At 40.1% G+C, this 288,358-nt stretch overlaps 11 protein-coding genes and 3 long non-coding RNA genes across 34 annotated transcripts; 5 read left to right on the forward strand and 9 right to left on the reverse strand.

Moving 5' to 3' along the window:
• The first annotated feature begins 3,098 nt into the window (after positions 1 to 3,098).
• Positions 3,099 to 41,299, forward strand: sptan1 (spectrin alpha, non-erythrocytic 1). Of its 7 annotated transcripts, none has more exons than XM_003439458.5 (56): positions 3,099 to 3,253; positions 11,710 to 11,949; positions 12,045 to 12,170; positions 12,815 to 12,955; positions 16,101 to 16,381; positions 16,494 to 16,638; positions 16,738 to 16,892; positions 17,457 to 17,592; positions 17,743 to 17,844; positions 17,939 to 18,076; positions 18,160 to 18,270; positions 18,396 to 18,473; positions 18,568 to 18,723; positions 18,886 to 19,090; positions 20,420 to 20,601; positions 20,683 to 20,926; positions 21,090 to 21,212; positions 21,340 to 21,557; positions 21,893 to 21,985; positions 22,082 to 22,216; positions 22,421 to 22,569; positions 22,793 to 22,849; positions 24,325 to 24,523; positions 25,049 to 25,153; positions 25,247 to 25,279; positions 25,387 to 25,422; positions 25,930 to 25,977; positions 27,844 to 27,935; positions 28,077 to 28,221; positions 28,299 to 28,480; positions 28,590 to 28,689; positions 28,792 to 28,989; positions 29,067 to 29,213; positions 29,309 to 29,412; positions 30,358 to 30,520; positions 30,780 to 30,794; positions 31,622 to 31,753; positions 32,059 to 32,196; positions 32,282 to 32,386; positions 32,563 to 32,771; positions 32,856 to 32,976; positions 33,411 to 33,532; positions 33,618 to 33,750; positions 33,847 to 33,945; positions 34,051 to 34,210; positions 34,733 to 34,809; positions 35,016 to 35,225; positions 35,340 to 35,636; positions 35,994 to 36,106; positions 36,456 to 36,473; positions 37,790 to 37,844; positions 39,568 to 39,764; positions 39,879 to 39,932; positions 40,011 to 40,157; positions 40,660 to 40,807; positions 40,882 to 41,299. In XM_003439458.5, exons 2-56 carry the CDS (start codon positions 11,713 to 11,715, stop codon positions 41,005 to 41,007), a joined length of 7,440 nt encoding a protein of 2,479 aa, XP_003439506.1. In that variant the 5' UTR covers positions 3,099 to 3,253; positions 11,710 to 11,712; the 3' UTR covers positions 41,008 to 41,299. The 7 variants fall into 7 exon arrangements, with proteins under 7 accessions (XP_003439506.1, XP_025765018.1, XP_013120006.1 ...); XM_025909232.1 differs by lacking the exon at positions 3,099 to 3,253 and adding an exon at positions 6,406 to 6,571; XM_025909233.1 differs by lacking the exon at positions 36,456 to 36,473.
• On the reverse strand, positions 41,215 to 48,576 carry dync2i2 (dynein 2 intermediate chain 2). 2 transcript variants are annotated; one of them, XM_003439461.4, is made up of 10 exons: positions 48,421 to 48,576; positions 48,239 to 48,317; positions 46,866 to 47,126; positions 46,544 to 46,653; positions 46,241 to 46,398; positions 45,593 to 45,702; positions 45,192 to 45,359; positions 42,018 to 42,250; positions 41,757 to 41,914; positions 41,215 to 41,632 (listed from the first exon to the last, which is right to left on the reverse strand). In XM_003439461.4, the coding sequence occupies exons 2-10, from the start codon at positions 48,314 to 48,316 to the stop codon at positions 41,394 to 41,396; spliced, it is 1,515 nt and encodes a 504-aa protein (XP_003439509.1). In that variant the 5' UTR covers position 48,317; positions 48,421 to 48,576; the 3' UTR covers positions 41,215 to 41,393. The 2 variants fall into 2 exon arrangements, with proteins under 2 accessions (XP_003439509.1, XP_025765019.1); XM_025909234.1 differs by lacking the exon at positions 48,421 to 48,576 and having other exon boundaries at positions 46,866 to 47,158; positions 48,239 to 48,371.
• A 4,470-nt stretch (positions 48,577 to 53,046) lies between these two features.
• Positions 53,047 to 60,037, reverse strand: setb (SET nuclear proto-oncogene b). The gene is made up of 8 exons (XM_003439462.5): positions 59,794 to 60,037; positions 57,678 to 57,735; positions 57,442 to 57,584; positions 57,159 to 57,262; positions 56,969 to 57,082; positions 56,609 to 56,779; positions 55,591 to 55,725; positions 53,047 to 53,975 (listed from the first exon to the last, which is right to left on the reverse strand). The coding sequence occupies exons 1-8, from the start codon at positions 59,861 to 59,863 to the stop codon at positions 53,955 to 53,957; spliced, it is 816 nt and encodes a 271-aa protein (XP_003439510.1). The 5' UTR covers positions 59,864 to 60,037; the 3' UTR covers positions 53,047 to 53,954.
• Positions 59,028 to 59,787, reverse strand: LOC109202753 (uncharacterized). Its single transcript, XR_002062672.1, has 2 exons — positions 59,329 to 59,787; positions 59,028 to 59,230 (listed from the first exon to the last, which is right to left on the reverse strand). It is a non-coding gene; the product is annotated as an uncharacterized LOC109202753 (long non-coding RNA).
• Positions 60,038 to 63,129: 3,092 nt separating the features above from the next.
• Positions 63,130 to 98,654, forward strand: pkn3 (protein kinase N3). 2 transcript variants are annotated; one of them, XM_005449440.4, is made up of 22 exons: positions 63,130 to 63,408; positions 66,449 to 66,725; positions 67,994 to 68,163; positions 68,909 to 69,032; positions 69,842 to 69,993; positions 70,705 to 70,924; positions 71,110 to 71,268; positions 72,341 to 72,450; positions 77,424 to 77,567; positions 77,755 to 77,830; positions 79,901 to 80,051; positions 81,946 to 82,036; positions 82,273 to 82,340; positions 84,384 to 84,453; positions 84,782 to 84,873; positions 87,674 to 87,850; positions 87,933 to 87,995; positions 88,100 to 88,176; positions 88,430 to 88,572; positions 91,756 to 91,863; positions 92,079 to 92,159; positions 97,459 to 98,654. In XM_005449440.4, exons 1-22 carry the CDS (start codon positions 63,388 to 63,390, stop codon positions 97,657 to 97,659), a joined length of 2,775 nt encoding a protein of 924 aa, XP_005449497.1. In that variant the 5' UTR covers positions 63,130 to 63,387; the 3' UTR covers positions 97,660 to 98,654. The 2 variants fall into 2 exon arrangements, with proteins under 2 accessions (XP_005449497.1, XP_005449498.1); XM_005449441.4 differs by having other exon boundaries at positions 82,279 to 82,340.
• Positions 98,178 to 114,766, reverse strand: zdhhc12b (zDHHC palmitoyltransferase 12b). Of its 2 annotated transcripts, none has more exons than XM_005449443.4 (5): positions 114,230 to 114,766; positions 113,990 to 114,129; positions 109,093 to 109,185; positions 100,813 to 100,982; positions 98,178 to 100,729 (listed from the first exon to the last, which is right to left on the reverse strand). In XM_005449443.4, the coding sequence occupies exons 1-5, from the start codon at positions 114,324 to 114,326 to the stop codon at positions 100,414 to 100,416; spliced, it is 816 nt and encodes a 271-aa protein (XP_005449500.1). In that variant the 5' UTR covers positions 114,327 to 114,766; the 3' UTR covers positions 98,178 to 100,413. The 2 variants fall into 2 exon arrangements, with proteins under 2 accessions (XP_005449500.1, XP_003439658.1); XM_003439610.5 differs by having other exon boundaries at positions 100,813 to 100,979; positions 114,230 to 114,765.
• A 109-nt stretch (positions 114,767 to 114,875) lies between these two features.
• Positions 114,876 to 116,431, forward strand: LOC112847512 (uncharacterized). The gene is made up of 3 exons (XR_003221080.1): positions 114,876 to 115,112; positions 115,265 to 115,314; positions 116,240 to 116,431. It is a non-coding gene; the product is annotated as an uncharacterized LOC112847512 (long non-coding RNA).
• On the reverse strand, positions 115,549 to 121,694 carry uap1l1 (UDP-N-acetylglucosamine pyrophosphorylase 1 like 1). The gene is made up of 9 exons (XM_003439611.5): positions 121,141 to 121,694; positions 118,972 to 119,176; positions 118,230 to 118,405; positions 117,985 to 118,157; positions 117,455 to 117,648; positions 116,571 to 116,711; positions 116,269 to 116,451; positions 116,063 to 116,129; positions 115,549 to 115,910 (listed from the first exon to the last, which is right to left on the reverse strand). Exons 1-9 carry the CDS (start codon positions 121,418 to 121,420, stop codon positions 115,824 to 115,826), a joined length of 1,506 nt encoding a protein of 501 aa, XP_003439659.1. The 5' UTR covers positions 121,421 to 121,694; the 3' UTR covers positions 115,549 to 115,823.
• Positions 121,695 to 123,135: 1,441 nt separating this feature from the next.
• On the reverse strand, positions 123,136 to 149,573 carry slc25a25b (solute carrier family 25 member 25b). 5 transcript variants are annotated; one of them, XM_025909235.1, is made up of 13 exons: positions 148,740 to 149,573; positions 142,418 to 142,482; positions 139,087 to 139,372; positions 136,013 to 136,139; positions 135,276 to 135,363; positions 130,672 to 130,707; positions 130,224 to 130,335; positions 129,563 to 129,721; positions 129,329 to 129,481; positions 129,076 to 129,183; positions 128,218 to 128,385; positions 127,965 to 128,115; positions 123,136 to 127,404 (listed from the first exon to the last, which is right to left on the reverse strand). In XM_025909235.1, exons 1-13 carry the CDS (start codon positions 149,094 to 149,096, stop codon positions 127,220 to 127,222), a joined length of 1,995 nt encoding a protein of 664 aa, XP_025765020.1. In that variant the 5' UTR covers positions 149,097 to 149,573; the 3' UTR covers positions 123,136 to 127,219. The 5 variants fall into 5 exon arrangements, with proteins under 5 accessions (XP_025765020.1, XP_019216312.1, XP_025765021.1 ...); XM_019360767.2 differs by lacking the exon at positions 130,672 to 130,707 and having other exon boundaries at positions 148,740 to 149,572; XM_025909236.1 differs by lacking the exon at positions 139,087 to 139,372 and having other exon boundaries at positions 148,740 to 148,788.
• Positions 149,574 to 163,012: 13,439 nt separating this feature from the next.
• Positions 163,013 to 195,282, reverse strand: LOC100697396 (LIM/homeobox protein LMX-1.2). Of its 3 annotated transcripts, none has more exons than XM_025909237.1 (7): positions 194,784 to 195,277; positions 193,687 to 193,873; positions 180,266 to 180,498; positions 179,915 to 180,090; positions 178,889 to 178,966; positions 173,992 to 174,058; positions 163,013 to 164,787 (listed from the first exon to the last, which is right to left on the reverse strand). In XM_025909237.1, exons 1-7 carry the CDS (start codon positions 194,890 to 194,892, stop codon positions 164,564 to 164,566), a joined length of 1,074 nt encoding a protein of 357 aa, XP_025765022.1. In that variant the 5' UTR covers positions 194,893 to 195,277; the 3' UTR covers positions 163,013 to 164,563. The 3 variants fall into 3 exon arrangements, with proteins under 3 accessions (XP_025765022.1, XP_005449501.2, XP_025765023.1); XM_005449444.3 differs by having other exon boundaries at positions 194,775 to 195,276; XM_025909238.1 differs by lacking the exon at positions 163,013 to 164,787 and adding an exon at positions 169,228 to 169,728 and having other exon boundaries at positions 194,775 to 195,282.
• LOC112847513 (uncharacterized) lies at positions 164,794 to 166,298 on the forward strand. Its single transcript, XR_003221082.1, has 2 exons — positions 164,794 to 166,133; positions 166,216 to 166,298. It is a non-coding gene; the product is annotated as an uncharacterized LOC112847513 (long non-coding RNA).
• An 8,768-nt stretch (positions 195,283 to 204,050) lies between the features above and the next one.
• Positions 204,051 to 221,415, reverse strand: mvb12ba (multivesicular body subunit 12Ba). The gene is made up of 10 exons (XM_019360766.2): positions 221,140 to 221,415; positions 214,067 to 214,189; positions 211,647 to 211,754; positions 211,373 to 211,469; positions 211,089 to 211,218; positions 210,457 to 210,597; positions 208,679 to 208,773; positions 207,922 to 207,977; positions 205,656 to 205,715; positions 204,051 to 205,410 (listed from the first exon to the last, which is right to left on the reverse strand). Exons 2-10 carry the CDS (start codon positions 214,175 to 214,177, stop codon positions 205,324 to 205,326), a joined length of 885 nt encoding a protein of 294 aa, XP_019216311.1. The 5' UTR covers positions 214,178 to 214,189; positions 221,140 to 221,415; the 3' UTR covers positions 204,051 to 205,323.
• Positions 221,416 to 224,294: 2,879 nt separating this feature from the next.
• Positions 224,295 to 249,621, forward strand: mapkap1 (MAPK associated protein 1). The gene is made up of 12 exons (XM_003439463.4): positions 224,295 to 224,485; positions 226,311 to 226,789; positions 235,516 to 235,605; positions 240,169 to 240,317; positions 240,891 to 241,063; positions 241,177 to 241,353; positions 243,345 to 243,454; positions 244,649 to 244,756; positions 245,547 to 245,687; positions 246,373 to 246,510; positions 246,928 to 247,025; positions 248,825 to 249,621. Exons 2-12 carry the CDS (start codon positions 226,507 to 226,509, stop codon positions 248,945 to 248,947), a joined length of 1,590 nt encoding a protein of 529 aa, XP_003439511.1. The 5' UTR covers positions 224,295 to 224,485; positions 226,311 to 226,506; the 3' UTR covers positions 248,948 to 249,621.
• A 9,849-nt stretch (positions 249,622 to 259,470) lies between these two features.
• Positions 259,471 to 286,405, reverse strand: ajm1 (apical junction component 1 homolog). 6 transcript variants are annotated; one of them, XR_003221083.1, is made up of 4 exons: positions 286,149 to 286,405; positions 260,092 to 272,195; positions 259,816 to 260,015; positions 259,472 to 259,733 (listed from the first exon to the last, which is right to left on the reverse strand). XR_003221083.1 is itself a non-coding variant. In XM_005449445.4 (2 exons), exon 2 carries the CDS (start codon positions 272,139 to 272,141, stop codon positions 268,863 to 268,865), a length of 3,279 nt encoding a protein of 1,092 aa, XP_005449502.1. In that variant the 5' UTR covers positions 272,142 to 272,195; positions 286,149 to 286,405; the 3' UTR covers positions 259,471 to 268,862. The 6 variants fall into 6 exon arrangements, 1 of the variants encoding a protein (XP_005449502.1); XR_003221086.1 differs by having other exon boundaries at positions 259,638 to 259,733; positions 259,910 to 260,015; positions 260,110 to 272,195; XR_003221085.1 differs by having other exon boundaries at positions 259,638 to 259,733; positions 259,910 to 260,015.
• Positions 286,406 to 288,358: the final 1,953 nt, after the last annotated feature.

A 288,358-nucleotide genomic window follows, 5' to 3' on the forward strand; every position in this document is an offset into this window, starting at 1 on the left:
ACTTAAACTGTGAAAGTAATTTTTACTTAAAACAAAATATCAAATATTATAAGTTCATATCTTAAAAAATGACACTAACATACAATACTTCCTCTTGGAGTAAATGTAAAAAAAAAAAAAAAAAGTATGAAAAGCCTCAAACACAAGTACTGACTAAATATAATGTTTTACATTCTATTATTTGAGTAAGGCTGGGAAAAAGTACCGATATTACAAAATATGACACTTCCTGATGTTAGCTGAAAATGGGCGAATGCTGTTAGTGAGTGAAGGGCCGGTGTACAGCAGCCCTCTACTCATTGACCCAAAAGTAGGCCGGCCCACGGGCAAAATGCCCGGTATGCCAGATTACCATTCCAGCCCGGTTCTGTTCAGTCAAGTTAATTTAACTTCTGCCAATAAACTAAAGTGTTTCCTTTATTACACTCTGGGACGGCATCTTAATGTTAAATGTGTCCAGTTTACAGTTTCACAGCTCTGACGTCCACTCAGCGTTAAAATAATTAACTGTAATTAAAATGTTTATTTTAAGGCTTTGCGTGCCAAAATACAAGATTAACGTGTTTCCGAAACATTATAGTCTTGTCGAATTTCCACTTTTTGTCTTTGTAGATTTGTATCACCATTTTATCAGCTTGACTTGATAGCGTCTGTGACCGGAACAGGCTGCACTCACACGGATCATTACTCGCAGAGCAAGCCCGGTGTTCAACACCGGCGCAACGGAGATGCCCGATGATGCCCGTGTTACATTTGTGTCAAGCCAACTAACGAAAAGAAAGCTTGGCGAACTCTAAAAGATTTCCAGTCATGAGATCTGTTCGCCGGGGTTGCCCAATTTCACCCTTTTTATTTTTGATTGTGGCTGAACTACTTTCATTACACATTTTGAATAGCCCAGTTAAGGTTTATCTATTTTTGGTAAAGAAATCAGAGTGACTCAACTAGCAGATGACACCGTTTTATTCTTAAAAAACAAAGCTCAGATTGAAAATGCTATTCATTAATAAACGAATTCTCAATTGCCTCTGGATTAAAACTAAATAAATCTAAATGTGAAATTTTATGTTTGTACCAATCAAATGTCAAATCCTTATATGATATTCCTGTCAAAAACTGTGTTAGATACCTTGGTATTCATATCTGTAAGAATGACACAGAGCGTCAACAACTCAACTTCTCTCCCAGGATGGAAAAAACTGAAACCTTACTGAACTTATGGCTCCAAAGAGACCTATCAATTTTTGGTAGAATCCTTTTGACTAAAGCTGAAGGTGTTTCCATATTTGTGTATTCAGCCCTTTCCCTTAATGTGTATGATTCCATGTGTAAAAATGTTAATAACTTATTTGTTAACTTTGTATGGAAGAATAAGCACCATCATCTAAAAAAATCATTGCTTTGTGGACCTAAATATATAGGTGGTTTTGGCCTTCTGCACTTCATGGACCTGAACTATACATTTAAGGTGAAATGGCTAAAAGAATGCTTAAAATCTCCTGGATCATTATGGCATTTCATTCCACGTAACATTTTTAGAAATGCTGGAGGTTCCTATTGTCTTGTAATTACAGTATATCAAAGTTACCAGTTAAAATGTCTGCATTTTATCAACAGGCATTGTTGGCTTGGAAATTATGTTATTCACATAACTTTTCTCCACATAGATCCATTATCTGGAATAACGAATGTATTACTAAGAGGAACAAATCACTATATTTGCAGAATTGGATTGATAAAAATATAATCTATTTAAAAGACTTATTTGACTGTGAAGGCCAACTACTTAGTTACAATGACTTTATTACAGAAAAAACATTCCCTATCAAATTTAAAGATTTTAGCTCAGTAATAAAGTCCGTTCCCAGCGGACTGACTGAGTTGATGAAAAGCTACAAAAAACAGAACGCACCACATGCATCCGTTAACACTCTTTATATAAATGGTATTGATCTCTTAAGCAAGAAATGCACCAATAAACATATTAGAGAATGTTTGTATAATGCGAAGAAAATAACTCCAAGAGGGAAGTTTTTTTGGAATGCTATTTTTGAAAATATCAACTGGGATAAAGCGTGGCTTGCTCCTTTTAGATTTTGTATTACAAACAAAGTAAGAGAATTACATTTGAAAATATTACATAACATATATCCATCCAACACATACATTTCAAGATTCTGTGACACTGATAGAAAATGTACCTTTTGTAAAACTGAACTTGAAAGTGTTACTCATTTGTTTTATGGCTGTTCATATAGTGCTACATTTTGGAGAGAGCTTGAAAATTATATACTGTGCAAAACAACATACGAAATCAAAATTGAAGGGAAGAACATTATCACTCATTTTGAAACTAAAGAAAAAAAATGTGCCATTGTCAATGTGTCTGTGAAGGTTCTCAGTCATCCAGGTCATCGTAGTCTAAGGAGCTTGGAAAGAAAAGCATCTGGACTTTTTTGAGTTGCTTGAAGACGTTTCACCTCTCATCCAAGAAGCTTCTTCAGTCCCAGAGGGTCAAAGGTGGGACTCTCCACCATTGACCCTTAGAACTGAAGAAGCTTCTCGGATGAGAGGTGAAACGTCTTCAAGCAACTCAAAGAAGTCCAGACGCTTTTCTTTCCAAGCTCCTTAGACTGCCATTGTCAATCTTTATATCTTATTAGGGAAATTCCATATACATAAATGTAAATTTCAAAACTCAACCCCATCATTTAATTTGTTTTTAATTGAAATTGAATATTACTTAAACTCTCTTAAATTAACTTCCAATAAAAAAGGTTTATCATTGATTGAAATTCATTCAGAAATGTTTAACGAATGAGCTGTCACAGATACAACTTTCAAGTACAAAGTTGTTATGAAGTCTGTCACATCCCTCTTTTTTTTATCCTTTATTTATTTATCCTTCTTATTTCATTGTTCTGTATATTGTTACTCTTATTTGCCCTGTATGTCTATTGTACAAACTGAACTGGAATGACTGACTGTTCACTTTATAATTTCAAATAAAGTTAAAAAAAAAAAAAAAAGCTTGGCGAACTTGGATGAGACTGGACGCTGTTATCGGCAGAGCTTCGGCTTCTCCCGGCATGCCTCGGTTCTTTCAGCGCAGCTGCTGAAAAATGACGTCACACTTGGGTTAAAGAAAAAAAAAGGCCACCCCCATCTCCATCGACAGCGGCTGTACGTCCTTCGTCGTCGTTTCGCCTGGACAAGCACCAAGTTGTAAACACTTTTTGATAAACCCACTGAGGTAGGAAAGTGCTGTTATTTTGAATTGAGTATATTACAACAGATTCCATGCAGTATGTTTCAAAACTGGAAACGATTTGTTGAATTAATTTTATTGCTCTCCAAATACCGTGCATTCGATAACTGAATGGCTAAGGCTAACCAGCTGCAAGCATTTTCATTGTTCTATGTTTTCTAACCTAGTATGTAAAATCACTAAATGACGAGCGAAGAAGTAAACCAGTTTGGCTCTGAGGCGGTCTGGCTTGTTAGCATTAGCCGCCTACCTAATGACGTTAGCCTTCATTGATACCCGTAAATGTACGCTGCATTCAAACAAAATGATTGATTTAAACTTGGACAAGTCGATTAATTGATTGATGAGGGGTATCTATAATAAGTCTTATCTGTAAGTTGTAATGTCGTTGTTATAATGCCAGTCGTAGGCGATTTAATATGCTCTCAAGAGCGAGTATACACTCATGAGCTGCTAGCTGGCCCATTAGTCTTAACAGGTTTTTTTTCTCACTTGTCCAGTGAAATTAGTCTTCACTCACAGTTGGTACACTTAATGTTTTGAGAATTAATTAAGCATTGGTTTATAATATTTATGGATGCGGCTGCATTAGCTTGTCGGCCATGCTACAAGGGAGCCGCCCAGTTCAGATGAATACCTTTGAACATCGGGCCTTATCTGTCTCTCCTGCTTGTATCTCGGTGCGGACTGACTCACAGTTAATCATTTATATGCAATTTGGTGGAGACACAGCTAATCAAACAGGGTAGTGTTTAAGGAGTTTAGCAAGGATGTGAAAATGACGCTGTCATTTACATACATTTTGCGTTATAACCCTTTTAAGCGGTGAAAACCTGCCGTCCACACATCTGCTACAGAGTGTCCACTCATCAGTCTTTGGCAGGGTGGTGCTAAGTTCTTCACATACCAGCTGCCTCCACAGTGTGCACCCTACCATACATGAAGGCACAACAGGAATGAATCAACAGTGTAAAACAGACTTTCTATACTCCCAGTTGTGGCATTTCATAGTTAGTAGTATTGTTATTCACCAAGAGAGTCACAATTATAAAAGCAAGACCAAAATCATAATTCAAATACATTATCCATAATATCGTACCACAGTTACATCTTAAATAAAGTTTAGGTAATGATCGAACAGGATACACATCAGTGGACAATGGAGTTTTTTGTTCTTGATCCAGTCATTATCAAGTCACCAGTCACATGCTAAAAGAATGTTTTTCCTGCTCGTTCAGGTTATTTAGATAGGGGTGGGATATACGAGTTCAAATTCTGTTACAATACTGCGTGAAAATGTGCAAAAATCACATTTCTAATGATATCTATTAAAAAATACCCATTGGGGTTTTACTGGTGATTGAAGTAGCCGTTATTAGTGCACACAAAATGAAGGGCATTTTTTTATCCTTATGGAATTACTGTCGTTAATGACAGACTACCTGATGCAAAGTGTGAATTATTTGCTACAATGTGCCAGCAGTAGCAGTTTTTATAATGCAAATGACACAGAGTAGGTCAAACTCAAGAACAAAAGTAGCCTAGGTAGTATTTCCCCTGTAGCCTTTAAGTAAAATTAGTTTAATTGAGTCTAACAAAAAAAAAAAAAATGGACTCAACCTTTTAACTCCTCAGCAGCCTGCACATTATTGTCACATAATAAAACAGAAATTTAAAAATAAAATCTGCCCTGGATGTTGTATCTTGGGTGGAGCTTTTTAATCAACTGCTTAAGCAGCCCTGCTTTTTTACTGTGTCAACTCATCAGTAATTTCCATCCATCATTTGTTCTTCTTTTAATATGGAGTGCTGCTACTGAGCACTCCAGCAATGCCCAGTATACGATATAACCCTGTATTCAGTACCTCTAAAGAAAAACTGTTTGTGGATCTGTATATGTTCTAACTTTTGCCAGACCACTTTCACAACTTAAAATATCAGTGTTGCATATTCTGTAAGCCCATGTCATAGTCTGAGCCATTTAATAGTTACAGGAGGGACAGTGGAAGTCACTGGAGAGGCAGCTGACTATAGCTCCTTACACTTACTGTCAGAGTTTGTATAGTATAATCATTTATTTAAGAAAGCATAGCTGTGTCTGCTTCCATGTACAAACAAAACATATCATCTTATGTGAGACTAGTTAACATTAATTTGTTCTGATCTGTCTAACTAATATCAGACAGAAATTGCCATTGTTTGAGCTAAAGAAATAAAAAGCTTTAAAATATGAGCACAGATTGAGGCTGTCAAAGCCACCTGAAATATAGGGCAAGAGTGCTTAAAATTAAAGTTTTTGTTTGATTGTTTTTTGGATCAAGAAGTAAATTAGTGGGGATATCTTGAATTCAGAAGTGTGCAAAGAACTGTTTTACTGTCATCAGTATAAAAATTTCTATGAGGACAATGATTTGAAACAGTTACTTGGTGAAAAAGCTGGACTCAAGATACTAACATCGGCAACATCATTGCTGCACCAGATCCTGTGGTTCTGTGAATGGAAGACCGAGTATTTCTCACCAGCAAAAGCCAAGCAGCCTGCATTGCTCACAAATTGCTATTCTTCAGTAGAACTATACTGTGACTATGACCTAAATAGAAACTAGGCCCCCTGTTTCCAGGCCTGTCAGGTCTGCCTGCAGAGGCACCATAGCCAGTCTACTCATTTTCTTTCTGCTGCATGAACTTTCCGCTCATCCTAACACCCAGTTATTCGATCTCAAATGTATAGTGATGTGCTTTAAACATTATCTGATGAACTTCCTGAAAGCGCCCTCTTTTTGCCACTCCTCCCCTTTGATGGCTTTTTAATGACTGCTGGATCGATGGCATGTCCTGTAGCCACCCTATACAGATCTGCAACATGTCGACAATTGATAAACCCAAACTCAAGGTAATGGCTGTGCCTGTGTAAGCACTGTGTGGCTCTGTGTGTTGTTAGTGTGTTGCACTTTGTGTTTTGGTTTCTTTAGGAAAGAAGATTCGAGAAAAGCGTAGGGCAGCTGGGATGTTATTTTGCTGAGTAAAGGGATGGGAGGAGGTACAGAGCAGAGGGAGAGAGAGAGACGCATGGGCAGGGCTACATCTTGGCTTACTCTCTTGTACAGCATAGTCATTGCAGGTGCAATGCGTCTGTCTGTACTGTGGAATAGATGAGACAGTTCTTTTTTTTCGTCAGTATCAGACTTTTAAGGGGCACAGTAAAGTCTATAGATGCTGCTGCAGGCTACGACTTTGCCACAGATGTAGCCTCTGCTCTTTCAAGATACAAGAGAACCTGAGGAACCAGACTTGACATATCTGGTGTGTGTATTGCTTTGGTTTTGCAGTTTTCTGATCTGGTCTGGATTTCAACTGAGCCTGTTCTCATGGAGACACTATGGGATAATAGGTTTATCTTTATTGCATGTCTTGTGTTGCAGTGAAATTCTTTGCATGCACATGAAGTCTGATATTAACATTTAGAATTTTGTCTCTGTTAACCTAACGAATGCCCTTCAACGTCTGGCTGTTCAGTCTTTGAGAAAACTCTTAGATTTGTTGGCTTACTCCTCTCTTGTGCCTGTCAGATACCATCTTTTTTTTTCAGGGCTAATGCTTTGATTAGTGCTGGTTTGCACATTTGTTTTTACCTTCAGTTCTATTTAATGCATTATATAAAGTAAACCATATAATTTTGATGTCAGACATAGATTTAATATTTGCTAAAGGGGCTAATCCGTGGATAATGTCTTTTCCTGGAGTCTACTGAAGTAGCTACAAGAAATTTACAGTATTCAAAATAATATTGCTTCCCTTCAGTGTATCATAAAACAGCTTACCTCGTCTCCCATGAGGAGCCACACTATCTCTAAGATGACTATCTCCCAATTGGCTGTGCATCTCAAACAGAAAGTTGAATTATCATTTGAGTGTGTTACAGATAAACATATTAGATTTTCTCAGTTATGTCACAGAGATTGAAGAGTAGAGAAACAGTCTGAGCATAATGAGGTGAGGATTTTTACTTGTAAAGGCTTGGGTGTATATGATACGGACACTGACAAAACTGTGACACTGTGTATGACAGAAAATATTGAAAATCCAAATACTGTAACATTTGTTAGTGATTAAGAGAAGGCCACAAACGTGCTGGATTGCAGGATAACTCCCTTAATACCATCACCTTCACCCTCCACTATTCCTCAGTAGGGAAAAAGGCCTGCCTCAGCTCATGAGACATGACCCCTATTCAAAACACATGGTTCACCATAGTGATTGGGTGTTGCTGAGTGAATGACTTCATCCGCTGCTCTGTGGACGTCTCTGATATAAACCCGGTGTTTAGGAAAGCTCAGTGCAATCTTAATCTGAGTCATGTACTTGATAGAGTTGATCCTGTGTGGTTTGTCCTTGGCTTGATAGTCACCTCCTGTGACACTGTCTACTACTGCTACTGCAGAGAATCTAAGTTGGCACAGATGGAGATTGCTGCAACAGCTAAAAAAGATGTTTTTCAGAAAACTTTGAAAAAACCTCATTAAACACTTTGTTTAATGAGGTTTAATAGCTGTGTTTTTGTCAGCATAACCATGGCGTTACACAGTGCTGGGTTTTTATACAATTGCATGTTGTTTTTGAAATGTGACCATATTTTCATGTTTGCTGTTGGGGAATGCTAGCAGATTCTTCTTCAGTTAAGCTTAAATAGAAGCAAAAAAAAGTACGTGTTTATTGATTTGTGATTATGTTGCACTGCAGCAATCTCCAAGTTGTTTGGCGTGTTACACATGTTAGAGCTGTGTTTATGACACGGAATACCTTCTTATGTTTTTATATCTTAATGGTTTTACTTTAATGGCTTTGATTCTACAGAAAGGGAAGCATAGACAGTGTTAGAGACTATACAATAAAAAATTCATGCAGGTACTTACAAGCGCTTTTCTATCCTTACTGAGCACTCAAAGGGTGTTTTAGTCTACAAGCCACATTCATATGCAAAAATTGGTACAGCACTTAAATGCTTTTTACCTACACACGGCAGTGGATACAGTGGGTTCATGTTGGGGTTTAGCATCTCTCCCAGTGACACATTGACATGTGGTTTAGAGGTGCCAGGGATTGAACCACTCACCCTCTGATAAGTTGATGTCACAGCTTGCTTCCTGAGCTGCCTGATTATACTAGCTATTTCAGGGTCGATATCCATTGTCCTCCATCCACCCACACACTTTAGTGTTTCATCACCTGACAAAGCAAGTTTTCTCTCAACACGTAGAAGCAGCTGGAATCTAAAAATCTGTCAGTGAACCCAACATTACCGTTTTTAGAACGTTTTCAGACAAATGTATTCATAGTTGAGGCAACTGTTGTTGTAATTTGGCACTATATAAATAAAATTGAAATGAATAATCGCTAAATTGAGATAATTTGGGTGTTTCTGCGTTAAAGTGAAACCTTAAATGTATAAAGCCTAGGAGCCCTGCTTTAAAAAACTGACATAGATTTAACCTGTCTATGAAGCTGGATCTAAGAAATAAGTGCCTAAAGTTAGTTTTTAAAACATGTTTAGCACCATCTTGTGTCAGTACAGAACTTTACGTCACTGAGCTGGTTGGTTGGTTGGTTGGTTGGTTGGTTGGTTGGTTGGGGTCCCACTGGGTTTAAATCTGGGACTCTCGGCCATTTGACCTTAGAACTGAAGAAGCTTCTCGGATGAGAGGTGAAACGTCTTCAAGCAACTTAAAGAAGTCCAGACGCTTTTCTTTGCAAACTCCTTTGACTACGATGACCTGGATGACTGAGAACCTTCACAGACTCACTAGATATTGTTTTGGAACCAATAACTCAGGAGAAAAAAAGGGAGCATAAATGAGGAGAGTGTCTCTCCTCATTGTTGCACCCAGGGACGGTACAAAAGGGACCGTCCCTGTCCTTATTTTCCCAGAGTTATTGGTTCTGTTTTTAAAAATGTAACTTTACACACTTATTTCTTAAATCCAGCTTCACAGTGTTAAATCTATGTCAGTTGTTGAGAGCATGGCTCCATGGTGTAAATTAGCCTTTATACATGTAGTGTTTCATGTCCACTTTAAAGTAGATCATTGGACTTTGGAATGCTGCTGACTTGCACAGTATTATGCAACTGGTTGTTTAAAGTTTCCTCATTCCTGCCCAGTATAAAATTTTGAATGTGTCTTGAAGATAGGAGCAAGTGTCACGTGACTATAACCATCTGTGGGATATAGCTGGCATGCTAACACGGTTGTGGCCACCCCCCTCCCCTGACTGGCAGCAGTGAGGCTAAAAGAGAGAAAGCTGTTATCTAGTGATAGAGGAGGGGAGGGAGTGCTATCAGCAGATGCAGTCTTGTGTTTATGGCGTCACAGGCCTGTTATTGACCTGCTTTGACACTAATGTTCTTCACACTCACATGTTAAATTCCAGTCAGGCTTTTACTGAAACATCTAAGTATTTATACCCGGTATCTGACAGATTATAATGTATCCAGTCCCCTTAAGACTAGTCATCTTTATTATGAGGATATAATGGTTGTACAAATTTGCTGGGTCATTGCATTTATGAGGTCAGACCAGCAACATTTGCAGTATGAAAATAATGATTTAGGGATTAATTTCAGCTTTAAAGGAATTAGAACATAAAAAGAAGTGACATCTAAGATTTTATCAAGTTAAAGCAGTAGCAGTAGAGACTGTGCTTAGATTGTGAAGCACAGTGCTGTCTAAATATAGCGTATTTACCTTTTTTCAAGAAAGGAGTAAACAGTGTGCATTAGTTGAAGCTCACAAACCCAGAGAAGAATAAGACAAATGAGATGAATAGTTCCTTTTTCTGTTACTGTTACCTTTGTCAGTGACTTGAGAATGTCATGTTGGTTCTTAGGTGATGGAGACAGAGATTCGCAGTCATATAGCAGCCAGCATGACTGTGCAGAATGAGGCTGAATCCAGTTAAATCCTTGAAATGATTTAGGTCCTCTGATATGGGGTGAGTTAGGAGAGGGGGAGGGGTGCAAGCTGGAGATCACTTTGTGTCAGGCAGTGGGTTGATGGTCGTAATCGGCTTACAGTACACTGTTGGACTAGATTGTTGTGAGTTTTTGCATATGTGGAGCCCCTGGGATGCTTGCTTGTCTGGAGAAATACCGGTGTCTATGGGGACCAAACCATCTCCGGTTCTTGATAAAAAGTTGAATACAGCTGGACTGCTGACTTCACTAATGCCCCCACGTCATTCAGAGAGGGAATTAGTGGAATCCAGGAAATTGTCTCACATTTATCCATCGCTTTTTGTGTTGCTGTCTGCAGCATCAACAAAAACACAGCATGGACAGCCCCGCCCTCACCCTCTCTCAGTCTGGTCTCAGCTGTTGTGCTTGGAGGTTGATTCAAATGGATCAATACCTCCATCCCTGTTTCCATTTTGTTTCTTGTTAGAAACAAAAGAGGCTAAAAGCTCACGTTTCACTTTGATAAAACTACTAAAACTCACAATGGGGTGGCTGCGGTTCAGAAGGTAGAACAGGTTTGATACAAGATACTAACACCAAGTCTAATGCATCCATCCGAGCTTGAATGTGTGTGACTGTTAGTTAGAAAGCACTTGCATAGGAAAAGCATAGAAAAAAGTGCTTGTGTGAGTGGGTCTGAATGGCAGAATGAAGCAAGTTGATTAAAGCGCTTTGAGTGCTCACTTAGAGTATAGAAGAATCAAATAAGAACCAGTCCATTTATCATTTATACTTTTCAGTTTCTTGTGACTGCTTTGATTTAGAATTTATGAACAAGTTTCATCAGACATGTTGCTTAAAGCTAAGCTGCTGGAAATGATAGATTGATATCCTGTTTTGTCCTATTTAACGTTGCTACTTGGATGTTGGCCACAGTTCAAGGATACTTTAACCATGGGGCCCGGGGCACAGTGGGAATGAGCTGACTGCTGCGCTCTCTTTGTGTAGTGAAGCCTAGTTACTGTTCACATGCATGTGGAATTTCCGCCCCCACCCCCATTTGTCATTTTTAGTATTTCAGCTGCCGGCCCTTTGGTTGCTTAGCTAGAGACAGGATAGGAGTGGGAGGAGTGGGTGGGAGTTAAAGGATGCAGCCTTGCTCTTTATATCCATGTTTGAGTCCAAAGAAAAGCAGTAAAGTGGGATGTGAGAAAAATAACAATGTGTAACTGTAAACAGGAAAAAGCAAAGACTGGGGTCTTTAAAAAAAATATCTAACGCTACTGAGACACAGCGAGACAAGCTGAAGTTCATGTTTTCCATATGTGATTATGTGGATAGGATGTGTAGGCAACATATTTTATCATCCAAATAAATTTCCATTTTTAGATATGTTTCATTTGCTTTTCCACACACAGCTGATCTGTCTCTGGTGTTATTAAATGTGCATGCAAAAATAATCACACGTATGTCATTTATGGTGCTTTTCCAGAAAATGGACACCGCAGGAGTCAAAGTGCTGGAGACAGCTGAAGATATCCAGGAACGTCGGCAGCAGGTCCTGGACCGCTACCGGCGTTTCAAGGAGCTGTCGATAATGCGCCGGCAGAAGCTGGAGGACTCGTATCGCTTTCAGTTCTTCCGCCGTGATGCTGATGAATTGGAGAAGTGGATCCAGGAGAAGCTGCAGATTGCCTCTGATGAGAACTACAAGGACCCTTCCAACCTGCAGGTCTGTCAGCTATTTAATGTATATGTATTTAAGTCCTGTTAGACCATAAGAAGGCCACCTTCATATATGAAAACATATATGTTTTTCATACACAGGGCAAGCTGCAGAAACATCAAGCTTTTGAAGCTGAAGTTCAGGCCAACGCTGAAGCAATCATCAAACTGGACAAGACTGGAAATCTAATGATCACTGAGGGCCACTTTGCGTCTGACACTATTCGAGTAAGTAGCCAAAATGCACACTAATATGCAGTGTGTTGACATTTAGGTATGCCTGTGGTGGGCTTTGGGGTTATATGTATGTTCATGATGGATGTAGCCACTGTGACACCAAACATTGCTTTCCTGACTATTTATTAGTTGTTATTTTTTAGAAAGCTACATCCCTAAATATACAGGAGCAACATACAGAGACATATACCTGATAATTAGTGCAACGTAAAAGAAAAATAAAAAATGACAATTTCTCTCACATAAAATGTAGGTCTTCTTGATGACTATTAACCCTTCCATCCGATTCAGTCCTACACGCCTTACCGGACACAACAGAGGCCAATAGTTACAAGTGTCAGTATGGCCGAGTATATAAAAGTAGGTGCTGACCTATGGTGTGACTCTTGAGTGCTGTGAATTCTTAAAGATTCAGTCAGCTTTCCCCTATTTTTGACCGATTGGTTTTCAAAATGTACTTTTTATCGCATGCACTGTGTTTCATATGAATCGACTCTTCCACGATCTTCAATGGAAAAAGACTTCTCTTTCGTTTTCCAACATATTTTTTATATTTTAGATACAGGTTCAGGATCATTTTCTCATTTCTTGTCACTAACTTTATTAACTCTTCCCACCTTTGTCACTTGCACTAGACTCGTCTGGAGGAGCTCCATCACCTGTGGGACCTCCTGCTGGAGAAAACCAAGGAAAAGGGCATGCGTCTGTTGCAGGCCCAGAAACTGGTCCAGTATCTGCGTGAGTGTGAAGATGCCCTGGACTGGATCAGTGACAAGGTTAGATTCATTTTTTTGTGTTTGTTTTAAGCATAGAAAGACTTGAGCATGAGTATATGAACTTGATTTCTCAGAATGAGGATGAAGGCAGATGTAGTTACAAATACAGTTACCATAGTTCACCATTTCAGTTTAGCCGTTTTCATTGCAAGAAAATTGGACATGACCTGTAAAGGGGAGACGAAACAATACATGTATAAAGGCTGGATTTAAGGAACATGTGTTTGAAGTTTTTAGAACATGTTTAGTGCCGTCTTGTGCCAGTACAGAACATTGTTGGGTTGGTTGGTTGCGGCTAATAGACCTACATTAGTTTATGTTCGCTAATTAGTGACAGAACTGATAACTCAGTTGAAAACAAGGCTGCAAAAATCAATTTTATGTTAAGACATTTGATGTTACTCTGTTCTGTAACCCCTGTTCTCTGATGACATGAGTGAGGTGCCTCACTATGTGGAACGCTCTCTCAACATTGTCCTCAGAAGCCTCTCTATCATTACTCCAGCCAGCATTGGCTGATAATCATGATGCCCGCATCAGGGAGGAGCTACCCTCCTCCCTATAAAAGGGTGTGATGCAGCGTCACTCGTCATTCAAGATAAGCGCACCTCTTCCTCGCTTTGTGCAACGAGTGTGATCTGGTGAGACACCTCACTTATGTCATCAGAGGACAGTTGTTACAGAATAGATCAACCTCAAGTTCTCCTTCAAACCTTTAATTTGGTGTCTCACTATGGGGATATGCATAGTCCCGTATTGCCAGATAAGCTCATCTGAATGACTGAGTGCCATCTTAGAAGGTCTCATGTGGACCCACACTTAAGACAGTGTGGGCATGGGATGGTGCAGTGATATCCAACCTGTAGAACCTTGCAAAGATCAAAGGTGAAGCACAGCTTGCTGTTGGAAATCTTTTCTCTATAGAGACACCCCTAAAGATGACCCAAGAGGTTGCCATCTCTCTAGTAGAACGTACATGAAGCTTCCAAATGACTTTATCCCAGCACTAGTGTTAAATCCTACATAGGCACAAGAAGTTTAGACACTAGTTAGAGCTGTCGTGCCCCTTTCATAAAATAGCAGATTAGTGGTAATGGCTCACCGGGCTATCTGTAAAGCTCATTTGGCGGGCTGAAATGTCTGCCAGAGATACTTTAATTGTGGAAAAGGCCTTTCCTTTATCTAACAGCTCCTGGAGAAAAGAGGTGATTGCTGTTACAGAGCACTGAAAGGAGAGAGTGTGAGATTTTCCACACCACTCCTCAAATACCCTCTACTTATTCTCATACAGTGACATTGTGGAGGGGCCCTAGCACTATGAATAGTAACTATGACCCTCTAAGGTAGTCCTACCGTACTCAGATTAGCCCACAGGGCAAGGCAACCCGGGCAGGGTTGTACGATTTTCCCCCTGGCCTGGGAAACCAGGTCTGGTTGGAGGGGAAAGACCTTCCTGGCTGTGACAGCTGCCAGTGACACCCACTGAGTGAGAAATGTAGGATTTCTCCAGTAGCAGAGTGCTGCAGTGCAGTGTGCTGTCACTCTGATATGGTAGTAGGCGTGGCACTTTCGGCATAGTTTCAGTGATGCAACCCATCCCTGAAGTTCCCTCACATGCAGTCTGCCTAGTGGGATGACTGCCAGTGAAGATGCCATTAATTCCAGCATCTGCAGGCATAGCCTAAATAGGAGACATCTCCACACCATGAAAGAGATGGGCTGAGTTGGCTGCAGGACACTCTTTTTGTAGATTGTAGTGAAACCCAGAGCCATCAGGTGATCCACTGCCACCCTCGCATGCTTTCTTCCCATCATTTCTGACTCTGATAGCAGCAGCTAATTGTCTATGCATGTTGCTAGGTGCACTTCACAAATACCCGAGGGCTCAGTGAGACAAATGGCAGGACTAAGTACTCGTACATTCTGCCCTGAATCACCAATTGCAGGAATTTAATGTGAAGTGGGTAAATCGGGATGTGAAAATATGGGTCCTTCAGGTCTATTAATGTAAACTAGTCACCTGGGCGCACTACATGTAGAGCAGAATGGCATTTGTCAGCATCCTGAATTTGTAAGACCTGAAATGCTGATTCAGTACCCTTAAGTCCAGTATCAGGCGCAGTCCCCCTCCCTTCCTGGGAACAAGAAAATACTTTGAGTAAAATCAGCATTGGCTCTGCTCCCGAGGTATTTCTCATATTTATAGCAAGGTAGATATTTCTTCTTGCAGTATTCTGGCTGATTCATGATTTTGCATGAGAGGAAATAACTCTGTGAAATCTGTGAGGGTTGGTTGCAAATTGCAAGCGGTATCTTCGCTTGAATGCCCTCACAGCCCACTCTCCTCATCTCTCTATTCTTGCTGAAAGAAGGCCCAAAGCCAGGCAACCCACAGTGGAAATTGCTTTGGCTCCCTCTTGTGATGGAAGAAGGTTTTGCAACCAAATCCCAATTGCCCATGCGGGTGGTCTGAATTTGACCAGCATTTATGAGGTCGGTATTTGATTTGACCAGCATTCTCTGAGGAAATGCACCCCAATGGTGTTTGGGGGTGTGAGGGGATTATGCCATGGGCATGGGATTATTTTCCCAACTTACATTTGGGCTTCGCTTTTCCACACCTGTAATATGAAGTAATCCAGTCAGTGAGATGATGTAAGGAAAAAGAAAGATGTCCAAAAAGCGTGGACATACACTTGTATGTTAGGATTCCTGATTAGCCTTTGGTAAGAAAATTAGTTGTGTTTGTGGTGTACTAAACTGTTTGAGTGGGTTTAGGAAAGCTTGGAAAAGCATTTTAAAATTTTTAAAAATAGTGACGATCGCATCTTTTGGCCATAAGCTGTTTGTGCCACACGGTACATCGGGCCAGAGAGGACGAAAAGAAGCTCTGATTTGTCGATCTGGTCAGCCACCTGTCACCTGACTCAAACAGGCTATCCTTCAAACAGTCCTCATTTATACAGTGCTTTATAAACCTGAACATTACAGAGGTCGTGTCCACTTGAAGACTTGAGGCCTATATTTGTTGCAATTATTTTGAATTATAAATGAAAGCCAGACTCATTTTATCAGATTGTAAAGCACCAAGGCATACTTTCTCTCTTTTTTTTTTAACTTTCTCTTTCTTCACCTTTACCTAAAGGAGGCCATTGCCACATCAGAAGAGCTGGGCCAGGACCTGGAGCACGTGCAGCTCCTGCAGAAGAAGTTTGAGGAGTTCCAGACGGATCTGGCTGCCCATGAGGAACGTGTGAATGAGGTGAACCAGCTTGCAGCTAAGCTGATCCAGGAATCCCATCCAGAGGGAGAGCTCATTGTGCGCAAGCAGGACGAGGTCAACGCAGCCTGGCAGCGCCTGAAGGGCCTGGCCCAACAGAGGCAGGGCAAGCTGTTTGGAGCTGCTGAGGTGCAGCGTTTCAACAGGTAAGCAGCATCATAGCACATAACACATGAAAAACTCTTACACTGTGTGTATGTTCATTTGTTTGTTTGTCATGTTGCCGTTAGTAACAGACTGTGTGTTTGACTCCAATAGGGATGTGGATGAAACCATCAGCTGGATCAAGGAGAAGGAGCAGCTGATGGGGTCTGATGACTTTGGGCGTGACCTGGCCAGTGTTCAGGCTCTGCTGCGCAAACATGAGGGCCTGGAGAGAGACCTGGCAGCTTTGGAAGATAAGGTAGGGCATATGCCGCTCTCTGCTATGTTAGCAAATATACCAAACAGGAAGTTAAAAACTTGATATCCTGACTTGCTGTGTTCTCCTTCCTTAAATCAGGTCAAAACTTTGGGTGGTGACGCTGAGCACCTGCAGCAGACACATCCCCAGAACGCTTCGCAGATCCATTTGAAAAAGGACGAACTTATCACCAACTGGGAACAGATTCGCACTCTGTCTACTGAGCGCCGTGCCCGTCTGAACGACTCCTACCAGTAAAATACCAATAAATGCAGTAAAACAAGCAAATCATTCATCAACCTTTCACAGAAGCCAGGAGATAAAGTTATATGCAAAGACCATGTGTTGGAGTGTATTGCTCTGTTTTTAAACAACATGCTGATAGCTGTTCACAATGTATAATTACTTTACCTGACATGTTTTTAGAATTAACGCTGATAAACAACAACAACAAACTAATGTACCCAGGTCTATATATGGGATGTAATGATGATCACAGTGAAATACTACATAACAAAAAGTATAACTTATATCAGGGAATGAAAACACACATGCACATAAACCTTTCTAGGATTTATAGCTGATTTAGACTTCTGTGTGAATCTTTGTGGACTTGTGCGTGGGGTCTTATGTACAGAGTAATTGTGATAATTCAAACACGTGACACAGGCCATTTTCTGTTGCAAGCTAAATGACAATTGAAAATGATGTCACAAAATTGTCTGCAGTTCATATTTGCAAAGAGCTCAGGCCTGTTGAAGAGCCACTTGTCCAACCAAGTTTCCTCATTCTGTCTTTTTTTTGATGATTTGTCTTAGGCTGCAGCGTTTCACTGCTGACTTTAGGGATCTGACTAGCTGGGTAACTGAGATGAAGGCTCTGATCAATGCTGATGAACTGGCCAATGATGTGGCTGGAGCTGAGGCCCTGTTAGACCGCCATCAGGAGCACAAGGTAAAATCTTCTAAACTATAGAGACCTCGAACCTAAAGTGTCTTTGCACTTAGTGTAAAGGCTTAAGAAAGTGTCAAATCGCTTTGTCTCATAATTCACACCCTTTGTAAGTCAACCTGTTTGCATGTTTTTCTTATTTATTTTTTTTAGGGAGAGATTGACGCTCACGAGGACAGTTTTAGAACTACAGATGAAGCTGGCCAGGCCTTGCTCAGTGCAGGACACTATGCCTCTGACGAGGTGAAGGAAAAGGTAAGATTCTGACACCGTGTTTGTACAATTTTCTCCCCTCTTCATTTGTGTCATACTAGCATTTAAAATGCTCCTCTTGGTGTTTTTCGTGTAGCTTGGTGTCCTTGCTGCAGAAAAGGAGTCTCTGCTGGAGTTGTGGGAGGTTCGCAGGCAGCAGTATGAGCAGTGCATGGACCTGCAGCTCTTTTACAGGGATACTGAGCAAGTTGACAACTGGATGAGCAAGCAAGAGGTAAGTTACCACACCAGGAGAGCTTGGTGTTTATTAGCAAAAAGATGTGCTGTGGCAGTTTTTCATGTATTCTCCTTGCGTAGGCTTTCCTCCTGAATGAAGACCTTGGTGACTCCCTGGACAGTGTAGAGGCACTGCTTAAAAAACATGAAGATTTTGAGAAGTCGCTGAGTGCTCAAGAAGAGAAGATCACTGTAAGTTTATTAAATTTGCCCAGTTACATGATGATTATTGCATCTTCTATTCTTGAATTATTGCCACTATGTGAGAATTGTAAATTCAAATTAACCTTTATTCTGTTTATGCTGCACATCTCCAGGCTTTGGATGAATTTGCTACCAAACTGATTCAGAACAACCACTATGCCAAAGAGGATGTGGCTACACGCAGAGATGCTGTAAGCACTACTGTCTGCTTTCCACATCAGACATAAAATCAAATACAATAAGCTTTATTTGAAAATTTGTTTTCTCTCCTTGTTGCATTTATAGCTACTCAGCCGCCGCAATGCCCTGCATGACCGTGCTCAGTCTCGTCGTGCTGCCTTGGAGGACTCCTTCCACCTCCAGCAGTTCTTCAGGGACTCTGATGAGCTTAAGAGCTGGATCAATGAAAAGATGAAGACTGCTACTGATGAGGCTTACAAGGTAATTTGTGAAAGAAATTGATATTGTCTTCTCCCGAAATTTGTGTCTCCCTTTTTCTTTTTTTTTTTTTGATGTTCGTGTATGTTTGTGCATTGTGATGTTTTCTTTTGTGTCTGTTTTCTCCATCGTTGAAGTTCTGTGTCTCTGCTCTCCTGTCAACAGGACCCCTCCAACCTGCAGGGCAAGGTGCAGAAACACCAGGCCTTTGAAGCTGAGCTGTCTGCTAACCAGAGCCGAATCGATGCCTTGCAGAAGTCAGGCCAGGAGCTGCTGGATGGAAAGCATTATGCCTCAACTGAGGTTTCTGGTCACATGGAAGAAGTCAGCTCTCAGTGGAAAAAACTGCTGGAGGCTACTGAGCTCAAAGGTATAGTTGGGAGGAAAAGTGAACATAACATTTGAGCTGTGCACAGTGACAAAGTGCATGGAGAGTGGCAGGGCTTTTGTGTACATTTGTGCACACACACAAAAGAAAAAAACCAAACAGCTGGATACCCACTGATACTTAGATTGAAAATAGAGCACATGCAAATGGAGAGAATCAGTGAGAGGAGCTTAAACCCCCCCACAAAAATGGCTAAAATGAGTTAGCACGATACTTAGTATTGTAATTTACATCCACTCATCTTGGTATTTTTTTATTTGTATTTTTTAAATTGAATGATTATCTTTAATGACTTCAAAAACAAGAAAACAGAGCAAAAGTTAGAATTTTATTTATTTTTCTAAACCACACAGGGTCAAAAGTCATTCAGTTATTCTACCGTGGGAAAAGGACAACACAAAGAAATTACTGTTACATTTCTGCTCATGATGAGTGAATGTAAACATCTGACCACAACTTTAGCAGAGGAATGGCTTATTTGAAGAGTTTCAGTCAGGTTTCAGAGCTCATCACAGCACAGAAACAGCTTTAGTGAAGGTTACAAATGATCTTAATCTTAATTTTAATAATATTTTATTACAGTGTTTAGGGCATGCTGTAGGTATTACAAGTGTTGCGCTGCAGTGTTTTGAATCATATCTATCTAATAGACTCAGATTTATTCATGTAAGTGGAGAGTCCTCTTCGCACACTAACACTCATTATGGAGTTCACAGGGTTCTGTGCTAGGACCAATTCTATTTACATTATACATGCTTCCCTTAGGTATTATCATCAGAAGACATAGCATACAACTGTATCTATCCATTACACCAAATATACACCAATTAGTTAAAGTGCAGGACTGTTTTAAAGACCAGGTTATTGTACTTGGCCCTGAAAATCTTAGAAATATGGTATCTAACCAGATGGCATTATCTTTGCCTCCAGTAACACGGTGAGGAATCTTGGAGTCATTTTTGCGAATATTAAACAAATATGGGGGACTACTTTCTTCTGTTTGAGCAATATCTCTAAAATGAGAAACATTCTGTATCTGAACTAGTTCATTGGTTCTAGTTTTTCCTTCCCATTGTCGCCAAAGTGCTTCCTCAAAGGGGGTCATATAATTGTTAGGGTTTTTTATTTTCTTTGTAGTCTTTATCTTACAGTACAGCACCTTGAGTGATTTAGCACTGTATAAATAAAAATGAATTGAACTGAATAGCTGGGCCATTAATGTACTTGGAAAGCCCATGAAAGAAGAGTCTGTCCCTGATGATTCAGAGCAACAGTCAGAGCTTTTTTTTTTCTTTTTTTTTTTCTTTAAAGGCATCAAGCTGCGTGAAGCCAACCAGCAGCAGCAGTTCAACAGAAATGTAGAGGACATAGAGCTGTGGCTGTATGAAGTGGAGGGTCACCTGGCTTCAGATGATTATGGAAAAGACCTGACAAGTGTTCAGAACCTACAAAAGAAACATGCACTGCTGGAGGCTGATGTGGCAGCTCACCAGGTAACCAGCACTCAACCCAAATTATGGAGCTGCCAGACACTGCATTGGTGAATGCGACACTAATGTAAATGTCCCCATCAGGATCGGATTGATGGCATAACAATCCAGGCCCGCCAGTTCCAGGAGGCTGGCCACTTTGATGCTGACAACATCCGCAAGAAGCAAGAGGCCTTGGTGGTTCGGTATGAAGCTCTGCGTGAACCCATGGCTGCACGCAAGCAGAAGCTGTCAGACTCTCTAAGGCTGCAGCAACTGTTCAGAGATATTGAAGATGAGGAGACCTGGATCCGTGAGAAAGAGCCCATCGCTGCCTCTACTAACAGAGGTAAAATCAGACTAAATGTCTATGCAGCTCTGAGAAATTAAAGTTTGTGATTAGAGGTATATAATTGATGAAAGTGATCATTTCAGGAATAAAGTTTAAACTGGAGCCTCATATTTCAGATCACTGGAGCTCCATAAAATGTTTCTGATGTTTTTTTCCTCAGGCAAAGACCTGATTGGTGTCCAGAACTTGCTGAAGAAGCACCAGGCTCTGCAGGCTGAAATCACAGGTCACGAGCCTCGCATTAAGGCTGTCACCCAGAAGGGAGAAGCTATGGTGGAGGAAGGTATTGATTTAAATCCTAAGATTCCTCTGTTATCTTCAGTGAGATGATGGTGATGTTTATATGCAAGTAAAATATCACTGCAACAGTGAAAAAAACACGGCTGAGGTTTTATGGGTGTGGTGTCCAGGTCACTTTGCTGGTGAGGATGTGAAGGCTAAGCTGGCTGAGCTGCATGGGCGTTGGGACACTCTGAAGGCCAAGGCCTCCCAGAGGAGACAGGACCTTGAGGACTCTCTGCAGGCCCAGCAATACTTTGCTGATGCTAACGAGGCCGAGTCTTGGATGAGGGAGAAGGAACCCATTGTTGGGAGCACAGACTACGGCAAAGACGAGGACTCAGCTGAGGTACAGATTTTACTACAGAAGAATATACAGTGGTGTGAATTTTTTTTTTTTTTTCTAATATTTAAATATGTTCTGAAACATTTAAGTGTGGCAAACATACAAAGAAATAGGAAATCAGGAAGAGAGCAAACACTTTTCACACCACTGTAACTGTCACTACCAATGAATTATTGTTGTGCTGTTAAAGTTTAAAATCTTATGATGTAGTTTTTTTTTTTTGTTTGTTTGTTTTTTGTTTTGTTTTTGGCTCTATTAAAAGTTAAAGCGGGCTTAAAGCTTCCAGTTAGTTCCCTTTGTGAGAAATGTAGTTGTGCTGAGTTGTTTCTTCTCCACAGGCTCTGCTAAAGAAGCACGAAGCCCTGATGTCTGACCTGAGCGCTTACGGCAGCAGTATCCAGGCCCTGAAGGAGCAGGCCCAGTCCTGCAGGGTAACTTTAAAAAGTCCCTGAATTGTGATCTGTTCTGAAGCATCAGTGTCTATTCGCAGAACACAAATCGGTAACAAGTTTCTTTTAACTAAACAGCAACAAGTTGCCCCAACCGATGATGAGACCGGGAAGGAGCTGGTCCTGGCACTGTATGACTATCAGGAGAAGAGCCCACGTGAAGTTACCATGAAGAAAGGAGACATTCTCACTCTCCTCAACAGCACTAACAAGGTACGGCACTGTGAAGTAGTCAAGCATCAGTAAATATCATAATTTAGTATCTTGGTCAAGGATATTGCAGATCTGGCATGCAGATTGCAGCAGCCAGGGATCAAACTACCAACCTTCCTATTAGTAAATGACCAGCTCTACTGCCTGACTCTCATCCACCCCGCCACATCACATACTAATGACTTCATCTCCCCCCTGCTGCAGGACTGGTGGAAAGTGGAGGTGAATGATCGCCAGGGCTTCGTTCCTGCTGCTTATGTGAAGAAGCTCGACCCCACCCAATCCTCTTCCAGGGAGAACCTGCTGGATGAACATGGCAGCATTGCACTCCGCCAGGACCAGATTGAAAATCAGTAAGAAACCCACAGCCTGAACTCTTCTGTTTCAGAATCAGGTCCACTAGTCCACTTTAACCTGTCTGCTCTGCACTTTAGTCTTTCTTTACTTCCATCCAGTTGTTTAACACTAATTACCTTGCTCCTGGCCCCTTGCCCTCTTTCCTCTGCTGTCCTATCTCTGTATTTAACTACTTAATCTTGTCTTGCTGTGCTTTCGCCTTGCCTTGCCGCTGTGCAGGCTTGTCACCAAGGAGGCCTGCAGCGTGTCTGTGCGCATGAAGCAGGTGGAAGAGCTGTGAGTAGGAACCAGTGCCCCTCTGCGTGTACTTGTGGTCGTGATACCTATAATAGAAATCATCCATTCCCCCACCCCAAATACCATGTTGTGTGACACTGTGTGTATTTCACCCCTGGCCTCTATTCAGTCCAGGATAGAAGCAGCTTCTGATGCACATCTGTTACATCCTTCTTATCCCAGGTTACCCTATAGGGATGTCAGTTTATGTTCTGCCCTACACACACTGAGATTTGATTGGTTCTTAGGTGTCTCAGTGAATCAGTGAAACATTAGAAAATTATTTGAAATTTGTGCGACATATAAATTAACATAAACAAACTGGCTTGTCGATGTGTCCGGGTTTAGTTTGGAACAACGTTACTACAGCTCTAACCCCAGAGGCTGGCACCTAGGTTTTACAAAAGCGGATGAAAAGTTATTAAAAGCAGCATACAGTATTTATTTATCATCACTTTTATTTTACTGCAACATCCCAGAGCCTTATTTAAAATCTAACAAAGCAAACATGACTTCAAATTCAACAATAAAATGTGCTCACATTTACATTTAGATTGGTAGAAAATAAATAAGTAAAGAAGGATAAATGATAAAAAGAAATACAAATTAAATCTGACTGTGACCAATTAGGCTTTTTTCCTGACATTACAAATTTCCAATGTCATGCTTGCTAATTTTCAGATTAACATTCCCTGCTAAGCTAACACATCTCATCTTACTGCCTCTCACCCCATGGTAGCTGGGAGAGGTTCCAGCCCCCCACCCCCACCTCGAGGGTAGAAGCAGAAGAGGCTGGATAAAGACTTCTGAGCATTTTTGCCTGTTTCTGTAGAACTGACCAGAGCTTAGTGGTCTTTCTTACTATCATATTTCACAAAATCCAACACTACTGCGTTCCACTCACTAGAGATCTCTGTCTGTATATCTGGGGAAAAAATTCTGGTGTTTTATCTCGAGTATTAAATTAGTGGATTATGCTGTTGGAGACCAAGAGATTATAATTACATGTCTTTTTATCAAGATTTTTGAGATGCTTTGGTCCTTAAACACTCCCCATCATCAGGATGATGCCTGCCCCCAGGTACTAGTTTTATTAGATTATTCAGTGCATCTATAAAATGTCATGGAGACCACAGACCAATATGTGTGGATGTTTCCTGACACAAGAGTAAAATGTTGTGGAGAAGGGCACCCCTTCATTACTACACTACTCATCAATTATGATAATAAATTTCTGTCAGCCATACCATTCAGGGCTTCCTTCTCATGCCCCATGTGTACAGATTCCAAACACACAAAGCATGTCAGTGTCCACCCACTTGTTTTATTTTATTTCACTTTTTAAAGTGTAGTTTTGTTTTTGTTTTTTTATTTATTTATTTGGTTTTTCTAGAGCTTCGGCTTACGTTTTCTTTCTTAAATGGCTTACATAAACTTTCTTTAATACATTTTCTTTCTTTCTTCTTTTTTCCAAGATATGGTACTCTGTTAGAGTTGGGGGAGAAGCGCAAGGACATGCTTGAGAAAAGCTGCAAGAAGTTTATGTTATTCCGTGAGGCCAACGAGCTCCAGCAGTGGATTCATGAGAAGGAGAGCACCCTCACTAATGAGGAGATGGGCTCTGATCTGGAGCAGGTTGAGGTTCTACAGAAGAAGTTTGATGACTTCCAGAAGGTAATATCTGTTGTTTTTTGTTTTGTTTTTTAAGCTTGACCCTTTTCCCAAAAATTCTACATGACTGTTGACTTAAAGTTATCTGAATTACTTGTATATGGTCTTTACTTGTATGTGAATTGTAAACACAACAATTCACTGACCGTATAACAACTAAATTTGGACCGTGCAGCAGGACAGTGATCCAGAGCACAGAAGCAAATCTACAAAAAAACAAAGAAAAAAAGCATAAAGGTGTTGCGAGGCCCACTTAAAATTCAGAGCTCAACCAACTGAAATGCTGTGATTGGATGTTCAGAGAGTTGTGCAGAAGCAAATTCCCGCAAACTGAAGCAATACTGTAAAGAAAAGAGGGCGAAAATTCCTCCACAACAGTGTAAGAAACACACAAATAATTAAAAGTTGTGTAACAAGGCCTTGAATTGTCATCAGAGAACTGCAGCAGTCCTATGAAAACCTTCTTTTTCATGTATGTGTTTGAACTTGAACAGAAAGTGTATGGCACTGTTCTTTCTCTCTTTCCAGGACCTCAAGGCCAATGAGTCTCGTCTGAGGGATATCAACAAAGTGGCTTCAGAGCTGGAGTCTGAAGGCCTTATGGCTGAGGAGGCCCCCATGGTTCAGGCTCAGGTAGGTGCTACCTCTCTGGATCATATGTTATGTCACATATATGAGCCATAATTAGCTGTCCTTAAAAAATCTTTTTTTTCTCCTCATCTCCAGCAACAAGAGCTGCTTGGTGCTGCTCCTGGCAAGGTTGATGTAGTTTCTGTTAATTATATTTGCATCCACTATAATAATTAAGACATGTTTTTTGGGTATCATTGCAATGTGCTTACTTGTATGCCTCATTTGTTGAACAGGATGAAGCGGATTCTAAGACTGCATCTCCATGGAAGGTAAGCTGTAACTAACAGTAATTGGCCTCAAGACATTCTCAAACCTTCAGATGATCTTGTAAAGAACATGCATCACCTGAAAATACTTGGCAGCTAGTCAGTCTTGATTTGATACTGTAACCATGCATGACTGCTCAGTGTTTGATACTTGTGTGCCTGTTTCCTGCAATCATGCCCAGAATTACATTTTACTAGCATGGGGCATGATGACTCATGACTTTGTAGAATATGATTAGACATTGATGAGACAACTGAAGAGCTTGGAAACTCGTAATTTATTCTTAAGACCCTCTGTAACAGTTTTCATGTCTCGGGATGTCTCGATTGTAACAAAAACAGTGCTTGATTCATTCTCCTCCAGCCATGGTTGCAGTGCTAGTGAATGGTGTCTCGGTTGGTCTTGTGAGAACCAAGATTAACCCTGGGATTTTCCATAACGCTCTTGACTGGTGTGGTGTTTTTTTGTCCTTCCCTCCATGTCCATGTTTGGTTTACTTTTGACTTTAGAATATACGCTTGGCTGTTCAAACAACGGCTAACTTTAATACAATCAAGGTAAGATAAACAAGTCCAATACAACCACTCTGCGCATTGTGATCAGAAACACTAACCATACTGTGATAGTGTCACATGATCTATCCCCTCATGTTCACTGAAACCTGACTTCAGTATGAGCAGTGTTCCTTTTTTTTTTTTTTTTTTTTAACACAATGCTTCCCGCACCATTTGTCCTGTCCTGGTCCTAATTATTGTTGCTGTAATATGAATGACATACTGCATAAGTTATGCTAAACCTGTCATGTTCTTTGTCCTTGCGTAATGTTCTTACCATGCACCCAGTCCTGTGCATCTCATCTCCATCATCCACCTACTTTTGTTTGTCCATCGCTGTCTGTGCTCATGAAATACTCAGTGCGAAGTAGCACAAATTGAGCACATTATTTGCATGATTGTGCTTGAGTGAAATATGTTTAATCTAGCTTTCCTTGTGTCACTGTTAAACTGATCTTGAAATGTATCTGTTAGTGTGAATGACTTTGACCCTCTTAGCCACTTTTCCACCAAAAGTAAACCAAAATTTAAACCAGGATCTCTTTTCAGGAGCTCCTTTCAGTCCACTGATGTTCTGTGTTTACACTCTAGCCTCAAGATCAGTATATTTTATGCGGTCTATCTGCAACCCAATCTTTGCAACCCCAAAGCTTAGGAATTATCATAAAGTACTAAACTGTAATCGTGAGCTTTTGGGGATGGAAAGTAATTTTTCTGGAACTGATTTGGATTTCTGGCCCTGCTGCAGAAGCACTGAGGATGTTGTGGAAACGTGGCTTAGGCGCTTTCAGACTGCAGGAGCTTAGGTCCTAAAACTGCTGTAGGAAGTTCCCCCTTTCTTTCAACTCAGTTGATTTTAACTTACTTTTACTCAAAATGTGATTGAAGTCCAGACTTTCAATAGAAGCAGAATAGAAACAGAGTAACTGTTTAGGATTTGTAGCTATTTTCTATGAAGGCCACCATAGTTAGTTAGTATATAACTATACAAATATATTTAAAACATAATTTTGTTTTTTATTATGTGGATGAAAATGAGTGCCTAACATCGAGATGCTCTTGGCAACTTTTTTGCTGTCTTCTATAGGCTTTTAATTGTTTGACCTAAAATCCAGTCAAAATATTAAATGAAATAGGAAAAATTAACAATTTTGACTCATCAAAGCTTAGACTTTTCTTCTTGTTACGTGTGTTGTTGTCGTCACCCCGGTGAGAGGTGGGGCAACGTTGACCCCGAAGTTTGTGAATGTGTTAACTCAAGAATCATAGTTGTGACGTAGGATTCTTAAATTAATACCATAGGTGCATGTACTAGGAGGCTGAGGGTAAACTGGCACCTGCAGGTATGTTTTTTTTTTGCTATGATTGGCATCCACATACAGAAAAGTATTGTAGAAATGGAAGAAGCTGAAAAAGGATTACAAGGAAGTGAGACCACAAAAGTTGTTTGTAAAGCCGTCTGTGCTTTGCACATGTCACAATAAGTGGATAACGTCATTAAATTATAACCAAACCAAACGTGGATTGAACTTCCTTTTCAGGCCTGTCGTCATCAAACCCATAAAGCACAATAAACACACAGCATGCTCCTTCCTGTTGTAGGACCAACTGCAACCTGTTGTGTCACATTGGTTTTCCTATTTTAATGCAAATCCAAAATAAAATGCACTTGGAGTTGTGCTCCCAGTGAGCCGTTACCCTCTAGGCAACTGTTCTGTCTGAAAGCGCCTCTTGTTTAGCGTATGTTTATTTCAATTGGTGTACTGCAACTCATCTCAAATGTTAGCACTAATGTGAGAAAAACATGCTCCAGACAGCAGTGTTTGGGATGAGTGCAGAGTACTGTTTAATATTGTATGTCATGTGCAGGAGCTGAACAACCGCTGGCGATCCCTGCAACAGCTGGCTGAAGAAAGGAGCAACATGTTGGGGAGTGCACATGAGGTGCAGCGGTTCCACAGGTACAAATCCAAAGTGGGATATCGCCTGTGGTCATCAGTCATCGAGTTCACCCTCTGCTTTGTGTTATTTATTAGAGAAACAGGCTTTGGAACATTTTGTCAGGTACAACAATTAACTTGAGTTGTACTATGTGTCTTAAGGGATGCTGATGAGACTAAAGAGTGGATTGAGGAGAAGAACCAGGCCTTGAACACTGACAACTACGGTCACGACTTGGCCAGCGTCCAGGCTTTGCAGCGCAAACACGAGGGCTTTGAGAGAGACCTGGCTGCCCTGGGGGATAAGGTCAGATTTACTTTTAGTCATTTTAAGACTGAAATCTTGTATTTATTTTTTATTAATTTTCCCATTTCTCTACTTAGGTTAACTCTCTCGGAGAGACAGCAGAGCGCTTGATCCAGTCTCACCCTGAATCGGTGGATGACATCCAGGAGAAATGCACAGAGCTGAACACTGCTTGGAGCAGCCTGGTGGGACGTGCTGACCAGCGCAAAGACAAGCTTGGCAATTCTCATGACCTGCAGCGTTTCCTCTCTGACTTCAGGTGGGCGCGGGACTGCTGGATCCAAAAATGTTTAACATTTTTTGAAGAAAGCGATTTCTTAGAAATATGTGTGGTTTTGACTGACTGGAATTCTTTAAACTGTGCATAGAGATCTCATGTCCTGGATCAATGGCATCCGAGGATTAGTCTCCTCAGAGGAGCTGGCTAAGGATGTGACTGGAGCCGAGGCCCTTTTAGAAAGACACCAGGTATCAAATATTTACTCTCGTTCTTTCTTTGCGTGTTTTCAGATATCAGTTATTGCCTAACTCTAACTCTGTCATCTTTCTTGCTTGTTTTTCTCTCTCCAGGAACACCGTACAGAGATTGATGCTCGGGCTGGTACTTTCCAGGCATTTGAACAGTTCGGACAGCAGCTGCTGGCTCGAGGCCACTATGCTAGTCCTGAGATTCAGCAAAAACTCGAGGCTTTAGACCGTGAGCGTGCTGATCTGGAGAAGGCCTGGGTGCAGCGCCGCATGATGTTGGATCAGTGCCTAGAACTTCAGGTAATGACATCCTTGGACATGAAGCGGACAGTCAAAGACGATATTTCAGCCACTGAAGGTTGTTTGTCCATCCACAGCTTTTTAACAGAGACTGTGAGCAGGCTGAGAACTGGATGGCAGCTCGTGAAGCCTTCCTCGCCAGTGATGACAAGGGTGACTCCCTGGACAGTGTGGAGGCCCTCATTAAGAAACATGAAGACTTTGACAAGGCCATTAACGTTCAGGTCAGTGAGGCATTTCGTTGCTCCGTGAAAGTTTTGAAAACTGACTGCTATTACCCTTTTTTGTCTTGATCATTAAATCCTGACTTGATTTACAGGAGGAGAAGATTGCTGCTTTGCAGTCTTTTGCTGACCAGTTGATTGGAGCCGACCATTACGCCAAACCTGAGATTCTTAACCGGCGCAATGAAGTTCTTGACAGGTAAAAAACGTGGCTGTTAAACTTGGTCACTGACACAATCCTAATTTTGTTTATCTACAGATGCTCAAGTTCTGTGATAAAGTAGTTATGTGAACAGTTGCATTTGCATTTGGAAGTTGTTGCTTGCACTACAAAAAGGGGAGCTTAATTCAAATTGCACAGACGTTAATGACATCGCAAAATAGAAATAAAAAAAATATGACGCACCTGAGAAAAGCAGGAGAAACATTAGTAGTTTCTAAATCCACAGCTTGTAAAATAATGAGGAAGCAATAACACACAGGTGTGGAGGTGTCAGTAGACTCTCCATATGAAAACACCTACACTACTGGCACAACTGATGAAAATGTCTTTATTGCCCTAAAGATAATGCATTGCCTTTTTTTTTTTTTTTTTTTCATCCCCTCAAACTAAAACTGATTAAAAAAGTGGGGACACAACCCACTGATGTAGAATCAGCACAAATCGGTCAGCTTTGGAATGTAAATGGAAAGAGAGGCCTCCTAGTTGAATATTCTAATACTTTCTAATGAACACAAAACACTTGATTTTATGAGCTAATTCATTTTTATGACAGAACGGCCACCTCGGCTTTGCAGTTTATACACTGTGTACATATCATAACTTAAATTATAATGTCTTCTAATGCCGGGCTTAAACTCGTCTAAAGAACAATATTCTCATTACTCCCTACATCTTAAAATTCTTGAGTACTTTATTTTCTTAATGTCATCTTGAATTGTATCATTACTTATGATGAGGTGATAAGAAAAGCTACATTTTCTTTGTTCACATATCAGAAACATTTTGGGGGGGGGGAATCATACATGAGATATCTCAAAGCATCAAGAATCTGCCCAAAAAAAAATTGAGGCGGATTCTGTAAAATGTTTGTGTGCTGTGTTTGAGCTTGCCTATAAAGGCTAATTTAATGACGTTTGAAAGGTGGCGCCGGCTGAAGGCACAGATGATCGAAAAGCGCTCCAAGTTGGGTGAATCCCAGACCCTGCAGCAGTTTAGTCGTGATGTGGACGAAATTGAGGCTTGGATCAGTGAGAAACTACAGACTGCAACTGATGAGTCTTACAAGGATCCCACCAACATCCAGGTACGCACTTGGGAAACCCGACTCGGAGCTGAAGGTCTGCTGAACATACAGAATGAGTTTTAAATGGGAATGTACATCTCACATATGGATTTAGTGAAGAAATAAGAGATAATTTACTTACGTTCTAAGGCAAGGGGCTAAGCCAAATATAAACATTGTTTCGCTGTTTTGCCTTGTTGATACTCTTTACCTGATCCCTTCCAGTGCCCTCTCTGCAGTAAGACTGAATCTTTCTCTCGCTCTTATTTTGTTTTTATAGCTGTCCAAGCTGCTGGTAAGTCTGAGTAGTGTGTCAGCTGACTAACAACCAAGCAGAATATCTGCTGTGTGTCTATGTCTGTGCTATGTGTGTAGACACAATAGAGTGTGATAAGCATTCCAACCATCCTCATCCAGCACTGTTGAGTGCCAGCTTCTTTTCACTTGAGTTCAACTCATTCATTCTTCTTTAATTCTGTGTTAATTTTGTACTTTATCCCAGGTTAGTTTATCAAAAACTGCTGGTTGGTGGGTGTGACTTCCATTTTTATGTTGACTTCTTGGTTGAGGAGCTATTTTAAGCTTGCTTCAGATGTTTAAATCCAGACTCAAACTGATTAGAGTAATGATTAGATAGCACTAAATACTGATAGCTGTGGAATTTTCCACTGGTGCCATTGCATCTCTTAAGAGCAGCTGTAAAGGAAACGGATGGATATAAACAAGAAGCAACTTTGTAGCGACTCCTCCCCCTCTAGATTTTCTTAAAGGCAGGTCTGTTGCAGACATTGTTGCCATTTTGTGTTCTTTACTCATTTGTTTTATGTGTCTGTCAAGCGTCTTGACACATTGCCTGTCATAGTTGCTTTTAATTTTTTTGTGTCCTTGTACATTAAAGTGTTTCCGTTACAATAATTATATAAACTAATTTACATCTGACGTTAATATCAACTGCATATGAGTTCGTTGGCTTTAATTTTGGCTTTTGCATTGAATGTGAGTATGAAAGCATTGCTGCGTTAAATGACTTTGTGAAGCTGTGAGCTGTAAACATTTCCCCCGTTAATAAGGATGATGTAGTTCTCATGTTGTGGTTCTTCCCGCATCTGTGTCCACCATCAGAGTAAGCATCAGAAACATCAGGCGTTTGAGGCCGAGCTGCACGCTAATGCAGACAGAATCCGTGGAGTCATTGACACAGGCAACGCCCTGATCCAGAGAGGAGCCTGTGCCGGCAGCGAGGATGCAGTCAAGGTGACTATAGTGACCAAAATGAAGACTATCAGTATAACGTGTTTAAAAAGCATGATGCTGACCATTTTATTTCACCAGATTTTACAGTGAGCAAGAAAATGTCCTGCACTGATAAGGGTTAGGGAATAGAACAACATATTAAATGCGGAAAAAAATCTTTTGTTTTTGTTTTTTAATGAATGTGAAGCCGATCCCTCACATAGATTTCCACTTCTCTGAACAGAACATACATGGCAGGATCAGTTTATGTCAAAAAACTGAGATCTGATGTACAAACCTATAAGCTGTACCTGTCTGTTGCGTAGGCACGTCTCGGTGCTTTGGATGAACAGTGGCAGTTCCTCGTCAACAAATCTGCAGAAAAGAGCCAGAAACTCAAAGAGGCCAACAAGCAGCAGAACTTCAATACTGGCATCAAGGACTTTGACTTCTGGCTCTCTGAGGTAACAATCTGCTTGCCGACTATAAACACTGGTACTAACAGAAAGCAGATGATCTCAAAGACTGATGCATGGTGTTGTTTTTCAGGTGGAAGCCCTTCTTGCCTCTGAGGATTATGGAAAGGATCTGGCTTCAGTCAACAATCTGCTGAAGAAACACCAGCTGCTGGAGGCTGATATTTCTGCCCATGAGGTACACAGCTCATTTTTTTTATATAAATGTATATCATTCTCTCCACAATACATACTAAAGTAAAGACTCCCTCTGACTGGGTATTCTGCTACTGTAATAAATCACTAATTCCAAACACAAGTTGTCTAGAATAAAATATAGTGAAGTTCTCTCACCATATTTTTTTCTGCTTGCAGGATCGTCTGAAGGATCTGAACGGCCAGGCTGACAGCCTGATGGCCAGCAATGCTTTCGATACTACTCAGGTGAAGGACAAGCGTGATGCTGTCAACGGCCGCTTCGCTAAAATCAAGAATATGGCAGCCAGTCGTCGCGCTAAACTAAACGAATCCCACCGCCTGCACCAGTTTTTCAGAGACCTGGATGATGAAGAGTCTTGGATCAAGTAAGAAAGTGCCCCATGTTCATATTATTTCTATGAGGAGAATCTCCACTTAAACATGTGAAATTCTGCCGGTGTCTCACACAGAGAGAAGAAGCTACTTGTGAGTTCGGAGGACTATGGACGTGATTTGACAGGAGTACAGAATCTGAGGAAGAAACACAAGAGGCTGGAGGCTGAGCTTGGAGCCCACGAGCCAGCCATCCAGGTAGAATTTGTCATATTCATTCTTTAAGACTTTTCTACTTAGCCTAAGGAAAATTAAGCGATCCAGATATTATACAGTACCGCTGGTTTCATATTTTATTTTCAAAATATGAAACCAGCTGGCATTTTTTTAATTTCCTTTTAAATCCGTTTTAGTCCCTTCCACAGGGGAAAATGATCCAAGGCTAGGTTATTACTAGATGGGTGGCACGGTGGTTAGTACTGTTGCCTCACAGCAAGAAGGTCCTGAGTTTGCATGTTTTCCCCATGTTTGCATGGTTCTCTCCGGGTACTCCAGCTTCCTCCCACAGTTCAAAGACATGCAGTTAAACTCTCAAGGGTTTACTCTAAATTGCCACATTGTGAATTTGTCAATTATGCTGTAAAATTCTTGTAGAATGGCTGATTGGATCTGTGTTGTGTGTGTGTTCCAAGTCTGTGCTGGACACTGGGAAGAAGTTGTCAGATGACAACACTATTGGCCAGGAGGAGATCCAGCAGAGGCTCGCCCAGTTTGTTGACCACTGGAAAGAACTTAAGGACTTATCTGGAGCGAGGTGGGCTCCCTGGGTTACACAGATTCACCCAACTCACACACACACACTCTTACACATCTGCTTTTGTCTGTGTTTGTGGTACCAGAGGAAAGAGGCTTGAGGAATCGTTGGAGTACCAGCAGTTTGTGGCGAATGTGGAAGAAGAAGAAGCCTGGATTAATGAGAAGTTGAATCTAGTGGGAAGTGAGGACTACGGAGACACACTTGCTGCTGTGCAGGTGCTTCATTGTTACATCATGTTGCATAACAGATCCTGAAACGAGGCTTGTTGATGAGTTTTACTGATTATAACTGAAAATTATTGTTTTTAACAGGGTTTACTGAAAAAGCATGAAGCATTTGAGACTGATTTCACTGTACACAGAGACAGAGTGAATGATGTGTGCGCTAACGGAGAGGAGCTCATCAAGAAGGTACTGACTGTGCTCCATACAGAGTAAAGCCACTGTTTTACAACTATATCAAGCAGTAGAGCTGAAAGAAAAGTTCTCAACATGGCTTTTGTGTATTTGCAACAGAACAATCATCATGTGGACAACATCAGTGCCAAGATGTCAGCTCTGCGAGGAAAAGTGTCTGAGCTGGAGAGGGCTGCAGCACAGAGGAAGGCCAAGCTGGACGAAAACTCTGCCTTCCTGCAGTTCAACTGGAAGGCCGACGTTGTGGAATCCTGGATCGGTATAATAACAGTTTTTTCAGTCTCTTCTATAAAAGGAGGACAGTCTATCATGAATATACTTACTGTGACAAAGTACTCTATAGATGCCGGTATAGTTCTACTTTTAGTGTACATGTTCCATAAGTGTTTAATAAGAGATGATAGTCATTGTACTCACTTTATTAGTGTTAATCCTGATTAAGCAAAACCTTTCATAGTTTTTCTTCAGTTACAGTTTTAGTTTCATGCTTTTTGTCAGTAGTTTGTAGTTACTGCTGTCTAACCTAAAGCTGTTGGCTCTATTTTCAGTTTATGGGAATGGTAGAGCATTCTGATTGGCACATGAGCTTCAGGGCTATTTTTCATTGGTAGATTTGTCTTCAGCAGACAGCTGGTTCAAATCTGGGCAGTTGGAGGCGGTTGATGAATTTTAGAAGCTATTATAAAAATTCAGCTATCAGATCTGTGCTGCATTTTCTTTAGGAAATGCATTCTGTAGTTTCCGGTGTTACCATAATTTATAACTTGCACTTTGTGTTTAGGTGAGAAAGAAAACAGCCTGAAGACTGACGACTATGGTAGAGACCTGTCCTCTGTGCAGACGCTGCTTACCAAACAGGTCCGCCCTCACCCAGAAAAGTTCCCTGTTTTTCATCCACACCATTTTGTTAATCAGTGCTCTGTGCTGGGCCTCGCTGTTTGTCATTTGTATTTCATATATGGATTTGGATGAGCAGATTACCATCAATTCTATAGCACTGCAGATGGAAATGACATACATCCTAGACTAGTGCAATCCTGACCTTTTTGTGTCTCTATGTACAGGAGACATTTGATGCTGGCCTGCAGGCCTTCCAGCAGGAGGGCATCACCAATATTACAACTCTGAAAGACCAGCTGCTGGCTGCCAAACACGTCCAGTCAAAAGCCATTGAAGCTCGTCACGCTGCCCTAATGAAACGCTGGAATCAGCTACTGTCGAACTCTGCTGCACGCAAGAAGAAGCTTCTGGAAGCCCAGGAACATTTCAGAAAGGTAAATAAATGTTTTAAGTTCCCCTCTCAAATCGGAGCATTTTATCAATCCCGAGGGATTTATCTTAAAGTTTGACTCATTTTAAGGATCCTATCTTCTCTCCTCCTTCTCTAGGTCGAAGACTTGTTCTTGACATTTGCTAAAAAGGCGTCAGCCTTTAACAGCTGGTTTGAGAATGCTGAGGAGGATTTGACAGACCCTGTGAGGTGCAACTCTCTGGAGGAGATCAAAGCCCTGCGTGAAGCCCACGAGGCTTTCCGTTCCTCACTGAGCTCAGCTCAAGCTGACTTTAACCAACTGGCAGAACTGGACCAACAGATCAAGAGCTACCAGGTGGTGTCCAACCCCTACACCTGGTTCACCATGGAGGCCCTGGAGGAGACCTGGAGGAACCTGCAGAAGATCATCAAGGTTCTGCATGATAGAATATATACTCGTTACATTCAGAAATGCACTTCTGCACTTCTTCTGTTGGCTATTCCAATGACATCTCTCCACGTGCATATCGTTTCTTACCAGCAAACTTTGATTTGGCTTTATACTTTTCTGTTTATTGGAAATATTCTACAATATACAAACTATCTGCCCTATCTTCCTCTTTAAACCAGCTCAGCATGCCATCTCTTAATTTATGTCTGAACCATCATTGCTTCGCATCTTTGTACACATGCAAAGATATGATGTGTGCACACAGACAGTGGTGGTGTAGTGTAGATTTGTGTTCCTTCAGTTCAGTTTAACTGTTGCGTTCTCCGTAAATGTGTATAGGAGCGTGAGCTAGAGCTGCAGAAGGAGCAGAGGAGGCAGGAGGAAAACGACAAGCTGCGTCAGGAGTTCGCGCAGCACGCCAACGCCTTCCACCAGTGGCTACAAGAGACCAGGTAAAGGATGTGGTTATCCAGCTGACCCTCTGATTCATGTGCTGTTTGTGCTGCTTTATCAGAGATGTTCAGTAATCTTGTGGTTTTAGAAGACAGGCTGTCTCAGTTGCATTATTTGAAACGCTGCTAGTGACTGAAGTTTGTGTCAAGGTGCTCTCTGCATTGTTGCATGTCTGTTTGTGCTGAGGTAATATTAGGTAGCTTTACAGCATGTCGACCTGTGGTACGTTGGCTAGTAAGCAGGTAAGCAAGTGTGATGCTGTATTGTCATCTCATGTTGTTAACGTGTATTTCTCTCTCTCTTTGTCCCTCCTTCCTCGTCGCTGCTTGGGATCACTGTGCTAATCAGGACATATCTTCTGGATGGGTTAATATCACTTAAACTTTTCTTATGAGTAAGAGTGTGTGTGTGGTTGTGAAAGTGATGTAGGATGTGAAAGTAAATCTTGATCTCAAAGGTGGGTGATGTTTAGAAAATGATCTCCTTCCATGTTTTTGTGTGCTGTCTAATCTCTGGTCCTTCCTGCCCCATCCTCTTCTTAATAGCGTATCAGTGTCTTATCAGTAACAAATTGCTGATAATCTTTCTGGGAGGTCAACCTCTTTGAAGCCTTGCTCTAGTTTCTTTGGCTTTCTCTTGTCCCCATAGTGCCCTTAGGGCTGTGACCTCATGCACTTAGGTTTAAAAGAATAGCACACTGAGCCCTGGTGTGCTCAGCAGCACCTAGCTTCTCCACTAACACTCCTCACTCAGTCCTTAAACTTTAAGCACCAGGTAGCTCTGCTTTCAAACCGTAGTCTGTTCCCGTGTACAACAGGGAAGGAAACTGCAAACAGTTTGAATCCATGATCTGCTACAAATTAAAATGCCTGCTCACACATGCGGCACCTTTTTATAATATTAGACAGATGAGCTGTCAGCGGAGGATGAATAGGGCCAATCTGTGAGTGTATTGTGATGTCTAGCAGTGCAATCAATCTACACCAAACTCTGGAGCTACAAACATGAAACAACGATGGAAGAGCCAAAAAGTGTAGTTCCTCTAATGGCCACTTGAGTCTGCTTCCACAGACTACCAATTTTACAGCAGAAATATACACGTTTACCTGGAAGCACGAACCATTTTCGTCTCCGAATAGTTTCAGAGGTTCTTGGTCTTCTACATTGGCACTGTCAAAGTAACAAAGTGAAATGTCAATGCAAGGATTACCTCAAAGTTGGTCTTTGATTTTAATGTGTCGTGGCTGATGAATGTATATTCACACAAACATGAAGTGTACTTTTCATGCATGCATGCAGTGACTTTAGGGTCCACATTATTCCCTGTAACAGAAAACTGATGATCCGCTGCAGTTTCCACTCCTGTTTGCATGGTTTGGATTATCATTAAATTTATATTATGAAAGCTGCTCTTCTATGTGGCAGTTAAGTCAGCATAAAAATGTTCAACTTTCAAATGGGAGGATAACAGTTTGATCTTAGAGGTGACGGCCCAAATTATACATTAAAGATGCTGAATTGTTTGGATCTGCAAACACTGTTTGGTGCATCGTTTAGAATGGTTTTTGTGGGAACACTGGGTGTAGAAGAGTGTGTGTAATCCTATTAACAGAGTGTGTGTGAGATTGTTTGCAGACATTATCTACGTTTCTGCTTTTATAATAACTCCTTGTTGCTGTCAGGTCATGTATGGTGGAAGAGTCTGGTACCCTTGAATCCCAACTGGAGGCCACCAAGGTAAATACTACTTTTACTGTTAAAGTCACATCAAGGGATAAGTGTGAGGGGTTCAAGACTGTCTTCACACAGTATGAGAAAAGACCATGGCCCAAGGCAGAGGGGATATATACCTATACGTTTCAGGCTTCAGAGCTGTCGCCTCTTTCACTTTGTATGGGGTGATGGTATGCACTGCCCAACTGAAATGTTGATCTGTTACTTTGCTTGTAATGTACTGACCACTCAAAGCACTCTAAAGTACAAATCACATTTTACACTCCTTTCTTCTAGACTCTTACATCCATGATCAATTCAAATTTTTATATAGCGCACTAAATCACAGCAGCAATCGTCTCAATGCGCTTTATATTTTAAGTTAGAGACCCTACAATAATACAGAGAAAATCCCAACAATTATACGACCCTCTCTTTGAGCAAGCACTTGGCAACAGGGGGAAAGAAAAGCTTACTTTTAACGGGAAATAACCTTTGCCAGATTTGGGCTCAGGAAGGGGCGGCCATCTGCCACGACCAATTGGGGGCAAGGGGAGGAAAATGGGACAAATACACACCATGGAAGAAACTGTGACCAAGCTAGTTCATATACAACTAGGGTATTATTCACCACAGTGATGAAGTTCCCCTTTGTTGTGATGCCATACAGGATATTTTCATGACATGATTTGATTGGCTAATGGCAACACTAGACCCTTTGAATAAATTGACAGGTTAGCGATTAAAATGTTTTCTCAACTTTTAAATGCAAGGGCTTAATACCATTCTACCCTAAAAATTTCTGTTCTGAGGTTCTGGTTCTGCCTGAGGTTTCTTCCTGTTAAAAGGGAGTTTTTTTCTTCCCACTGTCACAAAGCGCTCATGGATAGGTTGTTTGATTGTTGGGGTTTTCTCACTATTATTACAGATTCTTTACTTTACAACAGGGGTCTCAAACTCCAGTCCTCGAGGGCTGGTGTCCTGCAACTTTTCCATGTGTCCCTGTTGCAACACACCTGAATACAATTAATAGGCCATTAGCAAGACTATAGAACTTGACTGCATGCTGAGATGGCAGTTCAGCCATTTGATTCATGTTACAGCAGCTCATGAGTGAATGAACATGGTGTAATAAAAGTACTTTTAGAAGTACATTTTTCCAAACACTTTACTTGAGTAGGGTTAGGGGTTGCCACTTCAGCATGCAGTCAAGTTCTGTACTCTTGCTAATGACCTACTGATTTTATTCAGGTGTGTTGCAATAGGGACACAAGGAAAAGTTGCAGGACACCAGCCCTCAAGGACTGGAGTTTGAGACCCCTGCCTTACAATATAAGGCACATTGACACTGTTGGTGATTTGGTAAATCACTATTGAAAAAAAAGAAAGAATAGTAGTAGTAATAAGCAGCTATTTAACTGCTAATGAAGGCTCTGTTAACTTCCCTTGTGAGTTATTCATTGATGTCACTAGATATAGATTCCCTAGTCACTCCAGTAATGATGAGGCACACTCACTGTCAAGTGTTGAAGCAAGATGTGCATGTGAGTTTCCCCTTAATTATGCCTATTGTTCAAAATTAGGTTGATAATAAACACAGACTAAAATCAGAAAGGAAATGCATTGTTAAGCATTGCACAGTTGTTTGCAGCTTTTATTGAGTCTGTGTGTGTGTGTGTGTGTGTGTGTGTGTGTGTGTGTGTGTGTGTGTGTGTGTGTGTGTGTGTGTGTGTGTGTGTGTGTGCAGCGTAAGCACCAGGAAATCCGTGCCATGCGCAGCCAGCTGAAGAAGATTGAGGACTTGGGTGCAGCTATGGAAGAGGCACTGATCTTGGACAATAAGTATACAGAGCATAGTACAGTGGGCTTGGCCCAGCAGTGGGACCAATTGGACCAACTGGGAATGAGGATGCAGCACAACCTGGAACAACAGATACAGGCCAGGTATACAGTGCAACAGTAACTGCATGTCACTGAAGTGATGTGAATCTTAAACACTCTACTGCTTTTACAGTTGCTGCGTGAAATGCATGTTTCTTTTTATCCTTCCTCTTTCAGAAATACCACTGGAGTGACAGAAGAGGCTCTGAAGGAATTCAGTATGATGTTCAAGTAAGTGGCTCTCTCCGGACTGCATTAGGTCTTTCTGTGTCAAGGTCAAAATCCTTATCTTCACCCATTTCTTTGTAGACACTTTGACAAAGAGAAGTCTGGCCGTCTGAACCACCAAGAGTTCAAGTCATGTCTCCGCTCACTGGGCTATGATTTGCCCATGGTGGAAGAGGGAGAACCAGATCCTGAGTTTGAGGCCATACTCGACACAGTGGATCCCAATAGGTCTGTTGCATTTCAGGGTGGGGTTTAGTAGCGCTTTATCCAATCCATATCAATTACCAGTGTCTTAGAAGACAGCACACACTCACTGCAAATTCACCTTCACATAATTGCTGCACTGCAGTTTTAATCTTTCTTCTCTGCCAGACATGCTGAACTTCAGTGCATGTTTGCTTCATTCTTATGATACCAGTTTAACTTGGCAGGAGTTACAGACCTTCAAATTAACCAATTATAGTGTGCATCCAGCACAAGCTGACCTCCAGTCCCCTGCTGGGGGTTCAGTTTCCAGGACCTGTAATGTTACCACTCGTACAAACAGGATGCAAACACATTAGAAAACCGTGCTTTACAGCGCTGTCTCCTTTGCCATCATTATTGGATCATTATTTGATCTTAAATCTTTTCAAGTTCTTCATTAGTGCAGCATTTAAATGTGGCATATGCTCTTTCCTGTGAGGAGGAAAGCTAGTATTTGTTTCCTGACTGTGAGAACTGTCTGCAGGGATGGAAACGTGTCGCTGCAGGAGTACATGGCGTTCATGATCAGCCGTGAAACTGAGAATGTCAAGTCTAGTGAGGAGATCGAGAGCGCCTTCCGAGCCCTCAGCGCTGAAAACAAACCCTACGTCACTAAAGAGGAGCTCTACCAGGTCAGACATGTTCTGCTCAGTGTGTCAGTGTCAGGTAATCAGTGGTGGTCTCATTGTTGCCTTCTTTCTTTCAGAACCTGACTAAAGAGCAGGCAGACTACTGTCTGTCGCACATGAAGCCCTACCTCGACAGCAAGGGCCGCGAGCTGCCGTCAGCTTTCGACTTTGTCGAATTCACTCGCTCGCTCTTTGTCAACTGATCCTTTCCCCACCAGTGACCAATCGGGAAGCGTTTCCCACACACACTTCAATATGAACACACAGCTGAAACTGCATGATCGTGGCACTAGGAATACTCACCAATACCAAAACTCTGTACTCTATTTATCTCGCTCTGACCTAACTCTTTGTGCTTCTCATGGTAGTGAATGTGATTGTTTTTAGCCATTTTAGCTTGTGCTTTCAGTAAATTTAAGAACCTTGCAACAATGATGTAACACCACCTTAACATTTGCAGTGTGCTTTAATAAACGCTACTGGTTAAAACTGGAATCTGCTGTTCTGCATTTATTTTTGTTTCAGACTTGGAACAACTGTTGTTGTCAGTGAGTCAGGCTGGTGCAGTCTCTGTCCTAGCTAATCTGTGTCACTCTGCCACTTGATTGGCTATCTTCTCCAACTGGCTGATCTCTCTGGGGCTCTGCTCCATCAAATCGGCACTCAGCTGCCAAATGTTGACTGTCCCATCAGTTTTTCCAACCGCCAAGAGGTGAGGTTTCTGACAGTTGAAGGCCAAACAAGTTGCAGCTTGGTCCGCAGCTCCCTGCTCAATTGTAGCTGCTGCTCTCAGTGACCTGTGGCTCAGGTCGAACATCTGCACCTCACCTAGGAAAGTTACACACACGAAGAATCTGTTTTACACGCCAATGTACTGTTGGCATTCTCCAACAGGCTTCATTTCTTCATTGTAACCCCACACACGTAGGTACATTTGAAATCTGTGTACTACCTTTTCCAGTGGCTGCAGCAAAAACCAGCGGTCTGGTTGGTGACCACTGCACCTGAAAAATGTAAGAGTCTGAAACTCTGAGAGAGAGCAGTGGGCTGGCCTGCAGAAGCGAGTGAAGGTGGACTAGACCATCAGTTGATCCACTCACAAACAGGTTCCTGTAAAGACCATGAGACAGATGTCACTCATGACAAATGTGAGAAGTAAACCCCTGTAGCCCTCCTCTTTAATGAATTTACTGTGTGTGTTCTGCAAATTTACCTGTGGAAGGGGGAGCAGTGTATGGAGTGGACAGGGCCACTGCGGGGCCTAAATGAGAAGACTGCCGGGGCTCTTAGTGTTGCATTCTGGCCCTCAAAGGCTGTTGCAGCTAGTTTTTGGGAAGAGAAGGAGCATCTGAGCAGCAGGCCTCCCTCAGACCCCACAAGGAAGGTGTCAGAATCCCATGGGGACAGAGCCATTGACGTGATACCTACAGTGCTGTTGCTGCGGGCCTGAGGACAACACAAAAATCAGTCTTTTACACAGAAGCATGGTGAGAAGAGGACTGCAAGAAGAATTATGTTCTGTGTCTGGAAAGATTCCTGTGTATTATCACTTGTTTACCTAAACTGGACTTCTGCATTAATTACTCAAACTATGACGATCTAAGTAAATGGGCAGTGACAAGTCAGCCAGGGACTAGAGTCTGAACCATGGTTTGAGTAACCCTCATCACTCAGGTCACTCACACCAAACTCTAGTCAGACCAAGTCCATTGCAATACTTCCAAAGACTTTGCAACCTGTGACTTTCTCTCATTTTCTATATATTCCTCCTGTTTGTTATTTACTCCTGCTGTCTTACCATATTATTATATTTTTATACCTCTTCAGTTGGTGCGGAGCACCCACAATTTCATTGTACATGAACAATGACAATAAAGGGCTATTCAATTCTATAAAGCGCTCTACCAGAACCCCTCCGTTTACTAAGGTGGCTCTCTTTTCAGTGTCACATTTTCACTGATTCTTTTCATTTTTAGTATGCTGTGAGATTGAAGCCATATTATTAATATAAACAACAGTAAGTCAGCCAGTAAAGTCTTTGCTATGCACACTCTTTTTTGACTCTGTACTGCCTGAACATTTCCAAACCATGTGGAACATCTTGGTACCTCATGAAAAAAAAAAAAAAAAACGAAGAAGAAAGACCCATTCATAATTTCATCTAAAATGTTTATCAGTAGTAGGATGGTGTGTTGATCCCACACACTGATCCAGGGGATATACCATATTCCTCCTCCTTCCAATGTTATTGCTAACATTCATTTCAATTTTATTTATATAGCGTCACTGAGGCATTCCCTGGCCAGCTGAGAGAGATAATCTCTCCAGTGTGTCCTGGCTCTGCCCCGGGGCCTCTTCCTGGTGGCACATGCCCAGAACACTCAGCCAGGAGGTGCCCAGCAGGCATCCTTGTTAGATGCTCAAACCACCTCAACTGACTCCTTTCGACGTGGAGTAATTGCTCTACTCTAAGCCTCTCCTGGATGGCTGAGCTCCTAACTCTGTCACCCTTTGGAGAAAGCTCATTTCCGTTGTTTGTATCTGTGTTCTCATTCTTTCAGTCACTACCCACAGTACATGACCAGAGGTGACGGTGGGGACGTAGATCGCTTCGCCTTTAGACTCAGCTCTCTCTTCATCACTGCAGCCGCAGCCCCAATCCCTCTGTTGATCTCCCACTCCCCTTTAACCTCACTCGTGAGAAGGACCCTGAGACACTAGCGGCAGCAACTCGTCCCTGACCCGGGCACTCCACCCTTTTATGGTTTAGGACCATGGCCACAGAATCAGAGGTGTTGATTCTGATTCCTGCTGCGAACCATTCCACAGCTAGCTGAAGACCACCACCTGATGAAGTTAAAAGATCAACATCATCTGCAAAAAGCAGAGACAAGATTCTGAGACCACCAAATTGGAAGCCTTCCACCACTTGTCCCAAAAAATTATGAACAGAATCTGTGACAAATGGTAGCCCTGGTGGAGTCCAACACTCACTAAGAACAAGTCCAACTTATTGCTATTAATGTGGACCGAGCTCTTGCAACAGTTGTATAAGGATCAAATGGCCCGTTGCTATGAGCCAGACATCCCATACTCCCAAAGCATCTCCCACAAAATACTCAGAGGGTCTGCCAATCCAGAAGTACCCCCCGCTGCTCTCCATGCAACTTTGAAGAGGAATGTTAGCCAAGATCTTTACAACATCCAGAGCTTTCAGGAACTCAGGATGAACCTCATCCACCCCAGGGGCCCTGCCGCCAAAGACTTGTTTAACAGCCTCAGTGACCTCACCCACAGTGATGGATGAGTCGTCTCCCTTATCCCACTGGGAAACTCCTGAGGAAAACCTGGTCTTGTTAAGAGAGACACCATCCATCCCACTTTGGATGGAGCAGCTTTCATTTCTACAAATCTGGCCAAACTGACTGTGTCAAACTTGCCTTGTAGTGTACCCCTTTGTCTTTGCTTATACCAGTGCTGAAATCCTGCTAACAAGTCACATGAAGGTGGTTATCAACTCAAACAGTAAACCCAGGGTTTCCCAATCTAGCTATGAGCAAGTTTACATAAAAGGGGCAGCATACAACCAGTCACAATAAGGATGACTACTGGCAGTACAACAGCCATACAAAAGAGAAGACTACAATCCCTTATGATAATTCTCTCAGCTGCACCGATGAGTTTGAGATCAAGTAGAGAAGGAGTATAAAATGTGGAGATTTCTGTGAATGAGACCAAACAACCTTTTATTATTTGGTTTAATTCATCTAAACTTACTCCCTTCCATTGTCTCAAAGTCAGTTTAAAATTGGCAAACCTGCTGCTACAAACAGGAAATACTATTTAGTGACAAGGGTTCTGTCCAGTCACCGGTACTGGGTCCAATTACAATCACATTACATTTTTCAGTAATGCAGTAATGTAAGACATTGTTGTACTAAATTGTTGTTTTTGGTTCATACCTAAATACTAAGAGAAAGATCATATGTGTGTCCTCATTAGGATAGGGATTTGTGTTGGTGTGTAGGGCTGTAGCCTCGGGTTTACATTGTTAACTGGTAATAAGAGTAACCAGTGATAAGTAAATAGAAAGTAATGTAACTAGTTTAACGAATTGCTTTCTCCAGCAAGTAATTAAGTAATTTTAGCTGCATTGCTTTTAAGAAAAGTAATGTGTAATACATGACTTTATTTGAGTAACGCCCCCAACATCGCCAGTCAAAAGCAGAAAATGCCGTGCCTACCTTTTCCATTGTGTTTAATGTTCTATGAAACGGTTTCTTTTTGCTTCTGTTGTTGCACTTTGCACCTCCACACAACCATAACATTCAGGAATTTCAAAGTGTTGCTTTTTTTCTGCAGATGAAGAGTTCAGCCTGAAACTCACCTTGAAACTGCTGCTGCTGTGGGGAACCTGCTGTTGTAGTACGGCATAGGCGGCTTTCTGGACAAAACTGCCTTGCTCAAAAACAACCGTCCACAGCAGCACTCTTCCTCCCGAGCAGGCACTGAGCACCCCGAACTCTCCCTTCTTCTGCAGAGGCACCCAGGAAACCTGCACACACAAATTCTCCCTTCACACTCATGCAAGACCACCAAGCAGGGTCATGCCTGGTTAATATTTGGATGGGAGACTGCCTATCCATTTACCATTTACTTTACTCTGGAATAATGCTATTTCAGGTTATCCTGGAAGGCTGTCATCAAGTTCAAGTGTGTAAGATCAAGCAACATGCAGCAGGATGAAGAGAGTTTAGCAGAAATGCCAAAAGCACTGTTTCCTTTTACCTGGTAAACAGGGTCTCTGTGGCTGTCTGCAGACAACCCAGTTTGAGCCACTACAGAGTCTTGAGTCCGACTGGTGTCCCAAATCACCACTTCTCCACTGTACAGACCCCCTGCAGCGACAGCATTACACACAAATAAATAATTCAGTATTAAAGTCATCAAACACAGCTACTTAAAAGAAGCTTTGTGAAGTCTGGGAAAGGCAGCGCTGATCATGCTGTCAGTGATTTCTCAGCCAGATTAGGAGCAACAGTCAAGAGACAGGTAGCAGCTGATGAAGATGGTCAGACAAACCAAGATAGGGATGAGGCTTTATGATAGCTTTATTAACTTTGAAGGATTTAAAACAGCTAGATTTCTTTTTGACCAATACAGCTGATCCTAGTATAAGACAAAGGCGCACCAATGACAGCAGACAATGCTCAGATATTACCAATACTCTGAACCAAAGGTTATTCTCAAATATGGTCACAATCTCCCCTTCGGGTCCTGAATTTCTGAATATTAAAGAAGAGCAAGTTCACCTCACGTTTCAAGCTGGCAGTAGTTAAACTATTACTTAAAAAGCCATCACTTAATACTATGTTTAATATTTTGGAAAAGAGTTATTAGGGCATATTTATTTCTGTGAAGGTGGCATCATTGTACCTGCGATGAGGGAAGGCTGGCAGGGATGACAGCACAAAGCTGTGACTGCAGTAGGAACATCTATGACCAGGTCCGCCTGACTGGGATGCAGGCCTCGACGGTCCAGGTTCCAGGTGCAAACACATGACTTCTCATTGCTCCAGTCTCCATTGTCAATCCTGCCCACCATAAACACAGATCTGAGCCACAATGATAACAGCAGAGCTTTTCCAGCAGTTTACACTTATTATGACCTGGAAACAAACATTAGGAAATAATAAGTGGACTGTTAGTATCGCATACATTACCATCAGACACACATACCGACCATAGGCACAGGCAATGACTGAACCTGTACAACTCCAGGAAACACTAGTGACATGCAGCCCTTTCTCTTTAGCGCTGGGATGTTGAAGGGAATGGATGAGTAAGACCTGAAAGACGGAACAGCATCATACAGAGATGTGAACAGGTATCTGCTGTGCTGATGCCTTATGAGTAATGGGACAGCTGAAAGTAACTTTTTAGTGCAATGTTTCACTTTCACTTCATGATAAAGACCATCAGGTAGTAATATGACCATTCTAGATTCCTTCTGCAGCAGATGAGAAACCCTCTCTGACATACAAACACGTGTTCTGCTTACCCGCTGACTGTGGTCTTCCCAGCTTGCCTGAAACCCGTCAAAGGCATGGCTCCTGACATTTTTCACTAACTCTCTGATGACCATGTCTTCAACCTGCTGTAGGAAGTCCTTCAGGCCAGGCGGCTCTGGTTCATCTCGGTTTTGCTGGATGAGCTGCTCTGTGGCCTGCTCCTGTAGCTCTGTCTGAGTAGAGCTGATGGTAGTGGAAATGACCTGGACCTCTGACTCAGCACTGTGAAACATCTGAGTCTGACATCCTTTCTGAAACCCCAGCAAAAATAATGGTCTTTTTACTAAGGAAGCAAGAAAGGTCCACTGTTAGGGAGGCTTGTTACAGTGAACCTATTCTGGTTTATTTCATTTCCATTGAGATGCCTTATGTGATTCACAGTTCAACATAATCCTTATGTATCTTATAAGGAGCCCTGGTTTAGCCCCTCGCTTCATCCACAGTATGCATAAAAGAGAGACGAAGCCACAGTGGAATCACTCATTGGTTTCGAATGTATTTTGAAGGCTCAATGTTAACATTTTGGCCACTGTCAACCAGATGTTTGTGTGCTAAGTCCATGGTGTACCCGCTCCAGAACTGGATAAGCAGATGGATGGATGGGTGGGTGGGTGGATGGATGGATGGAGAATTGGGTTTTCCAAAAGGTATGATCAGTACAGATACAGTTAAAAGAGCCTAGCAGACAGATATCAGCTATTGCTGCCCAGGGCATACCTGTTATTTAAAAAAGCCACACTCCGAAATTTAAGACTTTCCTGTTTAATTACAGGATGAGCTTAAAAACATTAAAATAATTTTTAAAAGAAATAATAACAAGCCATAATTTTCGTTTTGATTAGCTGTCCCTTGCAAACAGAAGGTCTGAACAGCAGGTAGGTGGGGCTTTATTACTTAAGCCCACAGCTGTGTGCCTGATCTGACTGAAGCAGTGATATTTGCTGCCACTGATTTACAGAGAGCAAACACTGTGTCTCAATGCGTCTATACGTGATCCGACCTCATTATTTGAAATGGTCATGTTTAATAGATGTAACCTGCCATAGATAATGCAACAATTTCTATGGCAGGTTACAAGTGCAAGAAGAAGTGTTTTCTATAAACGTTAAGTCTGTGCAGTCTGCATCTCAAACTTGAAATGTCCCTGTTTGCTTGATGCTGCATGTTTCATGATGTCATCTTGCGGTGCATTCTCCTCTGAATGCAAATGTGTCCACCCAGGAACACCTAAACACGCATGTGTTGTATCAGCTAAAGTTAGCTTTATATCCAAGCAATATTCTGCAACTGTAAACAACAAGCACGTCGCTGTCCAGGCTAACAGAGTTCTGTGGGGGGCAGACTCGGTGCTGCTCAAACTTACCGACTCCTGCGCCGCCTCGTGAGACTTCCTCCACAGTGACTGGACACTCACTGTGTCCAGGGCTTCGTCTGCGAACATGCTAATAGAAAGGCATTATCAAATATTTTAACATCAGCTAAACACTAAGCACTCCGAGGGCCCTTTGATGCCTTTGGAGCCATTTTACATAAAGCTGGAGTTACCTTGGTTACTGAGATTATGACGCGAGGCAAGAAATAAATCCCACATTCACTTCCGTGTTTGTAGGCGTGAACCAGCGGACATCTTCAGCGTTAAACCCGTGTTCACTAATTGCAGCGGTTGATAATTACATTTCTTTTAAAATACATACAAACAATGATATATAGTCTAAAAGATTACCCGTCTGTATGTTGTTAAAAAAATAAGACATAGCCCTTTAATAAATACTGGGAGTTTATCAGCCTGTCACCGAACTCGGAATGATCCCAAAAAGTGGATTTTGTTCATCTGGACGTAGCGTTTGCAGCGGGAGAAACGTTTCGTCACTCATCTAGGTGATTTCCTCAGTCTCAGCTGACTCCAGGTTTCCCCATCTTTATTATAAGCAGTACATTCGCACAGTGACTGAAACTAGCACCACTGAATGAACAATGGGCTGTGAGTTCAGTTCATTGTTCATCAATATGCAAATTAATCGGCAACCAATAATCAATAGCCATGAGTATCATTCACAGAGAGTTGGGGAATAGCTGCACTCACAGCATTGTAAGATGGTACTACATTAACTACATTACTCTGTTTGTGTCGGGGGACCCGATCCTTGGGGTGGACGAATTTTTGGCGCAGCTTGTTTTGAGGTTTAAAAGCTTGGATGAGTTTCTCCCGCTGAAAACGCTACGTCCAGATGAACAGAATCAACCTTTTGGGATTTACTTATCTGGATGATTGAGCATGTATCAAGACAACTCTGGATGATGATTTTGCCCAGAAAAGGGAGAACTTTTTGTTTTATTGTGTTTACCCACTATGGTATATTTTTTAACAAAAGTGGAGGTTCTGGGGGAAAAAACGAGCTCATGTCTGAACATTCATCATCATGAATACTTTTGCACCAAGCCTACATGGCTGTGTGTAAAAACGCCCCTGCCCCTAAACCTAATAACTGGTTGGGCCACCCTTAGCAGCAACAAATGCAATCAAGCGTTTGTGATAACTGGGAATGAGTCTTTTACAGCAGCGGTCCCCAACCCCCGGGCCTCGGACCGGTACCGGTCCGTGAGTCGTTTGGTACCGGGCCGCGAGAGTTGAGGCTCAGGTGTGAAATGTATGGTTTTCAGGGTTTTTATCGGTTTTCAGCGTTATTTTATTATCGTTTTTATCGTTAACTCGGTTTTCCTGGGTCTTTTCACGTGTGTTATGAATAAATCTTTTTTTCGGTACCGGTACTAGTTTTATTTTGTTGTATTTATCCGCGACACCTTAAAGGCCGGTCCGCGAAAATATTGTCGGCCATAAACCGGTCCGTGGCGCAAAAAAGGTTGGGGACCGCTGTTTTACAGTGCTGTGGAAGATTTTTGCCCCACTCATCTTTGCAGAATTGTAATTCAGCCATATCGTTTTCATATAGTTTTCAAGCATGAACCGCAGTGCCACAGCATCCCAATCGGATTCAGTTCAGGACTTTGACTGGGCCACTCCAAAGTCTTAATTTTGTTTTTCTTGAACAAAATGGACTTCTTGGTGTGTTTTGGATTATTGTCCTGCTGCACAACCCAAGTACGCTTCAGCTTGACGTCACGAACAGATGGCTGGACATTCTCCTTAAGGATGGTTTGGTAGACAGCAAAATTCATGGTTCCATTTACCACAGCGAGTCTTCCAGTCCCAGACCATCACACCACCACCACTATATTTTACTGTTGGTATGATGTTCCTTTTCTGAAATGCTGTTACTTTTACTCCAGATGTAATGGGACACAGGTGTCCATGCATGTAGTTTTCTAAATAAAATAAAATAAAATAAATTCAAAACCTGATTCTAGAAGGATCCAAGCACCAGTGTGCATAAAGCACAGAAAGCAACAGTGGATTCCTTGAGATTAACTACCCACTGAGGTGCTCACTGGAGAACTACTAATGAATACCTTAGTATTCTTTTCATTTTTTTCTTTTTTTAAGTAGCTGGTTAATGCATAATAAAGTAACCTTGTTGCTGTGGTTGTGCCCACCCATCAAGAAGTTTGAAGGTGCTGTAATCAAAGCTATGCATTATGTTTTATGATTTGCAAACGTCTGGGATGGGTCTATGCAAGACAAAAACCTTTCCAGGTATGAATTTGGCCAACCATTCTTTCAAGAATCTTGTATGTGCTTGAACCATTTTCAGAGCAGTTGCTGTTAAGCGGTCATCTGTAGTTATATCTCTTGATGCAAATATAGCCAGTGGTGAATGAAGATTGTGTTTTTATGCTTGCATTCCTTTTTGCAGTATTTTCCCAAAAGTCTTGGGGATCATCAAGATGTTTTTCTGGCAAAACTCAGAAGACCCTTTATGTTCTTTTTGCTCAGCAGTGCTTTTCGTCTTGGAACTCTGCATGCAGGCCACTTTTGCCCATCTCTGTCTTATGGTGGAGTCATGAACACTGACATTAACTGAGGCAAGCGAGGCCTGCAGTTCTTTGAATGTTGTTCTGGGGTCTTTTGTGACCTCTTGGATGAGCTGTCATTGCCATTTCTGGATAATGGCTCTCACTGTGGTTCGTTGGAGTCCCACAGCTTTAGAAATGGCTTTAAACCTTTTCCAGACTGAGAGATTTCAGTTACTTTGTTTCTCATTTGTTCCTTAATTTCCTTGGATCACCTCATGTTTTCAGGCTTTTGAGGATCTTTTGGTCTACCCCGCTTTGTCAGGCAGGTCCTATTTAAGCGATTTCTTGATTGTGGCTAGAGAAACTGAACTCATCTTTCCAAAGATGGGATACACCACAGTTTATTTATGTCATAGCATATCTATATATGTGTTAGGAGAATATTTTTCATATTAAAATCTCACATAAAATATTTGATCCTGCCCATTATGCTGTAATGTATGGGGTCCACAAATTATCAGAGCTGTACACATTATAATAAACACTCCACAAAATCTACATCCAGAATTGTGCAGATATATTTTAATTGTACAGTACTGTGCAAAAGTTCACCTCTCATTCAGCCTAATGCAAAAGTTCATAAATTTCTGTGTTTGTTAAAACAGACCGAAGGATGACAACATAGAATCATAATTTATGATTTACATCATTTCCATTAGTCAAACCATAAAGTAATCCCTTTTGTCCTGTGGCTGAGAGGTTTTATCATTCTGGAAGAGATAACTTCTATTCTGATGGAAGTTATTTATTAATTCAAAATGATGCTTCCTTTAAAAGGGACAAGCGGGCCCACTTAAAGGAAGAAAAGCTAAGACAGAGGATGAACTGAAGGAGTGCACAGCATATGATAAATGAGGATTATTCTGAACTGTGAAACATGCAAACCTACTCTAATAGCTTTCAAGAATAGTCTAGGAATAAATCCAGAGTTGGGAATGATTACAATAGGTCCACATTTACTGGTTCTTTATCACGCCTTTGTATAAATAGCAACACTATGTACTTGCATCTAGAAATAACTTTTCTAGTCTTACTGACCATTCATGTTCCTTTAGGCCTAACACTCTCACAGCACTTTAATCTACTTCATATCTATAGCCAAGTAAGAAACCCCAATTAAACTTAACATGTCTTTGGACTGTGGGAGGAAATAGAGTACCGAGAGGAAACATACACTAGAACAGGGAGGGCATCCAAACTCTAGAAATTCCTTCACCTTCTGCTGAGATGACTATGCTTACTGCCACCCACTATGAGTGATCCAAACAACTAAGAAGTAAACTTGACTTTGCTATGCTACAACTCTGCTGGGTTCACTAAATACACTTTTTGATTGCAGACAAATGGTAGTTTGTTAAAGTGACCAAACTGAAATTTAAATGAACATGTGCAAAACTGTTTTCAAACCTGAGGCAGCCCAAATAATTTATTTTAACATCCACTAGCAGCAAAGTCATAAACAGTGAGGGTAAAGGTCACATTGAAGAGCTAGTAGCTTCCAATATTTCTCATGTAAGAAATTGCAAGAGGCTTTTCTTAAAGTGGCTTGGAGTCACTAGAGTCAGCCAGCCAGAACCTGAACAGAAGCTGCTCCCAGTTGTAATTATAAAAGTGACATTCTAACTTTTCTGGACAAATATTTCTGGAAGTAATATTCAGATAATTTTTCCCAGTATGATGAGGTACACCACCACAGTAACATATGCTGTAGACCTAACCTGCTACAGATGTTCAAGATGAACATGAAACCAATCAATTCTAGCATTACCATCCCTGGAAAGGACGATCACTCAGATAGTGGTAGGGTGTAAAGTCGTTGGACAGGCCTAATAGCACTAGCTCACGTGTGTGAGCACATGAGAAAATTAGATGTTGTGAGATTGGTTATGTTAGCTGAACTGGCTAAATGTGATCAAACTACTCCAAACATCATGTATACATTTATTTATTGTAACAAAGTGACTAGTACACTTAATTTAATGGGAACAGGTTTCCAGCAGTACAGGAGAAAAGCTGCAGACTCCAGAGGACTCCACATAACAGCCTTTTCTCTCCCATCTGAACGTGTTACACTAACCTAGAACTCTGAGTTTTAGTGTAATATTATATAATTATATATATATATATATATATATATATATATATATATATATATATATATATATATATATGTATGAGAAAATGTACATCACAACTTTGTTGTGGATGCCTGAAAAACAAGACAATGAAACTTTATTTAACAGAAGTCCAGAGTTGGTGTCAAAGTCCCCCTCCCCAACCATACCCTCCCCCATTAAACTGTGTACAATTAACTGGCCTACCAAGATACATGGATATCCCAAAACATTTACAACAGTTCAAAGGAACAAGCTGGTGCTTTTAATCAGTTCATTAATACAATAAGTCACAAAGGAAAATGCAGCTTCTAATAAGCCTCAGTACCCCCACCACTGAATATATAATAATAAACACATACACATATGTATACACACACACATATATGTATATATACACATATATGTATACATATACATACGTGTACATGTATATATACACATATACACACATACATACATATGTGTGTACTGATATGTGTGTATGTTATATGTATGTGTGCGTGCATGTGTGTGTATATATATATATATATATGTATATATAGGCTAAGGATGCTATGATTAAGTTATCACTGCACCATGGCTTATTTTTATTGAACTCACAACTTCAACAGAAACTGTCATTTTATTGTACATACAAATTGTTATTGTATGGAGTTTAAATCTACATAGGATGACGTGCAGAATGCTACAAATTTTTTTTTATTCTTTTGCATGTCTTTGGGAGATGTAGAGAAATAATGACAGGTGAAAAATCCAGAGAGCCACTGACACCTGCACCTCCACCCCTCTGCAGACCCGCTGTATATGGAGCTGGTCCTCAGACCTTATCTACAGGCTGTGGCTGCAGAGGAAGAGGACGGACAGGGTGACAACACACAGACCCCTCCCCCTCCCCCCCAAAAAAACAAACAAACAAAAAAAGAAATTTGCTCCCATGAGTTGAAGAGAGATCACGGAGCGAGGATGGAGAAAAGGTGTTGACCGAAACCTTTAATCATCTTCGCCGTCATCCTGGAAGAAGAATAACAAAAGTATTACAACACAATTATTCAAACACTTCACCACAGCAGTTTGATTAGCACTGACATGTGCTAATTACAAGCAGCTTCCAACTACAGCAGCAGCTTTTACATCACTTGCTACAGGTCTGATAGTTTAATTAACTCCACAAACACGGAAGACAAGGAATGTCACACAAACCACCTGATCCTATACTACGATAACAATTAAAATACTACAGTCATGCCACCAAAATACTGGAATAATACAATCACAACAATACAATAATATTGTAGCAACACTTGAACAGTACCAGGTAAAGCTACAATATCACTGTAATCCTGCAATAAGACCAATATAATAGTACCACAACAATTACTAGTTTAAAATAGCCTGACATATACATATGTCTCTATATCATAAGACTTACTGGTCCACAATAACTACACTACGATGTGACTACTCATGTTATACTAACTACTACTATTAATAACGCATGTGTCAATTGCTACCATGATAATACTGCAATAATACCACCATAACAGTACAATATCACTGTAATACTAAATTTCTACCAATGTAATAATATAATACTAATGTAACTCTGTAATACTGCATTACCAACACTGTAAATGTGCAGTTATATCACTCAGCCTATTGGGATATAAGAACTGCAATACTACAGCCATGACACCGCAATTACAGTATTACGTTTTATTTTAACACTAATATCATGCTAAAACACTAAAGCTCTGAGAAAGCAATGATACCACAGCAATACTACAATAGCACTGTAACGATGCAACTTTGTTAACTATGAAATTACTGACTGTGCTGGTTTAGTTTAGTTTTTTTATTTATGTTTATTTCTTTTTGACATTAAAATTTTATTTTTGTAATTTTAGATGCACTTTACAGAGGAATGAGCCACAAAAGGCCATTTATTCAGAAATACTAATAATACCATGAAACTGCCAGATTATTAAATGACACCATTATATCAATTTTCAGCAATACAAAAAAAATGAAATTACAACCTGATGAATGCGCTGCCTTCACATGCAGTAGAATTACTAACATGCTAACACAATTTATTAAGCAGAGTTGTTCCAAACAGTCAGGCTAAAATTACAACAAAAAATAAATACTACTAACAACATGCTCACTTTTATCTGTTTTAAATGACCTCTGAGAATCAGTGTGTCATCAGATTGGGGTTTGTTTGTGTATTTATTAAAAGGAAACACTTTTTAAATTTTTTTTAGCTGGATCTGTGTGGTTCTAACACCATCTTTCTCAGCACAGCCAACTTACATCTTCATTTTAGGCGGATTTGATTCACTTTTGTAACAGGCTTCTTTACGGTAATGTTTTTGGATAACCGATAAAATGAAGTGATGAGGTGAAATCATTAAAATGTTTAGAAACTTTACAACTGTATGTGCTCTGAACTGGACTAAACCGTCTGCATTAGTGTTGCTGGTTTCATGTGGATTGTATTTTGTAGTTTGGCAAAGCATAAAATTTAATTGTCAAAAACATTCAATACCCAGACTAGAGTTAATGAGGCCATATATGAGCAACTTCATAAAAAAGTCCTAAGGACCCACTGAACCCCTTTCCTCACCTCTCCATCTTCCCCATCACCGTCCTCATCTTCATCTTCACCCTCCTCTTCCTCCCCTTCATCAATATCTTCCAGTCCCTCTTCTTCTTCATCATCGTCATCGCCATCACCTTCCTCATCCTCCATGTCTGGGACCTTGGGAACATAAGAGAAAGGTTGAACACATTGTTACTTCGGATTCAGCCAAAGATTCACTTTGGCTACTACTATTATTTACTAAATATTTCTGGATATAATTCCAAAACTAAACCATCTATCAGTTACCTTAACTCAACAACAACAACGCACCTCACTCAGACAAAAAAGCACTTCCTGTTTTTACTGGCTCACTCACTCAGCCAGAGTTAAACGGGTCAGTATGAGATCTGGATCTGCCAGCGAAAGCAGCTGTGTTGCTTGGGTCTAGACTCAGTGAAAAACAAAAAAACAAACAAAAACAAAAACCTCCACGCTCCTGGAACTAAATCTGAATTTCATAGGCATTGCGAAATTCCACTCTTTGAAATGATGATGATGACTTTTGTTCATTGTGCTGATGCTGAAGGTTAAACTACGAGTATGATGTAGATGAGTGGAGATTGTTCATTGATGGTCCAAACCCCAAAAACTGTCCTACTCCATCAACGCCAACAGGTCTTTCAGGCCAATTAAAAGGAAACAATAGGTTACACCACTCAGACTGGAAGCCAAGACTTTGTCGAGTGTTGTCAAGTTCTTTCCACAAAGTTGAGTTTTTAAACCGTTATAACATCTCCCTCTGGTGTCAGTATGTCTGAGCTTCTGTGCATGATTCTCATTAAAATGGCAGTAAAAACAGATATGATCATAGGCTTGCATCTTCAACCCAGCTGCGACAGCTGTGATGCAACGCGCCAAGTACAAAACTCAAGATGTATACAACCGGGCAAGGCAACAAAGGATGTGACGTGAAAATCGTCACCAGACACCTCCGACACAAGGGGCACGAGCATAAAAACAGCCTGTGTAGAAGAAACCAAGTGAAGAGCGCTAATCTTACCAGGTAGTACTGCAGTGGGTTTGGCCAAATGTCATCCTTGATCACTTCTCCCAGCTCATCAGCCCCTGCATCCGAGTGGTCAGTAAACCAGGTGAAGAAGCTCTCTGGTTCCTCATGCTGCCTTTTCTTCCCAGCTTTGTTTGGCGTCTGACCCGTACGTTTTGTCAGGTCCTGATGAGCCAAAAGATGACAACGTTTTTTTGATGAACATAATCAAAGGGCAACTTTGGGGAAATCATTATGACCATATTGTACAGTAGTACATATAAAAAGAATGGAATTTATAAAGAAAAAAACAAAACACATACAAATCTAATATTAAAAAAAAAAAACAAGAAGAAAAAAAAGAAGCAAACCAACCTTTCCAGCTTTCCATTTGATTTCAGATGATTTGGAAACCGGGTCGCCGCTCTCGTTTACATTAAACTCTTTGGAGAGGGCTTTGTTCTCGAAGTATGGATTCTCATCAAAATACTTCAGGAAAGAAAACATTCCGATAAGAATATAGCCAGTTACAATCTATGAATATTACGTGAACCTGACAACTCACAAAATCTATTCTATATCCAGACTTTATGTCCTCAAACTCCGTGACCTCCACCCTTGACAAGTAATGAAGTGCTTCCTCGTCCTCCTCTCCCAGAAGAGCTGAAACTGGAGATCAGGTTATGCTGTTAGATCCCATTTCTTTATGTGAACATTTAAAAATACTTAATAATAATTTATCATAACTGATTAAATTTTAGTCCCTGATGGTGGTTTCTCTTACACTCTTGACAGTTAAGAGTCACCATAAACACAGCAGCAATAATCAGATCATTTCATTAAATTACCTTGTGGATGGTTGACGAACGTTGTGACCCAGAAGTTGGGGATTTTGGCTATGATTTCTGATCGCTTCTGAAAGAATGGCTGGCGTAATTTATTGTACTTCTGCTCTACTTTTAAAATTTCTTCACTAGCCTGTTCATTCAGTCTGATGGAGAGACAAAGACAAAAATGTGATCAATAAAACAGTTTTCTGCATGCAAGTTTCTTCCCAGTACTGATACAGAAGATTCAAACTCACCTGTCAATTTCATTCTGTACTTCATCAATGTGCTCAATTGCTTCCTGCTGCTCTTTTTCTGAAAGAACAAAGAAATGTTTTTTAAATTAAGGATTTTGAAATGTAAAAAGCTTCACAAAATAATCTAAGAAAGCTGGAGCTGCATTCGTTAAAAAGCAGACAAAAATAACAATACACACAAAAGTCATGTTACACCATAAATGTGAATTATATATTAATATTTTCACTGGACTGTGCACACCGCAGCATTTGATTTAATTTTGGTTTCATAGACTTAGAAATAGCAAAAATGTACAAGGTTAGCCTCTAATCCTTTTGGCCTAAGGAATTAACTAATTTAGGTAATATTCGGGAAAAACTGCCATGAAACAAATAAGAATATCTCAATATATGTCATGACAGAAAATAACATTGATTTGCTTTTATTCATCTTTATCAACCCAGGACATACAACTATCGGCTTTGAGAAATTCTTGTGAGTTGCTTCAAGATAGACAGCAGTAACTGAGCATGGATTTCAGTGTTGGGAGAAAGAAAGAAAAAAGTGGACAAACATAGCGAAAACTCACAGAAGGGCTCTACTGGGGTTCAAACCTAGTAATGATGCACTCATGAAGCACCTGCTGCCAGACCTGCATTTTTTTTTTTCAACTAAAATCGGCTTTGGCGAAACCTTCATTGGCTACCAGTGGCAACTAAAACCAAATTTAGAGAAGATTCATACTGCTGTTAATAATGAATTTTTTTTCTTTTTAAATAATAACTTGGCTGACAGCCAACACACTTTTTCTTAGAAGCAAAGAGACTTTCATTATAAAAAAAAAAGTTTTAGAGCACTTCAAATTATTTTTGAACTTCAGGAAACAGCACGTACATATCAGCCACCTACATGGGTAAGTACCAACTGAACGGAAGGTAACTGGGAGCATGTCTGCATTGATGCATTCCTAATATTTACAAATAGAGCCTGGTAGTCTGCCGTGTCAAATCAACTATATGCTGATAAAATGCTATTTACTTTTAGACAAATATAGTTAGACAAGTAGGTGTTTTTTTGTTGTCGTTTGTTTTTGCTTCCCTCGTACAAACCGGATGCTACACAGAAACAAAATAAACAGACATGTGAAGTTTCAACTTCGGCCAAACTGCAACTTTGATCGGTTCAGAACTTCAATTCATAGAGACATGAACCAGCTTAGCACATCATATCATTATATAAATAAAACGCATTGTATATAATTATTTCGAAAAAGTGAAATACTATCAAGAAACCAGGCTTCAAACAGCCTGAACATGATCAGCGTATTTAGACATTTTAAAAGTGCTATGTTGACTGGATGTTGAACATACTGATGATGGTCCATGGCAGACAGACCCTGTGCCTCCTGCAGTTCAGGCGCTTCCTGTTACTGCTAAAGGCGGCCTGGTTTGAATGCGAGGCTTAGCGACGTCTCCGCTGTCTGCTCCCCTCTGATAACAACACGCCACCCAGTCCACCAAGCATCCCTCCGCGTGCTCCACACATATACTGCCCAAATTCCCCATTTCCAATCCTGTTTAAATGACCAAGTACAGAAGCGCCACTTTACCATATACACAGACACGATCTCAAAAGACGGGCTCCCGTGAACGTTACCCCGCAGCAGCTAACCTTTCCGTTATCGCTGCTCGGCCTCTCTGGGAAAGACTTCTGCACTTGCTAACAATGAGGCCGTTTAAGAAGCTCCAGCAACAAACGCGTGTACGGAAATGTACAGGGGCGTGCAGTTCCATCACTACTACTCCACGGGCAAACTTCTCAAACCGAGAACAATAACCACACATCCCGCTAAACGCAAAGTAGACACTGGCCTCCAACACGCTCATCAACTAACGCTGGCAGCTAATTTAAGCTAACAGCTAGCACCCGCTCACGCTGCCTAGCATGCTACGTTACTGAAAAGCGCTCCACAGCAACATTCTACCCTGACGTGTATCTGCAGGAAAATGTTAATTTAGCTTTTCATCCGCAATCACGCGGACCAAACCACACACAACACTGAGCTGAGAATAACAAAATCACGATAAACAAATGAAAATGGCGTTGTACAGGATAAGCGCCATTCCTTAACGTTACCAGAGGTCTCGTCCGCTCCGTCGTGATTTGAATTCTCCTTCCTACTGACTTTTGCCGATGAGGCCGACATGGTTATCGTTTGTTGTGACTCTTTCGACCAGACGTATATCCAAGGCGGTTCAAAACTCTTCTCTACAGGACAAAAGTTACTTCCACCTTGGACAGAGTGCGTGTCTCACAGTACACGATAAGGAGGAGGACTGAGCGCAGCTTTGCACGCTCGTTTCTCTCTGCGACTCACCGTAGCTAAACATATCTGTGGTGCTCTACTGCCTCCGACTGGTTGGAGTCCGACACTACAACTTAAAGCGACAGCTTGTACAAAGAAGTCAAGCCTCTAGTACCCTGTAAACCACCTTTTCTTTTAGTACGAATTTTCACGACTACTCTATAATATAATTTTTTGTTTTTACAAAAAAACAACAACAACAACAAAGCCAGCATTTGTTTTTTTTCTGGAAAACATAATTATTTCTCTCTCTCTCTCTCACACACACACACACACAGACACACACACACACACACACACACACACACACACACACACACACACAGCAAGATCAATTCTACAAATTCTCTCTAGGCTCCTTTTGTCCATGTGTTTCTTTTATCTGTTTATTTATTCATTTGTATTTTTGTTATTACATTATGTGTAGTATAGTAAGACAGACAGGAACAAAAAAGGGAAGGGTCAACAGCCACACCAGAATGTGCCCTGGAACCAACAAGTACCCTTACTTCAGGGAGGGGAGCAGCATCCAGCGGGGAGCAGTAGAGAGGGAAAACCCCCTCCCTCCATGACCATATGCCACAGGGGCCAAGGCTCAGCAAGCCCTCAGACCCAGGCCCAGCCATTCACGCACACACACACACACACACATACACAGGCTGATTGTCCATGATAGTTTATTTTTCCATAAAAATTTCAAAATGTTGGAGTCTAGTGATTTAAACCAAGTGAGAGAGGGTCTATTAGAGATCAGTGAAAATTAATAGTTTATTTTAGGCAGAATCATCATTTTAATGGCGACAACTCTTCCCAAGAGTGATACAGGTAAAATACTCCAACGTGTGAGACTATCATCTCCTGTTTTTAGCATAGGAATATGATTTAACCATAGGTCTGAGAGCCTGACGGAAAAATTGATACCTCCACATCAAATCTTACCTGTCTGTAGTGGAGTGGTAGTTGTGTTGTGTTGTGTTGAAAATTACAATTCAGAGACAAAACTGTTTATTTACTCAGCTAATTGAATAGTGTGATATGGACCAGAACTTAGTTATAAGTAAATTGCCTTTATAAGCAAAGTTTGTGATTTCCTAAGGAAAAGTAATACATGATCAGCATATAGGCTTATGGTTTGAACTCTTTTGATATCTACATTTTGTTGGATTGCTGCTGCTAGTGGCTTGATAAAATTAACAAAAAATGAAGGAGAAAGCTGGCAGCTCTGCCTGGTGCCCCTCTGTAGGTTGAAACTATGTGTAGTAAGAACATTCGTCCTAACACAAGCATTTGGAGAGCTGTGCAGTGTTTTGATCCAGTCTAAGAAGAATGAACCAAATCCAAATGTAAGTAGAACTGTAAAATTCCAGTTTACTTGATCAAATGCATTCTCTGCATCTAAAGAAATGATCGAGCAATAATTGATTATATTAATTAATTTTCTGTTCTAATTTGAATACAAGCATTTTCCCCTTCTTTTTCTTATGTGAACTGAAAGATATTTTGCCCTGCATTATCAGCTTCCCTGCTTCCCATAGAACACATGGTGATATTCCTTGCAGGTCATTATTATATAAATACATTGCCCACTTCTTTTTGAAATAATTAATAAAGTCTTGTTCTTTAGGTAATGATGTATTAAATCTCCAGCTTCTGATTGGTGGTATGATTCTTTTCTGTGTGAGAAATAGACACCAGTGCATGATCATTGATAGTGAGAGGATGAATCTGAGTGTCTGTGATATCCTTCATAATGGAGCTTCTAACTAAAAAGTGAGATTGTGAGTGGTGTACTGATGAAAAGAAGGTGTAGTCCCTGAGAGTGGGGCGATGTGAACGGCAAACATTGCAAAGACCTAAATCACACATGTATTGTTTGAGAATGTGTGTAGACTGCCAGTTCCTTTGACTCACTGCTGTACTGAACCTGTCAATTTCTGCATTAAATACCAGGTTGAAGTATCCTTCTATTATAAACGTGTTGTTAGAGTGATCTGAAAATATAGAGAAGTTATGAAAAAGGGAGGGTTCATCAACATTTGGCCCATATATACTAGTGATACACAGATCCATATTTTCAATACATAAATAAAGTATTATAAATCTACCTTTTGGATCTGTAATAGCATTGTGAATTTTATGTATTTTTTTGTTAATTAATATGGCTACGCCTCTTTTCTTCCGGTTGTTTCTCTGCCATTTAAGGTCTGCGAGTCCTGCTTTTGGGTCCCACCCTTGCCTGCCACACAGAGAACCCTGACAGTGTGTTTACAGATGTTTTGTTCATACAGTATGAATCTCCTATAGAAGGGCAATGTCTGCCTGTAAGTCATTTAACCAGTTAGTAATTTTAAGCCACTTATCCCTGGAACTAACTCCACGTACATCCCATGTGACAAACCTCAGTGTGGTCATGTTTAAACTAACTGGTGGCGTGTTAAATGTTCATTAAATGTTTGTCGGTCTATCTTGTACGGTTGTATGTTTCTGTGCTGTATATTGGCGTTTGTATGGCTGTGTATTGCTGTGTGTATGGCTGTGTATTTACATAATGCATACATAATGCTGAATGCAGAAAGAGAAGGGAAAATTTAAAAAAATAGTTTTATAAATTAAATATTTCTAAAAGAAATTAAATATTTTTAAAACTACCTACAGATGAGTTATATTGCCCTTTTTAATTCTTTCATTATTTGCAAATTGAAGTGTGGCACCTTAGGGTTGAGCAAACTGCAGCATTCATACACTGTAGGTAGAAAATCACCTGAGTAAAGCTCAGCTATTACAGTGCTGTTAAATAAATTAAATGCATAAAATAAAACAATTTAAATACATTTATTCATTTGCTTGAATCTACAGAGAAGTCGCTGTCTCATTGTTTTGTATAGTGAAATCTAAAATTCAACAAATATGGAGTTAACTATACTATTTCCATTACACCTGTATACATACCTACCTGTAAACTGGGTTTTGCAAGAGGTTTCGCAAGGTGGCTACGTGAACGCGTCCTAAGCCTACCTCAGCAGGCGACTGAATAATTAAATGTGATTGGTTCTTGCAGTGTCACGGTCATTACTGACCGCCAACCAATCCGGCCGCCGTCCCGTGACGTCAGGTTCTCCAGGAGTCTCCGTTTAACTCAATTCAAACTTCTACTCAGATTTGTTTCTGTGATGTGCGGCACGGAGAAGTGGCTGGGTAGTCTGTGAGCAGATTCAGCAGGCGCTGAATTTCACATGCCGATGTGAAATTACTTAGAATAGTCGTGTCAGCCCTACCTGAGCCATTTCATCTACTTTCTGACCCGAAGAAGAGCGTTGGCGGCCAGAAACGGACAAACCGTGTCCACGACTGACCTGACAGCCATCATGTCAGGTTTACCGCTAAAGGTAACGCTGAGACCACCGCTTTTTTCATTCTTCACACTTAGTTCAGTGATCACGGAGGCAAGAGTACCAGGGTTAAAGATAGTTAATACTACCTGTAGCCGACGGTAATTGCTTCAGTGCTTAACAGGTTCACTGGATTTTCCTGTTTGTCTTGTTTGCTTCTCCTCAGTAAGTTAGCTAATACCTCAGGCTGGGTAGTTATCGCACAAATGCTTCAACATAAGCAGCAAAAAACGAGCCGGTACCACACAAAAAAGACCACAGCACCAGAGCTGTCTGAACTTCTTCGAGCTTGTTGTTTTGGCTAAGGCATAGTTTGCCAAGCTTCAGCTTGGATTTTCTTTCTTTCTTTTTTTATTGCGTCCATTGAGACTTATTTTAACAGCATTAAACGATTTAGCCATTCGTTAGCCTAGTTAATATAAAACCCTTTATTGTGCGTTACTTTATCTTTAAAGCCCAACACATCGCCTGGGACATTGAAAAGTTCTTTTTGTTTTGATTGACAGAAGGTGTGTCTGTTCACGAGCAAAATGCCATAGAGCTTAATAGACTGGTAATGCCTAACACAAAGGACAGTCATCCTCAGCTTTTTTTGCGACTTTCTACAGCTGGAAGAATGAGTAATGATCAAGTAGTTATTATCGGATTATAATTACGCTGGGTGTTGTTTGAGAATTTGTTTCATATTTTAACTTTTCTGGGCTTTGTTATCACTGGCTATGATATAGGCAGAGACACTGTAAGGATTCTAACAAAAAAGAAATAGAACTTCCTGGAAAAACATAAACTTTTTATTTCATTGTGACCATTTAAATTAAATTTACGTTTAAAAAAGTGTCCAGAATATCTTTTCAGAAGGCCATGCTGACTTAGAGGGCCATTCACTGAACCCTGTACTTATGTAATCAACTTAAAATGCTGTGTCAGTTTTTCAGCTTAAATCTTTCCAGTTGTCCTGATCACAATTTGTTTGATCAGTAGCATCACAGAGGCTAATGATCAAACAAATTGCATTATTTTACATATCTTTACTTGTGTGTCTAACTCAGACGTAATAATTCGTCCCTACCAATGCAGGACAGATGTGCATCACTCCATACAGAAAATATTGGGGTAGTGTGTACTATTTCTGAACAAACACATTGTTGTATACATGGATAGCTGTAGAAGAAAAATGTATAATTTGAGACAGTCTCTTTGTAGGTAAGGTAGTTTATGATAGAAATGATTTTGTTTGTTTTTCTCTTTGGCACACATATGTTGAATTAGAAGTTAAATAGCAGTAAAGATTAATGAAAGCCCATTCCCTCCAGATTATTTCACATAGTACATACAGGCTTTCATTGGTTTACTGGGAGTGCTGTTTGGCCTATTAGGACATTATGTGCTTGGATGGACCATGTACTCTGTGTCAAAAACTGCAAGTTCTCTAGTGGTGAATTAAGGCTGGGTCCAAAAGGCAGCAGATTCATGTAAACTCCATGTGAACAACATTAAAAAGCATGTTAACAGTTTAGTCCAAACAATGTTGGCCTCTGGATAGTTTCCCCCCTAGTACGAGGGTAATTTAAAAATATATATATATATATTTTTTAATATTTTTAATTCCTGTTTTTATATGTGAGGAAGTTGGTTTAAAAAATTCCCTTGTACACTTAACAAAAATTCCTTACATCAGGAATGACATTTGACATTTATTCTGATTCCCATTGTGGTGACCCCTTGTGAATAAGGAATTAGCGAAAAGTAGCTCTCATCCACCAGGATACTGTTAAGGCTTAAAGTTTGTTGTGTGCCCTCGCTGATTAGCAGGTGTGCTCACACAGTCAGTTTTGGCTGATAGCATTTACTTTGCTAGATTTCATCTCTGCTAATTCGTCACTGAACTTGACCTTGGACAGTATTTGTGGTCCTTGTGCCCTATGAACCATTTATAATATTTGGCAAATAATATGGCCTAGTGTCCAGTACAGATGTTTATGCATTAGTGTGGTTGACTGAAACTGTTATTTCACTACCTTGGCACTTATTTTAGATCAAATGTTTTGCCATTGTTTGAACAAAGCAATAGAAGGGATTTCATGTTTTCATAGAGGTATAAATGTATCCTGAAACTAAAAATGGGAGATTGGAATGAAAAGATTTGTCTTTAGTAAGGCTCACTAGTTTTTGCCCACAAGAGGGCGTCATTGTGTCATTAGCTGTTGTTGATGCAGTGTTGGTAAATCGATGCTTTTGGTTAACAGCCTCATCAGTTTTTTTCTGTTTTGCCAGGTGATGATTTTCATTTCACTTTGGCTGCGCTAACCAGGTCATTTTAAACTAATTTCACTGATTCAGATGAAATTACATTATATAGTTTGGTGTAATTGCATCTTCTAATTGTTCGTTTTTGTACTGCTGATTGTTTTCCAAGTTCTTCTCAGTAGCATTGGCCTGTGTCGCTGTGCTTTTCTTTCTGCTAGAATTAGCTACAATCACAATACCCAAAGTTCACATGCTAGATAAAATGGAAATGCAATAGCCTGAATTTGATAACTTTTGCCAACAACAGGTGTGAAAGAAAGTTAGGACCGTGGTAACAAAAGACTGAAAAAGTTGTATAATAATGACGACGATGATGATGATGATAGACTTCCTTGAAAACTTGCTACAAACTAAATAGGCATCAGGTCAGTAACAATATTGTAGTATTTAAAAAAAGAAGTTGTATGAAGTCTTTCCAATACCAAAATCTGAAGAAGAACGAAGAAGAATGTCTCTTCCTTCTAAAAACAACATAGCAGCCCAGCTTATGTTTGAGTTGCATCTGAACATTCAAACACTTAATACCTACTGTCACATTTGCTTCCCCAAATCACTTGTTATGTACACATAATTCAGTTTAAAGGAAGTAATTGAGAAAGACAACCGATTCCTAAGAAGGGAAAACCTAAAATAGGAGACATTGGCATGTTCACATCATACATTTAGGATTGAATATCCTTAATTAATTGTCACACCGATAAGAGACTGAAACTGTGTTATTGTCTTACAGAACGGGAATCTGAAGAATCTGGAACAATGGGATATTCTTGACCCAGAGTTTCAGCAGCGTTTAGAAGCTGCTCGATCAATACTCCGGCAGCAGATCCAGCGGGAGCTGAAGATCAAGGAGGCAGCCGAGAGGCTGCGACGGGCAGTCACCAACCGCAAGAGTGCAGCTGATGTGGAGGGCCAACTTAAGGCCTCGACCCGCAAGCTGGAGAAGTTGCACTGGGAACTGCAGGAACTCAACGCAAGGTCTATGGCCACACAGAAAGACAGTGCCATAGGTAACAAAATCTTTTTCTCCTTCATGTAGAAGGAGGAAAACCAGTAAGAGTACAAGTCCATTTGTTTCACAGGTTCTGTTGCATTTAACAAACAGAAGACAAGACCTTAAAAAAGGGGGGCTAGAACAAGGTCAGCAGGATTCCAATACAAACCCAGATCCAGTTTCTTAACATAGGTTTGACTGTTGCTGACTGGTGTTATGGATGTAAATTAGAGAGAACAAAAAGGGAGTCAAACTGTTTACATTGTCAGTATCTAACTCTATGCTAGTTTTCACCCTTTTTGAGGTTACGAGAGCTGGATCCTGTTTTCCATTGAAGCCAGTATAAAAACCTTGGGGTTTTATCAGACCACAATGCAGAATGGATAAAAGCTACCATCGTCTTTGAGTCACACTCCAACATTTTCCTATATAAACTGATTCACATAAAACTTTTTATACAAATAATTAGGACTTTAGTTGAAAACCTAAAGACTTATATTATGAAAACTATATTTTATATTTATGCACTTTGCCCTAAACCTCCAGGTTTTGATTAAGGTTAATCTTTAATATACTGGCTAAAAATAAATAAAGCAGCAGTACAGTCCTGTTATCAGATATTCACATGGTGACAGAAAACATGAGGTATAAATTGTTGGTGAGAGGGAGGGAAAGAAATGCACGATTTTGTAACACTTCAGACAATCTCTTGTTGTAGGACCTTGACCTTACAATAGAAAGCGCCTTGAAGCAGCTGTTGATGTGATTTGATGCTATATAAATAAAATTGAATTCAATAAAAATGCATCAGTGATGACAGTAAAGGGCACTGCAGCACACACAAGCTGTTATATGTAAAAATGGTTGAACTACAAAAAAGCGCACAGAGTGGATGTCAGCTGGGCTGCACTGCTACCCACAGAGTGCATCAGTGTTTAGAAACCTTTCCATCTGCCCCTGGCTGCCTCCATGGGGACTGCAGATTGAAAACTTGATTCATCGCCCTTCTTTTTATGTAAGAAGATGGTTTCTTTACATAATGTCATAAACTAAGGAAAATCCCAATATCATTCAATCAGAAAAATTCTAAGCAGTGTATATAGGCCCCCCAGACAGGACACGTCAGGGATGCTGTGTTTTATGCTGTATTTGTCACCACTTTTCCAAGGCCACCATACTATACAGAGATAAATCACTTGATCTGAAGCTGATATCCATCTAATATTTATCTTATTTGGATCCTAACCCTTTATACAGCCTGTATGTTTTGTTTTTTCCATGCAGGTCACTTAGAGGAAGAAGAAAATCTGTCAGGAGAGACATGTCAGTGGGAAGAGGTCACATCACCACTGGACAGTCGAGTCAGAACACTGAAGAAACAACTTACCATGGAGACCAAGGTCAAACAGGGTGCTGAGAACATGATCCAGACCTACACTAATGGTTCATTTAAGGTATTACACAACATGACCTAATTTATGCATAACACAACACACAAAACCTCACGATTACAGAACCCTGTTTACAGTCTCTCTGAGTGGCTCATGTGGTAAACTGCTGTTCCATGTAAAACTTTTACAGTAATTGAATACATTATTAAGCAGAGGATTGGACTCATAGCACTTTGCCAGATGCCTTAATGAATTAGAATTTCTCACTGTGCAGAATAGTTTGTATTTTTGTTAACAAGGTTCTGCCTTTCTTTATGACTACTCTTTATGAAGTCATTTAGAAATGTTACTTCAAATTTAAAACTTTTATACATTTAAAGTTTAAAGTAAGGCATTCTTATGCAGACATTTTGACATATTAGAGAAGGGGAATGGACAGCCTGGGCATAGACCAGACTAATTATCAGTCTATGGAAGGCAAAGATGGAACTAATACTGTTAAGCACCATGTGTAAAACCTTTTGGAATGACTTAGTTTCTTGTATGAACTGGACAGAGAACATTATACCGTCTGAGGTAAATCAAAATGACAGATCAAATAGGGTGCCTAACATATATCACAGTTCTAAGCTTTCCTGAATACACAGTAAACTTCCCCTATACAGTGTGTGTGTGTGTGTGTGTGTGTGTGTGTGTGTGTGTGTGTGTCTGTGTGTGTGATTTGTTATTTGTCAAGACTTTTAAGTTACTTTCTTTCTCTTGATCGGACGTTCTGTGTTGGTCTGTAATTGTTCGTTTTATTTTCCAGGACAGAAAGATGCTCTCTGCAGCCCAGCAGATGTTGCAGGACAGTCGTACTAAAATAGAGCTGCTGCGCATGCAGATTGTTAAAGTCAGTCAAGCCAGAGATGGAGAGGAGGATGGCAAATATGGTAAATCTTATCACTCACACACGTACTGTTCTTGTCTGGGACTTCTTTAAGTTAGGGTTAGGGTTCCAGACCCAGCCACACACTGGTTCATCCCAAAGACAAAACTCCCAAACACAAAATTAACAACGTAGTGTATGTGGTGCAGTGTAGTGAGGAATGCTCAGACCTCTACATTGGAGAGACCAAACAGCCACTTCATAAACGCATCTCACAACATAGAAGAGCCACCTCAACAGGACAAGACTCAGCTGTTCATCTGCATCTAAAGGATTAAAGGTCATTATTTCAAAGATGCCAGTGTTCACATTTTGGACAGAGAAGACAGATGGTTTGAGAGGAGTGACAGAAGCCATCTATGTCCACTGTGAACGACCCTCTTTGAACAGAGGGCGGTGCTTACGACACCAACTGTCTGCCATCTTTAATCCAGTTTTGAGATCCCTTCCCAGATGCCTTATTGCCCACTCACATCCTGGGTCATTTGATCTCAGTAAATCACATGATAAGGTGGGGCTAGGCCTCACAATGAGTTCACCTGAAACCTTGGCTGATTGTGAACCACACCCATTTTCAGACCTTGGCTCGTGTGATTAGGCAGAGGATCAATGGGAGGTCCATGACCCTCTTGGGGACACTCCCATAGGACTTAAAATCTGGGACTCTAAATGGCTTCAATAGGAAATAATTTATAATGCACGCAATATGCACACGATTGTTTCTCATGAAATGCAATAATTGATATTTTACTAATTTTAGTACAGTGGTGATTACTGGTGGTGGTGGTGACTGTTTTGTTCATCTGCACTCAGGTCACTCTATGGAGATGATCAGTCCTGTGGAGCTGCGAGTTGCTGAATTAATTCATCACATGAAGATTGAATCAGCTGTAGCAGAAGGAGCCAAAAATGTGGTGAAGCAACTGAGCGGGCATAAAGTCCAGGACCGCCGAATACTTGCAGAAGTGGGTACCAGCTGGAATGTCTTCGCTTTCACCAACCTAACAGCTACAACAAGAACACGATGGCTATAAATAATTAGAATGAACATGTTTGAACTAGAATTGAGTTCAACGTGACCTTCACAATATATTCCACAATATGCGGTGCACAACTGCTGTGGCTTGAGTGGTAGAGCAGGTGATCTACCAATCACAGTCAATCCCTGGCTCCTAGATACTAAAGCCTGGATTGCCTCTGATGCATTCATGAATGTGTATGTGTGTGAATGTTTGTTAAATGCACTTTGCTTTGCTTTGAGTGCTCAAATTGAGTAGAGAGGTGCTATAGGTCAGTTTCATGTTAGATTAAAAAAACTACTTTTGTTTAGTAGTTTTTAAGTGAACCAAAACATTTGGGTATTACTGGTTTTGCAAATCGTATTCACATTTACAGTCAATGTCTATGTACAGCTTAAGTTTTTATGATATTTTTGCATAGTGAGCACATTACAATACACATTTCCCAATTTCAGTGCATAATTATAAATCTGATTACATGCATACAGATTGAGATATAATTTTATGAACTCCATACGTTTGGAATTAATTGCGACATAATTATTAATATTGTTGCATCACAGATTGCATTTCTGTATTAGTGCAATATAAAGCACCTTGAGACAACTGTTGTTGTGATTTGGTGATATATAAATAAAATTTTTGTGTATCCTTCAGGCCCAGGCGCGAATGCAGGAGTCATCTCAAAAGGTGGATTTGTTGCGTCTCTCGTTGGAGAGACGTTTATGTGAGCTGGCTCATGATCATCCCACACATGCTACCATTAAAGAGGCTTTAATGGTAGGCACCTCACCTTCTTACGGCACTCCAAAGAAACACTCCCAGGCTCCAGCCTCTTCCTCATCTTCATCCTTCTTCAAACCAGCCAGTCTAACAGGTTGTTTAAGTCTGCTAGTCTCTTTTAAAAGCAAAATTTTGATCGTCATTTTATTAAATAACCTTTCATAACAACATTTAAAAAAAATTTTTTTTAATTATTTTTTTTACCTGAAGCAGCTTTCCATTGAATTTTCAATAATGTTATACCGAGTAAGAACTAATGACTGAAACGCTTTTCCTTAGGTCGTTTGGAGGTATGTTTGATGGGTTGCCAGGATCTGTTGGAGTCAGTTCCGGGCCGTAGTTGTGTGACCAGTGTCTCAACCACCTCTGGGAGCATCTCAGATATGAAGTCTCTGAAGGTACGAACCGGACGCAGTGCCAAGGCTGAAGACATTTCCTGTAAGTCAACTCTCCAATTTTTTTTTATTTTTTTTTTTTAGACCTTTTGTTTTTCTTTGTGTCATAAAATGCAAAAATCCAGTAATGGACACTTAAACTAACAAGTAATTGGTTTCAGAAATGGTGAAACTGATAAGACAAACATTTTTGTATTTCAACACAAACCTGAAGTTGTAGCTGAGTATTAGCTACATTTCCATTAGATTCCATTAGATATTTTGTCCCAGTAACTTAAAGGTTCCTTCAGACTGTTGGTTATCTGGATCTAGATGTCTATCTCTCTGTGTTAGCCCTACGACAGGCTTGCAACCTGTCTAGGGTGTTTCCCGCCTGTCACCCCATGGTAACTGGGAGGGGCTGGATTAAGTGGAAGAGAATGAATGGATGGACTGTACACAAAACAAACTGCTCCTGTCCATTAGGTAGCTATTATGAGTATTGTTATGACACAGTGCTGTACCAACTGTAAGCGTGATATGCTACAGTTGGTGGTGATTTACTGCCCTTCAAAAGAAAAAAAGAGATGAACAAAAGCAGCAACACAGTTTCAAAACACCTGAAGGATACACAAAAATACAGACAGGCACAAGGTTTTTTCACCAAAATTACAGGACTGAAAATAAGCAAAAGTATTTTACAAGCTCTGTAGACATGGCCAAATCTTTTCACCATTTTAATTTCAGTCAGCTTCCAGCCAGTCAGAAATGTTTGGATCAGATGCAGAGCCCACCCAAGAGTTACTGAAGTTTAGGAGCATTTCCGTGGGTAACATAATTCATACTAAAAGTAGTTTTAATCCTGGTCCTCATGACCATGATCTAAATTATTTACATTTCCTAGTTCCTCGAGGAGACATTCTTCGGTGGTTTGTTAAACTTTGAAGACTTGATAACATGAGTGTATTTCTTACTGAGGTAGATGTTTCTCCATATACATTTTGAAAGATTTCTAAAATGCTTGTTTTCCTGTTTTTATGACATTAGGTCTAAGAAATGTAGTAAGCGCCGAATTTATGGTAACTGTTTTGATTAGTTTTCTGACTGCATCTGCATCTGTTTTCTTTGTGTTTCAGCGGAGATAAGTGCAGTGCTGAAGGTTGACAACAGAGTAGTGGGGCGCACACAGTGGAGACAGCTGGGCAAAGAGGCCTGGGGCCAGAGCTTCAGCATTGAACTAGAACGGGTCAGTGGCTCCCATGTACTTGCTTTAAGGATCATTTCAAATTATCACTAATATATTATGACAGCGTTAAATTAGTTAGGTTTCAGACTACACGTGCATGCAAATAGGTTATCCTCTGTCAAGCACAACGCAGCTTTAAAGAAAGTGATTTGCAGCTGCACCAAAATTCAGTTGATTGTGTCTTTGCCCATTCTCTATCTCTTCACCAATTTCAGGGGATTTGGCTTGCTAGTTTTCTTTGTTTTATGAAAAAAAAAAAAAATCTTGTTCACAGACAGCATGGGATCTCAGCTTGGTGAAGGAAAGAAGAATCTTTTATCCTCAGATTCACAGCATGGGCTTATTCTTCTCCAACTCCACAGTTCACTTCTTTTCTTCTTAGCGACTGCTGGAGTAGCCTTCCATCATGTCGCTTATCAACATAATCGATATTTATTCTCATCAAATTTAGTTTTAGCTCCCTTTAAACCATCTTTGTTCTGATTGACAGAGACTACATTACAAACTTGGAATAACATGAAAAATAGTAAAAAAAAAAAAAAAAGTAGTTGTTAGATGCTAACAATTTTTTTTTTTTTGCCCATTCTTTCTCTATAAAGAAAGTTTGAACCTTTTGTTTCCAGTGTTTCTGTATTTATTTTATTATAAAAGGTGAGTGTATCCAATATGAAAAGTAGAACTGCTTATTTATTTATATAAAGCCAATTTTTGTTTAGTGAATCAATGTAAAAATCCTGATAATTCAACTCACTGTATTTTTCTTGCAACTGTCATTCTGTAAAAAAAATGTGTCCTTTTGAAGAGTCAAATTTCCTACATAAAAATCATTTTATAAGCAGAAATGTGTAAAAGTAACTGTAAAGTAATGTTAGGACAAGAAGTCACACACTGTTTTCCTTTGCGGTCAGAGATAAAGTATAACCTCTCCGTACTGGATTAGCTACTTGTACGCATCCGAACCTACTTAAGAAAGGTTTATCTGGAAGTCACTTTTTGAGATTGACGTGATCGTACCAAACCACAGAGTGCTTTAAAGAAAGAGCTGTAGAGATCAAAATTTTTTGCAAGGGCATATCCTCTTGATTGTGTGGAACTAGTATAAAATTGTAATTTAAAAAGTTCCTGTTCAGATGTATTATCTAGTAGTCAGAAGAAACGAAAAAGATTTTCTGTTACTTGCGTAAATACTTATTCCGTTTTTTTTTTTTTTTTTTGTTTTGTTTTTTTTTTTAACCTGTCCCGTTTGGTTCTTTTGCCATCAGAATTATTGTCTAAAGGCGAAGAGAGATGCCCAACGGATTTACTTTACCAAATGGACCATCCCAGCCTTGCCGTAATGGTCCATCTGATTCACCTTTTATTGTTTATTTTATTTTCACTTGCTGAATACGGGACAGACTTGACTGGTGGAAAGAAAGGGGAGAAAGAAAGAGGGAAAGAAAAAAAAAAACCTGAGAAGAGGGACGGGGAAAAAGGGCAAAAAACAAAAACCAACAGAATAAGCAGACAAAAAAATACATATCGATCACCTGGATCACCTGTTGAGAAAGAAAAAAGAAAGCAAGCAGAAGAAGACGAGAGTAATAAACAAGATCACAATGATATATGGGAATATGACAGTAAATACTAAATATTAAACATTATGGTGCAGCACGTGAGATCAACAGCGCACAGTGTGCTTTGAGGTAGGAGCCCAAAAGGGTGTAGTTTGTGTGTGTGATCACCCGTGTGTACACCTGTGAGCATGAATGCGCTTGTTTTTAAAAGGTTCCTTCATGTAATGATCTGCTAGAGGGTGTGGGGGGCCACTGCCCCGACCTCCAGGGCATGAAGCAGGTATGGAGGAGATCAAAACTCCAGACATCCAGAGGCCCCCAGAACACAAGAGACCAAGGAAGACCAACAGAGGGGCAGCCGTGCCACTAACCCAGAAAGAGCTGAGGAGAGTCCCAGATGAGGGGTCACTCAGCAGCCGCGGAGCAGAAGCCAGGGGGGTTGCAGTGACGTGCCCGTGAGCTCCGCCGGCAGCCAGCTGTGCCTGAGTGACCGAGCCCCGGGCCGAGAGGCCGAGGGCACCCCATCCCCGAAGTGGCCCGAGCGAGCCCCAGGCTCCATGCCCTGATAAGCAGCCGCCAAGGAGTGAGCCGGTGGGTACCTGGGCGCCCACCCCCGGACACAAAGAACCACCAATGCACCGATGTCTGAGGGCGTCTGCCACCGGCAGGGGAAGTGGTGGGGGGAGATGGGCCTCCAAACCTTGGAGGGCCTGAGATGTCCCCAGAGAGGTGGGGTCTGATACCCAACCTGACATATAGACAGAGACAAACAGGCACACACAGATACAAACATCTATTCCCACCCTCATGCTCTCAACACTCACCCAACGTGGAGACAGACATAAAGAGACGCTGTACACACAATCACACTCCCCAAGCGTACTCTAAGCCCCGGGTCTAGGTACCCTTGTAAGTAAATACTTATTCCACCCAGAGTCATATTGTGAGGTCAGATTCCGAACTGACTCAGACCTGAAATCATGCTGATTTTGTGTCTAACAAAACACAAGATAGTCAGCCATGTCAGAGTCCTCTTGTAAAAAATTTCCCTCTTGCCCCTGCGGGCGGTCTTTTATTCCTTCAAGCTCGGGTCCTCTACCAGAGGCCTGGGAGTTTGAGGGTCCCGTGGGATATCTTTCCTGTTCCTAGGACTGCGCTCTTCTGGACAGAGATCTCGGATTTTGTTCCTGGGATCTGCTGGAGCCACTTACCTAGTTTGGGAGTCACCGCACCTAGTGCTCCGATTACCACTGGGACCGTGTCACCTTCACCTTTCACATTTTCTCGAGCTCTTCTCCGAGCCCTTGGTACTTCTCAAGCTTCTCGTGTTCCTTCTTCCTGATGTTGCTCGTTACATCTGTCACTACGGCTGTCTTCCTCTGCTTGTCCACCACTACCATGTCCAGCTGGGTAGCCATCACTATTTTGTCCGTCTGTATCTGGAAGTCCCACAGGATCTTAGCTTGGTCATTCTCGACCGGTGCGTCTCCCATTTTGACCTCGGGACTTCCAGGCTATACTCTGCACAGATGTTTCTGTATACTCTGCCAGCCACTTAGTTATGGCATTCCATTTGTGCTGGATTGTCTCAGGGTTAACTTTACACAGCCTGCACCTGGGGTCTTGCCTGGTGTGATAGACCCCAGCTTCTATGGATCTTGTACTTAGAGCTTGTTCCTGTGCTGTCATGATTAGTGCCTCCATGCTGTCTTTCAATTCAGTGTTGTCCAGCCACTGGTAAGATTTCGGGATGTCAGCCACTTCCTGTATCTTCCAGTGGTATATACCATGCAGGGGCCTGTCCTTCCATGATGGTTCCTCCTCTTGCTCCTCTTTCTTGCGTTTCTGCTGCCTGAGTTAGTCAGTCGTGGCCATCTTTTTGCTGATGAACTTGTGGATGTTTGTTATCTCATCCTGGGCTGTGGTGCTGACACTCACCAGTCCCCGACCTCCTTCCTTTCGATTATCATACAGTTTCAGGGTGCTGTACTTGGGGTGCATGGTCAGGAGCTTCCTCGTCTTGATGTTAGTGCCTTCCATCTCTTCCTTTGGGCAGCTTATTATCCCAGCAGGGTACCTGATCACGGGCAGGGCGTAGGTGTTGGTAGCATGGATCTTATTCTTACCATTCAGCTGACTCCTCAGCGCTTGCCTGACCCTCTGTGTTGTTGTTGCAGCTTTCCTAGTGGCCTCTTCGTGGTTCGGATTTGCCTGTGGGATTACCAGGTACTTGTAGTTGTTCTCAATGTCGGCAATGTTGCCTTCTGGTAGTTCGATACCCTCAGTTCTGACTACCTTCCCATTCTTTGTTACCATCCGACTACACTTCTCCAATCTGAACGACATGTCCTTGCTGGAGATGCTGGTGGTGTGGATCAGTGAATCGATGTCTCATTCACTCTTGGCATACAGCTTGATGTCATCCATGTAGGGTAGGTGGCTGACAATTGCTCCGTTCTGTAGTTGGTATCTGTAGGTAATCTAGTCGATGATCTCACTGACGGGGTTCAGGCTTATGCAAAACACCACTGGGGACAAGACATCTTCTGTCAGGTTATTGGCTGGTATTTGAATGGGACTGGTCTCTTCTGGGGGTCCTTGGGGATCAGGATTGTCCGGCCTTCAGTAAGCCATTCTGGGTGTCTCTCATCGACTAGCAGCTGTTTCATTTGTACTGCCAGATGCTCATGCAGTGCAGTCAGCTTCTTCAGCCAGTAGGCATGAACCATGTCGGGGGCTGGTGCTGTCCAGCTCTTCATACTGGAAACCCTTTGTTGAATTTCTGCCACTGTGGTAGTTACTGGACCATGTTCAGGTTGCTGTGGTGTGCTCTTAGATCCACTAGCCATTGAGCATTGCCTGTAGGACTATGTAGCTGTGTATTCTGGCGTTACCCACACAATGTTAGGCAGAAGGGTTTTGTGTTGTGGCTGATTGGTGTAGATGACTAATAGAAAAACCTCATAATTAAAAAAATAATTTTTAAATGTAGGTATGTATAATAAATTATCACTTGACCATAGTTGTTTGAGTGAAGTTGTTTTTTTATTGTTCTATTTTATCTTGAACTCATGAAGTTCACCAATTTTTTTTTCTACCTGTCGGGTCCTAAAGTAAAATATCTTATTACCTTACATTTGAACTTTTTCCAAATGTTAGTTGACCACCAAATCTGTCTGTCTGTTTCTCTCAAAATTCAAGTTTTTTTTAAGTTTAATAAATTGTAAATGGTAAAGACTAAGAATGACAGTGCGTGAAATCTGTTTGTAGCTATTTTGAAAACTGAACATCCCTCACACCAAATGTAATAATTCAGAAACAAAAATCTGGGCAAATTAAATATGAAATGATGAAAATATCTGAATTGTAATCCATGTGTGTGAACATACGTGTGCATGTTTCTGTGTGTTGTTCTAGTCCAGGGAGCTGGAAATTGCTGTGTACTGGAGAGACTGGCGAGCATTAAGTGGAGTGAAGTTCTTGCGGCTGGAAGACTTCCTTGATAACCAGCGACATGGCATGTGTCTCCAGCTGGAGCCACAGGGCGTTCTCTTCATTGAGGTTCTCCTGTTCATATCTAGTCTTCAAACTGTTTATTTACCTCTGTGGCATGCATAGACTGTACATAAAAGATGGACATAGCCACAAGCTTAGGTTATGTCATTTCAGAGGGGTATCCAATGGTTAAACATATGTATAGTATAAATTCTGTATCTGTATCCCGATCGCTTTCTCTGTTCTTTTCCAGGTGACATTTATAAATCCTGTCATTGAGCGTCCCTTCAAGCTCCAGAGGCAGAAGCGAATTTTCCCTAAAGAAAAAGGTGGCACCAATTATTAATATTTTTTCAAATTTGTTTTTAGATTTGTTGATAAATGTCGATTTATCCTTGACTGTTTCAGTTGTTATCAGGCAGTTCTTGAATGGAAAATCTGATCATTTTCTGTTTATTGCTTTGATGCTAAACCTTTATCTCATCCTTTTCATACTGACAGTAATTACATAATAATGCAAAATGAAACTTCATTATGTCCACAGTAAGGATACTTATTTTGTGACTGCTCATTTCTCTCAGCACTGTTTTAAATCTAGAACCTCAGAAACAATTCGTGGATGCTTTCACAATCTTTCTTACTTAGAATTGCTATAATCTACTTCACCTACTCTTCAATTTGACAGATAGACATAAAATGTTGCTCCTGGTGTGTCTGTGCAAAATGTCACTACAATAAGAGCAGCTGGCAGATGTCCAATGATGGACAGGTTAAGTGGCTTTTATAGCATGCCCTACTGGGGATGGACATACAATGATATATCAGCTGATCATTATGTGTGCTTTGATATCAGCTGATCTGTAGGTTTTGTAGCCAAGCTGTTTTATGTGCACACAACAAACCAGAAACCCCCTGGTACCAAAAATTTCTAAATATTACTAAGCAGATGTTTAGAGAATATGGTTACAGGTATTGTATTTCCAGAAAAAAGACTGTTCAAGAAGGAACACTTTTTTTTAAATCAGAGTATTGCATCAACTCACATAAACTTCTGGCATTTTGATCTGGTCAGTTAAATAGCAGCGGTGGGTGTTAATCACTTTCATCTGGTTTGGCGGTAATGAAATTAACAACAGGTTCACTAGAGGGGCAACAGAAGACAACCCCAAAATCAGGAATGGCTTTACAGATGGAGACGCTTGGACATTTTTCCCTCTTCATTTTTTCTGCATGTTTTTTCAGTAATTTTGCATTTGGCTAGGCTAAGTGTCACCACTGGTGTCATAAGGTGATACCTGGACCCCCTACATGGGTTGCACACGTGGTCCAACTCCTTCAGTATGGCATATCAATACGTGTCATTACCAGAAGGTTTGCTGGTAACAGAACAGTCTCAAGAACATAGAGGTGAGTCCTGGATACAGGCAGTTACTCTAGGAAAACTGGACAGGGCTGTAGAAGGCTAACCCATCAGTAGGACCAGTATCTGTGTAAGGAAGAACAAGATGAGTACTACCAGAGATACAAAATGACCTCCAGCTGGCTGCTGGTGTCAGTGTCTCTGACTCAACAATTAGAAACACCCGCCCTCATCAGGTCATGAGGGAGGGCTGACATCCTCTCGTGGGGCATGTGGACTCTGTCTGCCACACTGGAGCCATTTACTATAGATTACCAGAACTGGTGCTTTGGGGTTTTTACAGATGAGAGTAGGTTCCCATATGGCAGATGTTAAAAGGATTTGGAGAAGCCATGGAGAACATTATGCTGCCTGTGACATTGGTCAACATGACTGGTTTAATGGTAGGTCAGTAATGGTCTGTGGAGGCATATCCATAGAGGGACGCATAGAACTCTACAGGCTAGGCAAGGACACCCTGATTACCTTTAGGTATCAGGATGAAACTCTTGGACCCATTGTCATTGTCACTGATGTAGTGGGTGCTGGGTTCCTCCTGGTTCACGACAATGCCCAGGGGGAATATGCTGGACGTTCGTGGAAAATTAAGGAATTTATTCCTTTGACTGGCCCCACACTTGCCTAACTTAAATCCAACAGAATGCCTCTGAGCATGTGGAGGCTGTACAAACTGCTGAGTGCCATTCTGAGTTACTGCAATAAAATTTCTGCCTGCGGCATTGTTTTTTTGTTTTTTGGGGGTTTTTTTTCACTCTGTACTTTCATTGTCATCAAACAGTGTGGTAACCTTTAATTCCTAAAACATTATTTATTCCACATCAGTGGAGATATCCACATGGCTTCTTTTCCCATTGAGATCTGAGGTGTTTTCAATATTTTTTGAGCACTGCATTTTCTCTTTACATAGTATTTGCTGCATATAAAACTTTTTCAGTCATGTAGCTCAGATTAAATTTTCTCCCATCATTCCTGCTCACAGGGAAGGACTTCCTGCGTGCTGCCCAAATGAACATGAACTTTGCTGCTTGGGGCCGTTTGATGATGAGCATCCTGCCTCCTTGCAACTCACTGGAGCCCATGAGCCCTCCATTAGCAGCCCCCAGTACTACATCAACTCTTTCACCAGCTCAGTAAGGCTCTGTGTTGTGACCCAGAAATATCTCTTTGTGACATCTATGAAAGAGTGAAATAATAAGTTGTTTGCTTTGGGCTGTTTTTCTGCTCATATTATCAGACTGGACAGATTAACTTGACTAGAAGGCTGAATCTAATGTTATCACTGGACTGTATTTGGAGTGGTTGTATAATGTTATTGAAGGTTATAAAAAATATGTGATTCTATATTTTTCTTGCTCTCAAAAAAACCCCACCCCTGCGCAGACATACAAAAAAAAAATGAGTGGGGAAAAAAATACACAGGAACAAAAACTTACACTACAGAAACATGATTGTTGATAGTTTGTTTTTGCAAGGGTCATTTGACCAATTGAATGAGAAAATGCTCATAGATGTTATAAGGAGAATTTAATTAAGATTTAATTAAAAAAAAATTTAATATAGTGCCAAATCACAACAACAGTCACCTGCAGTAAGGACCTTACAATAATAGAGAGGAAACCCCATTAATCAGATGGCTCCCTGTCAGCAAGCATTTGGTGACAGTGGGAAGGAAAAACTCCCTTTTAACATGAAGAAATCTCCAGTAGAGCCTGGTTCAGGGAGGGGTGGCCATCTGGTGTGACTGGTTAGGGTGAAATTACAGAACACCTGTTTGGTTTTGAAATTCGGTCCATGGTTAAAAAAAAAAAGTGATTATGTTTATAGTTGCTAAAATTGCAATGTTGCTTGTAATCAGTAACTGACTTGATTTTTAATGTGATTTAATGAAGAAAAGGAAACAAACATAACCATATTTAAATTTAAAATTGCATGCCCCCTTCTAGCCCGCTAATGTGTTTCTCTCTCTTTGTTGTTGAAAAAATGTAAAATTAAGTCTCCATCTCCTAATAAATAAGTGTTTCTGAAGCCTTAGGTAGTATGAGATTTCCTCCATTAGACAGATTTCCCAAAGTCTATCCAAGTCTGGAGGGTCGGGCTTCAGCCGTCTAATTGTAATGCATGTAATTGCTGCCACCAATAATATTCTTTAGCCAAATTTTGGTGAGAAATCTTCTGAAGCGCACATAAAACGTTGTTCCAATATCTATCTAACTCTGCACATGGCCAGAATATATGTATGCAAGTCCCAGTATGTGTACCACATTTTCTCCAACATGTGTTAGTGGCGTGGGCCGTTCCATTTGAATTCTCTCCAAGAGTTTGAGCTTGTTACCCTGTGTGCTCCATTGCAGATTTCCTTTTTACATGTAATGTAGTATTTGCAGTTATAGATTTCTCACCCCCATTTCCTCTGTAACTTTCTCCCACTCCTTGTGTCATATTAAGACATTTCTTAATTTTAAATAGCAGAAGAAGTCTGTATTGCTGATGTTAAGCTCATCTTTTATCTGTTTTAAAAGATTTGATGCTATCCTTATGAGGTTGGTATACCTTAATCAGGATGTATTCAGCTCATGAATGGAATTGTTTTGGGCGATCCAAAACAATCATATTGTGTTTTAATCATACATTCAAATATAATTCAAATATCTTTAAGTGTATATTTATATACTTAAAGCACTCTGCCTCACATCATGCATGCCATTGAGTGTGGGAGGAAGCCCTCACAGACACAGGGAGAGCATGCAGGCTCCACACAGATGGAGATGGGTCTACTTTAGATTAAGTGCGGCTTGTAATATAGACCTGTTTTCAGGTTTGATCTGATTTCTGCCGTATTAATATATGAGAAAAATCTAATATTTTTTTTTAATATGTAATATTTTTCTTTTTTCAAAAGACTTGTGCTTTTATTTATTGAATTTTGTAATATTTTAATTATTTATTTGTCATTTTCTTAATTCAAGACAATAACTGCAGAATGGTGCAGTGTAATAAACTATATTTTGTTTTGGTTTATTTAAGAGAACCTGCAGTAATGAGTCTGAATTTTGCTGAAGAACCACCAGGCAGATCTCCACATTCCATAAGAAAGAACAGTAAAAACTCCCCACTGGTAAGCTTCCCGTCTGCGTGACAAATGAATACATACACTAGATGCATTGTGTAATGTGTATAACAAAATAACTAAACTAATCATCTATGGTCTGAGGAGACAAGTGATTAGTCCAGTTTGTTTCAGTTTGTTACCAGGAATATTCAAAAAGTTATGGATGATGGCTCGCATACCGCTCTTGTTTTTCCGTGCGGATTCATTTTCTGTCAGTTCATCTATTTTCTGTTTTGCTGAAGAAACAGTCTTCTAATGAGAACAAGAGCCCAAAGCCCGAGAGACAACCGTCTGTTCTTCCACCTACACTGTAAGTCATGTTGATTTTTTTTTTTTTTTTTTAATGTTTGTGAATTTGTTAGGTTTGATTAAACAGTTTTTGGTACTCCAGATCACCAACCCAAGATTTTATTTCCTTCTGTGAAATAGGATAAGTAAAAATAAACCACACTTAACTTCCTGTGGTTCCAGTTCTAAAGTAATATACAGGGTGGGCCATTTATATGGATACACCGTAATAACATGGGAATGGTTGGTGATATTAAAGTCCTGTTTGTGGCACATTAGTATATGTGAGGGGGAAAACTCCTCAAGATGGGTGGTGACCATGGTGGCCATTTAGAAGTCGGCCATCTTGGATACAACTTTTGTTTTTTCAATAGGAAGAGGGCCATGTGACACATCAAACTTATTGGTAATGTCACAAGAAAAACAATGGTGTGCTTGGTTTCAACGTAACTTTATTCTTTCATGAGTTATTTACAAGTTTCTGACCACTTATAAAATGTGTTCAATGTGCTGCCCATTGTGTTGGATTGTCAGTGCAACCCTCTTCTCCCACTCTTCACACACTGATAGCAACACTACAGGAGAAATGCCAGCACAGGCATCCAGTATCCGTAGTTTCAGGTGCTGCACATCTCGTATCTTCACACCATAGACAATTGCCTTCAGATGACCCCAAAGATAAAAGTCTAAGGGGGTCAGATCGGGAGACCTTGGGGGCCATTCAACTGGCCCACGACGACCAATCCACTTTCCAGGAAACTGTTCATCTAGGAATGCTCGGACCTGGCACCCATAATGTGGTGGTGCACCATCTTGCTGGAAAAACTCAGGGAACGTTCCAGCTTCAGTGCATAAAGAGGGAAACACAGCATCATGTAGCAATTTCAAATATCCAGTGGCCTTGAGGTTTCCATTGATGAAGAATGGACCCACTATCGTTGTACCCCATATACCACACCAAACCATCACTTTTGTTGTTCCAACAGTCTGGGAGGGATCCATCTAATGTGGGTTAGTGTCAGACCAATAGCGGTGGTTTTGTTTGTTAACTTCACCATTCACATAAAAGTTTGCCTCATCACTGAACAAAATCTTCTGCGTGAACTGAGGGTCCTGTTCCAATTTTTGTTTTGCCCATTCTGCAAATTCTGTGCGCCGATCTGGGTCATCCTCGTTGAGATGCTGCAGTAGCTGGAGTTTGTAAGGGTGCCATTTGTGAGTAGCTAATATCCGCCGAAGGGATGTTCGACTAATGCCACTCTCCAGTGACATGCAGCGAGTGCTACGCTGTGGGCTCTTGCTGAATGAAGCTAGGACAGCCACTGATGTTTCTTCATTAGTGACAGTTTTCTTGCGTCCACATTTTGGCAAATCCAACACTGAACCAGTTTCACGAAACTTAGCAAGCAGTTTGCTAACTGTAGCATGGGAGATGGGTGGTCTCGTAGGGTGTCTTGCATTGAAATCTGCTGCAATGACCCGGTTACTGCGTTCACCAGATATCAACACAATTTCGATCCGCTCCTCACGTGTTAACCTCTTCGACATGTCAATGGCTGTGAACAAAGAGAAACTTGTAAATAACTCATGAAAGAATAAAGTTACGTTGAAACCAAGCACACCATTGTTTCTCTTGTGACATCACCAATAAGTTTGATGTGTCACATGGCCCTCTTCCTATTGAAAAAAACAAAAGTTGTATCCAAGATGGCCGACTTCTAAATGGCCACCATGGTCACCACCCATCTTGAGGAGTTTTCCCCCTCACATATACTAATGTGCCACAAACAGGACTTTAATATCACCAACCATTCCCATGTTATTACGGAGTATCCATATAAATGGCCCACCCTGTATGTCTAAAAGTTCTGTGTCGGTATGTGTAGATATTCTGTGTAGATGAAATATTTGAAGATGTTCATTTTGCATCCAAAAGGAAGGTTAAATGTTTGAAGTTTGCTTCTCTAGTTTCTGGTAACAAAGACACTGATTTTTATTTTTTCTCTGAAATCAATGAAGGACTCTATCAGGAGCTAAACATGTGCACTTTTGTATCCTCATGCAGGAAGGATAAAGGGCTTCAAATAGAAGACTTCAAGTGTATTTCAGTCCTAGGGAGAGGTCACTTTGGAAAGGTATAAATTAAACTTACTTTCCTGTATTTGTAAGGCAGCAGTGGGACTGCAACATTTCAATAAAAATGGAATACAATTTATATACAAGTATTGCAATGCAGTGATTGCAAATCTGAATTCAAATGTCAGTGACCTTGACCTCAAAGCTAAGGTCAGAGATCAAGTTTTTCTGAAAATCCTGTAAATGCGATAACTCAATAAGGAAGACACCTGGGATTTCCTAATTTATACCATGTGTGCATCTACTAAGCCGCCAGTATTTTTTAACTTTGCAGTACATACCCTCTCTTTCTTAAACATTACTTCTGTTTCTTGTATTTGATGCAAGGTGCTGCTAGCAGAGTATAAGAAGTCAGGTAAACTGTATGCCATCAAAGCCCTGAAGAAAGGTGATATTGTGACACGTGATGAAGTTGACAGGTATGTAATCTCATCTCGTCTTCACCAAAATGCTTTGACTCTAGTGGATGGTGTCTTGGAACATGTTCCCAGTGCTTGATGAAATTAAACCTTTTCTTTTCCACACCTATTCTCCCTGTATGCATGTCTACTTTCTTTATGTCCTTAGCTATTCTACTTTTTCTTTGCTAACCTTGTCGTTTGAAAACTGGTTGGGGGTGAAGGAAGGGAGACCGGACAAAAGAAATGCTGTGTAAAAGAGCCAGAGATAATAATAATTACTAATGATTAAAAGCAGAGAGGTGTATAAACACATTGTGAGTGAAGAGGAAACGCTCAGTGCATCATGGGAATCCCTGGGCAGCCTATGCTTATTGCAGCATAACTAAGTGAGGATTGAGGGTCACCTGATCCAGCCCTAAGTATATGCTTTATCAAAAAGGAAAGTTAGAAGCGTAATATTAAAAGTAGAAATGCTGTCTGTCTCCTAGCTCTAAACTAGAAGCTGGTTCCACAGAAGAGGGGCCTGAAAGCTAAAGGCTCTGCCTCCTGTTCTACTTTTAAATATATTAGAAGGATTTAACAGGGAGCCAATGAAGATAAGCCAGTATGGATGAAATACGCTCTCTTTCCATTCCGTGTCAGTACTCTTGCTGCAGCATTTTGGATCAACTGAAGTCTCCCATCTCTTTCAGATTGCATCTTCTTTATAAGATTTTAATCAACCTGTATGCATCTTCTTCCAGTCTACATCATCCTCTGTTCCTCCCTCTTTAAAAAGTAAAAAGAAATCTGTTAACTGCTATTCATAAATAAAACTAGTGCCTGTGTAACCCAGGTTATATTTTGTAGTTACAGATTAAAGAAAACTGTAGATTTAAAGATGCCTTCACAAGACAGTCAAAGTTATTGTTTTGAAAAGAAGCCAGCTAAAGGCTGATTCAGTGGGACTGTGCCCATTACAAACTTGGCTGGGCAGAATATAGGTTCTAGCTTTCTCATCTAATTTACATGAGTGAGTGAGTGACGGATGTCAGTTGTTGCAGGGAATGAAAGAATGAAAGTGAGTTTTAGACTATCGGTACAGTGAAATTTTGTTAAAAGTTAGAACTTTTTGGCCAGTTCTTATTTTTTCACATTCCTTCAGAGCGCAGTTTCAGGGTTTAAAGTTAGTTTACATCAGAGTTTGGTTATAGCTCTGCAATGGTTAAATACAGGTGTAGGAATCTTGGGAATGCATTAATGTAAATGAATGCACACACAAAGAGAGCCAAACCAAACATGCTTGTGTATGTGTGTCCCTCCTCCTGCACAGAGTGGAACAGCCTCTCTAGAGAACAACTTTTAGGTAAAAGACAAAATGTGAGAACTGCTCAACCACACAGCATCAGACTTGGCATGCACCCACCATTTGCAGATTAGGTGAACAGCTGTTGAGCTAGATGAAGAACAGACAAAAAGATTTATCAAATAGAATACAAATAATAATTTTAATTAGTGTTTCTGCATGCTGGAATGTCATCCCTTTCTCGCAATTTGTTTTCTTCAGTGTCTCTTTGCTCTCCTCTCTTACCCTCACCCCCAGCGAGTCACAGCTGAACCTGGTTCTGCCTGTGTTTACCTTCTGTTAAAAGGGAGTTTTTCCTTCCTTCTCCTTTCCCTCCTTATCTGAGAGTATCTCTGAGGAGGAGATTGTAAAGGTAATTAATGCTTTACAGAATGGAAAAGCTCCTTGACTGAATGGATAAGGACCTGAATTTTATAAGATAATTTAGAGCTGACTAAAAGTCCCTCTCTCAAATATGTATCTCCACTCAGCAATGACAGGCTCCCTCCAAAGGTCATACAGCAAATATGTCGTTGATCCTTAAAAAAGATAAACTCCCTGACAAGTGTGGCTCTTATTGCATAATTAGCTTAATCAAGGTTGACAGCAAAATTTTCTTCAAAATCCTGGTAAAAGGCCTTTGTAGTTAGCGAGGGCTTGGATGCGTCTCCACACCTGGCGGGGGTTGTTATCAGTGAGGAAGCCCTCTGTCCTCCTCCTGTAGGCCTCCTTGGCCTGTTTGATACCTTCCTCAAGTTGGCAGTGGGAGCGCGGTACATGGAAGGCTGAAGGCTGAGTTACGAGTTCTGATCCGTGCCTGTACTTCAGTCATCATCCAAGGTTTTCAGTTATGAAAAACAGAGATGGTTTTAGTCACTATCACATTCTCCACACAACACTTAATGTAGAAAATGACAGAGTGAGTGAAGGTTTCCAGGTCCTGCTGTTCGAAGATGGACCAGGCTGTCAGATCAAAACAGTCCTGTAGCTGGAGTCGAGCGTCATCTGGCCATGTTTTAATGACCCAGGTGCTTGGAGGACTGGGGGGGTGTAGGTAGGAATGAGGAGCAGAGAGAGCAGGTCAGATTGTACTAGGTGGGTCAGGGGTGTTGCTCTGTAGGCCCATTTAATGTTACTGTACACATGGTCTAGTGTCCCGTCCCGGTTGTCGTAAATCTCTGATTGCAGCTCCTCCCATTTTGTTTATGAGGAATCTCACGTTTGGTGAGGAAGATGGATGGAAGTGGGGGTTGTGTTGTTGTTTTTGCAGCTGAACGCGATAGCCAGCGAACACAAAAAGGTGCACAGTATTTGTGAGCGCGTCGCATCTGCATATTTCTGCCCCCATCTTTAATTAACATATATTAGTATGAGGATGATTACTCTGACCTGTGACATCTAAAGTTTGAACTGCAAGGGTCTGAATAGAGTTAAGACTGTTGGAAGGAGATGATGGATATTAATATGTCACTGTATCTGTGTGGTCGTGTTCAGCCTCATGTGTGAAAAGAGGATCTTTGAAGTGATCAACTCGTCTCGTCATCCATTCTTGGTGAACCTGTACGGCTGTTTCCAGACTGCAGACCACGTGTGCTTTGTGATGGCCTACTCGCCCGGAGGAGACCTCATGACACACATTCACAACAGCATCTTCAACGAGAGTCAGGCTCGGTGAGCTCACGGTTTTTTCTGTAAAACCTGCCGCTACAATCCAGGACTGTGCTGTTATTTCTACCACTTCTCTGATTTTTAGGTTTTTCTCCTCATGTGTGCTTCTGGGTCTAGAGTTTCTCCACAACAACAAAATAGTTTACAGGTGAGTCCTTTCAAGGCAGTTTATTACTATATCCTCGTAACTACGAGCTGCATGTCAGGAGCATGAGGCATCATTTTTTCTGTTTGCATGTTTGTGTCATTCAGAGACCTGAAGCTGGACAATCTGTTGATGGACGCAGATGGCTTTGTAAGGATAGCAGATTTTGGCTTGTGCAAAGAAGGTAAATAGATTTTTATTTTATTTTATTTTTTTGTTGAAAAATCAAACTGTGTGGTCTTTGTATCTTCAGCGCAGAAAGTCAAAGCTTTAGATTTTGTGAAGATTTCAGAACTGTATAGTGTTTGTGTCAAAGGCTATGAATGTACATGGATAGTTTGTAATTAATCACTCACACTTATATGCATGAACAGTACCAACTAAGCAAGTATGTAATCAATCCCTGTAGTCACTCTGTGACACTTAAATGTGCGTAGGAATGGGCCACGGGGATCGCACGTCAACCTTTTGTGGCACACCAGAGTTCCTGGCTCCAGAGGTGCTGACAGACAGCAATTACACCCGCAGTGTGGACTGGTGGGGGCTGGGGGTCCTCGTCTATGAGATGCTGGTGGGGGAGGTTAGTGTAAACCATAAACTGTATATAAAGATGCACCATGTCATAAAGTTGCAGGAAGAAAAAGGTTTGGGTTTATTGGGGCAATGTCCACCTTCACCTTCAGTGTCTGGTGTAGACCTTCCTACACATTTCCATTAATTCTTGATGACTGCATTACTCATTCCTCCATACAGAAGAGCTTAAACACTGATGTTACCTCACATTTCCTCACATGAAATGCTTGGTTAGCTCAATTAGCTTTTCCTGTTAGACTTTGCTGCCAAAATGCTAAATTCAATGCTCTATTAATGTTGAAAAGTCATCCTAGCTCAGACAAACCAAAATTACTATATTAAAATCATGTTTCAGAGATGGGATAAAGTCATGTTTAGACATGGGGTGTCTAAACATGACTTTGACTTTAGGTCAGGAGGTAACCAGGTCATTTACTAATTGGAAGGTTGGTGGGATGATCTCGGCTGGGAACATGATTATGTGTGAATGTTAGATAGAAAGCATTTCAGTGAAGAGAAAGTTCTTATATAAATGGATGAATGAGGACATTAAAGTAGGGAAAAAAGTGCTGTATAAGAACCGGTCTATTTAGACCAAACATGAATTATTATTGTAGGGTCTTGACCTTACAATATAAAGCGCCTTGAGGCAACTCTTGTGATTTGGTGCTAAGTAAAAGAAAAAAAAAATCGGAAAAGAAGTGAATGCTGGACTGTTTATGGACAACTAACAACTATTTGTATATACAAATGTTTATTTAATTACAGTTAGGTCTGTACTTTGTTGGACAATTGTACTATTTATAGTTTTGCCTCTGTACACCACCATATTGGATATTCAAAAAAAAAAAAAAAAAATTCAATTTAATTCAAAGTGTTAACAAAGGTTTTCCATCGATGGCTTAACCAAATCCCAGGAATCAGGTGACCCCCAATGAGCAGCCACTTTGGTGACAGTGGGAAGGAAAAAGTCCCTTTAACAGGAAGAAACCCTCTGCAGAACCAGGCTTAGGGAGGGCCAGCAATGTGCTGCAACTGGTTGGGTTAAGGGGAGGAAGACAGGACAAAAGACATGCCATGGAGAAGAGCCAGAGATAAATAATACCCAACTATTAGATGCAGTGTGGTGTATAAATACATGGTAAGTGAAAAGGGGCGAAAAAAGGAGCATTACTAAGGGTGGATTCAGGGTCACCTGATCCAGCCCTAACTGTAACCTTTGTCAAAAAAGAAAGTCTTAAGCCTAATCTTAAAAGTAGAGAGGTTGTCTGTCACCTGGGGCCTGAAAGCTGAAGGCTCTGCCTCCCATACTACTTTTAGATATCCTAGGAACCACAAGTAAGCCAGCTGTCTGAGGGCGAAGTGCCCTGTTGGGGTCATTAAGATAAGATGGGGCCTGATTATACAAGACCTTGTATGCGAGGGGAAGGATTTTGAATTAGATTCTGAATTTAACAGGAAGCCAACGAAGAGAAGCCAGTGTAGCAGAAATATGCTCTCTCTTTCTAGTCCCTGTCAGTACTCTTGCTGCAGCATTTTGGATTAACTGAAGTCTCAGGGAGTTTTTAGGACCTCCTGATAATAATGAATTACAGTAGTCCAGCCTACAAGTAATAAATGCATGAAGTAGTTTTTCACTGTCAGTCTGAGACAGGATATTTCTAATTTTAGAGATTTTATGCAAATGGAATAAAGTAGTCCTACATCTTTGTTTAATATGTGCATTGAAGGACATATCCTGGTCAAAAAACGACTCCAAGATTTCTCACAGTGTTTGGCCTCCAGGGGTTCCTGTCATGGAACCCTGTGGAAATCCATAATTAACCTCAGTGTGGAAAGAGGACTCTCCATTTAGGCTACGTTCACACTGCAGGTCTTAATACTCAATTCCGATTTTTTGATCAATTCCGATTTTTTTGTCTGCTTGTTCACACTACAAATAAAATGCGACAGCAAACGCGCTCTAGTGTGAACGCTCAAAGCGGCCCGCATGCGCAAAAGAAGACGTCACACACAACGCGCTCTGTTTAGACCCAGACCAAACAATACTGTTTGACTGATGGCCCTTAATATAAAGACTTCGGACTTTACATTTCCCAATTTTTCCTTTAAGTTATTTTATTATTTACATAATAATGTAGATAACCTAATAATTATCCTTATTGCTGTTTTAGAGAGGAGCGGTGCCTCAAAGGATAGTTGCAGATTTCTGTCAGAATCTGCAGATTATACAGTACAAATAAAATGTTCACGTTGTCTTCCCAACAGTTTCACTGACATCTACACTGGATGGCCAGGGAGCGTTCGCGATGTCTTCTCGGGCGCTTCTCCGGCGCTGATAATTGGCGTCTGTCTTGTGTCAGTGACGTAAAAGACGGATTTAATGTGACTTGACCGTTCACACAGCAGTCGCTTTCTAAAACATCGGATATGTATCGGATTCAGTACCACATACGAAAGTGACCCAGATCGGATTTGAAAATATCGGATTTGTGCCGTTCACACTGTCATACCATGATCGGATATGGGTCGCACAGGGTCAAAAAAATCGGATTTGATGCGCTTTCGCCTGCAGTGTGAACGTAGCCTTACATGAACAAACTGGAGTCTATTAGATAGATATGATACAAACCACTGCAGTGCAGTACCTGTAATACAGCATGCTCTAATCACTCTAATAGGATGTTATGGTCAACAGTATCGAACACTGCATTGAGGTATCGCAGGACAAGTACAGAGATGAGTCCACTGTCAGAGGCCATAAGAAGATCATTTGTAACCTTCACTAAAGCTGTTTCTGTGCTGTGATGGGCTCTGAAACTTTTCAAATAAACCTTCCTTTGCAGATGATAAGTTAGCTGTTTTACCACTACTCTTTCAGGAATTTTTGAGATAAAAGCAAGGATAGCCAGGTCAAGTGATGGCTTTTTAAGTAGTGGTTTAACTACTGCCAGGCCGAATGCCTAATCAGCATTCACATTAATTAATAGTTAAGGTTAAAGGAATGCTTGGCTCAGAGGAGTCAAGAGGCGTACCCAGTGAAGATGTAAAAACACCTCTGTGTGAGTAGAGTTCAGGTAGCTGTTTGGCACAAGGCATTGGAGCCTTGCCTGGAGCATATGCCTGAATTATATCCTTAAATAATGTAAAGAACAATATGAAGTTAATACAGCTCTGCTCTTTCTTTCAGTCTCCTTTCCCAGGCGACGATGAGGAAGAAGTGTTTGATAGCATTGTCAATGATGATGTGCGCTACCCCCGCTTCCTTTCTCCTAACTCTGCATCCCTCATTCAGAAGGTTGGCTCCCAGACTAAGGAAACTGAATTCTCCATATGAAGCATTTTATGACCTCTTCAGTTCTATTCACACCTTTAATAATGGAGTAGTGCTCAAAGTCTAAACTGTCTGTTGAGCTTATCAGCACATTTGAATTCTATTTATATGATCTGAATATTCTAAATGCTGTTGACCTAGGCTACTACATCACTTTCTTTCTCTCGCCTGTGTTTAAGCTGCTGCAGAAAAATCCTGACTTGAGACTGGGAGCAGGAGAAGAGGATGCCTTGGAGATCAAAAGACACAAATTCTATGAGGTCAGTGTCCAGTTATTGTAGCTACTTCAACTGAAGTCACTGAAGTACCCAGTACGAGTACGAGATGAAATAGTGGAAGGACAGGTGCTGAGTAAAAGCATCTGAAAAGTAAGGAATCACAAAGAGCTGCACAAGTAAACAGAATAAAAAATATGAGAAAATTAAATACCGCAGTTCCAATACAAAATCAGGTTAAGACGGTAGTCTCAACAAAGACTTGTCAGGTTAAAGAAAAAGGTTTTAACTGCTTTTTAAGCAGAAGTCCAGAGTCAGCTAACCACATTAGTGGAAGATTATTCCAAAGTCTCTGTGTCCCCTACTCTTTAAACTTCTTTAAGGAACAACTAACAGATTCTGAGTCTGTGACTGAAGAATGTGAGCAGCAGTGTGTTTAGTAAGCAGCTGGGATAAATAGCCTACGGCCTGGCTGTTTACTGTTCTGTATGTCGTATAAGAAATTGAAAATTAATCCTAGAATCTAGTGAGAGTCTGTATAAAGAATATGAAAGAGGAGAAATGTGAGTTTGTTCGGAGGTGTGAAAGGGATTATCTAAGGCGGTAAACTGGGCATTTTAGTAATCATGCAATCGCACAAATGAATGATCTTGTCCAGTTCAGCCAAGGCGTCTGTGTATGTAACAATTTAGAAATACTTCTATAAATGAAAGAAACGGCAATGGAAAATAGATTTTACTTGTTCTCCAGAGATCACAATTCTGGACTTTGCATTTGAACAAAAAGAAACAAGACTGATTTTAGGACATAATTCAGGAGGAGCTATAACCACGGAGTCAGTCTTGTTGCCGTTTAGAACAAGGTAACAGATAGTGAGCCAGCTCCTAATCTGGATTAAACAGTGGACTAGGGAGGAAGCCTATCCAGCTTTGAGCCTTAAAAGGCATATATAGCTGAATGTCATCACCATAGACGTGAAAAAATGTCTGAAAAATGCTGAATCATTCTAGCTAAAAGACGAATCATTGTGGAACCCCACAATGTTATGTTCAAGGATAACTTCTTCATCCTAACAGAGAAAATCCTTGCAGATAATTAGAAAGAAAATCTATCTAATGCAGAGCCACAGATGCCAAGCAGAATCTTAAGCCTATTAAGTATAAATTTCTGGTCAACAGTATCAGTTGCACTGCGGTCAAATAGAAAGAGTATAAAACAAGTCCCTGTATCAGAAGCCATCAAAAGATCATAGCAGAGCTTCAAAAGTGGAGTTTGGCTTTTGAAACAGTTAAAAAATCTGTCATTTGGAGAAAATGGTAAAAGATTTGAATTGATGTTCTGCAAGTGTTTCTTCATAATTTGGTAACAAATAATGAGTTAGGCCGTTTTATATAGGAGGGAACACTGCCTCGCCTCAGTGAGCTGAAAGCAAAGATGTACTAATGGTGGTGGAAGTCTCAAATAGGATGTAAAGAAGGTAATCACTGAGTCATTAAGTGTAATTAGAGAAAAAGAAGTAAATGATTCAGGGCACTGAGAATCATCCTCATTAGAACAGGGTGGAGGAGAAACAATACTATTAACAGTATCAAATAATAACCTGGGATAATTGTTATTACAATTTATGAGATTATTTAAATTAGTTTTTTTAATATATTCACAGTGCGCAGCCAAACCCATTGTCATGCACAATCATTATTAATTTAAATATTATTAGTTTGGACAGGAATGATGAAGAGCACAAGTTTGATTATTTAACCAGTGAGCAAGAAACAACAGTGTGACTGACTTTGTAAAGAGTGACCTGAGCATTGTTGTATGGTATTGACCTTATAATATAAAGCTCCTTGAAGCAATCGTTGTTGTGATTTGTTGCTATATATAAATACAGTTGATTTGAATTGAGGCAAAGGAGTTCAATACAATACAATACAATACAATTTTTTTTTATATAGCACATTTAAAAACCAGGGCTGTGCCAAAGTGCTTCACAGAATCAATTAAGTGCAATTACAGATACAAATATACTGACAGGTGGGAGACATAACTATCCAATATACACCAGGCACAGTAGGCGCACAATAGGCACACAGTAGGCACAAGCCAAAGGCTGAAGGTTAAATCATTATAAGTTATAATCAGAGCAAAACGATAAAGTACAGTACCATTACAAATGCGGGCTCTAGGAAGCCGGAAAGGCTAGGCTAAAAAAATAAGTTTTTAATCGAGATTTAAAAGATTGAATTGAATGAGACGCGCGAATAGCTTGAGGAAGATTATTCCAGAGGTAGGGAGCAACAGAGGCGAATGCACGGTCACCTCTGGTCTTAAGCCGAGATCAAGGTTGCACTAGGAGCATTTGGACTGCTGATCTAAGCGCTCTCCTAGGGGTATAAAGGCTGAGGAGATCATTAAGATAGCTGGGTGCGGTATTATTTATGATTTTAAAGGTGAACAATAAGATTTTAAAATCAATGCGATATTTAATGGGGAGCCTGTGCAGGTCGGAAAAAAAATGGAGTAATAGACTCAAACCTACCAGTCCCAGTTAAGAGACACGCACCAGCATTTTGAACAAGCTGTAGTTTGTGAATAAGGGCAGAATGTAGACCAGTATAAAGGGAATTACAGTAATCTAATCTGGAAGTAACAAAGGCATGAATAAGTTTTTCAAGGTCCTTACGTGGTATGTAGGGCTTGGCCTTAGAGATAAGGCGTAATTGATAGAAACTGGATTTAACTACAGAGGAAACATGTTTGTCCAGCTTAAAGGAACTGTCCAAGACAACACCCAGGTTCCTCGCAGTATCAGAAAAAGGGTCAGCAAAGGGCCGAAATATACCAGTTATTTCAGCCTGACGAATGGGACTATCGAAGATTACAATTTCCGTCTTCTTATCATTCAGAATGAGGGAATTGCTCAGCAGCTAGTTTTTAACTTCATTCATACAATTGAAGAAGTGTTGCAACGATGATGTGACATCCTCAGCCAGTTCGAAATAGATTTGAATGTCATCTGCATAAAAATGAAAAGAAATATTGTATTTTTCAAGGATTTGGCCCAAGGGTAACAAGTATAAAGAGAACAGCATAGGACCCAGTACAGACCCCTGGGGGACACCAGAGGTAACAGGGGCAGTAGAGGAGGAGTAGGTACCCATTGTAACAGAAAAGGACCTTTCTGATAGATAGGATTTAAACCAGCTAAGGGCACTGCCCGTGATGCCCATCAGATGCTCAAGCATCATTATGGTCCACCAAATCAAAAGCAGAGGACAAATCGAGCAAAGCTAAGACCACAGGGCGCCCTGAGTCAGCGATTGAGAGGAGATCATTAAAAACGGGGGTTTGGAAATTGGTCTAAAGTTAGCTAGTTCATTAGGATCGAGGGAGCTCTTTTTGAGAATAGGATGCACTACAGCGTGTTTAAAGGCAGCTGGAACGCTGCCCGTCAACAATGACAGATTCAGTAATGATAAGATAGAAGGCCCAACAACGTTAAATCCATATTTAATAATGCGAGATGGAAGGATATCATGAACAGCGTCTGGTTTTTAAGGTGGTCAATTATTCCCTTAAGAGTAGGAAGTGAAACTGGATTAAAATGATCAAGGTTAGTGGAGCAATGCAAAGCAGGGGCCTGAGTCATCACAGGGGCGTGTGAGACTCTTAGAGATAAAAATTCTGCCTGTAAAATGATTTAAAAATCGTTCACAAAGTGCCAAGGAAGCCAATCTAGGTGTTTCAGGACAGGGATTAACCAATGAGTTAAAAGTTTTAAATAAAATAGGGTTGTGGCTGTTATCTGTAATGACAGCCGACAGGAAAGCTGCTTTAGCCAACTTAACAAATTTCTGAAATTCCAGGCAAGTCCTGCGCAAGATATCAAAAGACACCTGGAGCTTATCTTTTTTTTTCCAGGGTCTTTCAGCTTGGCGGCAAGCGCGTCGTAGAGCACGTATGGAGTCATTTAACCATGGTTGAAAGCAGCTTCTAGGCTGTTTTACCTTTATAGAGGCAACAGAGTCCAGTAAAGAGGAGCATGTAGAGAGAAAGGAGTTAGAAAAATCATCAACTGCAAATGGTGTAGTATCATCAATGTCAGGAAGAACAGATTTGGAGAAAGCAGCTGAAAATTCAGCCACAGACCCAGCATTGATTATCCGCACAAGACGTCGAGGACCCTCAAAGTTCTGATCCATTTTGCATAACTCAGCATCAAAGATAACCGGGAAGTGGTCGGAGATTCCAATGTTGGTAATGTCCCTGATACAATATTCAATTCAATTCAGTTTTATTCATATATATGAGAAATCACAGCAAAATTCACCGTAAGGTGCTTTATATTGTAAGGTAAAGACTCTGAAATTATCAAGAGGAAAATCCAGGGTGCACGTAAAAATGAACACTCTACACGTGTCACAAAAAGTAATTTATGTTTGGTTGATTATTTCTTTGTTGTAACAATAACCAATTCTTCTACCATTGGAAAGTCTATTTATTTGTAAGGAACTGTATTTGTGTCTTGTCTGTGAAGGTTCCCAGTCATCCAGGTCATGGTAATCTAAGGAGCTTAGAAAGAAAAGCGACTGAACTTTTTTAACTTTTGTCTTTAAGAAACTTAAAGAAGTCCGGTCGCTTTTCTTTCCAAGCTCCCTTAGATCATTTGTGGCTTGAGCAGTAGAGTTGAGTATGTGGGTTGCACCCATGGAAAACCTACCAAATCTTCTCTGCCAATGCCAAACAGCTTATTCTGCTATTGACCCTTTGGTGTCATTTGTTGGATTGGATGATTGAAGTCTGAAGAAACAGTAAATGTGTTGCAATTTAACAATTTATTGATTATTTTCTTCTTGGGTGCAACCCACAAATGTGGCACAATTTAAGGGGAAATAAACCGGCGTTCCAACGGTTTAATATTTTTACAACAAAGAAATAATTGACCAAACACAAATGTCCGAATGTTTTTGGGCATTAATTGTCATCGCTTTAGTGGAGAGAGCCACCAGGTCAGATACAGAAGGGTCTGATGTTGTGTCAAAAAGTCATTGTCTGCCAAAAAGTGATTGGTGATGTTTCTGTATGGTTTTTAAATGTCTAATATCTTTGCTTATACTGGTAAATGGCCTGTAGACAACAAATTTTCCAAAGGAGTTATATGTTAAATAAAGTATCTTTATGACGCCCGGTTATTATACCTACTATCTTCTACATTATACTCGATGCAGGCCTTTTTGGCTCCTTAAAACTTCTTTATAGAACTGTCATTTCCTGCAATTTCTGCTGCCGTCTTGGCCACATCTTTCTTGAAAAAGACAATTTAACTCCTATTTTATGTTACCAGGAAATGGACTGGGATGCTCTTCTGGCCAAGAAGGTGAAGCCTCCCTTCCTGCCAGTCATTAGAGCTCCACAGGATGTCAGTAACTTTGATGAAGAATTCACTCGTCTCAAACCGGTCCTTACACTCCCACGGACACCCTGCATCCTCACTGCTGAGCAACAGGAAATCTTTGCAGACTTCGATTTCTCTTTCATTAGCTGACCACGGCGATTCAAGCTCTGTCTTATTCAACACGGCTCTTCTGGCTCAACAGAAGAGCAGAAGATGGAGAAACTATAGATATCCTTCAGATATTTCTTCCCCGGCAAGATCTGCTTATCTGGGTCTGATTTCATTGTGCAGGAGTTACTTTTAACACTTTGCCAAAATCATTTTTGTACTTTTTTGTCATTTTTCATTAGGCTATTTACAGAATATTTACACTCCAATGTTTCTGAAAAGTAGCACTATTTAACCTGTAAATATGTGAAGTCTCATTGAAGGTAAAACGCACTGAATGTACTTTTCTATTGATCATTTTTTTTATTCTCGTCTCTTTGTTAAATGCTAAAAATGGCCAGAATTCTCACTTCTGCTGATATTTACCTGTTGATGTCTAGAAATTTTAAATAACACATAACAAATGTGCCCATTTAGACAAACCAGCCTATATGTAAAGTGTAAATTATGTGAAGGTAAACATGAATAAATGTATAAATGCTGGACTTTAACCAGAAAGCTCCTCATGAAACATTTATTGAGTTTTATAGTACTTCCAGTATTTAAAAAACATTGCATGACAATATTGTATATAATTGAGAACTACACCACAGACTGTAAATGTTAATTTGTAAAAAAGCAGAGATCTTACTGATAATGGCTCAGTCCAAGCAGAAGGACTCTGCATTTTGCACTGAATTAAACACAAACATTTATTGCTGTCTTACAAGGTTACTATTGCACAAGGAAAAGCTTAAATGGAAACATATTGCACTCAAAGCTTTTAGCTAATAACAGTGTTCCACTGTATTATTCAATTCCCTGTTAAAATAGTTTTACAAAAATCTAAAGACATTTTCTGCTCCAAAATAGTTTAAAAAATATGTACAATTTTAAACAACTTGAGACACTGTAACAAGTCTAAATATCATGTACATGTATGGATTAAATGCCAGGAACAATACAGTTCATATTTCAAACACACTCACTTGGACTAACCTACTTTAGTGACAAAAGCTGCTGGAGAAGGTGAATCCTGTAAAACAGGCAAAGTATTCATCACAGGAGACTACAAGAGACTGGAACCCACTACACTAAAGTAAATTCTGTTAATCAGGATCTGACTCCAGTGAGTGAATCAAGAAACCATGCCAGCTATAGATCTGTATTGTTACTCAAATTTTGAATGTAATGATTAATGTGAATTGAGGGTGAACAGTCAGGTTGTTGTTATCAAACATCATCACTTGTTACTGAAATGATTTATTTTAAGAGTCAGGACTGAGGGTATTTGGGTGGGTAAAGTCCAAGCTTAACCGGATTCACTCGGGTGTGTAAAATGTCTGAAGACAATGTAGAGAGTTGCTTGTTTCGAAGGAAATGATGAACTTGATGTGACCGTAAACAATAAGGAGGAAGGCCGCAGTGCTGATTACCAGTTATTAAGAGCAGCAGCCTCATTCTGGAAACACACAGTATGTTCAAATTGTCCCAAAAATGACTCCTATTTCCTGTTCCCGACCTGGTGATGTTCTCCATCGAGGTCAAAATGTTTAAAGACTTGGGAAAAGAAGCCTGTGTGCTGAGATTCTAACCGACTGGATTGCTACTGTGTTGAAATTACAGCATCGAGACGATGGACAGCAAAATGCCCACGTTATTAGCATGTTCTTACTGTGATGTTTCATGCAGGTCACAAAAAAAAGCAATAGTCCTGTCCCTGAGTGTTCTGCTCAATAATACTGAAACAGAGAGGAACTTGACTGAACTGTCCTTCCTCTGGAGCCTGCACAGACCAACAAAACAGAGCAATGCTCATAAACATGTAGGCATAGTAGCTGTATTTTCATGAACGTGTGAGGCTCAAGATCTGATGCTTTTGTTTACCTTTTACACATCTTACAGGTCATACAGCTGTTTGAAAAATGCTGGCCCTGAGCTCCAGCTGTGTCTCAGACCTTTGAACCTCACATTCTCCGGCAGTTTCTATTTCTAAGACCTGCGTTGGTTCGCACAATCCTTGTTGGGTTTTTCACTGGTTCTGCTGTTTTTGAGCTGCTAATTTGTTCTGCTCTTGGCAGCATGTTGATTATTATTGAAATGAACTGGCTGCATCTTTAAATTTCATTAAATTAGTGCACTATTAATAGATCATGATCATTAGGGCATCATGCTAATTTGCCCTGTACCATAGCCCATAAAATGAAATAAATCATTTTCCTGCTCATGTGTCTAAGTCCTTGATTTCCATGACTGAAGTAAAATTGCCTCCATCCATCATCTATCCTACTGACCCAAAGTAAAAATTAATTCCACGATAATCCTAAAGGCTGCATTAGAACAACAAACATTCCAAATGTGAACTGTGAATCATACTTAAGTTAATTATTATAGCTCTTATTTCTCTTGATGTAGAACTTGACATAAGATCTTTAGACCAGAATTTGAAATGCTTTTATTATAGCTGCCATGCAGCTACACCTGTATCACTTTACTCATTAGAAAACTTCCTAACCAAAACTGACTATTTGAAGCTCCCACAGTTTTCACTACGACTGCATTGAGGTAAAAACAGGAAATGCAGGTAATCAATTGCAATAAAGAACCACTGAGAGGATGAGAAGGAGGGAAACGCTCCACAGTTATGGCACAACAACACAAATGCCTATATAAAGGGAACTGCTCACAAGCACAGTTTATCCTCCTATTTGGTGTGTAATCCCAGATCCAGAGAGGCCGTTCATCAGTAAAATGTACCTAAACCTGATCGCTGCCCTCCTTGAAGTACACCTGCTCCCACACCACTGTGCCCCAGACACAGAAGAAACCCCAAAGGTTTTGGAATGTCCCACGGTCAAAGGGGTTCTCATCTGCACCACAGTGTTTGAGGTAGGAGATGCGGTGGCGCGACATGAACTCCCACGTGGTTGTGTTGAGAGAAACCAGGTATAGATGTGAGCCGAGCAGCAACAGTACGATGAGTGAGAGCAGTGCTAGCAGCATGGTCACGGCCGTCAGGACTCCGTTTGTGCGCAGCCACTGGTGCCAGATGGGTACGTAGGTGAAACCCGTCCTGAAGAGGAGAGAGCAATAGGATGTGACAGCTTTGCAACGGCAGCAACAGTAACATGGAGGTAGATGGGTTGAGTTGCTCACCAGGCAATGCGCAGGCCCCATAGAAGCACTAGCAGCTGGAAGGCCAGGTAAAGCACAAACCAGCGGTGGTTCCTCTCACCAACGCAGTTCTCAATCCAGGGACAGTGATGGTCATAACGCCGGACGCAGTGCTGACACGTCTGGCAGTGCTTTGATCTCATTGGCTGCTGCTTGAAACACAGAACAATTTTTTTAAATTTTTTATTTAGAAGCCACAATGCAGTTTAACATAGTTCCAACTAATGTGCCTCACATGACCCAGGCCCCTTGTGCTTACAACATTCAATTCCATAAAAACATAATACACCATACTTACAAAACTACAGAAAATTCACAGTGTAAAATATAGTGTAACAGACAAAGTGAGAAGGATAAAAAAACATTATTTCCAAAGGTGTGGTGATTTGCAAAATTATAATTTAATCAATATAAATGACTACAAGTCTGATTTACCTTTAACCAAACTTTGACTGTTAGTGTAAAAGATGCTAATGGCAGGCAGGTCGTTGCGGACCAAGGACTGATCCTTGGCAGACGACCATTCTGTTTCCTAACAATACATTTCTTGGTTAACACCCACACACTGCTCTCTTTTATAAAGATGGGATTCAAACCAATCAGCTGCTTGTTTTGATAAGTCAAACTTTAGTTTAGACAGAAGTATGTCATGGCTGACAGTGTCAGATGCCTTTTTTTTAGTCAAGAAAAACTGCCTAGAAAACATCATCATCATCCAAAAAGCAAGTAATATTTTTAATGAAGTAACAGTGAGCAGCTTCTGTAGAACATTTTGGTCTAATACCAAACTGCTTTGGATGAAGGCAGCCACAATCTTCTCAAGTATCTTGAACAGGACTGGGAGTACAGAAACTGGATGACAGTTACATATAAAACCATGCTCCTCTCCTTTAAAAACTGGAGTAACTACGGCCTTTTTCCATTCATTTGGAAATCTATTTGTAATTAATAAATTTACAAGATGTGCCAATGGTTTTGACAATGAATTCCTGTATTTTTTTTAATGAAACAAGTGTCCAAATCATTAATCATCTCTATGATTTCTGCTTCATTAACCTCTTGCATGCAAAATAAATCTGATGATTCAACAGTTATTATATGTTACAACTGAAGAATTGAAATTCTGAGTTAATTCTACTACTGACTGTATACAGTGTTATTAAATTCACATGCCATAGAACCCTCATCTTTAATAATTGTACCATTTATATTCAGTTCCTTTTCTTTCTTTCAGTTTTATTTATATAGGGGCAAATCACATCAACAGTTGCCTCAAAGAGCAAGAGATTAATAATAACTAATAATTAATGATTAAATGCAGAGTTGTGTATAAAACACTCAGTGAAGAAGAACCACTCAGTGCATCATGGGAAGTCCCCAGCAGCCTACACCTATTGCAGCATAACTAAGGGAGGATTCCTAACTATATGCTTCAGCAAAAAGGAAAGTTTTAAGCTTACTCTTAAATGTACAGATGGTGTCTGTCTCCTGAATCCAAACTGGAAACTGGTTCCACATCAGAGGGGCCTGAAAGCTGAAGGCTCTGCATCCTATTCTATTTTTAAATATCCCACAAACCCCAAGTAAAACAGCAGTCTGAGACCAAAATTTTCTAATGGGGTGTTATGGTACTATGAGTTGTTTAAGATTACTCAAGACCTTGTATGTAAAGAGGAATTACCATAGGTGGATCTAACAAATGATCAGTGCAAACAGGATCCATAAGCGCTATGAATATGTGCATGGCACAATGGCTTTTTGGGGCTTTTTTCAATACATTTGCAAGATTTTCAACCAAGCTTTTTCACTTTGTCATTATGGGGTATTGCAAGTAGAATTTTGAGGTGAAAAGAATTTAATTCATTTTTTGAATAAGGCTATAATGTGACAAAATGTGGAACAGGTAAAGCGGTGTGATTACTTTCCAAATGCACTGTATTTGGTAAGATTACAACAGCACAGGACAAAAAGTGTTGTTAGTTCAGCCATTTAGTCATTTAGCCATTTAATTTAGAGCAATTTAGCATCATCGTTCAGTTCATAGGCCACTCGGAGGCAGGGAGAGCAGCAGGAAGACCCCCTAGCACTGAGCAGACTGGGCAACAATGTCAGCTGATATGAAACTGATTAAATCTGACACAAAATGAAATATGGGGATGACAGGGAAGTGGGTTGTAAAGTGCCTTAGAAATGGATAGGCTAAAGCAGCTGAAACAGAGTGTAGTTGGATGTGTAAAAGGGTATCAGGTGACTGATCAGCTGTTGTTGTGTCACTGAGATGAGCTAATCCAGTATTATCAATGGACCGTGGTACCTCCTTAGAGAAAGTGTCAGTGTGTCATGAATTTTGCCCAATTTTTGTTAGTTCCTGTTTGTGTGAGTATGTGGATATTTGTGGGGGAAAAAAAGACTTTTCTTATCTGGTGATGAAACATTTTACTCAGAGTCCCGGCATACTGCATCTGAAGTATTATCTGATACTTTTAAGGTAGTCTGGGTATGTAATACAGCCCTGTGCTTCCTGATATCCTATACCACTGCTGGATCCTGCTGGATATCAAGTGTCTCCTTTCAGCCTGAGAGCCACACACTCACACACACACATGCAGAGAACAAAGAGGTGACATTGCACAAACAGACAGTTTGCCCATCCTGTATAGGAATACAGAAGCTACATCTGTCCACCCCAGCTTTTCCTCTATTATCACAAGCAGACATATGCTTATTCAAACTTCTGCTTCAACATCCAGAACGACCTTCAGACTCCTTTTAAAAGTAAGACTTCAAGGAGGGGGAAAAAACAGCAGCAAAAAGGACCTCTGGATAATTGTGGATCCGTCACAAGCAGCATCCGTTTGTTGTTTTAGAAGCCACACAATTTTAACTGTCCTTTTATTTCTGGCCATTTGATAAGGAAAGAAGAAAGAAGAGGCAGGTGTGGCTTAGGTGGTAGAGTAAGTTGTCTACTAATCAAAAATTCAATGGATCGATCCTCCGCTTCTCCAGTTTATCTTGGGCAAGATACTGTACCCCAATGCATCCACATCAATTGCCTCAGTCAAGATCAGGGTTCCAATGCAACAATAACAAAGAGGCCGGGAGTTTCCTACGAAAATGAACTCTTGCCTTGATACGTTTGCCTCGAAACCATGAATTGTGCCCTCTACCAGAAAATCCAGAAAAACAATGACGGAACATAAGCATCATGTGCCCTTAAGCTCAAACTCACTTGGGTTACGCAACAGTACAATTACCAGCAATACACCAGCAAGTCCACCTTTGATTGTTTTTCTGGGGGGCTTTTTGCCATTCAAAGGTTTTGGAGTGGCCCAGTCAAAGTCTGGACTCAAATCAGACTGAAATGCTTTGGCAGCACTTAAAACTGACAATTAATGCTTGAAACCCTCTAATGTGACTGAATTATAACAATCCTGCTATAAAGAGTGGGCCAAAATTCCTGCACAGGGATGTGCCAGTTAACAAAAATGTTTGTGCTTCAAAGGGTGTCACGACCACTTATTAGGTTTAGGGGGTGTCGATCTGGTGAACCAGCACCCTAATACAGGAGGTCTGGATTGGCTCTCTGTTTAAAAAGTCCTAACCTCTGATCCAATGAGCTTAGATGAGAGCTTAGATGGAGCCTGATATGTGAGGGTTAAGGGCACTAACAGCACTAGCTGCCTCTGGTATCCAGGTATATTGATCCCTCTAGGGTCTCTGCTGGAGTCTTTAACATTTTAGATCTGATCTTCTGAACTGCTCATCTCACAGAAGACAAAGGGAAGAACCGTGTATCTCCTTTTCACCTAACTTTTATACCTGGTCATGCTTTCTCCTCCCTCTCTTTCTGAACGTCACATCTTCTGAGATGACATCTGGCCCGACCCTTTGTGACATCCAGTTACGCTGTTAACGCCTGATCACCTGATGACAGGAGGACCAGGATGATTCAATGCAGCTTCTTATTACTAAATCACACATTTTTAAAGTAAGACATTCTTTAGATTACTAGCTTCTCATTTATCCATTAAACTTATACCTGATTATACAGCATTTAGCAATTGATCATGTGAATTATGGTGAATTACGTATAATGTGGGGTTGGCGATACATTTCTTATCTCTCACATTCATTCAGGCACCCACAGACACTAATCTGCCAAGGTCACAGGTGGACCAGGTCTATGCATACAAAATCCAGACATCAGAATCATTTTCATTACTCAAACTACATTTCTCATTTATTATATTAATTAGTGTCACATTGCCATTGTATCTTCGATTAAGAATAACGATGATTTGCTATTATAGAAAAGCTCTGTTTTAGCTACTTTTTAACATTAAAGGCTGGGTGTTAAGACCTTTAGCCCTCTCTTAGATGTCCAAGAGGTATGCTGGGTGGACTTCAATGTCTCGCTCAATCCCACCTTTCTCGACATGTACAATCACTTTTTCCACACAGTGCCAGGTAGATTTTTTCCTCCTTAATATATTCAATTATCATCTAAAAGTTGCATTTTGTGTTTACTCAGGTAATGTCTAAAACACTTAAGCGTGACAAGTATCCAAAGAAGGGAAGGGGTAAAAACTTTTTTAAGCCACTGTAAGTACCAGTCCATTTACCATTTGGTGAGCTTCCTTTGTGCCTGGAAAATGGACTGGTTCCTATATATAGCACTTTTCTACTCTGAGCATTCAAAGCACTTTATACAACTTGCCTCTATACAAGTGCTTTCTATCTAATATTCATACTCATTCATACTCCAATGGATAATGACGGGAGAGCAACTTGGGATTAATATCTTGCCCAAGGAGTTTTGGCCCACAGTCTCGAGCAGATGGGGATCGAACAACCAACCTTTCGATTAGTAGGTGACCTGCTTAGCCTCCAAACAGCTCTGGTGGCTGTGGCTCTCTGAATTAGTTCTGGCCAGATGTACCACCCTCACCTACCCACAACTGAGATTAGCTCCCTCACAGAAAAGTGAATCAGTGCAGTACAAATGTAGTGACAAAGGTATCTCACACATTCACTGCCTTTTCCTTCAGAGACCTAGTCACTTGGGTTGTGGTTGTACAAATACAAATCTCAACTGTACTTAAGTATTTATTTTTCACTTTTAGTCCCTACATTTTTACACAAATATCTCCATTTTCTACTCAGGGTTGTTACTCTAGGTTTAAGACATGTGAGGACATTTGAGTTATTATTTCAGGTTACTGTGCGTCTTGAAATATCAAACAAATTTGAACCTAAATGGAGGGAACAATAACATATCAAACACAGTTCTATTGGGGTATTCATCACCAGTGCTTATTGCACATGAACAGATAAACGGGGCAAAAAATGTAGTCTGTGCATCATTTACAGCACTGTTTTCAAGGCTTAAAGTGCGCTGGAACAATCCAGAACAGTGTGTTTTGGTCCAGATATCCGAAAGCTGGTCATAATATGCTTTTTGTCACAACACTGGTGGTTCTGAATCTTGCTAGTGCTATGGAAGAGAAGTAAGCATAAAACTTTTTAAAGTCGTGGATAATTTAAATTCAATGTTATTTATACAGCTCCAATTCACAACAAGAGTAACCTCAAGGAATTTCCAGTGCAATTTTTCAAACATACTCATAAGAGCAGACACACAAACTGTTTGTGTGCCGTTTGTCACACAGCATGCCTGCTGTGCTTGCAAAGGACAGAAAAGAAAGTGAGATAACTTCACTCAGAGATGGAGAGAGACAGAACAGGAGATTTTATCTTCTAAGTTAAAGATTGCTCAGTGGCATTAGATAAACTGGAAATTTAAAGGTGACATGTAATCTCCTTATTTAATTTAGAGCTTCTTTTTTTTTTTAACAGATATCAGCTCAATAGATGATCTGTTGTTCGGTGTGATCTGTTTTCCATCCATCCATCCATCCATCCATCCTCTTTTTCCACTTACCTGGGGCCGGGTCGCAGGGGCAGCAGCCTAAGCAGAGAAGCCCAGACCATGCCTGGCCCCGACCACCTCCTCCAGCTAATCCGGGGGAACACCAGGGCGTTCCCAGGCCAGTTGAGAGATATAATCTCTCCAGCGTGTCATGGGTCTGCCCTGGGGCCTCCTCCCGGTGGGACATGCCCGAACCACCTCAACTGGCTCCTTTCGATGTGGAGGAGCAGCGGCTCTACTCTGAGCCCCTCCCAGACAGCTGAAGTCCTCAACCTATCTCTTCCTTCCAAAGGCCAGCCTTTGGAAGGAAGCTTATTTCCACTATTTGTATCAGTGATCTTGTTCTTTCGGTCACTACCCAGAGCTCGTGACCTTGTGATAGGAGACGGTAGGGATGTAGACTGATCAGCAAGTAGAGAGCTTTGTTTTTACCCTCAGCTCTCTCTCCTCACCATGATGGACTGGTACAGCGTCTGTATCACTGCAGCTGCAGCACCAATCCGTCTGTCGATCTCCTGCTCCCTTGTCCCGTCACTTGTGAGCAAGACCCTGAAATACTTAAACTCCTCAAATTGGGGCAGGAAATCGTCCCTGACCCAGAGTGGACACTCTACCCTTTTCCGGCTGAGGACCATGGCCTCTGATTTGGTGGTGCTGATTCTTATTCTCACTTCTTCACACTCGGCTAAGAACCGTTCCAGTTCGAGCTGAAGGTCTTCACCTGATGAAACCAACAGAACCACATCATCTGCGAAAAGCAGTGATGAGATTCTGAGACCACCCAAATGAAAGCCTTCTGCCACTTGACTACAGATAGAAATTCTGTCCATAAAAATTACAAACCGAATCGATGACAAAGGGCAGCCCTGACGGAGTCCATCACCCACTGGGAACGAGTTCAACTTATTGCCAGCTATGTGGACCAAGCTCTTGCAACAGTTGTATAAGGATCAAATCGCCCGTAGCAATGGGGCAGGCACCCCAAACTCCCGAAGCAACTCCCACAGGACACCCCAAGGGACACGGTTGAATGCCTTCTCCATGTCTTCTCTGCTTGGGCAAACTCTCGTGCACCTTCAAGTATCCTTGAGAGGATAAACAGCTGGCCCAATGTTCCACAACCAGGACGAAAACCATATTGTTCCTCCTATATCCGAGGTTCAACTAACAGACGGACTCTCCTTTCCAGCACCCTGGCATAGACTTTCCCAGGGGGCTGAGGAGTGTGATCACCCTATAGTTGGAACACACCTTCCGGTCCCCCTTCTTAAAGATGGGAACCACTACCCCGGTCTGCTAATCCAGAGGTATCACCCCTGATCTCCACGCAACATTGCAGAGGCGTGTCAAACAAGACAGCCCTACAACATCCAGAGCTTTCAGGAACTCAGGTTGAACATCATCCACCATTCCCTTGATCTTGCGCTCATAAGCGTCTTCTGAATCGGTCTTTGTCTGGTCCCTCACCCAGGACCAATTTGCCATTGGAGACCCTATCAGGGGGCAAAAGCACCTGGACAACATAGCCCCTGGGATCCCTGGGACACACAAAACCCTCCACCACGATAAGGTAGCGATTTGCGTTTTTCATATTATGAAACATTGTGCAAAATTCAATACAGTTCTATTCAATTTTTATTATATAGTGCCAAATTACAAGAACAATCACCTCAAGGCGCTCAAGATTGTAGAGACCTGACAATAATAAACTGGCATACTGCCTTTTTGTTATTCATATGTTCCATGACAGTCGAGGCAACTGAGTGCAGACGACACTGCTTATTTTACAACACAGTGACGTTTACAGCCATGCCCTATGATGGAGTGGTGGTCAGTGTCAAGTTACACCAAGGGCAGAAGGCAGCAAATTAGGTGATGATGTTTATTAGATTCACTCAATGAATTCCACCTTTAAACTAGCTTTGTACTGCTTTGGGTTGAAAATCAGCCGTAATAGCTCATGTAACATGCTTATATCCTGCTGAATTTATTTGGCCAGAAAAGGCAGCAGGAAAGCTCCATCTGATCTCCACATATCTACAATGAAGGCAACAGAGCTAGTTTTTTTTAATTCCCTTTGTTTTTCTCTGCTTGTGTTCTACATTATAGATGTGCAAACTGAGTACATTCATTATTAATTAGAACTGAAGTAACAAGGAGTTACTTTTTACTTTTATACTTTTCAGTAGAGTCTGTACTTTTTTACTTTTACCGGAGTAAAGAAGTTGAATAAGTACTTTAACTTTTACCAGGGTATTTTTTATTGGAAGTGTCTCTACTTCTATTCAAGTGACATGTGTATACCACCTCTGCCGATGAGCTGAGCAGCATACCTGAAGGAGACAGTGGCCACAACGGCGCTGTCGCAGGGATTTGGTGGCAGGTGGAATCATGTCCTGCTGCTCCTCAGTCACTCCCAGCATGAACTAATACAACAAAGAAGACAAATTGGTCAGAAAGGAGTAACTGTCCAGCTACCAAATTATGTTAAGGTGGACCTGCTCGCCGTTTCCCCACTTTTTCTATATGGTAGGGACATCAGATGAACTGAGGTGTCCTCATTTTTAATCTTATCCTTCCTGGTCACCCTTTCCACCTATCTCATTCTCATTCACACACGTATTCTGTTCTTGCTACTTTCATTCCTCTTCTCTCCATAGCATACCTCTACCTCTCCCTACTCTCACCATAGATCACAACGTCAACTGCAAACATCAAGATCCACAGATACTCCTGCCTGACCTCATCTGTTAGCCTGTCCATTACAACTAGGGCTGGGCATCATCACTGATTTCTATAATCGACTCGATTCCGATTCATGAGGTCCCAATTCAATTCAATCCCTGATTCAGTTCAATAACATTCAATTCAATTTTGACTCAGTCAGAAATATTATAATTCTGATCATTTATCGGTACATACAGGGAGTGCAGAATTATTAGGCAAGTTGTATTTTTGAGGAATAATTTTATTATTGAACAACAACCATGTTCTCAATGAACCCAAAAAACTCATTAATATCAAAGCTGAATGTTTTTGGAACTAGTTTTTAGTTTGTTTTTAGTTTTAGCTATTTTAGGGGGATATCTGTGTGTGCAGGTGACTATTACTGTGCATAATTATTAGGCAACTTAACAAAAAACAAATATATACCCATTTCAATTATTTATTTTTTTACCAGTGAAACCAATATAACATCTCCACATTCACAAATATACATTTCTGACATTCAAAAACAAAACAAAAACAAATCAGCGACCAATATAGCCACCTTTCTTTGCAAGGACACTCAAAAGCCTGCCATCCATGGATTCTGTCAGTGTTTTGATCTGTTCATCATCAACATTGCGTGCAGTAGCAACCACAGCCTCCCAGACACTGTTCAGAGAGGTGTACTGTTTTCCCTCCTTGTAAATCTCACATTTGATGATGGACCACAGGTTCTCAATGGGGTTCAGATCAGGTGAACAAGGAGGCCATGTCATTAGTTTTTCTTCTTTTATACCCTTTCTTGCCAGCCACGCTGTGGAGTACTTGGACGCGTGTGATGGAGCATTGTCCTGCATGAAAATCATGTTTTTCTTGAAGGATGCAGACTTCTTCCTGTACCACTGCTTGAAGAAGGTGTCTTCCAGAAACTGGCAGTAGGACTGGGAGTTGAGCTTGACTCCATCCTCAACCCGAAAAGGCCCCACAAGCTCATCTTTGATGATACCAGCCCAAACCAGTACTCCACCTCCACCTTGCTGGCGTCTGAGTCGGACTGGAGCTCTCTGCCCTTTACCAATCCAGCCACGGGCCCATCCATCTGGCCCATCAAGACTCACTCTCATTTCATCAGTCCATAAAACCTTAGAAAAATCAGTCTTGAGATATTTCTTGGCCCAGTCTTGACGTTTCAGCTTGTGTGTCTTGTTCAGTGGTGGTCGTCTTTCAGCCTTTCTTACCTTGGCCATGTCTCTGAGTATTGCACACCTTGTGCTTTTGGGCACTCCAGTGATGTTGCAGCTCTGAAATATGGCCAAACTGGTGGCAAGTGGCATCTTGGCAGCTGCACGCTTGACTTTTCTCAGTTCATGGGCAGTTATTTTGCGCCTTGGTTTTTCCACACGCTTCTTGCGACCCTGTTGACTATTTTGAATGAAACGCTTGATTGTTCGATGATCACGCTTCAGAAGCTTTGCAATTTTAAGACTGCTGCATCCCTCTGCAAGATATCTCACTATTTTTGACTTTTCTGAGCCTGTCAAGTCCTTCTTTTGACCCATTTTGCCAAAGGAAAGGAAGTTGCCTAATAATTATGCACACCTGATATAGGGTGTTGATGTCATTAGACCACACCCCTTCTCATTACAGAGATGCACATCACCTAATATGCTTAATTGGTAGTAGGCTTTCGAGCCTATACAGCTTGGAGTAAGACAACATGCATGAAGAGGATGATGTGGACAAAATACTCATTTGCCTAATAATTCTGCACTCCCTGTATCCATATTTCACATCTAGGTATAAAAACAAAGCCGAGACATGTGAGACTTTATCAGAGGTGTAAGCATCACAGCAGATGCCTTTGTGTCAAAGTAACTGAGGATAAAACAGAGAGAAACATAAAGGAGATTTTCCTGGCCTGACTTTTTATGGTAGATAACCACCTTAAAAATATTCTGGAGTACATCAAAAACAAAGGAAAACCATGAATCAACATATGGTGGACAGCGGATCAGCTGGAGGCGCGATCGAAGATTGCAGCCGTCCCAGATCCAGCTGTACACACTAGAATATTCTCCCATGTTGCTCGTCTGTGTTTTATTGTGTTATGGTGTGTTGATATCTGTGCATTCCTGGATTATCCTTTTGTGTTACACATTTCGATGTTTTTTTTCTGTTGCTACCTAGCCTGACCTGTCTCCCCAATGTGATGTTTGTGTATCGTATGTACGGTCGGCAAGGTCTGTCATCTCGGTTGTGGGCAACTGCAACTGACAAATAAAGGCTATCTCATCATCATCATCATCTCATGAACATTACCTGATGCTGCTGAAGCAAAACAGAGCAAAGTTACAGAGGTTTTATTAGAGACACAGCTAATCATTTTGCAATTTGGCATAATTTTAAAAAGTTTAAATTTCTTCGGCATTGAACAGCAGAAATTAGGCATCACTGCACACAACGGTAGACTGGTGCGTAATAAGCAAGCGAATAATGCAGAAAACTGAGATGTGAGATGGGAAACTGTTCTTGAATTACACAGAGAAAGAGAGAGCTGTGCAGGAAGTGTGATTTTATTGTGGTGAAAGCAAAACAGCAAAAGTAGGAGGGAATTAAATATGATGTTTATCAAATGTGAAGCATAGTTTTGATCTTCTTTTGCTGCTGGTTCAGTGAATTTTGATCGGAGAATGACAAAAGCTGCAGCATCAGAATCCGTAAGATGTCTCTTTCAGCCCCGACGGCGTGTCTGTGCACGTGCCATCGGGTGAACGATCCACACTTTGTGTTTACATCTTTGTGCGGAATCTGTTTACCTGCTCTCATTTGCTGTTTTAGCTGTTTGGTGGTTCCTGAAATAGTTTTGTGAGCCTTAACCTGAGATTCTGACGTTTCTGGCAAAATACATTTATATTTAAAAATCGATTCAGGATTTAATGAATCAATATCGTGTTATTCAAGCTAAGATCGATTTGAATCGGAAAATAGATTTTTTAAAACCACCCTTACTTGCAACTGCAAACAAGAAAGGCTTTAGAGAAGATCCTTCACCACTGTCCTCATACATGTCCTGCACCACCCTCACATACTTCTCTGCCACTCTGACAGTTATTCTCTTGGTACCCTATTATCTGTGGTGCTCTTTCTGAGCATGAAGCCATACTGCTGCTCACTGATTGTAAATGGTAAATGGACTGGTTCTTATATAGCGCTTTTCTTCTCTATCCAAGCACTCAAAGCCCTTTAAACAACTTGCCTCATTCACCTATTCAAACAAGCACTTTTTTCTATGCTTTTTCTGTGTAAGTGCTTTCTGTCAAACATTCACACTCTGATGGATGCATTGGAGAGCAACTTAGGGTTAGTATTTTGGCCAAGGATATTTGGCATGCAGACTAGCGGGATCGAACCACTAAAATATTCAGATATTACAGGAAGGTTAAAATATTAAATACTATTAATCTCTGGCTCTCTTCCACACCATGTCTTTTGTCACTTCAGATGGCTGGCCCTCTCTGAGCTTGGTTCTGCCGGACGTTTCTTCCTGTAAAAAGGGAGTTTTTCCTTTCCACTGTTGCCAAAGCACTTGCTCATAGGGGGCCATCTGATTGCTGGGTTTTCTCACTATTAGAGTAGGGCAGGGGTCTCAAACTTGCAGCCCATGGCCACTTGCGGCTCACGTCACCCCTACTTGCAGCCCGTATATTGACGTGAAGAAATATAAAGCAATTTGGCCCTTGAAATTATTTTTTTGTTAGGGAGGATTTGTTTGTTGTTGAGTGCAATGTGAAATAAGTTATTTAAAAAGCAAAAAATGATTTAATATGAAGGCATGTTGAAGGATTGGCTGTGTTAGTTCAGTGAGAGAGTTATTTGTGAAAAAAATAATTTTCACCAGCAGTCAAAAACTAACGTGTACACTTGTCTGCCTTTTTATTTTGTTAAATACGAACAAAATTATAGCAGACGTGCTGCCATGTGTCTGGCCAGAAAGAGAGTAGCAATTTCTTTCTTTGGTAGTTTAATGAAAGGCTTCAGTTAGTTAAGCGTGAGGGAAAAAAACTACGTTAACACTGGCAGTTTTGCCTTGTTATACAATATTTGAAATTTAAGGCAAACAAACAAAACACTAAATTTTGGGAAATATTTGTGGGTGTTTTCTTGATTGGTTTGTTTTTGCACTACTTGAACACTAAAGTGGCCCTCATATGAGATGACAGTGCCAGCAGTGGCCTACAGCTCATTTAAGTTTGAGACCTTACAATATTAAGCAACTTTAGGCGACTATTGCTGTGAATACAACTGAACTGAATTAAAGGCAGAGTGTTAGTTTTCCTTAAATAAATTATTGTTATCATTATTGTTTTGGCACTGCCTTACACACGATTTTCTTTTAAGATATCTTTTTTAAATCAGGTTTTTTAACCAGCAACGTAAACATTCAAGCTACCCTGAAACCATCACGGCACAAAGGTAAAAAGTGGGAGTGATAACAGGAATGTACAGTAGGCTCGTGCTCACCTGCAAGTCCGTGTCATCAGACAGGATGAAACCCGGGTCCATCAGAGAGACCGCGAAGTACAGCAGCACAGACAACAGCACCAGCAGGACGAAGAGCACGGGCTGGACAAGCTGGCCCGTCTCCTCCTGCTTCCTCAGCTCTGTGAACAAATCACACACACACTTAACACCACCGCAGCTCCCAGGGGTGTGCGAGCAACTATAGAGGCAAAGCCTATGAATGTAAAGTGATAAATTCACCTGTATCATGTAGGAAGAGGATTAACGTTATGACCCATGTCAGAATCACATGTGATGTTCTCACCAGAAACCCAGAGCCGAAAACATTTTTGAACATGTTCCTAGCATAATAGATCAGCCATCCAACATGCAAATGGAGCTGATAAACGACAGCACCACTCTCTTCCCTGGGCAAGCGTCATACAAGCCGTAATGTCGTCAGAGTATTAAACGATGTGTTACGACCGAATCAAATGGTTGAATATTTTTTCTACCCAGGACATATTAAATACGTCGAGTTTCGGCAGCTGGGAAGTAACACATCCCGCTCGCTTCCTTCCAGTGGATTTGTTTTTATCCTGCCAACGACTCACAGTAGCAGCGATTAGTATGGCAAACAATCTAGGCCAAAATTCTCCAATTTGAAACCCCGTCTGTTTAAGAAATGACGTAAAATCGCCGTTTAATAAGTCATAACGCCGTAAAAACGGGGTTGACCCCAACAGAACACAGTATTTTACGCCAGAGACTGGCGCCTTGAACGCCCCTTCTGAGTGGAGGAAAAAACGTCGTTTTTCCCGGTCTTCGAACGCCGCTTTTTACGTCATACGCAGCTGCGCAATGAGCGCTGTTTTTGTGAGTGTGGAAAAGCAGCGTTCGGGAAAAACGGCGTTCTTTCCGCCACTCAGAAGGGGCGTTCAAGGCGCCACTCTCTGGCGTAAAATACGGTGTTATGACTTATTAAACGGTGATTTTTACATCATTTCTTGAAGATACGGGTTAGAAGTCAGGGCAGGAAACGTACACTGGTCAAATGTGACATTTAGGGCTACTTTGCTTCCATAAATGTACCTAATCATATAAGACCTTACGAAGATGGCTCCCAAGTAGCTACAGTTATGAGGTGATGACACCTCATCTGCATATTTTCACATATATATATGAAAAGTTGGCGAAAAAAAGTCATCTTAATGTAACTGTGGGAGGGTTATGTATTATTATTTTTAATCTGTAAGTAGTGGTATCTATTAAAGTCTGTTTTTGCCTCCTTCTCAGCATTTGCAGAAGAGGGGGTGATTTCGTGACCTAACAGCCAGATGTGCTCGGTAAGTAGACTGTTTCATTAATATGTTGTGTTTCTTATACAATCAAGTTAAAATACTTTATTATCTAAGTGACTGTATCAGTCAGTACAACACCCTCCCTCATGGGTCTCTATGGGGGGGTGGGGTTAACCCAAGGTAGTAAGTAACCCAACAGACATTCACTCCTCCACACGTCTCCCCATCATTCACACATATGTATTCTGGATTATCAAAAGACAAAATAGATGAAAGTGGTTTATTTTTGATATTCTTTTATTTTTTGTAGATCAATTTCTTTTTTCTTTTAGAAATTCTCCCCCCCAGGAAACGACATCACATTGTAGGTTATCAAAGTGACATTTGGATATGATCATAATTTCATACAATTCAAAATTTAAAAAAACAAAACAAAAACAAAAAAAACAAACAAAAACTGAGCAGTCTTTGCTGCAGTCCTGGCACACACCTCTAAGCTGCAATCCACTGTGTTGGAATGTCAAAAAACTCTCTAAATGACAAAAAAAAAAAAGCTATTGGGCTTGCAACTTTTTGGCCTGCTTTTCATCCAGAACAAAGGGAGTATGAATTGTCCTCCCTTTCAGCAGCTGCTCCAGACCCTGACAGAGGAGATGAGACAGGAGTTAAGTCATGAGCAAAACTAGAAATTATTTACGGAGTACTTTTTGTCCACAGTGTATCTATAATACAAGAAAGAATTGCTGTCTCGAAGTGCTCTGCAGGGTTCCTCAATTTAACACACTGTTCTCACCTCTCCAAAGTACGAGACAAGCGGTGAAATCTCACATTGAGCCGGAGGACTGTCATCAGCTGACACGCTGCAGGATGAATAATGCACAATTTAACATAACATTATTACATAACATTATTATAACATAATTACTTTAATTGTGATTCCAATAGTAGTAACAACAAATCGGCTCCTTAGGGTGTGAAGTACATCGGAGCATCTCTGACCTGGGAAGAGGAAGAGGATTCCCATATTCATCCAACAGTGTGGCTCCAGCAGATGTGGCCCAGCGGCAGTGTTGAGCCAGCAGAGAGTTTCTGGCTGTGGTCGGGTTGTCTGTGACTGAGCCATCTGCATTTTTCAGGGGGGAAAACTCATCCTCCCTGACAACCTCAAACGCAACAAAGTTCCTTCCAAATACAAGGGAGTACATTTTTAATTAATTAATTAAAATTGCAAATGACCTATACAGTAAAAACAACATGTGTAAACACATACAAACTAAAAAATAATGTAGAGCAATTAATACCTTGAGAATGGGAAGACATCAAAAACAAACTTCTCCATCTTTATGCCATTGGATTTGGATGGTTTGACTTGAACGCCTTGTGCGTCAACAAAGGGCACTTTCTTTAAGGCAACATGTTGCTTCAGCTGGTCTTTATATTTCCTAAAAGATGAAATATGTTAGCAGCACCAAACAAAATGGAATACCATAAAAATGGAAGGCTGGAACAACGGTTTTATACTCAAGGAGCAATGAAGTTCAATAACTGTATAATTAAAATCTGGTTAATTTGGCAGTGAAAAACATGTTAAGACTTCTTCTTTGCCAAGTTGTCAGTTATCAGTAAACAAAGCACCGACTCATCCCTTCAGTTAAATAGCCTTTTATGCTCGAATGAATCATTGATCAGTGCTAACACTGGTCTTAACAAACAAACAAAAAAAAGAGGTCAGGTTCAAGGACTGGACTGAAAGTGAGTGACAAAGCAGCCAATGTCTACTGAAAAACTTAGAAAGCTTGGAGAACTACTGCTCATGACCAATTTAAAATATTACAACAAAGGCGAGCTCCTTTGAAGCAAAATATAAAGAAACTCAAGTAGTGGCTTAAGACTTTTGTATAGAACTGCACCACACACCTAAACATTGCTGCAGATCCCTAGAAAGAAAGCACTCCCCAACAATGATTCTGAAGTGAGAATCACTGAACTATAGCGATATATTGTTTTGGTCTATTTGTGGACTCTTTAGCAACCATCTAGCATACACTGAAACAGCCAGATCTTTATTGTAAGTGTAACTTTCAGAAAAAAAAAGAGCTCAGATTTGTTCTTTCTTAATTTTTTGGTCATTTGTGTACTACTAAAAGCATTCGTTCAGTTGTTTATAATGTTGTGCTGCCCTTACTCTGCCACATCCTGCAGGAAGCTCCTGGTAAAGCAATGATTGCAGATATTTCCAGCACTGTAAACCAACTCTCCTCCAGGTCCTCGCAGTTCAGCCGTCTGTGGCTGGACCTCACTGTACTCGACCACCTGGGATACCCCTCGTACTCTGCAAACCACACCGACCGGCTCTGTAGGGTACGCCTTCTCCACCACCTTATGCAAGACAGAGGTGGACGAACAAGGAAGAATTAGGGGAAACCATTAGCATTTTGTCCTCATGTACAGCCAATCACTTGGCTATGTGCTGCTCTGACTACACAGATACTCGTACTGGACACAGTTCTGTACAATTTATTGTAGGTGAAGGGTTGGACTGCTATTCAAGTAACTTCGTTTAACGTGAGAGTCCAAAGAAAATATTCATAAGCAACAAAAACAAAATTCACTTTCCACAAAATATAATCCTTCTATTGATTATACACAATTACAATGTAAAAGACATCTTAATGTATTCTTTCGTATATACTGTGTGATGCTGTATTACTCCACCTTGGCCCCACAGTCAGCGCCCTTGCTCACACAGAAGCCAATAAACACAGGATCGGCCATCTTGACCAGAATGTTGTCCACGCAGTACACATGCAGGTACTTTACTCCCCTTTTCTTCATGTCCTCCAGCACCTTATTGTCCACCAGTGCCTGGTACAGACCTCCATTACCATCTGAAACCAAAGTTTAGATAACTCCACTGATATTTGTTTCTGATTCTTCTGTGTAACTTCATATGCACCCACCTGGTGCCATGGCTATCTTCCCTTTATCCTTCAAGATGACTTTTCCATCAAATGTCACAGCTGGAATCATTCTTTGCTCAAACATAATGATGTTTGTTGGTTCCAGTCCAAAATAGTTGTTCTCCTTAAAAAAAGTCTCAGTGGGACCCAGAGTGAATTCACTGGTCATTATGTACCTGAAGAGCACAGAGAGTAGAAATTACACACCGTTACACACAGTCTGCAGCAGTGGAGGACTATTGTAGAACTCCTGTTTCGGGGGTTAAGCTGAATGCAGCATTAGCAAAATCTATTTAAAGAAATGTTTTGAAAAATGAAAACTATTATCCATCTAAACGCTAAAGGAAGTGGTGCTGGTATAGAGCCCTTCTACTTAGTTGAGCACTTAAAATACTTTCTACTACAATCACGCACACAGTGATATGGTGCCTTTATTAATGCCTAAATGCTTTCTAACATTCACAAATATTCTCACACTCCGATGGATGCAGGGACAACCTGGGGATCAGTGTCTTGGCCAAGGACACTTTGGCAAGCAGACCTTTTGATTAGTAGACGACCTTCTCAACCACATGAACCACAGCCACGTTTTCAAACCAACGTTAACTTAATGTTGACTTTATTGAGAAAGTTAACGTTACAACAACTTATAGAAAGAGAAAATGCATCATGATTTTTACTTTTTTGACTTTGAGTATATACTCTTACACTTTATCAGATTAGCAGAGCAAGAGGAACTTACCATGGAACAGTGCATTTAGAGCCATGTTTGCTGTCTGCAAGCTCTTGGATTTTGCGAATGCGTTCTGCCTGGATCTGATACAAAGTTTTGCCACTCGGCAGCCCAACATTGTACATTCCTTTAGGGTACTGAACACCAAGACGGGTCCCCTGACCACCAGCCAAGAGCAGGACTCCAACACAGTTCTCCGAGATTTCCAGCAGCCCTGTTATTGGGGGGGGAAAAAAAGCTAAAATGACCAGAAGCACATATAAGGGAATTGTTTACTTATATAACTGATACTTTCTATAACAATAACTTATTTTATTTTATAATTATATAACTATAACTAACTTATTACTCTATTCATAATTTTATAGAAGCGTTCTTCAGAGATTAATTTTGTGGAGCTTGGAAATTACTCAGTTTTATTCTCTGTCATAATCACAGAGGACAGCACTGAAGCAATGACAGCCCAGTGTCAGATCATTTCATGTCATAGCTTTTAAAGTACTGCCAGGGCAAATGGCTCCGACGTGATTTGGATTTATTTTTTTTTAAGTAATAATCAGAATAAACTTATTATATGTAAATTATATGTATTATATGTTTTTATATTATATGTATATTAAACATTTCTCTATAGACTCCGTTTAAGAGAGGATTTAAAAATAAATCCAAATACGTAACCTCTCTTTTAAGGCCTAAAGTTATGAGTGCGTCTACAGGCAGCTGTAGCAGACTGCGTCTACTTGGCCACAGTGAAAAGGACCTTTTAACTGTGTTTGTGCTGAAATACTGGAAGATTAAGGAATTAACAAATAATATGTCCTGTGATGTGTTAGCGCCACTGAAGGAGTTTGTGCTTCCTAACCAAGGTTGCTATTGTTAGCCCTTACCATTTCACCATCTCATCAAAATATAGTCAACAAAATGATTAAAATCTAAGCCTGAAAAAACCTCATAGTAGCTCACTATTCTGTAAAACCTCCCTTTCACTCTTGCTGCTTTCTTTCTGTCACAAATCGCCCCTGACACTCGTTTCCACCCTGCCTGCACTTTTTTCTTCACCTCTCTTATGCAACCAAAGTCTGTAGCTTCATTTTTAACTGATCTGTCACTGCTAATGCACAGCTCACCACTGTCTCACTGTCTTCATTGCATGCCCTGCACCACTCTCACATGTCTGCCACTCTCGACTTCCTCATGCAGTATCACAGTTCCTCTCTTGGCACCCTGTCCTATGCTTTCTCTTGATCCACAAAGACACAGCGAAGCTCCTTCCAACCTTCTCTGTACTTCTCCATCAACACCCTCAAAGCAAACATCACATCTGTTCTGTTCTCCGATTGTCACTTCTCTTCTTAGCCTCGCTACAACAACTCTTTCCCATATCTTCATTGTATGACTTATTAGCTTTATTATAGATGCAGACATCGATTTGAATTTAAGATGATGTTGCTTATCAGATTAACTCACTGAATTTCAGGATTATAATGTAGACGAGTTGGAAATCTGCTATGTCCTCTCATGTAATATGTGCTTATATTTGGATTACCTGAGTTATGGAAAGACAGTTAACCTCAGAGCAGCAGCAGCAGCAAGTCTCATCTGATCATTGCCTGTACTCAGAAAATCTACTGGAACTCACAAGAGAAATTGTTACGACTTTTTATTCTTTTCATCACAACTGATTTTAGAATTCTGACACCTTGTGAAATCCAATTTTAACTCCTAATCCAGTCCAGATAGTCAGATAAGCCTTCTATGCACATACTCAGGTTTCCATCTACAGTTGGTGGCCCAACCAGAAAATGCAAAAAAAAAAAAAAGTATATTCCATTAACCTTTCCATTATAAGAAAATGATATAATTTTACCATCCCCCCTCTTCCCCTACTCTGGTAAGGCTGGTTATCACTCCTAAAGCCAGGTAGCTTGTGGCTAAAGTACTTCCAAAGTAATTTGAAACAATTATTTTTCAACCAATTTAGTATGAAAACACTACAATTAACTTTAAAGGGTTCGCCATTTTGAACTGTTCTGTGTACATATTTGCACACGTTCCTATATGATGATAATTACTGGAGTATTTTAACACTCAGTATCTGTACTTCTGCGTATGTAACGACTGTCCCCCCTCCGTGTCTTAACGCGTTACTCGTGCGCCAAATGTGTATTTTACATTCACCTCGTCTTTCCCACTCTTCTAGAGAGTCTCTCCCACTTTTCTTCACGCTGCCGATGAACTCAGGGGGGATCGGCTCTATGTGCTGATCCAAACTGTCAGGCGGGGAGGCTGCAGCCTTCGCGGCCGCTTCACAGTGATCCTTCAGCCCTTTCAGGTCCAGCTGAGCCAGCTCCTCCAGGAAAACGTCCCTCTCCTCCTCACACAGCTCCGGCCAAAACTGCAGGACGTGCGCCTGCCCTGCGCTCTCCAAACTCTGCTTTACTTGCTCGAAAGAAGGCATTTTGCGTTTTAGTCCGAAACAATTTTAGATCAATACATATTCAACTTCCTCCTCCGATCAGGCAGCAGAAACACGCTGCTCCGGAGGAAATGACTGAATGTCAGGAAAAACTCGTGACTGCAGCTCTCAGGGATCCTGTCATACAGGATACACTGTAGAAGGCAAGTCAAAAGCGTCTTTATGCACTTCCATGTTTACAGAAGTCAAAACGTGTGTAGTGCTTCCTGTCAGTCTGACCACGCCACGAGACCAGAGGCCACGACAGCAAATTCACGACAAAGCTGTTAAGTCAGCGTCTGATCACCTGACTGCACACTGTGGTTAAAGCCGCATACACTAAAAACAACAGAAAAACACGATCAGATTAAAGTTGTTTGGTAGTGTAACTGGGCATTACGGTAAAAGGGGGGGGGGGAACTAATTTGGTTCAGTTCATAGATAGTTAAATATATGACACCCAAAGGTTTGGACACACTTTCTCATTTAACGGTTTTTCTTTCTTTCTTTCTTTCTTTTTTACTACTTTCTACATTGTAGATACAAACTAAAGACATCAAATATATGAAGCAAGATATATGGAATTATGCATAAAAGAAACAACTGATAAATATGTTTTATATTTTAGATTCCTCAAAGTAGCCACCCTTTGTTTTGTTGCCAGCGCTGCAAACCCTTGGCTTAATTCTCTCAATGAGCTTCATGATGTAGTCATCTGAAATGGTTTTCACGTCACAGGTGTGCCTTATCAGGTTTAATTTGTGGATTTTCTTGTCTTCTTAATGGGGTTGGGACCATCAGTTGTGTTGTGCAGAAATCAGGTTGGTACACAGCTGACAGCCCTATTTGACAACTGTTAAAATTTATATTGTGGCAAGAACCAATTCGGTAAGTAAAGGGAAACAAAGGCCATCATCACTTTAAGAACTGAAAGTCAGTGAGGTGGAAAACTGCTAGCACTAGCATGTGTCCCCGAGTGCAGTGGTAAAAACCAATCAAGTGCTATGACGAAACTGGCTCACATGACCATGACCATGACCTCTGCTGCTGAGGATAAAGTCATCCAAGTCACCAGACCAGAAATCCCAAGTTGACAGCACCTCAGATTAGTTTTTTAATGTCTGAGTGAATGTGAAATTGTTTTGCACCAGGTGCTTTTTAATTTGAAGTCTTCTCTTACTGTCACTAGGCATTAAGCTTCCTTTGAGGCAGACACAGTGAGTGAGGATATGTTAACCTGGGTCACTACCTCAGAGTGAAAAGTCACATATTTAACTTAAAAACCCTGAAGTCATGGCTTTGATGAAAATTTGGTGAAGGAAATGGGGATGAGGGTTACATATTATGTACATATATATATTATTACATATTATATAAATGATCCAAATGTGTGCTAATACATGCTGGTCCATTTACATCCCAATGTTTGAACACTCATTACATCAAATGGTAAAAATCACAAGAACCACAGCCCACTGCATCGTGATGTTTTGATCAAGTCCCTCATGGAAAACACAAAGGCCAGTTTTCTTTGTAGATTGACTGACACTTTTATATTTGTTCAACAATAACACATCTTGACAATTACAAATTGCCTAACAATTATGGAAGCGTGTCTTCCACTGCTGGAACTTGATGTGACAAATTCATTTTGCAGTTCCATATTTACAGCATCTTAGGATGTCTATGTTTTAAGTTTCCAAACAAAAGACAAACAATCAGTCATGAACTAGTTTATTTAACAGCTGAACTCATTAAAGCATAAATATTTGTTTCAACTCAACACTCTTTGAGTGGCAGGGGCTTCAAACAGAAAACTACTATACATGTACTCACATACTCATTCACTTACAGCTAGCATAATAAAATAAAATACAAATATATATAAAGTGTATATACTTTGTAAACTAGGCCACCATTTATGAATAGCGTAGCCTTTAGTTTGTATAGGTAGCACTTCCACTGGGTCTGCCTAATTGGCTGTTGGTCAGTACAGCATACAGCCAACACATGGCTACTTTTAAGACACTGCAGCATTACCTTTCACTGTACAAATACAGAAAACATTTACACACAGCCACACAATGACATTCTGTGTCACCGCTTTATGCATGATATGCAATAACAGAGCAAGGAGTGCGAAACACACCAGTCGTGCCAGAAATAAAGGCATGAGACAGTCAGACACTGACATCAAGAATAAAGTATTTGTCATCTGTTCACTTGTTTGCTGTTATTCAACATCAGTGAGGTTCAACTCTCAAATAAGCAAGTGTAGGCCCATAATTGCTTCTCTGTCTGCTAGAAAGTGATGACTTAAGCAGACATGTTGCTGTAAATCCACTCCCAAGAGCAGCCCACATTCTGAAGATCACAACCAGACAGTCCAGTGTGTGGGACTGAAGCTCTACCAGAGAAACACACAAATTGTACAGCACATTGGTTTATAGATCAGGGCAACTGGCTTCTTCATGTTTATTCTAGTACTGTGCACACACACTTGATTCAGTACAATGAAACCTGTCCACACTGCATCTCTCTCGCTTCTAAGCTGAAGTCATGTTTTTGTCGGGTTAGTAGTGTTTTATCATCCTAACAATGACACACACAGATATGAATTCTATGTTGTCAGGCCCAACATATTCAACATTACATAAATTAGTCATTTTAAGACTTATAACACACAGGTTTAAAAACTAAATTGTTAAACATGTTAAAAAGTTTTTAATTTAGCATTCTTCCCTGTTTGTTTCAAACATTTTACATAATAGCGGAATTTGTACGTTCTTTAACTTTTTTTCTGCTCCTTGCCCTCTTGCCTATCCATTAGTTAGCAAGTGCAATTAGTGCCTGTTAGCATGTCTACTTATGTAGATGCTGCTATAAATAAATATAGTGAACAGACTGAGTATCATCTTCATACTTATTTAGCTACATAGCCAGGGCTGAAACCCTCTAAATTACCAGTATAGCTAATATGATGGCAGGTAGTTAGGTAGGTGCTTGTGTTATTTTACAACCTATCATCTGTACAGAGATTTGAGCTTGTTCTCTTTCAAACCTCACACAATATCTTTAACACTCACATTAAGAACCAGTACAGCAGGAGCTAATCTCAGTGGGTTAATTCAGTCACTTCCACGGCTTTATTTATTACTGCCAAGGAGAGAGAAATGTTTTCATTGCTGTTTTTCTGCATGTTAACACGATTGATGTCACTGACTTAATTGACAAAATAAAAGAATTAATGAAGCAAAAATTGCATGTACTTAAATAAAAATCTAATAGAAAACTGAATATATAGAATTACAACATATATATTTTAAACAATTTAGCATTTATCCAATTTTATTCACTGTTTTCATTTGAAACATTTTGGGCTTCTGTATAACTGAAGGTCTGTTAAAGCCAAAAATTAAAATTCTGCCACCATTATCATTAGTACTCTGAAAACAGCAAAAGCACTAAATAACAATTTCACACCATTTCAGTCAATCATCTTGACTTCTCTGTAAAAATAAACGAATACAGTAGTAAATACATTTAAAGTAAAAAAGGAATGCCATCCTATAGTGTTCAGGTGCATTTATGCGTGTAACACAAGGCACTCTTGAGATGATCATATAATACAGACATCAGTCAGGTGGAGAGTGCTGCCTGGGCGCCATACCACTTATTTTATGGAGTGTTTATACAAAAATGGAAACATGACTTTCATTTATAATTATCAATTTCCATTACAGTTTTGAGAGGTGAAGCTTTTGAGCACCCGAACAGAGCTCTGGGACGTGTTAGCAATATAAGATTAGTGTGATAACACAACATTCAGTTTCAACTTCAGCTGAGAGTAAGTCAATAAAGTTGTTGCTTTAAGCATTTTTAAAATTGAAAAACCATGCACATGGTCTGTTGTTTCAGATTTGCATTATAAGTGCAAACCTTTTCACTGCATGGGCATTACTGCTTTGTGGCTCAACAATGCTGATTTCTTGGGTCAGTGACTCTCCCTGTAGCACTGTTTTGTTTGCTGTGGTGGCCTTCTTTCTCTCTTAAAACAGAATTATGCATAATACGTCTGTTATGGTCAGATCATGTTGGATCTGCCGAAATTAAAACAAAACTGAATACAAAAAACAAACGATTCCATCTCACTGTTTATGACCATAGAGTGAATGTAACAGAGCTCTTTATCCAGCATGTCGACAAGTCCCTAGACGATCGTTCTATTATTGTTTCATAGCCTTTTTTTTCTATTTTTCTGTGAAATTCCTTTGCAAAGTTATATGAAAGTTCTTATTAGGGCCATTCTACATTTAAAAAAAAAAAAAAAAAAAAAAAAAAAAAAAAAAAAAGCAGATGCAAATGACAGTGGATAATGTTTTTAAATGGAAAAAACTTGGACTGAAGTGACAAGTATACAAGAAAAATAACTATTCGCGATGGTTGTAGTGGTAAAGAAAGAAAGAAAAAAAATTTACACACATCAGAAATGATCAGACCAAAGTTACAGATTCATGGTCTGTTTTTTTTCTCTTTTGTCAAGAAACCACATCAATCATACAAAAGATACTGTGGGGGTGACATATGGACACAGCTTCTTGGTCTGAAAAGTGAAGTCAGTGCTAAAGTGCTTTAAACCTGCCTTCTTTTTAATGCCTTTTCCTTCATTCTTCTGACTGCAAAGACTTGTGGTTATTTACAGGTCTTTGGGAAAGCAGCCTTCAGCACCCTTTTTATGTGACCTCACTAAACACTTTCCTTTATGGGCTTCAGGTCATACTGAATGCAACATGAAGTTTACCTTAACTTGTAAATAACGATGACTTCTAAGAGTCAGAAAGGAAGCTTATCCAGGATGTCCACTAAGTCCTTGGACACTGAATGTATGGTCACATTTACCCTGTGTTCATCAAGTTTCAAAACACCAAGATGCCAATGGAAAGGAAAAAAAAAAAATTCTCAGCTCAGGGATCAGATCGAGACTTCACTAACGAATGGCTCAAGTCGCAGCAGCTATTCCCATCTTTTATAATATGAATGACACACTAACAGGTGAAAAAAAGCAAACAAGTTTCACACTGTCTGAGTTGGTTTCCTCTGTTTACAGCAATATCTCTTCATAGGACATCGACAATAACTATTTCAAGCCTATTTTAATGCTTATTACTTTAATCTCAGAGATGGTGAACGCTTCCCTTGGTTCTGTAATTAGTTTTTGCTAGAATGGCCCTAATCACTTTGGATCACATTAATCCTTTATTTCATTATATACTGATTTTAGCTTAAAGTAAACTAGTTTCTCTTGTTTGTATCATTTCTGTTTTAATGCAGCCAAATCAACCATTTATCTACCGTTTTAAATCCAGTTACAGCTTCACAGACAAAGCTGATAGCGTATGATATCATATGCTGTCAGCTATATGAAGATATAGTGTCATGACTGAGCAAAGCCCACCAAGATCAAGATTCTTCCTTTCCACATAGACGCAGGACTGTTCCTTTCACAGTACTCAGCAGCAGGGACATGTTCCAGTTCTAGCAGTAATTTAGAGTCATGTAAACATTTGTTAAACTAAGACTCACAGGTGCTAAAATACCACCGAGCTGCTAAAAGAAAGCTTAAGAGAACAACTGACAGACATGACCTCAGTCAAGTTTTTTCTCTCTTCAAATCACACATCTCAGCTTTGTCCTTCATTTTCTGCACTGAAATATGTTAAACTGTAGCTGGTCATTTCAGACCACAAACAAACAAACAAACAAAACCTTTGGCCACTTATTTTCTTCTGTCTGCCTCCTTGGTCACTTTGACTGGACTCCCAGCGTGATCTTCAGGTACTCGTAGACCACGTAGCTGATGCTGACAGATGGAATGACCTTCATGAAGTTGGGTGCCAGTCCTCGGTAGAGTCCTATTGGTCCCTCAGTCCTAATAATGTGTCTGAACAGTCCTGTCATGCTCATCTGAGGGCCTCCCCCAAGAGAAGCTGTAGGAACAAAGGGAAGATGATGCCATCAAACACATCTTTTTACTTTTGTCCTTTACACCTCCAACCAGAATTTGTATCAATAAATCCTGAATATGTGCCTACAGCACTTTTTCAAATTCTTTATTCTACATTTAGTGGTGACTCCTCCAAAATCCTGCTATGGATAAAAAGTTTGGTGACTGTTAAGTTGTGTACGGGTGGTGTACGTTGAATAAATACAAATGGAGAACAAAACACTGCATTCAGAGGGGATGATGAACACAAAAATGAAAAGAATTGGGATAATGTTTTTAATAATACGCTATGAAAAGAAAACTTTAATCATTCACAAATCATCGTTAATCGCAAAAACCCAACATTTCTTGTAGTAGCCACCTTAGGCTGTCAATCCCCATAGACTCACACTTTAAAACCTCCAACTTTACAGCATTAAACCTGGTATAATAACCATGTGGACCTCTGTGAATAGTTTCCCTCTTCAAAACAGCTGTACAAAGTTGTGTGTGCATATATCTTTGTTGTCTTATGCAGTGCTGTAGAGCTCTCCAGTGACTGACCTTGTGCTTGCATTCGAGTCCTGACCAGAGCAAGTGGGTAGCTGGCCAACTGTCCACATGTGCTGGAAGTAGTGCCACATGCGAGTAGCACAAACACTCCTGGATCAGCACTATCTGTAGCGTAGTGCTGCAACCACGAATTCTTCAGAGTCTGTCAGAGGAGAGGTGAACACAGCGGTTAGACTGAACTAATAAAAAAAAAAACAACACACAAAGAAAACAAAAAAACTATCACCCAGCAACAGTAGCAAACCTCATAGACAGCCAGGTCAATGCCAGCATAGGGAATGATGCCCAGCATGTTTGGGATGTAGCCCTTGTAGAAAGCTGCCACGCCTTCCCTCTGGAAGATATGTTTAGCACAATCTTGGATGCCCGAGTATTGACCTGTCTTCCTCAGGGCTAACCGTGTCTTCAGGACCTGAATGCACAGGAAGTAATGCCACACCTTGTAAAAAAAGAAAATCTGCACTTCTCACCCAGGAATCAGTTGTACTTACAATAACATAACAAGCATAACAAACTAAAATTAACATTTTTCAAATTCACGTTAAGAACCTCATTCCCATATACCACATATTCACACTGAAGGTCATCAGTCACAAGGCAAGGAGGTTCTGAGACATGCTATATGGATGAAAATATTGGGTCACACATCTTAATCTTTAATTTCAGGTGTTTTGAGTCCCATTGCAGATGCATAAAGCCAAGGAACTGACTGTGCAATCTGCCTTTACAAAGAATTTGTGAAAGATAAAGAGTTGACTGAATTAACAGGATGCCAGTGCTGGAACGAGTTAGTTGAAATTTCTTCCCTTGTGTGTAAGTGGTATTGTTAAAACCTGGAAGTGTTTAGGAACCACAGCAAATCAGTCATGGAAGAGGCAGACCACGTAAAGTTCCAGAATGTGGCTGCAGAGGGTCACCAACACTCTGAATGAAAAACCACATTTCCAAACCTCTTCTGGTAGAACAAAAACAGCACCAGGAGCTTCCATGGCAGAGTAGTCCAGTGTATTTCAGCATATAGTAAGTTATGAATTGCTGCCAAGCTACAGCTATTGTTAAACTGATGTCTTGCTTTATTTTTTTGTGTTCATTGTTCTCTCACCTCCATGGGGTATATGCTGCTCTGAGCGATCGCTCCAGCCAGAGAGCCAGCCACTAGTCTCTCTGTGATGCCCAACGTCTCCTGGTTACTTCCAATCAGTCGCTTAATCTGATGGACAGATGTCAGTGTTGTTTAGCAGCAACATCAAAATCAGACCAAACAAGTTCACTCTGCTATGAGCTGTGCAAAAAATTACAAATTACATCATTTTTATCTTTCATATTCTTTTCCATTAACGCATGGTTTTGTGTACCTGTTCATAAGCCATAAACTTTATTGCAGACTCGGGGGCAATTTTGAGGACGTTGATACCGTTGCCTCGCCACAGAGACCTTGTACCGCCTTCTCGGATCATCTGAGCAAAGCCACCAGCGATACGCATACTGTTGCTCTTGGAGGAGTGAACCTGGGCGAGTGGGATGAAATGCTTATTAGCCGTCCTCTCCTTTAACTGAGAAAAATGAAAACTCCATAAGTAGTGTTTTACCTGCATGAGAACTTTGAGACGGTCCAATGGTGCTGTGCAAGTTCGAGACACTGCACCAGCCCCTCCTCCAGCCACTAGGTGTCGCCATAGCATACCCATTTTCTTCTCCTCTGCTGTGAACTCATCAGGAACCATCAGACTCTCCCCTACATCAAAGATCTGTGGAGGAAGCAGCCGTTTTTAGCCTGGACACATAAGTTACAGCAGTGACAGGGGAACACCATGAGAAAATACCAGTCGACCAAAAGAAAAAACCCTTATTCAAGTGGGATTAGTGTCTCTATTACTTAAATTTTCCTCATATCCTACAGACATTTCTGTACTACAATAACACTATTCAAAATTGGGATCAAAATTAGTACTTATTAAATATTTATCAGCATTATGGACTTCCACATACTGTTAAGCACAAACAATACGTTTTCTTTTGTAAATGTCAGTGTGGTGCTACAGTAAGAAAGGTGCATGAATTGTTTGATTAATAAACTGGCAATTTTTTTCATTTGAACATTCCTTTGTTATTTTTTCAATAATTTAAAATTAATCAACACGTCAACATGCCCATCACATACAATCTGTACACAATTAAAAACAAGTGGAAATCACGTGATTTGCTTTGTGATTGTTGTGTTGCTATAGGATGGAGAGGAAGAGTGTGTACCGAGGAGTGTTTCCAATAAAGAATAATCTCAGGGATGTTGTCAGCTGGATGCAGGAGGTGGTAGTCCCGCCATTCATTCCAGTCAATGGTCATTGTTCCATTTTTATCCATACTGCAGATGTAAGAGAGAACACAGCGGACAGAGTATAAGAGAAGTGATGCTTTTAGGAGGAAACACAAGCAGTTTGCTCACATGCACCGTTTCTTCTCAGTAATTAAGACATTTGCCTCCATGGATTCAGATGCAGTCTGTTGTAGCAGGATGCTTTTCTTTAGCGATTTGTGCTAAACCTGAATCAGTGTATCATTACAATTAAATGTTGCATTTTTACGTCACTGGAATACACTGAAGCTGAAAACTGATAGTCAGCACTCAGACGTGCTGACTATGCATTGGTGATTTGTGCAGCGTTGGCTGAGCAAGCAGACTATAGAAGCTACTACTTACTACATAATAGGGGCCCAGATATGACCCCTCCTTATTCTGAGATCAGCCAGAGAAAAGAAGACAAAGACAGACATGGAGGAGGTTAGAGGAAACAGACAATGATCACACTGAACCTGGACATAAAGCAGAAATTAGAAACATGGGTGGAGACGGGAGTGACAAACAGAACAATCACAGGACAGTCTGACAGCAACATCACAACACTTTTCCTTTTCAAGACTTGATTAAAATTGGAATTAAAAATGACAAAGTCATGTTTGTGCTCACAATACCACTAGTTAATATGCTATGTGGCAGGTTGCATCAGCATATAACCAGTTACGCTGCAGGTTCTACTGTGCTTTTAACACAGTTAACAAAATGACATTTGTCACTATGACTCAACTGGGATGGCCAACAAGAGCATTGTTTCGAGTGCGTCGTTATGGGTAAACCAGGTAACCATGCACAGACTCCCTCCAGCAGCAAAACCCCCCCCAAAAAAAAAACACTGTTCTTGAAACAAAGCTGCCCCAAAGACTCACTGGAACCAGCTTCTCCACAAAACAAAATAGTGGCATGGCGGGGATTTGGCATCCATAGTCCAGCTTTGACGCATGACTGGCCCTCCTGGAAATCCTTAATAAAGATTTTCAGGTAGCAGGTGGAAACACTCACTGCTGAAAATGCCATCGTCAAAGAGTTGGTGAAATCCCTCATGGAGGGAATAACCAATTTCTCGGAGGAAAATTAAAAAACAAAAAACAAAAAAAACTGTCATTCATCAAGCTTCAGGCATGAGGGAAGGCAGAAGAAGACCCGGAAATGAACATCAAACACTCCACAAGTTAGTTTAAACATGACCACTTTGAGGTTTGTCACAGGAAATGTAGGTGGAGTTGCTTTCAGGGAAACGAGGCTTGAAATTACTAATATGTTAACTGACTAACAGGTAGACATTGTCTTTCTACAGGAGACTCGTATGTCCAAACCTATACGCACACTCACTTATCCACAGCCACACCACCAATTAGGAGCTGGAGATTTAATACGTTACTACTTAAAGAACAAGATCTCATCAATTATTTCAAAAAATAAAGGGCAACATATTTAGATAATAATGACCTGCGTGTCCTTTGAGAAGCAGGAAAGATAGTAATCTGGAGCAAAATAATTCTTGCTGTTCATATAAGAAAAAGAAGAAAAAAAACTTGTATTAGAACAAAAAATTAAATCATCTCACTGCCTATGCTCCCTCACCAAAAGAACATATAATTAACAACCTGAGAAACCTAAAACTAGAATTAAATCAAATAATTAACAAGAGAACACAATGCAAAGGCTGTGTTTGGATTCTATAAAGGATTCCACTGGGAACATTACTCACAGACACAGCGGTCTCCTTTCCCTCTCACTTTTTGTTATTTGTATTGAGCCACTAGCAGCAGCAATCCGCCAAAATATAGATATCAAAGTTCAAACTGAAAAGACAGACCTTAAGATAAGCCTATATGCTGATGATGACTTTTCCTCAGGAACTCACAAACCTTAAAACACACAGATTTCATATGTCAATTATTAATGGCCCTTTGGTATGTGGGAGCAAAATCTTCAGCAATGCTGAGAATCTGTGCAGGCAGGGACTGCTGACTTAATTTTGATGGGCACACTATGTGGCCAATCACATGCAAAGCCAGCCTGCGATCATACCATTACGTGAAAGAACGAAGGGGGGCAGATGTCCCAAACCAGCAGAAGTGTAGCGGTACAGGCCAGGAGCAGGGTGGATTTACAGTCATTGATTTATACGCACAGCAGCATCTGGCTGCATTTTATTGATACTGGAGACTAAAAAGCTGAGTGCAGAATTTATAAAATTAGGACCTGACTAAAGTGATGCCTGTTTTTATTTTTAGCCATTGTGGAGGGCAAAAGTTTTCAATCTTGTCCAGTCCATAAACCTCATGTGTGTTCTCCCTAGTAGTACTAAATGCATAAAAATTAGACTGTTATGAAAACACTGAATAAAACGTTGCTTCCTTGAAAAAGACTACATTTACAGTTCAGTATTGAATAATGCATAAAATAAACTATTTACAAAGTGTCTTTGAATGGCAGAGATGCAGAAATGTTTGCATGTGTCTAAATGAGTCTCAGAGGTCCGAATGTGCCCTTGAAGCCATTTATAATTCTTAACTTGTTTGATCTGCTGCTCACCACAAAAGCGCATAAGCAGAAATTTTGGACTTTACTGTGTTTTCATAAGTTTTGCAGCTTTTCCTAGTGACAAAAACCTCCCTTAAGGCCATTCATACTACAGAAAGTAAAAGGTGATAAATAATTAATTTGTTGAATCCCAATGCCACCGGTACTGGAGGCGAGAGGGAGAACATCTGGTTTAACGGGGTGTACCACCAGATCTGTTATTTAAATATAGACATAGACATGGTATCCACAGAAAAGTCAGAATCTCAGTTAAAAGCTCACAAAACCATTTCAACAACCAACAAACAACTAAAACAGCAAACAATTAAAGAGAAGGTAAACAGATTCCGCAAAAAGATGTAAACACAAAGCACGGATCCTTCCGTTCACCCGATGGCACATACATGGACATGCCATCGGTTGCTTAAAGTATCTCACAGAATTTCAAACTGCAGTTTCATCACTCCGACCAAAATATACTGAACCAGCAGCAAAAGTAGACCAAAACTACACTTCACGGTTGAAAAACATTGTAAATTGAAAAAGAAAAAACTAAATTTTTCATTGTGGCATGAAAAAGGGATGAAAATCAGAACATCTTTCCATCAATCCAGATCAAAACTTCTGGACACAAATATGCTTAAACACATTCAAAATGACTAAAAGCCCCAACTTACAACTTATACAAAATTCTCTACAGAACACTACACAGAATAAAGGTTGTTCCAAATGGGTGGTACACACTCAAGCATAGTATTACATGCCTGTCCAGAGGTCCTATCCACATAGTTTAGTTGCTGTATCCCAAACCTCACGCAAGCTGTGGATCTTAAGTGACATAAGTTAACTAGATACGGAAGCAAATACACATCACATCAGTCTGGAGAGAATGTCTGCCCCCTCCCACCCTTTGACTGTGGGCACCCCACATGAGGTTTTACTCCATCTCCTGCTAGGATGGGCACGCAGATATCGGAGAGATGTGTGGCCTTAGGTCTTCAGTACTTTCGGGGACTGTGGATGGCCTGGTTGTCCTTGATCCATCTCTATCTGCCTCTGGCTCCTGGGGAGCGTTACTGTGGGTTCCCACCCTCATTTTCAAGTACATTTCGTGAAAAAGACAAGAAGATTGTTGATTTATGTTCCTGTGCACTTCAGAATTTTTGTGTTCCAGTTGCTGTATGTTTGTTTATCTTACAGGTGCAGCAGCTGCTGATATATTGTGCATTTCTTTGTACTGTGTGTTCTATTTGTATTTCTCTTTGCCCTTTTATTACATCTTTCATCTTTTTCCCTTTCCAGCCTGTTCCGCTTTAGACATTGTTATACTGTATATCACTTGGAAAAGGAATTTGACCTTGTTCCTCATGGGAATGAGAATCAGCACCTCCAAGTTTGAAGCCATGGTCCTCAGCCGGAAAAGGGTGGAGTGCCCACTTTGGTTTAGGGATGAGTTGTTGCCCCAAGTGGAGGAGTTTAAGTATCTCGGGGTCTTGTTCATAGGGAGAGGGAAGCGGGAGATCGACAGGCAATCATACCATCAATCGACAGGCTGCAGTGTTGTACTGGTCCATTGTGGTAAAGAGAGCTGAGGGTAAAAGCAAAGCTCGAAATGAAATTTCCCTGAACGGTGGCTGGCCTCTCCCTTAGAGATAGAGTCCTCCATATTAAAAGTAGCCAGTTGAGCTGGTTCAGGCATCTGATAAGGATGCTTCCTGGATGCCTCATGGGTGATGTGTTCCGATAAGGTCTACAGAAGCAGTGTGTATTAGAGGTCGGCTTACTGGTTTGTAGGTGACTGGTCTCTTGTTAATTTTTATTGTATTATGAGAGAGTGGTTTGGGAAAGTTATATAGTGATATATTAGCAACTGTAAACTGTGAGTAGTTCAAAGGACAGGAATGCATGAGTAGATAATACCAGAAATATTGAAGGAAAAAAGTTTTGTTCAAAGTCCAATTGGATGTATGTCATTGTATCTCAATAACTGACTGCGTTCCCAGAAGAGATTGAAATTGTCAATAAAGGAGAGGCTGATGTGCCAGGTGTGCATTGACAGTAACCTCCTGAAATACCCCACACCGCAGGAATTGGACTGGACACAAAATGTTCAGATCTCTGTCAGAAGCTTTCTTGACAGAAATGGGATGCTTCAGATATGATGATGAAACGTTAAATTACCATTTACTGACACAATTAATCCAAGACGTGCATGTGTGAAAGAGGCTAAAGAAAACAGTGCCGCTAACTTCATTACCACAAATGTGATACACACACACACACACACACACACACACACACACACACACACACACACACACACACACTCACACACACACACACACTCACACACACACAAAAATGGTGCTGCCTAAGCGTTTTGAGAGATATGTGTTCAGTGGATGAAAGCATTATCTAACCTTCTAAGAATCTTCTCTGCCTGTTCCTCAGAGATGTTCACTCCCAGGTCACGCAGAGACTGCATGATTTCTTGTGAGTCAATTCGACCTGCAACACAAGAATTTATTAGCCATGGCTACTACAATGATTTCACACAGACGTTAAAATCAATTCAAATTCATTCACAATCCTATGTCTTCTGCATTTCTTTAGGATTAAGATCAAGTCTAAAAGAAACCATCTCTACCTATCAGTTCTTCAAAAACCAGCATGGGCTCAGCATTCTGGTTTAAGAATCCAATAATTACGAACTGTGACCACAGAAGCAGCTGTTGGCACTGCCCAGAAAATGCTTCAAACTCTGCTTTAACTTGTAACTCAAGAATAGTTTCTTCCCAAAAGCCATAACCACCCTGAACTCACCCATGTACTGAAAACACAGTTCCACCCCCCAATCTAAGGACTTCCCTCTATACACAGACTGAACAAATACCACTACTATTACTGCACAATACTTAATTATATGCAATAACCCACACTGTAAACATACAACACAATTTAATTTTTTCCCCCGATTTGTATATTTGTACATTTGATATTTTTGAATACTGTTCATATGTATATAGCACTGCAGAACTGTGCACCTCACCCCCTTTCATTTCCCATATGTCTGCACTAAGTAGGAGATGCTCTGTATCTCATTGTACATGTGTATAGTGACAATAAAAGGCATTCTATTTCTAACAAACTGCCTTACCATCATTCTTCCTGTCCAAACTCTTGAAGACCAGTCGGAGTTTCTTCTCATGGTCTCTGAGATAATGGACAAATTCCTCAAAGTCTAACTGTCCATCCAGGTCTTTGTCTCCTGCTTTCACTATTTTCTGTGAACAAAGAGAAATCATTTAGATGCCAGCTCATTTAAGTAATGACACACTCTAATAGTATAGCATTATCTGTGTGGAAAGAGTGATGTGACAAACAGCAGCCGAGGTTAGAGTGTACAATCCCCTGCCTCGTACCATCTGTGCTTTGTTGACTCGATTTGGAGTGTAGTGTATTTTACAACCACCACACATCTCAGGTTACTATATATTTAAGACTATCCAGGGTGCTTAGTGCTACCAAAGCTTGTCAGGTCAACTGAAAAGGTAGCAAGGAAACAGTTTTAACCAAAACACAATTAAATACCATCTACTGTCAGGTAGTGGGTACCAGAAGAATGGATGACACCTCCTATTAGGAAAGGGGGGTCAACCATCACACAAAAAGATATACTGAAACTGTCTACTTGAACCATCATGAAGTTTTAATATGCTAAAAATGAAGTGAAGTGAAACAACGAAATGAAGTTAGATTTTTTTTTTTAAATCACCAAAAACATCTTATTGAGATCATGCTATAACACAGAAAAGCAATTTGACCAGCGTAACTCCTTTTACTGAAAATTACATGATCATCAGAGATTTCGACATACTGAAATGAAACTTTATAGTGGACTATAAAAAAGAGCTTATTAATTCAGATTTTAGGTTGTATATATTTACAAAGTCTAAGAAACATTTCAAAATGGCAATATGAAAAATTATTTCAGATTCTGCAGGCAGGAAATGAACTAAAACCAATTTACAGCAATTATCAGTCTCCCTGCCTTACGTTTTACTAGTGTGGGGGAGGTCACAGTGAACAATGGAGGAGAGATAGTTCACCCAAAGAAAAACACATTAAATGAGTAAGAAGAATTACAGACCTACAGAAAAAAGAAAAGAGCCAGAACATTTTAGTTAAAGTGATATACATATATTTATGGTGACAATTACAGTAGGCTAAATCATCAAGGTACTTCATATTGGAAAAATAAAGGAAAAACTCCCTTTTAACAGGAAAGAAACCTCCGTCGGAAACCTCAGGGAGGAAAAGTCATCTGCTGTAACCGGTTGGGGGTAAGGGGAAGAAGAGGGGTCTGAAACCTGAAGGCTCTGCCTCCCATTCTACTTTTAAATATCCAAGGAACTACAAGTAAGCCAGCAGTCTGAGAGCGAAGTGCTCTACTGGGGTGATATGGTAGTATGAGGTCTTTTAAGACAAGAAGTGGGAAATTAACAGCCCAATGGGGGTGTAATTCACCATGATGATGCAGCAACCATAATAGCTCCATCTGAGCTGAAAGTAATGGTAGGCCCTAAAATATCACAAACCAACACAGAAAACCACACCAAGTGATGCTGCCTCTGTGAGGCAGATTTATGCGCCTCTTGCAGATAGCATCATTGTGTTCCGGTCCAAAGATGGTGCTATCTCATTAACAATGGTTCCTATGGCCATCACACACCTGGTAATAAGGGCTCACATGTACACCTGCTCCTTCCTGGATTTCACTTTTGTTTTGACGAAATCTTCAATGTGCACTCTTGCTGTTATTCTTCTGTCACAAGTCAGCTGTGACACTTGCCTCCACACTCCACCCTGCCTGCACTCCTATCTTTACTTTTCCATTGGCACTATTGATTGGCAGAGGTCATTGTTACATGTAAAATTTTTTAAACCAACTCCAGTCACTAATGTTTTAATGCTTGAATGATTCATAGATATCCTGTCTCAGAGTGACAGTGAAAAACTAGTTCATGCATTTATTACTTCTAGGCTGGACTACTGTAATTCATTATTATCAGGGTGTCTTAAAAACTCCCTGAAGCCTTCAGTTAATCCAAAATGCTGCAGCAAGAATACTGACAGGGACTAGAAAGAGAGAGCATATTTCTCCTATATTGGCTTCCCTTCATTGGCTCCCTGTTAAATCCAGATTTGAATTCAAAATCCTGCTCCTCACATACAAAGTCTTGAATAATCAGGCCCCATCTTATCTTAATGACCTTATAGTACCATATCACCCCATTAGAGCACTTCACTCTCACACTGCAGGCTTACTTGTTCTTCCTAGAGTATTTAAAAGTAGAATGGGAGGGAGAGCCTTCAGATTTCAGGCCCCTCTTCTGTGGAACCAGCTTCCAGTTTGGATTCGGGAGACCTACACTATCTCTACTTTCAAGATTAGGCTTAAAACTTTCCTTTTTGCTAAAGCATATAGTTAGGGCTGGATCAGGTGACCCTGAATCCTGCCTTAGTTATGCTGCAATAGGTGTAGGCTGCTTTGGGATCCCCATGATGCACACTGATGTATTTCTTCTTCATTCATCTTTCTCACTCACTGTGTGTTAATAGAGCCCTCTGCATTGAATCATACTTGCCAGAGGTTTTTTCCTGTTAAAAGGGAGTTTTTCCTTCCCACTGTTGCCAACGTTTTTCTCTGTATGTATTATTGTAGGATCTACCTTACAATAAAAAAAAAGTTTAAGATCATAAAAGAATGACTTGATTTCTAAACTGCATCCATCTAACTGTACTTTTCTGCTATTGCAGACTCTGATACCTAGTAGTGTATCAAGTAACAGACTATTACAATGCAAGAATTTCAATCATCAAAACTGAAGCACAGACCTCATGGTTGGTTTTTACCACAAAGAAGCATAATATTTGTCATAGTGATATTAGTTCTAAGTTTAAATTTGTGATTTAAACAAATCCACCCTCATTATAGTTGTTTAAAAAGGAAAACTAACTAACACACGCCCACACACCAAAATCATGGTTGTTAGTCAGCCGGAGTGTTCTTAAGAGAAACTGCATTTCTGGGGACTACAGTGGGTTTATTTTTCAATCTTGAAGGTCTCTATTTAATATTAATTATTAGAAAGTTGAACAGTGAAGTAACTCTCACTAAAGGCTACACAGGTCTAGAAAACAGACCCTATTCTACCAGCTTTATCCTACCTGTTGAAGATCTGTAGGTGGCGCCATCATGATTAATACCATGGTCTTCTTTGGAGTAACATTATTCCTGCTGATTTCTTTACCATTAGAGGACTCTTTAGTGCTTTCCTGAAGACTTGCCTGTAGCCCTCTACAGTTTTTTGTAGTCTCAGACTGTTTCTCTCCTGGCAGCTGAGTTTCAGCAGGCTTACATTGTGTCCTGCCAAAAAGTCTCTGGTATAGGAAGCTCAGTATGTCCAGCAGCATCCTCAAACTGGCTCTCCCAAACTGTTTGGGTGACTGCACTCTGACCAAAAGCAATGGCAACAGTATAGGTCTTGGAAAATGCAGAGAGGTAAACTTGTATTGCAAGTGTGGAAAGGCTGGCTAAAGACAGCATGGGGCTGCAGAAAGGATTTCACTCACTTCTCAGACTCAGTGCCTCATATTCTAACTGAATCTTTTTCCTTATTAAAATGTCCAGGCTCAGGATCACAGCATCAGCTGCAGCAGTACAAAATCAAGTTCTCCCATCTAACTCTTACCACACTACTTCTGAGGCGTGGTTACTTCACGGATCATCAAATCGTTAGATGCAGACAAAAAATCTCTTCTCTTGATGCTGATAATGCAATAGAATCAGCAACACACAGTCAGGATTTCCCACTGTGCTAGCTTCAGTATCATCAGCCAGGGAAATGCAGCAGAGAGAGCCTCCAAAACCTGCATCCTCACTGCAGCCCAGCCTGGCCAATCACTGCACACCATACAAGCAGGTCTGACTGCTTCACCACAGAATGTGGTTCTCAGCCAATAGAGGACAGAGTAGCAGCATGGAAATGAAGCGATGTCACTGACTGTCAATGAACTTAGAGGGATAGGGTTGGCTAAACAGCAGGATTCCCTTCAGCTACACCTCCCTCCCTGTGAAGAAAATCTGCTGAGTGACGGCTCCTTTTCCTCCCTCCCACACTACCCTCCTGCACTTGCTCTGAGTCATTCTAAGAGCATTGTCAGCATCAAGCAAGCATTCTGAAGCATCCAAGGCCGACAGATTTTCATTCTCAGCACGTCTATAGTTCCTCCTGCTTGGAGAGTTACAGTGTGGCATAGCAGAGTAGTTCTATTTCTGCATTAAACGATGCCTTCTTGCAGCCGTTTCCTGGCTTACTACCTTACTGACCACACTGTCAACATGGCTCTCTAGACCAGAAAAGAAAAAATATCCCTATGCTTATAGAAGGATAAAACTGGCATTAATTTATAAGTATCTTAACATCAACCAATCAAACAACATCACAGAAACGTGCATCATCCCAGTCCACTGGTTACTATTGTAGAAATCTATGAAAACAGTTCAAATACCTGTATATAGACAGAAACGAAAAGGTATTCATTTGAAATATTTTAACCTGTTATTGACTATGCTGAGTAATGGTACCTAGCCAGGTAGCACAACAGTCTATTAACTGCTGAGAGGAGTTCCATCACTACATTCAGGAAAAGCAAAAGCAGATTAAATGAAAAGGAAAGAGCAGAAATGCTCCAAAATATCTCCTGACCAATAAAACAGCTGTTTCTGTTGTTTGTAACTAATAACTGTTCATGAGCCAGTTGTCATTAATCCTGCATCTTCCCATTTTGTTTGGAAAAAAGCTTTTGTTTTTGAAAGGTAGATGTAATTAGCTTGATTTCACCCACTGCTTGAGAACTCTGCATTTTGAAGCCTCAACTTTGAGCATGCATCAACACATCTGCTATTCATAAATGATGAAAATGTACTGTTTATAAGGTTGGGGAAATCTCCATTCAGGTGAGGCTGAATAAGTTACTTGGATGAGTAACGAAACATTTCTTCCACTGATCTAGGAATCTTGGAAAAGCAACTGGACTTCTTTAAGTTTCTTGAAGATGTTTCACCTCTATCTGAGAAGCTTCTTCAGTTCTAAGAGCAAATGGTGCAGAGTCCCAGATTTTAAGCCCTATTGGGAGTGTCCCATAAGAGGGACGTTTCCCATCTATAATCCCTTGAGAGTGCTCTGACTTTCTGTCAGCCTGGCTACAGTGCTGAAGCGAAACCTAGGGTTGTTCTTATTTTCTTCAATCAATGATGAATAGTTAGATGCTCTAAGAGAGTGGGGTTTTGGGGGAATAACAGGAGGGGAGAAGCTGCAGAGAGATGTATAAGACTGGAACTCTGCTGCCTGGTCCCAACTCTGGAAATTCACATTTTAGGGGGTTTAATAAATTTCTAGAAATCCAAAATGGGATGGATGCCGTCTCTCCCAACAAGACCAGGTTTCCTCCAGAAAGTTTCTCAATTATCATTATAAAGCCCACATCGTTTTTTGGACACCACTAAGACAGCGAGCAATTTAAGAAGAACATGCGGGTAAACATGTCACTCCTGGTCCGATTGGGGAGCAGACCAGAGAAAACTACCGAGTCCAACATTGTTTTGGCCAAGTTGCACACCGATTCAGCTTTGATTTTACTCAACTCTGATTGATGTAACTGGGTGTCATTACTGCTGTCAAAGTGGGGAAAAGCGCTTACACACACAAACAGGTTGGTGGTGTACCTGGGGCTTCTGTTTAGGACTACGCTTCCTCCTCACCGTCACCCAGGCATCCTGTTTCCCCGGCTGCTCGGGACAGTCTACCGGGGGACAGCTAGTTGGGCCTACACTTCTTTCGGCTGCACTGGCTACAGGGCCTGGCTAGCTACAGGTTTTTCAAGGGTGCAAAGCAGAGTCTCAAATTCAGTGATCCTGGCCTCCAGAGCTGCAAATAGGCTACATTTATTACAACTATCAATACTGCTAAGGGAGGCCGAGGAGTAACTAAACATCTGACACAATGACCAGGAAAGTGCAGGAGGGACAGGTGGAAAGGCCATGCTGCTAGCGAGTCAGCTACCAGCTAAGCTAGTGAAAGACACAGTGAGTGAATACTGTGACCATACATTAGCAAGTGAATACACGGAGAGTGTGTTTCAGATGAAGCACATGAAGATTACACTATGAAATAAAAAGTTATCTAAAAGTTCTTTATTAAATTACTATGCAGGTCAGCTACACAAAAACACCATTGTGTATTGTGACAGGAACAGGAAGTGATATTCTACTGCAGAGAGAGCGAACACCAAGTGATGGATGACATCAAGCTGTATGCCAGGTGTGAACAAAACATCGATTCACTGATCCACGAGGATATACAGCAACGACATTGGAATGTCATTCGGACTGGAGAATTGTAGTCGCATGGTAACAAAGAGAGGGAAGTTAGTCAGAACTGAGGGGCTTACACTACCAGAAGGCAACATTGCAGACATCCAGGACGGCTACAAGTACCTGGGAATCCCACGGCAAATGGGATCCACGAAGAGGCCGCTAGGAAAGCTGCAACCACCAAGTACCTGCAGAGGGTAAGGAAATCCTGCTGAATGAAAAGAACAAAATCCAGCCAAACAACACCTACGCCCTGCCAGTGACCAGTCAAAAGTTTGGACACACCTTCTCATTTAATGGGTTTTCTTCATTTTCATGACATTGTAGATTCTCGCTGAGGGCATGAGAACTATGAATGAACACATATGGAATAATGTAGTAAACAAAAAGTGTGAAATAACTCAAAACATGTATTATATTTTAGATTCTTCAAAATAGCCACCCTTTGTTTTGATTACTGCTTTGCACACTCGTGGCATTCTCTCAATGAGCTTCATGAGGTAGTCACCTGAAATGGTTTTCCAACAGTCTTGAAGGAGTTCCCAGAGATGCTGAGCACTTGTTGGCCCTTTGCCTTCACTCTCCAGTTCATCTCATCCTAAACCAGCGGTTCTTAAACTTTTCACGAGTACCACCTCATAAAATATATGGCTCTTAAAGTACTACACTCATGACCAACATTAAAGTACAGTAGTATAGGCCTATTTAACACCATATACAGCTTAGGGCTGTGCGATATGACCAAAATCTCATATCCCGATATTAAAACATCTATCGTCGATATAACGATATAAATTACAAAAATGTAACAGTTCCTGTAAATTCTGTGAATGTCGGGCATCTCGACTTGCGTGAAGTGTTTCCAGCTGGGCGTCGCGTACCTGGAGTCGAGTGTTTTAACTGATGCATGAAACGATATATTTTTAGACGTAAGTTGTAACAGCCGCCGTTTTCTTTGTGAGTATTTATTACACGGCGTGCTGCGGGGAAAAGCCTGTTCTAACGTTTGAGTCTAAGGTTTATTTTTTAGCACCTGGCGGCTCTTTTTTGCTTCTCATCCGTTAATACTCTGCATCTTTCACGTGACTCGTTTTATTTTGAAAAGCCTCAACAGGATCTTGAGCTTTATTGTGAAAGGTTTATGTGGAAAATAAACAAGCGGACACGCCGTGGTTTTACTGTCGTTGTTGCTAACGAAAACGCATAAAAAACAAGCGCTTGTCCTTCCGTAGTGTGGTTATATTAAATATAAGAGAAAGAGAGAACTTTAGGAAATTAATATAGCCACTACAGTGACCATCAAAATGATGAAAAAATATTGCCGTAAACAGTTTATTTTGCGACACCACGAAACAAACGATAGCGTAAAATGAAACGATAGACGTTTTTCTATCGTCATCCGATATATATCGTTATATCGAACAGCCCTAATACAGCTTACATGAGACAATTTTATTTCTTATATAAATGTTATTTATTTTAACTGTCATAAACAGGACGTGATAAGTGGAAATAATAACAACTGTACTGCATTAAAACATTCCAGCAGGTGGGAAATACGGTCTTTAAGTGTTGACATATGAACAAACTGCTCTGAGTTTATCAGGGCTGTTGTGTTTTTAACATATTTTAATGCTTTGTATCTTGTTCTATTTAATCCAAACAAGCCCCTAAAAAAAGGCAGTGATCACTGTCAGCCTCTCTCGGTTGCTATTACCACTGTTCAGTTTAAAGCTCAGTTTTTCAAACCTTACGATGTAACTACAGCCCAGCCCAGCAGTATATTAATGACTAACCTCGTATTGTGGATGGATTATCTCAGTTGTTCTCCTGACTGCAGTTTGGTCCGTTTACAGCATCCTGCCATGCGATTACATTTGTCCCTAACCATCGGGAACGCTCACATTAACTTTTATTGAGTGGAAAAAAGTTGGTGTTCATCCTCCAGCTTCACTGTGTCTATATTATGATAACATAGCTGTAGCACATAATTTTAAACTAGGTAGCCCAACTTCAGTAACCTTACAAATGCCACTGCGGTTTAGTTTCCTGTCTTAATTTATGTCGGAAGTGATAGCAGAGCTGTTTAATTTTTTAGAAATCTCTCAGCCAGAACATGGTATATTATTTAATCTGGAGACTTCCTGTGTAGCACTAGAAGGAGCCCAAGTACCACCAGTGGTACGCGTACCACAGTTTGTGAACCACTGTCCTAGACCATCTTGATTGTGTTTAGGTCAGGGGACTGTGGAGGCCAGGCCACCTGGCACAGCATTACTCTCCTTCTTGGTCAAATAGCCCTTACACAGCCCAGAGGTGTGTTTGGGGTCATTGTCCTTTTGAAGAATAAATGATGGTCCAACTAAACACAAACTGGATGGGATGGCATGTCGCATGCAGGATGCTGTGGTAGCCATGCTGGTTCAGTGTGCCTTCAATTTTGAATAAATCCCCAACAGTGTCACCACTAACGCACCCTCACACCATCACACCTCCTCCTCCATGCTTCACAGTTGGAACTATGCATGTAAAGACCATCCATTCACCTCTTCTGCATCACACAAAGACCCAGAGGGGTGAACCAAGGATCTCAAATCTGGACTCCTCAGACCAAAGCACAGATATCCACTGGTCTAAAGTCCATTCCTTGTGTTTCCTGGCCTAAACAAATCTCTTCTGCTTGCTGATTTTCCTTAGTATTGGTTTCTTAGCAGTTATTTGACCATAAAGGCCTGATTTGTGCAGTCTCTCCCCCATAGTGTGTGTTCTGTCCAATCCCCGTATGCTCTTTTTCTTTTCTCTCAATCCCAACCAGCTGCAGCAGACGGCTGCCCCTCCCTGAGGCTGGTTCTGCTGAAGGTTTCTTCCTGTTAGAAGGGAGTTTTTTCTTCCCACAAGTGTTTTAATAGTGGATTGCCTTATTGTAGGGTTTTATCCCAAATACTGTAGGGTCTATACTTTGATTATAAAATACCTTGAGGCAACTGTTGTGGTGATTTGGGACTATATCAATAAACTTGAATGTTTTCAGTGCACCAGAGTTAATGTATTTTTTGTTAACTATGTCAAACAACTTGGGTACAAAATATATAGCGCAGAATTTTTCTGTGTCAAACACATCAGGTTGGATTTGTTGATCCATGCAGTATTTATAATTCTTTTCAGTCAAAAGGACTTGGTTAAATATGTGACAATGCTGACATGACATCTGGCACAACACAGTGTTTGGTCACAGAGAATTTCTGTCACACCTTCTAAAGGTTAGTCAAAAATTTTCTCTTTGTCTGTAGGCTTTCCAGGCACAGGGTCACTATTTACAAACTAGATGTTGGTTGCAATAAACTATACAGAATACTCCAGTAAAAACACTCGACTTAAATCTGCTTAAAGAAAGGTTCCTGCTGTCAAAGGGGTATAGGATTTTACTATTATCTTCAGAAACATTGAAATTTCATTCTCATTTAGCTGTTGAAGGTGAATCCCGTTGTGAACAACATGTTACATGCTATTAGGAAGATACTGTTATCAGGTATTAAGAGACTGTTATTAGCAAATGCTGATCTGCTTCCATTCTAGACTCTCCAGTGAGCTTCAGTCCACTACCATGTGTTTGTCTATTTCTCTGCATGCCTCTGGTTTTAAGGAACGACAGTGAAGAGAAACTAAACAGATTCTGTAAATATGTTCCGGGCACTTGCAAGTTTCAAGAAGCAGTAAGAACTTTGTTCCAGTGTGTCTGGGTGCAGATCCAAATAGTTTGGGAAGACATGTGTGTCACACTGAGAAGAATCAATTCACAAATATTTGAAAAAAAACATGAATATGGTAACATAGAGTGGTACCTCAATTATTAAGACAGATTTCCAAACAAAATTTTTAACAAGATGCTTGTGTTCAACAAAGCTTTGCCATCATTTGCAACTCTCCTCTGACTCCAAAAACCATAACATCAACTCTTGTCACTCAGGTACAGAAACATGTATCAAAGTGAACTAGGAAAGGAATTTAATTGGTCACCGGGACGCAAAACACAAGGTATAGACTTACCAGTTACATTTTCATTTTTTACAAATGTATAAATTTTGTGGAATTTACCTCATGAAGGTTGAACTGGGTTTTTCCCCCCACTGCAAGTTATACACAGCATAACCCCTTCATTCAACCCAGCAGGCTAACAAAATAAATTTATCCCATTAGCACACTGAATAAATGCCAAGCTAACTGTATTTCAAGAAAAACAACAAATACATAGCTATATCTTTACCATTACAATCAGCAAGGATTCACGTACTAACACACAAGTGAAACGGTTGTGAACCTCAACTGTGCACACGTTTCTAGACAAGAACACAGTTGAATCATATGTTTCCTGTTTCAGCTGTCAGTTGGTTCTTTTGGGACATTGATGTACCAACTTCATCTCCCAGAGACTTCTCTTTAGGATTCTTTCAGTGTTGTGTCTCTCTTTTAGACTCAGAGTCTCAACCCCTAATTTCCCTCTGCATCTCAAGCTGTTGTCAAAGTTCTTGCAGTTCTGGTTTGGGGGGCATTTTTACCTTGTCTGGAAATCTTTTCTTTTTAAATAACAAAGCTGCACTCAGTTAAGCATGTACTCTAATTGTATTTAGTTGGGATGTTCCTGGCAACTCATTTCTAAACACGCAATATCAAGTTAAATTTATGAACAGTTAGATGCAAAAACTCATTAAACAAAGGCATTTTAAACCACTAATCACATTCTTCAATAATAAATCCTGCCACTTAACTGTGCAGCACCTGGCATTATGGATTATCAATATTGCATGTTATACTCCAGACAGTGAAGAAGAAAAAAACACTTAAAATAAACTGATGGTTAATATGATATGATAACATGTTACTACGAAAGGTGTTCACGTATTATTAAAATGTGACAAATTAACATCTGAAAAACTCAAACTGCGACTGAAAAAAGTACCACCTCCTCCAGCTCATCCAGGGAAAAGTTATTCTAACCAGTGGGTCCCGGGTCTACCCCAGCACTTTCTGCTGGTAGTACATGCCTGGTTGGAACACCTTACTCAGGAGGTGCCCACCTCAGCTGGCTCCTTTCGATGTGGAAAACCAGCAGCTCTACTATGATCCCCTGACTAAATTCCTCATCCTATTGCTAAGGGTAACACTATCCACCTTTCAGTGAAAGCTCATTTCCGCCACGTGTATCTGTGATCTCATTTTTCGCCTTAAAACCCCCCCAACAATAATAATATTAACAAAAAGATCAAGCCCAGATTAATAGATTTAATGTGTTTCTCACCAATGACGCTCCATCTGGTGGCAGATGCCCGCGTAACATTAAGACGCATTGTTTTTAGTTTTTTTTTTTTTTACATCTAATATCTTTACTTACACTAGTAAATAGACTGTAGTGAACAGGATTTATGAAGGGGTTATATATATTTAATAAAGAAATTACCTCTTTTTGAAGTATCTTTATGACTGTATATTTGTACCCATACTGTCATTAATCTAGTCTTTTTTGGTCACGTCAAGTAAGTTTATAGAACTGTGATGTTATACTTGTTACAATTTCTGCTGGCCTCTTTGGTAGATCTCTGTTTAAGATCTCTGTTCATTAATGTCAATGACACTTATATATCCTTTATTTACCCGATAAAAAAAGTCACTTTGCCAAAAACTGATGGCAGCAGCTACTTTGTGATAGGAATGCGCTTTCTGGCTCTAAACGACGTGATATTCTTTGTTATACTATGATTGACCTATTTTATAATAGCTTAAATTCCAGCAGTCATTTTTTTGGCAAATAATGGAAATCACTTTTTGGCACAACACCTGCCATGGGTATCAATTCAAATGTAAAACAATTAAGACTAAACGACTAGTATGTCTGGTAGCAACTAGTGACAATAGCAATGATTACTTGGTTGGACTAGTTGTGCAGATCCCTAGTATTTAGGCACTTCTTATGTATGAGAGATATTTTAGAGATATTTGAGAGATATTTTAAATATAAATTTGCATTGTACTATTAAACACCCTAAAGCATAGCGTTGCTTATTGACAGTGCCATCACTATTAGCTCAGTTGATATATCTTAATGTTTTTTGGCATACAAGTAATTAAATCCTTTGTTACTAAATGACATGTCAGTTTGTATTTTCCTCAAAGCTTGTTCAGTGCATTTGTATTTTTTTCCAGTTGTTTCAAGCCATGCCCTGTTGTTATGTTACTCCCTTACCTACTCTCCTATCTAAATAACTCTGAGCACCAGTTTCATTTCATTGTCTCACCCTGCATTCATTTTCACTCTTCTTAAATGAAAATTTTTACAGTGAAAATGGTGTCTTTCCGTAGGAAATTCTTTGAAATTCTGTTAGAACACACAAACAGGTTAGCGCAGACACTATATATCATGCAACTGAGCATCCGAGCTGTGTCCACTTACCATGAGCTCATGTTCAGTGCGATGTACTCCTAACTTCTTTAGCCCAATGGTCAAGTCGTTCACACAGATGCCTCCATCCCCGTTCACATCCAGGACCTGGAAGAGCACTTTGAGTCTGTGCTCCTGCTCCGAACCCCCACATATGTCACATGGATGGTCTCCTTCGTCGGTGTGCCACACGCCGGACGCTGACTGTTGGGTTACTGGTTTAGATGGTGATGCTGCCGAGGGAGGGACGGAGGGGGGAACCCTGCCTCCACCACCAGGGTCGGCCCCTGGATGTGTGTCTGTCGACCGGCACTGGCAGAATACACCACTGAGCAAAGAGGGCATCAACGAGCCCTGCTGGTGCATCATGTGTCCAGCTCTCCCGAACAGCTTGACCCTGTACTAACCAAAGGCTGAATCACCTTTATATCGCGAGTCCTGACTACTACGTCACCACGTGCCTCTATTAAAGCCGACGGCTTTCACTTGGCGTACAACGCACACTTTGCACCACTAACACAACCGTGAAGCTCGCACACAAGCACGAATTCCACTTGAGTCAATCAGCTCAGCTAGCTATTTTCATCGTTAGCGACTGAAAGATGCCGGCGAAACGAGACGCGTCGATATGATGAGAATTCTGCTGTCTGCTCTCTTAGCGTCTATTAAAATACCTCCACAGCAGCGTATGTTCGACTTCCACCTATTACAAACAATACGGTTCCATTCTGAAGTCCTCTTTTAGTTTTTATTTCAATATCTACGCGCCCGGCAACTTACCGCCCATTAAAAAGAGCAAGACATTTGTCCGCTGAACCCGGTACACCCGAAGTCTCGCTACATAACGCGAGATTACAATACGAACGGGTCTAAGATTGTTTTTTTTGCCCGCGTGACTACTGACACGCAGACAGGCTTCACTTAGAGGCGCAAGAAATGGCTGAACAGGGAATTTAATGGAATTCTGCATATATGTAATAAAATTCTGTCAACAAGGGAAAAAGTTAGGAGAATAGCGTTCTGAGTGAAAACGTAAGCGCATGGAAGGAAGAACTGAAAGAGAGAGCCATAGATTTAATCTTTGAATCCATCCATGCAGATTTCATGTAAAAAAAAACAAGATTAATATTTATTCTTTTATATTATATATGCTAATATATGTATTTTATACATATTAGTGATCATTGTCACTCAAAATTTAAAGGATTTTTGTAGGATTTAATAAACTATTCAACAAAAGTTTTCATGTTGTGGAAAACGGCAAAAAAAAGAAAAAAGAAAAAAGAGAGAGCTACAAAATAGAGCTGCGTGGGAGCTGCAGACTCCCGGCACAAAAACACATTCTTTTCTTTTTTCTCCTTGCAGTTGGTAGGGGTTCTGTGGTGTCTGATTTCAGCTCATGACACACTGTAGCGTGCAAGTGTGCATGAAGGAAAAAGCATTTTTGATTATTTCATATGTTCATGCAGATAACTGAAGAAACTTTGCAATCCAGTTAATGACACAATTGTAACTGTATACCTCTGGTTCCAAATATGCCAAATATGCGTCCAAACCAACTTCCTTCCAAGCCAAAGACTAGAAAATATGACGAAGCATATCTTGCCTTTGGCTTCACCTGCACAACGGTGGTGCGAAGGTAGGTATCCCCGACAGCACGCCCTGGGCTGTCCAAATCATGGGAAAACAGTATCCCACATTATTGATTTTTAGTTCACAAACACTTCTTATAATGAAATTTAAGCGATGTTAGCTCTTTATAAAGTAAAGTTACAGTGAGATACAAATAATATCAGGCTGATCCTGCCCTAATTTGTTCCACCGTTCAAATCACGGACAAACAGTATCCCACAGTTGTTATGTTTTGAAACCCATTTTACGCAGTGAGACATTTTTTTTTTTGGAAAAATGTATTGATAGCAATGTTGAATGTTCTTACACAGTAAAAAAAACAAAACAAAAAACAAAAAACAAAACAACTATATGTAAAACAATTACACCATATACATACACAATGTTTAGGAGCACAGCAAACACACAGTTTCAGGTTCAGAAAGCTTTGGAACACAGCAGTTTTTGAAAGCACAGGGACACAATTTTCAGTCTCAGGGAGAGTTGACAGGGCAGCATAACAAGCCGTCTCAGAATGAGCAGGAGATACACAAACACAGTTTGCAACATTAGAAATAGCCTCTGAATGAGTTAGATGGGGAACAGAAAGCACAGCTTCTGAAATCACAGTTCAGCTTTCTTGGGAGCCAGCTCACAAAACTCAAGTTCAAACCTGACAGTTGTGATGGCTAAATGAAGCTTTCTGAAGCATTGGTTATATTGGTTATATTGGATTACTCGAAGCTTTTCAACATAGTCATCTTTGGTGACATCTGGTGGCCAAAAATATGAAGAGCAACTTAAAACTACAGCTTATAATGAACTGCATCACTATGATTGCCCACTTTGCAGAGCCGGATTAACAACTTCTGTTTGATATTATGTGACATTTTTGTCTGATATCGGTCTGATATGCTGCTTTGAACATGTGTTTTTTGGGAGGGGGTGAAAAAATTATGTTATGTCTATTTTAATAATAAATCACACAGCTGGAACAATACAGACCAACAGGGCAGGGTCCAGAAACGCTAGGTCCAAGACCCAGAACCATGACAATTGTTGCAATATTCTGAAAATATTTTCAGGATGCTTTTTATGGCTGAGATGATTTTTTTTATGTTTCTTTAATTGTGAAATTGTAATAGTGGTAGAACACTTTCCCTGCAACATTTAGAGGACGAGTTGGGGACATTATTGGGGAAAACACAATATAGAATGTTTTTCTATAATATAACAGACCACTTCTTAAAGAGGTGCAAGTTAAAAGGTAACAGCAGAGTTATTTTTTTTGGCTGGAATTGTTGAATATACAAAACAAGACTGATGATTTTGTCTTGACAATACCCCACACATTCTCCATTAGGTTCAGTCAGACACGGTTGCTGGCCAGTCAAGCACAGTAAAAAAATATTTAGCAAACCACTTGGCAATAGTTTTGGCACTGTGTGCAGTCCTCCTGGAAAAGCAGATCTGCATCCCCTAAAATCTTGTCAGCACACACAGTTAGAAAGGATGAAGTACTCTAAAATCTTCCAGTAAACAGCTGCGATAACTTTGCACTTAAACCACAGTGGAAAAAACACTGGCATGGCAATATTCTCCCAGGCTGAAGGACTTATTTGTAAATAAAATGAAAAACGTACTGTCATACAAAAAGAGAACACTGGACCAATGAGCAACAGTAGGCCCCAAGGGACTGTTGTATGTTAAGGGCTGTAGTAACCTGTAAGAGCTATTTGCACTATTAATGATTAATATCCAGATTTCTAACTTCACTATTTCACAAAAGGTTAAAAAGTGAATGTCCACAATTCAGACTTTAATTGCAGGATATTTTTTAAAAATCAATTTAGCAGGAGCAAAGCAAAAGCAAAATTAAATAGTAATAATCACAAAATGATAAACAATTCACCTGAATCATTTACTAATTAACCTACTCTCAGCTAATGCTTATTTTTCTTTTGAGGAGAGACAGGCACATACAGGCCTGGAGATGTGTTTTCTCAGTGTTCTGTGTTAATGGAAACAATCCAACATGGCAATGATGGTGATGATGAGCAGAGAAAGAGCCAAATCCAAGTTTAATTTGTAAGTCCACCATCTGGACAGTGGTGGTTGATCCCTCTAGTGTCACTGCGGGAATTTTAAAAGGCGAACTTCTGGTATCCAATCTTCTGAACTGATCATCTTGCAGGACTGCCGGAAACAGACCCAAACCATCTCTGGGTGCTCAAATTTATGCCCTTTCAAGTGCTGACACCATCTCTCCTCCCTAGACATCCAGTCACTCTGTTTAAATAAGATCCACCAATATCTAAACTTAAACATAATTATGTTTACCTGATAATATTCTGGTATTCAGTATTAAGCTTGGATTTGATTTATGCTTTGGATTAAAGATAATCTACTATTAGCAAATATGGAAAATAATAAATGAAAATGGCTCTGTTGAACCCTCTGGTCATCTTTAACACATAAGCCTGGATGTTAAGCCCTTTACCCCCCCACCCCGCCCAAACTGTGATGACAGGGGCGGCCGGGGGGACTTCAGTCTCTCTTGATCTCATGTCACTGAACAACCTAGAGCTGCTAACAGTGAAGTTTTGTTTTTATGTTAATTAATATGGCTACACCTCTTTGTTTTGCATTGTAACAGACTGAGAATGTGTGAGGGAACTGTTGAGAAGTGAGTGTGTGTGCAGATGTTTTGGACATGTGAGTCTCCTGCAGAAAGACATGTCTTTCTTCAATGTCTGCCAAGTAAGTCATTAAACTAATTAGTAATATTAAGCCTCTTTTCCCTGGAACCAGCTTCATGTATATTCCATGTAACAAACCTCAGTGTGGTCATGTGTAAACTAACTGTTGGAGTTGCTAAATGTTCACTAAAGGTGTGTGTGTGTGTGCCATTTTTAATCACACCACCAGATGGCAGCTCTGGGGTACCATTGTGAGTTCAAAGAACACTGGGGAACAGTAGAGACAATGCATTAACTAATCATGATGTTTCAGAAAAATATAATTGTTTTTTCCCACTTGGCAACACACCTACTAGGGAATAAACCCTGGTAATTATGGTGCAACTTGGACAAAACAATGTCGGACTCTGTAGTTTTCTCTGGTCCACTCCCCAGTCGGACCAGGAGTGACATGTTTAGCCGCATGTTCTCCTTAAATCGTTGCCTGTTTAGTGGTGTCCAAAAAACGTTGTGAGCTTTATCGAAAATTGGGAAACTTTCTGGAGGAAACCCGGTCTTGTTAGGAGAGACGGCATCCATCCCACTTTGGATGGAGCAGCTCTCATCTCTAGAAATCTGGCCAAATTTACTAAACCCCCCCAAAATGTGACTATCCAGAGTTGGGACCAGGAAGCAGAGTTGCAGTCTTGCAGCTTCTCTCCTCCTTTTCCCCCCAATCCCCCCAAAACCCCATCCCCTTAGAGACTGTGTCAGCTCCCAAGCAGACAAAAAACAAACTAAAAACCCACAAAAAATGATTTGAACACAAAAAATCACAAAGAAAGAACAATACAGTATCCTCAACAGCACCAAAGAGTAAAACAGTAAAATGTGAGTATTAAAAATTAGGTGTCTGTTAGTACATGAATTAATAATTGATCAACAAATCGATTTACTCTGCCTTAAAGAAATGTGGTTACAGCGGGATAATCAACACCCCCGAGTCATACTAACTATCAGCACAGGTCTTTGGGTAGCTGGGTGGGGTGTGTGTGCGTGTGTGCGTGTGTGTGTGTGTGTGTGTGTGTGGAGGGGGGGGGTCTTCCATTCCAGCTTTTTCATTAACCAAACACCCAGACAGAGCTTCAATTCGTTTGAAACCTGATGCTTAGCCTTGTCCACCCTAGTGGACAAAATCCAGTTTTATTTGTGCTGTATGTTTGTTTTTTCTTACAGGAGCAGCAGTTGGGATTGCGCATTTCTATTTGCACTCTGTAATTTCAATATATTTCTACTTATCACAGTGCATTTAGATCACAATTCTGATTGCAAAGGCTGCCAGACAGGAAATGATTAAAGAAAACAAAAAAACATTATACATGTTTATCTTAGGTACTCTTCTGTGGAACCAGCTTCAAGTTTGGAGACCCTCTCTGTTTTTTAAATTAAGCTTAACACTTTCCTTTTTCATAAAGCATATAGTTAGGGTTGGATCAGATGACCCTCAATCCTCCCATAGTTACATGCAATAGCACTAGGCTGCTGGGGGATATCCACAGCATGTCTTTGTCCTGTCTTCATCCATTCACCCTCAACTGGTCGTGGCATATGGTTGCCCCTACCTTAGATTGGTTCTGCTGGAAGTTTTTTCCTGCTAAAAGGGAGTTTTTCCTTCTGACTGTCACCAAAGCACTTACTCATAGGGGGGGTCATATGATTGTTGGGGTTTTCTCCGTTTTCTTTATGTTATTGTACTTCAAACAAAAAACTTGAAATAGCTCACTTTAAAACAATTGAGAAAAAAACAGAAAGATTTCAGCATTGAAGTCTCAAATCAAAAAAAGTGGAAGGTTTATATAGAAAATTTGTTGTGAGAAAATAGCTTATTTTCCGTCAAGCAAACTTATTACTTTGCACACTGAAATTGCCATGCACTATTCCAACAATAGAGGACCTACTGAAATCATACTTTTCAATTGGATTTGCAACAAGGAAATACTTTTGATTTTGGCTCAGAATCACCATGTTATCATAAGCATCCGGACTTTGTCATGAACTGGGTTTATTCAGAAGAAAAGAACACACCGATTTGGATGAGTTGATAGCCTTTGTGTATCAGGAACTACAGCACAATGGAGAGATGCAAGGATATCGCTGGTTACATATTTGAGTTATTCAAATGGGATTTGTGGTACAGCAGGACACAATCCCACAGATTACTGAAGTAATCGATCCTCATGGTTTGGAGCACAGCATCTTAGGCATCAGCAGTGCCATACTAAAGGGCCAAATGCTATTTGGCACATGAACTCCTATGATAAATCAGTGCCCTTTGGTATAGGAATTAATGGATGCATTGATTGTTTCAGTTGTTTTATTGTTTGGATGGAGGCATCCACAAGAAGTAACGACTCCGAGGTCACGCTAACTATTATTATCAAAGAGTTACGCGGTTGGGTGGTTGTCCAGAGAGGATTTGTGCAGATAATGGCACAGGATAGACTGTCTCCAGCATGCAAATGTTTCTTGGGAGAAACCACAAGGACACTTTTGCCAGAGGTAGGAGTTTTATTTTATTTTGCATTGAATCCTGGTGGGAACTACCAGGAAAACAGTTTTTGGATGAACACATTCAAAGCCCTCAAAGGGAATGAACACTTTTGCAGAGCCTTTCTGGATAAAAATCTAATCCAGTTCTGCTTTCTTGACCTGATTCAAGAGACAGAAAGACTAAGATGTGGCTATATTAACATTGATACCAATTTTACACAAAAACAGGAAGTCAAACAAATGCTTCTAAACTGTACCACCTGCTCTCATTTTCTCTATCAGCAATGAACTCTCTCACTTAATAGTGAATATACAGTTGTCTCAAGCTGCTGGTGGTGTTGTGGTTAAAAATACTTTATAAATGTTTTATCCATGGTTTCTGACCACAGGCAAGTGATCAGCACTGCTTCCGACAAGCATAGGAGAACGGCACAGTCACCGGGGCAGGAGTGCTGGAGGTGCGGGCAGCCAGGCCACCTGAGGTGGGATTGTCCGCTAATGGAAGTGGGACTGGTGTTCCACGTTGCCGGTGCTCCAGCACCCTCCCCCGGTGCTGGAAACCGGGTGGGTGGAGGTGAAGTGTGTGCATAGTGATATTTACTGAGACCACTTCTCTGGTAAGACTGGTGAAGGAAAGAGATGAAGGTGGGCTGAAGGTGCCAACTTCCACTATTCCCGTCTCCCTCCAGTTGATAACCATCTCACACAGGCTCAGAGAGCGGATGTTGCCGCGTTGCAACAGCATTTTGCAGATGTGTTCTCTCCCCTGCTAAGCTGTACAACTGTCATTGAGCACCATTTTGAAATGCAGTTTGTCAACTATTGCAAGGTGAACGAAGTGTCATGGTTCGATGCCTACCCCATGCTGCGGGTCGACAAGCTCCTGGACAGGTTAGGTACGGCCCGATTTTTCATGACACTGGATTTAACCATGGGCTAGTGGCAGATTCCCTTTTCTGCAGAGTCCAAGTAAAAAATAGCTTTCTTCACTCTGTATGGTTTGTACCAATTTGTCACACTTCCGTTCGGCGTGTTTGGAGCCCCTGCCACCTTTCAGTGGACGGAGGGAAGTGCAGTTTTTGGTGTACCGTTTGGTGAGTGGGCAGGTGTGCCCACAGGTGGAGAAGACAGCAGCGAAAGCATCCTGCCCATGCCCTAAGACCAATAAGGAGGTGAGACGGTTCCTGGGGCTGGCTGGCTACTATTGCCTGTTCGTGCCCAGGTTTGAGGACCTGACCAGCCCTTTGACCAATCTCACCCATAAGGGTGCTGTGGATCTGGTCCGGTGGATGGGGCACTGCCAGGTGGCGTTTGTGCAAGTCAAATGTGCTCTCTGTGGGGAGCCACTGTTACCCATGCCTAACTTATTCCTCCCTTTTATCCTCCAGGTTAAATGGGAGGTTCGGCTGGATGTGGCCCGGGCTTCAGTAGGGCGGTGGGTTTGTGTGGCAGGGGTGTGGTCTCTGGCCTGCTGCAGTGGAGGGGTGGTGCAGTGAGCTCTCGGGGCGGCGTCGGGGCAGCAGAGGGAACAGGTGTGTGTGCTGTGACTAATGACTCTCTCCCTGTATATAGTGACGGTGGAGACTGACGGGGAGTGTGTGTGCAGTGGAGGAGCTGTGAAATGAGCTGACTCCTGGCTCGAATTTGCCATACACTGAGCGAACTCCTAAGCAAAAAGAATAAAAGCAAACAAAAACACATCAAGTGCACTATGTGGGTCCGATCTTTGTCACAGTGGCCTATCATCATAGGCCATCATAGGCCCATATCATCACCATCATCATCATATAAAAAAAAACAAAAAAACAAAAAACCCCACCAAACCCCAAAACATATATGTGTCTATTAGAACATATATAAAGAATCAACATATATTTATATTTACCAACTGGATAGTGTAGTGGTAACACTACTCGTCTTTGGGGTCAGGCATTCGATTCTGGATTAACAAGGTCCATGTCAGGTGTCTAGGAATCAGGATACACTGATGATACTACTGGAACAAGAAGGCATACATGGGGAAGGGATGAGAACAGGGCGCTGTTAGAATTCTACTATGCAAGTAACCCCAGCAGAAAGCATTACATAGAGAATGTGGGACCTATGGAATCTTTGATACCCAACATCCAGACTGATGGCGAAACAACTAGTAAACAACCAGTACTCAGTGTTCCAATATTCGGAAGAAGCAACTGCTACCACAATTGAAGATCAATGAGGTACAAAACAAAAATGGCAAGGGGGGGCGATAGCATCACCTTCACCCATGATTGGGTAGGAAGCCCCAAGTATGACTGAAGGTGCGATGAGCCTTAGAGCAGCTGACCTGAGAGGTAGGATCATGGCTAAGCTGGAAACCTGGATCCTCTGTGGCTGATTACCAAGTCCATGTGAAGTATCCTTTGCAGGTCTACTAGAAGATGTGAATGCAGCATTACCGACAATCCCTACTGCGACGTTCACTGAAACCAACCAGTTGACGTACACCATGGCACAAGTGATACTTGAGGTGCATGGGTAGAAGGTGAACAGAGCAGTACCCTGCATGGACAAGGGATGGAGACTAGAGGCCATGATCAAGGCAATGCGGAGAAAAGTTAGCCAACTACTGTATCAAAGCCGAAGAAAGGTGTGATGAAGAAAGGGATGCCTAACAAGTACAGCAATCTGTCTATACTTGAAGCCTTGGAAACTGCCGAGCAACGACTCACAGCATTGGTCAGCTGCTTGAAGGGATATACCTGAGAGATAGAATTCAGGGGAATAAATCAGCTCTACTCAGTGGCAAGAGAACAATATGAGAACAGCTTCACTAAGACTGGAGCTGGAGCAATACTGAAAGAACATATGGGAGAAGGACACAACCCATAACAACAATGCCCAGTGGCAAGTAGAGCTAACTGCAACTTCCCCAAACAGGTCCCAGTGACCGTCACAGTGGCAGGCATCTAAGAAAGAGACTTTAGCATGATGAGTTGGACAGCACCAGGCCCTGACATGATACATGCCTACTGGCTAAAGAAGCTCACTGCACTCCATTAGCGTGAGGTCAGCACAAAAGAACCAGTTGCTTAATAACAAGTATGATTCAATGCAGAGAGGTCTATTAACCCATAGTGAGTGAGAAAGGTGACTGAAAAAGAAATACTCAATGCATCACAGGAATCCCCCAGCAGCCTACATCTATTGCAGCATAACTAAAGGAGGATTCAGGGTCACCTGATCCAGCCCTAACTATATGCTTTAGCAAAAAGTTTTAAGCCTAATTTTAAAAGTGGAGATAGTGTCTGTCTCCCAAATCCAAACTGGAAGCTGGTTCCACAGAAGGGGGGCCTGAAATCTGAATGCTCTCCCTCCCATTCTACTTTTAAATACTCTAGGAAGAACAAGTAAGTTTGTAATACGAGAGTGAAGTGCTCTAATGGGGTGATATGGTACTATAAGGTCATTAAGATAAGATGGGGCCTGATTATTTAAGACCTTTTATGTGAGGAGCAGGATTTTGAATTCAAATCTGGATTTAACAGGGAGCCAATGAAGGGAAGATATATATATAATATATATATATATTCTATGTGTGAACCTGCTTTCATCTGTAAAGAATATATAATTCCCCGCTCGGCACTGCGGGCGGTCAGTCCTTCAAGCTCAGGTCCTCTACCAGAGGCCTGGGAGCTTGAGGGTCCTTAGCTGTTCCTAGGACTACGCTCTTCTGGACAGAGATCTCAGATGTTGTTCCTGGGATCTGCTGGAGCCACCTGCCTAGTTTGGGAGTCACCGCACCTAGTGCTCCGATTACCACTCTTACCTTCACCTTCCACATTTTCTACAGCTGTCTTTTTCTGTTTGTCTACCACCACTATGTCCGGTTGGTTAGCCACCACCATTTTGTCCGTCTGTATCTGGAAGTCCCACAGGATCTTAGCTTGGTCATTCTCCACCACCCTAGGGGGCGTCTCCCATTTTGACCTCAGGACTTCCAGGCCATATTCGGCACAGATGTTTCTGTATACTATGCCGGCCACTTGGTTATGGCGTTCCATGTACGCCCTGCCTGTTAGCATCTTGCACCCTGCTGTTATGTTCTGGATTGTCTCTGGGGCATCTTTACACAACCTGCACGGGGAGTCTTGTCTGGTGTGATAGACCCCAGCCTCTATGGATCTTGTGCTCAGAGCTTGTTCCTGTGCTGCCATGATTAGTGCCTCCATGCTGTCTTTCAGTCCGGCTTTGTCCAGCCACTGGTAAGATTTCTGGATGTCAGCCACCTCTGCTATCTTCCAGTGGTACATACCGTACAGGGGCCTGTCCTTCCATGATGGTTCCTCCTCTTCCTCCTCATTCTTGGGTTTCTGCTGCCTGAGGTATGTACTGAGCACACTGCTGGTTGGGGCAGTCTCACTGATGTATTCGTGGATGTTCGCTGCCTCATCCTGGACTGTGGTGCTGACACTCACCAGTCCCCGGCCTCCTTCCTTCCGCTTAGCATACAGCCTCAGGGTGCTGGGTTTGGAGTGAAACCCTCCATGCATGGTCAGGAGCTTCCTTGTCTTGATGTCAGCGGCTTCTATCTCCTCCTTTGGCCAACTTACTATCCCAGCAGGGTACCTGATCACGGGCAGGGCGTAGGTGTTGATAGCCCGGATCTTGTTCTTACCGTTCAGCTGAGTTCTCAGTACTTGCCTGACCCTCTGCAGGTACTTGGTGGTTGCAGCTTTTCTAGCAACCTCTTCATGGTTCCCATTTGCCTGTGGGATCCCCAGGTACTTGTGGCTGTCCTCTATGTCTGCAATGTTGCCTTCTGGTTGTTCGATCCCCTCAGTTCTGACTACCTTCCCTCTCTTTGTTATCATCCGACTACATTTCCCTTCCCTTCTGGGGGTCCTTAAGGATCAGGACTGTGCGGCGTTCGGTTAGCCATTCTGGGTGTCTCTCGTCAACTTACAGCTGGTTCAGTTGTGCTGCCAGGTGCTCGTGGAGTGCAGTCAGCTTCTTCAGCCAGTAGGCCTGGTGCTGTCCAACTCTTCATACTGGAGACCCTTTCTTGGATGTCTGCCACTGTGATGGTTACTGGACCCTGTTCAGGGAGGTTGCTGTGGTCTGCCCTCAAATCCATTAGCTGCTGAACATTGCCGTTATGGGTTGCAGCCTTCTCCCATATGCTCTTCCAGTATTGCTCTGTCTCCAGCTTTGGTGGTGCTGTTCTCATATTGTTTCCCCGCTACTGAGAGTACACCTTGGCTGATTCTGTGGAGAACAGGTGGTTTATTCTCCTGCCTTCGATCTCTCTGGTGTACCTCTTCAAGCGGCTGGCCAAGGCTGTGAGTCGTTGCTTAGTATCTTGCCTCAAAGTAATTCTGGTTTCTGCGCAGACCTCTCAGCATATCCAGAACCTAGTAAGCCTAAGGGACTGTAAGTGTGAGTATGTATGTGTGCCAACCACCTCCAATACTTCTGCTACCTCAAATGGCAACTCACTTTAGTGCATACGGTGCTATTTCCTAGTGCTAGTTACACATAGTGCTAGTTCCTTTTGTGTCTTTTTCTCTCTCTGTCTGTTCCTCATCTCATCTCAGTCATGTCTACATGTTTTGTCTCCCTTACCTGTTCTCATGTTCTTCTGTGTTTCATCCTTTGTCTCTCCAGTCTGTTGTGTGTCCATGTCTGTTTATCCCCTGTCGTAGAGTCAAGCTCCATTTTCTGAGTCTCAGTGAGCAGTGTTACTTGCCGTTTTCTTTTGACAGCTCCTCGTCTTGTGTGTTTTCCCCAGCTGTGTTCCATCTCCCTAATTACCTCAGGTGTGTATTTAAGGTCTCATGTTCCCTCTGTTCTTGATTACGTCAACGGAGATTCCTTCATGCTTGTACTTTGTTTTTTTAGTCCTTTGGTTCTAGTTCTAGTTGTGGTTTTATTTTGTATCCTGCTCCTAGTCTTTCAAGTTCAAAAATAAAGCTGTTTCCGTTGAGTTCATGTAAGTCTCCGGAGTCCTACATTTGGGTCCTCTCTCTGCCTGCCACACACTGAATCCTGACAGTATACCATGATCTTGCAGATGTTTACCAGAAGGATCTGGCTTGCTCTCTCTCTTCCGACCTTATGATTGCGCTATAGATCTCCTCCCAGACTCTCCACTTCTTCTTTTTATTTGCTTTAACTTTTCTACCACTTATTGTCCAGGCTCCCAGAACACCAAGCCAGATGCTCTATCTCACCAATTGCAGCCTTTGATCCTCCCACAGAAAACGAAACAATCCTTCCTCCTATCTGTATCATTGGATCGCTCACAACTAATTATTGTCGATCGTTGTTCTAGTGCTGCTCATCTCATCGCTCTGCTTTCCCCAAAGCCTTAGAGACTGCCCAGTTTCTGACAGAACGTGTTTTCAGTTGCACAGCAACTCTCAAAACTGATAGAGGACGACAATTCACGTTGAGGGCCTGGAAGTATTTCTGCACTGCCATTGGTGCCCAGGTTAGTCTTTTATCAGGTTTTCATCCCCAAACAAGTGCCTAGACTGAGGGCTAAATTGAGAGCTGGAGCTGACGCTGCATTGTGTGGTGTCCTAAAACCAGACCACCTGGATCTCCCACCTTGCGCAAGGTGGGTAGAATGACCCTAACCTCTTCTGCCACAGGTCTGTCTCCTTTTGAGGACATTCAGAGATTTCAGCCTCCACCTTTCCACCTTTCCATGTCAGAGGCTGAACTCAATGTTCTATCCATTTAGCATCACCTCCTGAATTGTCTGAACCTCTGGAGAGCAGCACGGTGGTTAGCACAGTTGCCGCACAGCAAGAAGGTCCTGAGTTCAATTCGACCATCAGGCCAGGGTCCCTCTATGTGGAGTTTGCATGTTCTCCCTGTGTTTGCGTGGGTTCTCCCCGGGTACTCCGGCTTCCTCCCACAGTCCAAAGACATGCAGTTGGTGGGGATAGGTTAATTGATCAATCTAAATTGCCCATAGGTGTTAATGCAGGAGTGAGTGTGAATGCAGGTCTGTCTCTGTGTGTTAGCCCTGCGACAGACTGGCGACCTGTCCAGGGTGTACCTCGTCTCTCGCCCTATGACAATTGGGATAGGCTCCAGCGCCCCCTGTGACCCTGAAAAGGATAAGCGGAAGCGAACGGATGAATGGATCAGTGTATCCTATACTAAAGGAGGTTACAAATGAAGTACTAAAGTATTTTTTTTTTAATATTATTAAAAGAACTTAACCAGTTGTCATTATGGCTACCATGCAGAAAATTCCAGGTCACTTACCTCAGTTAGCAACCTTCCTAAGCATGCTTGACTAGTTTTCTGCACCTCTAGCCTTGCTGAGCACTCAGAGTGCTTTTACACTACTTTTATGACTTTTAAAATTTAGCTTAAACTGTGTTTAAATAAAAAGAGCATTAGTTGTTTCTCACGGAATAAAAAATAAGTAGATAAGAATTCAAGGCAATTAATTGTTTATTTTAAGTACCAACACTTAGTAAAGCAGCAAATTTAAAATGCATCCCTGATCAATGACCCCATTGGAAAAAAATAAATAGCAAAGCCACACTAAACACAGAATATAAACAATGTATATAATATGATAAATAGATTAAAACAGGATGATATTGTATTTTTAAAATAGAATCTTCTTTATTTATTGTATGTGCATGCTGGTGAGAAATAAATAACTTAGTCCATTCTAACATGCAAAAGTCCATGTTCTTCAAGAATAGTATATGTAGATGAAATACTATATACCTTCAACAATGGCTATCAATCAGCTGGCTCACATAGTACTTCACATAACAAAAATATGATATTTGTTTAATTTAGAACAACTTACAGTATTATTCGGGTATCTTTAATGAGTGGCAGAGAGAAAAACACAAAGCCCTGTGCTTCTGAGACACTGTTTGAAGTACTTCAATAAATCTTTAACTTGAACTAGTTCAGAACAGACAAATTGCAGAATGTTTACAATATTAGTACAGAGCATTATTATTCTTGTCCAATAAATATACACTGCTTAAAAAATAATAAAAGAACATGTTGAAAATATATTTTACCTCAATGGGGAAAATAATCATGCTGGGTATCCATAGTAATATGGACTATCAAGCGACAGAGGGCTGAAGTCAAAATCACTATGAAAATTGACGTTAAAAAATGATGGCAGGCTAGTCCATTTTGTTGAAATTAAATTGCGCTCCATTACTCCATTAGTCCATCACTCAGAATGATACTCACTAGTTTGTATGGCATGACAAAATCAGGGCATGCTTTTACAGTAAGTAATGAGATGATAAATCATGTCCAGGGGGATCTCCTCCCAGCTCCGAACCAACACATCACTGAGTTCATGGACAGTCTGAGGTGCAACCTGTCAGTGTTAGATGGATAGAAAAATAATGTCCAAGAGGATGGATTTAAAAAGATGAGTGTCGGGACCAGTCAATGATATCAATTCCTTCATCCTCCAGGAACAGCCTGCATACTCTTGCCACCTGAGGCCAAGTATTGTCACACACCAGGAGGAACCCAGGACCCATTGTACTAACGTAGGGGCTGACAGTGGGTATAAGGATTTCATCCTGATACCTAATAGTGGCATTGCCTAGCCAATAGAGGTGTGATAACATGAATATGCCTTCCTGGACCATCACTGACCCACCAGTAAACCAGTCATTCTCAGCCAGTCATCTCATTTCAGCCAGCTAGTAAAATTACACATACACAGCTATGAACTAACACTTTCAACATTATTACATTTTGCTGTGAAACAGGGCTCAACTAGTTTTGATCCTAATTAACCACCTGTCCACCAAAAAGAAAATAGCTTAAAAGGCAATTCCACTGCAACAAAACAACTTTTGAGAAACAAAGGAGTCCAGTTTCTGCTTTAGGTATCCCTTTCCTTGGATAGAGGTTAGTCTGGTGTATTTGGTTGGCCTTGGTCATATTTAGTTCCTTGCTGTTTTGTGTCTTATGGCCAAGTAGACTCTGTGCCTTTTGTCTGCACTATTGTGGGCTCACCGTCCACAGCCTGGTAGGAGGTATGGTGGGCTGAGAAGGACTGAAACTGATGATGTGTCTTAAGAAGTATGAGCTTTGCATGGAGTAAAGACAGTCAATGGTGTTCCCCACCCTTTCATGTAAAGAGGCTTCATCTGGAGTGGCCATGAAGCAATCATTTAGACTTGTCAAAGAGGTCTCACTGTCAATGTCATGGATGAAGTCAATACCTGTCAAAATTAGAGAAGAAGAAGATATAAACAAGTTAAAAAAAGGACCATGTAGAGAGAGTTTAATAATCTTTTATTACAAATTATACATAACCTGAGCCGCTGCTAACAAAGTTCTGTTATTATCAATGCTCTATTTAAAATATAGGTTGGAAAAAGTAAGTAAGAGATTAACTGAACATCTTATCAAACCTTTATCTTGTAAATGCCCATTTTATTTCTCTAAGTTACCAATTGGTTATATTCACCTTCTACCTCCTTAGTTACTACTACAACCTCAGTTAACACCAAAAATGTGTGCTGTTCTTTCACTACTTGTTTAGACTTGTATTTATCTTCAGAAATTAGTATATCACTGTGCCAGCTCAGGTTGAGCAGTCTGGGAAGAAAGAGAGGCACAGCTGAGATGGTTTGGGTTTGTGAAAAGGATAGTGGATATACTGTGCAAAGGATGCTGAATATAGAAGTGCCAGAAATATTGAAAAGGGAAGAAACCCTGGGAGGAAACTCATAGACGTAGTGAAGGAGAGGGTTGGTGTGAAAGATAGTAGGGGTAGGGAGAGTTGAAGGCAGATAAAGAGATGAAGGCAGATGATCCACTATGATGACCCCTGTCCCCCAAAATAAAAAGGCCCAGTTAAAGGTAGAAGAAAATTATATTTACAAATACATTCTTGCTGCACTTTTTATTCTGTCTGTAAGCACTTTCTAAAAATTATCCTCCAGAGGATGCACCGGATTAGAGGAGCCTCGACAAACTGTGCAATGTAGCTAAGGATTCATTTAATTATTGATACATGTCCACAATATTTCCATCCATTTATTTTCTTCTGCTTATCTGGGGCTGGGTCGCGGGGGCAGCAGCCTAATCAGAGAGGTCCAGACTACCCTTTCCCCAGCCACCTGCTCCTTATCCTAGACTTGTAGTCAAGACCGCCTAAACCAAGACCAAGACAATACCAAGACCAGAGGGTATCGAGACCAAGACAAGACCAAGACCAAGACCAAGACAGACCGAGTCAAGACCAAGACAAAGTCGAGACGAGACCAAGACCGAGACTGAGACCGAGACAAAAAATGTCATGGTCCCCGCACCTTGCCAGCTGACATCAGCCAGGCACTATGTTTTGTTTTGTTTATTCTCCTCTCTCACCTCTGCTCTCTCTTTCTCTCTTGTTCTCTCCCACTCTCTCTTTCTCCTGCCGGGGCGGAGCTCAGTATGGGCTCCCGCCCCTGGCCCAAGCACCTGGGAATGATCAGCACACCTGCCGCTGATTACGAGAATTAGAGTCCTACTTAAGATGGCAGACCTGCTCTACTCATCGCTGGATTGTTGAGCCATCAGCGTCAGTCGTCCTGCAATCTGCAAAGTTTTGTTCGTGAGTACGCCTGAACCTGGAGACTAACTGTTTCTCTGTCTGTGTATAGATTCCCCCCGGACCCGTTCCCTGTGCACTGTGACTGAGCGTGAGCAAGAGTGGTGGTGGAGAGAAGAGGAGCTGTTTGTGTTTGTGAGAGCTGTGTGGAAATCTCCCCTCCCTGGACTCCTGCCCCTTTCACTCCCAGACCCTGGAACCCCGGCCCCTTTTCCCCAGACACCGTTGTGTATATATATTTCACTGTGGAGAACACTGTAAATAAATTCACTTTTGTTTGAAGGAACTTGTGGTCTGCGTCTGAGTCCGTTTCGCTAGTCGTGACAAAAAAGTCTTTAAACTGCAGCCAGATGTTGCTTTGTTTACGGGTGTCAGGCATATTTATGTGTTTTTGCGATGCACTCGCACAGCCCTCCTCACCGCTGTCTACTGTATCACTCACTTACTGAGAGGACAGACGCACGCTCCACTTGACTGTCGCGTCTCTCACCCTCTCTGTTTTTCACATAATGATATTATGGGATTGGAGCATAGCTGAGCCACTGTGTGAGAGCTGAGCAGTGAAAGGAAATTAAGCGAGGAGCCGGCTCTTGCTCAATGGGAGTCGACTCTTCTGATTCAGTACAAAGCACTCTCTAAGCACGGCTCTTAGAGCTGATGCTTTTGCGCATGACACATTATTGAACGTTACATTGTGTGTCATGGATACTGTTGACTCCAAATCTCCCGACCACTATGTCGATCTGAGAGAGCAAGACCGAGACAGCGAGACCAAGACAAGACCGTGGGATCCGAGACCAAGACAAGACCAAGACCAAAGTCCGTCGAGACCAAGACAAGACCAAGACCACGTAAAAGTGGTCTCGAGACCGATCTCGAGACCAAGACCAGTCTCGAGACATCCAACTCTACCTTATCCAGGGGAAAACTGAGGTCTTCCCAGACCAGCCAAGAAATATAATTTTTCCAGGGTCTTTCTCGGGATCTCCTCTCATGGGAAATGCCTGGAACACTTCACCCAAGAGGCACGCAGGAGGCATCCTAATCAGATGCCTGAACCACCTCAACAAGCTCATTTCAATGTGGAGGAGTAGGGCCACAATCCTTTAGATAAAGCTTATTTTTGCAGCATGTATCTGTGATTTTGTTCTTTTGGGCACTACCGAGAGCTCGTGACTATAGGTGACGTTGGGGACACAGACTGATGGGTGAATCAAGAGCTTCACTCATGTGCTCAGGTCTCTCTTCATCACAATGGACCAGTATTTGTATCATGGCAGATACCACCTCAAACTGTTTGTCAATCTCTTGCTTCCCTCTTCCCTCACTCGTGAACAAGACCCCAAGATACTTAAAGTCCTCCACTTGTTGCAGGAGCTCGTCCCTGAGTGAGAACTCCACCCTTTTCCAGCTGAGGGCTATGGCCTCAGATTTGGTGGTGCTAATTCTCAGTCCTACATCACTCTTTACACTTGGCTGTGAACTGCTCTGGTGGGAGCTTTAGGCCACCTCCTGATGATGCCAACAGAACCACCTACATCATCTGCAAAAAGCAGAGATGAGTGGAAGCCAAAGAGGAAGCCTTCCGCCACCTGGCTATGCCTGGAAATTCTACTCGTAAAAATTATTAGCAGCATCAGTGACAAAGGCCAACCCTGGCAGAGTAAAACACTGACCAGGAATGAGTCCGATTTGCTGCCGGTAATGCAGACTAAGCTCCTGCGACAGTTGTTCAGGAGAACGAATGGCTCGGAGCAACAGACCAGGATCAAAACTATATTGTTCCTTCTGTATCAGAGGTTCAACTAATGGATGAACTCTCCTTTCCAGCACCCTAGCATAGACCTTTCCCAGGGTGGCTGAGGATTGTGATTCCCCTTTGGTTGGGACACATTGTCTGTTCCCCCTTCTTATAGTTGGGAAACAGCACCCTAGCCTGCCAATCCAGAGGCATTGCCCCAGCCATCCACACGGTGTTGTAGAGTCATTTCACCAAGACAGCCCTGCAACATCTAGAGCCTTTAGGAACTCATGGCAAACCTCATCCACACCAGGGGTCCTCTCACCAAGGAGTTGTTTAACTATGTCAGTGACCACATTCCCAGTGATGTGTGAGTTGTAGGGATGGGTACCGGTGTCCGGTGCCATGATGGCACCGGTTCTGACATAAACGGTAGTAACCAGACCGAAAAGCAGCACACATTTCGGTGCTTTTTTTTTCCTGAGCCAATTCTAGCCAATCATTTTACGTTTCCGAGGATAGTAGGCGGGGCCAGGTACGTACGTTCTTTTAGAGCAGAGCTACAGATTAAAAATGCCCAAGGCGAAGCGATCAAAAGTCTGGCTGTACTTCACAGCAAAAGATGCAAACTCAGCAGCCTGCAACAAGTGCTTTAAGCTGATACTGTGATACTGTCAAAGGAGGTAACACCTCAAATCTGATGAAACACCTGGCGACGCATAGCGGTTTTTTTTAAAGCCGAGAAATGCGCCGTGTTTGATAGCTTGCTGCAAGACCTCACACCGTGCACATCTACTGCGGGTGTGGTGCCTGTTATCAGACCCGGAGTTAGCAACATCCCCCAAAAACCCGAAGAGGAGAGTCCTGGCCCCTAGCCCTGTCAGTGTAGCAGAAATGATGACGGATGATGATGCGTGAGTAGCTTCATGTTGTTTGTCTGTAATTAACGTTGAGTATGCTAACCACGTTATTAAATTAATGCATGTAAGGTGAACTAGCAAACACCGTCGTAGTTACATGCGGCTGTCTTCTTGTTTGATGGCAGATACTCCCTTCACCCTGGCCAAAAAGGCTAAAATGACCAAAGAAAAAGTGGAAAACTATTAAACATGAGAGGTTTTTGGACAAAGTTTGTGTTTTTTCCATTGTTTAAGCACTGCTTCCAGCCAAGAGTGATACCATATATGCCCTATAGCTGCAGAAAAGGCTAACATTGTTATCTTTTTACAAAAAAAACAGCTGAACATGAGAGGTTTTTGGACCAATTTTGTGTTCTCCATTCTTTAAGCACCGGTTTGAGCACCGTTTAAGCACCGGCACCGTTTCAAAAGTACCGGTTTGGCACCGGTATCGGATAAAACCTAAACGATACCCATCCCTAGTGAGTTGTCCCCTTCCCAGAATCTGCTTCCTCTATGAAGATGTGATAGTGGGATTAAGAAGGTCCCTGAAGTATTTCTTCCACTGCCAAACAATATTCTCTGCTGAAGTCAGTAGCACTCCACCTGCACTGTAAACCGTGTGAGTGGAAAACCATTACCCTTCCTTCCATGAAGGTTTACGAGAATTGCTTCAAGGAAGTCTGAAAGTCTAGGTAGAGGATCAACAGGGCCTTGACCCCCTTGGGAGACACTCCCCTAGGACTTAAATCTGGGACTCTCCACCATTTGACCTTAGAACTGAAGAAGCTTCTTGGATGAGAGGTGAAACGTCTTCAAGCAACTTAAGTTCAGGCTTTTATACTTTTTATCTTCCCTGGTGAACTTTATGCTTCTATCCACAGAGTTGATGGTAACAGTGACGGCTTCTGCTTCATGGGTTTTGCTGTAGGAAAACAAATCAAAAGTTGACCACATCAAAGGGCACTGTGTTTTCATCTTGATTTAGCATGAGTTTGTTGGTCTTGTTGATGAAGTCAGTAGAGTTTTTGATGAGACAGGTAAGTTAGGATAGTGGCAAGGTGGAAATGTTGTAGGTGGCTCAGTTTATCCTGCTAACAATGGGACTGAGTGAGATTCCTTTTTTGTGGATCTTTGGAAGTCCATACATGGTATAGCATTCTCTAATTAAAGGTTGTGGTATGTGGGGCAGTCAATAGCTTTGTCCCTTTCAATTTATTCTAGGTAACAGATTACTTTCCTTTTTGTTGTCGCTTGTGGAATGGTCTGGTTATTGTTGAGTTAGATAGATATTATACACAGGTGCTGGTCATAAAATTAGAATATCATCAAAAAGTTGATTTATTTCACCAATTCCATTCAAAAAGTGAAAGTTGTATAATGTATACATTCATTACACTCAGACTGACATATTTCAAGTGTTTATTTCTTTTAATTTTGATGATTATAACTGACAACTAATGAAAACCCCAAATTCAGTATATCAGAAAATTAGAATTTTGTGAAAAGGTTCAATATTGAATCAGCTAATTAACTCAAAACACTTGCAAAGGCCTTTAAATTGTCTCTCAGTCTAGTTCTATAGGGTACACAATCATGGGAAACACTGCTGACCTGGAAGTTGTCCAAAGACGACCATTGACACCTTGCACAAGGAGGGCAAGACACAAAAGGTCATTGGCTGTTCACAGAGCTCTGTGTCCAAGCACATTACTAGAAAGGTGAAGGGAAGGAAAAGATGCGGTAGAATAAAGCGTACAAGCAATAGGGATAACCACTCCCTGGAGATCATTGTGAAAAAAAGCCCTTTCAAAAATGTGGGGAGATTCACAAAGAGTGGACTGCAGCTGGAGTCAGTGCTTCAAGAACCACTACTACATTTTTATCTGTTTTGCTACATTTTTATCTGTTTTAGATTATGGTGATCTGCTGTACATGAATGCTTCCGCCCAGTGTCTTCATAAGATTGACTCAGTATATCATGCCTCTCTACGGTTTATTACAAACTGTAGGGCTTTGACCCATTGTTGTGATCTGTACGCTCGAGTGGGATGGCCTTCGTTGTCCTCCAGGAGGTTTGCTCACTGGTGCATCTTTATTTATAAGGCCCTGCTTGGACAAATGCCCACCTACATTTGCGATCTGCTCACACGGAAAAGTACTGTTTCTTACAGCCTGCGTTCAAGCGATCTTTTGTTGCTCAATGTTCCATTTGCCAGAACTGAACTGGGAAAGAGGGCTTTTACTTATGCTGCCCCTTTCACATGGAACACGATGCAAAAAGATTGGAAAATAGCAGATCTTATTTCATTAAATGCTTTTAAGTCTAGATTGAGAGAGCCAGAGAAAATTGTTTTTTAAAATGTAATTGTTATTTTATAATATGTATGTAACTTTGTAATTTCAACGTGTTGTCGCCTCTTGGCCAGGACTCCCTTGAAAAAGAGGTTCTTAATCTCAATGGGACTTTTCCTGGTTAAATAAAGGTATAATAATAATAATAAAAAAAACACAGACGTATGCAAGACATGGGTTTCAGCTGTTGAATTCCTTGTGTCAAGCCACTCTTGAACAACAGACAGCATCAGAAGTGTCCCGCCTGGGTTAAAGACAAAAAGGACTGGACTGCTGCTGAGCAGTCCAAAGTTATGTTCTCTGATGAAAGTAAATTTTGCATTTCCTTTGGAAATCAGGGTCCCAGAGTGTAGCGAGGTGAGGCACAGAATCCGCGTTGCTTGAGGTCCAGAATAAAGTTTCCACAGTCAGTGATGGTTTGGGGTGCCATGTCATCTGTTGTTGTTGCTCCACTGTGTTTTCTGAGGTCCAAAGTCAACACAGCCATATACCAGGAAGTTTTAGAGCACTTCATGCTTCCTGCTGCTGATCAACTTTATGGAGATGCAGATTTAATTTTCCAACAGGACTTGGCACCTGCACACAGTGCCAAAGCTACCAGTATCTGGTTTAAGGACCATGGTATCCCTGTTCTTAATTGGCCAGCAAACTTGCCTGACCTTAACCCCATAGAAAATCTATGTGGTAATGTGAAGAGGAAGATGCGATATGCAAGACCCAACAATGCAGAAGAGCTGAAGGCCACTATCAGAGCAACCTGGGCTCTTATAACACCTCTTATAACACTGATCGGATCCATGCCGCGCTGCATTGCTGCAGTAATTCTGGCAAAAGGAGCCCTACTAAGAATGGAGTGCTATACATGCTCATACTTTTCATGTTCATACTTTTCAGTTGGCCAAGATTTCTGAAAACGCTTTCTTTGTATTGGACTTAGAATATTACTTATTCTAATTTTTTTATTCTAAAAAATTAGAATAAGTAATATTCTAATTTTTTAAAGATTTGAGATTTTAATTAGTTGTCAGTTATAATCATCAAAATGGAAAGAAATAAACACCGGAAATATATCAGTCTGTGTGGACTGAATGTATACATTATACAACTTTCACTTTTTGAATGGAATTGGTGAAATAAATCAACTTTTTGATGATATTCTAATTTTATGACCAGCACCTGTGGATATTAATTTGAAGATTTTGTTCTTCTTTTAACACTTCAGAAGCCCTGTATTTTCCTTTGCTCTGTGTGTGTCGTACTATCACCACTCCATGTGTGTTTCCTCCATGTTCCTTTTCATCCTCGCTCCTAGTTTAAAGTTTCTAGTTTCCCAGTGTCTTAGTTCCTCATCCTTAGTTTTTTCGTTCTCTGACTTTTGATTTTTTGTTTCTGTATTTTTGCTACAGCGCAATTAAAGCTACCTCTTTGAGTTATCCCTGTGTGTGCTGAGTCCTGCATTTGGGTCCTTCCTGCCACACAGCAAATCTGTGACAAAAGCTTAAACATGATAAGTAAAAGTCAACTGTATTTGTCCTATGTATTCTCTTGTTTGTCTCACAATTATAAATATAATGGCTGTAATACAGTATCACACACTGTATATCTAATTGTGTTATATAATAAGGCTCTAATTAACTCATGTTTGTAGCACTGATAGTAATGTGATGTTTAGTTCCAAGTATGGTTTGAATTTTAGTATCATTTAAAATGTTATCATAACAAAGGAAGTCTTCCACAGACTACTTACTGATTTAGTTGAGAAGTAAACTGTTTAGCATCAACAGATGTATGCATCACCGCCTGGGACAAAATATGACTGCAGTGTATTTCATATCACAAGGGACTATTAAGGTGCATTATAATGTTTTCTAAATGATCTAAATATATATCCAATTCATCCGAGGAATATGTAGCGACATGTAAACATTGTATATCGTTTAGAGGTAAATATGCAAATAAAATTGTCAGTTTAGATCTGACATTTTATCCTGATATTATACAACACAATGACAGTATTGTCTGTTTGTTTGTAGCAGCTGTTTCATTCATTTTTCTTTCTTTTTTTATTGACCTATTCTCCTGCATGATTTAAACAGCACACAAATGTTAAAATTTTGTTGTACAACAATGTGTCTTACATAGAAACAAATAAATCATCATTATCATTGGCTGTTTAATCTTAAGGATGTCTCACGTAATATTTCATTTGCTAATCTCACCTTCAAACAACCGGCTGCTTGCTGCTGGTTTGCTTAGTTCGTTTGGTTAACAGCAGCGGCTTCAACTCTAATAAACCCTGTTGCCATGCCAATATTGACATGCTGGAAGTCCCTGAACAGACAGAAGCAGTGCTTGCCAAACCAGTGAGACACTTATCTAAACTGTCTGTTCATATCCACTGTGAGACCACAGTGGCAATAAGCCCACTAGCCATGTGGAACTATATTGCAGAGAGAATCTCAGCTCCCGCTTTATAGCTCTGTTGTTGAAAAATTCATATTTACCAGCAGAGATGAAATTCTGGTTTCACAATATGGGGCGTGCTAAAAACTACAAAACTAGGAGTGTTTGCTGAGTGACTCTACTCTTTTTATTGTTCCAATAAAAAATTAAATATTTCAAGCTGTTTCTCCAAATTATTGATAAATCACCTAGCTTTCTGGAATTACTGTTATTACAATTCTAAAGGACAGACTGTAATGACAGTTACATTTCTAATGTCCTTCTGTCCCACTGACGCAGAAGGACGTCAGTGGTGGTACGTTTCATTTTGCTACATTAGAGAAAAGCAGTAAAAAAAGTACTGGAAATGCAAACAAAGATAAATCCTTACCTTGGCCTAGCCTTTGGCTGTTGTGTTGCTCCTGCTGTTGCTGTTGTCTGCGGGCTAACTTCTTCATCTGCAAATAAATAAATTGTAAACAGTTTGATACATGACTGACAGGCAAACAAGCAGATACACACACACAGACAACCAAAAACACACATGCAATACTGTGCAAAGTCTTGTGCTGTTTCTTTATATTGTGATTCTAAGGACCAGTTATTTTTCTAAGCAATGTTCTTAAGGTCTTTCAAAGATATTTTTTGGACATAGTTAGCACTTTAGGTACTTTGTTACTTGCACCTCATAACTGCAACAAATAATTAGTTCCCACTTATCACAAGTGTTTTCAGAAAAAGGTTTGTATTGTGCATGCCAAATGGATTGAGCAGTTGCCCGGGTATGACTGTGTGGCAGCATTACAGCATACAGTAAAGAGGACTGTGTCATGTGAAGCGGGGCCACATAGGAACTTGATAAGACCGGTAATGCAGACAGCCATGGAGACAAAACACAGAGAGACCAGACGGACATGGGGACATGCCTGGGAAGACTGAAGGTAAACAAACAAACTGATGACAGGACATGAAGATGAGACAGGGGCAGACTGCACATGAAAGGGGAACTAATACAATCAACCAAGAAACCAAAAAGTATAAATAAAGAAACTACATGACTCTAGAAAATGATAAACTCAAGACATCACACCCTCTATAATAAGTAAAGATGATTTCCACCTGGAGAGGATCATTTGACTGCCTATGGCCCAACAAGTGACAATGGTATTTCTTGTAACTTGTGAAGTTTAATTTGTTTCAAGAAGGAGTAAGTAAGTAAATAAGTTTCATGTTGTGTCTGGGCTCCCTAGATATGATGATATACCATTTCTTTAGCTGAATCTATGAAAATGTTAAAGATAATGAAGTTTGACATAAAATAGTATTTTTGTACCCATGAGGTGATTCCCAAAGAGCTATTGGCCAAAAACCTTGGCATATGTCAGCAGGATAATTAAAAGAGTCTTTAAAAATTTGAGGACACTGGACAAGTGGGGGAGAAAGAAGTAGCAGGCCTAAAAATTAAATACAGCAATGGACATTATGCAAAATTATACAAGAACTAGACTGAAACAAGGTTTCTTTTGGTTCAGATCAACATCAATATACACCACCAGTCAAAATTTGGGGCACACCTTCTCATTTAATGGTTTCTCTTTATTTTCTTGACTATTTATATTGTAGATTCTCACTGAAGGCATCAAAACTATGAATGAACACATAAGGAATTATGCAGTAAATAATAAAGCGTTAAATAACTCAAAACATGTTTTATATTTTAGATTTTTCAAAATAGCCACCCTTTGCTTTGATTACTGCTTTGCACACTCTTGGCATTCTCTCAATGAGCTTCAGCTGAAATGGTTTTCCAACAGTCTTGAAGGAGTTCCCAGAGATGCTGAACACTTGTTGGCTCTTTTTCCTTCACTCTGCAATCCATCTTATCCCAAAACCATCTCGATTGGGTCCATCACTCTCCTTCTTGGTAAATAGCCCTTACACATCCTGCAGGTGTGTTAGGGGTCATTGTCCTGTTGAAAAATAAGTGATGTCCAACTAAATGCAAACTGGATGGGCTGGCATGCCGCTGCAGGATGCTGTGGTTGCCATGCTGATTCAGTGTGCCTTCAATTTTGAATAAATCCCCAACAGTGTCACCAGCAAAGCACCCCACACCATCACACCTTGTCCTCCGTGGTTCACGGTGGGAATCATGCATGTAAAGACCATCCGTTCACCTTTTCTGTGTCGCACAAAATGTTACGGTCCTGGATCGTATGACCCAGCGTTTTGAGATTCCTTGTATTTTGATATTCATTGTGTATGTTTAGTTCTTTTGGTATTAGCTTCTAGGTTACTTAGTTTAGTTCTTTGTTTATTAGATCCCTCTATGTTTTCACCCCTGCATTAGGTATTCTCTGTTGGTTCGTGTCCTGTCTATGTCTCTCCATGTTTCCTGTTTTGTGTTAAAAGGTCTTGTGTTTCTTTGTACAATGTGTTTAGTTTTACTCTCCCCTGTGGTGTCATTATGTTCATTCTAGTCAGCTGTTTCCTCATGTGTCTCCACTTTCCCTGATCACCTCATGTATTTAGTCTGTGTGTTTCCGTTCAGTCACAGTCAGGTCGTCTGTGTTACCTTCCCCATGTCTTCATAGTATCCATAGGGCTCACAGTGTTTATAGTCGTCATAGTTTAATCACAGTTTATTCATAGTTTTCTCTGTTTTACCATAGTCACCTCAGGTTAGTTTTGCCTAAGTTCGTTGCTCTCCTTGGTTTATGTTTTATGTGTATCAGCCATAATAAAGGCTCGCTTTTGGTTTCAAGTTCTGTTCCGTCTCTTCCCTGTGTCTGCTCCTGGGCTTTCCACTCAAATACAAGGTGGGTGGAACCAAAGATCTCAAATTTGGACTCATCAGACCAAACCATAGACTTTAACCGGTCTAACATCCATTCCTTGTGTTTTTTGACTCGAAAAAAATCTCTTCTGCTTCTTGCTTTTTCTTAGTAGTGGTATCGTAGCAGCTATTTGACCATAAAGGCCTGGTTTGCGCAGTCCCTTCTGTTGATGTAGAGATGTGTCTGCTACTGGAAGTCTGTGTGGCATTTATGTTGGCTCTAATCTGAGGTGCTATTAACTTACCATTTCTGAGGCTGGTAACTCAGATGAATTTATCCTCAGAAGCAGAGGTGACTCTTGGGGTTCCCTTCCTGGGGCGGTCCTCATGTGAGCTAATGTCCGTTTTGTAGCTTTATTTTCATGTATGCGCATGTTTCAATAAATCACTGCTCCTATTTATCATTTTCTAGCAAAATGTAAGGAAATCAGAGGTAGTTTAAGACTTTTACACAATATTGTACCAATGTATCATTCTAGTTTCTAAAAATGGAATCTGTTCTTCAGTAACAGATGTAAGGCAAGAGGCAAGGTACACCCAGAACAGGTCTCTTGTACGCTGGCTTGGCCTCTCTGATACCTCAGATCTGACTGCACTGTACTGCATTCTGTCACCAATCTGAAAGCAGCATCACATCGTTTCAGCATGACTTGGACCTCTTTAGTCATCCAAGGTTTCTGGTCGGAATACACCTGCAGAAGTTTGTCTACAGTGACGCTGTCGACACAGAAGTTGATCTATGAGAGCACCGATGTTGTGTGCTCTGTTGGTGTTCAAACACACTCTAGTCTTTTCAAAAGCATGGACAAGTGGTCTGATGAACTCAGATGTGGTAAAGGGGTTGTTCTGTAGCCTTTTTGGATGTTGCTGTAGGCTTTATCCAGTGTATTTTCCCCCCTTGTTGCACAATTAAATGATGTTCAAATCTGGGGAATGCTGCCCTTTAGTCAGCATGGTTAAAGTCCACTGCTATGATGTGCACTGTGTCGGGGTAGGAATTCTGTTGACTGCTTATTGGCTTGTGCAGCTCAGCCATGGTTGAGTTAGCATTAGCATCAGGTGGTACATACACGTCCGTTACCATGATGACAGTAAACTTGTAAGGTATGTAGACAAGTCTGCATTTAACAGTCAAATATTCCAAATCAGAACAGTGACTGTCTACAGTCTTTTGTCTCTTTAGACCAGCTGTCATTGATCTAGATGCATAAACCCCCTCCTCTGCTCTTACCGAAGTGTTGTGACGGTGAACTGTGCGGCATGCTAAATCAATAGCTTAGTCCGCCATTGATGCCTGCAGCCAAGTAATAAAATGCTACTTCCCGTAAACACTTGTTGATTGCAGTCTTCAATGTCACTTCATCTACTTTGTTGGTTATGGACCCAATATTGGTGAGGCAAATACTCGGGAGCAATTGCTTAAATGGTTGTTTCTTTAACTGTGCTAGCGGGCCCACCCTGCAGCCTTGCTTTTGCCTCCTTTGTTTACACTTCCTCTTGGACTTGCCACAGGCCTGGAGTTCTTGGTATGTCCTCCGGAATGCAGTGGAAGTGGTAATAGTCCAACATAATGTTGCTTTCACAGTGTAATCCCAAACTCAGAAGGTCCTGGCAACTGTAAGTAGATACTACTTGCCATAAAGTAGTAAAAAACACATACATCCACACATATACATGTAGAAAATCTAGAAAAGCAAGCACCGAATGCGGAGAGCAGTAAGCCGCTGCGTCTATGTGTGCGTCAATGTCTTGTGGAAGGAAGGAACCTAACATGCATGTCTGTGGAAGGCCAGAGTATCTCGAGAGAACCCACAAGGGCACAAGGAGAAGATGCACACTAATTCATATGCTACAGAAGAAAGCTTTGAAAATTATAAAAGTATCTGGGTTATTGTGAACCAGATGACAGACTATTCATTACGCTACAATTTTGCCTTACAAATGCCTTTTTAAAAAAAATTTCTAAAGAAGAAATTAATGCGCATTCAAGAACAATGAATGGCTGTTAAATTAAACGGCATGATTATGATATATTTGAGAGCTGAGCAAGTATTGCATCAGACCGATAATGGACAATAGTAAAATCCCTGTAGCTAGTCAGACTATGATGAGTTTATTCTCTCAAATGCCACCAAGCCAAACAAATTAGATTAGAAACTCTCAGTACACTGAAGCTTAACTCATGAAGAAATGATTACATAACTAAGCACTTTTGGGAATAAACAGACAGTAAGGGCCCATTTTCAGAGGACGCAGTGCGGGGGACCTTCAGCGACTAAGACTTCTGTGAAACACCTAAAGACTCATTTTAACTATCTTTGCTTAGTAGGAGCAATCTAAAAATTGTAACTGTAGTCCAACAATGTGAATGCTTAGAAGTTACAACCATAAAATTATGACAACTACGTTATGCATGTGTAAATGCTCATAGCTTTGGGGATGTGTTGCTTACCTTTGCTCTCTGGTTCTGGAACCAGACTTGGACCACACGAACACTAAGTCCAGTCTCTGCAGCCAGGGTCTCTCTTACCTGTAAATCACAGCATAATTACATTTTATTGTTATTATTGTTGGTGTCATTGTTATTATTATTATTATTATTATTATTAGTAGTAGTAGTAGTAGTAGTAGTAGTAGTAGTAGTATTAATACTATTAGTATTCCTACTTTTTTATTATAACAAATACATAAAAAAACCAACATGCTTCCATTAAACAAACTCTTCTAGGCTGTAACTGTGTAATGCATTAACCAGTTTTCTGGCAGTGCAGGCATATGCTAGTTTTTATTAGCTTTAAATTCTACTACCCTCAGTGTCAGTGTCACCCTTGATAGAGGACAAATTTAGACACACCAGCTCAGAAGTATAAATACAACACACACATATATATACACAACAACATCATCTATTACAGTGGACTCTACAGGGTTTCAACCCTCAAGCGTCGATGCAGGATTTGACAAAACCCTATTTTTTTTAAAAAAGAAAAGAAAATGACTTACATCTAGACAAAACGTTGCTTGGAAATAAGATCATTTTCATGACAAAATAAGTAAGGTTTTGTGCTTAAAAATATTAATTTTCTTTGTATATATGTGTTAATAAGTTTAATGAATTCTCAACTGTTAATTCATTCAACTCCTCATTTTAAATTTGGGTTGTTAAAGCTAGAGAAACTAATTTTTAAGTTTCAATGTTAAAATAATTTTAAATATTTGCTTGGCTGGTTGTCTTGGGGCCTTTTCCTTCATATGTAAACTACTACTTTTATTAAGAACATAATACAGTTTTTCTACTATGACTAAGAAATAGACTTGAGGTGACTGCTGTTAAGCATTGATGCTATATAAATGAAATGATACTGAATTCAAATGTAATGTAAGAATTGAAATGCAATGTAATTGTAGTACTTGATATGTGCTTTTTCACTAAAATATACCAGTATACAATTATAATATACTCTATACCTCTACTCACCTTTCTGCAGGGTTTGGAAGAAACCTCAAAAGAGGCCTTAAAGGCTCTCTGCTGCGGGGTGGTCAGGATGGTACGTGGGCGTTTGGGCCTTAGAGGTTCTTTGCTGTCATCGCTGCATTTCCTGACTAATAGGATTTTTTCTGATTTCACATCCGAATCCTCATCTTCACTCTTGTCTGTAACCAGACACAAATAATTTCATTAATCCCTTTGTTTAATTGTTGCTGCATTTTGACTTGAGTTCAGTTTTTTGCATTGCATGGGAATTTTCCGTTTGTAGATAAAGTCATCGATTAGATAGGTTCTTTTTGATTCAGTTCTTTTCTTTAATAATCTGTTATAAAATAATACCTGAGTCTGTGATGTCTGGACTGAGTGTATTGAACAGGGTCCTCTCTCTCTCATAGTCAGTCTTGCACAGCAGCTGACCTTCTTTCAGTACAAATTCATCTCCTTTACACAGTTGGTGCTGGCAGACACAGCAGCAGAAGCAGCTGAGATGGTAAACACTGTCCAGAGCTCGCATAACAAACTCTGTGGGCGCTATCTTTCCAAGACAGTTGCTGCATTCCACAGCAAACAACCTGAGCACAAGTGGAAACAAGAAAAGTGTTATTGATGCAGCATTTTTAGGGAAAATTGTGTTTGACATAATTTTCCCTTGCAATTGAATCATTCTAGCAGTTATGTTTGTCCTCCAACAGAGTACAGAGGAGGAGTAATGAGATTGCTGCTGTTAATCCACTTATCAGTCACATAACACAAAAGCTACCAAGATGAATCTAATAAAAGTTGTTTTGCCTTCTGACCATAATTCCAAACATTTAGCTCCTCAAATTAAAATTCAGGCGAAAAATTATTTGTCACACTGAAAAACCTGCTAATTTCACCGATTATTTTCATTTGAATAGGTTTACAAACTGGCGTATTCAAACAACAGTTTTCAACAGTATTTAAACAGAAGAGGCTTCTTTACAATGTCTTTTTCTACAGTTTTCTCACCATCCCATTACCACTGAAGTGTAAAGTTATTTATCAATTTACCGCATCTCTGGGGCTTTTAAACCACAAAACACTAAGTTTGACAGATAATTTTCGGTAAATTGTTACTTTAATTAAGGTACCAAAGTAACACCTAGGTTAAAAATACTGAATCTAGTTTTGGTGTTACTTTTGGCCACGGCTGACTTTTGTCACAGGAAGCGTCGCTTACCTTTGATTCCACTGAATCACAACCATGTCTAAATTTCATGGGTGTGTTCATGTCCTGTTAACAATAACTGGAGCTTGCCAATCTTAGAGGCCAGTAGTTTTTTTTTTTTTCTTTTGGTTGTTTCTCTATGAGCCTCTGGTCTAATGAAAAACTGATTAGACCAGAGGAGACTAGTGTGCTATACAAGTTGCTGCTGGATCTGGTATCACTGCTCTGAGAGACAGTCTTTGTACAATGACAATAAAGGGCTAGTCTATTCTACAGGGTGGGCCATTTATATGGATACAGCGTAATAAAATGGGAATGGTTGGTGATATTAAAGTCCTGTTTGTGGCACATTAGTATATGTGAGGGGGCAAACTCCTCAAGATGGGTGGTGACCATGGTGGCCATTTAGAAGTCGGCCATCTTGGATACAACTTTTGTTTTTTCAATAGGAAGAGGGCCATGTGACACATCAAACTTATTGGTAATGTCACAAGAAGAACAATGGTGTGCTTGGTTTCAACGTAACTTTATTCTTTCATGAGTTATTTACAAGTTTCTCTTTGTTCACAGCCATTGACATGTCGAAGAGGTTAACACGTGAGGAGCGGATCGAAATTGTGTTGATATCTGTTGAACGCAGTAACCGGCAGATTTCAATGCAAGACACCCTACGAGACCACCCATCTCCCATGCTACAGTTAGCAAACTGCTTGCTAAGTTTCGTGAAACTGGTTCAGTGTTGGATTTGCCAAAATGTGGACGCAAGAAAACTGTCACTAATGAAGAAACATCAGTGGCTGTCCTAGCTTCATTCAGCAAGAGCCCACAGCGTAGCACTCGCTGCATGTCACTGGAGAGTGGCATTAGTTGAACATCCCTTCGGCAGATATTAGCTACTCACAAATGGCACCCTTACAAACTCCAGCTACTGCAGCATCTCAACGAGGATGACCCAGATCGGCGCACAGAATTTGCAGAATGGGCAAAACAAAAATTGGAACAGGACCCTTAGTTCATGCAGAAGATTTTGTTCAGTGATGAGGCAAACTTTTATGTGAATGGTGAAGTTAACAAACAAAACCACCGCTATTGGTCTGACACTAACCCACATTAGATGGATCCCTCCAAGACTGTTGGAACAACAAAAGTGATGGTTTGGTGTGGTATATGGGGTACAACGATAGTGGGTCCATTCTTCATCAATGGAAACCTCAAGGCCACTGGATATTTGAAATTGCTACACGATGATGCGTTTCCCTCTTTATGCACTGAAGCTGGAACGTTCCCTGAGTTTTTCCAGCAAGATGGTGCACCACCACATTATGGGTGCCAGGTCTGAGCATTCCTAGATGAACAGTTTCCTGGAAAGTGGATTGATCATCGTGGGCCAGTTGAATGGCCCCCAAGGTCTCCTGATCTGACCCCCTTGGACTTTTTTTCTTTGGGGTCATCTGAAGGCAATTGTCTATGGTGTGAAGATACGAGATGTGCAGCACCTGAAACTACGGATACTGGATGCCTGTGCTGGCATTTCTCCTGTAGTGTTGCTATCAGTGTGTGAAGAGTGGGAGAAGAGGGTTGTATTGACAATACAACACAATTGGCAGCACATTGAACACATTTTATAAGTGGTCAGAAACTTGCAAATAACTCATGAAAGAATAAAGTTTTGTTGAAACCAAGCACACCATTGTTTTTCTTGTGACATTACCAATAAGTTTGATGTGTCACATGGCCCTCTTCCTATTGAAAAAACAAAAGTTGTATCCAAGATGGCCGACTTCTAAATGGCCACCATGGTCACCATCCATCTTGAGGAGTTTTCCCCCTCACATATACTAATGTGCCACAAACAGGACTTTAATATCACCAACCATTCCCATTTTATTACGCTGTATCCATATAAATGGCCCACCCTGTAGTTACCATTGGTATCTTTGTGGTAACAGCACATGAGCTTCTGTGTAGATACGTTTTTGTAATTTATCATGGTAAATGGACTGGTTCTTATACAACTTGCCTCATTCACCCGTGTCTGTGTATATGTGTGTGTTACGTGTGTGTGTGTGTGTGTGTGTGTGTGTGTGGGTGGGTGGGTGGGGGGTGAGGGGGCATGCAAGAACTGAATCTTGGAAAAGAGTTAAAGAGTGGGAGAGGAGGAAAGAGGTAGCATTAGGCAGGTACACAAGAGTCTTTGGACAGCTGCACTGTTCCTTTCTAATGACACTATCCTTCTCTGTTCAATAGTTTTTTCTCCCATTCCCCGTATCTCATTGATCTTCTCTTTCAACCTTTGTCTTACCATCTGTCAATTCAGAAAGTGAGAAGAATATTTGCCATAAAGGCCCTTTAAAAAAAGATGGACAGAGTATAAGTATAGTGTATAAGACATTGCCAAGTAAAATTAACAAATAAAATTACACCACAATCACTGTTTACCTTACAAAATAAAACAGCTTGAGATGGCTGTTGTGAACTGGTGGCAGATGAATTTTAAGTTGCATTTTTTTTATTTTTAGTGATATGACTATGCTGCTAGTAATTAACATGAGATTCTGTCAAATATGACTATTGCTTCAACTGCAATTTGTTAGAAATACCTTTTTTGATAGTTTCTTTTTACATTAATTGTAATGTATGCTCATAATAGAGTTGTGTAACAGAACCACGACAGACCCAATGAAGAGTTCATGGTTTTCAGCATTTCTTTATTTAACACTTTTATTCTCCTGGTTGCTGTACACCCACAGCCGGCTGCAGCTCGGCTGCTCACAGTCCGACACATATCAACATCAACGGCTTTTTATGCCGGCGAGGCGTGATTGCAGATGCCATGCAGTTGCATCCATCTCCCCTGCAATGACACCGCAGACCACGGACTGCGGAATTTGATACACTCCTCATTAAATGGATATAAGCATTAACCCCATGGTGTGAAGGGATAACTAAGAGGGATAGAAAGAGCTGAATGTTGAAGGTAAATTGCTGCACGCTTACAGAACACACTATCAGACACTAAGGGCTGCATGCCCTTGAGTGTATGATAACAGGGTGCTCATTTTCATGCATGAAAATAAAACATCCCTGGTAACAACTGTAAGGTAAGGAGGGGTTTTTCATACAGGACAAGATCCTTGCTGGAAGTTAATGACTGTTGCCATGTGATGTGGAAGGACCCCGAGGAGAACAAATCAAGGAGCGCTAAGTCTAAACCATGGCATCTCCCCATCAATAGCCAATCAAAATTATTTCCGGTTGTCATGTGTCTAATATATACTTTGAATTATGAACCGTACTTCACTTCTCCATGTGCAGACTGCCTGACATTGAGGAGTCCACAGCTGTGCAAGCCAAATCTTTAACTGCCTGATAACTGATAGATTGTCTCCTGAACTTCTCTCAGCAAAAAAAGAACACAACACCTTGATTCACTGAGTTATCAATAGTGTGAGCAGTTATACAACTCACTAAGAATGTTTGCCATTCGGTTAACAGATCAATTTGCATAAGTAAAAGGAAATTAAAATTCAGTTCAATTCAATTATTTTTATATAGCGCCAAATCACAACAACAGTCGCCTCAAAGTGCTTTATATTATAAGGTAGACCCTATAATAATACATACAGAGAAAAAAACCAACAATCATATGGCCCCCTTTGAGCAAGCACTTTGTGACAGTGGGAATGAAAAACTCCCTTTTAACAGGAAGAAACCTCTGGCAGAACCAGGCTCAGTTAGAGGCGGCCATCTGCTGCGACTGGTTGGGGTGAGAGACCACAGCTTCTCTGCAACTTTTAAAAAAAAAACTTTTCAAGCTTGCATAGACTGCAACAGTTTAAATCCTTGTTTACACCTAAATGTGTAATTTTCACAACCTTTTGTTTTTCAGTTGTTGTGGGATTTCATATATGCTATAAACAAAGTGTACTAAAGTAAAATAAAAGCCTGGAAAATAATGTGTGGAAAATACAGTGTAAGAAGAGTTGGTTAGATTAGTCTACACCCCTAATAGTTTAGAATGACAGGGAAATATTATTTATTCTTTCCTCTGAAATACCCCAAAGATACTCATTACATTTAAAAAATTACATTATATACTGTTTTGCCTTGCCAAGTATCATCAGGAATCAGTAAGTATTTTTAGGCACTCGAAAAATAAGTCCCATGCTGTGTAATACAGTGCAATGTGTCTTCTTTGAAAGGCAGAGTGAAAACGTCTTTCTCTTTGCAAGCTTTTAGTTAGATCTAGATGTAGGTAAAAGCAAAGGGTTCGTTTTTTTATTTCAAAACACTTTGAGTCTGTGTCATATATGGAATATAAAAATTATTTTTAATGTTTAAGATCCATATTGTGAGAATCACACATTTACTTTTGTTTAATATTATACAGAAATCCACTACTCCTACTCCCTTTTTTCACCGACAGCTCCACTGATAGCTGAGATCATTACCATCCTAAAAACATGTTGAAGTGAGTTTCTAGAGCATCTCTGAGGCTTTACTATGAATTTTTGAGCTTTCGCTGAACAAACAGCAAATCCATTCTCTGAATACTGATTTTATTTTCCCTGCCTCCTTCATAGACATCTTTTGATTACTCAGGCTAATTAAAAGTCCATCAAGCTGCCACCCAAAGCCACCACCCACTCATCCACCCAACCTCCTCTTTTAGGTCACCCAGCTCCATGAAGAGGGAGAACAAACAAGACAATAGTGAAGGAACACACACAGCTTGTTTTTACTGCTTCATTCTTTTTCCTCTCCTCTTATCCTCTTTAATCCTGTACCTCTTTATGCTTATTAAGCTGCTGGAAGCATAGGGCACAGGTCCAATGGGTTAAAGCTTCACCAAAGAGTTGACTCTAGCACTGAAAGGCCAAAAAGAACTGAAGAGGACTTTGCGTGATTGCACTGTTGAAAAATCTAATGGTAGTTTTCTATGTTTATAATTCCATCTATCTATCTATCTATCTATCTATATGTATATATGTATACACACACACACACACACACACACACACACACACACACAAATTTCCATTTGAAGACAGTACAACCTAGAATGAAAGCAGGTTTGAATGTCCAGTCATCTTTTTTCTTTAAACCTGTCCTGTCCAGCAGTTTTAGCAAGCAGAATCGTAGTCTGAATGCCTTCTTGTGCGAAACAAGAGAAGCGCTGTAGACTTTCTATGGGCTCTTCCTATTAGTCTTTTTACTTGTTTTTATTTTATTTTATTATTCACATTATTATCTGAGTCAGTATTATGCCAGAGCTGACAGTGGGTTAGGGCCAGGTTGGTGAAAGATGGAAGGAAGAGGAATAGAAAAAGAAATGGAACAGAACCCTAAACTGACTCTGGTAGAGGACCCCACCCTAGACAGGGTGTAAAAAGCAGTGGTGTAGGAAGACCCGCCTCATCCCTTCCCTACTTGACAGTGTTCAAGGTCAACTGTTTTGTGCATGTGTTGTATGTGAGTGTATGAGATGTAAATGAGTATGACTGTGTGAAAACTAGAGTGGTAATAAAAATTGAAGGGACAGATGCGACATGAGAATATTATTGCTGGCCTCTCCCTGAAAACCCTCAATGTCTAAGGTGCAGGTAAAATTGAGAGCCAGATAGCAACAAAGAGGCGACTGGAACTACCTCAACAACCTCACCCACCAACCTCTGGATAACACAACTGCCCCCAAGCCCTAAATAATAAAGTCATTATAGCTCAAGCCCTAAATAATAAAGTCATTATAGCTCATGTGTCATGCGCTGTAATTACTTTATTATTTATTATTTGTTTCATTAACATAAAAGTAACTAGAACTTAAACCAATCTCCAACCTGAAGTCACATCCCCCCAGGAAAACTAAAGGAAGAGGAGAAAGGGAAGTAAAATCTGAAAGGAAACTGTAACGTCTACCACCCACTCCGTGATATAACACACTATTTAGACACCCTCTCGAACGGAAGTAACACGATATCCTCCTCTCACATCCACACACGGTGTGCACACTGCTTTGAAAGGCCCAACAGCTTTGTTTGCTCTCCTCCTTTCCCCCTTTATACGCTGTGCCCACGATTATGAGGAGAAACACCTGCTGTCAGAGGGAGGACAAATCCAACAGAAAAAGGGGAGCGAGAGAAAACCACACACATACAGCACCATTGCTGTAACAGTTGTCAGAGGGAAGCGGGGCGGGTATCGGGATGCTTAAGACCAGGAGGTAGACAACTGTACGCGGAAGGAGAGATTTCTTACACCCCACTGCAGGGTAAGGAAAAGCAAATCCAGAACCAACACCAGCAGCAACCGCAATCCCCAGTCTGGCTCAACAAGTTCCAACAAGCCCCATCTAAATGTCCGGTCATCTTGATGTTACACTGCACTCACACAAAGGTTTTTCTGCTTTAACACCGTGGCTTGTCATTAATAAAACATACTTGTGTTGCTGTAGCAGAAAGAAGAGGTAATTCCATGACACAAATCAGTACATATTTAAAACACACTTTACCTGAAACACTGCTTTTTGTGTTGTATACGTGTCTTTTGTCTCTTTCTAATGTGACAGCGATGACATATTGGGCTGTTAAATGGGCACAAGCTGTATTAAAAACTAACTCATCTCTCTTGTGAGGAGTTTCTTGCAAAGTTCTGCAGTGTTTTTCACAAGGGTTCAAACCTCAATGCCTCTGCTTTTTTCCCTGAGGTCAGGTTTGTCTGTTGATCTTTGGATTCTGGCAGAAGACATGGGATGGGAGTAAAAGGCCCCTCAAGGAGCTTTCCTATGCACTTTAAATGATGAACTAAAATCATATCCTCGCTTGAATCCCCGCCCTATAAGTGTTTCCAAGTCACTGCTCTCAATGGAAAAAGACTACTCAACATAACTCACAAAACCCAGCTGGCAACTCCTACTGTCTCAGGCAACCACACAGAACAAATATGCCTCTATCTATTTGTTGCACCACTCACTCCTCTCGTCCTCGGTCATTCATGGCTAAGAGAGAATAATCCCAGCACTAAATGGAGAAAATTTTTTTATTTCTGGTTGGAGCACTCACTGTCATCAATTCTGTTTGAAACCTGATCTGCTGGATCTAGCTTCAGTTCCCGTGTACCTTGTTTAAATGAAGCATTTTAAAAAAGCCCTGTCTCTCTTTCTCTTCCTCCTCACAGAATCAACTATCAATTTGCTATCAACCTTTATCCTAGTGGACCTTTGCCCACTTGCAATTTATACAGTTTATCCAAACCGGAAAGAGAAGATATGGAAAAATACATAACAGACTCACTGACTAACATTCTTGATGTCTTCCAGGCACTTGTCAATGACCTTGTTTTTGCCTGCTTGAATTACATCATGATTTTCTCTAAAACTGCCTTACATGACATGATGGCTGTGGCTCAGGTGGTAGAGCAGATCAGCTACTGACTGGAAGGTTGGTGGTTTGATCCTTAGCTTCCTCCAGTCTGTATGCCAAATATCCTTGGGAAAGATACTAACCCCAAGTTAGCTCCGTCGGAGCATGAATGAGTGTGTGTGAATGTTGCTTAGATTGCACTTGAGTATAGAAGGAAGTGCTTGTATGAATGGGTGAATGAGGCATGTTGTATACAGCGCTTGGAGTACTCCGGGAGAGTAGAGAGTAGAAAAGCGCTATCAGTCCATTTACCTTGTGTTTGCTTGTCTTATAGTCAAGCATCTCAGTGATCACTGATGCCAACTTGTAGATCAGGTGCTTGGTTTCAGTGATGATCGCAGTAGAGATTGTTAACAGTGCTGTAGTCACATCTTGTAGAAGACCTTCAGATGATATGGTGACCTTCAGAGTGGACAATGGTGCTTTAAGAGGAGCAGACAGGCCCAAAGAAAATCCCATAGAGAGATGATGTGACAGTAAGTCAGCCTGCTAGCAGTGTGCTGCTCCTGTCTGGAAGACGCCTCAATACAACAGGCAAGACCACCCAGCTGCAGGATACCCCCTCCAGCAACACAACAAATAGTGGGAATCGCCACCATTTGGTTTTAGAACTGAAGAAGTTTCTCGGATGAGAGGTGAAACATCTTCAAGAAACTTAAAGAAGTCCAGTCACTTTTCTTTCCAAGCTTCATAGATTATCATGACCTGGACGACTGAGAAGTTACACAGACATATTGCCTTGCACTTTGAGAGGAACACCCTTCAATTGGTGCGGGAGTATGAAAGGGAATCAAACACATTTGCAGATTATAGAAACCACCTCCGCTTTACCCTAAGATGCGGACATAGAACAGAGTTGATTTTATGGAGAGCACAAAATCAACTTCTAAAGATATCTAAGAATAAATCTCATCCATTTCACTATAGATGCACTCCAAAATAAGATCAACCAGACTCTGCAGGAACCTAAAAACACTCCTAGCTTCACCTATTTTAAAAGCAGTTTCTACATTTGTGGACAAAGCTTAATTGGCCCGGCACATTAATGGAATAGAAAGACAACTTTGGAAATTCCATACATTGCAAACAAAAACTTATCATTCTGAGTCTATATAAATTAAATTAACACAACCTGAACTAGATCAAATCAGGATGAGGTTTCAGCTACCCTTTCCAGTACAAAAATCCCTCAGTCTAACCTCACAACACAAGAAATGATGGCTGTCACTTCCCTGAGCAAAGAACAAAACATAACCATATTACCAGCTAACAAGGGGAGGTGCACTGTTTTTCTAAATTCACACAAAAATTACAACACTTCCCAGTAACAACACTACCTATGAACCCTTAAGATGAGACCCCACAAGCAAATACAAAGAGAAAGACATCAGCTGCCTTCAAAAAAGGAAAAGGACAAAGCCATTGACTGTACCCAGGAAACACTATACCCTGTATATATGGATTTCTAGAGCCACAAAGAAGGAGTCCCACTCAGACCCATTCTTAGCCACATACATTTCCAGGCACTTTGCCACCATCCTAGCTCCCCTTGTGGGGAACACACTCCATCACATCAAAACTCTACCGACTTCACCAACAAGGTCTAGAAACTTACACTGGATCCAGATAAAAAATATAATGTCCTTGGATGTGGTCTCACTTTACTTGCATACCTACAACTGAGGCAGTCGAGACTGTAAGAAAACGACTAGAGCAAGACAGAGAACAACCTTCGAAAACAGGACCAGTTTTACTCAGATTTGCACACTGTCAGACCTCTACCTTACAACATATTTTAAATACAATGAGGGTTTCTACAGACAAAAACATGCATGTAGCCAACCTTTACATGGAGGAAGCGGAAAATAAACATCTTGGCTCTTTTAAAGAGACAGCACTTAGCCAATGGTACAGATACATAGATGACACCTGGGTCAAAAACAAAATCCAAGAAGAAGAAGCCTTGACTGTTCGCATTAACTCTGTGGAGAGAAGCATACAGTATAGTTCACCAGGGAAGATATAAAGGATAATAGTTTGCCATTTTGCGACTGTGCATTGAGGAAAACATTGAAGTTTACTGGAAGCCCCCCCACACAGACCAGCACCTCCTCTTTGACTCCACCACCCCCTGGAACACAAACTTGGAGTAATCAGGACCCCACAACACAGGCAGAAAATGTTCCCTCTTAGCCAGAAGGGGGGGGGAAAGGAACACACATTTAATGAAAGCTCTTAAAACATGTGATTATCTCAATTGGGCTTTCATCAGATCAATAAAGATGAATAGAAAATAAGGTCAGACACAAACAGAACAACATTGCCATCCCTTGTTTAGCAGTTAAACTCAGGAGAATTTTCTTAAAGCATGACATCCCTGTGCACTTCCGACCCAGTGACAGCCTCAGACAAAAATTGGTTCATCCCAAGGACAAAACTCCCAAACACAAGCTAAACAACATAGTGTCTGCTTTGAAGTGCAGCCAGTAGTGGTCAGACCTCTACTTTGCAAAAGCCAATGAGCCACTCTATAAATACAGTCACCTCGACAGGACATGACTCAGCTGTCCATGTGCATCTAAACAATAAAACTCAATTTTTCAAGGATGCCAATGTTCAGATTTTGGACAGAAAAGACAGATGGTTTGAAAGAGGAGTAAAATAAGCCATTTATGGCCACTGTGAATGCCCATTTTTGAACAGAGGGGGTGGCTTACGATAACAACTGTCTGCCACTACAATGCAATTTTGAGATCTTTTCCCAGCCACCCTAATGTCCTCTCACATCTTGCGTCAAGGGCATATGATAGGGTGAGGCAAGGCAGTGGTTTCACTTCAAACCTCTGCTGATAATGCCCCACACCCCTTTTCACACCTATGCTCATGTGATGAGGCACATGATCAATAGTGGGTCAACAATCCTCTCAAGGGACAGTCCCCACTTGGGTTTATTATAATGCTCTATTAAAATACTTCTAGTCAGTGTTATTTCTGGCTCTTGTATGTTCAGTAAAAAAAAATCTCAGAAAATAGTTTTGTGATACATGCCACCAACAGCTTTCCAACAACATTCAGCTCTTTTACCCATTTTCAGTGGCTTTAACAAAAATACATTATTTTCACTATGAAAATGAACAATGGTTGCATAACTAATTATTTATAATCTCCAACTGTGAAAATGTGTAGCCTATATGCTGTATTTAAAGTAATAAAAGATAAAACAAAGAAAAAATATTTTATCAATTAAAATTTGTTTCATAGCCTGTCACCTGATGCCTTATCCTCTTAATTTTGTTGAACCTTAATAGCAATGTTAGTTATAAATACATCAAAGGCTAGTTTTGAGTGGCCCCAGGTCTGGATTCCAAAAGAAAAAGTAACAGTTTATTTAAAATTTTCTTTGTTTGGTTTGCTTAACCTGTAGTGAGAAGTTTCAAACAACAACAAATAAATACACTAATTCGTTAATTGAAAAAAGAAAATTGTTTGGTAAGAACTGTCCATCTGCAGATAAAAGAAACAGAGCAAATTCACAACTGGAGAGCAGTTCGATCTTTATGTCATCTTAAAAGAGACACTTAGACTGCCTTTTGCTTTAGACAGCTGGTGCAAAAAGACACTCACAGTAAGGTGTTCAAGTATAAAATACTGATTGATTGATTGATTGATTGATTGATTGATTGATTGATTGATTGATTGACTGATTGATTGATTGATCATTTATTTTGAGCATGTCTGATATGAGGTTTCCAACTGATTTTATTGTCAAGTATCAGAATTTAGTCTCCTTTACTATTACTTTTTTTTCATTTTCTACCTGTATGTGTCTCCCATCATTCACCTTATAGTTACCAAATATCATTGCTTTTGTTTTACTAAGATTTAGCGATAATGTATTACTATCCATCCAATTTTTAACTGTCTTAATTCATTATTTACATTATTAATAAGTTCCTCATAACTATTCCCAGAAAAAATAATAGTATTATCAGCTAATAATATTAAGTTTGATCCTTTAAAAAATTTTTTGAACGTGTCATTAAGACTGGGGCCCAATACTGACCCTTGGAGGACGCCACAAGCAATTTTCATATACCCAGATGTAAAGTCTCATGCCATAAAAACTGTAGCTTATTATCAATATTAATAAATATTCCAGCTGCATATTTTTTTAGGTCTAGTGCATTTGTTCTGGCTTCAGTTGCTTCAGTTATTGCCAGTGAAGTTGAACTCTTTACTCTGAATCCATGAATCCATATTTCATACATAACATCAAAGATGGGCTATGACATCTGCAGCAAACTGTCTCAATAAGCTACTTACAATATGATTGATTTACACAGACCACAGAGTAGTGACTCCATAGGTTTACTAAGACCTCAGGTTTACACATTTACCTCACAATCCGAAGAGCCCCAGTTTGATCCCTGTAGGAGACACAAATCCCTTTGTAGGCAGGGTAAGTGGCATTTCCAGACAATTAAGAGTAGAGGCACATGTAGAGGCACCTAATTAAACTGTGTTATCTTCCTTTAAGGCAGCTCCATACAGATGTTTTAAGATGAAAGTTTCTAAATAATGAATCTTTTGATAGCAGAGATTACAGACCCCTATGATAATATGCATCAATTTCTTCTTCTATTTTCTATCTTCCAAAAAACGTAATAACTCCACTTTAATTTCTAACTCCTTAAAACAACTTTTACATCAATGCACCACAGTGGGCACTTAGAACTGTATTAAAGAGATTTCTGGGATGCCAGTAGCTCCACTTAAAATAAAATTACTGGAAGCATTACAATTAATTATGGAATTGTTAAATTTTAATATTTGTTATTTTATGAATCAAGAAGAAACTCCTTCCAAAAACAAATAAATACGAAATTTTTTAGGAGTCAAGGTTCATATGCAAAAATGTAACCAGTAAAAAATAAACAGAAAGGCACTTCCTTCTTTTCACGCACTGACCAATGTGCTAGGACTAAACAACAACAAAAAAGCCAGATTATAAAACGTGCTCAAGGATAAATTTCATAAAAAGCGCCTTCAAATAAACAAAAACAACCCAGTGTATACTCTTTTCTTTTACTTTGAGCCACTGGCTGACTGGACCCACAGAGGCCGAGCCCATGGATACAGAGAAGCGCTCTTACTGTTGGTAGTCGCTCTTGCAGTATGGTTTTGTGTCTCTGAAGTAGCAGGTGTCGGTGAGCGGTTGCTGGCACGCAGCGCACTGAAGGCACTTCTGGTGCCAGGACGCTCCATTGACCCTCATCAGGAAACGGTCTGAAATGATCTGCGCGCAGCCCTCACACACGGCCTGCTGTCGAAAGTCGGCGCCTGATAGACAACAGGACAGACATGAGCCGCATGAACTAGAAGGCTACAGCTGAAGTAAAAGGGGAGAATGCTCCATAAACTGTGATTTGCACATAGCCCTGTAACTCGGGAATATGAATTATTTGTTAAATGTCCAATTCATCCAAATAAAGCGCTACCCAGACGAACATGCTCACCCAGAAGTACATGTGACAAAGCTCTTGCTGGAATATAGAGGTCATCATGTAAGCACACAAAAAATATATGTCCATTCTACTGAAACAAATCTGCAAACCTGGTAACAAAAAAATAAATTCACTTTTTTGGCGAATATATAAAAATGTATTTCTTCTCTTGTTTAGTTATACGTTTTTCCTTGAATTATTCATTTCAGTAAATCAAGAGAATCGTTTGAGTGAATAAAGAGGACAGAACCTGCTTGGGTTATATATTCGTATTAAACACTACTTATATTTTTATAACGACTAAAAAATTAGAGGTTTATTGAGAAAACTAGTGGAAGAGTTTCAGTGTTGTACGACATGAATTATGAGGGATTATTCATATCTCTTTAAATCGAAAGCATAATTTTAAAAACAACAGCATAAAACATAACTAAATAAAATAAACAACAAGACCACAAAATTGCCCTAGAAGCATGAAATATAACAATGTAATTTGAAAGAGTTTTTTATGTTAGAAATTATGCGTCGTAGCAGCACAAATATAAAACATGTTTCATAAAATCAAGTGGGGAACATGTAGCTATAATAATATCACAAAAATATAAAACTGAAAACACAGTCTCGAACCTGGACAGACCCAGAAACAAAGGCTTTGCAAAATTAGCTTACACTCTTCCAAACCTGTCAGGAGATGGGAAAGCCGACCACCCCGTTGTGCAGGCAAAAAAGAAACTCACCGATCTTACCATCCAAAGAACTGGTATCACTCCGCAGTTGATCCTTCATTTTAAAGTCATTCAACATCTTTAAAAAGGTGGTGGAGTTAGCCTTGCTGTTCGAGTCGCGCTTCTCCATATAATACACTTGTTGCAATTTCCATAAGCCGTGAGATCCAGGCCTGCTCGTTTTTCACCTCTACAGTCTCTGCTGCCTGAGAGTAAAATATGGGCAAAATCAAGAGCGCTTAAATGGTCGCAAAGATGAAACTTTCAACAAGTTTCCATCTTTTGTAAGTCAAGAGGTCTGCACTGAAACTCTCAAGCAGCCCTGAACTTGATATCTCAGCCGTTATCTCTCTATACAGGGCAACAGCAGAGATATAAAGCCTACCCATGCTCTCCGGCACAGCACTTTCTTGGCACTGCTGTGGATAGATCCGCCTGCACATGGATGGAAACAACAATCCTTTCCAAACTGTATTGTTTATATGCGAGAACTGCATCAGTCGGCAGACACCCCACATATGGTGGTGACCACAAAAATGAATTAGATTGAGTTAATTGTTTACAAACGAATTAAACTCAAAATACAAATAATAGAGGGGGCATCATGACACTCATTTAAATATGTGCAGTTTGACACAACCATATATCTCTCTTTCTCTCGCTCTTGCAATCAAGCAGTCAACGTAAATACGAGTAACTACATACATACAACAATAAATATAATATGAATATATAAAATACATTTATATTATAAATCTAAAAAATACTCCTAGCTGGTGGCCATTAGGTTTTCAACTTGCAAAATAAAAACAGAAACAATATTAAAAATATTTTTGCAATACTAAAAATTGAATGAAAATTGTAACTTGACAAAATTGAGTCTACAACCCCAGTAACATAAAGACTACAATTTTTATCTGTTTGTGTGCAGAGATTTTAAGAATTTAACTATTTCTTATCCACATTATTAAATATGCAAAACTGGCGTTTTATAGGTGCCCTGTCACGTGACAGCTCCAAACGTCTCCATGCCTAATGGTAATCTATTCACGTGAAAGACAGGTTTGGAGCAGATTGTCAGGATGAATTCTCATTAAATCTGTGTAGCCTGATGCCGCATAAACCCACAGCCTGCTCTCAAAAACACGCTCACATTCACTTTTGCATATGAAATACATCTCATCAATCGTCATATAACGTCGCATATTGTCATATATACAAACCATGTGAGCCGCAGTAAACAACGATTTGTGTCAACTGTGTGCGATTTTGTTCGTACAGCCCTCACTGTCAGCTCGCAGGTGGAAAGCGTCAGCAGGAGGAAGCTTTCACTATCGGGGAAAAATGAATTTTGAGAAAATGAAGGATGTGAGCAGGTCAGGCTTGATACTGAGCCTCAACAGGGCGGGGGATTAATTAGAATTGACAATCTTAGTAAAATATCACTGAAATAAACAAGCACTGACTACATGAATAAGCCAAATAAAACTTTCCGAGGCAGAGGTGCCGCCAGGAATTTGGGGCCCCGTGAAAAAAAAAAAACCCACATTGGGCTCCACCATTTAATATTGTAAACCATTCCAATCCTAAAAATGTTGTTGTTCAGCTGTGCAGACATGGATCAACATTCTGTACAGATAAAAAGATTTTTTTTGATTTCATGCAAGATTCATTAGATATGTGCAACTAATTTCTTACATTTTAATATTTTTAATGATTACTTTTTTTGTTATATTGATTGGTACCTTACACTAAATAGAAAAAAAAATATCCATCCATTTTCGTCCACAGGCTCACTGGAGGTTATCCTGGCTACCAAAGGGCGAGAGGCGGGGTACACAGGTCACCAGTCTGATGCAGGACTATCACATAGAGACAGCTATGGACAATTTAGAACAACCAAATTAATCCAACCCCACTAATTGCATGTTTTTGGACTGTGGGATGAAGCTGAAGATGGTGAATCCTCTTGCTGTGAGGCAACAGGGCTAACCGTGCCACCCTACTGCCTGCAAATAAAATATATATGATTTTTTTTGGTTTAAAGAAAAGTTAAGATAAGTAGATAAGTATTTTTACTGCTTAAACATTTTTATTTATAATGTTTGCGTATTGGTTATGGTATGGTATGGTATGAATGTTTGTGAATGTTTGATAGAAACAACTTAGGTAGAAAGAGTATGGAAAAAGTGCTGGGGTGAATGAGGCAAGTTATGTAAAGCGCTTTGAGTGCTCAGAGTAGAAAAGTGCTATATAAGAAGGAGTCCATTTACCATTCCTCTGGAACTTTTCAAAATATAGACAACTCCGTCCTGAGACCTAGTGGAACTCAAATAGGTTTTAATCTCATTTAGCTTACTGAAAGCTCTCACCACCTGCACAGTCATATAGTGTGTAAAATATATCCAGAATAATACAGTTTTCCAAAAATGCTCTGTGTATGTGGGGTATAATAAAAATAATGTATTATTATTACTAAATAAATAGTGCATAGAAAAATAAATACGTTTCCCAGGGGGCTTCATGCAATTACAGAAATTGTTTTGACAAAATAAACCTACTTCTTCAGATATCAGTGGGGATGGTTAAGTGTCAGGAGTGTAGGTATGGAGAGATGAGAGTGGGACAGGTAGGCCTGAGCCTGGGGTTTGATCTGTTTGGCCTGGCAGCTGATTGGGAAATAAGTGATTTAGTATAGATATGTACATTGGGTCTGCCAGCACCATTTACATGTTGCCTAAAATAACACAAACACATTATTTTTTTGTTAAAAATAAAGCAATAAGAGGAAAGTCTGTCAGTTTATTTCATGTGAAATTCGCTATGAATTTCCACCCCTCTCTCTTTTCTTTTGTTTTTTAAAACCCTGACTTAACAGTGCCATCCTGCGATCCTACCGCTCCAGCTCTGCGTCAGTTAGGAGCGCTGGCACCTGGACCAAATCAAATTCTGAAATAAGGAGGGTGAAGACGGGGTCAGAGGCTGAGTGGATATTATTGTTCAAACGGAGTTTTAAGGTCTCCTGAAAGGCAAAATATATAGCCCCCCACCATAGAGTGATCAATTCTGACACCATGTGGTTAAAAATTGTATGTGGTTAAAAAAAACAAAAAACAAAAGTTTGAATGGTTTGAATGCAGTGCTCCTAAAAGCACCAGAGTGACAAGTTATGTGAAGTAAAGTTTAAAAAATATATTTCAAATGTTTTTATTGTACGCTAATTTTTGTTTTTACTTTGAACTAACTTAAAGAAATTACTGTAATTTGTTACAGCTAAATTAGTTTTACTCAGACAACAGTTGTGATTTGATTGAAACAAATGTACATTTTCATTCAAATAGTTACTTAATAAAGCTTTGCAAAACTCTGTTTTATTCCTTACAATTCACCACAAACAAAAGCTATGGTTTTACACAAAGGCTGATTTCGAAGATTTTGTCACAGTCAACTTGCTAGAAATAAAGAAATTCTTCCTTTGAAGGACCACATTTATTATGGTGAGTTTTTAAAACAACAGTTGCTAAAGGGGGCAAAAACAAAAAACAAAACAAACAACAAAAACCTCATGCACCAGACAAAACTACCCAAAATGATTGATGGTGATTCATTAAGGTCGTTCACATCTTCAATGACAAGTCATGTGGTGGCTGCAGTGTCCCCTCCATGTCATGTTTGACCTAAACACCATGTTCCCCTTCTCCAACTATGGTTCTGTGTTGTTGCAGAATTTTGGTATTGGAAACTCTCTTGGTCACATCTGGGTTCTCGTGGAGACAGAGCTGGAAGGTGAGGTTAAGAGTTCTGTGTCATCTCAATGAAAAGATACAGAATCATCACTGACTGTAGCCAAGAATCTAACCCAACAATCAGTTATGGGGATGACCTTTACAGCTTCCAAATCATCAATTTCCTCAGTAGATGTCAAGTTTGCTAGTGCATCTCCGAAGTCTTTGTCTTGGTATTGTAGTCTTATATTTCCTTTTAAACCAGACACTTTCTTGATGTCATTCAAAAACTGCTCCATTGTCTCTGGAAATAAATTAGGCAAAAATACCTTTCTGGTGTTGTCAGGATTCAGAATAACTCACAACTTTGCTGGTGATATATCAGGTCATCCAATACAATCCACTTAAAAAAAGAAAGAAAAAGTATAGAAACAGAACCATATGTTATAATACAAAATTACCCATTATGCACATTTTATTCACATAAAAAGTAATTCAGTGGTCTTCAGTCTGAAGAAGTCACTTGGATGAGTGACGAAACGTTTCTCCCACAAAACGCTACATCCAGATGAACAGATTCAACTTTTGGAGACACTTGTCATTTGATTCAGGTGTGCAGAGGTTTTCCTAAAATTTTCTAAAATTTTTCCTAAAATTAGCATGAAATTGTGCAAAATGTCTTCTATGAGTTCTAAGAGTTCCTTTCACTGTAACTAAAGGACTGTGCCAAACTCCTGAAAAACACAACAAAAAAACTCCACACCATAACCCCTGACCACCACCCAACTTTACACTTGGCACAATGTAGTCAGACTGTTCTCGTATTTATCTCGTACCACTGAGAGTACATCTTGAATGGGTGAGTGGAGAACAGCTTGTTTATTCTCATTTATCAACGCACATCACCATTTTTCTGATCCTGCACTCTCAGGATAACCAGGGCCATGCAACTCCTGCCTCCGTTTTCAGTGGGAGAAATGTTTCATCATTCATGTAAATGACTTTTTCAGTCTCAGCTGACTGCAGGTTTCCCCAGTATTAGAAACAGTAAATTTGCACAATGACTGAAACTAGCACTACTGAAGGAACAATGGGCTGGGAGGTCAGTTCCTTGATCATTAATATGCAAATTGTCATGACCATTGATCAACAATGACAGATCAAAGCTCATTGATCAAAGACCACTAATCAATGGCCATTCACAGAGAGTAGGGGAATGGCTGCAATCACAGCATTGTAAGATGGCGAAAGATGTACTCTTAGGCCCCCTCCACGATTCAGAGATGGTCTTTCCTTTTTCACGTAAATGGCCTCCTTGACTCCCTGCTCAAACCAGGCGATGAGCATGAATCAAGACGTCTTTGCATCCTGCTTACCACCTATTTGACCTGCTGCCCTCCGGTCAGCACCTCAGGTCAATCACGTTCCATACCTCCAGACTTACAACCGGCTTCCTCCTCTGGGCCATTTGGACTGTTAGTATCAGGTGTCCATTTCCTGACTGAGTTTAGTTGGAGGCTGCACACAGGATTTGTAACAAGTCTGCAAAAACCAAGATGTGGTCCGATCTAGAATTATACTTACGTATGCATGAATGTGTGTGTGTGTGTGTGTGTGTGTGTGTGTATATGTGTGTGTGTATATATATATATATATATATGTATAAAATATCTGTGTAGTGGAGCAGGGCGTTTGCTTAGCCAAAGAGGCTCAAAAAGTAGATTTTACTTTTGGGATGTAAGCCAGGTTTCTCTTCTAACATATAAGATTGATTCAGTTTAAATGCAAACCACACAAAGGATATTTGTATATTTTAAGACAACACCCTGAACAATGAATGAAAACGAACCCAATGAGATTTAAAACACACCTAGAAATATATTCACAACACTCAACCACAAAAACAATACAAAATTCCATCAACCAGTAAATTCAGTACACAGAGTCCATAATATCAATGCATAGGAGTTGCATAACTTCGTTCACAAAACAGAAGACAAGGAATCCACTCCAGATTTTTATTAGTTCCTCAGTTCATTACCCGTCAGTCCAAAACAACCACACCCAAGCAAGTTTCCATCCACCATGAAGCAAAACAAGGTAGTGTCTTACTTTCTAAGTGAATGTTCTGAAGCTTTTAATTCATTTGACATATTTCTCACACAAATAAACCGTTACCCAGACCAACTAGGTCACAAAGAGAGGGATGGTAGTCAGAACTGAGGGGAATGACTACTGCTTGGCAACACTGGAAAAATCAGGGATAGTTACAAGCACTTTTTAATTCTACAGGCAGGGGAACCACAAAGAATCTGCAACCACCAAATACCTGTAGAGTGTAAGGCAGATCCACCACATAGCAGCAGGGTGCAAGATGCTAGCAGGAAGGGCATACATAGAACGCCATATCCAAGTGGCCGACGTAGTATACAGGACCATCTGTGCCTGGAAATCAAAAGTTCAAAATGGGTTGTCGAGAATGACTGAGCTAAGATCCTGTGGTACTTCAATTCAATTCAATTCAATTCAATATTATTTATTCCAGATACAGACGTACAAACTGGTGATGGCTAACCAACCGGACATAGTAATGGCAGACAAGTAGAGGAAGACAGCCACAGTGATAGATGTAGCTACACCAAATGACGATGATAATCAGGAATAAGGAACACAAGAAGCTGATGAAGTACCAAGGCCTGACAGCAGAACTTGAGAAGATGTGAAGGGTGAAGTTAACACTGGTTACCAGTTAACACTGGTAATCACAGCACTCATTGTAGTGACTCCCAAGCTAGGTGAGTGGCTCCAGTAGATTGCAGGAAAAACATCCAAGTTTCTGTCCAGAAGAGCGCAGTCCTAGGAACAGCAAAGATTCTGTACAGCAGCAGTCCCAAACCTTTTTTGCACCACGGACCGGTTTGTGTCTGACAATATTTTCATGGACTGGCCTTTAAGGTGTCGTGGATAAATACAACAAAATAAAACCAGTACCAAAAAAACCAAAATTTATTCATAACACACGGGAAAAAACCCAGAGAAACCGAGTTAACGGTAAAAAACAATTTAAAAAAAATAACGATAAAAAGCAAGCACCCTGAAAACTGTAAATATCACACCCGAGCCTGAACTCTTACGGCCCGGTACCAAACCCGGGGATTGGGGACCGCTGCTGTAGAGGATACTGGTAGAGGACTTGACCTTGAAGGACAGATCACCCTGAGGGGTGAGGGGAATTTTTATAAGGACTTCAGTTCATCACACTTTATTAAAATGTAATCAAAACACAAATTAAGTTAATGTTTTGGTCATGCTTACTAAATAAAATGATTTTGAGACAAATTGATCATTAAAAATATAAACATTAACTGCAATACGGAAACCTCTGAACCCAACACATCACCATGCATACTATTAATGCATTAAAGCGAGATTATTTGTAGTTAATAGTTACATTACTTAGCAAATGAATACTGCAGCCCACCTGGCTGGAAGTAAACAAAGTTGAGAAATATACATGTGTAGCTTATCACACAGCAGGCAGTTACACACGGCTGAAATACACAGAGCTTCACAAAGCCATTTGTCTAACTCTATTAACATCAGCAGTATAATTAAGTTTTATAGGACACAGTGGAAAAAAGAATTTATTTAAGACCAAGTAGGTACTATACTGAAATACTGACAAAGTAAACAAACAGAGCAAAAGGAGTTACTCTATTTAATGACTTGATAAATTGCAGAACATTTTTTCTTGTCACATATGACCTGTGAAAAAAAATAGAAATCAGCAAAACTAAAACTGATTTAATTTTCTTTACATAATCGGTGATGGTACATCATGTGTTTTAAGAAGATGGTAGACAGACTGACCTTCACAGACACCTGTTCAGGCTGAACATAAGGTCAATAATAAGAGCCCAACTTATACTGGCCTATCACACATTTCTATTAGTGTACATTTTGTTCGATATGAGGAAACATGAAACTTTTTCTATTACAGGACAGACATGGAGATAATTAAGCTGAACTAACATGAGATAAATTATCACACAATTAGTTTCAACTCCATTTTGTTCACATCAAAGAGAATTAAGTGAATAAACAAGACCACTTAATTTCCCTTTAAAAAAAATAATACATACGCCTTTTTAGTGTAGTACAGATTCAAAGTATCAAACAGCAATAGTCTACAAATAAAAGAAAGTTTCCAATATGACCTTTTTTGTAGCGGTTCATAAGAATACAGTAGGCCAGAGAATACCTCCCTATCTACATCAAACATATCCTACTATTTATTCTCCTGCTTTTCTTTAAACATCTCAAAGGCTCAATGTATAATGTAGGTAGTGAAGGAAAAAACCAAAGTAACTAACTGATATTTATTTTATCTGGTGGTTTTAATAATAGTGGTTAGTGCTATAGACAAGTGTAAAAAAAAAAAAGTTATTTGGATATAGTGGTGACTCTAATCAGGGTCTAAATTCCATAAAGTCACATGGTTCTGAGTTGGTCTTTATTGTCATCACGTGAAATAGGTGATTTTAATATTAATGGTCAAAAGTTTTAGAACACCCCAATTTTTCCAGTTATTTATTGGAATTCAAGTCGTTTACGTCCAAGGAATAACTTGAAATGGAACAAAGGTAAGTGATGAACTGCCAGAGGTTTAAAAAAAAAAAAAAAGAAAAGAAAAAAAAGAAAAAAACCCCCTCCAAAACAACAACAACCCCCCCCAAACGGCGAGTTTACCCAAAACTGAAAAATAATGTACATTTCAGAATTATACAAGAGGCCCTTTTTCAGGGAAAACAAAAATGCAGTAACAATTTAAAGCTGTTCTACAGTAATGGAGGTTTATCAAGCCTTGAAAGCTGGTGCTACTAACTCCTACAGGTGTTCCAACTTTTCTAGATTACTTCCAACCCCCTCTGTCTGCATAAAAGCAGTTTTGGAACACATTGTGTTACCATATTCTCGTAAGCATCACTTGAAAAAGGCATAGCAATGGAAGAGAGACGGCCCATCAAAATGTACATCTTCCTACAGAGAAACTGCAAAGAGAGTTAAGGCGTCAATGAGTACAGTTTTCTTCACCATCAAAAGGCACTCAGAAAGTGGGGCAAACTCTGACATGAAGAGGTCTGGCAGACCCAAAGCCACAAATGAATCAGAGGACAAGTTTCTGAGAGTTAACAAGCTTGCGTGATAGGCGGCTCACAGGACAACCCTTTCAAGCACAGCTTAATAGTGATCGTAATAAGCAAGTCTCAGTTTCAACTGTGAAGAGAAGACTTCAGGCTGCAGCTTAGACAGGACGAGTTGCAGCAAGAAAGTCATTGCTAAGACATCAGAATAAGACGAAAAGTCTTCCCTGGGCCACGGCTACCACAGCACTCTGTAGCGCCATGCAATACCCTCTGGTATGCGCCTAGTTGGTCAGGGTTTAGCACGATCTCCAGACTTAAACCCCATCGAGCTGGTTTGGGTGCCACACATTTATGGGAACTTATTTAACAGATATAGGAAGAACTTTCTGAAGAATATATCTGCCAAAGGTTTCTACTTTGATGAGTGAAAAATTTAGAATACGGAATACATACAGTCTATAAATTGATCCCATGATATTTTTTTTTTAAAACCCCAATTGCTTATTTGTACTAGGCTTTCATTTCAGAGTGCAATGAGACATTAAACTGCATAATTTTCAATAAAAACTGGAAAAATTGGGGTGCTCTAAAACTTTTGACCAGGAGTGTAAAATTCTGTACACACGTCCCACAACAAATGTACTAAAATAAAACTCTTTGCGATATTATACTTTTACTATAGCATCCATTTCTGATATAACACCAATGAAGATGAAGGAAACTGAAAACGATGAATATAGCTATGATATTGTCAAGATATAAGGACTAATTATCAGTGCTAAAATGTGTGAGGTTTGCTCGATGTTACTCATTCAGTGGAAAAATGTATCAATAAAATATCTATATGCATGCAAAGTAAGGTACTAGAGTATGGTATAAATAGAAAATCTTGATGTGAATACTCCGCACAGTGAATATTAGCTGTAGTCATGGTTCTGTCGAGCAAGCTGCTACCTCACAGAAAGAGAAGTGGTTTACAGAATATCTACAGCAATCAGGAAGCACAATAACAATCTCGAACACAAAAGTGCACTCACAGTCACACCAGTAAATGGCAATACATCTAGAAAACAATGAGAAGCATTTCCCCATCAAGAAGACCAGTACAAGCTCAACAACAAAACTTAAAATCACAGTTTTCTTTTAATTTTCTGACACACCAAGTGCCTTTATGGTGTGCTTTGATTCAGAACAGAGCATGTTATAAACAAAAAGGCAATATGACTGGTGTGAGATGCAACAGAAGTCCTCCATGAAAAAAAGTACCGTGTGATCCTTTTATCTTATTTCTAACAAGATCTTTAGATGGGACAGGGTTATTGTTTTCCACCACAATACAACACTTGACCATTCTTCACTTAACAAAAGAAATGTATTTTTGAAGTCATTCGACTGAGATACTGAAGTATCTCGATGAGCATAAAATGTGTTTTCTTGTCCCAGCTCTGCCATGTAGAAGTTTAAGTCTGACTGAATTCCATTGTTTTCCATTTCCTTTTCATTTCAACAGCACACAGAGGGCCTACAACATGTCCCAGAAGTTAGAAAATCCACAATTTTTGATGGGAATTTTTCTTCTCATTTACAGATTGAATATCCCCGTTGTAGGTATGTTCTCAGTAGTTGTGTGCACTTCTCTCCTGCTGCTGTCTATAGTGTGGAGATGACTGTTGTTCATATAAGAGATGCTTAGGCCTCAGAACTCAGAGAGGTCCGTGTTGGGCTTGGGGGGAGGCGAGCCGCTGCACTATGCTCTGTGCGGAAACTGTAATCATACTTACATAGGGAGAGTTGCATATTATTATTTAGTATGGTCTTACAGAAATATTCTTATTGTTCACTAAAATTTCATTAACTTATCTGCAAAATAAAGTGTTGATTAACAATCATATACAGTAATCTACTGACCATACTGGCCTCTAGTGGACAGTCTGTAGTTAAGCAAATACGACTTCATCATTCATCTCTGGAGACCATAAATTATACTAGCAAAAATGTAACAAAGTCTTTTGTCTACTCACCTCCTTTTCAATCTCAGCCAGTGATTTAATTGTAATACCCATCAGATCCACCTGCTGCAGCTGTACATGGAGAACAGGAATGCTGAGATGAGTGAACAAGCTCAACTTTAAGCATGATGCAATTGTGTGGGAGTAGCGTTGGGAGACTTGTATTACTAACAACGTAAATTATTTGAAGGGGTAAGTCAAATTAAAGTTTATTTTTCTAGGTGCAGTCTGAACATTGTGATGGAGGCTCAACAAATTTATCAGCCCATCACCCAATAAAAAAGGTTTATGCCACAGCCGCCCTCAATTAACAGAATTGGTAATTTAGAGCAATACTGGTAATACGGCTATTAGCAAAATCCTTTTGTATGTTTCTGTAATAATTGATCTACCAGTATGCCGAAGGTCTTTAAAATATTTTGAATGCTAAAATATATATTTATTGCTACTATCCATGAATTTTCAAATTTACCATTTCATAAATAAGCATTAAATATATTAAAGCATGTTACTTATTAAGATGCCAAATTACTTTTAATTATATACCATCTGTCATTATGGAAAATGTTACTTAATGTTAATCTCTTCCCAACAAGATGGAAGAGTTAATTTGTGCTGGCTAAACAATAGTGGTACTGACAGTGTACCCTTTAGCACTTCACTGAGATTAGGCTGAATGAACTGTGAAGAGGCTCACTCATCACTCTGGATGGCTTCCACCGGCAGACAGGATATCACCAGAGAGTGATGAATGAGAAAGGGAGGAGGAATAGTGATGTTTGTGAATGAGAAGTGAAATAACACTGGACAACACTTCTTGAGTGCTGATCGAATGAGGAAGAAACTAAAAAAAGCTCAAGACCAGAAAAGCTCCCCACTGCTCAGGGACCGTGCAGATCAGCTCTGTGATCATGCGCATGTTTAACCCGAGCTTCAGTCTGGAGAAGGTCCCTATCTTGTGGAAGACATCCTGTGTGGTTCCAGTACTGTCTAACCATTTCACACATATAATCTTAACTTCCCACCTGATGAAGACATTAAAGAGGATCATCCTCAACCACCTCGAAACTCTAGTAAGCATGCTGCTGCCGGACCCCCTGCAGTTCACTTTACGTCCTGGAATTGAGGGCGTTACATACATTACTGTCATGCCTAAGAATACTGGAAACAATGTGAGGGTCATGTTTTTTGACTTCTCTAGCAGTTTCAATACAATTCAACAGGCACTGCTAAGGTGAAGAGTGGAAAAGGAGCAGGAATCGCCTATAACCTTACTTTATGGGCTATCGGGCAATTTTTTAAAAAGCGGTTGTCTGATGGGGAGGTGGCAGCACGGAGTGGGACGGGAAACAGATTAACAGTCCCATAACAAGGGCCAGCTCTTGCCTGGCCAGTCCCCTTGACCGCATAGAAGAGGTGGGTGAGAAAAGGATCTAATGGCCATTAAGGACAACATCTCTGACCCCTTAAATTAGATTATAGAGGTCCTGAGCAGCTCCTTCAGCAGTAGACCGTTTTAGCAACAATGTAGGATGGAGCTCTATTGTAGGTCTTTCATCCTAACAACAGTCAGACTGTAACCACACAGGATAAATACCGTTTAAAAACAAATGTGTATTATTACCACTCTCACTGCACTTCAAGTACATATAAAAATCTTGATGTATTTTACTGTATGTAGTAACCATCTATAAATAGTATAGTGTTTTTGCTTTTTGTACACTACTCTTTTATTTTTTCCCTATCTTTTTATTACTTGTGCTGCTGTAACAAGTTATTTCCCAAGAGTTTGGGATTAAATAAAGTTTATGTCTATTTCTACTGTTATTCACTTGCATTCCTGAACAGAAAATTTTGGTTTTTTGGTTTGTTGTTGTGCTTGATTAATTTCTGACTTCTCAGTGCGCTGCCTCAAGTTTGGGAATAAAAATATGAATTCATTTAAGTTAATTCTGTACTTTTTAGTTTCAAACAAACTTTTAATAGATTTCTAAATTGTGTGTGTTTTCTTGTGGGTGACATGTGGGTCTAATAAATTTGTTAAGTACTGTACCCCTTTCTTGGGGGTACAGCAATCTCAACTCAGAAATATATGTAATCTGACATTCACGTACCAAATACACATCAGACAATGTAGTGCAGCTTAGTGTATGAATGTAAGGCTACTCTCTTTTTACAGGTTTTGGGCATATACTGTGGTTCTTGTACTTATTTTGAGCAGAGATGATAAAGCACAACACTAGAAATTGATACAGGGGGACATGTTGGCAAGACTTACATCAGATGAGGCACAGGCAAACTTCTCAGAGATCATAAAAGGCACCCCGTCCATTGCTGAAAGAGAAAGGTCAAAGAAATGTCACATAATCTCATCTCGTAAAAGAGATCAAGTAGTAACCCATACAAACCAGAAATTGAATAACAGCAACGACTCGAGACTGTTAAACAAATAACAGCGTCCACATATACAGGGATGTGGACACTGTACGGTCTGTTATGAAGAGAGAGGTTAAAAGCACACACAAGTGAAGCTGTTGATTTACCAGTAAATACATATCCCTACCCTCATCTATGGTCACAAGCTCTGGGAAATGAAGAAAAAAAAATTAGACTGAAGCTATAAGCAGTGAAAATGAGCTTTCTCTGCAGGGTGGATGGGCTCAGCTTTAGAGACAGGTTGCTTAGGCTGCTGCCCCCATGACCCAGCCCAAGATAAGTGGTAGAAGATTAATTAACTGGTAAGCTACAGCTACTTAGGTATGCCAGCAACTTTTTTTCCCCTTCGCATTAGGTGAAAGCTTATTATTATTTTTTAATCCTACACATTTCTTTACACTATAATGAATTAACTATACTATAACTATATTATTTCAACACTTAGGCCATGTATATGTATATATGTGTGTGTGTGTGTGTGTGTGTGTGTGTGTGTGTGTGTGTGTGTGTGTGTGTGTGTGTGTGTGTGTGTGTGTGTGTGTGTGTGTGTGTATTCATCTTTAAATCAACAAGGGCGACTGAAACTGTAAAGACCTGACCTGTAATAGCATACAGGTTGGAGTTCTGGTGCTCATAGTCTGGTCTGGTAGTATTTTTTCCTCTGAAGCTGGCAGGGAGGGTCATGGAAATATGCCTTGAAACAAAAAGAAAAAAAAACACTAAGCACCTCAGTAGTTCAATATATATGTGAAAGTGAGCCAAACAGTTTAAGATTTTAAAGAAACTAGGAAGTTGGGTTGTACATTAGAGCTGTATCCAAATTTTTGACTATGGCTTGTTGGGTAAATTCTATTCACCCTAGAGACATGTTAAGTGAAATTTTGGGTATTAATACTTCTTCATAAATTGTTATAATGTACTTAATTTGAAAATTATTTTTGCTACAGTAGATGAAATATACATTTTTAATGGTGGTTCCTCCCCTTTCATGGGTTTCTGCAGCGATCAATCGATCGATAGATAGATTGATGAAGTAGCTGACATCCACAAATCCTACCAGTAACTGGACAAAAACACACCACAGAGGCACTAATCATGGCAGCACAAGCTCTGAGCACAAGATCCATGGAGGCTGTGGTCTATTACATCAGGCAAGACTCCAGGAGCAGGCTGTGTAAAGATGCCTTGGAGACAATCCAGCACATAACAGCATGGTGCAAGATGCTGGCAGGTAGGGCATACATGGAACGCCTTAACCAAGTGGCCAGCATAGTATACAGAAACATCTGTGCCGAGTATTACCTGGAAGTCTCGAGGTCTAAATGGGAGACGCCCCCTAGGATGGTCAAGAATGACCGAGCCAAAATCCTGTAGGAATTCCAGATACAGACGGACAAAATAGTGCTGGGTAACCAATCAGACATAGTAGTGGTGGACAAGCAGAGGAAGATGGCCGTAGTGATAGATGTAGCGATACCGAATGACAGCTACATCAGGAAGAAGGAACACGAGAAGCTAGAGAAGTACCAAGGATTTAGAGAAGCGCTTGAAAAGATTTGGAGGGCAAAGGTAACAGTGGTCCCAGTGGTAATTGAAGCACTCCATGCAGTGACCGCAAACCGAGCCGAGTGGCTCCAGCAGATCCTAGGAACAACATCCAAGATCTCTGTAAAGAAGAGCGCAGTCCCAAGCCTCTGGTAGAGGAGTGTTATTCATTATTTTATTATTTGAATTCTTAAGCACATTTTCAATAAAGGTTTAATTAAATCGCTCCAAATGGACAACTTAGGTTGAAGGATTTGGAGACAGAATAAAAGAGGCAAGACTAAGTTGGTCTGGAGTTGTGCAGATGAGGTATAGTGGAAAAAGGATGCTGAGTATGGAGGTGCCAGGGAGGAGAAAAAGAGAAAGACCACAGATGTTTACTGGATTTGGTAATATATGGACATGGAGGCATACGATCTGGAACAACTGAAATAGGAAGATAACAATAAAGTTAAGTAAGTTCCTCCATTGATTTTTTCCCCCCCACACATTCAAAGGTATAAAAATAAATATCCACTGTTAATTTAAACATATCATCATAACAATTTTTGTGACTTCTTAAAGATGCATCCCGCTATTGGAGAATGGTGGGATACATCTTCTCTATGTGTTGGGGCACTCACAAGCGAATGAATCACTACTTGCATGTACATTCCATAACCTCTAGGCAATACCAAGATAAACTAAAGTGCTAATCTGTGCAACCTGTATTGTTACAGTGCACTTGCTTTGTTTTGTGTTGTATTTCTTTTTTAAGGTTACTAGAACTAGTAAGAGATACAAGTGAAGACAATTACATACAAGTACTAGCACATCATTAGAGTGAATTTACTTAGGCATGGGAGCTGGTGGGGCTGATCCTGAGCTGGAGGAATTCACATTCTGGGTGTTGTTGATGGTTTGTGTGTGTGTGGAGTCCTGGGCCCGAGGCACATTTCCCATGCGATACCAGATTCCCATGTTGTTGAGCTCTCTGTCAAACAATGTTAGAAGCATTATTAAGCAGAAAGCGCTGATACCACTTCCAAGGTTAATGTAAACCTGCTAGTCAAAGCGTGTGTGTATTAAATCCATGCCCTCCTTTCTACTTCATACATTCTCTAAGCAATTATCCTAGAAATGTTTTGAGGGCAATGGTATTTTTGTAGGTTTTTTAATAAACATTTTGCTAGAAATGCTTGTGATTCTTTAGCTCTCATGTGGAACACATCTGACATACTGGAAGCGTCTTTTCATGTAGAAAACTTTCTGATAGAAATGCCCTGAACATTCCATCATACATTGAAAATGTAAAAAAGATTCATGTGACTTGATTTCTGGAGTAAGTGGAAACTGTTATGCCAAATGGCGTGATTCCATTTCAGTACAAACAACTTTTTTTTTTTTTTTTTTTTAATTTCTAAACTATTTTCTTCTGTTTTTAAACAAAAAAAGTTATATATGACTGGAAGTTGCAATGCTCACCCTATAAAGGTATACTGAGGAGGTGCCTGCTTGGAGCGTCCCAGGATGCGGATATCACAGATGGCTGCCTCTGTGGAGTCCCGTGGAATAAATTTGATGCAGAGTCGCCTCTTCCTGAAGGCCTGCTCCTCTGTTGCAGAAAAGACAAACTGACGGTCATTCCACAACGAAGTGGTTCATGAATAACAATTCTTATTTGAGAGGTTAAAAAGATGAATTATTTTCACATATTCTTACCACACATTGAGGCTCTAAGTGTCTTTCCACTTGAGATAATAACTTACGAGTATCAACAGTTTCCTGGATTGGGATGAAACCCACAGGCAAAGTGTCCTTTATATCAATCAGCTTCATGTCCACAAGAACATTACCTAAATGGCTCTGCAGAGGAAAGAATAGAGTACAAGAATATGGTATTGAGAAAGGAGAGGTTTATTGGGGAGGAGGTGGGACCAAAAAACAAAGAAGCATAACAACTGAAAAATGCTATCTGCACCAAATAGTATTAATATTATTGTTCTTATTATTTATAACTGTTGAGGAGGTAAGTAAACTTACATTTTCTTTAGAGAAAACTCTGGTGAAGCAAAGGTATCGGGTCACCTTGGATTTGAAAAGCCCATCTTTCCACAGGTCAGCATCCAGGCCATCTGTTGTTGTTGAAATCTATAAGCAGAGGGGGATAGATTTTCATTATTCTGAGACAAGAATAACAATATCTGTGGATTCTTTTGTTACTTTTATTCAACTAGCAAGTTATTTTTTGACTGGAAATGACACAGGCGTCTCACAAACGATAATAAGATGATGTACAAGACGCATCATTGTGGAAAAAAAATATTTCTCAGCTTTTATTTACATTTGAGCAAAAAGTATCATGTCCAGAATTATTCATACCCTTTATAAACTGTCACAGTCTCTGGGAAAATCCAAAGTTCCATACCATTCCAAATAGTCAAAGCTGTTCTAAAGCATCCTAATTACCCTGATTAATTGGAAATAGCTGTTTTGATCAACTCAACAGGTGAAAAACAGCAGCTCTCTGCAGGTGGTCTGTGGACATTCATGGCTAAGACAAAGGAACTCAGTGAGGACCTGCAGCTGTGCATTGTGGCTGCTCACAAGTGAGGAATGGGCTACAAGGCCATATCCAAATGTTTTCAAGTTCCAGTGGCTACAGTGCAAAGTATTATTAAAAAATACAAGATGTTCCGCACTGTGGAAACTCTCAGAGGACGTTGTCGAAAGCCAAAAGTGAAACCTGTGCTGGCCAGGAGAATAGTGAGAGAGGTGAAAAAGAATCCAAGGATCACCACCAAGGCCATTCTGGTGAATCTGGGCTCTGCTGGTGGCAATGTCTCAAGGCAGACAGTCCAACGGACACTGTTGGGTTCCACGGATGCAGACCAAGGAAAACGCCACTTCTCCAGGCACTTCTAAGGCATGCAAAAGCTCATTTGGCCTTTGCAAATGCTCATCTGGACAAAGAAGAAGATTTCTGGTCTTCAGTGTTATGGTCAGATGAAACAAAAATTGAATTATTTGGTCACAATGATGTTGCCTTCATTTGGCATAAAAATGGAGAAGCCTTCAACCCAAAGAACACCATCCCCACTGTCAAACATGGTGGTGGGAACCTAATGCTTTGGGGGTGGTTTTTTAGCCAATGGACCAGGGAACCTAATCACAGTAAACAGCACCATGAAAAAAGAGCAATACATGAAGATTCTCAACAACAACATCAGGCAGTCTGCAGAAAAACTTGGCCTTGGGAACCAGTGGACATTTTAGCACGACAATGACCCAAAACATACAGCAAACGTGGTGAAGAAATGGTTAGCAGACAACAACATTAACGTTTTGCAGTGGCCTAGCCAGAGTCCCGACTTGAATCCAATTGAGAATCTGTGGAGGGAGCTAAAGATCAGGGTGATGGCAAGAAGACCCTCCAACCTGAAAGATTTGGAGCTCATTGCTAAAGATGAATGGGCAAAAATGCCTGTGGAGACATGCAAAAAGCTGGTCTGCAATTACAGGAAGCGTTTGATTGCTGTAATAGCCAATAAAGGCTTTTCTATTGATTATTGAGAAGGGTATGAATAATTCTGGACATGATACTTTTTGCTAAAATATAAATAAAAGCTGAGAAATATTTTTTTCCACAATGATGCCTCTTGTACATCGTCTTATTATCTTTGGGGAGACACCTGTGTCATTTCTGCTCAAAAAAGAACTTGCTTGTTGAACAAAAGTAACTTTAAGTCAAAATTTGCCAGGGGTATGAATAATTATGGGCTTATATATATATATATATATATATATATATATATATATATATATATATATATATATATATATATATATATATATATATATATATATATATATATATATATATATATATATATATATATATATATATGCACACACACAAAAAAAAAGACAGAATCACTATTGGCAAGTTTAAAAAACAAAATAAAATCAGCCAAGAAAAAAGGAATTTGTGCATCACTGAAGTTCAGTCACTGCTTGTGTTTTCCTAACAACCAGCTAACCATTTTGCTGCTTTTGCTCTCCAGGAAGTCTCGTCTCGTGGTTAGACAGAATTCAACTCCACCAGCATGCAGGGCAACTCGCAACTGGAGGTGTTGTATAAACTGGAAGGATAATCTAACCAGAATGTGCACCAAATGAAAAACAGGTTTGTATGTCAGATGGTGGAGTTTATCCAAGAGAGGAGCCCTCACTGAAAACACATGCGATTATTGTTCCATTAATTTTGTCACAATAGAATACTTAAGAAATTTAATTAATTTAAGAAAGCATGCAAGTGCCTCCTTTCATGCGCACACACAAGTGCATAAATGTGCAAATTAGATATTTGTGCTACTCCAAAAAATAAAATCTAATAGTGTGGGGAAAATTTAGGTATTTGGCAATTCTGACCAATCATTCTTGAGTTATGTTATGTTGCTTACCACATCATATCCAGTTGGTGCTCTATTCCTAGAAGCTACTACTCCGACTCCAGTGATTGGGTCCATTGGCATCTCTGGCAAAGCTTCAGAAAGGTCCCGAACCTCAGGCATCTTTATAGAGATCTGCAAACAAAATCCCCACAGATGACATTATTGGAAAACAGGCACAGAAAGTAGGACATTAAGGGAACAGGAATAAACACCAGGATTGAAGTCTGCTGTTCATACAGGGCGAATTCTTTTACTCTACAGGGAGTGCAGAATTATTAGGCAAATGAGTATTTTGTCCACATCATCCTCTTCATGCATGTTGTCTTACTCCAAGCTGTATAGGCTCGAAAGCCTACTACCAATTAAGCATATTAGGTGATGTGCATCTCTGTAATGAGAAGGGGTGTGGTCTAATGACATCAACACCCTATATCAGGTGTGCATAATTATTAGGCAACTTCCTTTCCTTTGGCAAAATGGGTCAAAAGAAGGACTTGACAGGCTCAGAAAAGTCAAAAATAGCGAGATATCTTGCAGAGGGATGCAGCAGTCTTAAAATTGCAAAGCTTCTGAAGCGTGATCATCGAACAATCAAGCGTTTCATTCAAAATAGTCAACAGGGTCGCAAGAAGCGTGTGGAAAAACCAAGGCGCAAAATAACTGCCCATGAACTGAGAAAAGTCAAGCGTGCAGCTGCCAAGATGCCACTTGCCACCAGTTTGGCCATATTTCAGAGCTGCAACATCACTGGAGTGCCCAAAAGCACAAGGTGTGCAATACTCAGAGACATGGCCAAGGTAAGAAAGGCTGAAAGACGACCACCACTGAACAAGACACACAAGCTGAAACGTCAAGACTGGGCCAAGAAATATCTCAAGACTGATTTTTCTAAGGTTTTATGGACTGATGAAATGAGAGTGAGTCTTGATGGGCCAGATGGATGGGCCCGTGGCTGGATTGGTAAAGGGCAGAGAGCTCCAGTCCGACTCAGACGCCAGCAAGGTGGAGGTGGAGTACTGGTTTGGGCTGGTATCATCAAAGATGAGCTTGTGGGGCCTTTTCGGGTTGAGGATGGAGTCAAGCTCAACTCCCAGTCCTACTGCCAGTTTCTGGAAGACACCTTCTTCAAGCAGTGGTACAGGAAGAAGTCTGCATCCTTCAAGAAAAACATGATTTTCATGCAGGACAATGCTCCATCACACGCGTCCAAGTACTCCACAGCGTGGCTGGCAAGAAAGGGTATAAAAGAAGAAAAACTAATGACATGGCCTCCTTGTTCACCTGATCTGAACCCCATTGAGAACCTGTGGTCCATCATCAAATGTGAGATTTACAAGGAGGGAAAACCGTACACCTCTCTGAACAGTGTCTGGGAGGCTGTGGTTGCTACTGCACACAATGTTGATGATGAACAGATCAAAACACTGACAGAATCCATGGATGGCAGGCTTTTGAGTGTCCTTGCAAAGAAAGGTGGCTATATTGGTCGCTGATTTGTTTTTGTTTTGTTTTTGAATGTCAGAAATGTATATTTGTGAATGTGGAGATGTTATATTGGTTTCACTGGTAAAAATAAATAATTGAAATGGGTATATATTTGTTTTTTGTTAAGTTGCCTAATAATTATGCACAGTAATAGTCACCTGCACACACAGATATCCCCCTAAAATAGCTAAAACTAAAAACAAACTAAAAGCTACTTCCAAAAACATTCAGCTTTGATATTAATGAGTTTTTTGGGTTCATTGAGAACATGGTTGTTGTTCAATAATAAAATTATTCCTCAAAAATACAACTTGCCTAATAATTCTGCACTCCCTGTACTTCCTGAGCTCCGATCTAACCGTTTTGAACTTACAGTATGGAATTATTTTTCGTACCATAAGTCACAAAGAGAAAAAATATAATCCAAGCAAATAATTTAATTTCTTGGGCACAACTATGACGTGAATCCTGCTTGCTTAAACCATCAGATTTTTGACTGTTTGGAGGGGGAGCTAGGGCTGTGCGATATGACCAAAATCTCATATCCCGATATTAAGACATCTATCGTCCGATAACGATATAAATCACAAAAATGTAACATTTTCTGTAAATTCTGTGAATGTCGGGCAGCTCGACTTGCATGAAGTGTTTCCAGCTGGGCGTCATGTACCTGGAGTCGAGTGTTTTAACTGATGCATGAAACGATACATTTTTAGACATAGGTTGTAACGGCCGCTGTTTTCTTTGCGAGTATTTATTACACAGCGTGCTGCGGGGAAAAACCTGTTCTAACGTTTGAGTCTAAGGTTTATTTTTTAGCACCTGACGGCTCTTTTTTGCTTCTCATCCGTAAATACTCTGCATCTTTCACGTGATTCAGTTTATTTTGAAAAGTCTCAACAGGATCTTGAGCTTTATTGTGAAAGGTTTATGTGGAAAATAAACAAGCGGACACGAGGTGGTTTTACCGTCGTTGTTGCTAACGACAACGCATAAAAATAAGCGCTCGTCCGTCTGTAGTGTGGTTATATTAAATATAAGAGAAAGAGAGAACTTTAGGAAATTAATATAGCCACTACAGTGACCATCAAAATAATGAAAAAATATTGCCGTAAACAGTTTATTTTGCGACACCACGAAACAAACGATAGCGTAAAATGAAACGATAGACGTTTTTATATCGTCATCCGATATATATCGTTATATCGAACAGTCCTAGGGGAAGCCCAAATAAAGCAGGTGTCCTAATGTGACTGGTCACTTTCACGGACACTTCAGTTTACTGCATTAAATGGAGTTACACTGTCGCAGCAACCGCCCCCCAAAAACCCCCACTGTTTTAAATCATATTTTCTTGGAAAATAAATTTCCACTGATAATAAAAGTCAATTCCAATAAGATGAAGGCTAATAGAATATATTCACAGAAAAAAAACAAAGGTCTTTCAAAATAAACTGCTCATAGGTTTCCATTTTAGGAAATGCAGTGTTTAATAGTTTAACTGAACACTGCACCATCACAAAAACCTAAACCCTCGTATTACTGTACTATTGTATCTTCTGGATGAGGTAGATGTGTGTTCATGTGTACGCTTTTCTGCATCTGTGTGTGTTAGTGAATGAATAAGCCTTTAAGAGTATGTGGGGTTCCAATGAAGAATAGTGACCATTTGGACATTTACCCTGAGCTTTGATGCAAAATTTTGTTGGCTGAAAACCGGATATTATAATGGCATAGATTTTAATAATGAATGTTAATAATTCACAGTGTCTAATATAACAGCCCCAGGTCAGTGCCTGAGTTTTACTGGGCCCTGTACATTTATATTGGCCTGCAAAAACAAAACAAACAAACCGTTCATATTTATATTTTTAAATATTAACATTTTATTTTACTTCACTTTAATTTTGAAAAATAATAATTATTAAAAGACTGGTCTAGTACACCCCTTGCCCCTCTTTAAAGTCCCCTCTGCTTGCTGCAGGTATCACTGCGACAGAAAGTGGAATGGCAGCCGTCAGCAAGCTGCGCATTTTAAACATGGTATCAGGCTAAGTTAACAGTTCAGCTGCATATTTTAATGCAACTTGTGCAACTTTACCATGGAGGTTTCCTGAGATGTTAAGAAATAAATTATTTTAAAATGTTGTTCTTTTGGGTCAGCCATGTTTTTGTTTTTTTGTTTGTTTTGTTTTTTTTTTGTTTTTTGTTTTTTTACATTGGATATGTCACACACTTGTTTTTTTTGGTTTTTTAATAGCAATAGTACAAATAATCTAATTAAAGTTAAAAGCTGTCATACCTGTGACTCTTCTTGGTTAGTCGTTTTTATAGTCACTATCTAGACCAGGGGTCAGCAACCTGCGGCTCTTTAGTTATAGTGCGGCTCCGCGTGGTTTGGGAAAATAAATTTGTTTTTTTAAGTATTTAGCTGAAGTGCATTTTATTTATGTTTATGTTCTTTTTTAACTTGTAGTTCTAAATTAGAAGAGTATTGTGATATTGAAATATAAAATTATATTCTATTATTTTTTGATCGCTCAAAATAAGCGTCACACTCGCGGAAGCTGGCATACCCGCCGAAACGCCGTGCCTTTATCGAGACTTTCAACCCCAGGTAGGCCAATTATGGATCTTCGGATCCACATTATGTCAGCAGCTGTTCTCCACCGTGAACCATGTTAAAAACAACACCGCTCATGCCTCACAGATGACAGCTTACAGTCTTGTGTAAAGATGAAAATATACAGCCCCGATTTGCAGACGCTGTGCGCAGAGGTTCAGGAGCAGAAGTCCCATTGTAAATATATCACGGCAGACCGGACGATGTTTCCATGAACATGCTTTTTGGCATCTCTTTATTGACCACTTTTCACACACGGTTGCTGTACACATACGGCCGGCTGCAGCTTTTCAGCTCACAGCCCGACACCAACACAACAGCATCGATAGCACAGACGTTAAGGCGGCGAGGCGTGATTGTGGGTGCCGAGGCGTGATTGTGGGTGCCGAGGTGCGTCCGCCTCCCCTGCAGCGGTGCTGCAGGCCACACCCCGCCACACACATTAACCAGGTAAAATACATATTTAGGCAGAATTTTGCAAATATCTACTTTTCATTTTTTTAGCAGCATAGTGCTTTTTTTCCCCAATTATTTTGTTAAAAGTCAGGTCAAGGCTCCAAAAGCCCAAAGGCGATATAAGGGTGGCGGCTCACAACAGTTTTTGTTTGCTACATGGATCATTTTAGTTCAGCTGGGTGTCTTTCCTTTTGTTATATTTCTTTAAGAGTTCAAAATGTGTTAATTACATAAATAAAATGTAATTTTCTTTGTAGCACTTCATGGATTTCATAAGCAACACACCTTAGTTGTTCACACAAAGCATAAAGGTCAAAAACAATATATACAGTGTTATCTTCATTTTAGATGTCAAAAAGTATTTGCGGCTCCCAGTGTTTTCTTTTGCGTGGTAATCGCGTCCTAATGGCTCTTTGGGTGTTAAAGGTTGCTGACTCCTGATCTAGACTTTGTTTCTGTAATTTGAGATCATCACATATTTTATTTTACTTTTTTTTTTCCTTTTATATATTATAAACACAAAATAGCACCTTTTAAATTTAAATTGTTTTATTTTGTCTCAAGAATTCTTGCTTGATGCTGTGATCTTTTGTTTGTTAAAAGTCTAGTTTTGACCACAGAAAGAGACTTACTGTGACAGTATTGTCATTCGTGAAACAACCTCTGTGTGCAGCTGATGGTTTAAAAATAACAAAAAGGTTAAAATAAAACATTTAAATTCATTTAGATTTTTTGTATTCAAAGTAGAAAAGAAAAATCCCATGACATAGTCACAAAAAAAATAAATAAAATCGCCCAGCCCTATCTGCAACTTGCATAGTACCTGCATAGTTTTTTTAAATTGCTGCAAGTCAGATAATAAAATCTATGAGTTTACTTTCAATGAGAAATCTTGGATCAAAGAACACATTCAGAAACTCGTAATTGAGACAGAAACCATTAAGCTATACATATCACACTTGGCCATAATCTGAAATGCACATAGTTAACCCCATTATATAGTCTACTTTTCAAAAAGCACATTTTTATATTTTGATCCTTGCATTATCCTCACATAATATATTAGACAAATACATTTTGTGAATATGTGAATTATTTATGATCAATATATTTAATTTTCTTGTTCCTACCTCTCCCATTTTATTAGTTTGGAATACACTTAATTTTGAAACTGCTTGCATTATGTTCTATAACAGTTTTTCTAATATTATTCTTGCGGGACATTTCTTGTTTTCAGATAAGTAGAGACTGTACTGGGGCTCATCTTAGATCATTTTAGTAATCAAGTATCTATTATTGCATCAAATAATCGAATAAGAAATACTTTTGTCTTATTAATGAGCAGTAATAAATATTCAAAAGACAAAAAACTGGTCTTTTAAAATGTTTAAATAGTTCACCTCCATATAACACCTGTAATGTAAATGGAGAGTCCTCTTCACACACTAAGGTTAATTATGGAATTCCAAAGGACTCAATGCTAAGATGAGTTCTGTTTACATTATACATGCTTCCCTTCCAAGTATCATTAGAAGGCACTGACCGCTAATTTTCTGCTTTTAAATTCAGATAAAACCGAGGTTATTGTACTCGTCCCTTAAAAATCTCAGAAATATAGTATCTAACCAGATGCCTATTTTAATGATCTCAAAGTATGGTATCACCCTATTAGAGCACTAACTTACAAGAGCCAAATATACCAAATCGAATCAAAAACAGTGACCCCAAAACTGTGCTATGAACAGAACCACAGATTTTGTAAACTGTTCCATCCCCAGTAGGTTATTATTATTAGTAGTATTAGTATTGTTCAGTGTCCAACCAAACAACCCTCAGGACAGTGGCTCAGAGTTTTAAAGGCCCATGTACATTTTTATTGGCTTGTGAGGAAAAACTTCAATTGTCATATTTTTTAAATCTTGATGCAACTTATTTTATATAAGTCATCAAAAAAAAAAAAAAAAGGGGTATAAGCAAACAGCTTAAGTTAAGGACATAAATTTGCTTTTTGGGTCTCGAGCGAGCTCCTCTGCAAAGGACTGGATTTCTCTTCTACGTCCAGACACTCAAAATTCCAGTGGTGAAATGAGATAAAAAGATGTCAATCAAAAGTTCTCCCCATACAGGACAAGTTACGCATTGATTCGTAGGGATTAACATAAATTACTAACAACACCCATAACTAACCCAACAGTTTAACTAAATTATTTATTGTCCGACCATAACTCGCCCTCGCTTGTCAACTGTAACTGTGAAATAATAAATAAGCGACCAAGCTAACAAGCTAGTCAGGTAACATAATGCATCTTCCATACGCCAGCTGCAACCGACGACAGACATCAGCTATGGTTTTACTGGCCAGCCAACGGTCTGTTATCCCTTGGACCGTTTAAGCGCTTATATCACATACCTTAGTCAATCACACCACCAAAGGCAGCTTTACGTATCACATTCTTGCGAAGACATAGGATTTGCAATAAATGATAATGTTAGCAATCTAGCTGGGTTGACCACTTACCGAAACAGGCTAACAGTTGGATGTGAGCGGTTTCCGAAAATTTTCCTTAGTGTTCTGTTTGGTTAGGTCGTTTCACAGCTTTGGAAAAGCTCGCATCGTTAGAAAATTGCCTTATCCATCAAACCAGTGCTAAACACAACCTATTCTGTGCGTATCTGCATAACAGTTTTCCAGCTAGCGGGTTCAGGAAGACATCATTGTTCGAAAAGCGGAAAGAACCCGTTCGGATTCGGAGGAGTCGTCGCCGTTTTCTTCTTCTTCTTCTTAATATTTATTGGTTGGCAAGTAGCGAAATTCTTCTTCTTCTTCTCCTGTTTTTTTGGTTGGAAAATAACTTCTAGGTGCATTACCGCCACCTTTTAGATTGGCGTATAGCACAGAATCTACAGTACCGCCAATATATTTCTTTTAAAATTCCTGTCTCCTTCAAAAATGTAAAAATATCTGCAAGAACTATGTGCCCTGAGTCGCTTTGAAAGAATTCCCTTATCCTTAAATTATTTTTGTTATTATTAAGATTACTAATTAATACTTCTCTCTCAGGAGTGTTTAAGGACACTGTTAGACATTTGCCTTACCACATATTTTAATTACAGCAAGGGTTTTTACAGACAAAAACATGGATGTGCTATGGCCTCCCCGATGTCACCTATTGTAGCCAATCTTTACATGGAGGAAGTGAAAAGGGATTTTTTCTTTTCTTTTCTTTTCTTTTCTTTTTTTTTTAAAGTACACCAAACCTTGTCTAATGGTGTATTTTTACCCAAATCACAGTATTTTCTCCAATAATCATGGTCCTTCTAACCTGTGCTTGTTTCTTTTTGTAGTTTATTAGATTTTGGGAACATTTTTTTTAATGTTTTGAAAGCCTTATTCTGTTATTTAATTGCTAATGTACATTTTTGTGTCCACCATGCAACAAATCCGAAAAGGTTGATTCTTTTCCTCTGGACATAGTGTTTTCAAACCAGAAACTTTGGAATGTTATAGGTGACTGAGTTGATCATACAGAAAACTGGTACACCCTACACCCTGTTTATGCATCTTCGGGAAACCAAACGACTTGGTATAGATTCCCCTGGGTATAGCCTGTGGTATGAGACCCAGTCAATAGCATTTTCTTGTTCTAACTGCTTCAGAGAATCTATCACCCTCTTCCTGCAACCACTTCCTGGGTCTCGTTTCAGGGGCTCATAAATATTTTTGTCACTGAGCAGTGACAACATTTTCTCATGATAGTCTTTCTGGTGCACAGCCATGCACCTACCCTTGTCTGCCAGAAGGATGATAATGTTATTGTCATTATAAGTGATGTGAGTGCCTTCCTCTCCTCCATGTTGATGTTGGATGCTGGGGGCTTAGCATTTCTGAAACAATCTCAAACCTTTGTCCGTAGTCCGACTTACTTACCTGGATTGTATTTTGACAACTGTTTAGGTATTCAGATAACTATTATTATTTTTTAGACACAGGAGAAGCTTCAATTAGTGCACCCAGTTATGGAAAACAAAGTGGGGTAATTGCTGCAGTTTAGAACAGGTTTTTGTTTCCCAGGAATTGCAGGGTCTATGTTGTCTGGGGCATAGAGTCATAGAAGGTCTTCAGGAGTGGGCCCCTCAATCCAAAAGACCTGAGCCTCTGCAGCAGGTACAGCCTGCTCTGTCCTTTCTTGAGGTAGTCCAGTATCCATGCTGTGAGGTGATGGTCCACTTCTGTTCTCCAGCTTGTCCTTAAGGACTGTGGGAAGAATGGTGTTAAAGGTACTGGAGAAATAAAAAAACATGATTCTCACAGTGCTCCCAGCAGTCTCCAGGTGAGAGAGGGAACGATGTAGGAGGTGAGTGACGGCATCATCGACTCCAATGCCAAGTTGGCAGGCAAACTGAAGTCAGTTCAGTGATGAGCTCACCAGGGGCTGAAGCTGAGCTAGGACCAACCGATCGAGGGCCTTCATCAGGTAGGATGTCAGAGCTACCGGCCTGTAGTCTTTGAAGTTCTTGGGACATGGAGTCTTTGGCACTGGTACAACACAAGAGTTTTCCAGAGCTGTTGAACTCTCCCCAGCCTCAGGCTCAGTTCGAAGATGTGCTCCATCACCGCACACATTTGATCTGCGCAGGACCTGAAAACCCTTAAGGTGATGCTATCTGATGCAACACCAAAACCTCCGCCCCAGAAGGCGGACCCTGGGAGCACGCCAACAGACACTCTCATGGAACATGACAAATACACATATTATACAGCTTATACGGCTTTCTCTTAAAATTATGCATGTTGTTAGTAAATTAAGCATTTTATTTACTTTAGCAGGCTTGACAAAATCGATAAATGTACTCACATCTCTTTAATGACTTTTTGGAATAATTTCAACATACCTTCAATCATCCTTACACAGAGGAGGATGCAGCCAGATACTTTTTAAATTATTCCAGCAACAACACTGCTGAGCTGATGTAGCTGGGAAGGGTCTGATTAACACTGGAAAAGCGACAGATGCAAATAATGGCATGTTTATATCGTGGCTCGTTGGAGCATTTCCTTGCGGCTTGTCCATCTCCACTAAATGCTGCCTGCAATACTGTGCAGTTAACACTGTCCTATCGATTTCAGTGTAGAACAAAACGTAATGAACTCTTTCACCACAACCTTTAGGCTCCCCTAGCCTTTGAGCCAGTTGCCCAATTACTTTTGGTGTCTTTAAAAAAAGGGTGGCACATTTTAAGGAGCTGAATCTCCTGAACTCTTCATTCCAGTTTAAATTTTATTATATTAAATATTATGTCCATGTCAATTATATAACTAGAATTGGAATATGTTTCAGTAAACAGGTAAAAAAACAAACAAACTTGTTTTAGAGTCCAAATATATATGGACCTAATTTTAGGTCGAAGAACATAAAATGCCCTCCCTGACTGTCAGGTATATTTTTTATTACAATTATAATTATAATGAAATTATAATTAATTAATTAATTAATTATAATTTATCAAATTAAGTCATAATATTTTCATAAACAGTTATTGTGTGTTAGGAGATATATTTTAATAAAAGCGTAATAAGGATAAAAATGTTGCAAAATATGTCGATGATTGATGCTTTCTGTGAAAACGAAATCATAGTTTGTTTTTTCCTTTTATCATGAAGTAACGGAACCGGAAGTATCGCTGGGCTGGTTGTGGGTTGGTTGTTAGGCAGAGCATACCAGGTTGAGTTGGTTTGTGTTTGTATTATGACTTTAATGTGGAACATTAGTCGTGATGAACAGAGTTTCTGACTCTATTATGATTATGCTTGTAACATATGGAGAATCGTGGATGTTTCTTTCCCTTGGCGGATAAATCTAAAGGTAAGACGTCGTCTTAAACAAGGGAGGTTCAACGCAAATGCTGGTCGCGTTAGCTTAAATGAGCTTGCAAGCTACTAGATAGAACCGCTTCTGGTGAAATATTTTTGCAATCCTGATGCTAAACATAAACCCTTTTGCCACTCTAACCAGGCGGGCCCTGATTTAAAAAAGTATTACTTTGAAGTCAGCCGGCTACGATGGTTAGCATTAAAAAAAGCTACGGCGAATCATTAAATGAGGTGCTTTTGCAGGTATCAAACAGTATCACTTGGCATTACACGCCACAACACATTTCGCCTTAGAGAAGAAGACCCTTAAGCTGTCAGCAAGGACAAACTTGACAATACACTACAGCATTTATTAGCTGCAGTTAGCGTCGTCTAGAAGCTCTTTGCAATAACTGGATCTTCTAATAAAAGATTAGGCCCCGCCGCATACAATGGGAACTATTCAAAACCTAACAATATTTTATTAATAGTTTGACGTTTATTTACTAAAGTTAAAAAAACCTTGGCGGTCTGGTCCTGATCCTTTATTGGACATGTTAACGTGGGTATCTCGTTCAACCCAGTTTGAGTGTGGGGTTGTTTTGGCCTGGCTTACAGCTCTTATTTACATGTTGAAATTATCAACATCTTTATGTTCAGTGTTAATATCACGGACAGTCAAACTTCAGTTTTTGTTTGTCTGTGTATCAAAGTTCAAATCCTTTTGAAGAGATCATTGGCAAAATGACAATCTTGTGTCAGATCTTTGTTTTAACTGTTGAGACTTTTAAAGCCTCCTCAGCCAAGCTGAGGCCTATACTGTGAAGCAGGAGTTGGATAAACTATGTGTGTTCAACATATTTAGGGTATCTTTCCATTGTCTGGATTCACTTATCTTAACATTGACGATCAGGATAACCGATCACACAAAGCTGGTTATCAAGTCACTGTGTTAACGAAGGGTCTCCCCTGTGCATTCACACGAAATGTGCGGCCAGACATCTGACCAATCACAAAATAGGCGATTCAGGAATCATGTGACTCTTCTTCCATACAAAATTGTTCCTGTGGGTGCTACCTATACTTTAGAGATATTATCAAATTGCAATAAAAATCTTTAAATATCCAGTAAAATGCATCACTGTTTTTAAAAATGATGAGAAAATTCTTCACTTAATCTGGTGATTTGGCGCAAACAATAATTATTTTAATTCTACCTAACAGTTTTATCACTGAGTGGGATTTTGCTGCCATTGATGATTTTTAAGACAGCACCTGCACATTAGAGCTCTACATCTTTAAAATAGATCCATTTAAACATTAAAGTTTACCGTCCCACATCAAATAGCTAGCTGTGTCCTCAACTTTTGATCGGGTGTAAAACAGCCTGTTTCAGTTTAAGCGTTGTTTTCAATAAAATGCATGCTCAAAAGAAATGTTTTGTCTCACTCCCATTCCTTCTTGTTGCATGTTGAAGCTCTACTGGAACCTTGTTAAGATCAAACCATGCAAAATATGGAAAAAACATTTTTTTGGCATTTTTCAAGTGGTCTTAAACTTTTGATCTGGACTGTATAAAGAACAAAAACCAAAGAATGTATACAAAATACAATACTAGTCCTTTAAAAGTAAATACTGCCCTGAGAGTGAGCTGCCTTGGCAGAGATTTGCTTCTTGTTTTAGTTTATTGTATTTATTTATTTAAACTGTGAAAGTTGGAAGTTAAAGTGGGCTGTGAATTGAGCTTATAGTTTTTAAATATATCAGTTTTAAAAGATTGAGCTGAAATCCTACTTCTAGACTGCAACATGTAATAACAATTTCTTTGCTCTCCTTAGGGACTACTTTGCCTACCTTGGACCTGAAAAAATAGTAATCAAAAGATGGAAAAGGTGACACTTCTCTTGTCATCAGTCACAGCTGTAACACTCTCAAACAGAGACTGATAAGAAAAGAAAAGGAACCCTTTGGCATACAGGCAAGAGGGTGAGAAAATTTCCAAAGCGAAAAGACACACTTAGCCAAACAGAGGAAATGGCATTCTTGGACAATCCGGCCATTATCCTGGCTCACATCAGACAATCTCATGTGACCAGTGATGATACTGGAATGTGTGAGATGGTGCTAATAGATCAGGATGTTGATCTTGAGAAGTGCCAGCTTTCTCTGGTCCCTGGTAGCAGCTTTGGGTCAACTGGGTCAGGCCTCCTGAATGAGGGGGGCAGTAGTGTGACAGACAGTCATCCCTGTGACCTCTCTCAGTCTATGGACATCACCTCCAGCTGGGACTTTGGCATTCGTCGGCGCTCCAACACAGGTAAACTCATCTTCAGGCTTTAGCTTGTTAGTTGGGCCAGCTTTCTGTCAGACCTCCCTCCTGTCATTATGGTGGGAGACAGCCAGAAAGCCTGTTCTGCTGCTGTTTGAAGGGGTTTTGTGTGGCTAATCAGGGCCAGTGGTTTCACTGAGTTAAATTGTGTGCACCGCATGTGAAAAGCTTGGGATTACACTGTGGTTCATTGTGCATTTAAGTAATTTATATGATGTGACATATTGCATTAAATATGGTTATGGAGATGACAAATGACACAGCAAAATGAATAATCATTGACTATGTGTCACGCAGCTTCTGTGTGCTCCAAAATCAAGTGCCTACTCTATATAAAACCAAAGTTCTGCAAACATTTCCGCCATGATGACAAAAAGTAAGGGAAAACCACTACTTCAGCAAATGTGGAATTCAGTTTTACATTTTCAGTTTTCTTATTGTTGTTGTTGTCGGTATTATTACCATTACTACTATGGCTCCAGTGGATCATGGGCATGAATGTAATAGTAATTTGGCACTTTTAATAATTTCTTTAAACTGTTCATTTTTCAGGTTGGAATGGTGATTCAGCATACGTTTATAATGACTTACCTAAAGACTTGTGGCGAGTTTTACATTGTCATGGACTGAGAGGATGTTGACCAATAAAGAAGCTCAACTGAAATTTGAAGCTGCCGGCATGCCCAAGCCAAATGCCTTGTGGAAAATATTGCTATGGTCAGACAAGACAAAGCTTGAACTATTTGGCTCAAAATCAATTCAACTCAATTTTATTTATGTAGCACCAGATCACAACAACAGTCGCCTCAAGGCGCTTAATATTGTAAGGTAAAGCCCTTCCCAATAATAACTTATAAGAGTTTTAGGTCAGACTACAATAACCTCAGTTTTTATGTGAATTTGGAAGCAGAAAATCAGGTCATCCAGGTCTTTATGTCTGTAAGAAATTCCTGCAGTTTAAATAATCTGTATGTTATCTGGCTTCATGGATAAATAAAGTTGGGTATCCCTGTGGAACTCCATAGTTAACTTTAGTGTGTGAAGAAGACTCAATTTGCATGAACAAATTGGAGTCTGTTAGCTGCAGTACCTTTAATACCTACAGCATGCTCGAATTGCTGTAATAATCGTGGCTCAAGAGTTGGCAGTTCGTCTTGTAATCGGAAGGTTGCTGGTTCGAGCCCCGGCTCCGACAGTCTCGCTTGTTGTGTCCTTGGGCCAGACACTTCACCCGTTGCCTACTGGTGGTGGTCAGAGGGCCCGGTGGCGCCAGTGTCCGGCAGCCTCGCCTCTGGCAGTGTGCCCCAGGGCAGCTGTGGCTACAATGTAGCTTGCCATCACCAGTGTGTGAATGTGTGTGTGAATGGGTGGATGACTGAATGTAGTGTAAAGCGCTTTGGGGTCCTTATGGACTAAGTAAAGTGCTATACAAATACAGGCCATTTAATATATTATGGTCAACAGTATGGAACGCTGAACTGAGGCCTAGGAGGACAAGCACAGAGATGAGTCCACTGTTTGTCCACATTTGTAACCTTCACTGAAGCTGTTACTGTGCTGTTATAAGCTCTTAAACTTGACTAAAACAATTCAAATAAACCATTCCTCTGCAGAGGATCAGTTAGCTGTTTTACAACTACTATGAATTTTTGAAATGAAAAGAAGATTGGAGATTGGCCCATAAAATTAGCTAAGACAGGTGGGTCAAGTTATGGCTTTTAAAGTAACTGTTTAGCCACTGACAGCTTAAAGGCCTGTCTTACGTACTCAAGTCATAGAGATAGGTTGATTATGTTTAAGCTTGAAGCATTTATTAATGGTAAATGATGCTTCTTTGAGTAGTCTTGTAGGAATGGGGTCTAAAAAGCACAATTTTGGCTGCAGTCCTGAAGAGAAACCTAGGGTGGTTCTTCTTCACTCAGTACTGAATAGTAAGATCTTCCAGCTTTACAGAGGGCTTTTTATAGAGCAAAAAACTAATCTTCCAGGCTAAAATATGATCTTCTAAATGAGTGAGTTGCCATTTCCTCTCCAGCTTACGAGTTATGCTTTAAGGTGTGTATTTGAAAGTAAAAGGATGTGTGTTTTGAGGAGAAAAGATGAGGCTTTTAGACCCAAGAGCACTGTTCCAACAATACTTGTTTTTTTAAAGTCATTAAAGATATAAACTGTACAATCAGTCCACAGTGGAAAAAGAACAGTCAATCCATTTGGATTGATCTATTTTCTGCTAGGTCTAGGCTTCCCCTGCAACCAAGGCCTCCCTTTACCTGACCACCTCCTCTAACTCTTCTGGAAGGAGTATACCAAGACGCTGCCAAGCCAGCTAATCTCTGGGGCATAGGTCTCCCTTGGGGCCAGACATGCTTTGGACACCTCCTCTCGTAGCCTTCCAAGAGACCCGAATGCCTGAACAAGCTCAAGTGTCACCTTTCAATGTGGAAGAGCAGCGGCTCCACTGCAAGCCCCTCTCAAGTGGCCAAGCTCTTCAATCTATATGCAAGGCTGAAGCTCTGCTCTGCCCTCATTCATGAACAAGATTGTGAGATATTTGAAGCCCTCCACTTGGGGTGGTAATTTATTCCTGTGCAAGAGTGGGCTGAGCAGGGAAAACATTACCTAGGCTGCTTTTGTGCTTATGGTTGACTAATGGTGTATCATCGTATTGCTGTAATGCAAGAATATTCCACTATAATACTGCTACTCCTGGCATCTTGTGGGAATATATTCACACTGCGAATTACATGGTTGCCATCAATGACAATAGCTCATTCGAAAAAAATGACTAAGCTATCCTTAACTTTGTTTGCAGTAATAAATACTGCTGCCTGGAAACTGCTCTCACAGATGAAGTTCTTTTTTTTTTTTTTTTTGTTGCTGTTGGGTTTTTTTTTCTGTTTTTTATTTATTTATTTTTTTTGACTCGACTCGACAGAAACATAATTGCAGTAAATTTCATTGAAATAGTGTGATATAATTTTGAGGCTATATTGCCTACCCGTAGTTTCACAAATTGTGTGTCCGGATATTTTGCCCTGTGTAAGAAGTTTGTTGTGTTGTCCTTATGTGGTTAGAATCACAGTAAAAATTGTGCTAATTTAATACAGGTCCTGTCTAAATGTGCTCTTTAGTGCTCCTGATAGCCAGTATAAAAGCAGTGTATTATATAATTTGAAAAGCCACAGCTAGTGTTGTGGTATAAGCTGAATAAAAAATAAATAAATACATAAATAAATAAATAAATAGATACATTTCATATCATGTGTGAAATTTAGTATGCTACCGAGCACTGAGAAACTGATGGGACAACAATACTTCCAGAACCATGCTTAAGTTTATTTGTTCTTTTTATATTTTGTTAATTATTCAAATGGATAAATAACACAAAAAAACCAACCCCCTAAAAAAAAAAGATTTCATTCTCAGTTTCAAAATTGCAGTATTTCTACTGTTAAAAATGACATTCAGAACTATAAACAAGACCAGAATTTAATAGAATAATTCTCCATTTAGATTTGATTATCTTAAAGCACATGCTCTGTTTTTGCTTGCCATTTAATTACTGTTAAGCAATTAAATTGCAAGCACCCACCAGTATTTTACACTCTTAGTGCAAATTGATGATGGTGCCCTCCTTAACGTATAGAAAGCATCTCTATTTGTGCTTCCAAAACAACTTTGACCCAACAGAATAAAGGGACCTCAGTGCTGGGGCTGTTCTGCAGAGTCCAGTAATGGGATGCAGGCAGTAGATCTTCTGCATCCCATGGGTGAATGGTTGGGCTTGTTCCTGGGTGTCTTAGTTAATCTTAATGGGATATGGGATGAGGACCTCGGGAGTTTTGGAGGGTAGAATGACTCGAAATAATGCTGCGAAGGGTGCTTGGTCTCCAGTGTTGTCTATGCAGGGACATCAGAATCCAAAATTGTTAAAATAATCTATGTAATTAACTTCATTTGACAGTGGTATTCATTTTGTTGCTGATTGGCTCATCAGGGATATCCTCAGCTGAGACTCTATATGCCATGGAAAAAGATTATATGGCTAAACAGACCTCACTAACCCACGAGTCTTGCCACCCACCAGAATACAGACTTGGTTGTGTCATGTTCTTCTATTATCCCCATAATCCTAAAGTTTGGTGTTATAATCTAATCTAATCAGTCATCAATTGAGGGGTGTTGGTGTACTATATTGTTTGTTTTGTAAAAATTGTCTATAGTGAGGTTAAAGTGAGTTTGCAACTACTTTCAGAAATTTTATTTGGAAGGAAAAGTTGGTTTTGGTGAAAGAGGGAGTCCAAAGGTAGACATTGTCTCCTTTTGGCTCCCTTGACTTTTGTATTAAGTTTTCTAGAGTGAAGGGGATGGTTTTGGGTTGTGGGTAGAAAGCTGCAATCCTCTGAGACTTTCAGACTTGACACTGGATACTGACCTCTTGTGGCTCTCATCAGGACTTCACCAAGATAGCTGTGACAAACCAGTGGCTGCTGGTAAGACATGGATTAACAACCATGCAAGTTTTATTTTATGCTAGCCCTTTTTGAACTGCTATACTTATTTGTGTACACAACTGTATTTAAAGGGTTGGTCATATTATTAAAAAAATTTACATGCCAGATAGTCAGTGTGGCTTCATGAAAACTAATGGTCTTTTTCTTTAAAGGCTCAATTAGTGGTACTCTATATGGACAAAAGAAGTGAGTCACATCTCTTAATTGTTTAATTCAGGGGTATAAAATTAAGCACCTAGTCATTCTGAAAGCCTTTAAACATTTTTGAGAGAAATGGGTCATTCTAAAGAGCTCACTTAATTGGTTCTCAGCATGGTACTGATATACCACCCTTCCAACATTTATTACCACTATTATTGTGGATTGTTGAGCTGCCTTGGCTTACCTTGGACTTAAATCGATCTCTACTGTACTCACAACGAAGGAGCTTACCCTGCGCTCATCTTGGACTACCACTCCTTGTTCTTACTACTCAGAAACAGACCACTTACAGAAAGGGATAAACTGTAACTAAGATGGTTACAGTCTGGCCAGAAGTGGCTGAGTCTACCCTCAAGTGCTGTTTTGCCAGTACTGATTGGAATCCGTATCATCACGAAGCTACCCAGGGTTCCCACACAGAAATAGAAGTATATCCCTCCTCAGTATAAAAAGTTGCATAGTCTGTCACAAGAACTTAATAGACGTATACCCAAATCAGAAAACAAAGAGACAAACGTCATCCTTTATCTAAACTTTATTCAAAGTTTAGATAAAGGATGACGTTTGTCTCTTGCTGATAGACATACCTTGCATTTAGATTTGGCGGCACTCTAGCCCACAGATGCAGGTACAATCCTAAAAGAGCACTGCAAAGCAAAACTATACATGACAAATTGATAATGCCCTCCTATAACACAATCACCCACGGAGCCTGTGGCAAAGAATACGTGCAATAACTGATCACATGAGCACAGGCAGTTCCCCTATTGTCCATAATACTTCACTCCCTGATGTATTAAACCATTTCTATGCCAATTTTGACAGACTCAATACAGAGACTCCCATCAAAACCCTGCCACCACCAGATGGCCATGTGCCTCTGCCCTCTGAGTTCAGGTCCTCCCTAAACAGAGTGAGTTAACACAAAGCTGCTGGCCCTGACGGTATACCAGAACGGGTGATCAGAGCATGTGGCAGTAAGCTGGTTGAGGTGTTTATTAACATCTTTAACTTGTCCTCAAATGCTTCCAAGTCGACATTATCCTATGCCTAAACAACTACCACTAACTTGCCTGAACGACTACCTCCCTATAGCCCTTACTCCTACTGTAATGAAGTACTCTGAGAGACTTGTGTTTACCCATATTAAAGCCACCACTACCACCACCATTCTCAACCATCATCTCTTTGCCTATCATTCCAGCAGGTTGATGGAGAGTACTGTCTTCACTGTACTATTTATTGGCTGCTGTGGCTCAGGAGGTACAGTGGGTTATGTACTAGTTAGAAGGGTGGTGGATCAGTTTGCCAGCTAGTCCAGTCTTGGCAAAGATCCTGAATCCCCAAGTTGTCCCCAATGCAGTCATCAGAGTGCGACTGTTAGAAAGTTAAACATTCGTGGATATAAAGGTTGTTTTTTTTTTTTTTTAACCTCTGTTTAACTAAGAAGATCCCATTTTGATTAAAAACCCTTGAAACCTTTCAAGGGAGACCTGGCCAAGATGGGCAGCAGCAAGTATCACGCAGTTACAAAAATGACACAATTAACCACACGCAACAACAACACACATACACACACACACACACACACACACACACACACACACACACACACACACAAATGCAAATAAAATTTAATTAAAATGACAAGCAATCTAATTGAAACAGTTGCATGTTATGGATTAAAAGCACTTAATGAAATTAATTTTGTCATTTTCCAGTCATTCTGCAGCTCGTTCCAAGCCAAGGGTGCTAAATGGACAAAAGCTCTTTTGCCAAGTTCAGTTTGTGCAAATGGAACAGAAAGCAACAAGTAATCTTGTGGATGAAGAGAATAACGACCAGCATGTTTGATTGCAAGAAGGGAACATATATAGAAGGCAGCAATCCAATTATTGCCTTACATATAAAGCTATATCAATGAGAGTTATAAAGGTATAAAGTAGAGCAGGGCGATATGACCAAAAATATTTATCATGATATACATTTGAAAATTTGCGATAACGATATAACTGACGATATAATTGACACTAGACAAAATACTTTACAACTCCACAACTTTATTAGTGCAAAAAAAATAAAATAAATGTATTTTCACTTAAACAAGCAGCTGTTTTTTTTTTTTATGTGCATTAAAGTTACAGTGCAAATGCAAATTCCTTGCTGACAGTTTAACAAAAAGGCATTTCCAGTGGAAATTGGTCGACATATCCTCAGCATAACCATGTATAATATCCACAAAATTTAAAAAGAGATTATACTCACACAATACTGTAATATTATGTTGATGCACAGTACGTATCACTTCGTGAGGCTCCTGCCTACGATAGCCGCAATGCTCCGACAATCCATCAAGCGGTGCCGGTTCGTAGCTTAGCAAAGTCGTACTAAAACATTTGACAAATTGTCAAGCGCCGTGTACCACATAAAATCGTTTCGAGGTCAGTAAACACAACCAGAATTCATACATAAGGCACACGGGATTATAAGGGACACTCTTGAGTTTCAGAAAAATCGAAGGATTGATTTAAAGTGTGCCGTATTTTCGAAAAAACACGGTAATAATGACGGCCCGCTAGCATGCTCTACCAAAAATAGTGCCTTGGTGTGTATCTGATGGACGAAAGCTAAACCAGTTCCACACCACTGAAGTTGCAGCATTTTTACAAACCAATTCTGGTTCATCAGTTTCATTCAACGATCCGCTTTCACCTTTCTCATTCTCCGTCGCCGCCGTGCTTTTTCCGCCATGTGCGTATGAAAACAAAGGCACTGTGCATGCGCGTTTTACCCATATTCTATTGCGATATTTCATTTTCTTATCGTTGCCCAACATTATACTGGTATTACCGTGAATGGTGTGATATGGCCCAGCCCTAGTATAAAGGTTCTATCAATGTGTGAGAGACTGGGTGAAAGAGACTTGTGGTAAAAAAAAAAGCTCAGAGTAAAAACGTGCTATATAAGTAGAAGTCAATTTACTTCACTTTGCCCTTAAACACTACTTAACGATTATAGCTCTGTACCATTAGTACCTCTTTCCTTTCTAAGCTGGTCATGAAATTATTTCACCTTGTCCAGCAAATGCAGAGAAAACCCAGTTTTCATCAACTGCAGAAATTGAGCAGGCAACAAGATTTAAATTCCTTAATCTATGTCATTTTCTATAGATACACCTTCTGTCTGATACAAAAATGTCAATAATCCCTACACTTTCTGAGGAGGTTGAAAAATACCTTGGTAGCATCTCCTACTGCACTGTACAAAGCATTATAACATCTTGTATAACAGTGTGGTATGGTAACTAGGCGACTGTTGGTCAAAGGGCCCTGCAGTGGGTAGTAACAGCAGCTGAGCACACTGTTAATAGTGTTAACTGTCAGCAACTTGTCATCAAAGACATCTAAAAGTGTTGCATTCGACATGAGTGTAACTCTATCTCTGACCATATTTCGTAAGTATTTTATCAAATGGACTCTCTTAAACACACATTCATACACTATATTATACACAATGACTGAATCTGAAGCTGTGATATACCGCCACTTCAGCAATAACAGACTAGCAATAAGTTACTAATCGGATATTTTATATACATCTTGTTCTATATTTTATTGTATGATATTGTATTGCATTTTAATTTCCCTCCTTTTTAAATCTTTAATCTTATTCTGTGTTTTATGTTACTTTGCTTTCTGCACAATAACATACAATAACATGATTGATATTGCAAATTTCATTATACCGGCTATGCTTGTTACATGTATAATAAAATAGTAAAGTCAACTGAATCAAACTTTTGGAGAGCAATGACATCCTCTATGTTTGGAAATAATGACTGTTCAGTGATCTACATTCTATAGAAGCAGTTGTTTACAGGAATTTACAATAATTTTCATGATGTGTTGTAAATGATGATCTGTTGGATGTTTAACTAAGTTTTAGTGACTCTGTTTTTGTATGCAAAGAAGTTAATGACCAGCTGTCCTTTCTTTGTAGCCCAAAGACTTGAAAGACTAAGAAAAGAGCGACAGAACCAAATCAAATGCAAAAACATTCAGTGGAAAGAGAGGGCGTCTTCCCAATCAGGTACTGTTCCTAGTCATTTCTAAATACCTTTACTTATTTAAATTGCACATTTTACAAACTTTGTAGTAGCATGTTTTACAAACGTTGTTTTTGCTTGTCATTTATATCCCTTAATGTCATTCTGATTACATAGTTTGCTGAGGATCTGCATGTTCAAATGACTTCATTAGTAATATATATTGAAGCATTTATAGAAGAGTATGTTAACATTTTAAGTAATCAAAGACAAAAATCTGTCTTTATTGAACCTGAATCAGTAACTGAACCAGTGAAGTGAATGACACTTACGTACTATACAGTGGTGTGAAAAAGTGTTTACCTCTTTCCTGATTTCCATTTTTTTTTTTTTTGCATGTCACACTTAAATGTTTGAGATCATCAAACAAATAACACAAGACAGATAACACAAGTAAACAAAATGCAGTTTCTAAATGAATGTGTTGAGAAAACGAACTTCAAAACGTTTAATTATGCAGAGCATAACATGCATGACCCTGAAAGTAACACTGACCCAGATAACCACTTCTACAATAACAACAATAATACTTGTGAGTACTATACAGATGACCAATTCAATATGAATATTAAAATGGCAAATGCATTGTCGGTCATACATTTCAATAGTAGAAGCCTGTATAAAAAATTTTCAAAAATTACAGAATGTTTAAGTAAGTTAAAAAAGTTTAATATAATTGCAATATCAGAAACATGAATTATTTACAATGAACAGGGTGAATAAAAAAGGAGGCGGTGTTGCTTTATATGTAGATAAAGTTTTAAAATGTAGTCTGATTGAATGTATGTCAAGCACCATAGATAACATATTGGAATGTTTTACTATTGAAATCCATGTTGAAAAAGCTAGCAATATAATTATAAGTTGCATCTATAGGACACCAGGATCATGCCTTGACACATTCAATGAAAAACTTGCTGCTATGTTTAGCAACCTAAATGATAAAAAAGTGCAAATAATTTGTGGTGATTTTAATATAGATTTGCTAAACCCAAATGGACATCAGAAAACAACAGATTTCATCAATACAATGTATAGTAACTGCCTTTTCCCTGTAATTATAAAACCAAGTAGAATAACAATTGATACAGCTACATTGATAGATAATATATTCACAAATAAAATTGACTATGAAATAGTAGGTGGACTTCTTATAACTGATATAAGCAATCATCTTCCCGTTTTTGCAATTTTTCAAAATTATTTTGGGATCAAAACTAAACAAAAGAATCAAATATTTGGCATGATACGACATAGAACAACAAGAGCCATTGCTGCCCTCCAGGTGGACTTAAAGGAACAAAATTGGAATGAGGTTTTTGCAAATGAAGATTCAAATAGTGCATATGATGCACTCCTATCAACTGTAATTTCACTATATGAAAAACATTGTCCTTTAATGAAAATCGCTAGAAAGCATCACAGATCAAATAAGCCATGGATCACAAAAGGGATAGAAGATGCATGTAAAAAGAAAAATAATCTATATAAGAGATTCATAAAACAGGACAAAAGATGCTGAAATAAAGTACAAGTTATATAAAAATAGATTAGTAAATATTATAAGAACAAGTAAGAAAGAATATTACCACACATTATTGGAGCAAAGTAGAAGTAACACACAAGAAACATGGAGGATATTAAATAGTATAATCAAAAAGGGCTCAAAAAATAAGAATTATCCAGAGTATTTTAAAAAAGATAAAGATATTGTGCTTGATAAAACTAAAGACATTGTAAATGAATTTAATGATTTCTTTGTAAATGTTGGCTTTAATTTAGCAAAGGAAATTCCAGAGTCAAGAAATAATAACGACCTAAATAAACATATTACTCAGAATGTGTCCTCCATGTTTATTGGTGCTGTAACTCATAGAGAAATAATTAACATTGTGAAAACATTTAAAAATAAAAAGTCCACTGACTGTTTTGGTATTGACATGATGTTAGTTAAAAGTGTTATAGAATATATAGTGCAACCTTTCGCATACATTTGTAATCTGTCCTTTCAAACTGGTATGTTTCCCTCAAAAATGAAAGTAGCAAAAGTTATTCCAATCCATAAAAACTGAGAGAGATGTCAATTTACCAATTACAGACCAATATCACTACTCCCACAGTTCTCAAAAATTTTAGAAAAGTTATTTGTTAATACACTTGATAAATATATTGAGAAGCATAATCTCCTAAGTGATAACCAATATGGCTTTAGAGTGAAAAGGTCCACTTCGATGGCAGTGATGGAACTTGTAGAAGGGATATCTAATGCAATAGATAATAAGGAATATACTGTTGGTGTTTTTATAGACTTAAAAAAGGCGTTTGATACAATTGATCATTCTATATTAATGAATAAACTAGAGAGATATGGTATAAGAGGGATAGCATACAAGTGGATGAAAAGTTACCTGGATGACAGATATCAATATGTCGAAATCAATAATGTAAAATCTAATCAGTTGAAGGTAACTTGTGATGTTCCTCAGGGCTCTGTGCTGGGCCCTAAATTATTCATATTATATATAAATGACATATGTAGTGTTTACAAACTGTTAAAATGTGTATTGTTTGCTGATGATACCACTCTGCATTGCTCAGGTAAAAACCTAGAACAGCTTCTGACTACAGTGGAAAAGGAGTCAAATATATTAAAAAACTGGTTTGATATAAATAAGTTATCGTTAAATATAAACAAAACAAAATTTATTATTTTTGGCACTAGACAAATGAAAAATGTATCTAAAATCAAGGTTAATGGAATTGAAATTGAAAGAGTGTACGAAAATAAATTTCTTGGAGTGATAATTGATGATAAGCTGAGCTGGAAGTCTCATATAAACCATGTGAAAACAAAAATGTCAAATCCATTGCTATTCTCTACAAAACAAAGCATGTCCTGAACAAGAAATCATTATACACACTTTATTGTTCTCTGCTGCTTCCATATATGACTTATTGTCTAGAGATATGGGGTAATGCATATAAAACAAATACTCTTCCTGTTTTAAAGTTACAAAAAAGAGCAATAAGAATTATAAATCAATCAAACTATATAGAACCAACTAACATTTTGTTTATTAATACCCTGAAATTTTATGATTTAGTTGAATTAAAATGGCACAGATAATGTATAAAGCACAAAATAACTTGCTTTGCTGCAGTACTCAGAAGCTGTTTAAAGTCAGAGAGAGTCAATATGACTTAAGGGGAACAGATTTCTTTAAATAAAACAAGATAAGGACAAACGTAAACCAGAGATGTGTTTCTGTTAGAGGAGTTAACTTGTGGAATAGTTATGAAAGTGATTTAAAAAGGTGTTGTTCATTTTCCTTGTTTAAAAACATGTTTAAAAATAGAGTATTAGAAAAATATATAAATCAAGAATGAAAAGAGCAAAAATAATAATTCTGAAACTCTTGGTTGTTTTGCTTTGATGTAGTTACTTATCTAAGGTGGAAAGTTTTTTTGTTTGTTTGTTTTTTGTTTGCTTTGCTTTGTTTTATTCTTTGCTTCGAGCCCTGTGTACAGGAGCTGCATGCTAAAAGATCTTTTGTTAAAAGGGTTGGCGTAATAAGCATATGCTTCAGCCAATACCTTTTGATTAGCCTTGTCTCGTGCTTTCTTGCTTTGTGGTAATCTTTATTCTGTATTCACTGAGATATTTGAATGCTAATCAATAAAATCACCAATCACAATATGTGTTTATGGCAGAGTTCTAAGACGAAAACCACTGCTGAAAAAAAAGGAACATAAAGACTCGTCTCAGTTTTGCAAGAAAACATCTTGAGAAATCCCCAAGACTTTTTCCCCAAGTGTTTTGTGGACTGACTAGACAAAAGTTGAACTTTTTGGAAGGTGTGTGTCCTTATACATTTGGCTTAAAAGTAATACAGAATTCAGAAAAGGAACATCATACCAACAGTAAAATATCATGGTGATGTGATGGTCTTGGACTGTCTTGCTGCTTCAGGTCCCATAAAACTTGCTGTGGTAAATGAACCACGAATTCGGTTCATGTTCGAAAACCCTCCAGTGTGGCTTAATTACAACCATTCTGCAAAAATGAATAAACCAAAATTCCTCCACATGGCTGGAAAAAATCATTGTCAGTTATTGCAAACATTTGATTGCAGTTGTTGCTGCAACTGCTGTTGTTGTCTGGCCAAACCAGTTATTAGGTTTAGGGTGCAATAACTTTTTCACACAGGGCCATGTAGGTTTGGAATTTTTCCCTGCTTAATAATCATTAATTCATTTGAAAACTGCATTTTGTATTTACTTTGGTTATCTTTGTCTAAAATTGAAATTTGTTTGATGATCTGAAACATTTAAGTGTGACAAACATACAAAAAATAGGACATCTGGAAATGGTCAAACATTTTTTCACACCAGTGTATCAACATGAGGTATTTGATAAAATCTCCTGAAATTCTCAGCAAAACCTCTAAGATAATGTGTTTAGATTCAGACACAAAAGCTCTTTAGTTGACAAAACTCCATCAGTATACGTTAACTCTTTTTTTTCTGTTTCTGTGTGTTCTGTCCAGTGGAAGATCTGGGGTCTCTGTTTGAAAAGCGCGACTTTAAAGACAGGCCACGGACAGCTGGTACAAAATCCACTTTGTCACTGAGGCTTGAGCAGTGTCCTCAGCAGCTCAATAATCCCTTCAATGAATACTCTAAATTTGATGGCAAGGTGAATTATTCAACATTTTATTTAGGTTTATTTGGACATTAAATAATAGGATTTGAATCCAGTTTTGTAGAGTGGGAAAACCTTTGTCTTCAATTTGATTTTCTTCAAGAATTGATAAGCTTTTTCTTTGTATAGGTTTTTCCATATATCATGATAGTCAAGACAGTACTCAATTTTCACTCAATTCAGGGTGAAAATTTTGTTTCTAACTAAATAAGCAGTTATAAATTTTATTTAAGTTATTACCCAAATAATCGCAACACAGTTTTAATCTAATTGTGTATTTATTTCTCCTTTGGCATTTGATGGTAGAATGCCACAGTAGAAATAAATCATTTCATTTGTTGGGTAGGACTTCAAAAAGCTTTGTGTTTTGAAGTATGCCTCAAAGGCATATGGTGCTATCAAGCATTTTCAGCAGGTGAATCTGTGCAGCCACACAATTGACAGACATACGAACGTGCTTATGCTGATGATCTAATCTGATGACAAAATGTACATCACTTTGACCCATGCTGACTCTAGCAGCCTGATGTAATTTTTTTTACTGTACAATGCTCTCTTCAACTTTAGGGCCACATCGGTACCACAGCTACAAAAAAGATAGACGTCTACCTATCAATGCAAATGACTCAGGAGAAAGTACATCCAATGACAGTGGTGACCATTGCCAATGCCCGTGTCCATGACCTCATTGGACTTATCTGTTGGCAATACACAAGCGAGGGACGAGAACCCAAACTCAAGTGAGCACAAAATGGCTAAAAAAATAAAACTGCTACATTTCACAGGATGTCTTTTTCTTTGTAACACACTTTTTCTGTCTCTCTATATCTAAATCCTTCCACATGTCCAACAGTGAAAATGTGAATGCTTATTGCCTTCACATTGCTGAAGATGATGGCGAGGTAGACACTGACTTCCCTCCGCTAGACTCCAATGAGCCAATACACAAGTTTGGTTTCAGCACTCTGGCCTTGGTGGAGAAATACTCCTCCCCTGGCATCGCTGCCAGGCAGTCACTGTTTGTTAGAATGTAAGTATGAAAAGAATGATATATCACTTACAACAACAAATGGTGGAAAGCTGATAGAGTTGTCTAATTATAGATACTTACACAAGTCTTGCTAGGACTAAGATAATGATTTACATCTATGAATAAAACTACATTGTTGGGACAGCACAAAATGACGTAAACAACCAGTTTGGCTGTGTAGGTTCACAGTCTCACAGTCGTCCAGGTCATGGTAGCCTTAAGAGCTAAACAGGAAGGCAACATATGTTTTTTTTGTTTGTTTGCTTTGTTTTGTTTTGTTTTGGCTTTTCGTGAAGACGATTCACCTCTCAAACAAGAGGCTTCTTCAGTTTTAAAAGTTGACAGCCAATGTATTTAAACAGTAGTTGGGTTGTCCCTTAGGAGGTGATTATTGACCCACTATTAATCATGTGCATCATCACATAAGTTGTGAAAAAAGGCATGGGTCATTAGCATCAGGGTTTTGGGTAAAACCACTGTGAGACCTTGCCTTGTCCTGTCATGTGACCTATCGAGGTCACCTAACACAACTTGAGTTTAGAACAACGGTTAACATCCCCTTTTTAGCTGGTGGCATGGTGATTTTTTGTTCTTTATTTAGAGATGTAATTGCCTTTTCTTCAATCGTGATGTTGGATGGAGATGGTCTTGCAGTGGAGATGATAGCTGAAATCTATAATTAATTAAAGTTAATTATGGAGTTCCACAGGGTTCTGTGCTAGGACTAATTCTGTTTACATTATACATGCTTCCCTTTGGCAGTATCATTAAAAGATATATATTGATATCGAACTTGAAGGAATAGCTTAAAGATATGAAAACCTGGATAACCACTAATTTTCTGTTCACAAATTTATATAAGAATGAGGTTATTGTACTTGGCCCTAAAAGTCTTTGAAATATGGTATCTAACCAGATGCCAACTCTGGATGGCATTAACCTCGGCCTTGAGTAACGCTGTGAGGAATCTTAGACCCATTTTTTTTAATATGATCATGTCATTCAGTGCTTATATTAAACAAATAGGTTGGTATGCTTTCTTGCATTTGTGCAGTATCTATAAAATTAATAACATCATGTCTTAGAGTGATAAAGACTTCTTTGACTTCTAAGCTGGACTACTGTAATTTCTTATTATCAGGATGTCCTATAAGCTGATGTAAAAATCAGCGAATCCAAAATGCTGCAGTAAGAATACTGACGGGGACTAAAAAGGGAGAGCATATTTTTTCCTATATGGGCTTCCCTTCATTGGCTCCCTGTTAAATCCAGAATCAAATTTAAAATCCTTCACCTCATACAAGGTCTTGAGTAAACAGGCCCCATCTTATCTTAATAATCTAATCACACCAATGAAGCCCTTTGCTCTCAGACTGCAAACTTACTTGTTGTTTCTGGAGTATTCAAAAGAAGAATGGGACATAGAGTATTAACTTCCAGGCCCCTCTTCTGTGGAATCAGCTTCAAGTTTGGATTCGGGAGATGGACACCCTCCCTGATTTGGCGCTATATAAATAAAATGGCATTTAAATATTTCCAGTATTAAACGATGTTAGGGTGTGCACAAGTAAATTTTTACAGGCTGATTATTTTGTGCTGCATTTAAATAAATATTTGAATATTTGCCAACAGGAAGGCATTTGTATACAACAGTAATACTGTTTATTTGTTAAAAGAAAGGTCTATGGTAATAATTTCTTCAAAAACTATTAAAGTAAAATGTTCCAAATAAGGTATTTGAGATTAGAAATAAATGAAGTGGCTATTCAAAACAAACAGCATATTGAAACTTCCTGCTGTTTGCAAATTAAAAGCAGGACACAGTAGACTATTTATTCAGATTACAATCTTGTCTTCGTGTCTTCAGCTTAGCAGTTTGTGCTAGCACAAAAAAAAGTACCTTGATACTCGCATCTTATTGCTATGAAACAATCAGAACCATTAAATGTTGCTTAATGCATTCTTAATTATTTTATATTTTTCCATTTTAGAAATGCTGCTCATGGTTTTTCTCTAATTCCGGTGGACAATTTGAAGGTGACTATGAAGGAAATTCTCCAGAAAGCTCTCAAGAAGAGGAAAGGTTCACAGAAAGGCTCAGGTAATGATGTTTGCACCATTTATTCCCTTCTCTCTTTAATGCAAGTAAGACAGTGTGCTGTCTTTTTATGATCTGTAAGTTACAGTTTCTGTTTTCCTTGAATTATCCATAAATATAATCCATAAATATAATTTTTATCCATAATCTTTATCCATAAATATAATCTCTTTTGGATACATTGGGCATAATTCTACATCTTTGTATTTTGTGTCTGAAAATAGTTTTTGGCATGTTTTACTATATACCTCACATTGCTAGATAAGGAGTGATTAACCTACAGACTGCCTAGATTGTAACTTGACTTTCCACCCCGAGTGCCATATACAGATACAGGCACTTAGCAAGCTGCGGGTGGCAGTTATGAGAGCTGAGTGTCAGTCATTTTCCAGTCACTTCCCAGATGCTGGGAGTCCTCCCTCCTTCTCCTGGGACATCTCTGCTTTCTACTATGAACACGCTTTTCATAAAGTTGCAGAATGTTACCGTGTGTAGGTGTTTGAGGATAGCATGTCAGTGATGGAAATAAGTATCTCTTTTAATCAACAAGAGTTTTGTTTCTGAGAGACGGTAATTTTATTAACTGTGTTTGGTCTAAAGAAGTCAAACCAAAGAAGGTTCACATTACAGGAATTCGGAGGAGACAAAGGGAATGGCTAGAAATTTAATAATACATAGAATATCTTTGCTCTTAAGAGGGAAGTTTGGTGGAGTAGAGCTGCAGTGACCCTAATGACACTGGTCTCTAATTAGTGACAGCAACCAGTGGTTGTAGAGCATAAAACATTTCACTTTGAAACTCTCCTTCTAAAATATGATTTTGACACATGAATGAATATGAATTTGACAATTTGACACATGAGACATGCAGACTTCAGGAGGAGTTACAGTATCTGATTAGTCCGAAGGTCACGGGGAAAGGAGGATCCCAGATTATTTTGGATATGTTTCTTTTTTTAAAAATATATATTTATATAGCTACAGTTCCAGTTGTTACCAGTAGCTTTCCTATTAGTTAACATTTCATTGTACTTGAACAACTGCAGCACAGTCAAACAATTAGTCTGGCACCAGTTTGAAAGTAACAACTAAAAACAAGACCCAAGTTGTTAAAAAATAACTTTCTCATAAGAGTTTTACAATATCAATAAAAGTTGTCAGTGCTGTGTTGATGTAAATACTCTTATTCTCAAACAGGGCCCTTGTATCGCCTCGAGAAGCAGACCGAGCCAAATGTAGCAGTAGACCTGGACTCCTCACTGGAGAGCCAGAGTACCCTGGAATTTTGCCTGGTCAGAGAAAACAGTAAGTGATCTTAGAATGACTGTTGTCATGAGACCTCTATACAGCAAACTTTTTGCATGGACTAAGTAAGGTACATACAAAAGTTATTATGTTTGGAAAAAGTGTCTGGACTTCTTTAAGTTTCTTGACGACGTTTCACCTCTCATCTGAGAAGCTTCTTCAGTTGGCTTTTTCACACCTTAGCTTGTGTGAAATGTCTTCAAGAAACTTAAAGTCCAGACGCATATTCTCGACGCCAGAATATGTCAAGTGTGTTGTACAGCTCGCTCTATGCTCTTTCATATGAAATATTACTCGATATGGTTTCTTTAAAACAAAACAAAAATGAAAGACCAACTTTGACCTTGGGCACTAAAAGTGAAGGTCAAGGTCAGATGCTTAGCCAACCTAGGTACTCATATCCTACTATACTGTTAATTTTAAAGGCAATTAATTAAAAAAATATGTGTAATCTAAAATGTATACTGATTTTCAGATTTGGTGTGACCTTGATCTTGATGTTGACCCAGTTTTCACCTAAATTAAATTGCCTAGAGTTGGCGTGAACTCGACGTTGACCCAGTTTTTACTGACATTAAATCAGTTGGAGCTATTTTGGTATCTATTCAACAGAATAAAAAAAAAATATTTTGGAAAATTTGGACGCTAGACTGCTAACAAACAAACAAACAAACAAACCGATTACATATTTTCTTCCTTCTGGAAGAGCAACATCAAAGTTTTAGTATAGCCCTTGCCCTTCAGGGGTAGTTGGACTCTCTGAGTGCTCTTGTTTTCTTTCTGTCTTCAGGCTCCAGAGGTGAAGAGAGTTCAGAGGAAGACCCTCCTATTGACATCACCACAGTCCAAGACATGTTGAGCAGTCATCACTACAAGTCCTTCAAGATCAGCATGATCCACAAACTGCGTTTCACCACAGATGTCCAGCTAGGTACAAACTGCTTGATGCACATTATCTGCTTACAATTTGCAGTCAGTATTTTTTAATTAAATTCATTGTGTGCAGCTTACAAAGATTTTTTTAATGGATGTTTTATGATTATTAATAATTGAAATACAATGGGTCCCTATTTCTCGACAAAGAATGATGCATCTCATATTTAGTGATTTTTGAATAGCAGCTGTATTGGCTACTAATATTTTTTTTTTTTTTAAATGCTTTTAAAAAAAAAAAATTCATTGTTTAAACTTGTAATAAAACAGTTTTTAAAAAACAGTCAAAACAACTAGAGGTAACAAATTTATTGCAAGTATGCATGGTGGAAATTAGCAGATCCTCAATGCGAAGATGAAGATCCTCAGGTGGATGGTGGGCTTAACCCGCCTGGATCGTGTGACGAATGAAGGTGTTCGAAAATGACTCGGAGTTGCCCCGATCGAAAAAAAGATGAGGGAAGCGTGCCTACGGTGGTATGGACATGTCATGCGCAGTGAAGAAAATTTGGTGTCAAGAACAGCCCTCTGGCTTGACCCTGGAAGCTGGCGACCGCAAGGAAGACAGAAAAACAAAAATAAAAAATGCGTGGCTACCACGACATTCTGCAGCGCCCACAGTGAATGTGTATCATGTGTGAAATTCATTGACCGTCATGTTTTACATATGGGTATCTCATCAGGGATTTCAGGAGAAAAACTGGAGATTGATCCTGTCACCAATCAGAAAGCCAGTACTAAGTTCTGGATTCGGCAGAAACCCATTTCCATTGACTCGGACCACCTTTGTGCTTGTGACCTTGTGGAGGAAAGAAGCCCTAGTGAGTGGACCACAGAAACATTAGGTCACCCTGCACATGTCAACACGATATTCATGTACTTAAACCTTCGTTACCTTTAAGGTTTATTTTGCTTTTATCCATTTATCTACATCTACACTACTCAAAAATTAAAGGAACACTCAGTTCCTCATCCCAGAAGTCAGTTAAACTTCTGGGATATTGATCTGGTCAATTTAAGTAGCTTACGGGGTTATTGATGCATTTCAGCTGTTTTGGTGTTAATGAAATTAATGAAAGGTGCACTAGAACGACACACGCCAAATCATACTGACATTCTTGTTGACATTCAAATTGTTTCATTTCCTGCTCCTATCCTGTAGTCAGCCCAGAATGGTTGTTGGACAAGTTTGTGTCATTTTTGTCTAATGAAACATGTTTTTCCTTTTTGTTTTACAGGTCATGCAATATTTAAACTCACTTATCTCAGCAATCATGACTACAAGCCTCTCTACTTTGAGTCTGATGCTGCTACTGTCAATGAAATAGTGCTGAAGGTGAGTTTGAGCTAAATGTCTGTGCTGGAGCACATTTCTGTGAGGACAAAGATTTAACAGTTTTGATTTAGTTAGTTATTCTAATACCTGCTAAATATGGCAAAGCAGGAGTGGCAAAAGAGACTAAGCAGATCAGAACAATCTCTGGAATGTTAAAAGAACGAATGTTTACGCAAGTACAGTTTAATGTACTTATTTCCCTTGATGATTTTCCTTTTGTTGGTCAGCTTTGATTAGATTGCAGTGCCCTTCAACTCGTTAAAACTATTGCATAATTTTTATTTGCAAATGTACACCATGAGTACAAAGAGACTCACATGTCTGTAGTTGCTGATGTGTGACACTCTTTGCAGAGATGCTGCACACAGGCAGTGCTTCAGAATATCATGTTTCATGATCCACCAGGACAAAACCAAAAATTATATCCTCGTGCACTTGGTGAAATGGCTCAATGAGGTCTTTGCCAGTGAGCTCAAATGGAACATCCATTAATAGGAAAGGGCATAAAGGTGACTTTGGAAAGGCTAGTTGGTGCTATTTAACATTCTGAGCAGGATGCACACAAGCAGTGCACATCTCTTCAGGCTCAGGAAATTGAATTGGGTCATAATTTGGTCCAAAGTTTTAGCATACCATATGCCTCAACAATTATTTCCCACCAAAAACTGTTCTCTTCAGTGCGAGTGTCAGGACTCAATAGATAAAGTCTGTCCCTTATCTCTCCTGTATCTTTTGTGCTATGGACATTACATATTCATAGCTCTTGTTAGTACACCCCCAAACATTGCTCTACCAACCTATTAAACCTGGGTCAGTCAACTAGGAGCTATTTCTGTTCATTTTGCCTGTGTTTTATGTCCGCTAATCACCATGGGATATTTGTAAACGTCACCATGTGCATACATGGTGACGTTTACAAATATCCCACTCTACTTCCGCCAATGCCCCAGGGCAAACCAGGTTCTGTTAAATCAGTGTCTGTGTACAGCTCAAGTCAATGCCGGTTGTGTTATAAGGCTGACCGCATGGATCACCCAACCTCCTCGGGTGGCTGTCTGCATTTCCAACACTCCTGGCCTGATGTGTGCGTGGCTTCCTAAGAGCTGGAAACAGTGCTTGTAACCTCTAGGTTCTGAGGAGTGAAATGCATGGATAAAGGGTTAGCGAGAGTGCCATTTGGTAGCTTTGGTTGGGTTGATGGGGCAGCAGGTAGTTTTCTCTTTGGTGCTGGCACTGGTTCCTGCAACCTTCAACCTTTTAGCATAGGCAAAAGGTCAGTCCTCTGCTTCCAGCCTAGAGCTGCTGAAGCAAGGGGGAAATTGCTGGACCAGTCCAGCAGATGTGTGCTTGAAAGTAAATGTTTACTATGACTGCCTGTATTCTTTCCATCTTGTTCATGCCAAAAAATGCTTTTTTGTGACTATCAAACTGTGTGATTGTTGGGATTTGAAGAAATGAGAGCAAATTATGCATTTTTGTTTTATGCTGTTAGAAACAAAGTGCGTTAAGATACAATTTTAAAATGGCTTCTTTGCTAAGTTGTTATGTGACACTGTTTAATCCCTTGAGTTTCAAACACCTTCAGCTAATACTGAAGACCAGTTATTAAAGAAAGAAAGAAAGAGCAGAAAGTCTGGATCCTTAGAAGGAAGATGTAAAGAAAAAAGGGGTGGCTCAATAATTTTTCACAGTACTGTATTGCAGTGTTTGAAATACAAATGAATGCATCACACAAATCTTTTAAGTCAATTCATAATTTTTAGTTTTTCCCGATTTTTTTTTTTTTTTTTTTTTTTCAGGTAAACTACATCTTGGAGTCCCGGGCCAGCACCTCCCGTGCTGATTACTTTGCCCAGAAACAACGAAAACTGAGCCGCCGGACCAGCTTCAGTTTCCAGAAGGAGAAGAAGACTGGGCAATAGACGGGCTCCTCTGCCACCTGTCAGTACATTCTCTGTATACAGCCTTGTATATAGCCTTGTATATGGAGAGCATCAACCTAAATCTACAATCCCTATAAAGAAGACTGGCAGAAATGTGACAACAGATGAAAATGAGAGGAAGAGAGCAATGGTTAGAAAATGGTCCTGCAGGATATACGTCTGCTTCAGCAGAGCAAGGTGGAGGTTCCTGAAACTTCACCAATGTCAAGTCATTCTTTTTCTAAAATTGAAAAAAAGACTTGTTTTGGCTGTTGTGTTTTTGTCAGTTTTTTTAACTTTTTGTTCATTCATTGCCTCTGAATCTAAGCTCTGTCCTCAAAGTTGGATTTGTAGAGCTTCAACAAGTTGGCAATGTGCACGAAAAAAAATCAAAGCTACAGACTGTATTATTGCTTTTGTCCTCCTCGTCTAACAGATTTAACATAATGTGAAAATAAAGGTTTCACATTTTTAATGTATTGTAAAGAGATATTTTTTATTTAGGAAATGAAAAGGTCTCTCTGGACTTTGTTGTTGGGTATGTCAGTCTAACATCAAAGCATTTTTTTCAGGCATATATTTAAAAAAAAGTATTTTAATAGCAAATATTCTTCATGCTTTAAGAAGATCAAACACTTTTAGAAATAAAAAAATGTTAATTTGAAAGTTTTAAAGGGAGAAATGGACTGGTTCTTATCTGAGCACTCAAAGCGCTTTATACAACTTGCCTCATTCATCTGTACAAGCACTTTTTTTCTCTGATTTTTCTGCTGAAGTTCTTTTTATCTAACATTCAGATTCATACTTTGATGGATGCATTGGAGAGCAACTCAGGGTTAGTATCTTGCCCCAGGATACTTGGCATGCAGACAGGGATCAAACCACCAACCTTCCGATTAGTAGATCACCTGCTCTACTGCCTGAGCTACAGCCACCTCCATATATAAAGATATGACATTTGAATGTCAGACTTTTGATTGCTGGGTTAAGTCTTTATCCCTGCTCAATTAACACTGACTGTAAAACAAACCAAGCAACAACTTGCCAGGATAAAAAAAAAAAAAAATCTCAGAAAAAATGAAATTCCTCATCGATTCCCTTATCAATTCAAATTGCTTCACTTTGAGAACCACCACCATCTCTAAGCAGGATATCAAAGACATTACATTCTTGCTGAATTGTCAAGTGTTTATGTTGGAGGTATTTCCTCTCTTTCTTGTGATCAGTGTTCATTACTAAAGTAAAAATGTCGTTACACATATTACAAAGAACATTTCTCTTAAAAATAATGCAGCACGTTGATTAATTCCTCCCAGGAGAAAGACATTCGTTAAACTACCGTTATAACTACTCGTTACGTTACTTCAATCTTACTCTGTATAATGATCTTAAACACACTGTCTCATAATTACCAATTAAAAATATAAACCTACAGGCTACAGCCCCACACACCAACACAAATCCCTAGTACAGCTGGTACACATCACTACAGCCGCAGCACCAATCCGTCTGTTGATCCCCTCTCCCATTCACTCATGAACAAGACCCCGAGATACTTGAACTCCTGCACTGGGGGCAGGAACTCATCCCAAACTTGGAGTGGGAAGTCCACCCTTTTCCAGCAAAGGACCATGGCCTCAGATTTGGAGGCGCTGATTCTTATTCCCACCGCTTCACACTTGACTGTGAACCGTTTTAGTGCGAGCTAGAGGCGATCACCTGATGAAGGCAACAGAGCCACGTCATCTGCGAAAAGCAGAGATGACCACCCAAGTGAAAGCCTTCCGCCACTTGACTACACCTAGAAATTCTCTCCATAAAAATTAAAAAAAAAGGCCTAAATATATGGTTTATCGGAAAGAACATTTTTAAGCTTAATCTTAAAAGTATAGAAGTCATCTGTCACCTGAATCCAAACTTGGAAGCTGGTCTTACAGAAGAGGGCCCTGAATTATGAGGGCTCAGCCTTCCAGTATCCAAGGAATCACAAAATTCTGTTCTGTGAGGTCTTAAGATGGAGCCTGGTTACTCGGGACCTTTTATTTAAGGAGAAGGATTTTAAATTTGATTCTGGATTTAACAGGGAGCCGCTGAAGAGAAGTCGATATGGTAAAAACATGCCCCTTTTAGTCCCTTTCAGTGATTCTACTGTAGTATTTTGGATCAACTAAAGGCTTTTCAGGGAAGTTTTTAGGGACATCCTGATAATAACTGTTATGATTTAATGTTGTCAGTGTTTTGTTTTATGTCATGTTTAAGGATTTGTTCTCGTTTCCTGTTTCATTGTGAAGGTCTGCGTCTCATGTGAGTGTGTTCAGTTTTACCTCTGTCTCGTCTTGTTGATTATTCCCAGCTGTGTTCCCCACCTGTGTGTAATCTCCCTGTGTTTTCCCTGTGTGCATTTAAGTCGCGTCCTCTGTCTTTGTAGTTGGCTGGTCCGTCTGTGTATCCACCATGTCTCATCTGTGTGTTTCCCTGCTGCCCAACCGTCATCTGTTTTCTGCTGGCTGTTATTCGTGTTCAGGTTTGTGTTTCTGTTCAGGGTCAGTAGTTTAGTTTTTCCCAGTATAGTTTAGTTCTCAGTTTACCATTTTGTCCATCTCTTTTGTTGTGTTTGCCTTAGTGGCACCAGCCATTTTTTAGCCAACCTGGTTGTCCAGTTTAAGATAAAGCCTCTTCTCACCCACAATCTGGTATCCATCTTCTTTTATGTTGCGGCCTTGAGCCGGGTCGTAACAGAATTGGGGGCTCGTCCGGGATACATTCGTCTTCGCTGGAGGGTCCGAGGGACCGCTTCAGCCTTCCGTCTCCGCTGGAGGGTCCAAGGGGCCTGTCCAGCCATCATTCGTCTTCGCTGGAGGGTCCAGAGGACCGCTTCAGCATTCTGTTTCAGCTGGAGGGTCCGAGGGGCCTGTCCAGCCTTCATTCGTCTCCGCTGGAGGGGTCCAAGGGGCCTGTCCAGCCAACATTCGTCTTCGCTGGAGGGTCCGAGGGGCCTGTCCAGCCTTCGTCCTTTTCCGCTGGAGGGTCCGAGGGACCGCTTCAGCATTCGTCCGTCTTCGCTGGAGGGTCCGAGGGACCGCTTCAGCATTCCGTCTTCGCTGGAGGGTCCGAGGGGCCGCTTCAGCCATTCGTCTTCGCTGGAGGGTCCGAGGGACCTGTCCAGCCAACATTCGTCTTCGCTGGAGGGTCCGAGGGGCCTGTCCAGCCTTCGTCCTTTTCCGCTGGAGGGTCCGAGGGACCGCTTCAGCCTTCCGTCTCCGCTGGAGGGTCCGAGGGGCCTGTCCAGCCTTCGTCCGTCTTCGCTGGAGGGTCCGAGGGACCGCTTCAGCCTTCTGTCTTCGCTGGAGGGTCCAAGGGGCCTGTCCAGACTTCATTCGTCTCGCTGGAGGGTCCAAGGGGCCTGTCCAGCCATCATTCGTCTTCGCTGGAGGGTCCGGAGGAGCGCTTCAGCATTCTGTTTCAGCTGGAGGGTCCGAGGGGCCTGTCCAGCCTTCATTCGTCTCCGCTGGAGGGGTCCAAGGGGCCTGTCCAGCCAACATTCGTCTTCGCTGGAGGGTCCGAGGGGCCTGTTCAGCCTTCGTCTGTCTTCGCTGGAGGGTCCGAGGGACCGCTTCAGCATTCCGTCTGCCTGCAGAATAGCGGCCAGTGCCTTGTGCGCTGGTCCTCCAGGACTACAGCATTCATGGCTCTCTAGGTCATGAATCAAACATTTTCATTTGGGGTTAAATGTTTGATTTTTGGGTGGGGGGAAATGTTATGATTTAATGTTGTCAGTGTTTTGTTTTATGTCATGTTTAAGGATTTGTTCTCGTTTCCTGTTTCATTGTGAAGGTCTGCGTCTCATGTGAGTGTGTTCAGTTTTACCTCTGTCTCGTCTTGTTGATTATTCCCAGCTGTGTTCCCCACCTGTGTGTAATCTCCCTGTGTTTTCCCTGTGTGCATTTAAGTCGCGTCCTCTGTCTTTGTAGTTGGCTGGTCCGTCTGTGTATCCACCATGTCTCATCCGTGTGTTTCCCTGCTGCCCAACCGTCATCTGTTTTCTGCTGGCTGTTATTCGTGTTCAGGTTTGTGTTTCTGTTCAGGGTCAGTAGTTTAGTTTTTCCCAGTATAGTTTAGTTCTCAGTTTACCATTTTGTCCATCTCTTTAAACTGGTTGTCCAGTTTAAGATAAAGCCTCTTCTCACCCACAATCTGGTATCCATCTTCTTTTATGTTGCGGCCTTGAGCCGGGTCGTAACATAACAAATTACAATAGTCCCGGATAGATGTAATAAATGCAGGAATAGTTTTTCAGAATCACTTAAGACCCAATGTTTCTAATTTTAGAGATACTGTGAAAATACAAAAAAAAAAAGCAGTGTTACATACAGTAAAAGGAGTATTGAACACGTCACCAATTTTCATTATGACATTCTCACCAACATAGGCTTTTTATAAAGTATTAATTAAGCGTGTTCAATACTTTTCCCTGTGTAATTTGTCATTATTACACATATTTTATGGACATTTCTGGTGTGATTACTTTGCATGTGCAGATTGGATTGTTTTTTATCGACATCAGGTGAGAGTTTCATGTCAATAGCACCTTTAAATAATTATTTGCTTAGAAAATTGGTGATGCGTTCAATACTTCTTTTACTTGCTGTATTTGTATTTGTAATATGTGTATCAAAGGACGTATCCTGTTCAAAACTGACTTCCAAGACTCCTCACAGTGCTACTGGAGGCCATCCAGGGTAAGTATCTAGTTAGACACTGTTTCTAGGATTTTTAGGACCAGGTACCATCTGAATTTAGAAGCAGAAAATTAGAAGTCATCAAGGTCTTTGTGATTAAGACATTTCTGCAGTTTAAGTAATTGGTGAGTGTCATCTGGCTGCATAGATGGACAAAGCTGGTTATCATCTACAAAGAAATGAATGCTATACCTTTAATGATGCTACATAAGGGAAGCATGTATAATGTAAACAAAATTGGTCCTAGCACAGAACCTGACTCTGTTATTACCTTAGTGTGTGAAGAAGACTCTCCATTTACGTGAATAAACTGGAGTCTGTTAAGGTAAGAGCTGGGTCAAGTGATGGCTTTTTAAGTAGTCATTTAATTTTTGCCAGCTTGAAGGCCTGTGGTATATAGCCCGTTAACAGAGATAGATTGTTCATATTTAAGATTGAAGTATTAGTTATAGTAGGTATTTTTGAGCACAGGTGGCCACAAGTTTATAAAATCAAGCACCTAGGCATGCTTAATTTTACAAACATTTGTGAAAGAATCGGTTGCTTTGAGGAGCTCAGTGAATACATGGTACTGTGATAGAATGCTACCTGTGCAAATGTCCAGTCGTAAAATTTCTTCCTTACTAAATATTCCATAATTCAATTCAATTTTATTTATATAGCACCAAATCACAACAAAAGTCGCCTCAAGGCGCTTTATATTGTACAGTAGATAGCACAATAATAAATACAGAGAAAAACCCAACAATCATATGACCCCCTATGAGCAAGCACTTTGGCGACAGTGGGAAGGAAAAACTCCCTTTTAACAGGAAGAAACCTCCGGCAGAACCAGGCTCAGGGAGGGGCGGCCATCTGCTGCGACCGGTTGGGGTGAAAGAAGGAAAACAGGATAAAAGACGTGCTGTGGAAGAGAGGCCGAGATTAATAACAGATATGATTCGATGCAGAGAGGTCTATTAACATATACTGAGTGAGAAAGGTGACTGGAAAGGAAAAACTCAATGCATCATGGGAATCCCCGGCAGCCTACGTCTATTGCAGCATAACTAAGGGAGGATTCAGGCTCACCTGGTCCAGCCCTAACTATATGCTTTAGCAAAAAGGAAAGTTTTAAGCCTAATCTTGAAAGTAGAGTTAGTGTCTGTCTCCCGAATCCAAACTGGAAGCTGGTTCCACAGAAGAGGGGCCTGAAAACTGAAGGCTCTGCCTCCCATTCTACTTTTAAATACTCTAGGAACAACAAGTAGGCCTGCAGTGCAAGAACGAAGTGCTCTAATAGGGTGATATGGCACTACAAGGTCATTAAGATAAGATGGGGCCTAATTATTTAAGACCTTGTATGTGAGGAGCAGGATTTTGAATTCAATTCTGGATTTAACAGGAAGCCAATGAAGGGAAGCCAAAACAGGAGAAAAATGCTCTCTCTTTCTAGTCCCTGTCAGTACCCTTGCTGCAGCATTTTGGATCAGCTGAAGGCTTTTCAGCGAGTTTTTAGGACATCCTGATAATAAAGAATTACAGTAGTCCAGCCTGGAAGTAATAAATGCATGAACTAGTTTTTCAGCGTCACTCTGAGACAGGATATTTCTCATTTTAGAGATGTTGCGCAAATGGAAGAAAGCAGTCTTACATATTTGTTTAATATGTGCGTTGAAGGACATGTCCTGGTCAAAAATGACTCCAAGGTTCCTCACAGCATTACTGGAGGCCAAGGTAATGCCATCCAGAGTAAGAATCTGGTTAGATACCATATTTCTAAGATTTTCAGGGCCGAGTACAATAACCTCAGTTTTATCTGAATTAAGAAGCAGAAAGTTAGCGGCCATCCAGGTCTTTATGTCTTTAAGACATTCCTGCAGTTTAACTAATTGGTGTGTGTTACCTGGCTTCATGGATAGATAGAGCTGCGTGTCATCTGCATAGCAGTGAAAATGTATGCTATGTCTTCTAATGATGCTGCCTAGGGGAAGCATGTATAATGTAAATAGAATTGGTCCTAGCACTGAACCCTGTGGAACACCATAATTGACCTTGGTGTGTGAAGAGGACTCTCCATTTACTTGAACAAATTGGAGTCTATTAGATAGATATGATACAAACCACTGCAGTACAGTACCTGTAATACCTACAGCATGTTCTAATCGCTCTAATAGGATATTATGGTCAACAGTATCGAACGCTGCACTGAGGTCTAGCAGGACAAGCACAGAGATGAGTCCACTGTCAGAGGCCATAAGAAGATCATTTGTAACCTTCACTAAAGCTGTTTCTGTGCTGTGATGAGCTCTGAAACCTGACTGAAACTTTTCAGATAAGCCATTCCTCTGCAGATGATCTGTTAGCTGTTTGACAACTACTCTTTCAAGGATTTTTGATATGAAAGGAAGGTTGGAGATTGGCCTATAATTAGCTAAGACAGCTGGGTCTAGAGATGGCTTTTTAAGTAAAGGTTTAACTATAGCCACCTTGAAGGCCTGTGGTACATAGCCGATTATTAGAGATAGGTTGATCATATTTAAGATTGAAGAATTAATTAATGGCAGGACTTCTTTGAGCAGCCACTAATAGTGAACTATTAGTGGTGTGACTATAAAGCTGAAGGGATTAGGAACAACAGAAATCAGCCACAAGGTGGTAGGCCCTTTAAAAATGGGGTCAGCAGATGCTGAAGTGCATAGTGTGCAGAGGTAACCAACTTTCCGCAGTCACTACAGATGAACTCGAGAACAGTTCATAAAGCGCTTCATTAAATGGTTTCCATGAACAAGCAGCTGAATCCAAGCCATACGTCACCAAACATAATGCAAACAAACAAGTGTTGGATGCAGTAAATAGACTGATTCTTGTATAGCGCTTTTCTACTATTCCCGGCATACAAAAAGCACTTTATACAACATGCCACGTACACCAGCACTGTCTTCTGTGCTGTTAAGTGCTTACTGACTATCATTCACACTCCGGTGGATGCATCGGAGAGCCACTTGGGGTTAATATCTTGCCCAAGGATATTTGGCATGCAAAATAGGGGGAGACAGGGATCGAACAACCAATCAGTTGATGACCTGCTCTATCTCCTGAGCTACAGCCACCCCAAAGTGTAAAGCATACCACAACTGGACTCTAGATCAGTGGAGACATTACCCCTGGAGTGACAAATCATGCTTCTCAGTCTGTCAATCTGATCGACGAGTCTGGGTTTGGCAGTCGCCAGGAGAACAGTACTTGTCTGCTGCATAGTGCCAAATGTAAAGTTTGGTGGAGGGGGGAATTATGGCGTTTTTTTTTTCCTTTTCTTTTCAGTAGTTCCACTGAAAGGAACTCTTGTTTCAGCATGCTAAGACGCTTTGTTCGAACTTTGTGAGAACTGTTTGGAAATGGCCACTTCCTGTTCCAACATGACTGCGCACCAGTGCACAAAGCAATGTCCATAAGACATGGTTCAACAAGTTAGGTGTGGAAGAACTTTTGACTGACCTCAACCTGAGAGAACACCTTTGGGATGAATTAAAGTGGAGACTGTAAGCCGGATCTTCATTAGTGTCTGACATCACAAATGTACTTCAGGAAAAACTGTCAACAGTTCCCATAAATACATGGTTAAAACTTTTGGAAAGTCTTCCCAGAAGAGTTGAACCTGCAATACCTACATTTAAAAAAAACAAAACAAAAAAGGGACATCACTAAAGTTCATACGCATTTCAACCAGGTTACCATATTCCCTGCAAATATTAGCAACAATGCAGTAAAATATAATGCAGATAGCATTGTATGTGTACAAGGTGAGCTGGAAAATGGTAAGCTTAATTGTTTTTTGTAATTGTTTGATTTTTTTTTCAAATCAAACAATCTTGGATTACATTTTGCCAAGTCAAGTTGATAACCCGTTACAGGCAGTTTGGTGTCTGTGCCTCCTGCAGCTTAAGCTTTAAATTCTCTTTTTCGTTTACTGTGGCTGAAATATCTGGATTTGTCTATTAGATGATAAATTGTAATCTCTGGCTCTCTTCCACAGCATGTCTTTTGTCCTGTCTACCTTTTCTCACCCCAACTGGTTGCAGCATATGGCCGTCCCTCCCTGAGCCTGGTTTTGCTGGAGGTTTCTTCCTGTTAAAGGGGAGTTTTTCCTTCCCACTGTCATCAAAGTGCTTGCTCATAGGGGGTTATACAAATGGTTTTTCCCTGTATGTATTATTGTACGGTCTACCTTACAAAAAGTGGCAGTTAATTCTTCCTTAACTAGGTTAGTTAACAAAAACAGGATAACTGATAACCAGTGATGGGAATAACGGCGTTACAAGTAACGGCGTTACTAACGGCGTTACAAGTAACGGCGTTACTAACGGCGTTACTTTTTTCAGTAACGAGTAATCTAACTAATTACTATTCCTATCGTTACAACGCCGTTACAGTTACTAACAAGGAAACGCGGTCCGTTACTATTTTTCAACAAACAGACGGTTGAAGCTGTGTTCAGCTTACCGCATCTTATATCAGCTGCACGGAAGTAGCTGTAAGTAATCTGGACGCTACAGCTTTAAGCAGCTGCGCGCTCCCGCGGACGCTAATCACGATCACTGTCTAGCACAACACCTGGAGCTAAGGAGGCAAAACAATCGAGTGCTGCTGTTTGACTGAGGAAGAATAAAGTAGTCGTGGTAAGTCAATCACGTGACCACTTAAAGACAAAGCAACAAGGTGCCAGTTTTTAAATTGTGGCGATAGGCCACGTAAAACCAGAGTCGTGATAAACAAGATATATGCGACGTTTTTTCCTCAATAGTTTCGCCACGTTAGCGCTAGCAAGCACTCTCTGCTTATGAGCAAAAAAACTAAACAAAACAGGGGAAGTTTTAGGAGTGACGTCGAGAGAGAGAGCAGAAAAAGAGAGAGAGCGAGTTTTGAGATGTGAGATTTGTGACGTTTAGCGTGTTTGGAGTGTGTAGTTAATGTGTTGTCTTGTGTAGTTAGTGTGTAGTGTTGTGGATAGTTTTGTGTTGTGTGTCAGAACAATGAGGCGACTGCTGTCTCCAGGTAGAAACAGCAGTGATACACCTGCTGCTGTCAGACCTGCAGGTATCAGGCTGTGATGTTCTCCTTTATAGTGCACACAAACTAGTTTTTGGAGTGGCACAAATAATTTGTGTGGCATCTTATTGAAGAACAGCTGATTGTTCTGTAAATAGTTTGAAATGGTTATTTAAAAAATCAAGGTAAATGGATGCAAATAAATTTGTTGTTTGCAAAACTTGTGCATAGGATTTTAAAATTGACAATTAATATTTGCATTTAAAGTTATGAAATATGATTCATTAAAGATGTTTGTGGTTGTTACAGTAAAAATATAACTTTTTCTACTCTGATTTTATGGTTTTTGTCTGATTTTTAGATCAATTCTGGTTATACAGTATGACAAAATGAGAACATAACTGTAAATTCAGGCACGCAAGGTTGTGCTAAAAAGAATGATACCAAACAAGGCAAAGTGAATAGTTTTTAAAGGTAAAATGTGGAGGGAAAATCAAGAGTAGTAAAAAAATGGCCAATTATACCCTGGACCCCAGGGGGTTAAACGTTCTTTGTTTTTTTTTAAAGTAACGCAATAGTTACTTTTCCAAGTAATTAATTACTTTTAGAATATTGTAACTCAGTTACTAACTCAGTTACTTTTTTGAAGAAGTAACTAGTAACTATAATTGAATTACTTTTTCAAAGTAACTTGCCCAACACTGCTGATAACAGAATAGCTAATCACTATATATAGTAGTTATATAATATGTCACAATCGGCCCAGAGGCTGGCACGAAACGGGAGGTCCTAGAAGCAGACAGAGTGAACTCAGCAATGATTACACAAGTGATTTATTTATTGATGGCAGTGAATAACAACACCTAAACCCCTCAACCTAATCTGGTGACAACTATTTACAAGAATCTATGTTCAAAGGGGAATGTGCAGGGCATCAGGAAGTTTCTCCGGAAACACTGGGGACGTGGGGAAAGCACAAAGGACAGGTTTTTCCAGGGCGGGGAGCACAGAGTCTCTCTCTAGGATACAGGGAGAGCAGAGTAAGTGAAGGAAACCAAGGCAGGGAGACCGAAGAGTTAATCAGTAGGTGTTGCTGCTTACTCGTACAAAGAGACGGTTCAGTTTTGGGGAGGAGTGCTGATCCGAGTGAGTGGTTTTGTGACAGGGAAAGAAGTCCGATCTGTGAGTCCAGTACCTTGAAGCAGACGGCAGGCAGAGAGAGTGAAGGACTGAGCAGGATCTGTTGCAAATGATGAGGTTTCCCAGCTGGAGGCTTCCAACAGAGTGAGTATTGAAGCTAGCTGCGAGCACAAGGAGAACACAGGTAAGGCCAACGTTGAACCACAGGAGACACAGAGATAAGCATCCTGTTATCACCATGAGTAGCTGACGGACTGGTGAAGGAGAGTTGCCCAGGCCGGGTTTAAATGCAGCCTCCACATTGCAGCTGATTAGTCCCAGGTGCGGGAGATTGCCTGACTCCGCCTCAGGGAGGACCCCGGAACACAGTTGCCAGCCCTGTTGACACACTCACCACTGCAGCACTTAATGAAATACCAGAGCAATTTCCTAAAATTTTGATATTTAATACTGCAGGATGAAGGGAAACCGATTTAGATCAGTGTTACTTAGCTGATGGTGAGAGTCAAGTGCAAGAAGAATGTTCTTCACAATTGAGTTTGAGTTTTTGACAGCAGTGTATGTGACCTGTAGTAAAATGATCATTTGATTAATTGTTCAAAATGGAAATATGAACATCAGTAAAATTGCACATCAGGACACCAGTATCAGCAGAAAAATTGAGATACATGAAATAGCTGTAGTTTAGCTGAATTTGTGAGCCTTTGAGCAGAGAGGTCAAGTTTAAACACTTTGAAGTTCTGGTAGGATGGACCTGTTGTACATCTTCACAGCTGAACTCACTTCCTAAATGATAGAGATGATTAGCTCAATTCAATTTAATTCAATTTTATTTATACAGCGCCAAATCACAACAACAGTTGCTTTATATTGTAAGGTAGATCCTATAATAAAATTCAGCTGTGCTCTCCAGAGTCTATATGTGATTGAGGTAGTTATTATCAGTGAGGGCTTGACATTCTGTTGGTACATACTGAGGCCTTAGGGAACAAGCTATATGATCAGAAAGTTACTGGAATTAACCCGAAGATAATCTGGTTCAAAATTGATCAGTGTCCCCTTCAAGACTATGTCACTTTTGCTTCCCAGCATGGTTACATTTTGGGGGGTTTTTTTGCCTCTGCAATGATCTCATCCAGCAACCTTTAAACTTGATTTTCAATTTGGAGAAAATGAACAAATTTGCAGGGAGACAAATTTTCAGAGGTAGGGCAGGTGGTGAAGAAGATTGAGTTGGTGTAGTCAAAAACCCATCTTTTCAATTTCCTGCATAGTGGTAGACAATGGCTTGCTGTTATTCTCAGATGCTAAAGACACCAGTACATTAAAACTCCACTTTTCCCTGGAACCTGCTGATAGATGAGATCTTGAATTTAAGTATATTTTTATTTATTTTTTGCAGTTGTCAAATCTTTGATTATAACTCATATTCTCTACCATTATGCACAGAGTTCACATTCAATCATGTTTAATTAAGGTGTGTAGCCATGTAATGTCATTTTTTTTAAGAAATAGGTATATAAAAATAACTTCTCAGTAAAAACTAAAATTACAACATTACAACACACCATTTTAAGTGATTACAATTGACAATATTAGATATTAATTAATATTATCATTATTCTTTATAATTTTGTAGTGCTTTATTATATCACAGATAATTTTGGTATGGTGTAATACAATATGTGGCTTTAAACCAGGGGTGTCAAACTGATTTTACATCGTGCGCCACATACAGCCCACTTTGATCTGAAGCGGACCGGACCAAGGATCCCGTTTCTGTCAGTGTAAAGAAGTTGCATATTTAACTGTTTTCCTGTATGACAAAGAAAAAGCTGCTGTCAGCACGACTATTTGGACTTAAAATGGTAAGAATTAAATGTGTAAAATTACAGAAAAAGTTCTGGCTGCTCAACGTTTTTTCAAGATTAACTTTAGATTTTTATAGTAGAAAGTAAAAAAATGAACTTTTCTGTTTTTCACAAAGTTACAGAGGTTTTATTAGAGACATAGCTAAGCGTTTTATAATTTGTCAGGTTTTGTGAAAGTTGAAACTTCTTCGGTATTGAAAAAGCAGCGGTCGACAACACTACACAACGGTGCGTGACAAGCAAGCGAAAGAAAGCAGAGATTTTTGATGGGAAGGCGGTCCCGAAGCACACTGAGAGATAGAGCTGTCCAGGAAGTTTCGATTAAAAGTAAGAAGGAATTCATCACATTTTTTTTCAAAAGTGAAGTGTAGTTTAGGTCTTCTTTTGCTGCTGGTTCACAGAATTTTGGTCAGAGTGACGAAATCTGCATTTTCGGTGAGATGTCGACTTCAACACGTGACAGCATGTCCGGGACCCGCGTTTTCTGTTTACATCCTTTTGCGGTATCTGTTTACCCACTCTTTTAGCTTGCATTTAAATCCAGCGCCCCTCTGTTTACGTGGCGTGACGTCTGCCCCCTTCCTTTTTTCACATAATGGTAGAGTCTGTCTTTGCATGTGATTGGCTGCATGGCGTGCCCATCAAAATAAAGCCAAACTCCTGCCTGCATACATTCTCAGCAGGGCCTGTGCGAAGGTTTTAAACTGCCTTCTGCTGCCCAGCACACCACACACAGCTCTTCTTCCTTCTCCTCTGGGTCTCAAGGTGCTGCTTAAATAGGGAAGACGTAATTAGAGTGTTGACTGCCAACTGTGTCGGGCAGCCTCCCCCTGAATCCACTGCCCTGTCCCTCCTCCGCAGAGCTAAAAAAAACCCACACATTGACATAGAAATGTTTCTTAACATTTACATTTTATCAGCAATTAACAATAATAGTAAGACTGCAGCAGTTACTGTAAAGGTGGCAGCAGGTCACTAAAAATGTGTTGCACATCAGGAGATTTTACCCTGCTAGAATTTCTGGAACAGCTGTGAATTACTGTGGATAAGTCGGCCATCTACTAAACATAAGGTCAGCGGTTTGATCCTCTGCTTCTCCAGTAATATATTGAAGTGTTCATGGGGAAAAAGCACAGAACACCAATTTACCCCCCTATGTATACCTCAGAGTTTGAATGCGCAGGTGATGAATTTAAAAAAAAAAAAAGAAAAAGAAAAAAAGCCTTAAAGTGTAAAGACTAAAATACCGTATGAATTTGTGTGTGAATGGATGACTTTATCTTTATCTTAGTTCAGTAAAACTTCAAAAGACTACTCGTCCATTTATTTAAAATAGATTTGAAGAGTACTGTGTCTCTTATAGTATGTTTCAATTATTTAATAACAACACTAACTGGCAAATCAGGAAGGTGTATTGTTGGGGTGGCTGTAGCTCAGGAGGTAGCACAGGTTATCTGGCTAATCAAAAGGGTAGTAGTTCAATTCCTGGCTGCTCCATTCTGCATGCCAAATATCCTTGGGCAAGATACTAACCCCGATGCATTCACTGGAGTGTAAATATTCAGTAGAAATGAATGCTCGGGTAAACACGTTATATAGGAACCAGTCCATTTACCATTTACGTATGCAAACAGAGAATAGGTTGTGGAGGTGGCCAATGGCCATGAATTTCCAGTCCGGGGTTTGTGTTGTAATGTTTAGTATTAGACAATTGCTAAATTTTATTATCATTTTAGTAATCTTAAGCTTTAGCTCTAACAAGGGTTTTGTTTTTGTGCTGGTTCCTATTGGGACATTTTTGTTATTCCAGTTATGAGTTTTAGTCCATGTCATATTGTTTAATACCTCCTTTTATTTTATCCCATCTTGTGTTTCATCAGTTTCCCTGTTTTGCTAATTTATACCACTTGATTATTTTGATATGGAATAATGCAATGCTACTTTAGTAGTGTCCAAGAATAAAAAATATGAAGCTGAAATGAGGAAAACCTGAAAGTAGCAGACACTAAAACAAAAATGTGACCATTTTTTGTCACATTTGTGTGGGACTTACAACTTGAACACAGCTGGGACTTGCTTGTTATTGCCATGGTGACTCATGTTGCTGATGAAGTCAAGAGGGGTTTGGTAAAATGAGCTGAAATGAAATTTATTTTGTTTAATGGTTTTGGTCACATGGTTTGTATGACAGTTGTAGATATCTGCTGATAAACACCAGCAGTGGATGAAAATGTTTAAACTTTGCAGTGTTTTACCTGATTCCTGTTTTCTTAAACCACAGCATGATGAGCTCTCTGAGTCAGTGCTCTTATGCCTTTGTTATTCATTCTCTAACACATGGCCTAAATTCAGTGCGGACTCATTCACATTCTCTGGTGGGTTTTCTAGAGTACTTGCATTGACTGTGCCCACAGTGCACTGGTGTGTGGCACTAATCTGAAGCTCTGCAGACTTGTCAGACTGCCACTAGTCAGAGAAGGTGCTGTGCCTAGCAGCTTAATGCCCAGCCAAAAGAAGAAAGCGTAAACAATTTTACACCACTGCATTACAATCTTACAATGGCATTAGACAGTTTAAACACATGCACAGCAGACACACAAGTCCACATGTAAAGATATTCAACGATTTATTGATTGTTGGGCATGCATGGACTGATGAAGGTCATCTTTTCTTTATCATCTGAGGTTTCATCAGAGAGAGGTTCCGAAAGACGATACAAAACAAAGGAAAGAAGTCAGAAAGAGGAGGGGAAAGCACTAAACTAACAAGTAGAAGTAACGCAATGTATTGTTTCGTTTTTTGTTGTGGAGATTTTAGAAATTCTCTTTACTTAAAAATGAAAATGGAGAAAAAGCTTCAGAAGTCTATTCATCCATCCATTTTCTGCCACTTATCCAGATCTGGAATGTGGTGGCAGCAGTTTAAGCAGCGATATCCAGAGCTCCCTCTCCCCACCTGTGATATTCACCATTTGGCTCTAGCTGTGTCATCAATGCATTTCCAAGCCAGCTGAGATCTCTTTTATAATCTCATTATTTTGGGCACAAAAGAAGTGGCAGGCCTATGATCTACAGCAGATGAACAGAGTATGAAAATCATCTCCTTAAGAAAGAGAAAATAACCCAATAAAGACCTGAGATGGGGCTAGTTGATGCATCTACTGCTTGATAAAGCTTCATCAGAAATGGTCTCAGTGGAAGCGTAGCTGTCCAGAAGGGAAATGGGGGAGAAAAGGCTGTGTTATGCCAAATTACACAAGAAATAGACTGAAGACCAGTGGCAACAGACTGTATGGAGTTATGATTTCACATTTGATCTTTTGTTCCAAATCATTGTTGGTATGTATGACAATAATGAGGATATATAATGATCTGTAGAACACAGTAGATGGAAGCTCTGTCATAGTTGGCCTGCATTTTTAGCCAGTGGTGTTGGGGGTTTTATCAAAGGTAATCAATTATGAACTTAGAAAGGTCCTGTTAGATTTTGATCCACCATGCAATATGATCTGGAAAGTATTTGATTGAAATTTTTCAGCATGACAGTGATCCCAAACACAGTGTGAATGCACTAGAAGCATACCTGGGTAGAGAAAAAGACGATATTGAAACTAGGGCTATCAGCATTAATGCACTAATGCGTCATCACGATTAACTCAATTAAAATTTTTAACGTATTTAACCAATCTGCAGCGCAGAATGGACAAACTTTGGACAAACTGCCCATTGACAGATACATTTCAGAGATTTTGAGTCATTCTGCGCTCCAGATGGGTTAATTTAGTTAAAAATTTTAACTGTGTCAATGGTGATGACAGATTAATCCGCATTAATGCGTTAACGTTAACATAACGTTGAAACATAACAACAAAAAAGTGTGTGCATTTCTATTTGTTTCTATATTCTGATTGCAAAAGCTGTCAGACAGGACAGGATATTATTTAAAAAAAAAACAAAACAAAAAAAAACACAAGAGAGAACAGATCAAAAGAGAGCCAGAAGCCAAAGAAGCGCTTTGGAGTGCCTTCAAGAAGTCTGGAGAAATAATCCTGAAAAAAATGAAAGACATTACAAGAGCTCACCTAAGACACTCCAGGCTTTGTTGAAGAATAAAGAGTTTGGTTTTTATATTGTATTTCCATGTATGTTTGCACATTTCAATAAATCACTGCACCCATTTCCTATTTTCCCAGCTAAATATAAAAAATGAGGCTTGGTTTCAGAATTTTGCACTGCTGTATTGTAGGCAGGAACGTAGATCAACTCTTTAAAAAAAAGAAAGTAAGCTAATTGCTAATTAGACATCCCATTTTTTGCAGTTTCACTGAGTTTTGCATGATCTGACAGGGTGGATTTGCTGGGATGTCCACTTTGAGGATGATTGGAGCCAAAGATTGTATGTATTATTTTGCGATCTACTGTACAATATAAAGCGCCTTGAGGCGACTTCTGTTGTGATTTGGCGCTATATAAATAAAATTGAATTGAAAAGATATCAAATTTGGATGCATCACTCTATCACACCTGTTGCCTCTGATTTTCAGTTCAGTTCTTACATCAGGAATTTCTCCCTGTTTCCCTTCTTTAAGAATGGCTTCTTGGCAGCCACCTTTCCCACTGAGACCATTCAGATTGACCAACTAGTAGATTTTTCTGATGGCTTCTTGGAAGAAAAATATAAAGTAACAAGGGGTCAAAACTTTTGCACAGTATTGTGCGTGTATATGTATCCCTCTTTTGAAGAAAAATTAAGAACTTTACAGTCTGACCTTGCTAAACATAGCAGGTAAGTAAGTGAAATTTATTTATATAGCACTTTTTAAGACAGGAATCTGTTACAAAGTGCTTTACTGGGAATCTAAAATAATATTATAATAATCACAAGAACAGCTAGACAGCAGTTCCCATTCCATTTATTATATATGATTTATAAATTGACACACTCAGACACTCACATTGAAAGTATAAAAAATACAAGACTACAGAGTTTTCTAGACTTTTTAGTGAGGTCTCTTCTTCATTGCTTTAATATATTATTTTAACTTAAATGACAAAAATGGAAAATTCCTATTTTTCTTAGGATAGTTTTGACAAATCCATTCATCAAGCAAGTTACTATCATTTATGTCATTTTAAAATGATATCAGAGCATAGAAAACAGAATCACATGCAGCCAGCAACTTTTCACTGAATCTATACAGCACATCCTATAAATAAAATTGACTTTCGAATATATGTGCTTCAAGTTTCATTGTACTTTGTATTACAAAATGTAAGGAAAGGTGATATCACAAGGGAAAAATTGAAATGTCAAGGAATAATTAAAGGCTGGACTGACTTTTGAGCACTAGCTAACTGACAAAGTCATGACTTTTGCAAATACATGGGTCAAAAAAGGGCTTGGCTGAACAATTTTCAAATTGCTGCAACATATGACTGATTCTTTAAAACTGATTTAAAAAATGTAATCACTGTGCTGGCAGGCATTTGAGATTTAAGATACTACAAAAACAAAGTCGAGAAATGTTCTACACTTACAAATAATGAACCAACATGGTTGAAGTGTCTTTCACATACCAGGTGATAATGGCACCTTTGCGCTCTGGAACGCATTCTTTTCTATAGCTTGCATCGTGCAAGAACAGATTACCATTGCGTCAAGCAAAGTGCAGTGCAAGCATGGCAGCTGTGGAGCACTTCTGCATGCGGTGTAATGTAAATTTGTACAACCAACAGAAAACACAGAATGATGGGGAATGGTTACATAATACACAAAGATCACAAGTGGTTGCAAAATAATAATTTTGTAGTACAGACCCAAGCACAGCACAGCACAAATTTTGAGCCATTCGCTCAACCTAGCAATCAGTGCACAAGCCACTTTCTATGTGAAATGGTTTCATTAAGAAATATTTCTAAAACTTCTGAAAACAATGAGTAATATGCAATTATTCCAGTTTGCTAAAACCAAAATAGGAGGGTGTAAGACACAGATGAATTAAAACTAGTGCAGCACAAATACACAGCTATTGTCTCCTTTAAACATGTATGTACCATATAGCTACTACTCTGGCTCACCTTGCTCTAAGAACAATAACCTGCTCCTGCTGTTTACTCATATAGTTTCATTTATTAATATATCTAAAAAATACATAATTTATCGATATCAGACCATTTTGTATGTGCATGGTTTTGTTTGCTTATTTTTGTTGTAGTAGATAACACTCACTATTCACAGTGCTTAAAACTAAACAGTACAGGCCAACACATACAGTGTGGCTGATAGCTGGCACCATTCGAATAACCATTAAAATGTACCTCAAGCCCAATACTGCTCAGCTGATTTTGCAGAGCAGCCATGAACAACTACTGAATTGAGCCACTCTCCAAAGTACTGTCTCGGGAAAGAGGAAAATAGTGTTTTTGTAAGTGTAGTATTCCTACCAAAGCAGCATACATGCATCAGTTTTTGTTTTAAATGTCACTTCAGAGTTGTCTTATTATGAGTATTTATGCTTCCATTAAAAATTGTAATATTTTAGCTCAGTTGCAGCTATTTTTTTTTTTACATATAATATAATATAATATGATATAATATAATAAGAGAAACTACAATTTCTGTAGTTAATTCGTGAAATAACTTTGCATAGGAAAGTTATATAGTTACGAAAATTATAAATAAATTTCATTTTTTCAGCATGGTATACCATTTAAGTGACATAGTCATAAGGTATTCACTCACAGAAACGGACAATCATTTAAAGAGGCTATAATTCAAAGAATATACAGAACTTGTTAATTTAAATAAAATGAAAACACCAGAATTTTCCTTTGTGCACACCTTAGCAAAAGAAAATGTATCATAAATGATCAGCATATGAATAATTTAATTTTATTTAAATTAAGTGTGGCTGATAAAAGGTATGTTAAAAAAATGTAAAAAATGTATTTTACTCATTCTGCACCTGACAGGAAGTATTCTGATAAAGATTAATACTGACGAAGTAAACATGAATATATATATTATTTTGATAACAAAATAGTTATCTACAAATGTTTTGTTATTGAGTGGATATATAAATATGTATAACAATATATATGTATTTCTATACATATATATTTACAACTAAAGGTGCACTTAAATAATGTCATCAAGAAGATGTGGGGTGCCTATCCAATCCAACGTCCTGGGCTCTGAAGCAGCCATAATCATGCACATAAACTGTTTACCGGTCCTCTTATCAATAGGATAGATTGTTGTAGGAGTGAATCTTCTGTTACTTTCCACAAACTCACAGAGCTGCTGATACACTTGTGGATATTCGTGGCGTAAGAAAACCCCTCGAATCCTTAACTCTCGTTGTATATTAATGAAACAAATTTCTCTGGCCTTCCGGCCTTCCTCTCCCTCTTTGTCGAGATCTGCTGTTCCTGGGGGTGGAGTAAGGATCAGTGTTTCCATGTCACTCTCTTGCTTGTGAACCTTTCTCTCTGGGCTAAATGAAGCCAATGCTACTTTTGCATATTTTCTGACAGTTGGAGCTTGGTTCCTTGGTGATGGCCCTTCAGGCAACTGCTCACCTACAGCAATGGATACATTTAAGATGAAACATTCGTTTGGGTCATACTCTTTACCAGCTTCCTGCAGTTCTTTACAGTACTCCCCTAGATTGTCTTTGAAGCTTTCAAGCTCTCGAAGGGACAAATATGTAGGAGACATAAGTAAACTATCCAGACCATACTGCAAGAAGTTACTAGATGACAAAGGGTTAGGAAAACCAAGGAAGAGAACTCCTCTACCTCGAGAAAGGTAGCCAACTTTGGCAATACGGGAGAAGGCTTTGTGGACTTCAACAGTCTCCCGACAGTGTTTGATGATATGACGGCAAGTGCTACCAATTCTTCCATACAGGCAGCTTTCTTTATGAATATCCCAGTCCTCCCTGCGACAATTTCGAGAGCAGTAATAGGTGTAACAGCTATGGCAGGATTTAAAATAAAGGCAGGCATTGAATAGGGTTTCTGTCCTCCGGCATTTGTTGTTAGAGCACATCATTGTGTCATCCTCATCTGGGCTCTGATCAGGGGAACACTCGTCTGCACTCTTCATTACATCACTTGCCCCATCTATATCTCGAAAAGCATCAGGATTCATTCGGATCGAGGTGGGCTGTTTGTCCAGAGGAGCTGCTTCTTCTGTGCCTGTCTTTGAACTCTTTCTGGACAAAGACACTGCTTCTTCCTCATCAATTAACTTCTTTAGTTGGTCCAGAATGTCTTCACTTGCCCTTCTGCTGGGTGGCTTATAGTCAGTCACAAGATCAGCCAGAAGTTCATCAAGTTGTTCAAGACTTTGCTGAAGTGAAGCATTGTCATGTGTCTTCTCTTTGGCTGAGCTTTCAAAGTCCCGATGAATCATTTCTGGACTCTCTGTGCTTCTGGTATCAAGAATGTCCCAACTGGCAGATCGTCCTTCAGCCTTATTAAGGCTACCTGATCGAATGTCATTATCTGTGATTGTTATTTCAGGGGTGACAAACCAGAGTTTACTGGTGCTGCTCTTTGAGATCTCTGTTGGGCTTTTGTCAATCAGTGAGTTGTCAGACATTGACAAGGCTGCATAGCGTCTTGGTGAACTAGAGAGATTAACAACCACTGGTTGTGGCTTTTCACCAGCAGATCTCTCAGGCTTTCTGGAGTCAAGAAGATCATCATAACTCTGACCTCGCTGTACAGGAAGAGGTTGTTCTCTTTCCACACGTGAGTTCAGAATATTGTCCCAAGACCTTGAGTAAGATTTGGAATCTGTACCAAATCTTTGAGGTTCAACACATGGGTTGGTATACCATGGAGTCAGTGCAGGCTCTTGTTGTACTCTTGTTGGAGTGACTTGAGATGCATGAGAGGGAGGATTGGTGGTATAACCAGATGCATCTGAGCCATACCAGTCATCTGTTTGTGAATGCATTACTCTAGCATGTCTTCTGCCTTCAGTGTAATATGCCCTAGCTGGGACATGGTGCTCTGGTGGCATTGCATACATCTCACTGGAATAATAAAACCTAGGTGGAGCAGTCTGAATTTGATAAGACCTTGGATCATCCCCATAAAATATTCTTGTTGGAGGTGTCTGTATGATATATGGCCATGGTTCAGTTGCTGCATAGGATTTGGGATACCCTGTCTTCACAGAGTATGAATAGGGCTCCATTTCAGAATAATGTGGTCTTGTAGCTACAGCATGCACTATTCGAGTTCTTGGATCTTGCACAAATTGGACTTTTGGAGTATATGCTTGTCCAGGTGTGTAACGTTCATCATGAAAGTAAGAACTTGGTTGAGGAGGAGCAGTAGTAACATATCCCCCTGGGTCATCTGCATAAAAGAACTTTGTTGGCACATTAGGACTAGAGTGAGCTCTGCGTTCTCTGCCATAGAAATCACCTGATGAAGGCATCCTCTGCAAGGAAATCTCCATAGGTTGTAAATAACTACTTGGCATGCTACGGGAATATTGATAACTTTGTCTACTTTCTGTAACAAATGAGTCAGTGGGAGTAGGCGTTCTAGAATATGAGAAATGGCGTGGCACAGTCAGGCTCCTAGTCCCTGCACTGTGGTGTCTCTGCCAGGGTATGTCCATTTGAGGTGTGGCATTTTTCCGTCCTGAATGATGTAATGTTGCATCATCAGGCTTGATGTCAACCCGACACCTGACATGAGGGCTAGTTGCTGGTTTATCCAGACCTTCATCCTCAAAATTATCAGCAGTGTAGTGAGGAGAATATCGACTACTGTCACCCATTTGTGGCTGCAACTTAATGGGATGTACTTCTTGCATATGAGCCCTGGTTGCTGCATAGGAGGGTTCCCTATGTGGTGATACTTCTGGTCTCCGACGGGAGTCTCTGTAATCCCTTTGGAACTCTCTGCCCTTCCTTCCTGAAGATGATGATCCTTCAAGAGACACGGCAGTGAAAGTTGTCTGGACTCGAGGCGCACTTTTTGACCTGGTCCTTCGTTTTTGTTCAGGGACAGTTACCTCACTGGCCATATCTGTAGTCACTGGCTGAGGAATCAACCTGTGACTAAAAATGTCAGGAGCAGAAAAACGGTACCTCTGCCGGTGGCCCAACACATTCCAGGCAACATCTTGGTTGGATGCCTGCCTATCTCCTTTCCTGTATGGAGAATCCATAGGATATTTGTGTGATTTGGGGTACTCCAGTGACTTGTAGTCAAAGGTACGGCAGTGTCTCTTATTGTCTTTGCTTTTACCGTCCTCCAGTGTGTTGGAATCTATACTATCACATTGTTTGGAAGATTGTAAGGACTTATAGAGTGAAGAAATGGGGATCACTTTTATGTCTTGATGCACCGTTGATACCAGTATGTCAGGTGGGTCTGTGCGTGTCATCTTAAAGGGATTCCTCTAGTTTTCTCCATCAAGTTGCTTTAATGTTGATGTTGCCTGGAGAAAAACAAAGAATTTCAGTCACATGTTGTACAGACATTAATAACAAAAATTTATATTAAATTCTGCAAACTATTCAGCCTTCTAGGACTGTTGTAGATCAAAACAAGAGCAGTACTACAAATTTAGTCGAGCAAAATTGTACCGCTCTAAAACCAGTCTAAATCATGGAATTGAATAAGGTCTAGGGCTGGGCCATATCATACCGTTCACGGTAATACCGGTGTAATTTTGGGCAACGATAGGAAAATGAAATATCGCGATAGAATATGGGTAAAACGCGCATGCGCAGTTCCTATGTTTACATACGCACATGGCGGCGACGCAGAATGAGAAGAGCGAAAGTGGATCGTTAAATGAAACGGATGAACCAGAATTGGTTTGTAAAAATGCTGCAACTTCAGTGGTGTGGAACTGGTTTAGCTTTCGTCCGTCAGATACACAACAAAGCACTATTTTTGGTAGAGCATGCTAGCGGGCCGTCGTTATTACCGTGTTGTTTGGAAAATACGGCACACTTAAAATCAATCCTTTGATTTTTCTGAAAATCGACAGTGCCCCTTATAATCCCGTGTGCCTTATGTATGAATTCTGGTTGTGCTTACTGACCTCGAAATGATTTTATGTGGTACACGGCGCTCGAAAATCTGTCAAATGTTTTAGTACGACTTTGCTAAGCTACGAAGCCGCACCGCTTGATGGATTGTCGGAGCATTACGGCTATCGTAGGCAGGCGCCTCGCGGAGTGATACGTACTGTGCTTCAACATAATATTACCGTATTATGTGTGTATAACCTCTTTTTAAGTTTTGTGGATATTATACATGGTTATGCTGAGGATATGTCGGCCAATTTCCACTGGAAATGCCTTTTGGTTAAACTGTCAGCAGGGAATTTGCACTGTTACATTTTTATATAACTTTAATGCACATAAAAAACAGCTGCTTGTTTAAGTGAAAATACACTGATGGGGTTTTTTGCACTAATAAAGTTGTGGAGTTGTAAAGTATTTTGTCTAGTGTCAATTATATCGTCAGTTATATCGTTATCGCAAATTTTCAAATGTATATCATGATAAATATTTTTGGTCATATCGCCCTGCTCTAATAAGGTCATCAAATTTCTTTCTCTATTTCAAGATTAACTTCTCTTGTGAACAATTTGGAATAGAATTGTTGCTAACACAGATGCAGCTAGTGAGATGCCACTTAGGCAACTACTTAACTAATAAGATATTGAGGGTGGCAACAATCAGTTGGGGGCGGCAGGGAGGGGATCCCCCGTTATCTTCAATCGAATTTCCCACATTGACTAAGACTTAGTGATTCCCAGACCTATGCCTAGCTGTACACACACACACTGCACAAAGACACATATCTATCCACATTGACCCTGAGGGGACAGATGCGAGATGAGCAGGTCACCCACTGCCCATAACACGAAGAACCCAGGACCCACGCAAACAGCTTGCATGGGTCCCAGGCCCACTTTTCTTGTTCTCTCTTCTGTACGCCAGAGCACCGCTGCATGCAAGGCCACCACCCCTTGCTCCAACAGCAGTAACCTAGCTGATCAACAATGTAGTTGACAAAAGTCAATATTCTCCCAAAGGGCCTGAAAGAACTCAACAGCCACCGAGGCTCAGATTGGGCATGTTTAAGTGGGCCTCTTGTTAGAGCGGCCAAGAGGGTGCAGACCACCCCCATGGAACCAGGGGCCTAACCAGAAAATCTGCAACCCCCGCATCAGAGCCCCAGGTTAAGCTCCTGGACCTGCAAAGAAGAGGCAAGCCACCCGGCCTGGGGCCAGCACCCGTCTCCAGGCCCCTCCAGGCCCTAGGAATCCGCTAGACACCCATAGCCCTAGAGACCACCCCCAGCCACCTGCAACGCAGACAGGGAGAGGGGACTACAGTCGACAACTATCATCAACTAAGCAATGTACTTGATCAGTGGGGACCAGAGAGAAATAAACAAACTAGATGATAACAGTAGATCTATAAGTACATTTCTATATTGAGTTATACAGAATCTGTTTTTTAATTTTTCTTTCATGATTATAGTTTTAATTAGTGATGTGTAAGGAAGTAAGATGTATATGTGACGTATTTACTTTCATAGCATATTCACTTACGTCACCTAAGATACACAGCTACGTGGGGTTGGGATATAGCAACTAATTCATATGAATAGGTCCCCATAAGGATGGGTCCTGTTCAGAGGTTCTCTGCCAGAACCTCTATGAACAGGAATACAAGATCATATACCATGATGTGTCCATATAGTTATCTGTTGTGTTCACTGTGCAGTGTGTTCTATGTATAGTTTTGTATTGTATAATTTGTAAATTGTAAAGTGTCTTGAAGTTTTGGTCTGGATTGATGGAAAGATCTCACTCCCACTTTATGGTTGGAAAGGAAATTGAATCATCATTTTAATAATAACATTTTTGATAACAATTTGGGGGTACAGAAATGTAATAATTCATAATCAAGTTCAGTTCATTGGGATTAAATCTTTCCTGTTTGATGGATTTCAATTCCTGATATTCAAGAAACTTACTTTTGCTGATGAATTTCTGAAATGAAACAGAGTTTCTATCTTGAATAACATGTAACCAAAATTTGGTAGTTCTACACCACCATTGTGTTTTGGCTTTTGTAGAGTTTTAAGACTCCTTTGTGGAAATTCTTCCCATGAGAAATATAGGTAAAGTTTTCCAACATGTGAGACCATTTACAGTAGAGGAATATGGTTCAACTGTACCATGTCTGAGACCCTGGGAGAAAAATAATTATACCTAAATATCTAATGTTGCCTGACTATAGTAACACAGTGGAGGTTTTCTAAAAATTACAATTCAGAGGCAACTGTTGATTTGCTCCAGTTGATGGAGTAGTTTGATATAGATGAATACTTTCTATTAGTGTGATTGTCCTCAGAAGATAGGTTTGTGTGTTACCAAGGACAAATAATACATCATCAGCATATAAGCTTATCTTACGGTTTGTATTTTCTTTTAATATTTACATATGTGTTGGACTGCTGCTGAGAGTGACTCAATGAAAATGACAAAAAAGGAAGTGGCAGAGTGGATAGCCCTGTCTGGTGCCCATTTGCAGATTGGAGCTTTGGAAAGTAAGATCAAAATAAGCAATAATCTATTACATTTATTAGTTTGCATGTGTTAGTGGCTGAGTGTCTGCCCCTGATAAAACCTGTTTAGTCAGGGTGTATTATAAATGGAGTGATTTTTTTTCCTAATCTTCTGGCAAGGGCTTTGCAAAGTATTCTGTGGTCTAGATGTATGTGTGACATTGGGCAGTAGCTGGATGGTAGTCATCTATCTTTGCATGGTTTAAGAAGTAGACTAATGATTGTAGGGTTCTTAAACATAAGCTGGTTAAACTTAGAGGTGAGGCGGTGGTGACTTGTAGCTTGGCTGCAGAAGAGGATGGGGCAGCATCCTCACCTGGGACAGTGCTAGGGGAGCAGATAGCCATCATTTAATCATCATTTAAATGGGAGCATTCCGTAGCTCAGGAGGTAGAACAGGTCACCTAGTAATCAGGAGGTTTTCCAGGAACACCCAGCCAAGTCATAAGCATAAAGAATAAACAACTGTTGAAACAGACAGGCATATCATTACATGGTTTTTGAACTACTAATGCTGCTGAGACCAGTCAGGAACAAGTACAACTTATTGCCAGCAATGTGGACCAAGCTCTCACGACAGTTCTACAGTGGCTGAATGGCTTATAGCAACAAGCTGGACACCCCACTTCTGATACTCTGTACCCCCGAAGGATGTGTTTTTTGCCTTCAAGTTCACAAAGCACATGTAGACTGGTTGGGAGAACTGCAGACTCAAATATCCTCAAGAGGAAAAAGAGCTGGTCCAGTGTTCTACTACCAGGAAAAAGACCACTGAAGCTGATGTTCGAATAGGACAAAGTCTCCTTTCCAGTACCTTGGCATTGACCTTCTTAGGGAAGCTGAGTAGTGTGATGCCCCTATAGTTGGAACACTGTTGGTGATCCCCCTTCTTAAAGACAGGAATCACCACCCTGGTTTCCCAACCGAAAGGTTCTGCTCCAGATTTCCACGTGATATCAACCAAGACAGCCCTACAACTAGGGCTGCACGATTTTGCATAAAATGAGAATCACGATTTTTTTGCTTAGAATTGAGATCACGATTCTCTCACGATTTTCTTTTCCAGTATAAATATTTATTGCACTTATTAACTGCACATCAACTTCGTAACAGTTGAGACTGAACATAAAAACAATAAATGAACATAAAAACAATAAATGTCTCACATTTTGTCGTTGCCGCAAAATGTTGAACCGCTTGTAATTCCGTTTCCACCATTGCTCGACACTGCGTGTATAGAGCAGGTAGTGCAACATTTGAAAAATAGTTGCGGGACGGCACTGTGTAGCGTTTGTCTAGGGCAGGGGTCGGCAACCCGCGGCTCCGGAGCCGCATGCGGCTCTTTAGTCCTTATACTGCGGCTCCGCGTGGTTTGGGAAAATAAATTAGAAGTATTTCGCTGAAGTGTATTTTATTTATGTTAGTTCTTTTTAACTCGTAGTTCTAAATTGGAAGATTATTGTGATATTTTAATATAAATATAAAATTATATTCTATTATTTTTTCCTCGCTCAATATAAGCGTCACACTCGCGGAAGCCGGTATTCCCAGCGAAACACCGTGTATTTATCGAGACTTTCAACCCCAGGTAGGCCAATTATGGATCTTCGGATCCACATTATGTCAGCAGCTCCACCGTGAACTATGTTAAAGACAAACACCGCTCACGCCTCACAGACGACAGATGACAGCTTACAGTCCTGCATAAACTGACTTCGCACAGCACCGATTAGCAGACGCTGTGAGCAGAGGTTCAGGATCAGAAGTCCCATTGTAAACACATCACGGCAGACCCGACGATGTTTGCATGAACCCGCTTTTCAGCATCTCTTTATTGACCACTTTTCACGCACGGTTGCTGTACGCATACAGCCGGCTGTAGCTTCGCAGCTCACAGCCCGACACACACCACCAACAACAACAGCAGAGAGAGCACAGACTTTAAGGCGGCGAGGCGTGATTGCGGGCGCCGCTCAGGTGCGTCCGCCTCCCCTGCAGCGGCGCTGCAGACCACGCCCCCGCCGCACGCATTAACCAGGTAAAATACATATTTAGGCAGAATTTTGCAAATATCTATTTTTCATTTTTCAGCAGCATAGTGCTTTTTTACCAATTATTTTTTTTAAAGTCAGGTCAAGGCTCCAAAAGCCCAAAGGAGATATAAGGGAGGCGGCTCACAACAGTTTTTGTTTGCTACATGGATCATTTTAGTTCAGCTGGGTGTCTTTGCTTTTGTTATATTTCTTTAAGAGTTCAAAATGTGTTGATTACATAAATAAAATGTAATTTTCTCTGTAGCACTTCATGGATTTCATAAGCAGCACACCTTAGTTGTTCACACAAAGGTAGAAAACAATATATACAGTGTTATCTTCATTTTAGATGTCAAAAAGTATTTGCGGCTCCCAGTGTTTTCTTTTGCATGGAAACCGGGTCCAAATGGCTCTTTGGGTGTAAAAGGTTGCAGACCCCTGGTCTAGGGTGTTGATCATTTTCCTAAATCCCTCGTTTTGCACAGTGTTGATGGGAGCCATATCTTTAGCCAGGTGATAAGTGATAGCCTCCGTAATTTCTTTGTGCCTGCGGGAGTTCGACGGGTATGGGAATGGGGAAGCGCTGTATAAGGTTCCCGTTATTGATGTGGTTGACCGGGACGGATTTTCTCCTGTCACTTTCTTGGCCTTTACAGCTTCGTCATCTCTCACGTGCTCTCCGTTGTTTTTTCCCTGCCAGCTGGCTTCGGTTTTACGTGGTATAAGGCTCCGCCCTTGTCATTTGTTGAGCAGGAAGAGTGAGGGCTTGTTTTCATGCAGATTATGTCCCGGATCAAAATGTGGTACAATCGTCATCTTTTTTTTTTCTTTTTTTTTTTAAAATCGTTGTCATTTGGAAATGAGATCGCACATAAGTATGAATTGAGATCGCGATTTTCTAACGATTAATTGTGCAGCCCTACCTACAACATGTAAGGCCTTAAGGAGATAGATAGCTCCATTCATCTCTGGTTTGGTGGTTACCACCTCAACAGGCACTGTCACATAGAGCCTGTGAACTTTCAGCATACTGCATTGTCTTTAATCTATCTGTTGTGTATATTGCTACCACATTACTTAAAAAAAAAATCATCAATGGAGTTGCTAAAAGCTCCACCTGGAAAAACCTCAGGAACTGCCACACCAGTCTGGGTCTTTTTGGACTCCTTTTATAGTAAAGTTCCTTGGTGGTTCGATTCCTGGTTCCTGCATGCCAAATATCCTTGGGCAAGATACTAACCCCCACCTGCTCTCCGATGCATCCATCGGAATATGAATGCGTATGAATGTATGTTAGTTAGAAAGCACTGACAAAGCGTAGACAACCGTGCTTGTGTGAATGGGTGTGTACGGATGAATGCGGCGTGTTGTATAGAGTGCTTTGAGTACTCCAGGAGAGTAGAAAAGCGCTATATAAGAATCAGAATCAGTCAACAAACTGCTCGAAATGAGTTGACAGAAACAGTTCAGGTATTTTGAATCATTCTGCACTCTAGATGCGTTGTGTTAAAAATTTTAATCGCGTTGACTGTGATGGCGGATTAATTTGCGTTAACGCGTTAATTTTGACAGCACTAGTACAAATACATACTCACATACTCACCCAACATTGAGACACACAGAACGCAGTATACACACTCCCAATACATACTCTATGCTCCCAGGTCCAGGCACCAACATGCCCAGAGGGGCAATCTGTCCCCAGACCAAGGATATGGTTCCCTTTACTCTGGGGTGGAGACAAACAGACTACCCCGGTCCCCCAGCAGCAGGGAAGTCCACCAGCCCAGACACCAACCAGACCTCCTCCTGACCCCCTGCTTCAGAGAGCAAACAGAAAATGGGGGTGTGAGAAGAGGGAAGAAATTAGCGATGGGGAGGCAAGGAAAGGGGTGGGGGGAAAAGTACCCCCTCCTTGCAGCCAGCCTTCTCGTTGGCCCCCATGGGCACCCCCGTTCCCCAAAATCCACCAAGGGCAGAGGGCTCAGGCCCATCGAGACCAGGGCCCACAGCAGCAGCACTACCATGGCCCACAGAGCCCATTCGATCCCTACCGCAGAGGAAAACTACACCCACCCCAACATTCAGTCAACTCACAGACTACACCTGCAGAGTGTATTCCACAAGAGCAGAAACCACCTGCAAAAGATGGTAACAACCTCCACGCCATCTAAAGAGGCCCCAGCTCTACCAATGCACCAAAGGCCCCGCGTCAGCGCCGGGCCCCATGCATGCACCCACGCACAACTCCAGTGACACACCAACCAGGAACCAAGCCCCCCCAGGCTAGCCAGAACACCAGCTTGGAAGCAAAGCACCCATAGAACCCCAAGTCCCCAAGCCTGGCCCGGACCCGCACTGCGATGTCTGCCAGCATAGACCTCCCCGAGCCCTGCTGCATGCAGCCACCAGAAAAACACCACTCAAGAGTCACCAGAGCCCCATCCCCATCAGCACTACAGCCCCCAGGTCAGGACCCCCAAGAAACCCACCCCTAGCCCATTAGTTTTATTTTTTCCAGTTCATGAGGACAGTCTACTTAGCAATGCAGAAACCGGTGACAGCCATGTGGACTGTATTCATCTCCGTAGTGAAATCATCTAAGTCACTCAGCAAGCAAAGGGGAGGCTGAAATGTTACATTTCAGACACTGATAGTCTTCACATATCCTGCGCTAAAATGTCTGAAAAAGTGGACAGAAGCAGAGAGCGTGGATATAATTGTCAGGTGTATTGTCTTGACAGTGTGTGCAGTTGTTAGAAGATGTAAAACCGATCCTGAACATCCGCTGACCTGTATAGTGCACCCTGTGTAGTATTTTATATTGTATTAATTGTATACTGTCATTTCTAATCAATTTAAATGTTTTTAAACATGTCTGAAGAAGAACATGTCAGAAGTTGTTGTCCAAGCTGACTGATAGATCCGCCTTCTATTTCGCAATAGGAAGTGATATTGATTAATTTATTTCGGAGTGTCCTGTATATTTTAGACAGTAATTTGAGGGGTTTTGAGATTAAGGAATTATACCACACTTGGTGGTGTTTATAATTTGACTTGATTAGGCTTAAATTTCTTTCTACTATAGATTTAATTTGTTAATATTCTAAAAATCTATTCTTGATAATTCCATATTGTTTAACTAATCTGTCAAATGGAATAAAGTCTGTTTCTTCGAATATTCATAACTGTTCAAAGTATTTAATTCCTTTACAACTCCAATCTGCAAAGTTTATCATATTACTGTTCTGTAGTATGTCAGGGTTGTTCCAAATGGGTGTTTGAAGACCATGGGATCAATGAAGACTCTGTCATTTTTAGAAACTCCCACCATGCTGTTAGAGAGGAGCTGATATTGATGCTTTTAAAGCAATGAGCTACCATCATTGAGCTACCATTCATTAGCTCAATGATGATTGAATGGTAGGACCGAAATCTCTATATTTTCCATAGTTCCAGTTCTACATCCACTACTCACTCCACCACACCAATCTTAGAACTGAAGAAGCTTCTCAGATGAGAGGTGAAACATCTTCAAGAAACTAAAAGAAGTCCAGACGTTTTTCTTTCCAAGCTACTTAGACTACCTAGACTTTTTTTGTTCTGTATTGTCAAATGTTTGAGGCATGGAAGCCTTAAAAATCTAAATTATAATACAGTATTAAAAACTGAAGTTGTTATACATGTGTACTTGATTTTTTATTGTGGTATTACAATAAAATACTTATAACTACAGAAAAGGTAAGAAGACTTTTAAACTGATATAGGAATTCTGTTCAGGAGCAGTATGTGGGAGGCTGTGTGTGAGCAAGGAAGAGAGAAAACTCCTTCATCAAAGCTTTTCAGTTGTGCCAACACGCCTAACACAGTTTTTGGTTCAGTAACAACTACTACAAATAAAAGCTGTTTGTATAGCTAGCGTGAAATCCATCTAAGCTGCTGATACTTTACATTAACTGATAGCAATTATGCTGCTGCTGATGTATGGTGGTTTAAACACAACCACAAAACTGAATGCATCTGCTACAGATTGGCTTGTTGCCACCAATGCCCAATCCAGCTTTTTGAATCAGCAACCCATGAGCCATTACCACTCAAAACTGCCTAACAGTCAACATATGAAATTTAAAATTTCCTACAGTGACATTATAAGATTTTTTTCATATTAAATATTCAAATGGACAGATCTGACCAAAAGATGACATTGGGAATAGATAAAATATTCCATGGTAAAAATAAGATGGAAACATAACAGTGAGAATATGGCATATACTTTATACAGCAGTAAGAAATTACAGCAACAGCAAAAAATGATAAACTCTAACAGGCTTCAAAATATAACCCCATTGTTCCTGGGAAAATTTGATCTTTTGAAAACATCTCCCAGTAAAAATAACACACTTCTCATGATAATTTAATGCTTGTTTCAAGGTGTAACACATAACATTCTACATATCTAGGTGAGAGGAAGAGGGAAACACCATGTCTTTCATGTGTTTCCTCTTGCACAAAATAGGAGAGGGACCATCCAGCTTGTATGTCAGCACTCAGTTCAAAAGCCTGCATCTCTGATGGCATGGAGTGCATTAGTGCTTATCAAATTGGCAGCATGTGGATCCTGAAAGGCGCCATCAGTGCCAAAAGGTATATACAGAATTTAGAGGAACATACACTACCGGTCAAAAATTTGGACACACTTTCTCATTTAATGTTTTTTCTTTATTTTTACTTTTTACATTGTAGATACATAATGAAGACATCAAATATTGGAAACAAGATATAAGAAATTATGTAGCAAAGAAAAAAAATGATAAATAACTCTAAATATGTCTTATATTTTAGATTCCTGAAAGTAGCCACCCTTTGCTTTGTTGACAGAACCGTAAACCCTTGGCCTTCTCTCAATGAGCTTCATGATGCAGTCACCTGAAATGGTTTTCACTTCACAGGTGTGCCTTGTCAGGGTTGATTTGTGGAATTTCTTCTCTTCTTAATGGGGTTGGGACAGAGGTCTGCAACCTTTTACACCCAAAGAGCCATTTGGACCCGGTTTCCACGCAAAAGAAAACACTGGGAGCCGCAAATGCTTTTTGACATCTAAAATGAAGATAACACTGTATATATTGTTTTTTATCTTTATGGTTTGTGTGAACAACTAAGGTGTGCTGCTTATGAAATCCATGAAGTGCTACAGAGAAAATTAAATTATATTTATGTAATCAACACATTTTGAACTCTTAAAGAAATATAACAAAAGGAAAGACACCAACCTGAACTAAAATGATCCATGTAGCAAACAAAAACTGTTGTCAGCCGCCACCCTTATATCGCCTTTGGGCTGTTGGAGCCTTGACCTGACTCTTAAAAAATAATTGGAAAAAAGCACTATGCTGCTGAAAAATGAAAAGTAGATATTTGCAAAATTCTGCCTAAATATGTATTTTACCTGGTTAATGCGTGCGGCGGGGCGTGGTTTGCAGCGCCGCTGCAGGGGAGGCGGGCGCACCTGAGCGACACCCGCAATCACGCCTCTACGTCTGCGCTATCTGTGCTGTTGTGTTGTTGGTGGTGTATGTCGGGCTGTGAGCTGAAAAGCTACAGCCGGCTGTATGCGTACAGCAACCATGTGTGAAAAGTGCTCAATAAAGAGATACTCAAAAGCATGCTCATGGAAACATCGTCGGGTCTGCCGTGATTTTTTTACAATGGGACTTCTGCTCCTGAACCTCTGCGCACAGAGTCCGCAAATCGGGGCTATACGAAGTCAGTTTACGCAGGACTGTAAGCTGTCATCTGTCAGGCGTGAACGGTGTTTGTCTTTAACATAGTTCACGGTGGAGAATAGCTGCTGACATAATGTGGATCCGAAGATCCATAATTGGCCTACCTGGGGTTGAAAGTCTCGATAAATGCATGGCGTTTCGGCGGGTATACCGGCTTCCGCGAGTGTGACTCTTATTTTGAGCGATGAAAAAATAATAGAATATAATTTTATTTTTATATTTCAATATCACAATAATCTTCCAATTTAGAACTACGAGTTAAAAAGAACTAACATAAATAAAATACACTTCAGTTAAATACTTCTAATTTATTTGCCCAAACCACGCGGAGCCGCACTTTAAGGACTAAAGAGCCGCAGGTTGCCGACCCCTGGGTTGGGACCATCAGTTGTTTTGTGCAGAAGTCAGGTTGGCACACAGCTGACAGCCCTATTTGACAACTGTAAAAATTCCTATTATTGCAAGAACCAATAAGCTAAGTGAAGGTAAACAACAGTCCATCATTACTTTAAGAACTGAAGGTCAGTCAGTCTGGAAAATTGCTAAAACATCCAATATGTACCCAAGTGGAGCTTCAAAAATCACAAAGCACTACGACGAAACTGGCTCACATAAGGGCCGCCCCAGGAAAGGAAGACAAGTTAACAGCACCTCAGAGTAGAGCCCAGATAAATGCCACACAGACTTCCAGTAGTAGACAAATCTCTACATCAACTCTTCAGAGGAGACTGTGTGAATGAGGCCTTTATGGTCAAATAGCTGCTAAAGAACCAATCCCAGGGAAAAGCAACAAGCAGAAGGGATTTGTTTGGCCAAGAAACACAAGGAATGGACATTAGACCAGTGAAAATCTGTGCTTTGGTCTGATAATTCCAAATTTGAGATCTTTGGTTTTACCCACAGTGTCTTTGTGTCTTTGGTCTTTACATGCATAGTTCCTATCGTTAAGTATGGAGGATGAGGTGTGATGGTGTAGGGATGCTTTGCTGGTGACACTGTTGGGGAATTTATTCAACACTGAAGGCACACTGAACCAGCATGGCTACCACAGCATCCTGCAGCAGCGTGCCATCCCATCCCAAACACACCTCCAGCCTGTGTAAGGGCTATTTGACCATGAAGGAGAGTGATGGAGTGCTGCACCAGATGGCCTGACCTTCACAGTCACCTGACCTAAACCTAATCGAGAAGGTTTGGGAGGTGATGGACCAAAGAAAACAGCCAACAAGATTTTGGAAAACCATTTCATGATTACTGCTTTCTGTGCAAAGCAGTAATCAAAGCAAAGAGTGGCTGTTTTGAATAATCTAAAATACAAAACATGTTTTAAGTTATTTCACACTTTTTTGTTTACTACATAATTCCATATGTGCTTCTTCAAAGTTTTGATTCCTTCAGTGAGAATCTAAAATGTAAATAGTCATTTAATTAAAGAAAAAACATTAAATGAGAAGGTGTGTCCAAACTTTTGACTGGTAGTGTATGCTCGTATCCAGACAACATCTTTTGTAGGGAAGGAATTGTGTATTTCAGCAAGATAATGCTAAACCACATACTATATCTATTACACGTAAAACTCACAGTAGAAGATTTCAGGGCTTTCACCATATGCATGTTCAGTTATGGTTCCCTTTTAGATACTAAATCATCACACAAAAAGACATATCTCAGCTTGTCTTGCTGTTGCATGCACGAGGGAAAGGCAATAGCAATGACATCCTAATATAGCATTTTTATATCAAGTAAAATTTTATTCCACGGACAACATGATATGGCATAGCCCTAATGAAAAGCAAAAATTTAACTTCATCCCCTCCCAAACTGAAACAAAAAAAAGTAACTAGGACAAACTTATATGACAGCTGGATGTGTGGTTCATACATTCTCTCTTTGGATTGTGTATAAAGTGTTTTGTTTTGAAGAACATATGAAATTTCAAGACCAAAACTCAACCCAAGATGCACTGTGCAGCAGACTTGAGGGCTCCATCTCTTTACTTGTTCTTAATCCAAGTGGAGCAGTCTCTGGTATCTTGTGTGTCAGCCCCATAACTTAACTATTACAGGCAAGCTGATTCCTCACCTCTACAAATGCCATTTTCTTCTCACTTTCGTGCATACATTGGCAGACAAATGATGTTTGTAGATGACTGACAGTGTGCTGGATCAATGTTTCTGCTGCAGTTTCCTCACAACATGTCTATTGTTCTTCTTAGACACCTCTGTATGTGGCCTCTCTGTGGCCACATGCCGACCCTATTGCATTACAGCAGAAATCTGGCTTTACTGGCTTAAAGTGGTAAAATTATTAGTTTGTACTGACCATTTGATAATGGACCAATTAATATGGGAGGCAATAAAGCAATGATGGGTATTAATGGGCGCAATGATAGGCATTTGCCAGTATTTTTGACATCTTTGTATCTATGCTGAGGGGATACACAGTGCTGAGGGCTAGCACTAGCATTTTTTAAATAAAACGAACTCTGGTCTCAAAGCCGTGAATCAAGCGTGAATAAACGTCGCATGGGATCGCTGGGGTAGCTAATACTGCGCAGGCTACTATCCTGATTGCTGCAGCACATCCTGCAGCTCCTGCTGCTGCCTGGAGCCTGAATCCTTAAGAGGATGATGTCAGTGTTCGATGATGGGAACACATTAGCCTATCGTCAGCCAGCAGAAAGCAAAAAAAAAAAAAAAAAAAAGTAGCCAAATGAATAATACAAAGAACCAATACCCCATCTATGCTCAGAACATGCAATGCTCTGCGAGCTTCGAGTGATTACAAGCAGTTTAATTATTAGACCATAGATCCGAGAACAAGGTGTACAGTCTGCATGTTGTTCGGCCCGTATTACCGTCGCAGTGTTGTGAAATTAAGCAGAGATTTGCGAGGGGGAGACGATCCAATACGCATCATCCGTGCCTGGGTGCATAATAGTGCACAGCGCGATACCGTAAATCAAAAGCTGCATCTTACCGCATCAGTTCGGATTCCCAGCTTGTGCTTATCCATTTTCTGTTAGGGACGTGACACGAGGGAGTGTGATAGTGGTTTCTCAGTGACGACATCGAACATGTGCAAAAGGCAAAGCTGCTCCTTATTGGTCAGAATCTTTAGAATTTTTTCTCCTCCTCCCTACTCGGTAGATTGCTGCGTTACCCTGCTGCAACATCCACACGTATGTCGCCGCAACCCATGCTCTGTCCCTTCTCCCTTCCCCCGCCCTCCCGCTTTCTCTCTCGCGCTCTCTCTCCCTCCATTGCGCCTGCACCACTGACAGCAACACGCCTGAAACAACCACGGCCAATGAGGCTGAGTGCCTTCGTCTTTCGCCTGACTGCAATGAGCATTTACAAAAGAAGCAAAGCTCTGGCGCATATTTACACCGCGGTACCAAATTATTATGCAAATGATATTTTCCTCTGATTTTCATAAATAGTCGATCCAAGTGACAGTCAGCATAATTTTCGAGTCATCAAACATTAGAGTATAATTCGAATGTTACTGAACAAACATCCCAGTGATGTATGTTTTTCAAAAATAACACACTTAAAATGCACTGTCCCAAATTATGATGCACAACAGAGTTTCAAAACATTTTATAGGTTGTAAAGAACTGAAAATGGTCATTTGTTAAATTTGCAGCATTAGGAGATCATAATTACTGAAATCAAAAGCTTTTTCAATCAAAAACATCTTAACAGGTCAAGTTACATATTAACATAGGACCCCTTATTTGATAGCGGTTTCACAATTCTTGCATCCATGGAACTTGTGCGTTTTTTGGAGAGTTTCTGCTTGAATGTCAGAATAGCCTCCCAGAGCGCTTGTTTGGATGTGAACTGCCTCCCACCCTCATAGATCTTTTGCTTGAGAATGCTCCAAAGGTTCTCAATAGGATTGAGGTCAGGGGAGGATGGGGGCCACACCATGAGTTTTTCTCCTATTATGCCAATGGCAGCCAATGATGCAGAGGTATTCCTTGCAGCATGAGATGGTGCATTGTCATGCATGAGGATGATTTTGTTGCAGAAAGAACGGCCCTTTTTTTTGTACCATGGAAGAAAGTGGTTGGTCATTTTCACACCTTCAGGGAACCTAAAGGGGCCGACCAGCTCAGAATCCCTATGATTCCGGCCCAAAACATGACTCCACCATGTCATTACTGACACTGTAGCCTTGTTGGGACATGGTGGCCATCCACCAACCATCCACCACTCATCCATCTGGACCATCCAGGGTTGCACAGCACTCATCAGTGAACAAGATTGTTTGAAAATTAGTCTTCATGTAGTTCTGGGCCCACTGCAGCTTGTGAGCACTGGTTAGGGGTGGCCAAATAGAAGGTTTATGCATAACTGCAAGCCTCTGGAGGGTCCTACACCTTGACGTTCATGGGGCTCCAGAGGCACCAGCAGCTGCAAATATCTGTTTGCTGCTTTGTAATGGCCTTTTAGCAGCGCCTCTCTTAATCCAATGTATTTGTCTGGCAGAAACCTTCCTCATTGTGCCTTTATCTGCACGAACCTGTGCTCTGACTCAGCCACAAATCTCTTAACAGTACGATAATAATGTGGAACATCCTTCTTTAGTAGTTTTTCCTTTCATTGGGCTCACCTGGCAAACTAACTATCACAGGTGTCTGAGATTGATTTCAGTGATCCAAAGAGCCCTAACACACAATGCCATCAATGAGTTTAATTGAAAAATAACATATTTAATCTTCGTGACACTTAAATAGAATTTGCATAAGAATTTGGAACGCAGTGTACGTTCACATCAACTAATGAGATTTATTCATTTTCTTGCCATCACCTGACTGTAATAACAACAGCAGCAACAATTAAGGAGTGCTGTGTTTTTCATCCTTAGCACATTATTTTACCAAAAGAAAACTATCAAAACCCGTTAATATAAAACAACAAACCTGTTCAGGTCGAGATTTTCATGCAGCTATGACCATTTTAGGTTTTAGACTGATGTTTGAACAGTTTATAGACCAACTGATGATATTTTAGCTGCAGTTTAAACTCATTAACTGCACATTACTGTCACAGTCTGGCTGAGGCAGACTGTATGTATTGCGAAAAAGGACTCGAATGCAGACCAAAACAAAATGTGAAACATGACGTGGAATAACAAAAAATGAACCGTTTATTAAGGCTGGTAAAGAAGTACAAAACAAA

Source organism: Oreochromis niloticus, linkage group LG7 (genome assembly GCF_001858045.2).
Source record: "Oreochromis niloticus isolate F11D_XX linkage group LG7, O_niloticus_UMD_NMBU, whole genome shotgun sequence".
In the NCBI taxonomy this organism is placed as follows: Eukaryota; Metazoa; Chordata; class Actinopteri; order Cichliformes; family Cichlidae; genus Oreochromis; species Oreochromis niloticus.

Excerpts from the sequence above, each read along its gene's own strand:
- sptan1 (XM_003439458.5), top strand. The coding sequence starts at position 11,713 with ATGGACACCGCAGGAGTCAAAGTGCTGGAGACAGCTGAAGATATCCAG. Across the intron at positions 28,481-28,589 it reads CGTTTCCTCTCTGACTTCAG|AGATCTCATGTCCTGGATCA; the intron begins GTGGGCGCGGGA and ends AACTGTGCATAG. Across the intron at positions 33,751-33,846 it reads ACACACTTGCTGCTGTGCAG|GGTTTACTGAAAAAGCATGA; the intron begins GTGCTTCATTGT and ends TGTTTTTAACAG.
- dync2i2 (XM_003439461.4), bottom strand. The coding sequence starts at position 48,316 with ATGTTCGCAGACGAAGCCCTGGACACAGTGAGTGTCCAGTCACTGTGG. Across the intron at positions 45,703-46,240 it reads CCAGCCTTCCCTCATCGCAG|GGGGTCTGTACAGTGGAGAA; the intron begins GTACAATGATGC and ends CTGTCGCTGCAG. Across the intron at positions 45,360-45,592 it reads ACAGAGACCCTGTTTACCAG|GTTTCCTGGGTGCCTCTGCA; the intron begins GTAAAAGGAAAC and ends TTGTGTGTGCAG.
- setb (XM_003439462.5), bottom strand. The coding sequence starts at position 59,863 with ATGTCGGCCTCATCGGCAAAAGTCAGTAGGAAGGAGAATTCAAATCAC. Across the intron at positions 57,083-57,158 it reads CTGGATATAGAATAGATTTT|TATTTTGATGAGAATCCATA; the intron begins GTGAGTTGTCAG and ends TCTTTCCTGAAG. Across the intron at positions 53,976-55,590 it reads GTGATGGGGAAGATGGAGAG|GATGACGGCGAAGATGATTA; the intron begins GTGAGGAAAGGG and ends TTCTTCTTCCAG.
- pkn3 (XM_005449440.4), top strand. The coding sequence starts at position 63,388 with ATGTCAGGTTTACCGCTAAAG. Across the intron at positions 70,925-71,109 it reads CAAACCAGCCAGTCTAACAG|GTCGTTTGGAGGTATGTTTG; the intron begins GTTGTTTAAGTC and ends GCTTTTCCTTAG. Across the intron at positions 71,269-72,340 it reads CAAGGCTGAAGACATTTCCT|CGGAGATAAGTGCAGTGCTG; the intron begins GTAAGTCAACTC and ends TTTGTGTTTCAG.
- zdhhc12b (XM_005449443.4), bottom strand. The coding sequence starts at position 114,326 with ATGTTCAAAAATGTTTTCGGCTCTGGGTTTCTGGTGAGAACATCACAT. Across the intron at positions 100,983-109,092 it reads GTGGCCACTGTCTCCTTCAG|CAGCAGCCAATGAGATCAAA; the intron begins GTATGCTGCTCA and ends CTGTGTTTCAAG. Across the intron at positions 100,730-100,812 it reads TGGGGCCTGCGCATTGCCTG|GACGGGTTTCACCTACGTAC; the intron begins GTGAGCAACTCA and ends TCTCCTCTTCAG.
- uap1l1 (XM_003439611.5), bottom strand. The coding sequence starts at position 121,420 with ATGCCTTCTTTCGAGCAAGTAAAGCAGAGTTTGGAGAGCGCAGGGCAG. Across the intron at positions 116,712-117,454 it reads TTCCTGCAGGATGTGGCAGA|GAAATATAAAGACCAGCTGA; the intron begins GTAAGGGCAGCA and ends TTCATCTTTTAG. Across the intron at positions 116,452-116,570 it reads GATGTCTTCCCATTCTCAAG|GAACTTTGTTGCGTTTGAGG; the intron begins GTATTAATTGCT and ends TGTATTTGGAAG.
- slc25a25b (XM_025909235.1), bottom strand. The coding sequence starts at position 149,096 with ATGATGCACCAGCAGGGCTCGTTGATGCCCTCTTTGCTCAGTGGTGTA. Across the intron at positions 139,373-142,417 it reads ATTTGCCGTGGGATTCCCAG|AGTGCAGTCACCCAAACAGT; the intron begins GTACTTGTAGCC and ends GCTTTTGGTCAG. Across the intron at positions 135,364-136,012 it reads TTTGGACAGGAAGAATGATG|GTCGAATTGACTCACAAGAA; the intron begins GTAAGGCAGTTT and ends CTTGTGTTGCAG.
- LOC100697396 (XM_005449444.3), bottom strand. The coding sequence starts at position 194,892 with ATGGAGAAGCGCGACTCGAACAGCAAGGCTAACTCCACCACCTTTTTA. Across the intron at positions 180,091-180,265 it reads TCCAGACATCACAGACTCAG|ACAAGAGTGAAGATGAGGAT; the intron begins GTATTATTTTAT and ends GTCTGGTTACAG. Across the intron at positions 164,788-173,991 it reads CAGCCAAAGGCTAGGCCAAG|GTATTGACTTCATCCATGAC; the intron begins GTAAGGATTTAT and ends TAATTTTGACAG.
- mvb12ba (XM_019360766.2), bottom strand. The coding sequence starts at position 214,177 with ATGCCTGAGGTTCGGGACCTTTCTGAAGCTTTGCCAGAGATGCCAATG. Across the intron at positions 211,470-211,646 it reads GAGTTTTCTCTAAAGAAAAT|AGCCATTTAGGTAATGTTCT; the intron begins GTAAGTTTACTT and ends TTTCCTCTGCAG. Across the intron at positions 208,774-210,456 it reads CCACCAGCTCCCATGCCTAA|GCATATTTCCATGACCCTCC; the intron begins GTAAATTCACTC and ends TTTTGTTTCAAG.
- mapkap1 (XM_003439463.4), top strand. The coding sequence starts at position 226,507 with ATGGCATTCTTGGACAATCCGGCCATTATCCTGGCTCACATCAGACAA. Across the intron at positions 241,064-241,176 it reads GGACGAGAACCCAAACTCAA|TGAAAATGTGAATGCTTATT; the intron begins GTGAGCACAAAA and ends CATGTCCAACAG. Across the intron at positions 247,026-248,824 it reads TCAATGAAATAGTGCTGAAG|GTAAACTACATCTTGGAGTC; the intron begins GTGAGTTTGAGC and ends TTTTTTTTTCAG.
- ajm1 (XM_005449445.4), bottom strand. The coding sequence starts at position 272,141 with ATGACACGCACAGACCCACCTGACATACTGGTATCAACGGTGCATCAA.